Source organism: Myxine glutinosa, chromosome 5 (assembly GCF_964187855.1).
Source record: "Myxine glutinosa chromosome 5, kmMyxGlut1.1, whole genome shotgun sequence".
Lineage (NCBI taxonomy): Eukaryota > Metazoa > Chordata > Myxini > Myxiniformes > Myxinidae > Myxine > Myxine glutinosa.
Genome location: NC_136265.1, coordinates 39,730,750 through 40,019,107, shown reverse-complemented (window position 1 = coordinate 40,019,107; position 288,358 = coordinate 39,730,750). Strand labels below are relative to the sequence as shown.

Genomic DNA, 288,358 nt, shown 5'->3' with positions numbered 1-288,358 from the left:
CCCCACTCACACCTTCGCACCATCCACTCCACTCCACAGTTTCCACCATACTCACTCCACGACCATCCATTTCAATACTCCATATACTCCAGACCATTTATTCCATACACCTGTTCTCCATTCACCTGTTCAGTTGCACACCTGTGCAATCACCTGGTGCTTCCTGCACCCTCCTTCTTCCAAAGCTTCTTCATTCAATACAATACACTCACCATCCCTCACTCATACACTGCTCCATACACCTGTCCAGTTGCACACCTGTGCAATCACACCTTTTAACCACACACACGGCATCATCTGAACTACCTGTTGCCCTGCTAAAACTCGCGCTTCCCAGTCGCCCCTCTAAACTATTGCGCTCCCTCGTCATTATCATCCAACTACCCTCTCTATGTCCCCACTACCGGTTCAATGTTGCTACCTAACCTTAACGTTACCTATTGTCAATCTCTAGGTCCCTACACACTATATCCTAACCCTCCCGGGCTAGTTTTCACTGCCAAACCCCATAAGACTAGTGCTCCTTTGCCCCCGTTGTGAGGGATGGCAGAGTTGCCATCCCATCACATCGGGCACCTCTCACTATCACTATCAATTTTGTTCATCCAATTCCTGCAAATCAAAAATTTTCCAATCACTGCCAATTCTATTCACTTTTTTTTTTAATTTCGGATCAAAAACACTATCATCATCATCACAGTCCGCTTTATCTGAGCCTCGGTGCGTCGTCACATCATTAAAACTCGGCTTCGCAAAGCCGAGCAATGAATTTGGGTGGTTTGGTCGCCTGCAGGTTGAATCCGTCCGGCTTTCGGTTCAAGGGAGGTGGTTTGGTCGGGCCGAGGTTCCACGCATCATCGCGGCTCGGAACCTTGTGGTCCCGGGCCCGATGACTCAATCGCGCCCGGTCGGAACCCCGCCCCCGCCAGGGGGCACCGTTCCGCTTCCTCCTCCTCGCCCTTGAACCGGACTGGTCGCCTCGCCCGACAAGGCCCGGACTCGACCGTGCGGGACGGGGCCAGGCCCGAATCGTGCGTGACGCTCCGAAGCGGGGCGACGCAGCATCAATCCGCGCGAGGCTTCGCATCCAACAAAGCGTGCCGCGCACGCAGCTCAGCATCCAACAAAGCGTGCCGCGCACTGAACGCCCGCTATCCGTCGCCCTAACTGCTAACCCGGTCAACGTCGATGCTTCACTTGCAGGCTCACACCACGCGACCCGTTTCACACTCACAAAGCCCGGCGTTCCAATGCCTCCAGTGCATCCCCCACACTCTGTCCATTCCACCAATGCACTCCCTGTTACACACCACACCTCTCGCGCACACTCGCCGTTCGCACACTCCCTTAACACACCTCGCGCACCCTCCCTCGGTACGTACTTCGTACCACTTACCATGGGCGTGCACTCTTGCATCCACCCACTACCGCACTCCGATGTGCTCCCTCGCACTCGCGCCACAACCAACTCAGGTGTGCTTCCTCGCACACGTTCCACCACCACTTTACTCTCCGTGTCACACTCACCCTCGCACGTACACTCCGTATCGTTCACTCCTTGTCACACTCCGTACACCCCTACGTGCATTCTCGCTCGCACTCGGTTTCACACCCACACTTTATAACACACCCACTCGCCGACACACACTTTTTCCTCACACGCGCGCCATTTCCACTCACACGGGACCCTTTACCAACGCCCGGGTGCCATATTGACCCCAATCGCGCGACAATTCTCTTCGCGCCAAACCCCCTTTTACAAAATCTCCCGGCACCACATGCAGCCCGTCTCACCTTCGGGGTTCTTCTTCTTCCCTGCACCAACACCTGCAAATCTTTATAAGGATTAATGAGCACAGCATCGTGATGTGAGCACGGACATTGTACAGTTTCCATTCCTTCCTCCGATTCCTGGGCTACCTCCGTCGTCTTTTCAATTTCAACTATACCCACCACTACTTTTTCTTTATTCGCTTCAACGACTGCTGGCTTTAATAAAATGTTCTCTCCTACCTCAGCGGTCGCCAGCTGCCCCATACCCGGGGTCGCGATCTCTATACCTGTCATTGTACCCGCGCTTTCCTCCGCCTCGCTCAACCAGCGCTTCTCGACCCGCGTTACCTCCTCGTGCACCCGTGGGGACCTGCTCGCCCAACCTGCGGTCTCTGTCCCTCTCCAACCCCTCATTAATTTATTTGGCTTGGCCAACCATGCCCCCCAGTTTGTCCCCTAATCTGCTTCCGAATCCCTCAAATTTGCTTCCGAGTCCCTTCACTTTGCTTCCGAGTCCCTCCAATTTGCTGTTCAACCCCTCTCTTAATTGCTCACTGTCAGTCCTCATTCTGTTTTCCATTCGCTCACCCTGAGCCCTCGTCTCGTCAATCTGCAGGTTGAGGAACGCATGCATTTGCGCCATAAATTGCTCCATGAGGGCCTGCATTTGGACCACCCCCATTGGTGCAGCGGGCGCGGCTACCGCACTCTCGTGCGAGGCACCATTTTGTGCGCTTGAAACCTCGTGCGTGAGGGCGCCATCTTGCGCGCCTGAAACCTCCTCAACCACATCATCATTTCTCTCCTCCATTTCTTCCCTCTGGTCCTGGGTTACCCCTAACCCCTCTTCTAATTCCCCCACCGGCATCCCGCCACCTTGACTATCCATGGCACGATTTTCAATTTAAGATTTTATAAAAGAAATTTCGGCCCACTCGTAATTTGAGCGCACTAAGCGCTTCAGGTCCGTATCTCGCTCCCGGCACTAATTGTTACGGAACCCAACGTCGGCCTATGGTTCCCCTTTGAGGAGGGATTAGTCCCCTCGCTTGTCACTGACCGACGTGGTCCCTGAAGCTGCACCGCGGCCTCCGAAAAGACCGGTGAGCAGCTTCGTTCGCGACCGCGGATAAGATGTTACTGGATTGCCGTGCGGATGGCAGCCGCGGCCCGAACCGTTAACAATGACTAGACCTGATTCTGAACGTTGGCCAAATCGTGCCACAGATGTTCAATTTGGAAAAGACAAAGACGACGGATGTGAAGAAGAAGCAGAAGAAGAAGACAAAAAGGGTTTGAAATACGAATATGATTTATTTGCTATTTACAATCAAAGGAAACCAAGGAGAAGGAAGGATAATAAAATAAAGCAGAAAGAGGGACGGACCGGAAGGACACAGTGAAACTTAGCTTACCTATGCAGTCTTAATTAATACCCAGGACAGAACAAACAAAGACGGACTCACACGAATGGGGAATTTGCAGGCAGGAATGATTGGAAGGAGGAATGGGAAGGTTCAGCTGGGGCAGATGGTTCGGGCTTGATCCCGCACGGGACGTCGGGCTGGACCTCGACGGCCACCGATGCCACCGCAATCTGGCTCCCGCTGGGTAACGGGTCGAAGCTGCCTGGTGGAGCCCACGCTGCCCGGTGGAGTCAACGCTACTTGTGGAGCCAACACTGCTGGTGGAGCCAAAACTGCTGGTGGACTCTTCTGCTTAACTGGCGCAACTCTCCGTGGGGATCCCTTCCTCCACCTTTACCAAGCTCGTCTGGACTCCTCTCTCAAAGGCTTCCGCGCGCGCTTATATAACGCGCTTTTAGATCAACCCGCGCCACGCCCGTGATGGTGTTTCCCCAGCCCTGGTTGGCTGGTCAGGGCTCGCTGGCTCCACCCTTTTGATGACGATGGGCGGCCCACGCCCTGGATTCGGCGGCTTCTCCCCCTTCTTCTCCGAGCCCACCTCGTGGCTAATGGAGTCGCGGTGAAAACCACCCAGCAGCTGCGGCAAATGCAGTTGGCAATCGAGGCTTTGGGGAATGGGGCTTTGGGAATAAAAGGGGATCTATCTATTTGAATTCGGTGCAATTGAGTGTCAATTAATGGAAGACAAAGCCTTAGCCTAATACACAGAATAAGGAAATAACTACCAACAAGCAGGAAATCTATGATTGGCTAAACGTGATTGTATATGACCGAACTACGGGACCCACTTTGATCTTTATACACAACTGGAGGATGGAGGGTGATATTTTACAATGTACTATACAATAAAAAAACCACAATCCTCATGTCCACAACAATATTGTAAACCTCCTTCCCTGCACCGAAGGCCGGACGGATCCAACCGCCGGCACCAAACAACCCGCATTCATTGCTCGGCTGTACGAAGCCGAGCTTTAGAAGTGAATTGGCGCACCGAGAGGCACTAGTGAGTAGACGTGTAATGATGATAGTGTTTTGGACCCAAAATTGAAAAGCAAAATTTGATGATTGGCAAGGATTGGCAGAGTGATGATTGGCAAATATTTAATTGGCTGAAATTTGATGTGCCAAATTGGTAGTGAGAGATACCCGATGTGGTGGGATGGCAACTCTGCCATCCCTCACAGCGGGGGCAAAGGAGCACTAGTTTATGGGGGTTGGCAGTGAAAACTAGCCCGGGAGGGTTAGGATATAGTGTGTAGGGACCTAGAGATTGACAATAGGTAACGGTAAGGTTAGGTAGTGACAATGATACCTGTAGAGGGGACGCAGGTAGATTAGTTGGATAATAATGACGAGGGAGCGCAATAGTTTAAAGGGAAGACTGGGAAGCGTGAGTTTTAGCAGGGCACCAGGTAGATGAGATGATGCCGGGTGTTTGAGGATCAAAAGTGTATTGAGCGTGGAAGTGTATGGAGCAGTGAGTGAGGAACGATTGTGATTGCACAGGTGTGCAACTGAACAGGTGTATGGAGCAGTGTATGAGTGAGTGAGGATGATGTGTGTTGTGTTGATCAAATGGTCCAGGGAGGAAAGAGGGTGCAGGTGGCACCAGGTGAGATTGCACAGGTGTGCAACTGCAGGTGTGTGGATTACATGGAGTGTGGAATATATGGAGTATGGAATGGATGGTCGTGGAGTGAGTATGGTGGAAACTGTGGAGTGGAGTGGATGGTGCGAAGGTGTGGATGGGGGAAAGGAGGATGGACCCCATCACGAATACCCGGGGAGGGTAGTGTAAGAGTTAGGTAGAGGGTATAGGTAAATTGTGGTTGGATATTGGCATCTGTGGTGCGTGGTGGAAGAATGATGGTTGAATGGGTGCATTAGTGTTGTGGAAATGGCTGGGCGTGTAGCCTGTTAGTATGTGTAGTTGATTGGGCACTCCACCACTGTGAGGATGTCGGCCAGGTGAGGCCGCAGGTGAGCTCTGGGAGCCGGTAGAGTTGTTGTGGATGGGGCCCGAGGATCCGGAGGACGGACCCGGGTAGCCCAGTGCAAGAGGGCACCGAGGGGTGACAGAGCCAGGTGGGGCCTTCCCCAGTTAGATAGGTTAGGGTGAGGAGCTAGGTAAGCTCGGACGCAACTGCAGAGGTGGAGGTGTGCAGGTGGGTAGACCTGCTGGGAGAGCTACACGACTCAGCCCGGAAATTGTGCAAGGGCACCGGGAGATGAATCGGGGGAGTGAGACCCCAAATTGATAAGCACCACAGTTTGGTCAATGGGAATTGGTTTTTAGAACCCATAGTGTAAGTTGGCCAATGGATTTGCAGGGAAAGACCCCGGGTAGTGTAAAGTGTATTAAAGTCATTTAGAGGGTAGTTAGGATTGAGATCTCCTCGCACCATCTGCATCCACTCACCTGAGGTGACGTACCTCCCCACCATGCCAGGTTGTTTTTGTTATTTTATTGTGCAAATGTTTGGAATGTGAGACGCATCATGACGTGGGTGTGACATTGTGCTTTGTTGTTCCATCTCTCCCTCCTTATGAGGATTGATGATGAATTGGTGATGGCAAATTTTGAAGTAGAGGGAGTGAAGACGAATTTGGTATAGGGGAAATATGGGGAAGACGTGACGATAGCGACGGATTTGTAAGGTGGAGTGTTATGTGTAGATTGTTGTACATATGGGGTAAGGGCAAGGGTAGTGTAGGTCACATGTGGGGGGGTGTACGGTAGGGACGAGCTTTCTCACTTCGCTCTCCGTACGCACCTCGTTTTGCATTGCCTTATTGATGTGTACCCTTGTGACCTTACCCCTCGCTCACCTGTCTTTTCCCAGCCCTTGTCTCCCACACGAGGACTGTGCGCCACTGGGCGCCGAGGGGAGCGTGCGGGAGTCCGCCATTGTGCGCCCGAAACTCTCGCAACCACAGCTGTCTGCATCGATGCACCACCTTATGGACCACATGTCTGTGGCTGAGCACCACTGATGGACTCCATGGGTTGGGGCATGGCCCCTCTGCTGGAACCGGCCATGAAGGCCCAAGATCTTGCTGGCGGACCTTGGTCACAGGGCACCGATGCCATACAGGTGAACCACAATAGTCGGCCCTGTGGGCCATAAATAAATAGAAATGGACACGGTTGTGCACTTTCATTTTATGTCCAAATAGGCCGCCAGTAAGAAAATGACGAAGTTGACAACATCTGGAAGAGAACAATAGCCAGCAGAGGGAGCCGAAGAGCAAGACACCACCAAGGGTTTGTTGTGTTTATTTTTATTGAACTGTGATGACTATGCACCGATTGGTGCTTGAGGTGTTTTTGGTGCGTTGTGGGTGCTTTCTGGTGCGTCGATGCAGAGCAGACTGTCTCCCCCCCCCCCCCCCCCCCAAAAGAACAATCACAGGTCCTGGGTTGCCATTGTAAATAAAAGTAGCGTCAACTGTAAATAATACTCCCCCACCGTAAATGTATAGTTTGAAGACCATTCCGCAATTCGGTTAGCTATGGGCGTAAATCTGTTAGGTAGGGGGCAATGGAGCAGCGGGACATATTTATTTGTGTTTTAAAACTGTCACACTCAGGGTCAGGTTAAATGTAGAGGGAACTACACCTACGTGCCACACTAAAAGTAAAGGTAATAGGCCCGGGACGTGCCTAAGAGGAGGAGGGTGCAGTGTTGTGCATATGAGAATTGTGTTTTCTTTATTGTGTAGTAAATGGTAAAATATCACCCTCCTTCCTCCAGTTGTGTATAAAGGTCAAAAGGGCGTCCCTTAGTTAGGTCATATACAATCACGTTAGCCAATCATAGATTTGCTCCTTGTTGGTAGTTTATTTCCTTATTCTATGTAGGTTAAGGCTGTGTCTTCCATTAATTAATACTCCATTGCACCGAATTCAAATAGATAGATCCCCTTTCATTCCCATTCCCAAAGCCTCGATTGCCAACTGCATTTGCCGCCATTACGGCATGGTCAGCTCGGGGAAGAAGGGCGTGCCCACCCTTCGTCATCAAGAGTGGAGCCAGAGAGCCGTGCCCACCAATCGGCACTGCGGAGAGCGACCCGATGGGCGTTTCCAAAAGGCCGGCGGCTTGATCACCACGCGCCTCATAAAAGGGGGTTGGGAGGGACTGCTTAAGCAGATGAGTGTGGAGCCCACCGCAGTTGAGTCCACCGCAGTTGAGTCCACCACAGCTGAGTCCACCACAGCTGAGTCCACCGCAGTTGAGTTGAGCTTTGACGGCAGTTTCGACCCGCTGCTACGAAGCAACGCCGCCGTGCGAACCAGATTGAGGAGGGTCGGCGGCCGCTCACCTCAAGCCTTGCCGTTTACACGAACAGGACCCCACATCCTTCCAGCTCTGTGGACCACCTGGACCATCCTCCCCTTCCAGCCAATCGTTCCTGCCTTCATTCCCCATTCGTGTGAGTCTGTCTTTTGTTTGTTCTGTCCTGGGTTAAGTAAGACTGTTTATAGGTAAGCTAATTTGCACTGTGTTTCTTCTTCTTCTGTTTTTATTTTATTATTCTTCCTCCTCCTTGGTTTCTTTTGGTTGTAAATAGTAGTAATAAATTATAGTCGTATTTCAAACATTTTTTTTGTCTTCTTCTTCTTCTTCACATCCGTCGTCTTTGTCTTTTCCCCATTGAATACCTGTGGCACGATTTGGCCAACGTTTGAGAATCGGGTCTAGTCATTGTTAACAGTTCGTGCCGCGGCTGCCATCCGCTCGGCAAATTACCATCTTATCCGCGGTCGCGAACGAAGCTGCTCACCGGCCTTTCCGGAGGTCGCGGTGCAGCTTCAGGGACCACGTCGGTCAGTAACAAACGAGGGGACTAATCCCCCCTCAAAGGGGAACCATAGGCCGACGTTGGGTTCCGCAACAATATTATTCAAAGGATGATAAACTAAAGCATTTGAGAACCACAATTACGAATGCAGTTTGTGATGAGTATATTTGTGCATTATCCATACATGACAAATACACCTTGAGGGAATAAATGGAAGTTGGTGAATTTCCCAGAATTTTCTGTTGTGGCAGCCATTGATGATCCCTCATTGGCTGAGGAAGGGCATGTGACTTAGATATGCACTTCTCAATCAAACGAGGTCTCATAGAAGTAGGAAAGGTCAATCTCCACACAGACACTACTGGGTAGTTACACAAGTCACATCGACTGCAGAATGTGAAATGAAGTATTTCATCATGATCAGTGCTATTTCATATCTGATGTCCTTTATGTTTGAATCGAGCTTCTATTTGATGTTTTGCCAATTTAACGTATTTGACGAATGCTTCTTCAACTTTGGCTGCTCAATAAAAACTTTTGCAACTTCCACCTCTCTCATTAATTCATTGGAACGTGATGAACATCGACGAGTGCACCATCCGTCACTGTTTCAGGCTTCGTCATGTGAATCTGTTGACCATTGTTAAAAATGAGACTGAGGTTAGATATCTTTTTCACATTGGTGAGATTTCCTGGGTATGGTCGGTTATATGGCTGGCAGTCTCCAGAAGAAACACCTCTTCCTCTGATGAAGGGCGAATGCCCGAAACATCAGATTGCCTTCCGTTCCCTCAATGGACAGGATGCATTTGTTCAAACTCTCTGCGAGCATCGGCCGCCACGCAGTGTTCGACTCGTACATTCTGAACACCATTGGGGTTCATTACCTCCGCGACCGAAGGTAGTGGAGGTTATGTTTTCACCCCTGTCTTTGTTTGTTTGTGTGTCTGTCTGTCTGCCTGTGAACAACATGTCTGAAAAGGTTGTGGATGGATTGGGAGGAAATGTGGCAGAGAGGTCGTGGTCTGTGACAAGGGCGAAATGATTAGATTTCGGTGAAGATCCGGATTCGGGAATTATTTAACTCTTCAGTGATTCTTCACCATTGGGAGATAGGGCTAAAACCGATACATAGCAAGATATCTCAAAAAGTCATGGACGGATTTGGACGAAACTTGGTGGACCGGTTTGGTGTGTGGAAATTTTTTACAAGTTGCCCATAAATTCGTCCAAACACTTGAGACCCAGAATCGATTATATCTTGTCATTTTTGACAACTTTTCCACATGGCATTATCGTGGCAAAAAATTATTAAGAGAAAATACGAATCGAAATTACCCCCTTCGGACGAGAGAGAGCCAATCAGAGAGCAGCGCTACATCATGTGATCATATTACAAGTTGCCCATAAATTCGTACACAATTTTTAGACCCACAAACGACAATATAAAATCCACCAGTTAAAATCCACCAGCTCTAAACCAGTTAGTCGAAGGGTGGGACAGAGACAAGGTTGTTTATATCATGCGATAAACCCTAACGAGAGGGGATGGACAGTCACCCGAGGATACTGGGGGAGGAGCCCTGACACGAGGATACTGGGGGAGGAGCCCTGACCATGGGATAATGGGGGAGGAGCCCTGACACGAGGATAATGGGGGAGGAGCCCTGACACGAGGATAATGGGGGAGGAGCCCTGACACGAGGATAATGGGGGAGTAGCCCTAAACCTAGGATAATGGAATAGGAGGACCCTGACCAGAATCCTGGACGGTTCACCACTCCAATGCATTCTCATTTCATTCATCATTCATGAATGAATTCATGAATTCATTCATTTCAATGGCTCATTCATCTCAGTAAACTACCCTGGTGTTGGCTTGGCAGTTAGGGTTCCAGCTTGGGATCCTGGGTTCAAATCCCGGTCGATTGCTGAATTAATGCCAGGGGGGATGACTCAGCCTGTCATCCTACTGAGGTCAGCAAATTGAGTACCAGCTTACAGGTAATTCCTTGTGTGTCACAAGAGGCGACTGACAGGGTTGGTGGCAGGAAGGGCATTCGGCCATAAAACATTGCATCAAAAAAGGGACCACGGTGCCGGAAAGAAGGCCAACCCCTGCTCTGCGGGGAAAAATAGTCTTTATATAAAAAGGTGGTTCTTCTTCTATTCATCTCAGTGAACTGGTGCTCATTTTTCCGACCTTGGAAGGATGACAGGCTGAGTCAACCAAGCTGATGTTAATTCAACGGCATGGCGATACTATTAATACAACAAAACACAATGTTACAACACTCGTGAGGTTAACAAATATTGACCGATCTAAAGTGATACAGAAAAATCTGCGGTCGAGAAAGGGCGGATATGAAACGCTTCCTACAAATCAAAAGTCAAAATCATGATTGTATTGAGAAATTTATAAAACCTCCCACCTACCTTAAAGACATCTGCTGGGACCCCAAAACATTCCACAGAAGGTTTGGTCGGTCCAGGCCCAAAACGGAGGGAATAGTTTGCGGATTGTCAGAGAGATACTCCTGTTTTATAACATGGATAACTACTTGAGGACTAGCTCTGAGCTTGGCTCACATCGGTCTGGTTGCAAATCCAAACGTAACTCTCGCTCAGGTTTAGCCGAGTACACTCTGCTGTCAACGGCACAATAATATCTCGTAGGCCGGGCGGACACCTCTGGACGTTGAAGCAACAAATGGAATGAATGCACAGCGGAACAAAATCACAAGATCTCATGTGTACTCACAGTGTAAAGATAAACACCAAATCTAATAAAGCGTATCACGAAAATGTGAGAGACGGAATGAAATCAAGTTCTTTCTAAACATGTTCCTCAACCAATTGTATATATACTGATGTTTTTGTAGAACATCGAGTTCAAGATAAACTTAAATTGGCAGTCGTTGTGGTTCAAGATTTTAAGAAAATATTTCACCAAATAAGTTCATCTCACACTCATCACCGATTATGGACAACTTGTTTCAGTTTCCTTTCAAATTCTGTTATTTCATTTCAGAGAAAATTCCTTTTCCATGATATTGGCCTCCTGATTGGCCCACCTATTTTGCTTCTTCAATTCCTGCTTTGGTCCTTGCTTTTGTTTTGTTTCTCCACTGAGATCACATGTTATTTGAGTGTCAAGTACTTGCCACTTAAAGGTTATATCACCTGGAAAGTTTCTGTCACTTTGACATGCAAGGCCAGCAATGAGTAACTTTACGACTTAACACAGGTGAGTCCCCAACTGATGCTTTTTGCCGCAATGAGGAATGCCCAAATACAGACTCGGCATTTAATATTGAATATTTTTTTTTTCTTGACTTGGGTTTACTTTCTGAACTCGGTATATCAATCTGGTGAGTTTCTTTTACGCTTCGGTGATTTCTTTGTTAAAAGAACCATGTCACTGATTGTCTGTCGCAGCAAGAAGTCAATAACAGGATAATATCACAGGTGGCATGACAAAATGTACGGACAGGTACATTTGACGATTGGCTTCGCAATCGGGTATATAAGGGTTGTTGCGTTCTGTATTAGTGGAAAACTGCTGCACGTCTACAAAAGTTATTGCCGCTTCCCCTGGAGATGGTCTGTCAACTCGACAATGCTGTTTGTCATTTAGTGGTGGCTTTACGAAATCCCAGCATGAAACAGCATGCTATTGCTCGGCAGTATGGCATCACTAAAGGTCAGGTGTCAAAGATCCTGAAACGAAATGCTCAGAGGGGTGTCCCTACTCCAATACCGAGGCCAGGACGTCCCCGCAGAACCACGAGGAGGGATGATCGCCAGCTGCACCGGTTAGTCCGCAATGGCCGTACCAAGTCAGCTAATCGGCTTAGGGCTGAGTGGCAGCAACTGACAAATGTGCCTGTATCCAGAAGGCTAGTCAACCGACGACGGGTTCAAGCAGGCTATCGTGCCAGGCGTCCCCTGAGAAAGCCACGTCTGACCAGACAACACCGCCAGCGCCGATTGCAGTGGGCCAGAGAGCACCGTCAATGGCAGCCAGGACACTGGAATCACGTGATCTTGTGACGAGTCTAGATTTCTGGTCTATCGTCAAGATGGCTGCGTCCGAGTGCGCAGACAAGTGCATGAAGCCCACAACGAAGATTGTAATATGCCAAGAATCCAAGCTGGAGGTGGTGGGGTGACCGTTTGGGCTGCTTTTCATGCAGGGGGCAAAACTGACCTGCTTGTTCTGAATGGAAACCTGAACCAGTTCAAGCACAGGGCCATTCTGGAAGAAACATTGCTTCCATTTGCTCGTGCAGCCTTTCGAGGAAACCTTGTCTTCCAAGATGACAATGCACGGCCTCATCGTGCTCGCATGATCCAACACTTTCTTGCTGACCGTGGTGCAGAGCATATGGAGTGGCCTGCCATGTCCCCGGATATGAATCCGATAGAGAAATTGTGGGCAGAATTAACGCGTCAAATCGACAACTTGGACCAGCAGCCTGCCTCTGTGTGTGAATTGCAGCAGACTGTTGTCACTGCATGGCAAGCGATTCCTGTCCAAACCTTGGCAAATCTCGTGAACAGCATGCCTAGATGTGTATGTGCTCTCCTGAATGCTCGTGGGGGTTACACGAAGTACTGAAGTGTAATTTTACTGTCCGTAATCCCAGTCGTAATTTAACTTTTGTTTTTGTTAAAAAAATTTTTTGGCTAATGTGCAAAATAAAGAGATACTTCTGGAAAACACACAGAAGTTTAACACAGTACTGTCTGTGAATTGAGTTCGATATCAGTTTACATCACTTTCAAGGATCAATTTATTTGCTTCGAAATGTCAAATCTTTTTTGTTTCTTTTAAAGGTCACATTAACAAAATATAGAATAATTTCAACATAATTCCAATGAACTTTTGGTTCTAAGTCATCTTGAAAAGTAAGTTCACCCCCACAAAAAAAAAATTCCATATTAAATGCCAAGTCTGTATAAGTTATCAGGGTGTACAGTCAGAGCAGTGCAATCAGCGAGCTTTTAACTGAGGATGTGCATTCAATGGGCACATGAAGATTTTTGAGGAAACTATCCTAGGTTTTAATAAATGCTCAGCACAACATCGAAATTTCCTTTTTGGGTGTTTCGGATAAGCATAAAAGTATTTAAATGTGATATCATACATGTGACCATTTTGTTTAGAGAGACAACATCAACCCACCCCATTATGTTACTAAAGGTATCAATCAACCAGTTTAACCCTTTACTCAATGTTTCTATCCTCTGTTATCAGTCATAAATGTTCTTTTTAGTGTCTGGGTCGGCCATCAACCCTTCATTTAGGCGGGAAAAGTCACCTCCACAATCCTAACCAGGCTGCAGCACCGGAATGTCGGGGAAGAGGTAGTGGAAGGATCGCCCCACTCCCGGACTCATCAACCAATGGTGAGCGAGATGGGAGGGACAAGGTGTGTCACCGATGACGTGTCAGCCCGAGGAGACAAAGGTGCGCAGCTTCAGAATGACCTGAGCAGATACAACAATCGATCTCACTTAGAGGGTGTGCAGATCCAAGAAGCTGATGCGTGACGCCATGCCTCCACCCAGCCAGCGCGCCTCCTTTCTTGTGTGCCTCATGCTCGGACAGACCTGGGCTGCTCCCCTACATCGGTTCCTGCTGCGTCCCAACGGGCACAGCCGGGCTATTTCTTGTTTTGCGATTCCCTATGTCTTTCTCCTGTGGTACGGGTCTGAAGGCCTTTAAGATAGATAATTAAGTGTCTGCCATTCGACGTTGGTTCATGGGCACGTATGATCAGTTGGAGGGTAAGGGGTTTTGTTGTTAATTTATCGTTCCTTAGTCACTGTTATTTGCGATCGCTCCTTCTGTTTCCTCGCTGTACCATTCTTGTTAATAGAACACGTCATCTCTGAGGGAATTCTGGTTGATCTGGTGGCTTCATGTGGTGGTTCTGGTAATCCCGGTTCTGGTAAGGGTGGATTGGTTTTTGGAGAAGATCACGTCACATGGCAAAGGGTTTGCTCAGCCATATTAGATCAGCCACGTGATCGCCTTTCCTCATGACACTCGTCCGCTTTGGGCACGCCAATCTCCATGGTAACCCAGTGTTAAGACGCACATATGTTCAGTAGGGGGTATTTGAAGTGGGAGACTGTCACGGTCGTTTTAACACTACATCGTCGGATTTGTACCGGCCAGAAGACCGTTACAGTATATGTTAGGTAAAAAAAATAAAAATATATATATATACATATATTTAGAGACATTAAAAAAAATTTTTTTTACCCAGTTTCAGTAAATGAACATGCAACATCTTGTCCTTCCTTATTCCAAAAAAGATCCTTGCCATTATCAAAAATTAAATTTTGATCAATTTTCCACAATACGTAATTTTTAGTTCTGAACATTGTTGTTAGATGGGGAACATAATTTGCATAAACAAAGTGAAAATACCACATTCACATAAACCCTTCTGCCAGCGATGAAGGGCTAATGCTCAAAACGTCAGCACAACTTACTTTCCTTGCAGCAGAACTTGCCAACCGACCATTGATGAAAACTATAGTGAACTGTCCACCTCTGAAAACCGACAGGAACATCAACGACTCCTTTCACTTTAAAGCCCTGACAGGCACAAATATCACATAATACAACAAATGTAACATACCTGAATGTACCTGAGAACGTAATAGGTGCCACAAGGTCTAATCTGATATTGATAGATATTCATTCCACTTAATACATTCATCAATCACATTTTGTGTTGGTGTAAAAGATATATAATACCGTCATCCAAATTTTCTATCATACTATGCACCAGCACCTGGCATCAAGGAAAGATTCTCTCATTATAATAAATCTCTTAAATATAAATTAAGTTATCGCTTGGCCAAGAAGCAAAGGATAAACCATGAAAATCACAAAACATACAAGATAAAATATTACTGAAATAAACTCCAACTGAACTGAATGTTCTTTGGAAATATCAATAAAAACAAGGAAAACTAGAACGGGCACTCGGTAGAGCGCATACCTTCGCCGCAGCTACTGTTCTGTACTTGGCATGGGAGTGTAGGGAACAGAACAGTGAACAGTTTGGTGCTGATTTCATGCAAATCGGATAAGAATTGACCGAGTTATGACAAAAAACGCACATTTTGCAAGGTCGTGACCCTCCTGACCTTTGACCCCCAACCGCTAACAAGGGTAATGTCTTCACTGGGTCATGTCGTATATCACAAGATCGGGCATTGAATTCTGAACATTTTGGCATTAGTTGCATGCCAATTGGATAAAAATTGACCGCGTTATGGCAAAAATACGATTTTGACCTTTTCGTGACCTTGACCTTGACCTTTGACCCGATTGCTCCCAAAATCTAATCAAATGTGTCCCGTATAATAACCAATCATCCCACCAAATTTCATGCAATTCGGTTGAATACTTTTTGAGTTATGCGAATAACATACACACACACACACAAACAGACATACAAATAAATACACAGCGATCAAAACATAACCTTCCGCTTTTGCGAAGGTAACAACAAACATGTTGAGAAGGAAATTATCAGATGAACAAAATAATCTTCACTTGTGTTTGCTGATAAATTTTATCCGATTTGTGTTTATCTCCAAGCCGTCGGTATAAAGAGCGGGTGCTGGGGCGGAGGAATCATCCATTTCAGGACATGCTTGAAATCAACGAACCATTTGAGAAACGATTTCTTTAATCATTGTAAACTTCCAGGAGGATCTTGATCCGAAGATGAAGATGGTGTCCCTGATCGTGGTGACCGTGTGCATCCTTTCCGCAATGATCACTCTTACCCAGCAGGTAAGGATCCACATCGTGGACGTTTTGAATCAAAGAGTGAAAATAACTTTTATTCTTTACGGTGTCACACTCGGTAGACCACAGTCTCTGAGAAAAGATTTCAAATTCGGTCGAAGATAAAAAAAAAAAAAAAACAACTAATAAAAGGTGTGTTCATAAAAATGGATCTCAATAACTAAGAAAATGAGGATTGTATGAAGTCGATGATCTTCTGATGCTGTATATTAAATGTTTATTATTTACATCAGTCAACCTTCTGTGCAAATGGGACACAGTAGATGTGAAAACTTTTCGGTGATAGCGAAGAGTCACAGGGGGAAAATGATCCATTTTTATCACAACTCGATTTGATGTCCATTCACAAGTGGGAATCACGTACAGATCATTAACCGTACAAATGCGTGCTGCTCATCGTGTTTCTTCTCATCACAAACAATATTTTGATGTTCGTCCCATTACCTTGTCATTTCAGGAAGAGGTTCAAGATACACGTAAGTTTTATGGATTTTATCTGAAGTGAACATTTGAAAACGGCTCTTTTGTGATACGTTGTTGTTGCTGCTGTCATCGTGGATGTTGCTGTTTGTGTGCTCCATCTGTGCACACACTATGATGTATTCTTATGCTGATTCCAGAAGAATTACTGCACAGGGTGCCACAAAAGTCAGGAGCAAGATCGGATTTGTTTGGTTGGACTACAATCATAAATTTTTCCCTTGTGCTCAAATATTATTTTGAACTCACAAAGATGGGCAATGCAGGGTCGCTCCTCCCACTTCTTACCCTTCCCCATCCAATCCCACCCACTCTCCTTCCGAATTCCCACACTACCCCTTTCCCTCCATCCTTCTCCCTCCGAACTCTCACCATACTCCCACCCCTCCTCCTCCCACTCCCTCCAAACACACCCCAAAGCCAGAAAATACCAGAGTTTGGCGACCTCAGTTTGAGCGAAAAGGATTGCGATTGGAGGATACGTGATCACATGACGGCAAGGCGACATAATGTTACTCACCTTAAATTAATGGCGTAAGCTGTCTGACAATATTGAGGGTATCGAGTGTTTAATGGATCTAAAGGGGTCTTTCAATAAGAGTCCAAACTGAAAGCACTGTGGGTCTAAAATGTTGAGTCTGAGGGTCAAAGGTCTGTAAAAACGTCAAAGGGATCTTAAAGGTCTCAAAGGTACATTCCAATAGCACACCCGCACGTATAAGAATAAGGAACGTGGGGAAGAATGAGGGCCAGGTGAGGACACACAAGTTGGACAAAATGGATACGGAAGCAAAATCGCATGGAAAAAAAAAAGAGAATCTGGAAAGAGATGGGAATGGAGGGGTGTTGGGATTGGGGTTAACTGGAATAGAAAAGATCATGGTTTGGGATGGGGGATGATCTGAGATAGTGGTGAACAATTATCATGAAGACCAGGAGGGAAGAGCGACATTGAAGAGAATGTGGACGTTTATTCCACAGGCAGGAAAAAAAATTGGAACGTATGAGTGTAGATGGGCAGTGATTCTGGAATTTGGGAGTTAGCAGAAAGGGGTCGAGGTTGATGGTGGACCGTGTGCGCAGGGCAAAAACCTTGGGAGGGGGTAGCACGGAGGGGGTGGACAAATCATGGAAAAAGCAGAGGGTGCACAAACAGAACTGAGGCTGTCGAAGCCAAAGAGACCAACAAACTGTCTGCAATAGGAAAATGAGAGGCCAATAGTCTCAGCTTCATCGTGGGATATTCCAATGATCTTGAAGGCCTTGATTTGAACAGCCTCAAGCTGAACAAGGTGTGAGGCAACGGGCCCAATCCAGAGGGGAAAGGGAAACCGCAACGTAAAAGCTCCCGGTCTGCTTCATCTTCTTCATCCATAAGAAATGATGGTCTTTTATAAGTGGTATTTCTGTGATTAAAGGGACAGGAAGTTTTGTTGCAAGTAAATTGTTTATTTCCTTTCCAACGAGACTATTTCTATTATTCGACAACAGCAGGAACACTCTGGAAGAAAGCATGACGGACACACGGACGGACACTGCTCCTTTGAGTTATCGAAGATTACATCATTGACTTGATTTATGTTCATTGTATGATGATTTATCAACTTTATAATGAGAAACTTATTGAAAGCTTTGCTGACTAATATCTCGCCTGTTTCCATTCACTTCCAGCTGTTGGCGATTGCCGTGGCAAACGGGGGCAAAAACTTGCGGACAGCAAAGACGAGTATATCTACTACATTTGTCAATATGGAAGACCAGTGAAGAAAAGATGCCCACGCGGCACAAAATTCGACAAAGAAGAGTTGGAGTGCATTGGAATACCTCAATGAGATCGCTGCCCAAGCTCTCTCTGCAAACAAAAACATGTGCTAGTTCTATGATCCATTATATCATTCAAAGGATGACAAACTAAAGCATTTGAGAACTACAATTACGAATGCAGTTTGTTATGAGTATATTTGTACATCATACAGACATGACAAATACACCTTGAGGGAGTAAATGGAGGTTGGTGAATTTCTCAGAATTTTCTGTTGTGGCAGCCATTGATGATCCCTCATTGGCTGAGGAAGGGCATGTGACTTCGAAATGCACTTCTCAATCAAACGAGGTCTCATATAAGTCGGAAAGGTCAATCTCCACACAGACACTACTGGGTAGTTACACAAGTCACATCGACTGCAGAATGTGAAGTGAAGTATTTCATCATGATCAGTGCTATTTCATATCTGATGTCATTTATGTTTGAATCGAGCTTCTATTTGATGTTTTGCCAATTTAACGTATTTGACGAATGCTTCTTCAACTTTTGCTGCTCAATAAAAACTTTTGCAACTTCCACCTCTCTCATTAATTCATTGGAACGTGATGAACATCGACGAGTGCACCATCCGTCACTGTTTCAGGCTTCGTCATGTGAATCTGTTGACCATTGTTATGAGACTGATGTTAGATATCCTTTCACAATGGTGAGATTTCCTGGGAATGTTCAGTTATATGGCTGGCAGTCTCCACAAGAAACACCTCTTCCTCTGATGAAGGGCGAATGCCCGAAACATCAGATTGCCTTCCGTTCACTCAATGGACAGGATGCATTTGTTCGGTGCGAGAATAAATAAATAAAACCTTTCGTTCAAACTCTCTGCGAGCATCGGCCGCCACGCAGTGTTCGACTCGTACATTCTGAACACCATTGGGGTTCATTACCTCCGCGACCGAAGGTAGTGGAGGTTATGTTTTCACCCCTGTCTTTGTTTGTTTGTGTGTCTGTCTGTGAACAACATGTCTGAAAAAGTTGTGGATGGATTGGGAGGAAATGTGGCAGAGAGGTCGTGGTCTGTGACAAGGGCGAAATGATTAGATTTCGGTGAAGATCCGGATTCGGGAATTATTTAACTCTTAAGTGATTCTTCACCATTGGGAGATAGGGCTAAAACCGATACATAGCAAGATATCTCAAAAAGTCATGGACGGATTTGGACGAAACTTGGTGGACCGGTTTGGTGTGTGGAAATTTTTTACAAGTTGCCCATAAATTCGTCCAAACACTTGAGACCCAGAATCGATTATATCTTGTCATTTTTGACAACTTTTCCACATGGCATTATCGAGGCAAAAAATTATTAAGAGAAAATACGAATCGAAATTACCCCCTTCTGACGAGAGAGAGCCAATCAGAGAGCAGCGCTACATCATGTGATCATATTACAAGTTGCCCATAAATTCGTACACAATTTTTAGACCCACAAACGAAAATATAAAATCCACAAATGTACAGCAAATAGAGCTCCAAACCAGTTAGTCGAAGGCTGGGAGAGAGACAAGGTTGTTTATATCGTGCGATAAACCCTAACGAGAGGGGATGGACCGTAACCCAAGGATACTGGGGGAGGAGCCCTGACACTCGGATACTGGGGGAGGAGCCCCGACCCGAGGATAATGGGGGAGGAGCCATGACACTCGGATACTGGGGGAGGAGCCCCGACCCTAGGATAATGGGGGAGGAGCCCCGACCCTAGGATACTGGGGGAGGAGCCCCGACCCTAGGATAATGGGGGAGGAGCCCCGACCCTAGGATAATGGGGGAGGAGCCCTAAACCTAGGATAATGGCACAGGAGGACCCTGACCAGAATCCTGGATGGTTCGCCACTCCAATGCATTCTCATTTCATTCATCATTCATGAATGAATTCATGAATTCATTCATTTCAATGGCTCATTCATCTCTGTAAACTACCCTGGTGTTGGCTTGGCAGTTAGGGTTCCAGCTTGGGATCCTGGGTTCAAATCCCGGTCGATTGCTGAATTAATGCCAGGGGGGATGACTCAGCCTGTCATCCTTCTGAGGTCAGCAAATTGAGTACCAGCTTACAGGTAATTCCTTGTGTGTCACAAGAGGCGACTGACAGGGTTGGTGGCAGGAAGGGCATTCGGCCATAAAACATTGCATCAAAAAAGGGACCACGGTGCCGGAAACAAGGCCAACCCCTGCTCTGCGGAGAAAATAGCCTTTATTTTTTTTTTTAAAGGTGGTTCTTCTTCTATTCATCTCAGTGAACTGGTGCTCATTTTTCCGACCTTGGAAGGATGACAGGCTGAGTCAACCAAGCTGATGTTAATTCAACGGCATGGCGATACCATTAATACAACAAAACACAATGTTACAACACTCGTGAGGTTAACAAATATTGACCGATCTAAAGTGAAACAGAAAAATCTGCGGTCGAGAAAGGGCGGATATGAAACGCTTCCTACAAATCAAAAGTCAAAATCATGATTGTATTGAGAAATTTATGAAACCTCCCACCTACCTTAAAGACATCTGCTGGGACCCCAAAACATTCCACAGAAGGTTTGGTCGGTCCAGGCCCAAAACTGAGGGAATAGTTTGCGGATTGTCAGAGAGATACTCCTGTTTTATAACATGGATAACTACTTGAGGACTCGCTCTGAGCTTGGCTCACATCGGTCTGGTTGCAAACCCAAACGTAACTCTCGCTCAGGTTTAGCCGAGTACACTCCGCTGGCAACGGCACAATAATATCTCGTAGGCCGGGCGGACACCTCTGGACGTTGAAGCAACAAATGGAATGAATGCACACAGGGGAACAAAATCACAAGATCTCATGTGTACTCACAGTGTAAAGATAAACACCAAATCTAATAAAGCGTATCACGAAAATGTGAGAGACGGAATGAAATCAAGTTCTTTCTAAACATGTTCCTCAACCAATTGTATATATACTGATGTTTTTGTAGAACATCGAGTTCAAGATAAACTTAAATTGGCAGTCGTTGTGGTTCAAGATTTTAAGAAAATATTTCAGCAAATAAGTTCATCTCACACTCATCACCGATTATGGACAACTTGTTTCAGTTTCCTTTCAAATTCTGTTATTTCATTTCAGAGAAAATTCCTTTTCCATGATATTGGCCTCCTGATTGGCCCACCTATTTTGCTTCTTCAATTCCTGCTTTGGTCCTTGCTTTTGTTTTGTTTCTCCACTGAGATCACATGTTATTTGAGTGTCAAGTACTTGCCACTTAAAGGTTATATCACCTGGAAAGTTTCTGTCACTTTGACATGCAAGGCCAGCAATGAGTAACTTTACGACTTAACACAGGTGAGTCCCCAACTGATGCTTTTTGCCGCAATGAGGAATGCCCAAATACAGACTCGGCATTTAATATTGAATATTTTTTTTTTCTTGACTTGGGTTTACTTTCTGAACTCGGTATATCAATCTGGTGAGTTTCTTTTACGCTTCGGTGATTTCTTTGTTAAAAGAACCATGTCACTGATTGTCTGTCGCAGCAAGAAGTCAATAACAGGATAATATCACAGGTGGCATGACAAAATGTACGGACAGGTACATTTGACGATTGGCTTCGCAATCGGGTATATAAGGGTTGTTGCGTTCTGTATTAGTGGAAAACTGCTGCACGTCTACAAAAGTTATTGCCGCTTCCCCTGGAGATGGTCTGTCAACTCGACAATGCTGTTTGTCATTTAGTGGTGGCTTTACGAAATCCCAGCATGAAACAGTGTGCTATTGCTCGGCAGTATGGCATCACTAAAGGTCAGGTGTCAAAGATCCTGAAACGAAATGCTCAGAGGGGTGTCCCTACTCCAATACCGAGGCCAGGACGTCCCCGCAGAACCACGAGGAGGGATGATCGCCAGCTGCACCGGTTAGTCCGCAATGGCCGTACCAAGTCAGCTAATCGGCTTAGGGCTGAGTGGCAGCAACTGACAAATGTGCCTGTATCCAGAAGGCTAATCAACCGAAGACGGGTTCAAGCAGGCTATCGTGCCAGGCGTCCCCTGAGAAAGCCACGTCTGACCAGACAACACCGCCAGCGCCGATTGCAGTGGGCCAGAGAGCACCGTCAATGGCAGCCAGGACACTGGAATCACGTGATCTTGTGACGAGTCTAGATTTCTGGTCTATCGTCAAGATGGCTGCGTCCGAGTGCGCAGACAAGTGCATGAAGCCCACAACGAAGATTGTAATATGCCAAGAATCCAAGCTGGAGGTAGTGGGGTGACCGTTTGGGCTGCTTTTCATGCAGGGGGCAAAACTGACCTGCTTGTTCTGAATGGAAACCTGAACCAGTTCAAGCACAGGGCCATTCTGGAAGAAACATTGCTTCCATTTGCTCGTGCAGCCTTTCGAGGAAACCTTGTCTTCCAAGATGACAATGCACGGCCTCATCGTGCTCGCATGATCCAACACTTTCTTGCTGACCGTGGTGCAGAGCATATGGAGTGGCCTGCCATGTCCCCGGATATGAATCCGATAGAGAACTTGTGGGCAGAATTAACGCGTCAAATCGACAACTTGGACCAGCAGCCTGCCTCTGTGTGTGAATTGCAGCAGACTGTTGTCACTGCATGGCAAGCGATTCCTGTCCAAACCTTGGCAAATCTCGTGAACAGCATGCCTAGATGTGTATGTGCTCTCCTGAATGCTCGTGGGGGTTACACGAAGTACTGAAGTGTAATTTTACTGTCCGTAATCCCAGTCGTAATTTAACTTTTGTTTTTGTTAAAAAAAATTTTTGGCTAATGTGCAAAATAAAGAGATACTTCTGGAAAACACACAGAAGTTTAACACAGTACTGTCTGTGAATTGAGTTCGATATCAGTTTACATCACTTTCAAGGATCAATTTATTTGCTTCGAAATGTCAAATGTCTTTTTTGTTTCTTTTAAAGGTCACATTAACAAAATCTAGAATAATTTCAACATAATTCCAATGAACTTTTGGTTCTAAGTCATCTTGAAAAGTAAGTTAACCCCCACAAAAAAAAAATTCCATATTAAATGCCAAGTCTGTATAAGTTATCAGGGTGTACAGTCAGAGCAGTGCAATCAGCGAGCTTTTAACTGAGGATGTGCATTCAATGGGCACATGAAGATTTTTGAGGAAACTATCCGAGGTTTTAATAAATGCTCAGCACAACATCGAAATTTCCTTTTTGGGTGTTTCGGATAAGCATAAAAGTATTTAAATGTGATATCATACATGTGACCATTTTGTTTAGAGAGACAACATCAACCCACCCCATTATGTTACTAAAGGTATTGTTACAGACGCGGTTGTGGATGTTAGTTTACCGAGCGGTTTGGTATGACCGCGTCTGCACAGTTTACCCGATTATACTCGAACGTTGGCCGAGTCGCGCTATGCTAAATCAATTAAGGAAAGGACACAACGGCTGGGTTAGATGACACGACACCAGGGGTACAGTTCTCAAGACCTCCGGAGGAGGTTATAATATGGGATATGCGGAACGTTTAGATTACAAGGACAAGAGGGACAGCATAGGAAGGTGGGCACTTAATCACGGTCTTATAGTAGCCCCGACAGACCACAGATAAACAGGACAAAACGGACTCACACAGGGATTGATGGCAAGGAAGGGCAGGTAGTCGATGGTCAGCACAAGGTGCACCTTGGCTCAGGGACAGGATAGCGCGGTCCAAAAGATGCAGGGAGGTCTCTCAGCGCTCGGAGGTGGCGACTTCTCTTTCCAAGCTGGGGGCGCATCTCTCACGTCACCTCCGGTAAGTGGCTGCGTATATCCAGCGGGGAGTGACACGCCCTCGGCTCGTTAGCTCCGCCTCAGATGGAATCGGCCCGCCGCTTCTTATTGGGTGCGGGGGGGTTACCGGGCTCCGCCCTTGACGAGGGGCTGACAGTCAGCCCCTTCGTGGTAACCCCGTCGGAGCACATGGGCAATGCGGCTAACCAAGCCGGAGTGAGGACGCACACTCCCCGCGCGCTGTTGTTGTTGTTGTAGTTTCATGAGGAAGATGGGAGGAGGTATGGGGAGGTCCTAAACTCACTACTGGTGCCATACAATCACATTCTGGTGCAACGAAGAGTCAGAATTAATGGAAACGAGTCCTTAACTGACATAGACTAAGAATAACTAGCAAGATGTCCTATAGTTGTCTACGTGAGATGCGGTGAACCTGGGCACGACATTTAATGGGGGAAAAAGGGGAAGGTCGGTTCTACAGAGTGTTGTTTACAGACAATGGGACTAGGGAATGGGGGATTGGGGATAGTTGGGGAGTATTGGGGAAATAGGGGAATATTTACAAGCGGATATGGATGGAGGCCAAATCCCATATTCGCAACATTGCACCCTTCTCTACCCTCGGGGCGTCCCGACCCGATAAATTTTTACCTACGTTAGTGTGGCACTCAGATGTAGTTCCCTCTACTATTAACTCTACCCTGAGTGCGACAGTTTTACAGATGTTCACAAATGAGTAAATATGTCCCCCTGCGACGTTGCACCCTTCTCCTCACAGAAACACACCCACAGGATAACCGAATCGCGGAAAGAATTCTCAAACTAAACATACAGCCGGTAGGGAGCATTATTTACACAAGACTACGCTGATATTTACACTACGATCCAGGACCTGTTTTTGGAGGAACACATGCAGATGTTATGCATAGAGAGAGCACGCATGCCAGCATCGATACACCAACCCACGAGTGCTCTGTGGCCTTACGGCCTTTAATAATGTGCAGAGCACCCCATCCAAGCACCAAAAGCACCACCCCATAACACAGTCAGCACCATCCGGTGCACCAATAAAGCGTTCATAAATCACCGGTGGTGTCGCAGCCGGCCGATGTTCTGCCGCTGGTCTTGCCTTCATGTGGTGCACTTGGCCTTCTGGCTTCTTTAAAAATAAAGAAAGGCGCCAACCGCGTCCATTTCTAAATTGTGGCCGTCAGGGGCCAACTATTAGTGGTTCACCTGTATGGCATAGGTGCCACGTTGACCCATAGGTCCATCACGGGTGGTGCTTGCCCGCAAAAGAACTGCGGTCCATTGTGGGTGGCCACAAAAATTGCGGTCCATATGGTGTATCGATCCCGGCAGCAAGCAGCGAAAGTGCAGGCCCACAACTGCGGAGCCAGCACCTCTCTCTCTGCCCCAAAGCCAGATCCTCGGAGGTGGGAGACAAAAGAAGAAGACAAGTGAGTAAGGTGGTAAGGGCGCAAAAGTGCACGCAATACAAGGTAATGCACACTGGGGGCACATGGGAACCAGGTGAGACAGGTACGTTCCTACCGTATGCCCCCCCCCCCCCCACCAGGTAACCTACATTGCCCCTCCCTTACCCCTTACTGTATCCACAAAACACAACACTACCCATAAACATCTACTTTACAAATCAACAAACGTCCCTACTGTCTTCCCCGTTCCTCCCATAAACCAAATTCGTCTTCTCTCCCTCCTAACCAATCAAATTTGCCATTTTCAACTCTCATCAAAATTTGCCATCTCCAACTCAACATCATAATTTGCCATCACCAATTCATCATCAGTCCCTCCTAAGGAGGGAGAGATGGAATCACCCCAATGTCTCATCCACGTCGTGATGCGTCTCACCAATCCACACAGCAATTCTCATTTCCTGCAACACAAAACAAAGAAACCACAGGTGTGGAGTCATCATCATCACCTCAGGTAAGTGGCTGCGTATGGTGCGACAGGTTCATCAATCCTAACTATTTCCTAAATGACTTTAACCACTTTACATTACCCGGGGTCTTTCTCCTGCCAAACCATTGGCCCTCTTACACTATGGGTTCTAAAAACCAATTCCCATTGCCCAAACTGTGGTGCTTTTCAATTTGGGGTCTCACTCCCCCGATTCATCTCCCGGTGCCCTCGCACAATTTCTGGGCCGCGACGTGTAGCTCTCCTAGCCGGTCTACCCACCTGCACACCTCCACCACTGCAGTTGCCTCCGAGCTTACCTGCTCCTTACTCTAACCTAACTACCTGGGGAAGGCCCTCTGGCGCTCTCCCCACTCGGTGCCCTCTCTGGCACTGGGCTACCCGGGTCCGTCCTCCGGATCCTCGGGCCCCACTGACACTAACGACTCCCAGAGCCCACCTGCGGCCTCACCTGGCCGACATCCTCACAGTGGTGGAGTGCCCAACCAACTACACACACTAACAGGCTACACGCCCAGCCATTTCCACAACACTAATGCACCCATCCACAATACCATTCTGCAACCGCACCACAAATGCCAATAGCCACCCACAATTTACCTATACCCTCTACCTAACACTTACACTACCCGCCCCGGGTATCCGTGATAGGGGTCCACTCTTCCCCCATCCACACCTTCGCACCATGCACACCACTCCGTACCACTTACTCCAACTCTCTCCACACCACTCATTCCAATACTCCATGCATTCCACACACCTGCACTTGCACACCTGTGCTCTCACACCTGGTGCCACCTGCACCCTTCTCTCCCCAAGCGCATTCGCGCTGATCCACAACACTCACTACTCATACACTGCTCCACACACCTGTCCAGTTGCACACCTGTGCAATCACACCTGTTCAATTCTCAACCACACGGCATCATCTCATCTAACTACTCCCCTCTAACACTTGCGCTTCCCCGTCGCCCCTTTAAACTATTGCGCTCCCTCGTCATTATCATCCACACTAATCTACCTGCGTCCCCACTACAGGTATCAGTCACTAACTAATCTTAACGTCACCTAATGTCATCTTCGCTAGATCCCTATCAATATCCTAACCCACCCGGGCTAGTTTTCACTGCCATCAACCCCATAAACTATAGCGCATTTGCCCCACCTTGTGAGGGATGACAGAGTTGCCATCCCACCACATCGGGCATCTCCCACTACCAATTTGGCACATCAAATTTCAACAAATCAAAAATTTGCCAATCACTACCCATCATCTGCCAATCATTACTGCCAATCCTTTGCCAATCATCAAATTTTGTTTTTTTTTCTAATTTTGGGTCCAAAACATTAACCTCATCACACAGTCTACTCACTAATGCCTCTCGGTGCGCCAATTCACTTCCACAGCCCGGCTTCGTAAAGCCGAGCAATGAATGCGGGTTGTTTGGTGCCCGCGGCTGGATACGTCCCGCATTCGTGGCAGGGACGGGGGCTTGCCCGGGCCGAGATCCCACGCACCACCTCGGCGTGGAGCCATCCAATGTCCCGATCTCGACCTGCCGGCACGTCTCAATAGAAAGTGGTCGCCATGACGACCCTCCCTATTGGGCTGCCCGCTCCGCCTAGTGGAGCACGGACGCGGCCGTTCAAAGCGAGGCCCAGCGTGGATCGCGCACGGCGGTCCTTTCGAACCCGCCGTGGCACGGATCCCCACTGGTCCTCGCGGCACGCGAAGCCCGGCACGCACCGAGGGCCCGATTCGGCTAAAAGTCGCTCTAACCTCTAACCCATTTAACGTCGATGCTTCACCTGCATGCTTACACCCCGCAGCCCGTTCCTTGCTCACACATCCAGCCGTTCCCATGCTCCTCGTACCTTTCCTTACACACCCAGGTACACTCATTCCACTCACAGCCTTGGTCACACACCTGACCACCGAACACTTTGGCACACATTCGTTGGTCGCACACCTCACCAATACACCTCTTCGCGCCCCCTCTTCGGTCACCTCCTCCGTGACAATCACAGGTGTGCTCTCATTCGCACACCCAACCACGTGCCTCACTACCAATTCCAGCGTGCATTCCCACTCACGCTCTACCATTCCAGGTGTGCATCCTTCCATTCCAGGTGTACATCCTCGCTCACCTGTCACAACCAACTCACGCTCCTTGTCACTCTCACTACTCTCACCACCACTCTTGACAACGCATTCACCCTTACTCTTGACAGCGCACTCTTTCCCCATGCACCTGTCCGTTACACACCTTTCTCGCGCACAATCTCCCGTTACACCCTCTGTAACACTCACCACAGGTGTGCATTCTTCCTTACTTTTGACAGCGCACTCTTTCCCCATGCACCTGTCCGTCACACACCTTTCTCGCGCACACTCTCCCGTCACACCCTCTGTAACACTTACCACACCGCGCTTCCATGTGCTCCCTCGCACACACGCTACGACCGACTCACTCTCGCCAGCACCCTCACTCCTTGGCACGCACTTTTTCCTCACACACCCCAGAGTCGGACTTTCTCGCACACCTCCTTTTTCGCACACCAGACCTGTCGCACACTTCACCCACGGCCTCTCACGAACACCCGGGTCCATCTCGACCCCCAAGCTTCTTAAATCCCCTGGCGCATCATACGCACGACCATATTGGTCACCACTTACACCGGGTCCTCTTCCTCTTCGCTTCTCCTCCATCACCTGCGAATCCCTCATCCGGTTAATGAGCACATCATCACGATCCAAACACAGACTTTGGACCAATTCTTTTACCTCCTCTTTTATCTCTTTCTTATCCCCTCTCCGTCGCTTCTTAATTTCGCTCACCCCTTCTTCCACTTCTTCTAATTTCTGCTTCACCTCTTTTATTTCCCGGTACGTCTCCTCAAGCTCGTCCTCCAAGGCTACCTTGACCGTTTCCATGTGCGTCCTCACCTGCCGGTCCTTCGTCTCCATTACCTCTGTCACCTCGTCCAACCTCGTTGTCAGTCCCTCACGTACCATCTGACATTCCCTCTTCGTCGCTATCAAGTCATCTTTTAGTTCTTTCTGTGTCGCTTTTAACCCTCCTAATACCGCAGTGTTCCTTTGAACCTGCTCCGTTAGTCCTTTTTGTCCCTCCGTCAGCTGTTCCACCTCCTGCGTCAGGTCCTCTATGCCCCCTTGTAACTTTACAGTCCCCTTTCTCACCTCCTTCTCCATGTGCTCCTTACAGTGCCTCACCTCCTCGCGCACTCCTCCGACCTCCTCACTCACACCTCTTCTGATCTCCTCTCCCATCACTTGCATCTCCTGCCCAGATGCCACCCTCAACTGCTCCATTTCCTCCCTGTGAGCATCCAGTTTGGTTTCTACCCCCATTCTGACCCCCTCTATCTGCTGCCCCATTTGTTTAACTTCCCTTTCCGCTTGGTCCCTCATGTCCCTCAATTTGCCTTCCATCCTGTTTTCTAACCCCTCTAACCCCTTTTGCATCCCTTCCATTTGATTCTCTTGAGCGGCCATTCTGTTTTCTACCCCCATTAACCCATTTCTCACCTCTTTTATCCCGTTGTCTAACCCCTCAAAATTATTGTCTAACTTCCCAAATTTCTTGTCTAACTCCTCAAAATTATTGTCTAACTTCCCAAATTTCTTGTCTAACTCCTCAAAATTATTGTCTAACTTCCCAAATTTCTTGTCTAACCCCTCACCGGTACCCCTCGCTTTGTCCCTCATTACCCCCATTTGGTTTCCCATTACCCCCAATTGCTCACTCTGAGCCCTCGCTTCATCCCTCATTACCCCCATTTGGCCCTCCAATCGCTCACCCAATCGCTCACTATCAGCCCTCATTTGCTCACTATTCTGGGCCATAAGGGCCTTTATTTGTATGAAAAAAAGGTCCAAATCTACCAGCGGCGCTACTACGGTCGCGGGCGTGGGCGCCGTGGCCATGTGCGAGGCGCCATTTCGCGCGCCCGTAACCTCGTGCGCGACGACGCTATTTTGCGAATCTGCTACCCTCACTGCTTCGCTCTCCTCTTGTCCCTCAATTTGGTCCTGGATCGACCCTGCCTCACTCTCTTCTACCGGAACCCAGCCGTCTTGGTCTGCCATAGCGCGACTTTCAAAATTCGGGTTTTTATTTTTTTTGTAAAACACAATTAAATTTCGCTGTTATAATTTCGAGCGCGTGAAACGCGCTCCGGATCGAATCCCACTTCCCGACACCAAATGTTACAGACGCGGTTGTGGATGTTAGTTTACCGAGCGGTTTGGTATGACCGCGTCTGCACAGTTTACCCGATTATACTCGAACGTTGGCCGAGTCGCGCTATGCTAAATCAATTAAGGAAAGGACACAACGGCTGGGTTAGATGACACGACACCAGGGGTACAGTTCTCAAGACCTCCGGAGGAGGTTATAATATGGGATATGCGGAACGTTTAGATTACAAGGACAAGAGGGACAGCATAGGAAGGTGGGCACTTAATCACGGTCTTATAGTAGCCCCGACAGACCACAGATACACAGGACAAAACTGACTCACACAGGGATTGATGGCAAGGAAGGGCAGGTAGTCGATGGTCAGCACAAGGTGCACCTTGGCTCAGGGACAGGATAGCGCGGTCCAAAAGATGCAGGGAGGTCTCTCAGCGCTCGGAGGTGGCGACTTCTCTTTCCAAGCTGGGGGCGCATCTCTCACGTCACCTCCGGTAAGTGGCTGCGTATATCCAGCGGGGAGTGACACGCCCTCGGCTCGTTAGCTCCGCCTCAGATGGAATCGGCCCGCCGCTTCTTATTGGGTGCGGGGGGGTTACCGGGCTCCGCCCTTGACGAGGGGCTGACAGTCAGCCCCTTCGTGGTAACCCCGTCGGAGCACATGGGCAATGGCGGCTAACCAAGCCGGAGTGAGGATGCACACTCCCCGCGCGCTGTTGTTGTAGTTGTTGTTGTTGTTGTAGTTTCATGAGGAAGATGGGAGGAGGTATGGGGAGGTCCTAAACTCACTACTGGTGCCATACAATCACATTCTGGTGCAACGAAGAGTCAGAATTAATGGAAACGAGTCCTTAACTGACATAGACTAAGAATAACTAGCAAGATGTCCTATAGTTGTCTACGTGAGATGCGGTGAACCTGGGCACGACATTTAATGGGGGAAAAAGGGGAAGGTCGGTTCTACAGAGTGTTGTTTACAGACAATGGGACTAGGGAATGGGGGATTGGGGATAGTTGGGGAGTATTTGGGAAATAGGGGAATATTTACAAGCGGATATGGATGGAGGCCAAATCCCATATTCGCAACATTGCACCCTTCTCTACCCTCGGGGCGTCCCGACCCGATAAATTTTTACCTACGTTAGTGTGGCACTCAGATGTAGTTCCCTCTACTATTAACTCTACCCTGAGTGCGACAGTTTTACAGATGTTCACAAATGAGTAAATATGTCCCCCTGCGACGTTGCACCCTTCTCCTCACAGAAACACACCCACAGGATAACCGAATCGCGGAAAGAATTCTCAAACTAAACATACAGCCGGTAGGGAGCATTATTTACACAAGACTACGCTGATATTTACACTACGATCCAGGACCTGTTTTTGGAGGAACACATGCAGATGTTATGCATAGAGAGAGCACGCATGCCAGCATCGATACACCAACCCACGAGTGCTCTGTGGCCTTACGGCCTTTAATAATGTGCAGAGCACCCCATCCAAGCACCAAAAGCACCACCCCATAACACAGTCAGCACCATCCGGTGCACCAATAAAGCGTTCATAAATCACCGGTGGTGTCGCAGCCGGCCGATGTTCTGCCGCTGGTCTTGCCTTCATGTGGTGCACTTGGCCTTCTGGCTTCTTTAAAAATAAAGAAAGGCGCCAACCGCGTCCATTTCTAAATTGTGGCCGTCAGGGGCCAACTATTAGTGGTTCACCTGTATGGCATAGGTGCCACGTTGACCCATAGGTCCATCACGGGTGGTGCTTGCCCGCAAAAGAACTGCGGTCCATTGTGGGTGGCCACAAAAATTGCGGTCCATATGGTGTATCGATCCCGGCAGCAAGCAGCGAAAGTGCAGGCCCACAACTGCGGAGCCAGCACCTCTCTCTCTGCCCCAAAGCCAGATCCTCGGAGGTGGGAGACAAAAGAAGAAGACAAGTGAGTTAGGTGGTAAGGGCGCAAAAGTGCACGCAATACAAGGTAATGCACACTGGGGGCACATGGGAACCAGGTGAGACAGGTACGTTCCTACCGTATGCCCCCCCACCCCACCAGGTAACCTACATTGCCCCTCCCTTACCCCTTACTGTATCCACAAAACACAACACTACCCATAAACATCTACTTTACAAATCAACAAACGTCCCTACTGTCTTCCCCGTTCCTCCCATAAACCAAATTCGTCTTCTCTCCCTCCTAACCAATCAAATTTGCCATTTTCAACTCTCATCAAAATTTGCCATCTCCAACTCAACATCATAATTTGCCATCACCAATTCATCATCAGTCCCTCCTAAGGAGGGAGAGATGGAATCACCCCAATGTCTCATCCACGTCGTGATGCGTCTCACCAATCCACACAGCAATTCTCATTTCCTGCAACACAAAACAAAGAAACCACAGGTGTGGAGTCATCATCATCACCTCAGGTAAGTGGCTGCGTATGGTGCGACAGGTTCATCAATCCTAACTATTTCCTAAATGACTTTAACCACTTTACATTACCCGGGGTCTTTCTCCTGCCAAACCATTGGCCCTCTTACACTATGGGTTCTAAAAACCAATTCCCATTGCCCAAACTGTGGTGCTTTTCAATTTGGGGTCTCACTCCCCCGATTCATCTCCCGGTGCCCTCGCACAATTTCTGGGCCGCGACGTGTAGCTCTCCTAGCCGGTCTACCCACCTGCACACCTCCACCACTGCAGTTGCCTCCGAGCTTACCTGCTCCTTACTCTAACCTAACTACCTGGGGAAGGCCCTCTGGCGCTCTCCCCACTCGGTGCCCTCTCTGGCACTGGGCTACCCGGGTCCGTCCTCCGGATCCTCGGGCCCCACTGACACTAACGACTCCCAGAGCCCACCTGCGGCCTCACCTGGCCGACATCCTCACAGTGGTGGAGTGCCCAACCAACTACACACACTAACAGGCTACACGCCCAGCCATTTCCACAACACTAATGCACCCATCCACAATACCATTCTGCAACCGCACCACAAATGCCAATAGCCACCCACAATTTACCTATACCCTCTACCTAACACTTACACTACCCGCCCCGGGTATCCGTGATAGGGGTCCACTCTTCCCCCATCCACACCTTCGCACCATGCACACCACTCCGTACCACTTACTCCAACTCTCTCCACACCACTCATTCCAATACTCCATGCATTCCACACACCTGCACTTGCACACCTGTGCTCTCACACCTGGTGCCACCTGCACCCTTCTCTCCCCAAGCGCATTCGCGCTGATCCACAACACTCACTACTCATACACTGCTCCACACACCTGTCCAGTTGCACACCTGTGCAATCACACCTGTTCAATTCTCAACCACACGGCATCATCTCATCTAACTACTCCCCTCTAACACTTGCGCTTCCCCGTCGCCCCTTTAAACTATTGCGCTCCCTCGTCATTATCATCCACACTAATCTACCTGCGTCCCCACTACAGGTATCAGTCACTAACTAATCTTAACGTCACCTAATGTCATCTTCGCTAGATCCCTATCAATATCCTAACCCACCCGGGCTAGTTTTCACTGCCATCAACCCCATAAACTATAGCGCATTTGCCCCACCTTGTGAGGGATGACAGAGTTGCCATCCCACCACATCGGGCATCTCCCACTACCAATTTGGCACATCAAATTTCAACAAATCAAAAATTTGCCAATCACTACCCATCATCTGCCAATCATTACTGCCAATCCTTTGCCAATCATCAAATTTTGTTTTTTTTTCTAATTTTGGGTCCAAAACATTAACCTCATCACACAGTCTACTCACTAATGCCTCTCGGTGCGCCAATTCACTTCCACAGCCCGGCTTCGTAAAGCCGAGCAATGAATGCGGGTTGTTTGGTGCCCGCGGCTGGATACGTCCCGCATTCGTGGCAGGGACGGGGGCTTGCCCGGGCCGAGATCCCACGCACCACCTCGGCGTGGAGCCATCCAATGTCCCGATCTCGACCTGCCGGCACGTCTCAATAGAAAGTGGTCGCCATGACGACCCTCCCTATTGGGCTGCCCGCTCCGCCTAGTGGAGCACGGACGCGGCCGTTCAAAGCGAGGCCCAGCGTGGATCGCGCACGGCGGTCCTTTCGAACCCGCCGTGGCACGGATCCCCACTGGTCCTCGCGGCACGCGAAGCCCGGCACGCACCGAGGGCCCGATTCGGCTAAAAGTCGCTCTAACCTCTAACCCATTTAACGTCGATGCTTCACCTGCATGCTTACACCCCGCAGCCCGTTCCTTGCTCACACATCCAGCCGTTCCCATGCTCCTCGTACCTTTCCTTACACACCCAGGTACACTCATTCCACTCACAGCCTTGGTCACACACCTGACCACCGAACACTTTGGCACACATTCGTTGGTCGCACACCTCACCAATACACCTCTTCGCGCCCCCTCTTCGGTCACCTCCTCCGTGACAATCACAGGTGTGCTCTCATTCGCACACCCAACCACGTGCCTCACTACCAATTCCAGCGTGCATTCCCACTCACGCTCTACCATTCCAGGTGTGCATCCTTCCATTCCAGGTGTACATCCTCGCTCACCTGTCACAACCAACTCACGCTCCTTGTCACTCTCACTACTCTCACCACCACTCTTGACAACGCATTCACCCTTACTCTTGACAGCGCACTCTTTCCCCATGCACCTGTCCGTTACACACCTTTCTCGCGCACAATCTCCCGTTACACCCTCTGTAACACTCACCACAGGTGTGCATTCTTCCTTACTTTTGACAGCGCACTCTTTCCCCATGCACCTGTCCGTCACACACCTTTCTCGCGCACACTCTCCCGTCACACCCTCTGTAACACTTACCACACCGCGCTTCCATGTGCTCCCTCGCACACACGCTACGACCGACTCACTCTCGCCAGCACCCTCACTCCTTGGCACGCACTTTTTCCTCACACACCCCAGAGTCGGACTTTCTCGCACACCTCCTTTTTCGCACACCAGACCTGTCGCACACTTCACCCACGGCCTCTCACGAACACCCGGGTCCATCTCGACCCCCAAGCTTCTTAAATCCCCTGGCGCATCATACGCACGACCATATTGGTCACCACTTACACCGGGTCCTCTTCCTCTTCGCTTCTCCTCCATCACCTGCGAATCCCTCATCCGGTTAATGAGCACATCATCACGATCCAAACACAGACTTTGGACCAATTCTTTTACCTCCTCTTTTATCTCTTTCTTATCCCCTCTCCGTCGCTTCTTAATTTCGCTCACCCCTTCTTCCACTTCTTCTAATTTCTGCTTCACCTCTTTTATTTCCCGGTACGTCTCCTCAAGCTCGTCCTCCAAGGCTACCTTGACCGTTTCCATGTGCGTCCTCACCTGCCGGTCCTTCGTCTCCATTACCTCTGTCACCTCGTCCAACCTCGTTGTCAGTCCCTCACGTACCATCTGACATTCCCTCTTCGTCACTATCAAGTCATCTTTTAGTTCTTTCTGTGTCGCTTTTAACCCTCCTAATACCGCAGTGTTCCTTTGAACCTGCTCCGTTAGTCCTTTTTGTCCCTCCGTCAGCTGTTCCACCTCCTGCGTCAGGTCCTCTATGCCCCCTTGTAACTTTACAGTCCCCTTTCTCACCTCCTTCTCCATGTGCTCCTTACAGTGCCTCACCTCCTCGCGCACTCCTCCGACCTCCTCACTCACACCTCTTCTGATCTCCTCTCCCATCACTTGCATCTCCTGCCCAGATGCCACCCTCAACTGCTCCATTTCCTCCCTGTGAGCATCCAGTTTGGTTTCTACCCCCATTCTGACCCCCTCTATCTGCTGCCCCATTTGTTGAACTTCCCTTTCCGCTTGGTCCCTCATGTCCCTCAATTTGCCTTCCATCCTGTTTTCTAACCCCTCTAACCCCTTTTGCATCCCTTCCATTTGATTCTCTTGAGCGGCCATTCTGTTTTCTACCCCCATTAACCCATTTCTCACCTCTTTTATCCCGTTGTCTAACCCCTCAAAATTATTGTCTAACTTCCCAAATTTCTTGTCTAACTCCTCAAAATTATTGTCTAACTTCCCAAATTTCTTGTCTAACTCCTCAAAATTATTGTCTAACTTCCCAAATTTCTTGTCTAACCCCTCACCGGTACCCCTCGCTTTGTCCCTCATTACCCCCATTTGGTTTCCCATTACCCCCAATTGCTCACTCTGAGCCCTCGCTTCATCCCTCATTACCCCCATTTGGCCCTCCAATCGCTCACCCAATCGCTCACTATCAGCCCTCATTTGCTCACTATTCTGGGCCATAAGGGCCTTTATTTGTATGAAAAAAAGGTCCAAATCTACCAGCGGCGCTACTACGGTCGCGGGCGTGGGCGCCGTGGCCATGTGCGAGGCGCCATTTCGCGCGCCCGTAACCTCGTGCGCGACGACGCTATTTTGCGAATCTGCTACCCTCACTGCTTCGCTCTCCTCTTGTCCCTCAATTTGGTCCTGGATCGACCCTGCCTCACTCTCTTCTACCGGAACCCAGCCGTCTTGGTCTGCCATAGCGCGACTTTCAAAATTCGGGTTTTTATTTTTTTTGTAAAACACAATTAAATTTCGCTGTTATAATTTCGAGCGCGTGAAACGCGCTCCGGATCGAATCCCACTTCCCGACACCAAATGTTACAGACGCGGTTGTGGATGTTAGTTTACCGAGCGGTTTGGTATGACCGCGTCTGCACAGTTTACCCGATTATACTCGAACGTTGGCCGAGTCGCGCTATGCTAAATCAATTAAGGAAAGGACACAACGGCTGGGTTAGATGACACGACACCAGGGGTACAGTTCTCAAGACCTCCGGAGGAGGTTATAATATGGGATATGCGGAACGTTTAGATTACAAGGACAAGAGGGACAGCATAGGAAGGTGGGCACTTAATCACGGTCTTATAGTAGCCCCGACAGACCACAGATAAACAGGACAAAACTGACTCACACAGGGATTGATGGCAAGGAAGGGCAGGTAGTCGATGGTCAGCACAAGGTGCACCTTGGCTCAGGGACAGGATAGCGCGGTCCAAAATATGCAGGGAGGTCTCTCAGCGCTCGGAGGTGGCGACTTCTCTTTCCAAGCTGGGGGCGCATCTCTCACGTCACCTCCGGTAAGTGGCTGCGTATATCCAGCGGGGAGTGACACGCCCTCGGCTCGTTAGCTCCGCCTCAGATGGAATCGGCCCGCCGCTTCTTATTGGGTGCGGGGGGGTTACCGGGCTCCGCCCTTGACGAGGGGCTGACAGTCAGCCCCTTCGTGGTAACCCCGTCGGAGCACATGGGCAATGGCGGCTAACCAAGCCGGAGTGAGGACGCACACTCCCCGCGCGCTGTTGTTGTAGTTGTTGTAGTTTCATGAGGAAGATGGGAGGAGGTATGGGGAGGTCCTAAACTCACTACTGGTGCCATACAATCACATTCTGGTGCAACGAAGAGTCAGAATTAATGGAAACGAGTCCTTAACTGACATAGACTAAGAATAACTAGCAAGATGTCCTATAGTTGTCTACGTGAGATGCGGTGAACCTGGGCACGACATTTAATGGGGGAAAAAGGGGAAGGTCGGTTCTACAGAGTGTTGTTTACAAACAATGGGACTAGGGAATGGGGGATTGGGGATAGTTGGGGAGTATTTGGGAAATAGGGGAATATTTACAAGCGGATATGGATGGAGGCCAAATCCCATATTCGCAACAGTATCAATCAACCAGTTTAACCCTTTACTCAATGTTTCTATCCTCTGTTATCAGTCATAAATGTTCTTTTTAGTGTCTGGGTCGGCCATCAACCCTTCATTTAGGCGGGAAAAGTCACCTCCACAATCCTAACCAGGCTGCAGCACCGGAATGTCGGGGAAGAGGTAGTGGAAGGATCGCCCCACTCCCGGACTCATCAACCAATGGTGAGCGAGATGGGAGGGACAAGGTGTGTCACCGATGACGTGTCAGCCCGAGGAGACAAAGGTGCGCAGCTTCAGAATGACCTGAGCAGATACAACAATCGATCTCACTTAGAGGGTGTGCAGATCCAAGAAGCTGATGCGTGACGCCATGCCTCCACCCAGCCAGCGCGCCTCCTTTCTTGTGTGCCTCATGCTCGGACAGACCTGGGCTGCTCCCCTACATCGGTTCCTGCTGCGTCCCAACGGGCACAGCCGGGCTATTTCTTGTTTTGCGATTCCCTATGTCTTTCTCCTGTGGTACGGGTCTGAAGGCCTTTAAGATAGATAATTAAGTGTCTGCCATTCGACGTTGGTTCATGGGCACGTATGATCAGTTGGAGGGTAAGGGGTTTTGTTGTTAATTTATCGTTCCTTAGTCACTGTTATTTGCGATCGCTCCTTCTGTTTCCTCGCTGTACCATTCTTGTTAATAGAACACGTCATCTCTGAGGGAATTCTGGTTGATCTGGTGGCTTCATGTGGTGGTTCTGGTAATCCCGGTTCTGGTAAGGGTGGATTGGTTTTTGGAGAAGATCATGTCACATGGCAAAGGGTTTGCTCAGCCATATTAGATCAGCCACGTGATCGCCTTTCCTCATGACACTCGTCCGCTTTGGGCACGCCAATCTCCATGGTAACCCAGTGTTAAGACGCACATATGTTCGGTAGGGGGTATTTGAAGTGGGAGACTGTCACGGTCGTTTTAACACTACATCGTCGGATTTGTACCGGCCAGAAGACCGTTACAGTATATGTTAGGTAAAAAAAAAAAAAAAAAAATATATATATACATATATTTAGAGACATTAAAAAAAAATTTTTTTTACCCAGTTTCAGTAAATGAACATGCAACACCTTGTCCTTCCTTATTCCAAAAAAGATCCTTGCCATTATCAAAAATTAAATTTTGATCAATTTTCCACAATACGTAATTTTTAGTTCTGAACATTGTTGTTAGATGGGGAACATAATTTGCATAAACAAAGTGAAAATACCACATTCACATAAACCCTTCTGCCAGCGATGAAGGGCTAATGCTCAAAACGTCAGCACAACTTACTTTCCTTGCAGCAGAACTTGCCAACCGACCATTGATGAAAACTATAGTGAACTGTCCACCTCTGAAAACCGACAGGAACATCGACGACTCCTTTCACTTTAAAGCCCTGACAGGCACAAATATCACATAATACAACAAATGTAACATACCTGAATGTACCTGAGAACGTAATAGGTGCCACAAGATCTAATCTGATATTGATAGATATTCATTCCACTTAATACATTCATCAATCACATTTTGTGGTGGTGTAAAAGATATATAATACCGTCATCCAAATTTTCTATCATACTATGCACCAGCACCTGGCATCAAGGAAAGATTCTCTCATTATAATAAATCTCTTAAATATAAATTAAGTTATCGCTTGGCCAAGAAGCAAAGGATAAACCATGAAAATCACAAAACATACAAGATAAAATATTACTGAAATAAACTCCAACTGAACTGAATGTTCTTTGGAAATATCAGTAAAAACAAGGAAAACAACAAACATGTTGAGAAGGAAATTATCAGATGAACAAAATAATCTTCACTTGTGTTTGCTGATAAATTTTATCCGATTTGTCTTTATCTCCAAGCCGTCGGTATAAAGAGCGGGTGCTGGGGCGGAGGAATCATCCATTTCAGGACATGCTTGAAATCAACGAACCATTTGAGAAACGATTTCTTTAATCATTGTAAACTTCCAGGAGGATCTTGATCCGAAGATGAAGATGGTGTCCCTGATCGTGGTGACCGTGTGCATCCTTTCCGCAATGATCACTCTTACCCAGCAGGTAAGGATCCACATCGTGGACGTTTTGAATCAAAGAGTGAAAATAACTTTTATTCTTTACGGTGTCACACTCGGTAGACCACAGTCTCTGAGAAAAGATTTCAAATTCGGTCGAAGATAAATAAAAAAAACAACAACTAATAAAAGGTGTGTTCATAAAAATGGATCTCAATAACTAAGAAAATGAGGATTGTATGAAGTCGATGATCTTCTGATGCTGTATATTAAATGTTTATTATTTACATCAGTCAACCTTCTGTGCAAATGGGACACAGTAGATGTGAAAACTTTTCGGTGATAGCGAAGAGTCACAGGGGGAAAATGATCCATTTTTATCACAACTCGATTTGATGTCCATTCACAAGTGGGAATCACGTACAGATCATTAACCGTACAAATGCGTGCTGCTCATCGTGTTTCTTCTCATCACAAACAATATTTTGATGTTCGTCCCATTACCTTGTCATTTCAGGAAGAGGTTCAAGATACACGTAAGTTTTATGGATTTTACCTGAAGTGAACATTTGAAAACGGCTCTTTTGTGATACGTTGTTGTTGCTGCTGTCATCGTGGATGTTGCTGTTTGTGTGCTCCATCTGTGCACACACTATGATGTATTCTTATGCTGATTCCAGAAGAATTACTGCACAAGGTGCCACAAAAGTCAGGAGCCAGATAGGATTTGTGGGGTTGGACTACAATCATAAATTTTTCCCTTGTGCTCAAATATTATTTTGAACTCACAAAGATGGGCAATGCAGGGTCGCTCCTCCCACTTCTTACCCTTCCCCATCCAATCCCACCCACTCTCCTTCCGAATTCCCACACTACCCCTTTCCCTCCATCCTTCTCCCTCCGAACTCTCACCATACTCCCTCCCCTCCTCCTCCCACTCCCTCCAAACACACCCCAAAGCCAGAAAATACCAGAGTTTGGCGACCTCAGTTTGAGCGAAAAGGATTGCGATTGGAGGATACGTGATCACATGACGGCAAGGCGACATAATGTTACTCACCTTAAATTAATGGCGTAAGGTGTCTGACAATATTGAGGGTATCGAGTGTTTAATGGATCTAAAGGGGTCTTTCAATAAGGGTCCAAAGTGAAAGCACTGTGGGTCTAAAATGTTGAGTATGAGGGTCAAAGGTCTGTAAAAACGTCAAAGGGATCTTAAAGGTCTCAAAGGTACATTCCAATAGCACACCCGCACGTATAAGAATAAGGGACGTGGGGAAGAATGAGGGCCAGGTGAGGACACACAAGTTGGACAAAATGGATACGGAAGCAAAATCGCATGGAAAAAAAAAAAGAGAGAATCTGGAAAGAGATGGGGTGTTGGGATTGGGGTTAACTGGAATAGAAAAGATCATGGTTTGGGATGGGGGATGATCTGAGATAGTGGTGAACAATTATCATGAAGACCAGGAGGGAAGAGCGACATTGAAGAGAATGTGGACGTTTATTCCACAGGCAGGAAAAAAAATTGGAACGTATGAGTGTAGATGGGCAGTGATTCTGGAATTTGGGAGTTAGCAGAAAGGGGTCGAGGTTGATGGTGGACCGTGTGCGCAGGGCAAAACCTTGGGAGGGGGTAGCACGGAGGGGGTGGACAAATCATGGAAAAAGCAGAGGGTGCACAAACAGAACGGAGGCTGTCGAAGCCAAAGAGACCAACAAACTGTCTGCAATAGGAAAATGAGAGGCCAATAGTCTCAGCTTCATCGTGGGATATTCCAATGATCTTGAAGGCCTTGGTTTTAACAGCCTCAAGCTGAACAAGGTGTGAGGCAACAGGCCCAATCCAGAGGGGAAAGGGAAACCGCAACGTAAAAGCTCCCGGTCTGCTTCATCTTCTTCATCCATAAGAAATGATGGTCTTATATAAGTGGTATTTCTGTGATTAAAGGGACAGGAAGTTTTGTTGCAAGTAAATTGTTTATTTCCTTTCCAACGAGACTATTTCTATTATTCGACAACAGCAGGAACACTCTGGAAGAAAGCATGACGGACACACGGACTGACACTGCTCCTTTGAGTTATCGAAGATTACATCATTGACTTGATTTATGTTCATTGTATGATGATTTATCAACTTTATAATGAGAAACTTATTGAAAGCTTTGCTGACTAATATCTCGCCTGTTTCCATTCACTTCCAGCTGTTGGCGATTGCCGTGGCAAACGGGGGCAAAAACTTGCGGACAGCAAAGACGAGTATATCTACTACATTTGTCAATATGGAAGACCAGTGAAGAAAAGATGCCCACGCGGCACAAAATTCGACAAAGAAGAGTTGGAGTGCATTGGAATACCTCAATGAGATCGCTGCCCAAGCTCTCTCTGCAAACAAAAACATGTGCTAGTTCTATGATCCATTATATCATTCAAAGGATGACAAACTAAAGCATTTGAGATCTACAGTTACGAATGCAGTTTGTTATGAGTATATTTGTACATCAAACAGACATGACAAATACACCTTGAGGGAGTAAATGGAGGTTGGTGAATTTCTCAGAATTTTCTGTTGTGGCAGCCATTGATGATCCCTCATTGGCTGAGGAAGGGCATGTGACTTCGAAATGCACTTCTCAATCAAACGAGGTCTCATATAAGTCGGAAAGGTCAATCTCCACACAGACACTACTGGGTAGTTACACAAGTCACATCTACTGCAGAATGTGAAGTGAAGTATTTCATCATGATCAGTGCTATTTCATATCTGATGTCCTTTATGTTTGAATCGAGCTTCTATTTGATGTTTTGCCAATTTAACGTATTTGACGAATGCTTCTTCAACTTTTGCTGCTCAATAAAAACTTTTGCAACTTCCACCTCTGTCATTAATTCATTGGAACGTGATGAACATCGACGAGTGCACCATCCGTCACTGTTTCAGGCTTCGTCATGTGAATCTGTTGACCATTGTTATGAGACTGATGTTAGATATCCTTTCACAATGGTGAGATTTCCTGGGAATGTTCAGTTATATGGCTGGCAGTCTCCACAAGAAACACCTCTTCCTCTGATGAAGGGTGAATGCCCGAAATATCAGATTGCCTTCCGTTCACTCAATGGACAGGATGCATTTGTTCGGTGCGAGAATAAATAAATAAAACCTTTCGTTCAAACTCTCTGCGAGCATCGGCCGCCACGCAGTGTTCGACTCGTACATTCTGAACACCATTGGGGTTCATTACCTCCGCGACCGAAGGTAGTGGAGGTTATGTTTTCACCCCTGTCTTTGTTTGTTTGTGTGTCTGTCTGTGAACAACATGTCTGAAAAAGTTGTGGATGGATTGGGAGGAAATGTGGCAGAGAGGTCGTGGTCTGTGACAAGGGCGAAATGATTAGATTTCGGTGAAGATCCGGATTCGGGAATTATTTAACTCTTAAGTGATTCTTCACCATTGGGAGATAGGGCTAAAACCGATACATAGCAAGATATCTCAAAAAGTCATGGACGGATTTGGACGAAACTTGGTGGACCGGTTTGGTGTGTGGAAATTTTTTACAAGTTGCCCATAAATTCGTCCAAACACTTGAGACCCAGAATCGATTATATCTTGTCATTTTTGACAACTTTTCCACATGGCATTATCGTGGCAAAAAATTATTAAGAGAAAATACGAATCGAAATTACCCCCTTCTGACGAGAGAGAGCCAATCAGAGAGCAGCGCTACATCATGTGATCATATTACAAGTTGCCCATAAATTCGTACACAATTTTTAGACCCACAAACGAAAATATAAAATCCACAAATGTACAGCAAATAGCTCCAAACCAGTTAGTCGAAGGCTGGGAGAGAGACAAGGTTGTTTATATCGTGCGATAAACCCTAACGAGAGGGGATGGACCGTAACCCAAGGATACTGGGGGAGGAGCCCTGACACTCGGATACTGGGGGAGGAGCCCCGACCCTAGGATAATGGGGGAGGAGCCATGACACTCCGATACTGGGGGAGGAGCCCCGACCCTAGGATAATGGGGGAGGAGCCCTGACCCTAGGATACTGGGGGAGGAGCCCCGACCCTAGGATAATGGGGGAGGAGCCCCGACCCTAGGATACTGGGGGAGAAGCCCTAAACCTAGGATAATGGCATAGGAGGACCCTGACCAGAATCCTGGATGGTTCGCCACTCCAATGCATTCTCATTTCATTCATCATTCATGAATGAATTCATGACTTCATTCATTTCAATGGCTCATTCATCTCTGTAAACTACCCTGGTGTTGGCTTGGCAGTTAGGGTTCCAGCTTGGGATCCTGGGTTCAAATCCCGGTCGATTGCTGAATTAATGCCAGGGGGGATGACTCAGCCTGTCATCCTTCTGAGGTCAGCAAATTGAGTACCAGCTTACAGGTAATTCCTTGTGTGTCACAAGAGGCGACTGACAGGGTTGGTGGCAGGAAGGGCATTCGGCCATAAAACATTGCATCAAAAAAGGGACCACGGTGCCGGAAACAAGGCCAACCCCTGCTCTGCGGAGAAAATAGCCTTTATTAATTTTTTTAAAGGTGGTTCTTCTTCTATTCATCTCAGTGAACTGGTGCTCATTTTTCCGACCTTGGAAGGATGACAGGCTGAGTCAACCAAGCTGATGTTAATTCAACGGCATGGCGATACCATGAATACAACAAAACACAATGTTACAACACTCGTGAGGTTAACAAATATTGACCGATCTAAAGTGAAACAGAAAAATCTGCGGTCGAGAAAGGGCGGATATGAAACGCTTCCTACAAATCAAAAGTCAAAATCATGATTGTATTGAGAAATTTATGAAACCTCCCACCTACCTTAAAGACATCTGCTGGGACCCCAAAACATTCCACAGAAGGTTTGGTCGGTCCAGGCCCAAAACTGAGGGAATAGTTTGCGGATTGTCAGAGAGATACTCCTGTTTTATAACATGGATAACTACTTGAGGACTAGCTCTGAGCTTGGCTCACATCGGTCTGGTTGCAAATCCAAACGTAACTCTCGCTCAGGTTTAGCCGAGTACACTCTGCTGTCAACGGCACAATAATATCTCGTAGGCCGGGCGGACACCTCTGGACGTTGAAGCAACAAATGGAATGAATGCACAGGGGAACAAAATCACAAGATCTCATGTGTACTCACAGTGTAAAGATAAACACCAAATCTAATAAAGCGTATCACCAAAATGTGCAAGACGGAATGAAATCAAGTTCTTTCTAAACATGTTCCTCAACCAATTGTATATACACTGATGTTTTTGTAGAACATCGAGTTCAACATAAACTGAAGTTGGCAGTCGTTGTGGTTCAAGATTTTAAGAAAATATTTCACCAAATAAGTTCATCTCACACTCATCACCGATTATGGACAACTTGTTTCAGTTTCCTTTCAAATTCTGTTATTTCATTTCAGAGAAAATTCCTTTTCCATGATATTGGCCTCCTGATTTGCCCACCTATTTTGCTTCTTCAATTCCTGCTTTGGTCCTTGCTTTTGTTTTCTTTCTCCACTGAGATCACATGTTATTTGAGTGTCAAGTACTTGCCACTTAAAGGTTATATCACCTGGAAAGTTTCTGTCACTTTGACATGCAAGGCCAGCAATGAGTAACTTTACGACTTAACACAGGTGAGTCCCCAACTGATGCTTTTCGCCGCAATGAGGAATGCCCAAATACAGACTCGGCATTTAATATTGAATTTTTTTTTTTTCTTGACTTGGGTTTACTTTCTGAACTCGGTATATCAATCTGGTGAGTTTCTTTTATGCTTCGGTGATTTCTTTGTTAAAAGAACCATGTCACTGATTGTCTGTCGCAGCAAGAAGTCAATAACAGGATAATATCACAGGTGGCATGACAAAATGTACGGACAGGTACATTTGACGATTGGCTTCGCAATCGGGTATATAAGGGTTGTTGCGTTCTGCATTAGTGGAAAACTGCTGCACGTCTCCAAAAGTTATTGCCGCTTCCCCTGGAGATGGTCCGTCAACTCGACAATGCTGTTTGTCATTTAGTGGTGGCTTTACGAAATTCCAGCATGAAACAGCGTGCTATTGCTCGGCAGTATGGCATCACTCAAGGTCAGGTGTCAAAGATCCTGAAACGAAATGCTCAGAGGGGTGTCCTGACTCCAATACCGAGGCCAGGACATCCCCACAGAACCACAAGGAGGGATGATCGCCAGCTGCACCTGTTAGTCTGCAATGGCCGTACCAAGTCAGCTAATCGGCTTAGGGCTGAGTGGCAGCAACTGACAAATGTGCCTGTATCCAGAAGGCCAGTCAACCAACGACGGGTTCAAGCAGGCTATCGTGCCAGGCGTCCCCTGAGAAAGCCACGTCTGACCAGACAACACTGCCAGCGCTGATTGCAGTGGGCCAGAGAGCACCGTCAATGGCAGCCAGGACACTGGAATCACGTGATCTTCAGTGACGAGTCTAGATTTCTGGTCTATCGTCAAGATGGCTGCGTCCGAGTGCGCAGACAAGTGCACGAAGCCCACAACGAAGATTGTTTCGTGCCAAGAGTCCAAGCTGGAGGTGGTGGGGTGACCGTTTGGGCTGCTTTTCATGCAGGGGGCAAAACTGACCTGCTTGTTCTGAATGGAAACCTGAACCAGTTCAATCACAGGGCCATTCTGGAAGAAACATTGCTTCCATTTGCTCGTGCAGCCTTTCGAGGAAACCTTGTCTTCCAAAATGACAATGCACGGCCTCATCGTGCTCGCATGATCCAACACTTTCTTGCTGACCGTGGTGCAGAGCATATGGAGTGGCCTGCCATGTCCACGGATATGAATCCGATAGAGAACTTGTGGGCAGAATTAACGCGTCAAATCGACAACTTGGACCAGCAGCCTGCCTCTGTGTGTGAATTGCAGCAGACTGTTGTCACTGCATGGCAAGCGATTCCTGTCCAAACCTTGGCAAATCTCGTGAACAGCATGCCTCGACATGTACGTGCTCTCCTGAATGCTCGTGGGGGTTACACGAAGTACTGAAGTGTAATTTTACTGTCCGTAATCCCAGTCGTAATTTAACTTTTGTTTTTGTTAAAAACAAAATTGGCTAATGTGCAAAATAAAGAGATACTTCTGGAAAACGCACAGACGTTTAACACAGTACTGTCTGTGAATTGAGTTCGATATCAGTTTATATCACTTTCAAGGATCAATTTATTTGCTTTGAAATGTCAAATGTGGTTTTTGTTTCTTTTAAAGGTCACATTAACAAAATCTAGAATAATTTCAACATAATTCCAATGAAGTTTTGGTTCTAAGTCATCTTGAAAAGTAAGTTCTCCCCCACAAAAAATATTCCATATTAAATGCCAAGTCTGTATAAGTTATCAGGGTGTACAGTCAGAGCAGTGCAATCAGCGAGCTTTTAACTGAGGATGTGCATTCAATGGGCACATGAAGATTTTTGAGGAAACTATCCTAGGTTTTAATAAATGCTCAGCACAACATCGAAATTTCCTTTTTGGGTGTTTAGGATAAGCGTAAAAGTATTTAAATATGATATCATACATGTGACCATTTTGTTTAGAGAGACAACATCAACCCACCCCATTATGTTACTAAAGGTATCAATCAACCAGTTTAACCCTTTACTCAATGTTTCTATCCTCTGTTATCAGTCATAAATGTTCTTTTTAGTGTCTGGTTAGGCCATCAACCCTTCATTTAGGCGGGAAAAGTCACCTCCACAATCGTAACCAGGCTGCAGCACCGGAATGTCGGGGAAGAGGGAGCCGAAGGATCGCCCCACTCCCGGACTCATCAACCAATGGTGAGCGAGATGGGAGGGGCATGGTGTGTCACCGATGACGTGTCAGCCCGAGGAGATAAAGGTGCGCGGCTTCAGAATGACCTGAGCAGATACAACAATCGAACTCACTTAGAGTGTGTGCAGATCCAAGAAGCTGATGCGTGACGCCATGCCTCCACCCAGCCAGCGCGCCTCCTTTCTTGTGTGCCGCCTCATGCTCGGACAGACCTGGGCTGCTACCCTACATCGGTTCCTGCTGCGTCCCAACGGGCACAGCCGAGCTATTTCTTGTTTTGCGATTCCCTATGTCTTTCTCCTGTGGTACGGGTCTGAAGGCCTTTAAGATAGATAATTAAGTGTCTGCCATTCGACGTTGGTTCATGGGCACGTATGATCAGTTGGAGGGTAAGGGGTTTTATTGTTAATTTATCGTTCCTTAGTCACTGTTATTTGCGATCGCTCCTTCTGTTTCCTCGCTGTACCATTCTTGTTAATAGAACACGTCATCTCTGAGGGAATTCTGGTTGATCTGGTGGCTTCATGTGGTGCTTCTGGTAATCCCGGTTCTGGAAAGGGTGGATTGGTTTTTGGAGAATATCACGTCACATGGCAAAGGGTTTGCTCAGCCATATTAGATCAGCCACGTGATCGCCTTTCCTCACGACACTCGTCCGCTTTGGCCACGCCAATCTCCATGGTAACCCGTTGTTAAGACGCACATATGTTCGGTAGGGGGTATTTGAAGTGGGAGACTGTCATGGTCGTTTTAACACGACATCGTCGGATTTGTCCCGGCCAGAAGACCGTTACAGTATATGTTAGGTAAAAAAAAAGATATATATATATATATATATATATATATATATATATATATATATATATATATATATATATATATATATATATATATATATATATATATATATAAAGCGACATTAAAAAAAATTTTTTTTTACCCAGTTTCAGTAAATGAACATGCAACACCTTGTCCTTCCTTATTCCAAAAAAGATCCTTGCCATTTTCAAAAATTACATTTTGATCAATTTTCCACAATACGTAATTTTTAGTTCTGAACATTGTTGTTAGATGGGGAACATAATTTGCATAAACAAAGTGAAAATACCACATTCACATAAACCCTTCTCCAGCGATGAAGGGCTAATGCTCAAAACGTCAGCACAACTTACTTTCCTTGCAGCAGAACTTGCCAACCGACCATTGATGAAAACTATAGTGAACTGTCCACCTCTGAAAACCGACAGGAACATCGACGACTCCTTTCACTTTAAAGCCCTGACAGGCACAAATATCACATAATACAACAAATGTAACATACCTGAATGTACCTGAGAATGTAATAGGTGCCACAAGGTCTAATCTGATATTGATAGATATTCATTCCACTTTATACATTCATCAATCACATTTTGTATTGGTGTAAAAGATATATAATACCGTCGTCCAAATTTTCTATCATACTATGCACCAGCAAATGGCATCAAGGAAAGATTCTCTCATTATAATAAATCTCTTAAATATAAATTAAGTTATCGCTTGGCCAAGAAGCAAAGGATAAACCATGAAAATCACAAAACATACAAGATAAAATATTACTGAAATAAACTCCAACTGAACTGAATGTTCTTTGGAAATATCAGTAAAAACAAGGAAAACAACAAACATGTTGAGAAGGAAATTATCAGATGAACAAAATAATCTTCACTTGTGTTTGCTGATAAATTTTATCCGATTTGTCTTTGTCTCCAAGCCGTCGGTATAAAGAGCGGGTGCTGGGGCGGAGGAATCATCCATTTCAGGACTTGCTTAAAATCAACGAACCATTTGAGAAACGATTTCTTTAATCATTCTAAACTTCCAGGACGATGTTGATCCGAAGATGAAGATGGTGTCTATGATCGTGGTGACCGTGTGCATCCTTTCCGCAATGATCACTCTTACCCAGCAGGCAAGGATCCACATCGTGGACGTTTTGAATCAAAGGGTGAAAATAACTTATATTCTTTACGGTGTCACACTCGGTAGACCACAGTCTCTGAGAAAAGATTTCAAATTCGGTCGAAGATAAAAAAAAAAAAAAACAACTAATAAAAGGTGTGTTCATAAAAATGGATCTCAATAACGAAGAAAACGAAGATTGTACGAAGTCGATGATCTTCTGATGCTGAATATTAAATGTTTATTATTTACATCAGTCAACCTTCTGTGCAAATGGGACACAGTAGTTGTGAAAACTTTACGGTGATAGCGAAGAGTCACAGGGGGAAAATGATCCATTTTTATCACAACTCGATTTGATGTCCATTCACAAGTGGGAATCACGTACAGATCATTAACCGTACAAATGCGTGCTGCTCATCGTGTTTCTTCTCATCACAAACAATATTTTGATGTTCGTCCCATTACATTGTCATTTCAGGAAGAGGTTCAAGATTGGCGTAAGTTTTATGGATTTCATCTCTAGGGAACATTTGAAAACGGCTCTTTTGTGATACGTTGTTGTTGCTGCTGTCATCGTGGATGTTGCTGTTTGTGTGCTCCATCTGTGCACACACTATGATGTATTCTTATGCTGATTCCAGAAGAATTACTGCAAAAGGTGCCACAAAAGTCAGGAGCAAGATCGGATTTGTTTGGTTGGACTACAATCATAAATTTTTCCCTTGTGCTCAAATATTATTTTGAACTCGCAAAGATGGGCAATGCAGGGTCGCTCCTCCCACTTCTTACCCTTCCCCATCCAATCCCACCCACTCTCCTTCCGAATTCCCACACTACCCCTTTCCCTCCATACTTCTCCCTCCGAACTCTCACCATACTCCCTCCCCTCCTCCTCCCACTCCCTCCAAACACACCCCAAAGCCAGAAAATACCAGAGTTTGGCGACCTCAGTTTGAGCGAAAAGGATTGTGATTGGAGGATACGTGATCACATGACTGCAAGGCGCCATAATGTTACTCACCTTAAATTAATGGCGTAAGGTGTCTGACATTATTGAGGGTATCGAGTGTTTAATGGATCTAAAGAGGTCTTTCAATAAGGGTCCAAAGTGAAAGCACTGTGGGTCTAAAATGTTTAGAGTCTGAGGGTCAAAGGTCTGTAAAAACGTCAAAGGGATCTTAAAGGTCTCTAAGGTACATTCCAATAGCACACCCGCACGTATAAGAATAAGGGACATGGGGAAGAATGAGGGCCAGGTGAGGACACACAAGTTGGACAAAATTGATACGGAAGCAAACTCGCATGGAAGAAAAAAAAAAAGAGATTCTGGAAAGAGATGGGAATGGAGGGGTGTTGGGATTGGGGTTAACTGGAATAGAAAAGATCATGGTTTTGGATGGGGATGATCTGAGATGGTGGTGAACAATTATCATGAAGACCAGGAGGGAAGAGTGACATTGAAGAGAATGTGGACGTTTATTCCACAGGCAGGAAAAAAAACTTGGAACGTATGAGTGTAGATGGGCAGTGATTCTGGAATTTGGGAGTTAGCAGAAAGGGGTCGAGGTTGATGGTGGACCGTGTGCGCAGGGCAAAAACCTTGGGAGGGGGTAGCACGGAGGGGGTGGACAAATCATGGAAAAAGCAGAGAGTGCACAAACAGAACTGAGGCTGTCGAAGCCAAAGAGACCAACAAACTGTCTGCAATAGGAAAATGAGAGGCCAATAGTCTCAGCTTCATCGTGGGATATTCCAATGATCTTGAAGGCCTTGATTTTAACAGCCTCAAGCTGAACAAGGTGTGAGGCAATGGGTCCAGTCCAGAGGGGAAAGGGAAACCGCAACGTAAAAGCTCCCGGTCTGCTTCATCTTCTTCATCCATAAGAAATGATGGTCTTTTAAAAGTGGTATTTCTGTGATTAAAGGGACAGGAAGTTTTGTTCCAAGTGAATTGTTTATTTCCTTTCCAACGAGACTATTTCGATTATTCGACAACAGCAGGAACACTCTGGAAGAAAGCATGACGGACACACGGACGGACACTGCTCCTTTGAGTTATCAAAGATTACATCATTTACTTGATTTATGTTCATTGTATGATGATTTATCAACTTTATAATGAGAAACTCATTGAAAGCTTTGCTGACTAATATCTCGCCTGTTTCCATTCACTTCCAGCTGTTGGCGATTGCCGTGGCAAACCGGGGCAAAAACTTGCGGACAGCAAAAACGAGTATATCTACTACATTTGTTACCATGGAATACCATGGAAGAAAAGATGCCCACACGGCACAAAATTTGACAAAGAAGAGTTGGAGTGCATTGGAATACCTCAATGAGATTGCTGCCCAAGCTCTCTCTGCAAACAAACAACAACACAACAAGAACATGCATTTTAAGGCCATTTTCCCTGCTGGAGCAGGGGTTAGCCTTGCGGTCCCCATGACAATCTTCTCCATTTTGCCCTATTTTCTGCATCTCCCCTTGTTAACCCCCTTGCCCGCATTTCTTCTTCCACCATCTTTAGCCAAGTCTTTCTCGGTCTTCCCCGTCCTCTACTTCCTTCTACATTCATTTCCATCACTCTTCTCAACCAGTCACTTTCATCCATCCTCAACACATGACCAAACCATCTCAACCTGTTCCTCTTCACAGCATCAATCACAGCCTCTATTCCCATCATCTTTCGCAATTCATCATTTGTCTTCCTCTCTCTCTCAACGATACTCCCTCCGCACATCCACCGAACCATTCGCATTTCCACCCTTTCCAACCTTCGTTGCTGCTCTACTTTCATTACCCATGTCTCGCTCTTTACTAATACAGCACAATTACTAATGCAGTTTGTTTTGAGTATATTTGTACATTATCCATACATGACAAATACACCTTGAGGGAATAAATGGAAGTTGGTGAATTTCCCAAAATTTTCCGTTGTGGCAGCCATTGATGATCCCTCATTGGCTGAGGAAGGGCATGTGACTTCGATATGCACTTCTCAATCAAACGAGGTCTCATAGAAGTAGGAAAGGTCAATCTCCACACAGACACTACTGGGTAGTTACACAAGTCACATCTACTGCAGAATGTGAAGTGAAGTACAGTGGAACCTTGACTTACGAGTTTAATTCGTTCTGTGACCGAGCTCGTAACTCAAATTGCTCGTTTCTCAAATCAAATTTCCCCATTAAAATGCATTGAAATGCTATTAATCCGTTCCAGCCCGCCAAAAACCACACCAATTTTTTTTTAAATATGCAGTATATATAAAAATATCTCGCGCTTTATATTTCACCTGTATGCAGCATACAAGTTGGCAGGATGGCCTGGACTGGAGGTACGCACACTTGACTCTAAACTGTCCAGCCTGGGTTTGAATCCCGACCCAGCTATAACCTGTCATGTCGGTGTTTCACAGGCAGGGTGATTCATCAATGTGTGTACCGCTAAACTGGGCGCCCCGTTTGCGTCCCATTAGTTGTTGGATGTTAAGGATCTCACCGTGTCTTCCACAAAGAGAAGGCGAGCTATCGCCGGCACTCTGAACAAGTTGTGGCCTGGCATGCTCTTCTCCTCTGCCGTTATATACGTCCTCCTCGGCATCTTTTTCCAGAAGAGCCCTGTCTCGTCACAGTTGAAGATTTGCTGGGGGATGTATCGTTCGGCTTCTATCAGTTCGGCAAAAGTTATAATAAAATCTTCAGCTGCCTTCACATCTGCCTCACCAAGTCGACAACACGCACACCTCGCTCATGTTTTTCGACGATTGCGTGTTTTATATCCAAGCACATCATCCTCTTCTTCTTCTCAGTACTGCCCTTGGCACTCAATTACTTAGGACCCGTGGTTAAAACTAAGAAATTTTCCAAAATAACCAACATGCGAAAACAAAACAGCAGCGATATACGGCAGATATGCTTGCACGGCAAGATAACCACGTGACCAGAACCCACCTGGTGGTGGCTGGCGTAAGCTCCAAAATAACCAACATGCGAAAACAAAACAGCAGCGCTATACGGCAGATATGCTTGCACGGCAAGATAACCACGTGACCGGAACCCACCTGGTGGCGGCTGGCGTAAGCTCCAAAATAACCAACATGCGAAAACAAAAATGCAGCGATATACGGCAGAGATACTGTACTTGCACGGCAAGATAACCACGTGACCGGAACCCACCTGGTGGCAGCTGGCGTAAACTCAAAATAACCAACATGCGAAAACAAAAATGCAGCGATATACGGCAGAGATACTGTACTTGCACGGCAAGATAACCACGTGACCGGAACCCACCTGGTGGCGGCTGGCGTAAACTCAAAATAACCAACATGCGAAAACAAAAATGCAGCGATATACGGCAGAGATACTTGCACGGCAAGATAACCACGTGACCGGAACCCCACCTGGTGGCGGGTGGCGAAAGCTCGTAACTCAGATCTCGGCTCGCATCTCAAAGCAATAAACCGCCCGAGCGACGGCTCGTATCTCGAAAAACTCGTAAGTTGGTGCACTCGTAAGTCAAGGTTCCACTGTATTTCATCATGATCAGTGCTATTTCATATCTGATGTCCTTTATGTTTGAATCGAGCTTCTATTTGATGTTTTGCCAATTTATCGCATTAGACGAATGCTTCTTCAACTTTTGCTGCTCGATAAAAACTTTTGGAACTTCCACCTCTCTCATTAATTCATTGGAACGTGATGAACATCGACGAGTGCACCATCCGTCACTGTTTCAGGCTTCTTCATGTGAATCTGTTGACCATTGTTAAAAATGAGACTGAGGTGAGATAATGTTACGGATCTCGGTTTCGGCACTCCCCTTACCGAGGAGGGTTTAATCCCCTCGTCTTTTAAGCTGGCCGTCCAAGTCCTGGAACTATCTCGCTCCTTTGCGGGATGAGATTGGCCAGGGTGATTGGTCAAGGATTTCCCAAATACCTTCAAAAATCTCTCCGCAAAGCAGGGAAATGAGTCCCTGCTCGAACCGCAGATGTGATGGTAGTTGCCGAGCGGTTTAGCAATCCACGATACGAGCCGTTAGCAAATAGACTAACCCGATTATAGCGGTTGGCCAAAATCGCGCCACATGTACTCAATTGGAGACAGGACAAAAGCGATCGGGGGAAGAAGAAACCAAAGTAAAGGAATAACAGGTATTTATTAATTATTTACACGAAATGAAGAGGAAACGAAAGGCAAAGAATATACAGAAGAAGAATGCAGAAGAAGCAGGACACAGGGCAGCCTTAGAACAGTCTTATATTATACCCCCGACAGAACAGACTCACACGAATAGGGATTGGCAGGAAGGAATGGCTGGAAGGAGGAGAAGGTCCAGGCAGACCGGCAGGGCAGGAAGGTCCGGGCAAATGCGCAGCGTCAAGGTCCGCTCGAGTCCTCGCTCCGGGCTTTAGGCGAAACCCGGCGGCAGCTGCACGTATATTTTCACGTGGTAGGGGCTTTCCGAAGCAGTTCGTCAAAGAGCTCCGCGCAGCTTCGTCTCTCAGCCAGACCCCACCAAGCGCCGTCTCCAACCCAAGTCGACTCTGTAAAAAGGCTCGCGCTGGCGCTTATATTACACGCTTCAAGATCAATGCGCGCTTCATAGAGCCACGCCCGTGATGGTATTTCATCAGCCCTGGTTGGCTGGTAAGGGCTCGCTGGCTCCACCTCCGATGGTGAGTTAACGTGCTACACCCTGCTCTTGCGTCCCGCCCCCTTTTTCCTCGGCTTGAGACCGTATGTTCAATGGCGGCTTGGGGCAAGTAACCGAATCAAGACAAGGGGCAGCGAACGCTGCCCTACCGCTCTCTCTGCACTTTGAAGAGCGGGAGCGATGATTGGGGAAATTGAAGGGGCCTATCTTATTTGATTAATGCAACGCTGATTCAACTATTGGGAACAGATCCTTCACTGAAACACATAATAATGAAATAACTACAGAGAGGTCCTATGGTGCTCTACGTGTTGTACATGGACTAACTAGGGTGCGATCTTTAATAAAGCCAAATTAATGGGGATATTTACAGGGGATAATTTATAAGGGAACATTTACTAAAATTTACAAAGTGAAGGTTCTAAAAACCGTAACACAGCACCTGTCTCTCCTCCAGGGCCGTCCCGGCCCGAAATAACTTTACTTAATGCGACACTCAGGTGTAGTAACCCTCTACTATTAACCTTACCCTGGGTGCGACAGTTTTAAAACAATTAAGTATGTCCCCCTGCTGCGTTGCATCCTACCTAACAGACTCATGCCCACAGACTAACCGAATTGCGGAATGGTCTTCAAACGATACATTTAGCCGGTGGGGAGTATCATTTGCAAGACACGAATTGGTATTTACAATGCGAACCCAGGACCTGTCATTTTGGGAGACAAAAAAGATGTTTTGAAAGAGGAAGGAGCATGCACTGCACTGTACCGATACACCATACCCACATGCCCGGGGATGCACAATTGATATTGCAGTGCACCCCCGAGCACAAGAGCATTACAATTCACCAAAGCACCAATAAGCACCAAATGCACGAAAAGCACCATCCAGTGCTCATTTCACACATGTCATCACATTTCAATCATAAACAAACTGATGGCCTTGTCTTGTTTCTCCCGCTCTGCTGGCCGATGTTTCCAGATGTTGTCGTTCTTGATGTTGACTTTCTTGATGTTGACTTTCTTGCTCTTTCTTCGGTATTCATCTTCTGTATTTATTTATTGAAAAATATCATTTAATGAATTGTAAAGGTCAATGGGAAAATTTTCCTTTTCTTCGTCATTATAGTAAATGTGTTGAAATAAATCCTTTTCTTTAAATATTTCATCAAATTCTTTATTGGTATTAATACGAGTTGTTATTTCTTCTTCACCAATACTTGTATCTCTGCTTTTCATACGTTTGCGTTGAGTCTCCTCATCGATATCAAAACCGAATGATAAAATCTTAACTCCATCACCACACAAATGTTTAATAATTTGTCTCATTCCTTCAGGATTCGTTTCTAAAATCCCAACACCGTTAGATTTTACTTTATTTAACTCACTCTTACAATGTGAATATTTTGTAGAACCAAGAGAGACCTCCTCAAATATTTGACCTTCGTTCCTCAATTGCATATGTTTCTCCATTGAAATGTAGTAATAATCTTTCCCTTCTACTTCTCCTGGTCGCATTGCTCTGGTTGTAGTACTTACAAAACGAATCATAGGGTGTTTTTTAAAAAAAACTTACAATCTTTTCATTTTTACTATTCAAGAGTTTAGATTTATGAAAGTTCTTTCCTGAAGCAGATTTACCCACAAGATTAATAATAATAGTTGTCATTTATGTGTGTAAAATATCAGTTAGTATCTCATCTTGTTTCACAACAATATATTTATATTTTCCAATCGTGTGTTTCATATAATTTTCAAATTCTTTTTTACGACATAACGTAGAGCAATTATCTCTCCAAAAATTATTTACATCTATTGAATTTAACTTAAATAAAATAAAAGTATTGGCATTGTTTCTTATTGAGTGCCGAGGGAGTTGAAAATATGACTGATCATATGTCTCCCTCTTGTATAGTAGCTATCCATTACTGTTTAGTTTCTCTCATTAACACAATCATCAAAGATAACGAGGTTCTTTTTTGATTTATCTAAATCTTGAGGTGAAGGTATATCATCCGTATTATCACTGAGAATACAAGTTATGGGTTTTGATTTTGATTTCTGTGTATCACAAAATAGTTGTATTATATCCTCAATGTTGTAATCATTTAGTTTGTTTTGAAGTTTAAATAAACCGATAATGTCTTCCTTTTTAAGACCCGCATTAAAACCTTGTGATAGTAGTTGATACTCGGGTTGAAAACTTCACTTCGTAAAAATTATTAAATTATCATATTCTAAAAAGTTGGGGGTAAGGAGCATCTTTAAAAGCAAACAGGTTTTTCCACATCCGCTTGAACCAACTATTGGACATCTCAATGAATTTGGAATGTTTTTATGGTTATTAAATTTTATCTTATTTTCCCAAACGGGTAAAAAATCATTCATTTATATATTTGGAAAACAAGTCATCTAACTTTTTTTGAGCTATTTTAGAAACTCTATATTTTATCCTGAGTTCGGGTTTAATTTCAAAATAATTCATTATTTTATTTATATAGTATCTTGTATCAACATTTCCATTAAAATTATTTTGAATAATAAATATCATTAAACCCTTATACATTTCCTCAATACAAATAGTCTCTTCCCTTGAAAGAAATGGTGTATTATCATCACAATACTTAACATTCATCTCTCTTATTAATCTTGTAAAGTAATTCATTTTTGGTTCTAATTTAAAAGAGTTATATATATATATATTTTTTTATTATCATTAATTAAAATTAAATCACAGAAAATACATTGTTTATATGAACCCTCATTATTAAGCCCTATTCTATCACAAGCCCGACAATTCTCTAATTTATCATATGGAGAGTCTGGAAATTCTAAATATCCTTCTATCATATTTATATAGTAAATTTTTACTTAAACTAAACGCAAGTTTATTCGTTAATAAATACAATGTTTCAAAGCACAAAAGACAAATTTCAATCAATCTCTACTTCGGTGGAAGATATAGAAAATAAGTCAAAGATGTTAAATTGAACAAAGATAAATATGGAAATTTTTGGGTAAAACCAGTTATGGAAAATAACATGAGCCCCTCTATTTCATTTAAAGGAAGAGCTCTAACTATACCTGGAAAGACATCCATAAAAGTAAATCTAACAAAAGTTTCTCCTCTACTCCTGGCAATTTATTCAAAGCTTGAAAAAGTGATCGATCGCGATACTTTGAAAATGAATGATAAGACCATTAATAATTCTAGAGGAGACATTTGTATTTTCTTTAATAATCCAAAGGGTATAGATCTAAGTAAAATGAATGATGTTAATATTTCTGGTGAAATGTCATTTCGTTCTATGATAGTTAGAGATTATTTAAAGATAACTTTTGATATTAAAAATGTAGAGATTGAATCTGTTAATGAAAGAAAGTATATAGATATTGATGGGAATATTTTTCCTGATAATTAAATATGAGTCATTACAGCAGTGAAGATTTTACTATTTTATTGAACTCGGACGATAGTGATGATAGTATTTCATTGAACTCGGACGATGGTGATGATAGTATTTCATTGAACTCAGATGATAGTTATGATGCTAATAGTTTGTGCTCAAATGATAGTTATGAGAGTAGCTTTATTGATGACTGAGTATGATTCTGAGTATTCATGTGATAGTTATGACTCAGATGATTCTGAGTGAAAAAGTGTTTTAGTTTAAGTATAGTTTCATATATAAAAAGCCTGTAAAAAGGCACTTTCTTCTATAAGTGTTTTACTTTAAGCACAGTTTCATCTTTAAAAAAGCCTCTAAAAAGGTGTTTTACTTTAAGTATAATTTTGCTATATAAATATGATCAAAGCAACGTATTGCGACGTTTGTGAACAAGAATATAAACAATACAAAAGACACCTTAAAACTAACAAACACACATTTAATCTACTTCACCTACTATCTCCTATTCAGAAGGAAACAAAACACTGTTCTGCCTGTAATAAAAATATCCTCAAGAAAGGCTTCGAAATACATCTTAAAACAAATCAACATTTATCAAATTTTATCACAACTAAAAACTCTGATGGCGCATTCAAAGGACATATTAAAATAAGAGTCTTTAACTTCAAACCTCCTGAACCAGAGTCTATAGTTGATGCTGTAGAAATAGTTAAACCTGCTGTTCAAACGTTGATTGAAAAAACACTAAAATAAATAAAACCACTTAAACTTTATATGGGAGTAAAATTAGAAATGACAAAGGACGAAGGAGTTATAGATACACCATACATGAGAACTGAGCCACACTTTATATATTCATATCAAGATTTTAAAACATCAGGAGTCTATGATGAACTTATTAAACAAGAGCAAGATGTGGATAATTCAATCGTAGGAAGTGGATTCAATATAGGAAAAATTATCTACATAGACATTCATATTCTTAAATCAGATCCTCTAAAAGCTTCTTCTTACATTGATTTACCCAGTGTTATCAAAAATAGAAAAGCAGTTATCAATATCAAAAACAAAGACAATAAATGTTTTCTCTGGTCTATTCTAGCACACTTACATCCTCTACATTTTCATGATGAAAGAGTATCTCATTATAAAAAATATGAGAATACATTAAATACGAAAGATCTAAAGTTTCCGATGACTTTAAATGATATTCCTAAATTTGAAAAGTTAAATAATTTATCAGTTAATGTTTATGGTCTAACAGAAACAAACAACATTCAGGTTTTAAAGCTTTCTGACAATTGTAAACAAACTCATATTAATCTTCTATATTTTAATTCAGACGAAAATTCACATTATACATACATCAAAGATATTACAAAATTAATAAAACCACAAGTATGTAAAAGAACAAATAAAATATATATTTGTATGCGTTGTCTTAACTTCTTCCATACACAAGAAAGATTAGATAAACATTCAAATTATTGTGGTGAACATAAATCAACAGTAATCAACATGCCTAAAAAAGGCTCAAATATCACATTCAAAGTTGAAAAAAAAACAATAAAACATCCATTTGTTATATATGCTGATTTTGAAAGTATTGTTACGGTACGCGGTTAAAGATGGTATGTTTGCCGAGCGGAGGCTCCGCGACCGAACAGTGCTTCCCTGACTAAAACCCGATTCACCCCAAACTTTGGCCGTATCGCGCCGCAGCTACTCAATATGGAAACCTCTAAAGCGACCGAACGAGAATGAAGAAGAAGAAGAAGTACGGAGGAATAACAGGATTTATTAAGTATTTTCACAAGCCAAAGCAACGAGAGCAGTCGGTTATATACAGAAAATGGAAGGAGCAGACAGTGAAATCATTCGCTTACCTATTCAAGCTTAATTAATAAACCCCAGGACAACATTAAAGACAGACGGACGATCACACTTACACGGGGAAATGCAGGCAGGAAGGAATGGCTTGGAGATGGGTGGCTTTTAGAGGCAAGGAAGGTTCAGCGGGTGCTGGGCACGGTCGGCCCAGAAGGCACCGCTGTCAAGAAGCCGAGCTTTGGTCCCAAACTGCGCGGGTGAAGTTCCTTTCTCCGTACTGCCTCGTGCGCTCCTTGCATTGCCCCGGTCCGTTTCTCCTGCAGCGCGGCACGTCTCACGGCGGCTCGGTCACACCTGCTCATCTCCAGCGCATCTCCTGGACCCAGAACTCATCCCTCCTCTCAGCTCATCTCCTTTTGGGAGCATCCCGCAGCGGGTTATATAGGCCCCACCCTTCACCCTTTTCGAACCTTCCCCAAACGTTCTCTCTCCGCCCTCCATAGCCAAACCCCTCGTTCTGGGTTGGATGAGCGGGGCCGACTTACTCCTCCCCTCTATGACGAGGTGGAGACCCGCCTTTCTTCTTCGGCGTTACCTCGTGCGTAATGGAGTTAACTGCTGCAAAGTGGACGGCAGATGAAAATGCAGCAAAGTGCAAACTTGGCACTTGGAAGCTGCCATGGCCTGGGGCGTCGGAGGGCCTACTCTTATTTAATTCGGTGCAATGAAGAGTCAAACTAGTGGGAAACACATCCTTAGCCTACACAGAGAATAAGGGACTAACTATTTAAAAGGATATATCGTGTCCTGTGTGTAGGTTTATGGAATTAACTAAGAGGACGAGCTGCGACCATTCTTTACATTACGAGGGTGTTACACACAACAAAACCATACTTTTCACATTCGTTACACTTTCTCAAAATTGTTACACTTCTCAAATCCGTTACACTTCTCAAATCCGTTACACTTCTCAAATCCGTTACACTTCTCAAATCCGTTACACTTCTCAAATCCGTTACACTTCTCAAATCCGTTACAGTATTTTAGAAAAAATTGATACTGCTTCTCCAGATCCAAAAGAATCATACACAAATAAATATCAAAAACATACTCCTTGTGGTTTTTGTTATTACTAGGGCATGCCCGTACTATATCTATATCTAAAATTATATCCCCCCCTCTATTTACATGAAATGTTTTGGTTCATTCGCAACGCCAAAGCGAACGGCGAACGCTTTACATGAAATGGTTTGGTTCATGAAATGTTTTGGTCCATTCGCAACGCCAAAGCGAACGGCGAACGGCTTGCGAGTACAGTGACAATCCCCCCGGGGTTTTAATTAGTTTTAAAACATCGTTTAACGCCAACATAGCGCCAACATAGTTTGCCGACGGGAAATAAATGAATACGCTCTCAAATGTGCCATCCGAGGCAGAGTGTGTCCGCCACGTTCGGCACACACGATAGCTCGCTGCTCTCTGATTGGTTGAATCGTTTTTTGGACATAGCTCGGTAAGTAATTGTCCGATTAATATGAAACCTTGAAAAGGCACATCCTCGGGTCCCCAGCAATATACCTGGCAAGTTTAAAGTATATCGGACCCGTGGTTGTCGAGAAACAGCGGTCACAGACAAACGTACAAACGTACAAACAAACAAACACACAGAGATTACTGGAATTATAGATAGATATCAAATCATCCGTTGGTGATGAATATAACAAGTTAGAGGTGTATAGAGGCTCAAATACCCCAGAGGAGTTTGTAAAACGACTAGAAAAAGACTGTGTCCGATTAACCAAGATAATGAGAGAAACCAATAAACCAATGTCCTTAACAAGTAAAGAAAAAAGAGAATTTAGACAGCCAAAGGTTGCCTGTCATATTTGTGAGAAGAAAATTGGTAAAGGTCTAAAGGTTAGAGACCATTGTCATCTCACTGGTAAATATAGAGGTCCGGCTCATCAAAGTTGTAATATTAATTATCAACTCCCCTCTTTCATTCCTGATTTTTCTTCATAACAATGCTCATTATGATACACATCTATTTATCAAGGAACTCTCAAAGACTTCTGGAAGTATCTCAGCAATTCCAAACACGGATCAGAAATACATTTCATTCACAAAAACAATTCACACATCTCCTATTACTCATATCAGATTTCTTGATACATTTAAATTCTTGGCTAACTTGGTTCAAAATCTAAAAGAGTTTCCATGTCTTTCAGAGTATTTTTTAGATAAAGATTTTCTACCACAAAAGGGAATTTACCCCTATGACTATATGGACTCATTCGAGAGATTCAATGAAACACAACTTCCTTCAAAAGAAAATTTCTATAACAAATTAAACAACAGTCATATATCTGATAAAGATTATGTACACGCACAAAATGTTTGGGAAAAATATAACATCAAGAATCTTGGCGAGTATCACGATTTGTATCTCAAAACTGATGTGCTTTTATTGGCCGATGTATTTGAAGCCTTTAGATCTGTTTGTCGCACTGGATATGGATTGGATCCTGCTCACTACTACACGGCACCTGGATTGGCCTGGAGTGCGATGTTGAAAATGACAAAACAAGCTTTGGATTTGATAACCGATGTTGATATGCTTTTGATGATTGAAAAGGCAAAGAGAGGAGGAATTTCACAAGTCTGTTCAAAGAGATATGGTAAGGCAAATAACAAGTACATTCCAAATTATGATCCATCGGTAGAGAGCTCCTACTTGATGTATTATGATGCGAACAACCTGTATGGCTGGGCAATGTCTCAGGCTCTTCCTTATGGAAAACTTAGATGGGTAAAGGAAAAAGATTACAAAAAGGTTTTACAAGATGTATGTATCTCTACACAAAAAGAATTGGATGATTCAAAGGTTGGTTATTATTTTGAGGTCGATTTGAAATATCCAGAGGAACTTCATAACCTACACAAAGATCTCCCATTTGCTTGTGAAAAGGAAAGTCCAAAGAAGGAGTGGTTAAGTGATTATCAACAATCATTTAATATAGGTGAATCAACAGAAAAATTACTTACTACATTATATAACAAGAAAAATTATGTTCTACACCAAATAAATTTGCGACAATATTTATCAAAAGGTCTAAGAGTAGAGAAGATCCATAGGGTTCTAAAGTTCAATCAAAGTCATTGGTTAAAGGGGTACATTGATTTTAATACACAAAGAAGAACAGAGTCAAAAACAGATTTTGAGAAAGACTTTTATAAATTGATGAATAATGCGGTCTTTGGTAAGACCATGGAAAATGTGAGGAAAAGACAAAATATCAGACTATCAACATCTTGGAAACAAGCATCAAAATTAATTAATAGACCGAGTTTTACTAGAGCTGAGGTCTTTACTGAGAACTTTTGTGCGATCCATTTGATTAAAGAGAGTATTGAAATGGACAAACCTATTTATATTGGAACATCAATTCTTGATTTATCAAAGTCATTAATGTATGATTACTTTTATAATAACTTGAGGAAGAAATATCAAAATGATGTTAATCTACTTTATATGGATACAGATAGTTTTATTTTGCAAATTAATACTGATGATGTTTATTCAGACATGAAAAAGGACATTAATATCTATGACACTAGTAATTACAGTCCAGAGAGTGAGTTGTTCTCTTCTAAAAATAAAAAGGTGATTGGAAAGTTTAAGGATGAATTAGGAGGAAATGTCATGAGTGAATTTGTGGGATTGAGGTCTAAGGCTTATGCTTATAAATACATTGTGAATAACATTGAAAAGACTGATAAGAAGTTAAAAGGTGTAAAGAAAAATGTTATTAAAGAAACAATAAACTTTAAGGATTATTATAACTGTTTAACAACAAAGAAAGAAGAGTTTAGAAAGATTAATGGAATAAGAAGTTATAAACAAATTATATTCAGAAGAGGGGAATAAGAAAGCATTGGGGGCTTTTGATGATAAGAGGTTTATTTTAGAAAATGGAATTGATAGTCTCCCTTATGGTTATATAAGTATATAAGTGATAAGTTTAAAAAAAGGGGGGGGGGGGTTAGGGATTTTAACGGGCTACCGCCGCCTTTTTACTATTATATAAATGATAGAACCAAGTACCAACCAGACTAAAGAGTGGAGGTGTAATCAACCTTGGTATATAAATGGTAAACATAACGAATGTGAAAAATATCAAATAGGTATAATTGAAAAGACAACTGGTAAAAAAATTTACGAAACAAATAAGAGAATTAATTTAAATACCGGTGAATTGGGTAAAAAAGATGGAAATATTTTTGAGTGGACGGAAAACTTTGATGGTTGTCAGGAAAATATATACTTTAATTTTAAAATGGTATGTGGCACTGGAGGTGCTCAAACAAGAACATTGAGGGAGGTTTATCATTTTATCTCAGCTCAGTTAAAATATCTTGATAAAGAACCAAACTCAAACATCTTTTTTGTTAATATATTAGATGGTGAAGGGAGTGGCAAGAGAATTAAATTATTTCCCATGCATAAACAAATATTTGTAGGATCAATGTTTGAGTGGTCTACTCAGGATCATCGATAGTAAGAGTACCATAAGACCAAGGGGGAATCATTGTTTGAGTGGTCTAATGCACAACATTAAGGATAGGTGTCAAAAGGCTAAAAGGTTCGTAAAGAGGTGAGAGGAAAATTAACCATGTAAGTGAATGGGTTGATGTTTGAGTGGGTCAAAGATAATCTGCCAGATGATATGTAGAAGAAGGATTATAGGTCTATAAGGGAAAACAAATATTTGTAGTGTTTGAGTGGTCTAATGAACAACATTAAGGATAGGTACTATAGACAAAAGGTTCATAAAGATTAGGGTGGGAGAAATAGAGGTGTTAATGGGCAATGAGGTTAAGAGGAAAATTAACATGAAAGTCAATGGGAAAATGAGAGTGTCCCAGAAGCAACATATATACACTACTGTCCTGTGGAGGTTATGTTTTCACCCCTGTCTTTGTTTGTTTGTGTGTCTGTCTGTCTGTCTGTCTGCCTGTGAACAACATGTCTAAAAAAGTTGTGGATGGATTCGGAGGAAATGTGGCAGAGAGGTCTTGGTCTGTGACGAGGACGAAATGATAAGATTTCGGTGAAGATCCGGGTTCGGGAATTATTTAACTCTTAAGTGATTCTTCACCATTGGGAGATAGGGCTAAAACCGATACATAGCAAGATATCTCAAAAAGTTATGGACGGATTTGGACGAAACTTGTTGGACCGGTTTGGTGTGTGGAAATTTTTTACAAGTTGCTCATAAATTCGTCCAAACACTTGAGACCCAGAATCGATTATATCTTGTCATTTTTGACAACTTTTCCACATGGCATTATCGTGGCAAAAAATTAAGAGAAAATACGAATCGAAATTACCCCCTTCTGACGAGAGAGAGCCAATCATAGAGCAGCGCTATGTCACGTGATCATATTACAAGTTGCCCATAAATTCGTACACAATTTTTCGACCCACAAACGACAATATAAAATCCACCAGTTAAAATCCACCAGCTCTAAACCAGTTAGTCGAAGGGTGGGACAGAGACAAGGTTGTTTATATCGTGCGATAAACCCTAACGAGAGGGGATGGACAGTCACCCGAGGATACTGGGGGAGGAGCCCTCACCCTAGAATACTGGGGGAAGAGCCCTCACAGTAGGATACTGGGGGAGGAGCCCTGATATTGGGATACTGGGGGAGGAGCCCTGACACTGGGATACTGGGGGAGGAGCCCTGACACTGGGATACTGGGGGAGGAGCCCTGACACTGGGATACTGGGGGAGGACCCCTGACACGAGGATACTGGGGGAGGAGCCCTGACACTGGGATACTGGGGGTGAAGCCCTGACAATAGGATACTGGGGGAGGACCCCTGACACGAGGATACTGGGGGAGGAGCCCTGACACTAGGATACTGGGGGAGGAGCCCTCACCCGAGGATACTGGGGGAGGAGCCCTCACCGTATGATACTGGGGGAGGAGCCCTGACACAAGGATACTGGGGGAGGAGCCCTGACATGAGGATACTGGGGGTGGAGCCCTGACACGAGGATACTGGGGGAGGAGCCCTGACACGAGGATACTGGGGGAGGAGCCCTGACACGAGGCTACTGGGGGAGGAGCCCTGACACTAGGATACTGGCGGAGGCGCCCTGACATGAGGATACTGGGAGTGGAGCCCTGACACTAGGATACTGGGGGAGCAGCCCTGACACAAGGTTACTGGGGGAGGAGCCCTGACACGAGGATACTGGGGGAGGAGCCCTGACATGAGGCTACTGGGGGGGAGCCCTGACACTACGATACTGGGAGAGGAGCTCTCACCCGAGGATACTGGGGGAGGAGCCCTGACAAGGATACTGGGGGAGGAGCCCTGACACTGGGATACTGGGGGAGAAGCCCTGACACGAGGGTACTGGGGGAGGAGCCCTGACACGAGGCTACTGGGGGAGGAGCCCTGACACTAGGATACTGGCGGAGGCGCCCTGACATGAGGATACTGGGAGTGGAGCCCTGACACTAGGATACTGGGGGAGCAGCCCTGACACAAGGTTACTGGGGGAGGAGCCCTGACACGAGGATACTGGGGGAGGAGCCCTGACATGAGGCTACTGGGGGGGAGCCCTGACACTACGATACTGGGAGAGGAGCTCTCACCCGAGGATACTGGGGGAGGAGCCCTGACAAGGATACTGGGGGAGGAGCCCTGACACTGGGATACTGGGGGAGAAGCCCTGACACGAGGGTACTGGGGGAGGAGCCCTGACACGAGGCTACTGGGGGAGGAGCCCAGACACGAGGCTACTGGGGGAGGTGCCCTGACACGAGGCTACTGGGGGAGGAGCCCTGACACGAGGATACTGGGGGAGGAGCCCTGACACGAGGCTACTGGGGGAGGAGCCCTGACACTAGGATACTGGGGGAGGAGCCCTGACACTAGGATACTGGGGGAGGAGCCGTGACACTGGGATACTGGGGGAGGAGCCCTCACCCGAGGATACTGGGGGAGGAGCGCTGACACAAGGATACTGGGGGAGGAGCCCTGACACAAGGATACTGGGGGAGGAGCCCTGACACTAGGATACTGGAGGAGGAGCTCTGACATGAGGATACTGGGGGAGCCCTGACACTAGGACACTGGGGGAGGAGCCCTGACACTCGGATACTGGGGGAGGAGCCCTGACACAAGGACACTGGGGGAGGAGCCCCGACACTCGGATACTGAAGGAGGAGCCCCGACACTCGGATACTGGGGGAGGAGCCCTGACACAAGGATACTGGGGGAGCCCTGGCACTCGGATACTGGGGGAGGAGCCCTGACACTCGGATACTGGGTGAGGAGCCCTGACAAGGATACTGGGGGAGGAGCCCTGGCACTCGGATACTGGGGGAGGAGCCCTGACACTCGGATACTGGGGGAGGAGCCCTGGCACAAGGATACTGGGGGAGGAGCCCTGGCACAAGGATACTGGGGGAGGAGCCCTGGCACTCGGATACTGGGGGAGGAGCCCTGACACTCGGATACTGGGAGAGGAGCCCTGACACTCGGATACTGGGAGAGGAGCCCTGACACTAGGATACTGGGGGAAGACCCTAATCCTCGGATACTGGGAGAGGATCCCTGATCCTAAGATCGACGAGGAGCCCTGACACTCGGATACTGGGAGAGGAGCCCTGACACTCGGATACTGGGGGAGGAGCCCTGACACTAGGATACTGGGGGAAGACCCTAATCCTCGGATACTGGGAGAGGATCCCTGATCCTAAGATCGACGAGGAGCCCTGACACTCGGATGCTGGGGGAGGACTCCAACCTTGGATCAACGAAACAGCCAATCATAGAGCAGCGCTATGTCATGTGATCAGATTACAAGTTGCCCATAATTTATGGTCGATATGATCACATGATGTGGTGATGGCACTACGATTGGCTCTTTCTCGTCGGAAGGCGGTAATTTATTTTCGTATTTCCTCCGTTAATAATATTTTGCCGTGATAATGCTATGTAGAAAAGTTGTTACAATTGACAAGCTATAATCGATTCTGGGTCTAAAATTTGTGTACGAATTGATGGGTAACTTGTAAAAAAAAATACCAGGTGTGTGACAAGACCGAATCGTTTCGATTTCGGTGAAGATCTGAGTATGGATTCAGATTCGAGAATTATTTGATTTTTTAAAAGTGATTCTTCACCATTGAGATCTGGTGATAAGCGATTTATAACATGATATTTTAAAAAGTTACGGATGAGTTATGACTAAACTCGGTGGGTGAGTTGGTTTGGTGACAAGAATTAGCCGATTCGATTTTGGTTCAGGTCCGAATCCAGATCCGGCCTATCAGTGGGATACACAATGCGGTCTCCGGAGTGTCGTTCTCGTTACTCTCGCCAGGGAGTAATGCATTCACTCGTGTGTGTGTGTGTGTGTGTGTGTGTGTGTGTGTGTGTGTGTGTGAACAAGATATCTGGAAAAGTTCTGAACGGATTTGGATTAAAGTTAGTGGGATGATTGCCCTTGGGATAAGAAAGAATTGATTCGTTTTTGGTGAAGCTCAGGATATTATTCCTGCTCCAGGCATTTTTTTTACCATTGGAAGATCGGGCTCATTTTTTTTTTTAACATTATCTTCTATATATTCTATATTTAGCATTGTGATATGAAAATAGTTTTCATATTTGTTGTAAATGTAGTTTAAACTCGTGGTTATGCGTTGGAGCAGTGTATTTTTTTAGCAGCGTCGTTTTCAATGTTCATTTTTTTTTTTCTAATAAAGACATATTCTGTCATTTTAAAACCATCAAAGTGTGCATTCGGTTTCCCGTTTCATAAAATGTATCGTTCGATATGTATAATGCTTTAAAAGTTTTTTTTTTTTTTAACCTCAGAAGAGATATCAACATTTAGCTCAGCGAATGTCATTCGCGGTGTCAGTATTTGATGAACTTATAAAGACTTAGTTCCAGATTTGTCAATGGCTGAGGTATATTAACAATTCGTATGTTCGTGTGTTTGTGAACAAGATATCTGGAAAAGTTCTGAACGGATTTGGATGAAAGTTGGTGGGATGATTGCCCTTGGGATAAGGAAGAATTGATTAGTTTTTGGTGAAGCTCAGGATATTATTCCGGATCCAGGAATTTTTTTGGGAAAGATTTTTTCTGTTTTACTGCATTAAAGCTTTTATTCTTATTCTTAAATGATGTTTTTCTCCTCTAATTCCGAAATATATCAAAATAAATTCTCTGACAGTTATGGCTTACTTTCTTTTTCACTTATTGTTTTGGGGAGAGGGGATGTTAAACAAAACGTATTATTCCAACTAAACCCACGGCGGGAGTATGCGCTCTACTGAGTGGCGTCTAGTTTGGTCATGTGACCGTTGGTTCCATTAAGGGCGGGAACACATCGGCAATGTACAACAACGAGTTTATTTATTTATAACTGAGAGAAAAGAAAGAAACCAGTGGATCGGTTGCCTACAAAAAAAAACAATATGGAAGTACACAAGTGACAATGTCATCATTATACATGTTCCATCCATTGATTGGATTACTTCAAATGAGTAATCTGAATTTACCAGTTCAAAAGACGAAGCATAAATCATTCGAGGCACTCACCAGGCCGATGATTTACAGAGCTTTTGAATTCAAACAGATCGCTCGTCTCTCCAGACATTCCGAATGAACCAAAGCCCGGAGTGGTCCAGAAATTCCAAGATGGCGTCGGCAGAAAGATTCTCCGACCGCGCGGACCCACAATGCACCACCGAGCTCAACATTTTAATCAGAATTATTTTTCACAATCAAAATAAAGAAAGATTAATTAAATATCAGTGGAACTCTAACTGCGAATAACATTCACATTAATTCCTCCACACCTCTTTTGATGAGTCATCACACCCGGTTCAGCGGAATCACCTCAGACATCAAAAGAACCATCGTGAATCTACGGCAATCACCATGCCACACTAATATATCGGACTAATTTACCTTTATGTAAGTCCTTCCCTTGGACATACATCCACCAACTGGACTGCACGATCCCCATTCAGCGCATACAAGGCAGATGGCCAAATCAGAAAGATTGTCCGCCATCACAATTCCGGGCAAATAAACCGAACTTGAAGTTGAAGAACCCGGATGTGTCCGGATGCGTTTAGACGTGAAAACTCTGTGGAAAGGCTTTGATCTAATCCACTAGTTCTACAGTATTAACCCTGTTAAAGGTCCAGTATAGTACACAGTAGGGGAAATGAAGGAAAATTTGCAAAGTATTAATTAAATAATGGGTTTCATCGAATCCAATAACTTAGTGATTCCTTATGAAATCAGGAATGTGAAATCATATCCACCATATATGTGACTGTTAGAGATTGTCATTCAAATCCTGTGTACTGTAAGCCCTCGACCTATACCTTTTAACAACAACAACAATAACGTCACGGGCTATATATATTTCCGGGTCCTCCCATTACCCATAAATCATTACGATTTTGAAGATGGCTGCTGGATGCTTTTGTGATAATTACAGTAGGCCTATTAATTATTATGCTTGATGCATTATTGTGCTTGTCAAATGCGAGAGGCCTATCTTTACATCTGTTGTTACAGGTAATTCAGTTCTTGCTGAGTAAAGCCCACTTGAATGATTTAAATCGAGTCAAGCCTCTTCTATATAGTGGGGGGGCTTAGCCCAAATATTCAAAAGAATTGTGCATTTTGTGATACAAGCACCAAATTTGGCACAAATGTACATTAATATGTTGCGAACATTTTCAGATATTGGGCCACTTGAAATTCTCTCTTTATGTCCGCCATATTGGATTTCAAAATGGCCGCCACTTGAAATCTACATTTGCTATTATCTCTGGACGTAATGCAGCTATTGACTTGATTCTGGTATCTAAATGTATGTTTTTGGGGGCAAGGAATCCAATGGTACCAATTTCAACTTAATATTATCTATCACAGTCTGTTATATAATTTTATTTGGAAATTATCTAGGCAAATATTGGATTCAACACAATACTTTGAAAAGAATGTCTTAGTTCTGTAAATATAAATAAATAAATAAACTATACTAAATCACTAGTAACAACTCAGACAAGCTCATATATACTGGCAGTCTAAAATATAAATTCATATCCCATTAGGAAACAAAGTGACCCATTCATTTGTGTTTTTCATATGCATATTTTATGTAACATTACATTCATATTGTCAATAAATACCAAACATGCATAATCCCCTTTTCCTAGACCCTTTAAGCCATCTTTTGTGTTTCTAGAGTACAGAAATTTCTTGTATAGGCTTCCATCTGTCTTGTTTCCTTAACAATGCACTGTAGCATGTCTTTAACAATGTTTACAAACATGACTCCACTACATGTCTTTAATCACAGCCCTGACCCAAATAAAAGAGTAGAGAGGCTGCATGTGTGTTGACCCACATCAACTGTGTTCTTTGTGTGTGGCTGTGTTTAAATCACCTTGTGACTCCACATAAATGAGTTAATTACATACAATCTGGGCTCAGCGAGACAACATTGTGTGGTCAGCAATGAAGACGAGAGTCTGAATTACATGTATGCAAAAGACCTTGTGAACCAGTGAAGCAAATACACGGGTAAGCATGAATTAAATCTAGGGCATGATATAATTTCCATGATGTTTACCTCTACACTCAATGGTGGAAGGAGGTAATGTTTTGATCCCAGCTTGTCTGTATGTCTGTTTGTCTGTTAGTCCACAAAATTCCAGACAAAGCTTGTAGTAGTGGTAGTTGTAGTGGTAGTGGTGATAACAGAAATTGTTATATAGAACTGAACTTATATTATTATTATATGCAGAAAATAACTTCATTTCTATATGCCCTGCAGTGGACAGGTTAATTGGTTTATGCACTGAAGGGGTCACCCTGGTGTGCACTGCTGTGTTCTGCCTCACCGAGTTGTTCAGGTATGATGTACTCAGCACAAGCTTACCTGATACACATGTGTGCTGGCTAAAACCACTTGTCTGGTGGGCACGACAGAGGCAGGTTGTCTAATAGCCAACCTGGTCTTACTTTTTTGGGGTTTATCTGAAATTCTTACTATAAGGCTTTAAATTAGAAATGTTTTATATAAAGTAGTATTTTGAGTGAAGTGTGTATTCCACACTGACAGTTTTGACATGTTCTGAATTTAACACGAAGGCTGTAATTAACAGAACGGGGTATGTCTGGAAAATGTACTGTCCAACCTAATAAGAGTTTAGACTGATTTATATTTAAATCTTGGCTGTGTAAATATTGTAAGAATTTATGAATTCAAATGTTTTGTAAATATTCAATAAATTTGGGAATATTTTTTAACTAAAGAATCTCATGTGATTTTATTTCTCTTCTTGCCTCCGGTATGGGTGAAAATTTAATTCCGGCATAATCTCACAAAACTAATTCCCTAAGTGTGCCAAGCTAAATGCTCTACGATATAGAGGAATTATCCTCCTCTCCATTAGTATGGCGGAGGAAACCCTCTATTATATATATAACAAAATGTTAACATTATATCATTGTATCGTTGCAGATTCAGAAGACAGTTCCACCATGTCCAAGAGCTTCAGACTAGCTGATGTTGAGCGAACTTCACCATCAACATCACAGCACCTCACCACAACTGACTGGAAGTTATGCCTTATATGTCAAGAGGACAAGACGGAGACACTGACCAAACCTGACCAATCAAAGAGAAAAGACATTGGGAGTGGGTACAGTTCACTCGCAGAGAACTTGGTCAAATTCAGTGAACTTGGAGAGCTTCCAGGATCATTTCACCTGGAAAGACTCGATGATGGTCATGGCATTGAAGCTGCGATGGTTGCACACGGTGCAAAATATCACCAGACATGCAGGCTCCAGTACAACAACACCAAACTGCAGAGAGCACAAGAGAGCACTCAAGAAAGAATGTGAGAGCGATGAGGAACAAGCTGCATGCAAACGCACCAGGTTACATTCACGCTCATCGAGTACAGAGAAGGTCCCAGAAAATTGTTTCTTCTGTGAACAACCTGCTGGGGCTGACAGTCTTCGGAAAGCTGCAACATTCCAAATGGACAAACGGGTGCGTGCCTGTGCAACCCTTCTTGGTGATAAAGAACTGCTGGGCCGTCTCAGTGGTGGGGACATGATAGCGTTGGACGCCCAGTATCACCCACGGTGCTTGATAGGACTTTACAATCGCACAAGAAAGGCCCAGTCAACAGGATCACAGGACACAAAACAAGAGCGAGCAATGTCGGCAGTTGTCTTCGCTGAACTCGTCCTCTACATTGAAGAAACCAGACAAGATGAGGAGACGGCACCAGTATTCAGATTGGCTGACCTTGTCCAGCTCTATCAGTCCAGAATGGAACAGCTAAGAGTCCAGCTCGACACGAGAGTCCACTCCACACGACTGAAACAGAGACTGTTGGCTCAGTTTCCTGACATGCGGGCACACACCAAGGGGAGAGACATCCTGATGGCATTTGAAGAAGATGTCGGTGCTGCTCTTGCCAAAGCCTGCGAGCTGGACAGTGATAGTGATGCAGTCCATCTTGCCCATGCTGCACAGATTGTTCGCCGTCACATGTTTGGAGAAGCCAAGCCCTTCACAGGATTCCCTGAAGTATGTCAAGAAGAATCTGTGCCACCGTTGCTGCTTGCCCTAGTCAGTATGATCCTAGAGGGACCCAGCATCAAGGAACAGATGGCAGACACTAACCCTGCAGCAATTGCCACAGCTCAGATACTGAAGTTCAACAGCATCAAACACAAGCGAACACGTGGCACCACATCATCCACCAGTGTCAGGCACAGTGTTGCACAGGAGACCCCACTTCCAATATACATAGGGATGATGCTGCATGCTCATACACGCAAGAAGGAATTGGTCGACAGACTGTCACACCTTGGCCTGAGCATCTCCTATGATAGAGTGCTCCAGCTCTCAGCACAGATGGGCAACAGTGTCTGCCAACAGTTTCACAGAGAACGAGTGGTCTGCCCTCCGAAGATGCGTGGCAAAGTGTTTACAACTGCCGCTGTAGACAACATAGATCACAACCCCAGTGCAACAACATCAAAGGACTCCTTCCATGGTACCGCTATCTCCCTCATACAACATCCTTCTTACACTGGTGAAGGAGTGGATCGGAGTATCGTCATTGTTGGAGGATCTGGGGATGCACGGTCCAAGACAGTCGCCCACTTGCCGCACTACTACACTGATGTACCCCCTGTCACTAGCAGCATCAAGAAGTCTGATCTGACCTCACTCGCCCCATGTAACCATGAAGAGGCTGACAGTCGGATGTTGCTGCATGCATCTCACGCAGTCCAGCATGGACACCATGCAATACTCATCCGGACTGTAGACACCGATGTTGTGGTGCTGGCAGTGTCCCTGGCACAGGAGTTGCAACCAGAAGACAAACTGTGGCTGGCATTCGGAACAGGCCAGAGTTTCCGATACCTAGCAGCACACGAAATAGCAGCTGGATTGGGACGAGAGAAGGCTCGTGCACTGCCAATGTTCCACGCTCTAACTGGATGCGACACTGTGTCTAGTTTTCATAGACATGGCAAGAACACTGCGTGGGCAGTCTGGACGGTACTGCCAGAACTCACTGAGGCGCTGCTGCTGCTGTCCTCTGCACCTCGTGACATACCAGACGATGCAATGCGCATCATCGAGAGGTTCGTGATCCTGTTGTATGATCGAACCAGCAAATGCACATACATTGACAAGGCCAGGAGGAAACTCTTCGCAAGGAAGAACAATGTGCAGCTCATCCCTCCAACGAAGGCAGCTCTGGAGGAACATGTCAAGAGGGCAGTGTATCAAGGTGGACATGTGTGGGGTCAGATACTGCTGCCAGCACCAGAGCTCCCTCCACCAACCAACTGGGGTTGGTCAAGGACTGGAGAAGGACAGTACACACCTTACTGGACCAGGCTAACTGAGGCAGCTCACAGCTGCATTGAGCTGGTTTCTTGCAAGTGCAAGAAAGGGTGTGTGAGGCGCTGCAAGTGCAAAAAGGCTGCCCTTCAGTGCACAGCCCTCTGTGTGTGTGAAGGGGACTGCACATGACGATGAGTCAACAACATACATGTACTTGTGGCAATGCTGAACTTGTTAACATGACACTGTTTATGTACACGTATCTTCAGTACCGGTATATACCTAGCCTCAGATACCAGTACACCTAGCCTCAAATACTAGACCATGTAGCATGTCAGTATTATACCTAAGACATTTACAGAACTAAGACATTCTTTTCAAAGTATTGTGTTGAATCCAATATTTGCCTAGATAATTTCCAAATAAAATTATATAACAGACTGTGATAGATAATATTAAGTTGAAATTGGTACCATTGGATTCCTTGCCCCCAAAAACATACATTTAGATACCAGAATCAAGTCAATAGCTGCATTACGTCCAGAGATAATAGCAAATGTAGATTTCAAGTGGTGGCCATTTTGAAATCCAATATGGCGGACATAAAGAGAGAATTTCAAGTGGCCCAATATCTGAAAATGTTCGTCGCAACATATTAATGTACATTTGTGCCAAATTTGGTGCTTGTATCACAAAATGCACAACAGGTTTGCTATGCTGCTACACTAATACTCCCTTCGGCTTACTGTTACTACAGTGACATTGCACTCAATATGAGGTGGAAATTATGAAATAATTAATTGATATTTCCCTCTTTTTATAATTAATTGATATTAAATAAATGGGTCCCCCAACACGCTCATGCACTTACATTCGTGTTGAAGGAGCTGGGGCTCCCACGTCGATCGGAAGAATGGACGCGACAAAAAGCTGGAATTCATCCGAGTTGCTTTAAATTTAATCAAACCTAACACTCAGGCACTCTGAAAAGCCCGTTTATCGGGCAGCAATATATATATTATCCCAGAGCGTTTGCCCAGGAAAGGCGAGAGGGGGCGTGGCTCAGCGTCCTGGCTGCGGCCTGGCAAGTTGAGGGCGAGCCTGCCCGGGCGTCCTGGACGAGCCCGGCATGGTGATCGCTCCGCGTCCTTGATAGGTGCAAGGCGATTGTGAAAACCCAGCGGTAGCCGCTACACACGTCCCCCCAGAATCGACTTGCACCGGCAGGGTCAATTTGAGGGGGGTCCTGATGACCCGGCCGAAGCGACCCCTGGCGGGTCGTGGGAGGGGGTCCGGTGTGGTGGTGGGCGGTCGAGTGGGGGGCACCGTGGACGGGGGGCGGCCTCGCCGCGGCGGAAGGGCCACCCGTGGTGGGTGGTCGACGTCCACGTGCACCGGCTTGAGGCGGTCCACCGCAATCCGGTCCGACCTGCCGCCGATGTCGATGACGATGACGAACGACTTGTCGTCCTGTCGCAGCACCCGGAAGGGCCCGTCGTACGGCGGCCGGAGTGGCCCCCGATGTGCGTCGTGACGCACAAAAACGTACTCCGCTGTGCGAAGTGCTGGGGGGACGTAGGACTGGGGGTCACCGTGGTGGGATGTTGGCACGGGGGCAAACCGTCGGGCGGCTTCCTGGAGGTCCGAGCGCTGGTGAGCTGCGGACCAGGGACTGGTAGCGTCGGGCACAAATTCGCCCGGGACGCGTAGCGCCTGGCCATAGACAAGCTCGGCGGTGGATGCCTTGAGGTCCTCCTTGGGGGCCGTGCGGAGGCCCAAAAGGACCCACGGCAGCCGGTCGGCCCAACCGCCGTCTTGAAGGCCGGCCATGAGCACGGCCTTCATGGAGTGGTGGAATCGCTCGCACAACCCGTTTGCTTGGGGGTGGTAGGCCGTAGTACGGTGGAGCTTGACCCCCAGGTTGCGGGCGATCGCGCCCCACAGCTCGGAGGTGAACTGTGGTCCGCGGTCTGACGAGATGTCCGCCGGTGCGCCGAAGCGGGCGACCCAGGTGGCGATGAAAGCCTGCGCCACATCGGCGGTGGTGGTGGTGGAGACGAGGGGAACGGCCTCCGGCCACCTGGTGGTCCTGTCCACCATGGTGAGCAGGTGTGTGAACCCCCGTGACGGGGGGAGGGGGCCCACCAGATCCACGTTGACGTGGTCGAAACGTCGTTCGGGCACGGTGAAAGGTGCCAGCGGGGCCTGGGTGTGTCGGTGGACCTTGGCCCGTTGGCAGGCCGTGCAGGTGCTGGTCCAATCGCGGACGTCCCGATGAAGGCCGTGCCAGACGAATCGTGCCGACACCAGCTTCTGGGAAGCTTTCCGGCCCGGGTGGGAAAGGCCGTGGAGGGAGGCGAAGATGCGGCGTTGCCAGGTGACGGGCACGATGGGGCGAGGCTGGCCTTGGGAGACGTCGCAGAGCAGGACAGTGTCCGCGAAGGGGATGTCGGCCAGGCGGAGGCCCGTGTCCGCCGCCCGGAGGGCTTGCACCGTGGTGTCGGTGGTTTGGTCCGCCGCCATAAGCGCAAAGTCCACGCCCAGGTGGACCACGTTCGCGCTGGCCCGGGAAAGACAGTCGGCCACGGCGTTGTTTTTGCCGGCGACGTGCCGGATGTCCGTGGTAAACTCCGACATGGCGGAGAGGTGGCGCTGTTGGCGGGCCGACCATGGCTCCGTGACCTTGGCCATGGCGTAAACCAACGGCTTGTGGTCGACGAACGCCGTGAAAGGTCGGCCCTCCAGGAGGTGGCGGAAATGGCGGACGGCCAGGTGTAGACCGAGGAGCTCCCGGTCAAACGTGCTGTATTTGAGCTCGTTCGGCCGGAGCTGCCGGCTGAAAAAAGCGAGTGGCTGCCAAACCCCGTTCACCCATTGCTCATGTACGGCGCCCACCGCGTAGTCGGAGGCATCCGTGGTGAGGGCGATGGGAGCGTTGAGCACCGGGTGAGCGAGCAGTGTTGCGTCGGCGAGGGCCCGCTTTGAGCTTTGGAAGGCCGCATCCATTGCTGCGGACCAGGCGATGTCGTGCTTGGCCGGCTTGCCCCAGAGGGCTTCGTAGAGGGGCCGCATGAGTTGAGCAGCGCGGGGCACAAAGCGGTGATAAAAATTCACCATTCCCAGGAATTCCTGCAGGGCCTTTATGGTGCGGGGACGCGGGAACGTGGTGATGGCCTCGACCTTGGTTGGCAGCGGCACGGCCCCGTTCTTGGTGATGTGGTGGCCCAAAAAATCAACGGCCGTCGTGCCGAAGTGGCATTTAGCCGGGTTGACGATGAGGCCGTGCTCGCTGAGGCGCCCGAACAGTGTTCGGAGGTGGAGGAGGTGCTCGGCCCGGGACGTGCTGGCGACGAGGATGTCGTCCAGGTAAACGAAAAGGAACGGCAGGTCACGCAGCACGCCGTCCATCAAGCGCTGGAACGCCTGAGCCGCGTTCTTGAGACCAAACGGCATCCGCAAGAATTTGAATAAGCCGAACGGCGTGATGACTGCCGTTTTAGGGACGTCGGCCACCCTGACAGGTACCTGGTGATATCCCCGTATGAGATCAATTTTCGAAAAAATGACCCGTCCCGCCAGACGGGCGGAGAAGTCTTGGATATGCGGGATCGGGTACCTGTCGGGGGTGGTAGCGTCATTGAGACGGCGGTAGTCGCCACACGAGCGCCATCCACCCCCCGGCTTTGGCACGATGTGCAGTGGCGAGGCCCACGCGCTATCGGAGCGCCGCACGATGCCGAGGTGCTCCAACGCGTCGAATTCGGCCTTCGCCACGGCGAGCTTGGCTGGGTCGAGGCGGCGGGCCCTGGCGTAGACCGGCGGGCCCGTGGTTGGTATGTGGTGCTCGATCCCATGCCGTACTGCGACGGCCGAAAACGTCGGCCGCGTGAGGGCCGGGAACTCCGTGAGCAGGCGAGCAAACTCGTTCGCCGCCGGGACGGCGCATGCCAGCTCGGTCGGCGTGGAGCTGCTCAATGTGCATACCAGGGAGCTGAAGGTTTCGGCGTTGATTAAACGACGCCGTTGGACGTCCACCAGCAGTCCGTGTGCGCAGAGGAAGTCGGCGCCTAGCAGAGCCATGGGCACGTTTGCGGTTACAAACGTCCAAGCAAAGCATTGGCCGCCGAAGCAGAGGGTGACGTTGCACGGGCCGAAGGTGCGGATGGTCGATCCGTTGGCCGCAACCAAGGAGGGGCCGCAAACCGCGAATTGCCTGTCCTGGTCAGAGGCGGGTATGACGCTCAGTTGGGCGCCGGTGTCGCACAGGAAGCGCCGTCCGGACGCTTTATCCGTGATGAACAGTAAGTTGCCCGTGTGGCCGGCGCTCATGGCTGGTAATGAACGCCGGCCCACCGTTTCCCGGCCTGCCGAAGGTCGGCATGTCCGGGCCTTCTGTCCGAACCTGGCATGATAGTAACACCACGCTTGGTCAGGTGGAGGCCCCGGTCGTCGTGCTGGAGGTGGTCGGCTCGGTGTAGCGGCCGCCAATTGCGTCGGCAGTTCGGTCGTCGACCGTGCCGGGTGCTCGGGCGCCATGGGTGTTGCGTCGGACGGCGGTGGGTCCCATGTCGCCGCTGCGATGCGCTGTCCTGCGGCGGAGATCTTGTCGGCTTCTCTGGCAAGGGCCCGGGGATCTGTGATCGTCGTGCTTGCCAGGGCGAGGCGTACCGGGTTAGGCAGCTGACGGAGGAACAGCTCCCGGAACAGGAATGCCGGAGAGTGCTCGCTGAGCAGTGAAACCATGTAGTCCATTCGCTCGGAAGGGCGCGTGTCGCCGAGCTCGGGCAGGTCGAGCAGGCGCCGTGCGCGCTCCGCCGATGGGAGGGCGAAAGCGTCGAGGAGAAGCTTCTTAATCGCGCCATATTTGTCAGCGGCTGGCGGGCTCTCGAGGAGGCTCAGGGCGCGGGCCGCGGTGGCCGAACCGAGCGCTGCTACCACATGGTGGAAGCGGGTGTCGTCGGCCGTGATGCCTCGCAGGGCGAACAGGGAATCCGCCTGTGCGAACCAAACCGCCGCGTGAGCCTCCCAGAAGGTAGGCAGTTTAAGGGCAACTGCCGTGTCCATGTCGGTAGGTCACCAATGAAGGAGCTGGGGCTCCCACGTCGATCGGAAGAATGGACGCGACAAAAAGCTGGAATTCATCCGAGTTGCTTTAATCAAACCTAACACTCAGGCACTCTGAAAAGCCCGTTTATCGGGCAGCAATATATATATTATCCCGGAGCATTTGCCCAGGAAAGGCGAGAGGGGGCGTGGCCCAGCGTCCTGGCTGCGGCCTGGCAAGTTGAGGGCGAGCCTGCCCGGGCGTCCTGGACGAGCCCGGCATGGTGATCGCTCCACGTCCTTGATAGGTGCAAGGCGATTGTGAAAACCCAGCGGTAGCCGCTACAGTGTTATGTTAAAAAGGCCTAATTTTTAACGTGAAATGAAATAGTTGAATGAAATTATTTGAAACGTATTAAATGAACTAGTGAGGTACCCCTGCTACGCATGGGTGGGAGGCCAGAAGCAAACAGACAATGCAGAAACGGCGAATGCTGAAGCATGAAACCAATAAATTCCACATTCCTGTAGCACCTTCAGTCGCACGTCATACATGGACAGCAGGTTCGTGAAGGACTTCCATGAAAAACGCACCTGTTCACAAACAAACGGATACGTTTGTTCCATACTCATTCAATGGCGAATCTGCATATGGTGAACTGCGAATTTCAAGTTTAGAAAGTAGAAACCGTCATGGCATTTCGTCATTCACTTGAACTCGATATCTCTTTTTTCATTCCAAACAGCATAACTCCAATCACAAATTAAACAGCATTAATATAAAAAATAAACTTTTAACAACATTCATGACATAAACAAATATTTAAATCCTGATGTGAAGTTCCATACGGTTGGGTGAATACAATTACGAATTCAAAATCGTAATTGTATTCACTCAATTCCAATCATCAATTGATACTTTAACAAAATACTGTTTTAAATGACGGTTGTATTGGGATATTATCAAACCAGCTCATTTCCGTCATCTGTCCACTTCCGCATTCGCGGTAGGTTCATAATTCTCATTAAAATCGAAACAGTATTTGCAGAATTTCAATAAAAGCCACATCACTGTTCATATCAGTAAATATTGTTACGGATCGCGGATTAGATGTTATTTACCGAGCGGTGGTATTGCCGCGACCTAACAGTTCCCCCGATTCTTCCCCAACTCACCCGATTCCACCCGAACGTTGGCCAAATCGCGCTACGCTAAATCAATGATTGGAAAGGACACAACGACTGGGATAAATGAAACGACGCCAGGGGTACAGTTCTCAAGACCTCCGGAGGAGGGTATAATTAGTGGTGGTAGTGTAGCAGCATAGCAAACCTGTTGTGCATTTTGTGATACAAGCACCAAATTTGGTACACTAGTAGACTATCATATTATGAAAAGATCTGGATATTGGGCCATCTCAGATTCAGAGATTTGATTTTTGCAAGATTTCGATTCGATTGGGATCGAAGAGAACACCTTCTTCGTCTTCTGTACAGTGAAGTTGCCAGCCCTGAATTCTCTGGCTACATCTGGGTGCTTCATTGGTAGTGCAACCGTGTCCCTCAGGTGAACAGGGACCCACCTGGCATAGTGTGTGTGGTCTAAGGCATGGAACCATGGGACCAGTTCCGTCAGGGCATCAAGGTACGTCGTGAATGAAGCCTGCCGCAGAGAACGCACGTAGACCAGTACCAACATCTCTAGTTCCAGCACAGTTGCCCAGTACTGAAAGTTGGGAATGTCTTCTCCTCTCTGGTGACACCAGTCTTCGAACTCAGGCAGGTCTTCTGCATCATCAGCATATGTCATACAGTGGCGTTCATACGCACGGTGTTGCAGGATGTGCAGTGCCGCTGCAGTGATTTGATGAGCTCTTCTTGTGCGGGTGACGTGGGCAGCTCGTAGGAAGGAGTCGGCCGTCCCTGGCGTTGCAATCTCAGCTTGCAAAATCTGCAAATCTTGCAAAAATCAAATCTGAATCTGAGATGGCCCAATATCCAGATCTTTTCATAATATGATAGTCTACTAGTGTGCCAAATTTGGTGCTTGTATCACAAAATGCACAATTCTTTTGAATATTTGGGCTAAGCCGCCCCACTATGGAGAAATGGGGTAGATTACAAGGTAGAGTGAGGTAAAAGACACAGAAGAGATGGGCACTTAAATACAATCTTATCTTATCCCAGACAGACCACAGACAAACGGAACAAGGCTGACTTACACAGGGATTGATGGCAGGAAGGGACAGGCAGTCGATAGCACAAGGTGCACCTTGGCTCAGGGACAGGATCAAGCACGGTCCAAGAGATGCAGGGAGGCCTCACAGCGCTCGGAGGTGGCGTCTTTCTTTCTCCAAGCTCAGCGCGCATCTGACGTCACCTCCCTCTTCCTGCGCATGCTCAGCGGGGAGTGACACGCCCTCGGCTGGTTGGCTCCGCCCCAGATGGGACCGGTCCGCCGCTTCCATTGGGTGCGGGGGTTACCGGGCTCCGCCCTTGACGAGGAGCTGACAGGGAGCCCCTATTTGGTAACCCCATCGAGCACATGTTCGATGGCGGCTCGCTGGGAAGGCCTCATGCCCTCCCAACACCCCCTACCAACCAAGCCGGAGTGAGGACGCGCACTCCCTGTGCACGCCGCCGCCGTTGCTGTTGTTGTTGTTTCTGAACCGTGAGGAAGAGCTGCGGGGAGGTATTGGGAGGTCCTAAACTTCCTAACGGTGCCATACAATCACATTCTGGTGCAACGAAGGGTCAGAATTAATGGAAACGAATCCTTAACTGACATAGACTAAGAATAACTAGCAAGATGTCCTATAGTTGTCTACGTGAGATGCGGTGGACCTGGATGCGACATTTAATGGGGGAAATAGGGGGAGGTCGGGTCTACAGAGTGTTGTTTACAGAAAATGGGACTAGGGAATGGGGGATTGGGGATAGTTGGGAAATATTGAGGAAATAGGGGAATATTTACAAGCGGATATGGATGGATGCAAATCCCATATCCGCAACATTGCACCCTTCTCTACCTCGGGGCGCCCCGACCCGATAAATTTTTACCTACTTTAGTGTGGCACTCAGATGTAGTTCCCTCTACTATTAACTCAACCCTGAGTGCGACAGTTTTACAGATGTTCACAAATGAGTAAATATGTCCCCCTGCGACGTTGCACCCTTCTCCTAACAGAAACACACCCACAGGATAACCGAATCGCGGAAAGCATCCTCAAACTAAACATACAGCCGGGTAGGGAGCATCATTTATACAAGACTGATATTTACACTACGATCCAGGACCTGTTCTTTGAGGAACACATGCAGATGTTATGCATAGAGAGAGCACGCATGCCAGCATCGATACACCAACCCACGAGTGCCCTGTGGCCCTACGGCCTTTAATAATGTGCAGAGCACCCCGTCCAAGCACCAAAAGCACCACCCCATACGCACAGTCAGCACCATCCGGTGCACCAATAAAGTGTTCAATAATAAATGCACAATCAAGTGTCCATGGTCACCGGTGGTGTCGCAGCCGGCCGATGTTCTGCCGCTGGTCTTGCCTTCATGGAGTGCACTTGGCCTTCTGGCTTCTTTAGAAATAAAGAAAGGCGCCAACCGCGTCCATTTCTAAATTGTGGCCGTCAGGGGGGCCAACTAAAAGTGGTTCACCTGTATGGCATAGGTGCCACGTTGACCCAGAGGTCCATCCACGGGTGGTGCTTGACCGCAAAAGAACTGCGGTCCATTGTGGGCAGCCACAAAAATTGCGGTCCATATGGTGTATCGATCCAGGCAGCAAGCAGCGGAAGTACAGGCCCACAACTGCGGAGCCAGCACCTCTCTCTCCTCTCTCTCTGCCCCAAAGCCAGGTCCTCGGAGGTGGGAGACAAAAGAAGACAAGTGAGTAAGGTGGTAAGGGCGCAAAAGTGCACGCAATATAAGGTAATGCACACTGGGGGCACATGGGAACCAGGTGAGACAGGTACGTTCCTACCGTACGCCCCCCCCCCCCCACCAGGTAACCTACATTGCCCCTCCCTTACCCCTTACTGTATCCACAAAACACAACACTACCCATAAACATCTACTTTACACATCAACAACGTCCCTACTGTCTTCCCCGTTCCTCCCATCAACCAAATTCGTCTTCTCTCCCTCCTAACCAATCAAATTTGCCATTTCCAACTCTCATCAAAATTTGCCATCTCCAACTCAACATCAAAATTTGCCATCACCAATTCATCATCAGTCCCTCCTAAGGAGGGAGAGATGGAATCACCCCAATGTCTTATCCACGTCGTGATGCGTCTCACAAATCCACACAGCAATTCTCCTTTCCTGCAACACAGAACAAAGGAACACACGTGTGGAGTCATCATCATCACCTCAGGTAAGTGGCTGCGTATGGTGCGACAGGTTCATCAATCCTAACTATTTCCTAAATGACTTTAACAACTTTACATTACCCGGGGTCTTTCCCTGCCAATCCATTGGCCAACTTACACTATGGGTTCTAAAAACCAATTCCCATTGACCAAACTGTGGTGCTTCTCAAGTTGGGGTCTCACTCCCCCGATTCATCACTCAGTGCCCCCGCACAATTTCGGTGGCTGGGTCGTGTGACGCTCCCAGCTGGTCCGCCCACCTGCACACCTCCACCACTGTTGTTGCCTACCGAGCTCACCTGCTCCTCACCCTAACCTAACTAACTGGGGAAGGCCCTCTCGCACTCTCACCCCCTCAGTGCCCTCTCTGGCACGGGCTGCCCGATCCACACCCGGGATCCTCAGGCACCCACTGACACTAACGGCTCCCACAGCCCACCTGCGGCCTCACCTGGCCGACATCTAACAGTGGCGGAGTGCCCAACCATTCACACTCATACGAACAGGCCACACGACCAGCCAATTTCACCACACCAATGCACCCATCCACAATACCATTCTGCAACCGCACCACAAATGCCAATATCCAACCACAATTTACCTATACCTTCTAACTATTCTTTAAACTACCCTCCCCGGGTACTCGTGAAAAGGGGTCCACTCTTCCCCCATCCACACCTTCGCACCATGCACACCACTCCGTACCACTTACTCCAACTCTCTCCACACCACTCATTCTCTGCTCCATATATTCCACACACCTGTATACTTGCACACCTATGCTCTCATACTTGGTGCCGCCTGCACCCTTCTCTCCCCCAAGCGCATTCGCGCTGATCCACAACACTCACTACTCATACACTGCTCCACACACCTGTTCAGTTGCACACTTGTGCAATCACACCTGTTCAATCCTCAAACACACGGCATCATCTCATCTAACTACTCCCCTCTGAAACTTGCGCTTCCCAGTCGTCCCTTTAAACTATTGCGCTCCCTCGTCATTATCATCCACTCTAATCTACCTGCGTCCCCTCTACAGGTATCCTTGTCACTAACTAACCTTAACGTTACCTAATGTCATCTTCGCTAGATCCCTACACACAATATCCTAACCCACCCGGGCTAGTTTTTACTGCCATACACCCCATAAACCTAGTGCTCCTTTGCCCCCCTTCATGGGAAGGGTGGCAGGGATGCCACCCTTACCCACCGTCATACGGCGCGAGTGGGACCTTGTGGGACCACCTCGTATGCGAGTCGTTGCCCGCCTGCCGGACCCCGTGCGTCGCCCCTTGCGGGGTCAGCGCGGGGCCGAACCGGCCGGGCCCCCACAGTACATTACCCCCAAGGGGCTCTCGTGCCTCCCCTGTCGCTCTAAAAACTACCCCTGTTGGTGTCGATGCATGGGTCACACTTCCGCAACCCGCTACCCATTCCATACCACCACAACCTTGCTCACTCGCACCTCGCACCTCTCCCATCACCGGACCCTCTCGCTCGCACCCTCGCTCCATACCCTCCGGACCAGCCATACACCTCACTCTTGGCCTCTCACGAACATCCGGGTCCATCTCGACCCCCAAGCTTATTAAATCACCTGGCGCATCATACGCACGACCATATTGGTCACCACTTACACCGGGTCCTCTTTCTCTTCGCTTCTCCTCCATCACCTGCGAATCCCTCATCCGGTTAATGAGCACATCATCACGATCCGAACACAGACTTTGGACCAATTCTTTTACTTCCTCCTTTATCTCTTTCTTATCCTCTCTCCGTCGCTTCTTAATTTCGCTCACCCCTTCTTCCACTTCTTCTAATTTCTGCTTCACCTCCTTCATCTCCTCGTGCGCCCCCTTAAGTTCTTCCTCTAACTCCACCTTATTTTTTTCTATGTGCTCCCGCACCTCCCGCTCTTTAACCTCCATCACCTCTACCACCTTGTTCATTTTCCTCGTCAGGTCCTCATGTACCGTCTGACACTCTTTTTTAATTACCCCTACGTCCTTTTTCATCTCCTTCTGTGTCGATTTTAAACCCTCTATTACCGCTGTGTTCTTCTTCACCTGGTCCCCCAACTCCTTTTGTCCCACTGTCAGTTGTTCTACTCCCAGCGTCAACTCCTCTATACCACCTTGCAATTTTACAGTCCCCTTTCTCACCTCCTTCTCCATGCGCTCCTTAGTGCCTCACCTCCTCGCGCACTCCTCCTACCTCCTCACTCACACCTCTTCTGATCTCCTCTCCCATCACTTGCATCTCCTGCCCAGATGCCACCCTCATCTGCTCCATTTCCTCCCTGTGAGCATCCAATTTAGTTTCTACCCCCATTCTGACCCCCTCTATCTGCTGCCCCATTTTTTAAACTTCCCTTTCCGCTTGGTCCCTCATGTCCCTCAATTTGCCTTCCATACTGTTTTCTAACCCCTCTAACCCCTTTTTCATCCCTTCCATTTGATTCTCTTGAGCGGCCATTCTGTTTTCTACCCCCGTTAACCCCTCCTGTATTTCCCCTAATCTATTGTCTAATCCCTCTATTCTACTCCCTAACCCTCCGATCTGGGCCCCCATGTCATTCCTTAAACCCCCGATCTGGTTTCCCATGTCATCCCTCAATTTCTCGCTATTGGACCCCATCCTTTGTTCTAACCGTTCCCCCATTTCTCCCATTTTGCCCCCCATTCTGCCCCCCAATCGCTCACTATCAGCCCTCATTTGCTCACTATCAGCCCTCATTTGCTCACTCTGAGCATCCATCCGATTCCCCATTACCCCCATTCGGCCCTCCAATCGCTCCCCCTGAGCATCCATTTTTGCCATCATTTGAATCATAAAGACTCGCATGTACTCTGGCATCTCTGGCTCGGCTGCCGCGACCACGGGCGCAGCGCAATTTGGTACTGCTACGGTCACGGGCGCGGCAAAATTTGGTGCCGCTACACCCACGTGCGCGAGGACGCCATCTTGTGCGCCCGAAACCTCGTGCGCGAGGACGCCATTTTGCGAACCTGCCGCCCTCACTGCTTCGCTCTCCTCTTGTCCCTCAATTTGGTCCTGGATCGACCCTGCCTCACTCTCCTCTACCGGAACCCAGCCGTCTTGATCTGCCATAGCGCGACTTTCAAAATTCGGGTTTTCCTTTTAAAACAAAACAATTTCCAACTGCTTGTAATTTTGAGCGCGTTAAGCGCGCTTCGGGCCTCGTATCTCATTCCTCGACACCAATTGTTACGGATCGCGGATTAGATGTTATTTACCGAGCGGTGGTATTGCCACGACCTAACAGTTCCCCCGATTCTTCCCCAACTCACCCGATTCCACCCGAACGTTGGCCAAATCGCGCTATGCTAAATCAATGATTGGAAAGGACACAACGACTGGGATAAATGAAACGACGCCAGGGGTACAGTTCTCAAGACCTCCGGAGGAGGGTATAATTAGTGGTGGAGAAAAGGGGTAGATTACAAGGTAGAGTGAGGTAAAAGACACAGAAGAGATGGGCACTTAAATACAATCTTATCTTATCCCAGACAGACCACAGACAAACGGAACAAGGCTGACTTACACAGGGATTGATGGCAGGAAGGGACAGGCAGTCGATAGCACAAGGTGCACCTTGGCTCAGGGACAGGATCAAGCACGGTCCAAGAGATGCAGGGAGGCCTCACAGCGCTCGGAGGTGGCGTCTTTCTTTCTCCAAGCTCAGCGCGCATCTGACGTCACCTCCCTCTTCCTGCGCATGCTCAGCGGGGAGTGACACGCCCTCGGCTGGTTGGCTCCGCCCCAGATGGGACCGGTCCGCCGCTTCCATTGGGTGCGGGGGTTACCGGGCTCCGCCCTTGACGAGGAGCTGACAAGGAGCCCCTATTTGGTAACCCCGTCAAGCACATGTTCGATGGCGGCTCGCTGGGAAGGCCTCATGCCCTCCCAACACCCCCTACCAACCAAGCCGGAGTGAGGACGCGCACTCCCTGTGCACGCCGCCGCCGTTGCTGTTGTTGTTGTTTCTGAACCGTGAGGAAGAGCTGCGGGGAGGTATTGGGAGGTCCTAAACTTCCTAACGGTGCCATACAATCACATTCTGGTGCAACGAAGGGTCAGAATTAATGGAAACGAATCCTTAACTGACATAGACTAAGAATAACTAGCAAGATGTCCTATAATTGTCTACGTGAGATGCGGTGGACCTGGATGCGACATTTAATGGGGGAAATAGGGGGAGGTCGGGTCTACAGTGTTGTTTACAGAAAATGGGACTAGGGAATGGGGGATTGGGGATAGTTGGGAAATATTGAGGAAATAGGGGAATATTTACAAGCGGATATGGATGGATGCAAATCCCATATCCGCAACAATATTATTCCATCGTATTTGGAAAAACTGGAAAATGTGAAAAACAATATAGCCTATTTTACTTCAGGGGGTCCCAGGATTATCCACCCAAAATATTGTTACGGATCCGGGGGACGGCACTCCCGTCAGCAAGAGGGGGGGGGGGGGGTTAATCCCCTTGTCCTGTTAAGCTGGCCGTCCGACCGGTCCTGGTACTTGTAATGCTCTTTTGCGGGGTGGGATTGATCAGGGTTATTGGTCCAGGTGTTATCCCGAATACCTTTATCAATCCCTCCGCAAAACAGGGAGACATGTCCCGCTCGAACCACGGACAAGATGGTATTTGCCGAGCGGTTTAGCAATCTCTGATTTAATGATGATGTCATAGGTGCCTCCATTATGACGTCATAATTCAACAAGTACAAAACTTCATCGGATCAAGATGAAATTTCTTGAGCGTCCTGTTGGCATAAATTTGTGAAGTAAAAACAATATTGATGACGTCATAGGTCACGTGGTTCGGCTGCCATCTTGGAAAAACCAAAAACATTGCACCTCTATATCTCCGAAAGTGCTGGATAGAAAAAATTGAGACATGGCTCATTGGAAAGAACATTCCATGGGGAATAAAATATTTTAATGATGATGTCATAGGTGCCTCCATTATGACGTCATAATTCGACAAGTACAAAACTTCATCCGATCAAGGTGAAATTTCTTGAGCATAATCTAGGAATAAATTCGTTTAGAAAAAAAATAATGACGTCATCGGTCACGTGGTTCGGCCGCCATATTTGTTTTAACACAAAAGCCTTAAAAACACAAAATACATCCTGGTGAGGGTTTGCAATCTCTGATTGCTCTTTTCTTGTTTGTGTTTGTGGAAGGAACTCGTATAAGATTCAAAGTAGAACGGAACTCTTCGACATTGACTGATATGCCCCTGCCCACATTATTACATCATTATAATACTTGTACCAAGTTTGATTTAAATCCCTTCAGCTGTTTACAAGTTATCACATTTTTACCTGACATGACCTCTGAACTTTGACCCCAAAATCCAACCAGTTCATCTTTACATCATTCTACATAAGTGTACCAAATTTGGTCAGAATCTCATCACTGGTTTACAAGATATCTTGGTAACAGGAGTTTTACCTAACATGACCTCTGAACTTTGGACTTTGACCTTGTGACCCCAAAATGTAATTAGTTCATCTTTACCTCATCATACATACCTGCACCAAGTTTGACTAAGATCCCTTCAGCCTCGCCTTCAGCCTCGCCACAACACAGTTCTCAAGTTATCGCGGGAACGAAAACTTATCATGGACGGACTGACCGACAACCTGAAAACATAATGCCTCCAGCGACTTCGTCGACGGAGGCATAAAAAAGCATGTTCATAAAAATGGATCTGAATAGTGAAGAAAATGAGGATTGTATGAAGTGGATGATCTGCTGATGCTGAATATTAAATGTTTATTATATTTCCTTCAGTCAACCTTCTGTACAAATGGGACGCAGTAGTTGTGAAAACTTTATGATGATAGCGAATCGTAACAAGATGGGGGGGGGGGGGGGCGGGGGAAGGATCCATCTTTATCACAACTTAATTTAATGTCCTTTCATAAGTAGGCATCAAGTACAGATCACTAACCGGAAGTGTTTGTCCTGCTCATCATGTTTCTTCTCATCACAAACAATATTTTGAGGTTCGTCCCATTACCTTGTCATTTCAGGAAGAGGTTCAAGACACACATACGCCATCCAGATTTTGAATCACTAATTAAATAATTTATTTGACTGTGTTCATTAACTTTATATTACAAACGTGTACTGGTACTCCTCGCCATACGAACTACACGTATTCCACGAAAGTAGCGTATATTGCGAAAAAAAAAATCCACATACCTAGTCGAGGCTCATGGAAGAGTCAGTAGACTAAACGGCTAAGGATGTAACAGGACAGAATGAACTATCTACAGGACAAAAGGAACGAGCTCAACTTAGATGTCCCAGAAGCTCCATTCTCCGTGGATTTCTTTTTTGTATACAGAGTCGAGGCTCATGTAAGAGCTAATACATTACACACGTAGACATGCACGGTCACAAAAAACATACAATAAATAAAGGGAGCGGGAGACAAGAGGGTGAGAGAGACGAAAGCATACAAGCACAACAACAGTCGAGAACAGGGACCTCGGTAGATATGTGGAGGGAGAGGGCCGGTAGGGTGGGTGGGAGGAGGGATGACAGGCCACCTACCTGCCTGTGGTGAGAGAGATAAAGGCCCTCAGAATCAGCATCATCGCGAGAGATTTCAATGATTCTGAATGCTTTGGTTTCAACCGCGTGAAGCCGAGCTAGGTGTGAGGCAGGAGCACCAGCCCAGAGGGGAGAGCAGTATTCCATTGAGCTGCGGATGAAAGCTTTTTGTGGTTCATGACTTTTTGCATGCGCATTGCGCCTGTGAGTGTGAAATCATCATGGTCGAAACATGTTTGACAATGCTTGAAACATGTTTGAAACATGTTCATACATGTCTGACTCATGTTTCGACCATGAGGACTTCACAGGGGTATGTACCATCAATGACATTATTTAGGGAAACAAGAACAAAAAGTTTTAATTAAAACAAAAGCCGCGTCGATGTTACACAATGCCTAGATGCAGCTGTGCCTATAACGTCGATGTTATAGGCACAGGACATTCCTATTGATTCGATTACTTGATGTTATTTTTGTGCAAAGTGAAAATATATCTCAGCAATTTCCCGTGTGTGGCGACGAATTTTTAATATATCTCGGCATTTTCCCGTCTGTTATTTCAGGCGGTGTATGACTGACCATGCCGCGATTTAAAAAAAATATATCTCGGCAATTTCCCGTGTGTGGCGACACGTGAACGAAGCTATGCTCCTCTCTCCACATTATTGTGACGACGTATAAATTAAATATTTCATCGTGACGATTGTCATCAAATGGACGAATTTTTAATATATCTCGGCATTTTCCCGTCTGTTATTTCAGGCGGTGTATGACTGACCATGCCGCGATTTAAAAAATATATATCTCGGCAATTTCCCGTATGTGGCGACACGTGAACGAAGCTATGCTCCTCTCTCCACATTATTGTGACGACGTATAAATTAAATATTTCATCGTGACGATTGTCATCAAATGGACGAATTTTTAATATATCTCGGCATTTTCCCGTCTGTTATTTCGGGCGGTGTATGACTGACCATGCCGCGATTTAAACAAAATATATATATCTCGGCATTTTCCCATCTCTTATTTCGGGCGGTGTATGACTGACCATGCCGCGATTTAAAAAAAAAATATCTCAATGGACTTGAAGTTACAGGCCTTTGAGAATTCATTTCTTTCTATAAAGGGCAACTTTCATCGGATTTTCTTCCCGTTTTTTTTCAACCGAGTCTAAAACTATGTTAGCGACTGTGAAAAATGAAATGATATATCGAATTTGATTTGAAATAAAACTGTGTGAGAGAGGAAGACACCACGGGCCTACAAAACAGGCCTCAAAGCTATGCGAGTTAATAAAATGGTGGATATTTGTTGATATGAAGGCTCTCCCAGAATGGGTGGAGCTATGGTTCCCAGAATGGGTGGAGCTTTGAGGTTTTGTCTTCTCTGCAAGAACAAGAAGAAGAAGAACAACAACAACAACAGCAGAGGGCACTCTATGAGCAGCATCTGCGACGCGGCTAAAAATATTTCTAAAGTCTTTGTAAGCCTCTCAACATGGACGATTTTCATTAAAATTGACCAAAATGACAAATTTATATATTGAGTGTGTGAGTTTATAGATGACTCAGATGCAAAATATTTTTTGGGTGAATGATGTAGACCATTTCTAACAATAATCCAATAGAGCATCAAAATCCAGATAAAAAAGTGATTTTTTTGGATTTGGACCACCCTAATATGGATGGACAAAAGGACCACCAAGGCACTTGGAAACATGGTGGTGGGATGATGAAGTTGGAAAGAGGATTGACGAGAAGAGGAAGAAGTTCAAGGAGTGGCAGAAGGCGAAGGGTACGGGAGCAGAAACATCAGAGCATGAAAGTTATAAGGCAGCCAAGAAGGCTGCAAAGAAAGAGGTAGCAAAGGGGCAGGAGGCATGAAGGAAAATGTTCGGAGAACGCTTGGATTCGGAAGAGGGTCAGAGAGGAGTATTCAGGATTGCAAAGCAGATAGCAAAAGAGAGGTGTGATGTGATGGGGGTGAGTTGCTTGAAGGATGAAGTGGGACAAATCCTTGTGGACCCAGATGGAATTAAAGGAAGATGGAAAAGATATATGGAAATGCTGTTGAACACAGAGAATGAATGGGATGGCAACATAGAGAGTAACCCAGTTTTAGGACATGCAGAGAAGATAACTGAGAAGGAAGTTGAGGAAGCGATAAAAGCAATGAAGAGTAGAAAAGCGTGAGGGCCGACGGGAGTTGTGGGAGATATGTTGAAGGCAGCAGGAAGTTGGGGTGTGAGGAGAATGACAGAGATCTGTAATCTGGCGGTGAAAGAAGGCCGCATTCCAGTGGATTGGGAACTGAGTACCCTCGTCCCTCCATACAAGGGGAAAGGTGACCCTCTGGAGTGTGGCTCGTACTGAGCGATAAAGTTATTGGAGCATGGAATGAAGGTATTGGAAAGGGTGTTGGAGAGGAGGATAAGGAAGAAAGTGAAGATCGACGAAATGCAGTTTGGATTTATGCCAGGAAGAGGAACGACAGACGCGCTTTTTATTGTGAAGCAGTTGCAGGAGAAGTACATGGAGAAGAGGAAGAAGTTGCTTCTTGGGTTTGTTGATCTGGAGAAAGCATTCGATAGGGTTGCATGCAAAGTATTGACATGGGCAATGAGGACGTTAGGAGTGGAGGAATGGTTGATCAGAGTAGTGATGACAATGTACAAAAGAGCGCGCACAGCTGTAAGGACGAAGGACGGGAACAGTGGTGAGTTTGAGGTGAAGGTGGGAGTGCATCAGGGGTCGGTACTAAGTCCACTACTATTTGTAGCTGTGATGGAGGTGCTGGCTCAGAACGTAAAGGAGGGTTTACCGTGGGAGTTGTTGTATGCAGGTGATCTGGTGTTGATTGCGGAAAGTATGGATGGACTGAAGGAAAAGATGAACAAGTGGAAGGAATGTATGGAGACACAAGGTCTGAAGGTGAATATTGGAAAGACGAAGGTGATGGCAAGTGGTAAAGCATGTGGTGAGGTGGAAAGAACTGGGAAATGGCCCTGTGCTGTGTGCAAGAAGGGTGTCGGAGTGAACTCCATTCAATGTACAATGTGCGCTGAGTGGGTTCGTCAAAAATGTAGTGGTCTGAGAGGGTCATTAACCAGTGTGGCAGCTACATTCAAATGAAAGGTGTGCACAGAGGGAGCTGCAGATGGTGGAAATGTTGAGTTGGATCTTGGAGACGGCGTGAAGCTGGAAGGTGTGAAAACATTTTGCTACCTCGGAGACATGCTGAATGGAGAAGGTGCATCAGACTCGGCAACGGTTGCTAGAGTGAGATGTGCATGGAAGAAGTTTTGGGAACTGAGTGGCGTGCTGATGAGGAGGGGAGTGTCATTGAAGCTGAAGGGAAAGGTGTATGCTGCATGTGTGAGAAGTGTTATGATTTATGGGAGCGAGACATGGGTAATGAACGTAGAGCAGCAACGAAGGTTGGAAAGGGTGGAAATGCAAATGGTTCGATAGATGTGCAGAGTATCGTTGAGAGAGAGGAAGACAAATGATGAATTGCGAAAAATGATGGGAATAGAGCCTGTGATTGATGCTGTAAAGAGGAACAGGTTGAGATGGTTTGGTCATGTGTTGAGGAAGGATGAAAGTGACTGGTTGAGAAGAGTGATGGAAATGAATGTAGAAGGAAGTAGAGGACGGGGAAGACCGAGAAAGACTTGGCTAAAGATGGTGGAAGAAGAAATGCGGGCAAGGGGGTTAACAAGGAGAGATGCAGAAAATAGGGCAAGATGGAGAACATTGTCATGGGGACTGCAAGGCTAACCCCCGCTCAAGCAGGGAAAATGGCCTTAAAATGCATGTTTTTGTTGTTGTTAGAATAGTACGGGAGGAGGGGCCTACCTTTTAAATTCTTCATTAATATATAATTTTTTTGTGAAGGTTCAGTGAAAGTGTATCTGAGGAAGGAGAAAGGTTGAAGAGTATGGTGAAAACTAGAATTGGAAAGGTATCGCCTGGAGAGGATTGAGATATGAAGGAAGGAGGGAAAATGGGCGGGGCAAGACAACAACACGTGGTCGGGGGAAGAGGAGTGGGATTTTCCATTAGCTTGACTTAAGAATGTCCAGAAGCTCCATTCTCTGTGGATTTTCCACTAGATCTACTTAAGAATGTCCAGAAGATGCATTCTCTGTGGATTTTCCACTAGATCTACTTAATGTCCAGAAGCTTTCGACTTGCTCACCAAATCTATTCATTCCAAAAAAAAATTCCATCTCTTACAGCTACAGTGCCTCTTTCATTCATTCCCTAAACTCTCCAGAACTCCACCCATCCTTCAGCGTCCTCAAATGTATATTTGACTCGAAAGTCGCAAGAAACTCATTTTGCAAGAAATGTTCGTTTCCCATTAATCGTACATTTTTCAAAATCCAATCTCACCCCTCCCCTCCAAATCTTCCCCATCACCCATCCCTTTCAAATCTTCCCCCTTACCCCTCCCCTCCAAATCTTCCCCATCACCCATCCCTTTCAGATCTCCCCCCTTGCCCCTTCCCTCCTAAACTCCCCCCACACCCCTCCCCTCTGAGACCCTCCCTCACTCCTCCCCTCCTAGACTCCCCTCTCACCCCTCCTCCTCAAAGCGTCCTCCCCGCTTCTTCCCCCTTCCAACTCTCACCTTCATCTCCCTCAACCTTCTGCCTCACTCTTCCCCCTCCTCAAATAACACCTCACTGCGCCTCACCCAATCACCATCAAACCTTTTGTCCGCCCCATTCTTCCCTTTCTCCAAGCTGTTCTGAAATCTCTGACACACCTTCAACAGCTCTCCCTACCTCTTCCACATCATACCCTACCGCTCCCCCCCCCCCCTGTTCTGTATCCGATGCTCCCCCTTCCTCTTCTTTAACAGTATGGACCTCAAACATCTGGGGACTTCGCTCAAACTTGACTGATCTCTCCATACAGGTTGCTTCTGACAAACCAGACATGATCTGCTTAACAGAAACTTTCCTCCTTCATGATGTCTCTGATTCCTTGGTATCTCTCCCAGGTTACTCCCTCCTCCGGTATGATAGACCTGAGCCTCGTCCTGGAGGGGGGGTTGCTATCTTTATAAAAAACTCTCTTCCTCACTCGCCCTGCACTGCCCTCTCTCCACCTCACCCCCAGGAATACCTTTGGCTACGGCTTCCCCTTCGCTCCCACCTTTTGTTCATATGTGTGTTGTACCGTCCACCAAACAGTGATGACTCCATCTACATCTCGCTGTCTGAGAATATGGACCAACTTCTATCTACCCATCCCAACTCTCTCTTCCTCATATGTGGTGATTTCAATTGTCACCATGCCAGTTGGCTGGGTGTGGGTACCTCTCTCACCAGCCATGGCTCTTCAGCAAAGGACTTCTGTGACTCACTGGGACTGACACAATCTGTCAATTTCCCGACCCGGATCTCAATCAACGGAGCATCTTCTCTTCTGGACTTGGTTATGACTAACTTCCCTGAAAATGTCTGCTGCTCTTCTTCTGCTCCAATCGGCTCATCTGATCATGTGCTTGTTAAAGTGGACATCTCTCTGACCATTCTCAGAGAGCCTCCTCAGCGTCGACGAGTCTGGCATTTCACTCAGGCCAACTGGCATGGTCTTCAAGCAGCCATCAATCATCTGGACTGGTCTCCCATCTCTACCGCCTCTGACATCAACTCATCCTGGGAATTCTTCCAAAGTAAACTGCTCTCTCATGCACAGATTTATCCCATCTCGTCTTCAGTTGTCATACCCTTCCTCCCGTCCATGGTACACGGATTCTTGTGGTGAGGCTATTGCCCAGAAACAACTTGCTTTAGTCTCCTGGAAAGCAAATCCAACGGAAGGAAATCTCATTTCCTTTCACAAAGCCCGAAACAAGTGTGTCTCCACCCTCAGGAGAGCCAGGAAACAATATCTCTCCGTTCTCAGGACAGAACTCTCTTATCTGTCTCCATCTTCCAAATCCTGGTGGCGTCTGGTCAAATCTGTTTCTGGTGTTTGTTCCCCCTCCATCCCCTCCCTCACCTCAAACGGCCACACGGCTGACTCCGCGCGTGAAAAAGCTGAATGCCTCAACTCTGTGTTTGCCTCTAAATCTTGTGTCCCAAACCCATCCCTCTCTGTACCCACCGTACCCAGTCGTACCCAGCTGCTCCTGGACTCTGTGTCATTTCCTCCTGACAAGGTGGAAAAGTTTCTGTCAACCCTCGACTCTGATTCTGCAACTGGACCTGACGGCATCAGCCCACGGGTCCTAAAATCTTGTTCTTCCGCTCTTTCACTCCCTCTCTCTGTTCTCTTCACACTCTTTTGCTCAAGGTCATCTGCCATCTGCTTGGAAATCTGCCAACATCACCGATTTGCACAAAAAAGGTGCAAAAACAGATCCCAGCAACTACAGACCAATCAGCCTTCTCTCAATTATCAGTAAAGTCATGGAATCCATCATTGCTTCAGATATGAAATCTTTCCGCTTCTCCAATGGCTTGATCTCTGATCATCAATTTGGTTTCAGACCTGGTCACTCTACTCTGGACATGCTGCTACTGCTTTCTCAGCAAGAGATGGAGGTCCTCAATGCCAAACAGGAAATTAGAGCTGTCTCCCTTGACATATCACGTGCCTTCGATACGGTCTGGCACCCCGCTCTGCTCACCAAACTCTCCTCTGTTGGTAGCCATGGAAATCTCCACGCATGGCTGGCGGACTTCCTCTCTAGTCGTAGTCAACGTGTGGCCCTGAATGGGTTTCTCTCATCTCCTCTTCCTGTTCAGGCTGGAGTTCCCCAAGGCAGTGTTCTGGGCCCTGTGCTTTTTCTAGTCTTCATCAATGATCTCTCCGACTCTCTTGAAAATCCTCTCTATCTCTTTGCTGATGACTCTACTCTCTGTCGCTCCATTCTTCATCCCTCAGATCGGCAGTCTGCAGCCTCCTCACTCTCTGCAGACCTGGACAAAATCACAGACTGGGCAAACAAGTGGAACATGTCTTTCAATCCTGACAAATCTCACACTCTTACGATGTCTCTCCGAAAAGACCGACTGGACAACCCTCCCATCTACTTTCTGAATAATCCTCTCCAAGAAGTTCTGTCACTCAAACTTTTGGGTCTCACTATCTGCCATGATCTTTCCTGGGAAAACCACATTTCAAATCTGGCCTCCAAAGCCAGTCGCCGACTGGGCATCCTCCGTCGTGCGAAGTCCTTCCTTGGCACACCTGAGCTCCTCACCACGTACAAGGCTTTCATCCACAGCTCAATGGAATACTGTTCTCCCCTTTGGGCTGGTGCTCCTGCCTCACACCTTGCTCATCTTCACGCTGTTGAAAGCAAAGCATTCAGAATCATTGGAATCTCCCGCGATGAAGCTAACTCCAAGGGCCTCTCACTCACTCACCGCAGGCAGGTTGGTGGTCTTTCCGTCTTCTACCGACTCCTCTCTGGCCTTGCCCCCCCAGCTCTCTCTGGACTCTGTCCCGCAAATATTCCTACAGGTCGCACAAGATCTGCCTGCAACCCTCTTATGGTTAAACTGCCAAAATCAAGACTCTCTGCTCACCTTCACTCCTTCATTCCTCTTTTCTCCCACCTCTGGAACAAACTCCCTCACTCTCTTCAATCCCACTCCACCCTCCAGGTCTTTAAAACAGCTGTTCACCACCATCTCTTATCTTCCCCCATCCAAAACCTTGATCTTTTCTATCCCCGATAATTTCCCCCCAATTCCACCTTTTGAAATACCAACTTCTGTCCTGGAAGTCCTTGGTGTCCTTGTGTTTTATACTCTCCCACCCCCCCCCCCTTCCCATGCCTCCTCCCCCCAAGCCCTCTCCCTCCCACACATCTCCCTGCTCTTAAATGTTGTGTGCTCTCAAGTGTTTGTGTGCTTCCCATTCTCTTGTCTTCCGCTCCCTCTTTTTATATATTTTGTTTGTCTGGTTGATTTGTTTGTGAAGTAAATGTCAGCTCTTTCACGAGCCTCGATTCAGTATACAAAAAAAAAGAAGAAAAAAAAGCTCCATTCTCTGTGGATTTTCCACTAGATCTACTTAAGAATGTCCAGAAGCTCCATTCTCTGTGGATTTTCCACTAGATCTACTTGAGTGTCCAGAAGTTCCACTCCCTGGGGATTTTCCACTAGATCTACTTAATAATGTCCAGAAGCTCCATTCTCTGTGGATTTTCCACTAGATCTACTTAAGAATGTCCAGAAGCTTCATTCTCTGTGGCTTTTCCACGAGATCTACTTGAGTGTCCAGAAGCTCCACTCCCTGGGGATTTTCCACTAGATCTACTTAAGAATGTCCAGAAGCTCCATTATCTGTGGATTTTCCACTAGATCTCGCGAGATCTCGCGAGATCGTGGAGACGGCGGCAGGGATTTTCGAAGCTCCACACGATCTCCACGTTTTCAAAGTTAAGTCTGTTCACAATTGTATTTTGTCGAAACTGTATTTATCTTTCGGTGTGTGAAGTTATAGTGTGCACCTTGGAAGTTTCTCGGTGTTTGTCTTTCATAAATTAATCGTCTGTTTGCCGCGTCGCCAGCAAGGCCTTTGCCGCGTCGCGAGCGATTTGAAATCGAAGTTAAGTAATTGTTCCCATTTGTATTTTCGTTATAACTGCATTTATTTTATGGTGTGTGTACGTATATTGTGTCCCGAGGAAGATTTTCGGTGCAAATCTTTCATACCTGTATTGAAAATCGTGTTAATTCGTGTCGTGTCTTGAGGCCTTGTTTTTCTCTCAGCGGTCTGTCGTTTGTGATCCAATAACTTTCGTTCTCCATTTTCCCAGCCTTTTCACCCCATAGCCTACTTCCTTGTGTAAATCTCAAGTAAAAAAAAACAAAAAAAAATCATTTCCTTCTCTGTTCTTATTCTTGTTCTCATTCGTTTATTCATTCTTATTCGTTCGTTCGTTCTTCGACCACGTGTTTCTCCCCCATTTCCCCAGATAGTTTTCACTGTTATTAACCTTCAATGTTTACACTTTCCCCTCAAGTTCTGTATTCTGTCATATATTATAACAGCTTTTTCTTCTTCTTCTTTAAAAGGCTGCTTTCGACTTGCTCACCAAATCTATTCATCCCAAAAAAAAATTCCATCTCCGATAGTGCCTTTTTTCTACATTCCCTAAACTCTCCTGCACTCCATCCTCCATCCAACGTCCTTAAACGTATTTTTAACTCGAAGGTCACAAGAAACTCATTTTGCAATAAATGTTCGTTTCCCATTAATCGTACACTTTCTAAAGTCCAATCTCACCCCTCCCCTCCAAATCTTCCCCATAACCCCTCCCCTCCAAATCTTCCCGATCACCCCTCCCCTCCAAATCTTCCCCATCACCCATCCCTTTCAAATCTTCCCCCTCCCCTCCTAATCCTCCCCATCACCCATCCCTTTCAAATCTCCCCCCTTGCCCCCTCCCTCCTAAACTACCCCCTCACCCCTCCCCTCCAAGACTCCCCCTCGCCCCTCCCCTCCTAGACTCCTCCCTCACCCCTCCCCTCCAAATCTCCCCCATATCCCATCCCTTTCAAATCCCTCCCCTTGTCCCTTCCCCCCCAAACTCCCCCCTCCCATTCAAATCTCCCACCCTCATTTCTTCTCAATTTCCCCCCTCTCACTCCCCCTCCTCAAAGCGTCCTCCCCGCTTCTTCCCCCTTCCAACTCTCACCTCCATCTCCCCCAACCTTCTGCCTCGCTCTTCCCCCTCCTCAAATAACACCTCATTGTGCCTCACCCAATCACCATCAAACCTTTTGTCCGCCCCATCCTTCCCTTTCTCCGAGCTATTCTGAAATCTCTGACACACCTTCAACAGCTCTCCCTACCTCTTCCACATCTTACCCTACCCCTCCTCCCCCCTGTTCTGTATCCGATGCTCCCCCTTCCTCTTCATTAACGGTATGGACATCAAACATCCGAGGCCTTCGTTCAAACTTAACTGATCTCTCCATACAGGTTGCTTCTGTCAAACCAGACATGATCTGCTTAACAGAAACTTTCCTCCTTCATGATGTCTCTGATTCCTTAGTATCTCTCCCGGGTTACTCCCTCCTCCGGTATGATAGACCTGAGCCTCGTCCTGGAGGTGGGGTTGCTATCTTTTAGTAAGGGAAACATATGAAAATCTGTTAACTAAATTGTTACCAAAAAATTTCTTCACCAATATGTTTGTAAAGGTGTGTAATAACATGTGTTAAAATGTTGAAGGTCAACTCCCGTGGGAAACCCAGAAAAAAAGCTGTTGAATTCGGGTACCGAAAAATTATTTTCGAGAATTTTTATTTTTTTTAATCGGCCCTTAAGTAACTTATGAGGGGTCAAATAAGGGTTTTTCATGATTCTGAGTTGATTGTTAACATTTATATTTCACCACAGACACTCCTTTGTGGAAAAATAATTTCTAAATATATCTCATTTTCTACTTTGCAGGACATGGAGTCTAGCAATATGGATGAAGACGTTACTCCACCTGTGCTCAATTGCTTCATCTGTGCACGCTCGGATACACCAGCTGAAAGGCTCATACAGGCAACTCCAAAGGGATACTCAACTTTATTGAAACAAGCAGAAACTGTCGAAAATGTTACTGTTGTGGAACGTATGAAGGAGGCTCAAAAGGAAGGAAAACTGAGGTACCACCAGAAGTGTAAAAATGATCTGTACAACAACTTTGTTGCAACCACCAAGAAGTCAGCTCAAGCATCAAAGGCAGAGAAAGAGTCATCAAAGTTGAAGAGAAGACGCACTACTTGTAAGTTCAGTTCATCAACTGGCTGCAGTTCTAGAAGATCACAGTCAGTTGACCTCCTGTATAAGGATGTATGCATTCTTTGCAACCAACCAGCCCAGCTCTACAAAAATAATCCAGCACAAGCTAGAAAGAAATACAGAGTGCCAGATAATTTGACTGCAGATACACTGAAGGCAAGCTTGCTGAAGACAGCACGGAGTCGCGGGGATGACTGGGGCACTGAAGTCACTGGACGCCTGGAAGGGATCAACGACTTGGTAGCAGAAGAAACACTGTACCATTTGCGATGCAAACTTATGTTTGTGAGAGGTGACAGTTTGTCCAAGACTGACGAGGAAGGAAAAAGGAAGAGAGGACAGAGGAGTATTGATGAGGAGCGAGAGGCAGTTTTTATTGAATTCTGCGAATGGTTAGACTCAGAATTAGAGCATGGGGTAATGAACATGGACCAAGTCCATGAAAAGCTGCAGGAGTTTGATCAGTCACCAGAGAAGAGCCTTTCTTATTCAAAGCATTGGCTAAAGATAAAACTTCTAGAGAAATACGAAGACACCTTGTATTTCACAACACAGGAAAGAAGGGCAGATGTACTCTGTCTCAAAGATGGCACCGACAATATTCTGCGAGCGCATCATGCTAATCTTGACCATGGAGATGAGAAGACTCAGATCATAAAGACGGCACTCAAGTTCATATCCAATGATATTGCCTTGATTGATTTAGGTCCAAAGTCATACCCCACCACACACAGTATGACTGACATCGATAGTCAGCTGACACTTGTTCCTGCAAGCCTTCAGATGTTCTTGAGACCGATTGTCAAGACAGACGAAAGAGTTGCCGTTTGGGGGCAGAATTTTATTAAGGCCTGTCGACCTCGGTCTGGAGTATTGCCACACCAAATGGGGCTTGCCATACAACTTGATCATATATTTGGGTCAAAATGGATGCTCAACAAGTTCCACCAGCTGGGATACACTGAGTCTTACACGGAGACACAAAACTACAAATACTGCTTCCTTAATAGTAGGAGTGGAGATGATGTTCCAGATACTTCTGGCACTCTTGACACCATTGTGGAGGAAACCGATGAACAGATCAATGATGAGGTTGCGGTTGATGCTGCGCTTGAGGATCAATCAGTGATGACAGCCAAAGTGCCAGCCAGTGAAAGTGAATTGTCAAGTAATGATCAGGTGGTCTTTATGGAGGTTGGGGAAACAAACAATGCAGTCACTCAGTTTGTTGGAGACAATATAGATTTAAAGATTGTCTCTATTCACGGAAACACTCCCTTTCACTCAATGGGTTGGATCGAAGTCACCTCTCCGGCACCACCTTTGCCAGATCCACAGACAACAGCAGCTTTCCCCCGGGTGAAGTTGAAGGCACTCGACAAAGCTAAGATCCTGAGAGGAACTGAAGTAAAGATTATTCCATTTACATGGGTATGAGCATGGGTATGCATGGGTATGAGCCAGTTCCAACACTGGACCCCACGGCTCCTGAGGAGCTATTGCAGTTCACGAGCTGTAATTGTCATGGAGATTGCAGCAACCGGCGATGCAGCTGCAAGAAGAATGGGGTCACGTGCATCTCGGCCTGTGGAGTCTGTAATAGCATTACATGCAGAAACTGCAGTCATGATGTTGTTGAGTCTGAAGAAGACATAGACAATGACTGTTGAAACATCTGACATTGTGAATGAGAAATAACTCTTGAGTATTATATATGTATGTGAAATAAAAGCTACTTTGTGTGTAAATGTAAAAGTGAAAATATAAATGTTAACAATCAACTCAGAATCATGAAAAACCCTTATTTGACCCCTCATAAGTTACTTAAGGGCCGATTAAAAAAAATAAAAATTCTCGAAAATAATTTTTCGGTACCCGAATTCAACAGCTTTTTTTCTGGGTTTCCCACGGGAGTTGAACTTCAACATTTTAACACATGTTATTACACACCTTTACAAACATATTGGTGATTTTTGGTAACAATTTAGTTAACAGATTTGTGAAATATCTCATAAAATGCCCTTACTATTTATCAAAAACTCTCTTCCTCACTCGCCCTGCACTGCACTCTCTCCACCTCACCCCCAGGAATACCTCTGGCTACGGCTTCCCCTTCGCTCCCACCTCTTGTTCATATGTGTGTTGTACCGTCCACCAAACTAAACATTGATGACTCCATCTACATCTCGCTGTCTGATAATATGGACCAACTTCTATCTACTCATCCCAACTCTCTCTTCCTCATATGTGGTGATTTCAATTGTCACCATGCCAGTTGGCTGGGTGTGGGTACCTCTCTCACCAACCAGGGCTCCTCAGCAAAGGACTTCTGCGACTCACTGGGACTGACACAATCTGTCAATTTCCCGACCCGGATCTCAGTCAACGGAGCATCTTCTCTTCTGGACTTGGTTATGACTAACATCCCTGAAAATGTCTGCTGCTCCTCTTCTGCTCCAATCGGATCATCTGATCATGTCCTTGTTAAAGTGGACATCTCTCTGACCATTCTCAGGGAGCCTGCTCAGCATCGACGAGTCTGGCATTTCACTCAGGCCAACTGGCACGGTCTTCAAGCAGCCATCAATCATCTGGACTGGTCTCCCATCTCCACCACCTCTGACATCAACACATCCTGGGAATTCTTCCAAAGTAAATTGCTCTCTCTCATGCACAGTTTTATCCCATCTCGTCTTCAGTTGTCATACCCTTCCTCCCGTCCATGGTACACGGAATCTTGTGGTGAGGCTGTTGCTCAGAAACAACTTGCCTTCGTCTCCTGGAAAGCAAATCCAACGGAAGGAAATCTCATTTCCTTTCACAAAGCCCGAAACAAGTGTGTGTCCACCCTCAGGAGAGCCAGGAAACAATATCTCTCCGTTCTCAAGACCGAACTCTCTTATCTGTCTCCCTCTTCCAAATCCTGGTGGCGTCTGGTCAAATCTGTTTCTGGTGTTTGTTCCCCCTCCATCCCCTCCCTTACCTCAAACGGCTACACAGCTGACTCCGCACGTGAAAAAGCTGAATGCCTCAACTCTGTGTTTGCCTCTAAATCTTGTGTCCCAAACCCATCCCTCTCTGTACCCACCATACCCAGTCGTACCCAGCTGCTCCTGGACTCCGTGTCCTTTCCTCCTGACAAGGTGGAAAAGTTTCTGTCAACCCTCGACTCTGATTCTGCAACTGGACCTGACGGCATCAGCCCACGGGTCCGAAAATCATGTTCTTCCGCTCTTTCACTCCCTCTCTCTGTTCTCTTCACCCTCTCTTTTGCTCAAGGTCAACTGGCATCTGCTTGGAAATCAGCCAACATCACCACTTTGCACAAAAAAGGTGCAAAAACAGATCCTAGCAACTACAGACCAATCAGCCTTCTCCCAATTATCAGCAAAGTCATGGAATCCATCATTGCTTCGGATATGAAATCTTTCCTCTTCTCCAATGGCTTGATCTCTGATCATCAATTTGGTTTCAGACCAGGTCACTCTACTCTGGACATGCTGCTTCTGCTGTCTCAACAATGGATGGAGGTCCTCAATGCCAAACAGAAAATTAGAGCCGTCTCCCTCGACATATCACGTGCCTTCGATACTGACTGGCACCCCGCTCTGCTCACCAAACTCTCCTCCTTTGGTATCCATGGAAATATCCACGCATGGCTGGCGGACTTCCTCTCTAGTCGTCGTCAACATGTGGCCCTGAATGGGTTTCTCTCATCTCCTCTTCCTGTTCAGGCTGGAGTTCCCCAAGGCAGTGTTCTGGGCCCTGTGCTTTTTCTGATCTTCATCAATGATCTCTCTGACTCTCTTGAAAATCCTCTCTATCTCTTTGCTGATGACTCCATTCTCTGCCGCTCCATTCCTCATCCCTCAGATCGGCAGTCTGCAGCCTCCTCACTCTCTGCAGACCTGGACAAAATCACAGACTGGGCAAACAAGTGGAACATGTCTTTCAATCCTGACAAATCTCACACTCTTACGATGTCTCTCCGAAAAGACCGACTGGACAACCCTCCCATCTACTTTCTGAATAATCCTCTCCAAGAAGTTCTGTCACTCAAGCTTTTGGGTCGCACTATCTGCCATGATCTTTCCTGGGAAAACCACATTTCCAAGCTGGCCTCCAAAGCCAGTCGCCGACTGGGCATCCTCCATCGTGCGAAGTCCTTCCTTGGCACACCTGAGCTCCTCACCACATACAAGGCTTTCATCCGCAGCTCAATGGAGTACTGCTCTCCCCTCTGGGCTGGTGCTCCTGCCTCACACCGAGCTCGTCTTCACGCTGTTGAAACCAAAGCGTTCAGAATCATTGGGAATCTCCCGCGATGACGCTATCTCCGAGGGCCTTTCACTTAATCACCGCAGGCAGGTTGGTGGTCTTTCTGTCTTCTACCGACTCCTCTCCGGCCTTTCTCCCCCAGCTCTCTCTGGGCTCTGTCCCCCAAATATTCCTGCAGGTCGCACAAGATCTGCCTGCAACCCTCTTATGGTTAAACTGCCAAAATCAAGACTCTCTGCTCACCTTCACTCCTCTTTTCTCCCGCCTCTGGAACAAACTCCCTCACTCTCTTCAATCCCACTCCTCCCTCCAGTTCTTTAAAACGGCTGTTCACCACCATCTCTTATCTTCCCCAATCCAAAACCTTGATCTTTTCTACCCCTGCTAATTTCACCCCAAATCCACTTTTTTGAGGTGACTTTTGACTTCTTTCCTGGAAGTCCTTGGTGTCCTTGCGTTTTATACCTATCCTGCCTCCCCCCAGGCCCTCTCCCTCCAAAAACATCTTCCGATGTCCCTGCTCTCAAATGTTGTGTTTGTGTGCTTCCTCCCCTTCTCTCCCCATCTCGTCGACCGCTCCCCTTTTTATATACTTTGTTTGCTTGTTTGTTTGATAAATGTTAGCTCTTTCACGAGCCTCGACTCTGTATATACAAAAAAAAAGAAAAAAAAAAGATCTACTTAAGAATGTCCAGAAGCTCCATTCTCTGTGGATTTTCCACTAGATCTACTGAAGTGTGCAGAAGCTCCATTCTCTGTGGATTTTCCACTAGATCTACTTCAGTGTCCAGAAGCTCCACTCTCCATGCATTTTCCACTCGATCTACTTCAGAGTGTCCAGAAGCTGCACTCTCTGTGGATTTTCCACTAGATCTACTTAAGAATGTCCAGAAGCTCCACTCTGTGGATTTTCCACTAGATCTACTTAAGAATGTCCAGAAGCTCCATTCTCTGTGGATTTTCCACTAGATCGACTTAAGAATGTCCAGAAGCTCCATTCTCTGTGGATTTTCCACTAGATCTACTTAAGAGTGTCCAGAAGCTCCACTCCCTGTGGATTTTCTACTAGATCTACTTAAGAATGTCCAGAAGCTCCACTCTCCATGCATTTTCCACTAGATCTACTTCAGTGTCCAGAAGCTGCACTCTGTGGATTTTCCACTAGATCTACTTAAGAAAGTCCAGAAGCTCCATTCTCTGTGAATTTTCCACTAGATCTACTTAAGAATGTCCAGAAGCTCCATTCTCTGTGAATTTTCCACTAGATCTACTTCAGAGTGTCCAGAAGCTGCACTCTCTGTGGATTTTCCACGAGATCTACTTAAGAATGTCCAGAAGCTCCACTCTCTGGATTTTCCACTAGATCTACTTAAGTGTCCAGAAGCACCATTCTCTGTGGATTTTCCAGTAGATCTACTTAAGAATGTCCAGAAGATCCATTCTCTGTGGATTTTCCACTAGATCTACTTAAGAATGTCCAGAAGTTCCACTCCCTGTGGATTTTCCACTAGATCTACTTAAGAATGTCCAGAAGCTCCATTCTCTGTGAATTTTCCACTAGATCTACTTAAGAATGTCCAGAAGCTCCACTCTCCATGCATTTTCCACTAGATCGACTTAAGTGTCCAGAAGCACCATTCTCTGTGGATTTTCCAGTAGATCTACTTAAGAATGTCCAGAAGCTCCATTCGCTGTGGATTTTCCACTAGATCTACTTAAGAATGTCCAGAAGCTCCATTCTCTGTGGATTTTCCACTAGATCGACTTAAGAGTGTCCAGAAGCTCCACTCCCTGTGGATTTTCTACTAGATCTACTTAAGAATGTCCAGAAGCTCCACTCTCCATGCATTTTCCACTAGATCTACTTCAGTGTCCAGAAGCTGCACTCTGTGGATTTTCCACTAGATCTACTTAAGAATGTCCAGAAGCTCCATTCTCTGTGAATTTTCCACTAGATCTACTTAAGAATGTCCAGAAGCTCCATTCTCTGTGGATTTTCCACTAGATCTACTTAAGAATGTCCAGAAGTTCCACTCCCTGTGGATTTTCCACTAGATCTACTTAAGAATGTCCAGAAGCTCCATTCTCTGTGAATTTTCCACTAGATCTACTTAAGAATGTCCAGAAGCTCCACTCTCCGTGCATTTTCCACTAGATCTACTTAAGAGTGTCCAGAAGCTCCATTCGCTGTGGATTTCACCTGGCAAAGTATTCAATGATGCTATTCGTATCTCGGTCCACACCATAGTGAATGTGCGTTTAATGATAGATCTAAGGATGTTGTGATTATTTACATTTGTTAACAAAGAAAATATCTACACGAGTGTCACACCCAAGTGCAAGAAACAATAGGAATTGCAAATGAGTCGAGGAAAAACTGGTTAACTTGTCTGGAGCTAGTATAGCGTCCTACCATAAACTTACTCTCCCCACAGGAAAGTTGAGGTACTCGACTAAAAGGCCTCAGGCCTGTCACTAACTGAATCTAAGAAAAAGCTGAAGATTTCGGAATCTTTGGGATGGATCTTCATAACAATGACGTAAATACACAAAATGTTTCCGATACAGATCGATAGAATGAACGAACATGCACAAAATGCGGCGAAAAGGCTCCGAGCACTAAACCGAAACTCGCCCTTACGGATCATCAGATTGTCATAAAAACGGACGATGTAGCCACTAAATGTTTGGCTTACCTTGAAAAGTAGTTCAGAATTATACTGTTCTTTGCTGTAGGAGATGATCCAGAAAATGTTGCCTTTTGCATAGGAGCCATATAGTGTTGTGGAGCTAAAGAGCTCCACAACACTACGTCTCAGGAATAAACACATAATTTGCGGCTAAAAGTAGTGTGGCTCGGCTTAATGGCTGCGTGAAAGCAAAAGATGCTCGCGATTGCCGATTGTCCAATGATATCTCGTACGACAATCACATGACAGAAAATGGTCAGGGCAAGGGGGGCTCACGTGCAGTCTGTGAACCCCCTTGGAGCCACCCCTGCTAATGATGACCCACTGTGCAATCGCTCAAAGATAGGACTCTTTATCGCCATGTAATCTGTCCTGAAATTGATATGAACAATTGATTGACATGAAAATTGAAGAGCTCCACAACTAAAGGGAAGTAATTTTCCCCAATGTTACTTCCCCCATGTACGTAACTTCCCCCATTCTTCCTTCAAAAACTGAGGCCTCAACACCCCATAACGACAAAGAGAAAACATCTGGGATTCATGGCAGAGTGGCCAGACGGAAGCCAAGCAGTTCAATCTTGCTTTCATTAGACCACAGAATCTTGTTTCTCACAGTCTGAGAGTCCTTCAGGTGCTTTTTTTGCAAACTCCAAGCGGGCTTTCATGTGTCTTTCACTGAGGAGAGGCTTCCGTCTGGCCACTCTGTCATAAAGCCCAGATCGGTGGGGTGTTGCAGTGATGGTTGTCCTTCTGGAAGTTTCTCCCATCTCCACACAGGATCTCTGGAGCTCAGCCAGAGTGACCATCGGGTTCTTGGTCACCTCTCTTACCAAGGCCCTTCTCCCCCGAATGCTCAGTTTGGCCGGGCGGCCAGCTCTAGGAAGAGTCCTGGTTGTTCCAAACTTCTTCCATTTAAGAATTATGGAGGCCAATGTGCTCTTGGGAACCTTCAATGCAGCAGAATTTTTTTTGTATGCTTCCCCAGATCTGTGCCTCGACACAATCCTGTCTCTGAGCTCTGCAGGCAGTTCCTTCGACCTCATGGCTTGGTTTTTGCTCTGATATGCATCGTCAGCTGTGTGCCTTTCCAAATCATGTCCAATCAATTGCATTTACCACAGGTGGACTCCAATGAAGGTGTAGAAACATCTCAAAGATGATCAAGAGAAATGGGAGGCACCTGAGCGAAATTTCAAGTGTCATAGCAAAGGGTCTGAATACTTATGTCAATGTGATATTTCAGTTTTTTCTTTTTAATAAATTTGCAAAACTTTCTAAAATCCTGTTTTCTTTTTTATCATTATGGGGTATTGAGTGTAGATTGATGAGGGAAAAATGAATTTAAACGATTTCAGCATAAGGCTGCAACATAACAAAATGTGAAAAAAGTGAAGGGGTCTGAATACTTTCTGAATGCACTGTATATATATAAATATATATGTATATATATATTTTTTAACAGCCACGGGTTTCGAGTGTGCTCCGAAGGGGGGGGGGGGGGGAGTTGCCTCGATTCCTCCCCAAATCAGTGACCTGAGGTGAGCCAGGTATGAATAACTCCGTAACCTCAACGGGCTGATCAGCAAACGGGAATGCCAATTGGTCAACCACCTGGTCCAGGGTCCTCCATCCAATTACCATTTACCTGGAGGTCACGTGGTCTCCCAACTGGGGGACACGCCCTTGTTTGTGCACTAATCTTATCTTAATTAGTTCTTAATTGGGGTGGCCGAGCAACCGCTTAGTGCACACCGGACTTGGATGAGAGCCAATCAATTGGGGAATGATAATTATCCTAGACTAACCTAGGTGCGGGCAGTGCTGGACCAATGGAGGAAAGGACGGACACAGACAGATCGGAAAGAGTTCAACAAGAGGGGAATTTATTACTTCGAAAAACAAATGTAAAATGCGGGGGTCATGCAGTGCTACCAGTCAGCACATTCACAAGCAATCAGGCAATCAAAAATGGGGAAATGCACTCCAAATGTACAACAGGGGAAAATCTCAAGCTATTGACAGTACAAGAGAGGTACAGCAAAGGAAAACGGACGAAGAGCAGCACTTATCGCTATGCCTTACCTATCAGCTAAACACAGCACGGGTACTGGTGATGGAGGAATACTGCTGATGGCACATAGGTGCGATGAGTGAGGTGCAAGAGGAAGCTGTGATGAGGTGCGTATCTGTAGCTGCCGCTCTGGAGGAGTATGGCTCCACTTCCGTATCGATAAGCTGAGCCGAACACTCTACGTACACTGATACACTGACGTACACGGATACACACTGATGCACTGGCTATGTACAAAAGCTTTCACTACAAAAGGGCATGTATGTGTCCAAATCAAGAAAATACCTTGAAAAGTAATAACGTACGAGCTAAGTTACGGATTTAAACAAGAGACCGGGCCAAAGTTGAAACGCCGTACAACGTATACAGTTGTGATCAATAAAGCTGAGTTTGTTTAAAGCATTTTTTTATTTACTAGTTGACAAACTGTCAACATCACTATCCTCTTCAGTATTTCGACAGTGGGAGAAAACATTTTGCTTTTTTTTAATGAAGCAAAACTTCACGGATAAGAAAGGCAAACGGCAATGTCTGCAGATTGCAGGAATTGAGCTCGGCAAAAGTACAGCATCAAATAATTATAACTCTACCTTCGTTTGTCATCTGCATTAGGCAGCCCCAGTGCAACCAGAGGAGACTCTGATGAATTAAATATTTAAATCTGAGCTAATTCTTCATTCAGTTCTTGGCTTGCCCAATTGCTCAAAACCTACAACCCTCCCTCTCCTTCCCACCCAAATCCTCGCCCCCTCCCCACCCCCCCATAAATTGACATCAGCACGTTGTGCGCTCGAGGGATGCACACTTTCCTCTGAGCTGTCTAGCCTGGGTTTGAATCACATCCCAGGTATTAACTGGGGTGTTATAGGCAGGGCGATTCATCAGTGTGTGCCGTCACTCGATGGATGTTCAACTGGGTGTCCTGTCTGCCGGCATCAGTTGGTGGATGTTAAAAATCCCACCGTGTCTTTCGCAAAGAGTAGCTGAGTCATCGCAGGCACCCTTGCAAAATTCTAAATTCCTGCTCCAATGCGAAAGGGGGCACTGCATTAGCAGCACCACCCAACAATGATGCAAACCAGCAGCCACGTGCTGCACAATAAATTAAAGGTGCGGGTTGGTGTACAACGTACCGGCAGTTGTTCGCGATAACCAACTCGCGCAGTACAAAATATCTTTAGGTGAGAAAATTGGTTTGCTATGGATTCCATTTTTGCAGGCACATTGAAGTTTGAGAATTTGGAAAAATGGGATGGTGAATGCAGAGAGGAAGTAGGGGGTGGGGGCAGTGGAGTGAATGTTCGGAGGTTAGGCAGGAATCAGGAATTGGGGGCAGAAGTGATAAAATTTATCCAAACCCAGGAAGCACCTGTAACTTCACATTTTCCAGTTCAACCTTCACTCCAGAAAACCAAGAAAAAAAAACAACTTGACAACAAACCATAACATGAAGGACTAAAAACCTACACATCCCAGGCAGAACATCAACTTTTACCAAAGGAGGTTTGGCAGAGGAGGGGTAATAAGCAAGTACATGATATTTGAGAATCAAGGACTTCCGTTACTTTCTCAACACACTGGAAACTGGAAAGCAATATTCTTTGTTTTTCATTTTCGGTCAAAGTATACAAATCTCCTGTCATTTCCTGTGCACAATCGCTTGGGATTAGTGCCGCCACCTGCATCCACCCGCCAACTTTTCATGGCCTTCAATCTTGGTCACTCTCGCTATCACTGTCGCTGTCACTGTCACTCGTGCTGTCGCTCGTCATCAAATCCATCCCAAGTCTCTGCAGTTTCTCCCTGCACGCATACACATACGCAAATACGATTGCATTTAAAGAATAGTGGCAACACCCTTGGGTGCTCCCCTGGTATAATAAAGCAGTAAACTACACCAACGAAAGGTATTTTAAACCAATTTCAACGGTTGCTAGAGGACAGGGCAGCATGGTGAAACATACTAACATAATCATAAGACTTTAAACAAACAAACAAACAAATACTTATTTGGGGGGGGGGGGGCAACCCGATCCCCTCTCCCAACCCCGTATACCTCCTCAGACCCCAATTTTTGTAATGCCTTGAAGAAACATTGGTACATCACGGGTGATGAAGGTTGTGGTGTAGTTTCAGAGAAGAAAGCAAATACCTATTTTGGGGGCTCAAACCTGGAGCCACTTTGACCCCCACTACCCCCCCCCCCCACCCCCCACCCTAGACGCCCTTAGACTTCGATTTTGTTAATGCCGTGAACAAACTTCGGTACATCATCAGTGATAAAGGTTGTGGTAAAGTTTCATCCAAATAGTGTGTAGTTTCAGAGGAAATAGCAAATTCCTATTTTAGGGGGTGAATCCTGGATCCACTTTGACCCCAGGTAGACCCCCTTAAACCCCGATTTCTTTAATGACATGAATAAATTTGAGTGGCAACATACCAGATATCATTTGTGCCAAGTTTGGTCACAATCCCATCAGCGGTTTCGGTGAAGAAGTTGCAAGTGTTTACAGACTGACGACTCGCCATCGCATAAGCTCCCCGGAACTAAAAATCGTCCTAGGTTCCAGGTGAGCTAAAAATCGATCATGAGCTTTTTGCCGTATTCTGAGCATATATATATTTAAATACATTCACATATTGTGTGGTATATGTCCCAAAAATACGTGTTTTTTTGGACATATCTCCAAAAGCATCACTTAGAGGCAGTCATTTAGATTCACTGCAGGTAGAGATGTGGCAAAGGATTGATCATGGAAGCACAAGTGGTGACATACTTCTGATCGGGCGAGAGATCAAAGCCATCATGCATGGCTGCCCAAATCTCTTCAATGCCCGACAACCCAAAGGTCACGACAAAAGTGGCGATGGGTACAACTAGGTCAGCCCGGCTTTGTTTCCGCAACACCTCGAGCATCTCCAGCAGCACGGCATTGCTGCCAAATACAGAACCACCAGTTACACTTCAAAATAAGTCACAACTTGCATTTCAATCCCAGTAATGAAGAATAAGTTGGATTTGATGCCTTCAAGCCCACCTTAATAGGATTAGCAAAATATTTTTCTTTTAAAGGTCCAATGAAATTGAAAAATGAAACGGATAAACGCAAAGAGGTTGAAAACAGTCACACCAAATGACACAATATACTTGCAAACTGCAGCACCCGAACAATAACAAATGTGTGCATCATGTTTCTGTGGAAAGAGGAATGTTGAAAAATCTGCGTTGAACTGTTTGTGTGCAATCACCCATCACAAAACATGAGAGAAAGCTCATCACAAAACACAAAACATGAGAGAAACCGAACAGAAATCAATGGAGGCACAAAGCGCCTTTCCCATATATTGGGAAACTGCCAGGGGCATAGAAAAGACCCCTTTATATGGTATGTCCCATGTGGCAAAGTATAGAAAAGAAGGGACATTCTTGGGAAAAATGCCAGGGGCACAGAAAAGGCCCCTTTATATGGTATGTGCCATGTAGCAAACAACTAGAGCAATGCGACTGTGTCGCCAACATGCCTCCGCATAGTCCCACAACGGGTAGATGCCCTCATTCTGTCCAAAAAATAAACAAGTTTGATTTAAATCCCTTCAGCCATTTTCAAGTGTCACATTTTCACCAGCAATGACAGGTTTCACATCTCTCGGTGAAGCGGTTTCAGAGAAGGGATTTTTTTAATTATAGGCTTTCAAGCGAATATGGCTGCCACACCATGTGACAAATGACCTTTAAAAATGTACACTCTGCATATGTATGGGTAGCAGATCACATTTGTGAAGTTTAGTGTTGATTGGATAAGGTTCATTTTTTTATCCGAGATGGCTGCTTGAAAGCACGGTGTGTACCCCGGTTTAGAATAGGTACACCGTATCCCTGCATGTCGTAAGAGGCGACTAAAAGGGTTGGTGTCAGGAAGGGCATCCGGCCATAAAAATATTGCCTCAAAAAAGAGAACTATGACAATTACAACGACATATGGGCAGGGTCCAGCCGGAAGTACCCCGTGGGGGACCCCACTCCCTCTCGTCAAACCTCAAGGTGGGGAACCCGATCGAAGCAAGGGTGGAAATCACAGCATTTATGACGACGAAACGTCTGATGCCCGACGTGGAGATCTGTTTCTGAGGTTTGGGACATGGAATGTAGGGACAATGACAGGGAGATCAGGAGAAGTGGTGGAAGTATTGGTCAGAAGAAGAGTGGACATATGTTGTGTGCAGGAGACGAGATGGAAGGGAAGTGGTGTGAGAATGGTGAAGGGTAGGCAGGGACAGAAATACAAGTTTGTGTGGCAAGGGTGCCCAGAATGCATGCATGGTGTTGGTGTCCTGTTTTCTGTGGAGTTTGTAGACAGTGTGGTGAATGTGACTAGAGTGAGTGAAAGGTTGATGATGGTGAAAATGATGATCGGAAAGCTCTTGGTGAACGTCATCTCAGGATATGCTCCGCAGGTTGGTCGGAGCGATGAAGAGAAGGACAACTTCTGGTGTGCGATAGAGAAGCTGATGGAAATCGTGAAAGATGAGGAAGTTGTTGTGGTAGGAGGAGACCTAAATGGACATGTGGGAAGGAGTATGGACGGTTTTGAGGGAGTTCATGGGGGTTCCGGATATGGTGTGAGAAATGGAGAAGGTTAAAGGATTTTGGAGTTTCCTGATGGAGCTGATTTGTTGATTTGTAATACTCAGTTCCAGAAACAGGATAATAAGCTTGTTACATACACGTCAGGTGGGTCAACGACAACCGTTGACTACCTGCTGATGCGTAGGTGAGATCGGGGGCACCTCCGGGACACAAAGGTGACCCCGGGAGAGGAGGGTGTTTCACAGCACCACTTGGTTGTCTACGACATAAGGGTGAAAGGTGCGAGGAGAGCTCGGCGGGTGAAGTATCAACCGAGAATGAAGGTGTGGAGGTTGAAAGAGGTGACAGTGAGGGAGGCATTAAAAGAGAGGCTGAGTATGGTCGAGGATGATGTGGTTGAGCTTGAAAGTGGTTGGATATCAATGAAAGATAGTCTGTTGGGAGCCGTTGGTGAGGTATGTGGATGGACAAAGCGACCACCGAGGCACTCGGAAACATGGTGGTGGGATGATGAAGTTGGAAAGAAGATTGACAAGAAGAGGAAGAAGTTCAAGGAGTGGCAGAAGGCGAAGGGTATGGGGGCAGAAAAGGCAGAGCATGAAAGTTATAAGGCAGCCAAGAAGGCTGCAAAGAAAGAGGTAGCAAAGGCGCAGGAGGTATGTAGGAAACATGTTCGGAGAACGCTTGGATTTGGAAGAGGGTCAGAGAGCGGTATTCAGGATTGCAAAGTATATAGCGAAAGAGAGGTGTGATGTGATGGGGGTGAGTTGCTTGAAGGATGAAGTGGGACAAATCGTGGACGCAGATGGAATTAAAGGAAGATGGAAGAGATGTATGGAAATACTGTTGAATGCAGAGAATGAATGGGATGGCAACATAGAGAGCAACCCAATTTTAGGACCGGCAGAGAAGATAACCGAGAAGGAAGTTGAGGAAGCGATAAAAGCAATGAAGAGTAGAAAAGCGGGAGGGCCGACGGGAGTTGTGGGAGATATGTTAAAGGCAGCGGGAAATTGGGGTGTGAAGAGAATGACAGAGATCTGAAATCTGGTGGTGAAAGAAGGTCACATTCCAGTGGTTTGGGAACTGAGTACCCTCGTCCCTCCATACAAGTGGAAAGGTGACCCTCTGGACTGTGGCTCGTATCGAGCGATAAAGTTATTGGAGCATGGAATGAAGGTATTGGAAAGGGTGTTGGAGAGGAGGATAAGGAAGAAAGTGAAGTTTGACGAAATGCAGTTTGGATTTATGCCAGGAAGAGGAACGACAGATGCGCTTTTTATTGTGAGGCAGTTGCAGGAAAAGTACATGGAGAAGAGGAAGAAGTTGTTTCTTGGGTTTGTTGATCTGAAGAAAGCATTCGATAGGGTTCCACGCGAAGTAGTGACATGGGCATTGAGGAAGTTAGGAGTGGAGGAATGGTTGATCAGAGTAGTGATGGCAATGTACAAAAGAGCGCGCACAGCTGTAAGGTCGAAGGACGGGAACAGTGGTGAGTTTGAGGTGAAGGTGGGAGTGCATCAGGGGTAGGTACTAAGTCCACTACTATTTGTAGCTTGTGATGGAGGTGCTGGCTCGGAACGTAAAGGAGGGTGTACCGTGGGAGTTGTTGTATGCAGATGATCTGGTGTTGATGGCAGAAAGTATGGATGGACTGAAGGAGAAGATGAACAAGTGGAAGGAATGTCTGGAGACAAAAGGTCTGAAGGTGAATATCGGAAAAACGAAGGTGATCGCAAGTGGTAAAGCATGTGGTGAGGTGGAAAGAACTCGGAAGTGGCCATGTGCTGTATGCAGGAAGGGTGTCAGAGTGAATTCTATTCAACGTACAATGTGCGCTGAGTGGGTTCATCAAAAATGTAGTGGTTTGAGAGGGTCATTAACCAGTGTGGCAGCTACATTCAAGTGTAAGGTGTGCACAGAGGGAGCTGCAGATGGAGGAAATGTTGAGTTGGATCTTGGAGATGGCGTGAAGCTTGAAGGTGTGAAAACATTTTGTTACCTAGGAGACATGCTGAATGGAGAAGGTGGATCAGACTCGGCAACGGTTGCTGGAGTGAGATGTGCATGGAAGAAGTTTCGGGAACTGAGTAGCGTGCTGATGAGGAGGGGAGTGCCGTTGAAGCTGAAGGGAAAGGTGTATGCTGCATGTGTGAGAAGTGTTATGATTTATGGGAGCGAAACATGGGTAATGAACGTAGAGCAGCAACGAAGGCTGGAAAGGGTGGAAATACGAATGGTTCGGTGGATGTGTGGAGTATCGTTGAGAGAGAGGAAGACAAATGATGAATTGCGAAAGATGATGGGAATTGAGCCTGTGATGGATGCTGTGAAGAGAAACAGTTTGAGATGGTTTGGTCATGTGTTGAGGAAGGATGAAAGTGACTGGTTGAGAAAGGTGATGGAAATGAATGTAGAAGGAAGTAGAGGACGGGGAAGACCGAGAAAGACTTGGCTAAAGATGGCCGAAGAAGACAATGCGGGCAAGGGGGTTAACAAGGGAAGATGCAGAAAATAGGGCAAAATGGAGGAGATTGTCATGGGGACCGCAAGGCTAACTCCCGCTCTTGCAGGGAAAATGGTCTTAAAATGCCTGTTGTTGTTGTTGTTGTTGTTGTATGGCTGCCAAACCACGTGACCTACGACCATCATTTTCAAACTATATGCAACAATGGTGTTAGATGATATTTGTAACATTTTGCATTGACAGGGTAAGCGGTTTCAGAGATATAATTACTTAATATTTTCCTTCAATCAATATGGCTGCCACACCATGTGACCAATGACGTTTTGATGGTCATCTTTTAATCGCCATACCTCATCAATGACACACGTAAAGTTTTGAGTCAATCAAATTGGTGGTTTGGGCAAAGATGTTTTTTTGGGGTTTCAGGTTAAATGCAATATGGCTGCCCAACCATGTGACCAATGATGTCATAAATTAATATTTAAATACAAATGTGTCATAGATCATATGCATGCAATTTCAGATTTTAAGGATAGGGAATTTGATTAAAACATTTTTGGCTGGTATACCACATCACCTATGATGTCATCATTATCATGCTTTTGTTCCCCATTGGGAGTACTTGACAATGTGCCAAGTTTCAAATTTTTCCATTCAGCGGTTACTGAGAAAGAATTTTTTTGTTATTTGAATTTAATCCAAGATGGCTGTCATATCACGTGACCTATGACATCACACTAATCATGAAAACATTCTGCATTGGTGTAACTCCTATCCTGAAAGTTTCGTCCCAATTGGACATGTGGTTGTTGAGAAAAACGAGGTTTAGCCCGTACGGACAGACAACCCGAAAACATAATAAAATATAAAAAAAGAAGGGACATTCTCAGGAAAAATGCCAGGGGCATTGAAAACGCCCCTTTATATGGTATGTGCCATGTGGAAAAGTATAAAAAAGAAGGGACATTCTCAGGAAAAATGCCAAGGGCATTGAAAACGCCCCTTTATATGGTATGTGCCATGTGGAAAAGTATAAAAAAGAAGGGACATTCCATCGCTTGTAAAAAAAACAAAGGGGCCTTTTCTATGCCCCTCGCATTTTTCCCAAGAACATGCAATTGACTGTGTACCTTGAACTTCTGCATCTACACACAGGTAACCAATCAAAATGTAGTTTAATCGAGATGGTAGATCTTCAAGAAGGAGGTCGAAAGGAGAGTGCTCTTTGGAGTCACATGTCCTACGAGTGCTCACCTATAGTCAATGAATATGTGGCCAATCAACCACATCGTCATAATTCCTGAGAAATGTGATGGTCAATAGGCATTGGTTCTTGGATCTACATTCCCTGTCATGAACCCTTCCTGCCACCCAACACATACATACCTGATACCATCATGCATTAAATTAATCAAGTGCTCCTGCTGAAAATTCACAGCTTGTTGAAATGCAAGAAAAAAAACTACTAATTGCAGATATCTGTGTGATTTCCAAGAAGAAGAAGAAGAAGAAGAAGAAGAAGAAGAAGAAGAAGAAGAAATGGCACGACGTCTCCCCGACTGTACGGAATTGTGGTTGTCCGATGTAAGTTGTTGCTGGTGCGCTATGTTGAAATTACGGCCTGTTTCTCCTTTAGTGTACCCAGTAACAGAATGTTTGAGTTGCGAAAGAAAATTATTGTGAATTCTTGTGAATTAGTCAATAGCACCTGAAGTTCTGTGTTTTGTTGTCGAAAAATAAACGGCAGTCGCAGTGGCGATATAATCACAACTATCTCTGACATTTCCCAAGTGTCCATCAAAGACGTTCATGAAGCTTAACAACCCGTTAGTTCCTGGCATGTATTTAAAAATGCATCTAAAAATGTCTTTCTTTAATCCTTCAAATTAGCCAGGGATAAAACTATCTCTTATATGCCCGCCCTTATATTTTATGTAAATCACAAGGACATTAGGAGACCATAGACAAACCAGTAGGGTATGCAAGATTTGAACCTGGGATCTTATTACCTCCACCACCGAAGGTGGACATGGATGGAGGTTATGTTTTCACCCTGTTTGTCTCTTTGTCATTGAGCCGTATATCTCAAAAGTTGTGGACAGATTCGGACAAAACTTGGTGGACACATTGAGTGTGCGACAAGGAAATATGGATTCGATTTTGGTGAAGATCCGAATCCGGATACTAGAATTTTTAAAGTGATTCTTCATCATTGAGAGATAGGGCAAAAAGCGATATATTACAGGATATCTCAAAAAGTTATGGATGGATTCGGAGGAAACTCGGTGGACCGGTCGTATGTGGGACAAGGATGAATTGATTCAATTTTGGTGAAGATCCGTATCTGTACACGATGATTTTTTTAAAGTGATTCTTCACCATTGAGAAGATGGTGTCTCAAAAAGTTGTGGATAAGTTGGTTAGGTGACAAAAACAAACCAATAATTCCATTTTGGTTCAGGTCCAAATCCAGATCCGGCCTATCAGTGGGACACAAAACATAAACTGTTCAGCTTGGCCAAGGTATGCTCTCCTCTGAGTGCCCTTCTAGTTATCTCTTGTCATTGAAAACTCGTCTTTTTGTGATTACACGGCCTTCATGTAAAACAAAGCAGCAGAAACATCCGTAAACCAATAAAATGCTGCAGGTAAGCTTACCTTGGGACAAGGTTGTACGTCTGGCAGAGCTGCAGAGCCTCCCTGTCCAATGAAATGAGAGAGAAAGAGAGACAGAGAAAAAAATAGAATCGATGTCACACTCTTTCAGCAACGAAACAGAAATTCCCCTCTTTTGGTGGATGCAACATCTAAACTCCAGCGGCATCACCAGGCCTCGTTGATGCTGTTAGCACGGAGCAGCAGGAGAGCAAGGTGCTCAGGCATGGATCCTTGCCAGCATAGTGGGATTCGGATGGCATTCTGCAAGCTTCCCGTCACGTACGTACGAATTTCTCTCGCGCATTCTGCGAAGGCGACCTGCAACTGCAATGACGGGAATGCTTTGAAACACCTTTAGTGGCCTAAAACGACCACGCATATCATCGGACCTGAACGGCAGCAAGTTCATCCAAAAATGCGTAAAACACAATGAGATTAAATAGAAAGTTCCCTTCTGTGTGCTCCATATTGGGTGGTTTGCAGCAACCAAGCACCTTAACAACAACCAAAGTTGTAACAACAAATGTTGGGGATAGACGTAGTAGGCGGGATGAGGGTAGAGTGATTAATCTATCCTTTGGTACGGCAATCACACAAGTTTTGTTTCTAATTCTCGTGAAAATTGCTCACCTGCATAGACCCTAAAGAATGACTCAATTTATCGAACACGTGTGAGACAGGCTTGTCTGGTAAAATAGCTTGGCGCCTTCATCGTCTCCAAGTTCACTCTCACCTCAGGTGGCTGCTTATCCCTTGCCATTAACTCCAGCAATCTCTCCAGCATCTCCTGACGCACATTCCCCCAGCGCTTGATGTCTGCACCAACAACAAGCCGTGCATCACAATTCGAGAAATTCGGAAGCAAGTGTTCAAAACTAGCTTAACGACTTTGGGCATAAGAGGCCCAAAGCAAAGCGTTAAAGTCAAAGACAAAAAACCCATTGATGTTAACTTTGTGAAGAATTGCAAATAATTCAAGAAAACCCAGCTGTTAGTTAAGATTAACAATTGAGAGAGCGATGGGGAGGATGATGGGAGTGGGAAAGTAGTAAAGACAGAGGGGAGAATAGTGGTAAAAAAAAAAAAGAAAAGGAAAGAAAAGTTTTTGTTCTTGAATGGAATTCTTGAATTTTTTAGAATTTTTGTTCTTAATGGCTGCAGAAAATCTTTTTCGGAATGTGTTATAAAGTACAAGCACAAGATTTATGAAAACAGATGGAAGTAGTCACACAATGGCGGCGTCGGCAGCATCGTAAAATCCCAAGGGTGAAGGCAGCGATCTGAACACGTGAACAGGAACTTGTAAGATCCAAGCAATGGAAGCTACCCGAGTAGGCTTGACATAACAAACACGATACATTAACTTACCTTGCCACATGTTTGGCAAAAGGTGCAAGTAGGAGGCAATGTCCAACGCTCTTAAAAGGTGTATCATCATTTCTCTAGTTGGTTGTATGATCTGCAAAGCAAAAGTTACCAAAATAATCAATTTAAATCGACACAGTTGGAACATTGACATAGACATCGACATTTCGCTCTCACTGTTGCTAAAAGTTAAGCTAGAACGGCACTCGGTTGAGCACATACCTCCGCCAGGCTGAACAGTTTATGTTTTGTATCCCACTGATAGGCCGGATCTGGATTCGGATTTGAACCAAAATCTAATCGGCTTGTTCTCGTCACCTAACCAACTCGTCCACCAAGTTTACTTATAACTCGTCCATAACTTTTTAAAATATCATGTTATATATCGCTTTTCGCCCTATCTCTCAATGGTGAAGAATTACACAACTCACAATAAGTTAGGGATATTGGCAGGTTCTTCGGTGTGGTTGATTTTGTGTATTAATTATGTTGAAAAAAGTTGTTGGTCCTAATTCTATGGTTATTAATGTGTGAAAAAACAGCATTCTTGATTTCAATATCCTAACCCCTATTTAAAAAAAAAAAAAAAAAAAAAAAAACACTTCCACAATATTCCTAACTTATTGTGAGTAGTGTACTTCAAACATTCCACCAGCCAGATCTGGATCCGGATCTTCACCAAAATCTGGTCATTTCGTCCTTGTCACATACGCTACCTCTCTGCCAAATTTCGTCCGAATCCATCCACAACTTTTTGAGATATCTTGTTCACAAACAGACAGACAGGGGTGAAAACATAACCTCCATCCACCGTTGATGGTGAAGGTAACTACATGGGGCATTCAATAAATTATTGGAAACGAGATACTAATAACAGGCCAAGACTGGTCAACCGGTTTGTGAATTTTTCAATTTCAAACACTTCCTTCTTTAATAAAATGAATAAAAATAAATAAATACTTTCTTCTTCTTAGATAAATAAAAACAAAATTGTTTGGCTCAAAAATCTACAGCAAGACATAATATGTACAGTAAGGTGGTCCACAGATATATGTAATATTTAATACTATTAAAAATCCATGCTCCACAAGGCTGCCCTTCTTCCTATGTTTATAAAGATCATATGAACCAAATATGAGCTCATTTGGAACTTATTTGGAGGTTGCTCAAAAAATAACATTTTCAATTTATCCTGTTTTTTTCAGATGGCAGAAACACGCAGCTCTTCCACAGTTTTGTTGCTGGGCAAGTCTGAAAAGGAAATAATATGTGGGGGACTACCAACCAAAGGACACACATTGCAGAAAATGGTGTACCATCACATACAAGAACACCATATTGCAGAAAATGGTGTACCATCACATACAAGAACACCATATTGCAGAAAATGGTGTACCATCACATACAAGAACACCATACAGTTCGTGAAAGTGCCAAACTTAGTGTACAAGCTGTGTGTGCATACTGGGAGAAAGCACGAATTCCAGTGCAGAGAGTAGATTCCTGTGAGTGCCAACTTTTGAAGTTGTATGATGCCTACAAACTGGTAAAGAAAAATAGAACCAAGACATTCGAAAACTATAGAGTGAAGGGGCAGATGTTCAAAGATGATCTTCAATCCCTCTTCGATATCTCACCAAATGATGCGCTTGAGAAAATGACGAATGAAGAAGACAAAGCATTCCTTATCATGCAGCGTGAGGATCCCTCAAGTTCACGTATGGGATCTGTGGACAACTCTGGCAGTGAAGGAGAACAGAAAGTGTATCAGGCTTGAGAATGAAGATAAAAGAAAGAAGAAACATGCTGCTGAGACTCTAACAGCAATGCAATCTGTTCCATCAACATCGGCTGTGGTTGATGATGATGATGAGTCTGAGATTGAAAGCTCCGATTCAGGGGACAATGAATTCAAACTCCAAAGTCCATCTTCTGCCAAACAGGCGAAAAAGGCTCCCATCAAGGTGATCACTCCAGCAAAAGTGGCAACTCTGGACAGAGTAAATCTCTCAGATCGGCGTGCTATGTTTGTGGCCAGTGCTTTTGCACAATCTCTTGGTCATACCACTGAAGACATTTCTCTGTCACACAGTGGAATTCGTCGTGCTCAAAGAAGTCGGCAATGTTTTGAAACACAAGTTTCTGAAAACAATGTTACGTAAAATCATTCAAATTATGTGTATTCTGATGTTTACTTTGTTTTAATTGTTCTGATAGATTTGTTTTATCGTCTCTGATGGATATTTTATATTTTCTGATGGATGATTGATTTTTTCCGATAAATTATTTATTGTCAAATTAATACATGAATGTTTAATCTACTGTTTTGTTTTTAATCTTAATTTCACTATATGAATGAACATTCATATAGTCATATATAGCTTTCACATATAGCTTTCCCTCGCGGTCCCTCTGTGCTGTCTTTCCCTCGCGGTCCCTCTGTGCTGTCTTTCCCTCGCGGTCCCCCTGTACTGTCTTTCCCTCTCGGTCCCCCTGTGCTGTCTTTCCCTCGCGGTCCCACTGTACTGTCTTTCCCTCGCGGTCCCTCTGTGCTGTCTTTCCCTCGCGGTCCCTCTGTGCTGTCTTTCCTTCGCGGTCCCTCTGTGCTGTCTTTCCCTCGTGGTCCCCCTGTGCTGTCTTTCCCTCACGGTCCCTCTGTGCTGTCTTTCCCTCGCGGTCCCACTGTACTGTCTTTCCCTCGCGGTCCCACTGTACTGTCTTTCCCTTGCGGTCCCACTGTACTGTCTTTCCCTCGCAGTCCCACTGTACTGTCTTTCCCTCGCGGTCCCACTATACTGTCTTTCCCTCGCGGTCCCACTGTACTGTCTTTCCCTCGCGGTCCCACTGTACTGTCTTTCCCTCGCGGTCCCACTGTACTGTCTTTCCCTCGCGGTTGTCAGCTCTTTCACGAGCCTCGATTCAGTATTTAAAAAATGAACAATGAACAATTGAACATGCATGTAGATTGTATAATGGTACATTGTACATAATTATTTATTAGTTTACAAACAAACAACAACAACAATAACAATAATAAATAATTTGAGTAACTGAAAATAGATAATTATCTATGAATTGATGTATGATGCTAAAAATTCTGTATCTTATTATTCATTAAAATTTGTCAACATTTTGAGCAACCTCTAAATATTGTCCAATTAAGCTCAAATTTTCACCACGAACTACTTTCTTCAAAAGGAATAGGGGCAGGCTTGTGGAGAAATGAAAATCCAATCTTCAAATTTTTGGACCACCCTAATGTACAGCAAAGAGCCCTTCCTTGTAGCCTTTCCGAACATTATTCATTGTATTGTCTTTCTTAACATTCAAGGCTTTGGCCAAAAAGAAACATTCTTTCAGGTTACAAGCCACAAAAAGCAAGGACATTTTACAAGGAGTAGGTACGGATTATTTTATTTTATTCTATTGTTCCTTTAATTGAGATCAAGTGTATATTTTCAAGTTTTTCAAGTTTTAAAGTGAAATTTGAACTATCTACCATATAAACACAATGTCAATATGTATTTTTGCGTGTTTTATTTTTTAAAGATGTCTGTCCCCCTTCATGAGGACGATTTGAGTCGGGTTTTAAAGGCCAATCTTTAAGACGAATGTGTGTTCACTACGGTCTATTTTTGAGGATAAAACAAACTCGAAAAACATCTTCCATAAAAAAATTAAATATGTGTCTTCCATTGGAAATGTAGATGGTGGCTTGCAAACTGAGCCTGAGGGGTGGTGTACAGAAGCGTTTTTTTTAAAGTACCAATAAATACAAGGCGCATGGAGGTGAAATTTGCTGCACGTGACGTGCAACGCACGCAGAGTAAAACGAGTGTTCATTTACATCCATATGATGTCTGATAAATAAAAAAAGATATAAGCACACTTGACACTAGGCTGAGGCTTCAGAATTTTGCATGCCCACGAGGCTGTACCGTTGAAGAAACCGTTCCAACCCGTCATTTTTGGTGGGCTTTTATACTAGTATTATTATAAAAATTGAAAAGAGAAGATACATTCAGAGAAAGTGGTTTATTACAACAAGCTTGACTTCCGTTTCCGGTCCCTCGAGCGAGGAAGCGACTCTCGATTTTGCTCCACAGCATCAAAGTTTAAGTATTTTCCCATTCTTGTCTTTGTCAAATTTCCACTCGTTATTTTATTGTGTAAGTGTTATTGTGTGTTTCTCGTTAGTTTTTGGTTTGTAATTCATGCAAACTTGTGTATAATTTAATCGTTTTCTGTTCGCACCACATGCGCAGCCTGGTAACTTGAGGCTTCCCTCTCCCCATCGGTGTTTTGTGAATACAAGTTCTTTCCTTCGCTGTATTGCTTGTTTTTTGAGATTTCCCTTCTCCCCCTAACTTCCCCGAACATCTACCCTTTGTCTAACATTTTAAATACAATTTTTTTTAATTTAAATTCATTCTCCCTTCGCGGGCCCCGCCAACGTGTGCTGTTGTCTCGCCCCGCCCCCTTTATCTCCTTTTCTTACACCTCTTCCTTCCATCTCCAGCGAATACTCACTTTTACAATTCTAGTTTCCACCATACTTTCAAGTATGGTGGAAATTCTGATCCTTTCTTTCTCTGATCTTTCTCTGATCCACGCGCTCACTTCAGGATTTCCCAGATTGTTTTGCACGGTTTTGTTTAAATATGTTTAAACTTTCCCCTACAGTTTTATTCAGTGGTTTATTACAACACGCTGTTTTTCTTCCTATTTAAAAGGCTTTTTCAATTTCCTCATCAAATCATTCCCCTTTAAAAAAAAATTCAATCTCTTACAGTCCATCCTCCCTACATTCTCTAAACTCACCTTCATTTCACCCCTCCTCTATCGTTTCCAAACGGATCTCTGACTTGAAAATCACAATAAACCCAGTTTGTAATAAATGTTCGTTTTTCATAAATCATCCACTTTCTAAACTCCCCCCTCACCCCTCCCCTCCGAAACTCCTCCATTACACCTTGGCTCCAAAACTTCCCCCTCTGCCCTCCCTTTCAATTCTCCCTCCTCACAAACTCCCCCCTTGCCCCTCCCCTCTAAATCTCCCCCCTCACCCCCCCTTCAAAACTCTCCCCTCGCCCCTCCCCTTCAAAACTCCCGCCCCACCCCTCCCCTTCAAAACTCCATCCTCACCCCTCCCCTTCTCATCTCCCCCCCCTACTATCTTTCTCCAATTCTCCATCCTCCCCCCTCCTCCTCCTCCTCCTCAAAGCTGCCTCCATCCCACTTCGTCTCCGTTCTATCTCATACCTCCACCTCCTCCAACCTTCTACTTTGCTCTGCCCCTCCCCACCCCCCTCAAACAACCCCTCACTGTACCTCATCCCATCACCATCAAACCTTTTGTCCTCCTCATCCTTCCCTTTCTCCTAACTCTTCTGCAATCTCTGACACTATCAACAGACAGCTCTCCCTACCTCCCCCTCTCACCCCTCATCTTACCCTACCCCTCCCCTGTCCTGTCCTGTCCTGTACCCGATGCTTCCCCTCCCTCTTCCTCAATGGTATGGACCTCAAACATCCGGATCCTTCGCTCCAACCTGATTGATCTCTCCATACAGGTTGCTTCTGACAAACCAGACAATCTGCGAAACAGAAACTTTCCTCCTTCAAGATGTCTCCGATTCCTTAATATTGTTGTGGATATGAGAATGTTTTTTTATTTTATTGTTGTGGTAAAATGTTGTTGTAAAAGGTTGTTGTAAAATATCACCCCTCCTCCCTCCGTTTGTGGTTGTATAAAGGTCAAAGGGCGTTCCCGTAGTTAGTCCATAAAACATACATGCAGGACACGATATATCTTTTTTGACAGTTATATCCTTATTCTGTGTTTTAGGGTAAGGCTGTGTCTCCCATTAATTGAAGTACTCCATTGCACCAGTGAAAGAGAATAGATCCCCTTTCCTTCCCATCCCCAAAATCTCCCTTTCCTTCCCATCCCCAAAACCTCCATTTCCATATTACATCCCCTCTCGTCAGTGCTGAGCCCTCGATTCCCAATCACCTCCCCTCCAATAACCGCCATTGACCATGTGCTTGAGTCGGAGAAGAAAGGCGGGTCCCCACCTCGTCAGAGAGGGGAGGAGTGATCCAGCCCCACTCGACCAACCATGAACAAGGGGTTTGGCTTGAGAGGGCGGGGAGAGAACGTTTGGGGGAGGTTCGCAAAGGTTGAGGGGCGGGGCCTATATAACCCACGGCGGGGGCGTTCCCACACGAGGAGATGCACTTTGAGTTGGTCTGAGTTGGTTGGGAGTCGGTCGTCAAGTGCAGAGTGGTGAAGAGTCAGTCAGTAGAGGTGGTGGTCAAGTGGTTGCGTTGGTTGCGGTGAGGAGTCGGTGGTAAAGAGTGAGGGAGAGAGAAAGAGTCCTGAAGCAAGAGAGGAAGTTGTTGAACTGGGTGGGACTAAGCAAGAGAGGAAGTTGTTGGACTGGGTGGGACTAAGGAAGGAGAGAGAACCCGTCACACCAATCCCCCAAGCTCCGCGTTGGCTCCACCAAGCGTTCACCTCCACCAAGGCTCCACCAAGCTCCGCGTTGGCTCCACCAAGCGTTCACCTCCACCAAAGCTCCACCAAGCTCCACCAAGCTCCACGTTGGCTCCACCAAGCGTTCACCTCCAGCCATCCACCTCCTGCCATTCCTGCCATTCCTGTCATTCCCCGCGTGAGTCTGCCTTTTGTTTGTTCTGTCCTGGGTTAATTAAGACTGTAGGTAAGCTAGTATTTTCCCTGTGTCACCTGCGTCTTATGTGCTTGTAAATAAACGTGACTGCTTTCTTTTTGCTTGTGTGTAAATAGTCAATAAATTTAGTAGTATTTCCAAACCTTTTTGTCTTCTTTTTCTTCTTCACATCCGTGTCGCCTTTGTCTTTTCCCTATTGACTAGCTGTGGTGCGATCCGGCCAAAGTCCTGGGTGAATCGGGTGAGTCAGGGATCCTGTTAGGTCGCGGTAATACACCACCGCTCGGTCATCATAACATCTGTCCGCGATCTGTAACAATTGGTTGTCAGGAGTTGGATTCGGACCTGGGACTAAATTTGTTAGGCCCAAATTTTGGAACACCAATTGTGTTATACAGTAACAATTGGTGTCTGGGAGTGAGATTCGGGGCCCGAACCAAATTTTTAAAAACATCTAGAAAAAATTTGGTCAAAATTTGGAGCGGCTGAAATTTGTTTTGTTTTATAAAACCCGAATTTTGAAATCGCGCCATGGCTGGTCAAGGCGATCGAATGCCGGTGGGTGAGCTAGAGGAGGGGTTAGGAGTAACCCAGGATCAAATGGAGGGGAGCAATGAGGAGGCGGTTGAGGGGGTATCAGGTGCACAAAATGGCGCTCTCGCGCACGTGGTTACAGCGGCACCAAATTTTGCCGCGCCCGTGACCGTAGTATTGTTGGATTCGAACCTTGTGCTACAAATGGAGGCCCTCATGCTAGAAATGGAAAACAGAATAAACGGAATGAGGGCCGATAGGGAGGAAAGGGAGCAGAGGGACAGAGACCGCGAGTTGGGTGAAAGGGTCCCAGGGGTGCACGACGAGGTAACGCGGGTCGAAAAGCGCTGGTTGAGCGAAGCGGAGGAAAGCGCGGGTACAATGACGGGGGTAGAAATCGCGACACGGGGTTTGGAAAAGCCGGCGACCGATGAGGTAGAGGGTGTTTTATTAAAGCCAGCGGTTGCCGAGGTTAATAAAGAAAAAGCAGTGCTGGGAATTAAAATTGAAGAGATGACGGAGGTAGCCCGGGAATTGCAGGGAGAAATGGATTATGTACAAAGTCCCTGCTCACATCACGATGCTGTGCTTAACCCGAATGGAAGTTTGCAGGTTCGCGTGGAGAAAAGGATCCCCCAGGTGAGTCGTGCTGTATATTGTGCGGGTAGATTTTGCAGGAGGATGTTTAGCGACAAAAGAATTTTCGCGCGCTTGGGATCGAGGAAGCATCCGGGCGTTGGTGAAGGGTCCCGTGTGAGTGGAAATGGCACGCGTGGGAGGAAAAAGTGTGCGTCGGCGAGTGGGTGTGTTATAAAGTGTGGGAGTGAAACCGAGTGCGAGCGAGAATGCACGTCGGGGTGTACTGAGTGTGACACGAATAGTGAGTTGGTGATGGCGCAGGTGCGAGAGGGCACATCGGAGTGCGAGTGTGAAACCGAGTGCGAGCGAGAATGCACGTCGGGGTGTACGGAGTGTGACACGAATAGTGAGTTGGTGATGGCGCAGGTGCGAGAGGGCACATCGGAGCGCGAGTGTGAAACCGAGTGCGAGCGAGAATGCACGTCGGGGTGTACGAAGTGTGACACGGAGAGTAAGGTGGTGGTGGAACGTGTGCGAGAAAGCACACCTGAATTGGTCATGGCGCGAGTGTGGGAGAGCCCATCCGAGCGCGTTAGTGGGTGGATGCAAGAGTGCACGCCCATGGTGAGTGTTACGGAGGACGTAACGGAGGAGAGGTGTGGACCAAAGTGTGCGCAAGAGTGTGCGCGAGAGGTGTGGTGTGTAACAGGGAGAGCGTTGGTGGAATGTACGGACGGCGTTGGAACGCCAGGTTTTGTGAGGGTGAAAGGGGTAGCGTATGCTTGTAAGCATGCAAGTAAAGCATCGACGGTAACCGGGTTAGTGGTTAGAGCGACGGATAGCCGATGCGAGCACTCGGTGCGAGGAGCCCTTTGTTGGATGCAGGGCCCGGCGCGGATCGAAGCTGCGTCGCTTCTCTTCGAAGCGTCGTTGCCGATTCGGGCTTGGCCCCGCCCCGCACGGTCGAGTCCGGGCCTTGTCGGGCCAGGCGACCGGTCCGGTTCGAGGGCGAGTGGGAGGAAGCGGAACGGTGCCCCCTCGTGGGGACGGGGTTCCGACCGGGGGAGATTGAGCCATCGGGCCCGGGACCGCAAGGTGCCGCGCCGAGATGGTGCGTGGAGCCTCGGTCCAACCAAACCACCTCCCTTGAACCGAAAGCCGGACGGATTCAACCTGCAGGCGACCAAACCACCCGAATTCATTGCTCGGCTTTACGAACCGAGTTTAATGATGTCACGGCGCACCGAGAGGATGTAATAAGTAGACGGGTGATGAGGTTAGTGTTTTGGACCCGAAATTAGAAAAAAGCAAAATTTGATGATGGTATGGTGATTAGCAATAAATGGCAAATTTTTGGTTTATTGAATTTGGACGAACAAAATTTATAGGGAGAGACCCCCGATGTGGTGGGATGGCAAATCCACCATCCCTCACAGGTGGGGGCAAATGCGCAATAGTTTATGGGGTGGCTATGACAACCGAGCCAGGGAGGGCTTGGATAATATTGATAGGGATCTAGCGAAGATGACATTAGGTGACGTTAAGTTTAGTTAGTGACTGATACCTGTAGTGGGGACGCAGGTAGATTAGTGTGGATTATAATGACGTGGGAGCGCAATAGTTTAAAGGGACGACTGGGAAGCGCAAGTTTCAGAGGGGAGTAGTTAGCTGAGATGATGCCGTGTGTGTGAGGATTGAACAGGTGAGAATGGAACAGGTGTGATTGCACAGGTGTGCAACTGAACAGGTGTGTGGAGCCGTGTATGAGGGAGTAGTGGTGATTGCGTGTTGTGTTGACCAAATGGTCCAGGAAGAAAGGAGGGTGCAGGTGGCACCAGGTGTGAGGGCACAGGTGTGCAACAACAGGTGTATGTGGCTGTGTGGAATAAATGGTAGTGTGGAATATCTGGAGTATTGGAATGGATGGTCGTGGAGTGAGAATGGTGGAAATCGTGGAGTGGAGTGGATGGTGCGAAGGTGTGAATGGGGAAAGAGTGGACCCCCATCACGGATACCCGGGGCGGGTAGTGTAAGTGTTAGGTAGAGGGTATAGGTAAATTGTGGTTGGATATTGGCATCTGTGGTGCGAGGTGAAAGAATGGTATTTGGATGGGTGCATTAGTGTCGTGGAAATGGCTGGGCGTGTAGCCTGTTAGTGTGTGTAGTTGGTTGGGCGCTCCACCACTGTGAGGATGTCGGCCAGGTGAGGCCGCAGGTGGGCTCTGGGAGCCGGTAGTAGTTGTTGTGGATGGGGCCCGAGGATCCGGAGGACGGACCCGGGTAGCCCAGTGCCAGAGGGCACCATGGGGTGAGAGAGCCAGGAGGGGCTGTCCCCAGTTAGTTAGGTTAGGGTGAGGAGCTAGGTAAGCTCGGGTGGCAACTACAGTGGTGGAGGTGTGCAGGTGGGTAGACCTGCTGGGAGAGCTACACGTCGCGGCCCAGAAATTGTGCGAGGGCACCGGGAGATGAATCGGGGGAGTGAGACCCCAAATTGAGAAGCACCACAGTTTGGTCAATGGGAATTGGTTTTTAGAACCCGTAGTGTAAGTTGGCCAATGGATTGGCAGGGAAAGACCCCGGGTAGTGTAAAGTGTGTTAATGTCATTTAGAAAGTAGTTAGGATGAAGTCTCCTCGCACCATCTGCATCCACTCACCTGAGGTGACAGGTACTCCACACCATGCCATGTTTTAATTATTTTTACTGTGCAAATGTTTGGATTGTGAGACGCATCATGACGTGGGTGTGACATTGTGCGTAATTCTATCTCTCCCTCCTTATGAGGATTGATGATGAATTGGTGATGGCAAATTTTGAAGTAGAGGGATTGTGGAGACGAATTTGGTATAGGGGAAATATGGGGAAGACGTGACAGTAGTGACGAATTTGTAAATGTGTAGATTTTTGTACATATGGGGTAAGGGCAAGGGTAGGGTAGGTGACAGGGGGGTGACGTACGGTAGGGACGAGCTTTCTCACTTCGCCCTCCGTACGCATTTCGCCTTGCATTGCCTTATTGATGTGTACCCTTGTGACCTTACCCCTCGCTCAATTGTCTTTCCCCTTTTGTCTCCCACATGACCTGTGCGCCACTGGGTGCCGAGGGGAGCGTGCGTGGGTCGGCCATTGTGCGCCCGAAATTCCCAGAACCAGCTGTCTGCATCGATGCACCACATTATGGACCACATGCCTGTGGCCGAGCACCACTTATGGACCCCATGGGTTGGGGCATGGCCCCTCTGCTGGAACCGGCCATGAGGGCCCGAAATCTTGCTGGCGGACCTTGGCCACAGGGCACCGATGCCCCACAGGTGAACCACACTAGTCGGCCCTGTGGGCCATAAATAAAATAAATAAAAAGGACACATTGGGTGCAAGTTTTAATACAAATAGGCCGCCAGTAAGCAAAGCAAAATGAAAATGACAACATCTGGAAGACAAATAATAATCACCAGCAGAGGGAGCCGAAGAGCAAGAGACACCTGCAGGGTTAGGGGTTGTTGTTTTTATTTTCATGAACAATGGTGACTGCACCGATTGGTGCTTGGGTGTGTATTGGTGCGTTTTTGGGTGCGTTCATGGTGCGTCGATGCAGAGCAGACTGTCTCCCCCCCAGAAAGAACAATCATAGGTCCTGGGTTAGTTTTGTAAATAAAAATAGCGTCATTGTAAATAATGCTTCCCACCGTCAGTGTATAGTTTGAAGACCATTCCGCAATTCGGTTAACTGTGGGCGTAAGTCTGTTAGGCAGGGTGCAATGGAGCAGCGGGACACATTTATTTATGTTTTAAAACTGTCGCACTCAGGGTCAGGTTAAAAGTAGAGGGAACTACACCTACGTGCCACACGAAGGTAAAAGTTATAGGCCCGGGACGTGCCTAAGGGGAGGAGGGTGCAGTGTTGTGGATATGAGAATGTTTTTTTATTTTATTGTTGTGGTAAAATGTTGTTGTAAAAGGTTGTTGTAAAATATCACCCCTCCTCCCTCCGTTTGTGGTTGTATAAAGGTCAAAGGGCGTTCCCGTAGTTAGTCCATAAAACATACATGCAGGACACGATATATCTTTTTTGACAGTTATATCCTTATTCTGTGTTTTAGGGTAAGGCTGTGTCTCCCATTAATTGAAGTACTCCATTGCACCAGTGAAAGAGAATAGATCCCCTTTCCTTCCCATCCCCAAAATCTCCCTTTCCTTCCCATCCCCAAAACCTCCATTTCCATATTACATCCCCTCTCGTCAGTGCTGAGCCCTCGATTCCCAATCACCTCCCCTCCAATAACCGCCATTGACCATGTGCTTGAGTCGGAGAAGAAAGGCGGGTCCCCACCTCGTCAGAGAGGGGAGGAGTGATCCAGCCCCACTCGACCAACCATGAACAAGGGGTTTGGCTTGAGAGGGCGGGGAGAGAACGTTTGGGGGAGGTTCGCAAAGGTTGAGGGGCGGGGCCTATATAACCCACGGCGGGGGCGTTCCCACACGAGGAGATGCACTTTGAGTTGGTCTGAGTTGGTTGGGAGTCGGTCGTCAAGTGCAGAGTGGTGAAGAGTCAGTCAGTAGAGGTGGTGGTCAAGTGGTTGCGTTGGTTGCGGTGAGGAGTCGGTGGTAAAGAGTGAGGGACCAAGAAAGAGAGAGAAAGAGTCCTGAAGCAAGAGAGGAAGTTGTTGAACTGGGTGGGACTAAGCAAGAGAGGAAGTTGTTGGACTGGGTGGGACTAAGGAAGGAGAGAGAACCCGTCACACCAATCCCCCAAGCTCCGCGTTGGCTCCACCAAGCGTTCACCTCCACCAAGGCTCCACCAAGCTCCGCGTTGGCTCCACCAAGCGTTCACCTCCACCAAAGCTCCACCAAGCTCCGCGTTGGCTCCACCAAGCGTTCACCTCCAGCCATCCACCTCCTGCCATTCCTGCCATTCCTGTCATTCCCCGCGTGAGTCTGCCTTTTGTTTGTTCTGTCCTGGGTTAATTAAGACTGTAGGTAAGCTAGTATTTTCCCTGTGTCACCTGCGTCTTATGTGCTTGTAAATAAACGTGACTGCTTTCTTTTTGCTTGTGTGTAAATAGTCAATAAATTTAGTAGTATTTCCAAACCTTTTTGTCTTCTTTTTCTTCTTCACATCCGTGTCGCCTTTGTCTTTTCCCTATTGACTAGCTGTGGTGCGATCCGGCCAAAGTCCTGGGTGAATCGGGTGAGTCAGGGATCCTGTTAGGTCGCGGTAATACACCACCGCTCGGTCATCATAACATCTGTCCGCGATCTGTAACAATATCTATTCCTGGTTACTCCCTCCTCCGGTATGATAGACCTGATCCGCGTCCTGGTGGTGGGGTTGCTATCTTTATTAAAAACTCTTTTCCTCACTCTCTTTGCACTGCCTTCTACCCACCACACCCTCAGGAGTACCTCTGGCTACGGCTTCCTCTCCACTCCCACCTTTTGTTCATACTAGGGCATGCCCGTACTATATATAAGCTAGGACGTGCCCGTACGTGGGTGCCCGTTCCTTGCCAAAAAAAAAAAAAAAAAAAAAATTTGTGTAGGGGTGTGTGTGTGTAAACATCCTAGGGCGTGCCCGTACGTGGGTGCAAAAAAACATGCGTGCAAACAACAACAAAAAAAAACTTTGAAACCACGTGGCAGTAACGACCACAGAACCCCCCCCCCCCTCTATTTACATGAATGGTTTGGTCCATTCGCAACGACCACAGAACCCCCCCCTCTATTTACATGCAATGGTTTGGTCCATTCGCAACGCCAAAGCGAACGGCGAACGGCTAAATCGCCATAGCTCGGTAAGTACTTGTCCGATTAATTACAAACCTTGAAAAGGCACATCCTCGGGTCCCCAGCAATATACCTGGCAAGTTTAAAGTATATCGGACCCGTGGTTGTCGAGAAACAGCGGTCACAGACAAACACACAGACACACAGACACACAGAGATTACTGGAATTATAGATAGATGTGTTCTGTACCGTCCACCAAACAGTGATGACTCCATTTACATTTCGCTGCCTGACAATGTGGACCAACTTCTATCAACTCATCCAAACTCTCTCTTCCTCATATGTGGCGACTTCAACTGTCATCATGCCAGCTGGCTGGGTGTGGGTTCTCTCTCACCAGCCATGGCACCTCAGCAAAGGACTTCTGCGACTCATTGGGACTCACCCAATCTGTCAATTTCCCACGGGTCTGAAGTTCCTGCTCTGTCGCTCTATCTCACCCTCTCTCTGTTCTCTTCACCCTCTCTTTTGCTCAAGGACCAAGGTCATCTGCCACCAGCTTGGAAAACAGCCAACATGACCGCTTTACACAAAAAGGTGCAAAAACCGATCCTTGCAACTGCAGACCAATCAGCCTGCTCCGAATAATCAGCAAGGTCATGGAATCCATCATCGCTTCTGATATCAAATCCTTCCTCTTCTCCAATGGCTTGATCTCTGATCATCAATTTGGTTTCAGACCAGGTCATTCTACTCTGGACATGCTGCTTCTGCTGTCTCAACAATGGATGGACGTCCTCAATGCCAAACAGGAAATTAGAGCTGTCTCCCTTGACATATCACATGCCTTCGATACGGTCTGGCACCCAGCCCTGCTCACCAAATTCTCCTGGGATGGTATCCATGGAAATCTCCACGCATGGCTGGCGGACGTCCTCTCTGGTCGTCGTCAACGTGTGGCCCTGAATGGATTTCTCTCATCTCCCCTTCCTGTTCAGGCTGGAGTTCCCCAAGGCAGTGTTCGCGCCCTGTGCTTTTTCTGGTATTCATCAATGATTTCTCTGACTCTGGAAAATCCTCTCTACCTCTTTGCTGATGACTCCACTCTCTGTCGCTTCATACCTAATCCCTCAGATCGGCAGTCTGCAACCTCCTCACTCTCTGCAGACCTGGACAAAATCACAGACTGGTCAAACAAGTGGAACATGTCTTTCAATCCTGACAAATCTCACACTCTCACCATGTCTCTCCGAAAAGACTGACTGGAGAACCCTCCCATCTACTTTCTGAACAATCTTCTTGAAGAAGTTCTGTCACTCTAGCTTTTGGGTCTCACTAACTGCCATGATCTTTCCTGGGAAAACCACATTTCCAAGCTGGCCTCCAAAGCCAGTCGCCGACTGGGCATCCTCCATCATGCAAAGTCCTCCCTTGGCACACTTGAGCTCCTAACCACATACAAAGCTTTCATCCGCAGCTCAATGGAATACTGTTCTCCCCTCTGGGCTGGTGCTCCTGCCTTACACCTATCTCGGCTTCACGCTATTGAAACCAAAGCCTTGAGAATCATTGGAATCTCCCGCGATGAAGCTAACTCCGAGGGCCTTTCACTCACTCACCGCAGGCAGGTTGGTGGTCTTTCTCTCTTGTACAGACTCCTCTCCGGCCTAGCTCCGACCTAGCTCCGGCCTAGCTCCCCCAGCTCTGTCTGTGCTCTGTCCCCAAAATATTCCTACAAGTCGCACAAGATCTGCCAGCAACCCTCTTATGGTGAAACGGCCAAAATCAAGACTCTCTGCTCACCTTCACTCTTTCATTCCTCTTTTCTCCCGCCTCTGTAACAAACTCCCTCGCTCTCTTCAATCCCACTCCTCCCTCCAGGTCTTTAAAACAGCTGTTCACCACCATCTCTCATCTTCCCCCATCCAAAACCTTGATCTCTTCTACCCCCATTAATTCACCCCAGATCCAATTTTTTTTTTAAATACCGACTTCTTTCCTTGAAGTCCTAGCAGTGTGCATGTGTTTTATACCTCTCGCACCCCCACCCCCCCTTCCCATGCTCCTCCCCTCATTTCCTCTCCCTCCCACAGATCTCCCGATGTCCCTGTTCTCTGCTGTTGTACTTATGTGCTTCCCCCTCTCTCCCCATCTTGTCTCCCGCTCCCTTTATCATGTTTTATGTGTCAGTTTGTTTTTTGGTGATTAATGTTAGCTCTTACACGTGCCTCGATCGTGTATGCAAAAAAAGGAAAAAAAACAAATTCAACCCATCTGGCCTCCCAAAATTATATCGTTCTCTTAAAAATAATTGGTCTCAATAGTTGACCCTGTCGAAGGTAAAAAGATTGGTGAACTACTGTTTCTATAAAATGTAACAGCACCAGCCTGGTGCTGGATGGCAAGATGTTTGTCTCTGTTTTGAGGAATCTATGACAACATCAAGTGCCGACGACGGTTTTGCATTTCCGATATCCCCTCTGATACTGGTGAACTACAGTCATCTTCAACTTCAAGAAACATGACGGAAAATGACGAAATAACTCAAACAGATAAACCCGAATCGATGTGGATTGATGACAATCCACATTGGCTATATACAAGGAAGTTGGCAGGTATGAATGATGCGGGACAGAATAATTGTCCGTGCACAATGTGATGAAGTTCTAAAATCAGCATCGACTCAAAAATCGCCATTTTCAAGTATGTATCTGCCCAAAGGTGACAGTTAAACTCTATAACCAATGGAAACATGCCGTCATTGTGGCCACTATTTTGGAGGCACTGCCGGTGGCAAAGGGAGATAACTGACCAAGAAAAAAAACAATTCCAGCAGGTGATTAAAATTAGGGTCAGTTGGGTAACCAGAATCAGTCAAAATTAACCTGAAACAGACAAAGTTATCTGGAAATCGAACACTCTCAACCTCTGTAACCATGCTGTGCAAGTCGAGTTTGCCATGTTCATAAGGAAGGGTTTCCTGATGCAGAATGACACTAATTGTGTGTGCCTCCAATTTGATAAGCTGAACTCACCGATGGCACAATGTGACGGTACCAGGAGAGTACCACGCTGATGTCCTCCTGCTGGCAAATCAATTGGAAAAATTCTCCGCTGAAACAAAGACAAAACATCAGTTGCTGCCAAAGTAGTTTCATGGCAGGTAAATTAAAAACTGGATTTGCCTTCCTGAGAAACTACCTATAAATACACAATAAACTTATTTTAAGATCCTCAACACATTTATCCATCATATTAGCCTTCCTCGGCCCATGCCAGAAAATGTTGAGCTGCATTATTTACAACTCACGTGGGGGCTAGTTAGGGGTCATCTCGGAACAAAATCTATGTCAATGCGATGACGTTGTCGAAGCTATGTTCATCCAGATAAAGTCAGTACACGGCAGCATTCTGGTTCGTTATATGCATGCACGATCTCGGAAAATGGCAGATCCATACAAGAGACGCAAATGACATCATGAGCTTCCTTTTCTTCAAAAATTATCTCACATGAAATGTAATATAAATGTAATGGACAAAAATACAACTTACTAATGTCTTCCACAAGCAACTTCATGGAAATCACAATTCAGATTACATTTAACTCCAATCTCGAGAATTCCTTAAAGTTTAGCTAATCTACGATGGAATCATATTATGGTGGTACAAAAGGTTAGAGATGCTGTAAGGACCTGACTTACTAGAAGAATATAGAACTCTGGGGGTGTAGTAACTTCCAGTTATTCCCAAGAGAGAAAAACCGATACAATCGGTGAGCAAGCTCAAGCTCCTTCATCTCCAAGCACTACAACAAGAAAGCGATGTGAAAGTGATCAAAGCAAATATGACCGAAGATTCCATCACAATATGACTGAGATTGTGGGATTCACCAATATTCTAATCTGGCAGCATTAAAATGGAAAGAAAAACATGAGTAGGAATATTTTGTAAAAATACTTCAATAGTTGGAACTAAATAGTTAAACGATATATGAAAACCTTGAATAAGACACTGCTTAAATGACAACCATCACACCAACACACACACCTCCATTTCTCAGTCACTACCCCATTATGCTGAAATGAACCACCACCCACAACCTCAACCTACACCGTTCGACGTGCCTCCATAAACTTCCTGATATATATATATATATATACAGTCACGTGAAAAAGTAAGTACACCCCATGTAAAGTTTTGACTTTTTCAACATATTTCAACATACAGCTATTTGATCTTCATTTCAACAATATTGATAGATAAAGGTGATATAATATAACAAATATCATGAAACATTTACATTTTGTAGTCCATTGTATAATTTAAATAAACATAAATGCAAATTTCGCATGTGGAAAAAGTAAATACACCCTTGGCTCTAATCGGTGGTATTGCCCCCTTTGGCAGAAACAACCTCAAGTAGGCGTTTCTTATAACTGTCTACCAGTCTCTGACATCGACTGGGAGAAATTTTTGCCGGCTCCTCCATGCAGAATTCTTTCAGCTGTGCGATGTTTGAGGGGTTTCTTGCATGCACAGCTCGTTTCAAATCCCCCCACAATATCTCGATGGGATTTAGATCCGGGCTTTGACTTGGCCATTCCAGAACCCTCCATTTCTTTCTTTTAAGCCATTCCTTGGTGGATTTACTGTAGTACAGCGGATAACAACAACAATTGTGCATTTTATGAGAAAAGCATGAAATTTCTAACATAGTTAGTGCATACCATAAGATTGATTTTCAGATGTGGAGGGAAGTCAGATTTGACCTCTGAGGACCGTGAGAGGTCAAATCCAAAATGGCCGCAAGTCCACCGAGTCTAATGTTCAAACGCGCTTAATTTTGGAACCAAATAGTGTAGAAAAACATTATAGGTGTCATTTCCAACTAAATTGGGGATGCTCCTGATGAGCTGTGGGTTGCCTTTGGTGTCGGGTCAAGCTTTCGGTACATAGCTGTTCACAAAATGGTTGCCACATTGAATCCAACACAGTGTCTGACTCTCCCAATCTTGCAGGCTTTCACCGGGTGTGATACTGTATCTGCATTCGCTGGCAGAGGAAAGAAGACTGCCTGGGAAACTTGGAAGTCTTTCTTAGAGGTGAATGATGCTTTCAATGAACTCCTAGGCATGCCAAGTGAGGTCAGTGAAGGCTCAATGTTACTGCTGGAGCGATTTGTGGTGCTGATGTACGATAGAACCAGTGAGAGCACGGAAGTGAATGATGCCAGGAAACAGCTCTTCACACAGAAGTGTAGAACTCTAGAGAACATTCCTCCAACCCAGGCAGCACTCAAGCAGCACATCAAGCACACTTGCTACCAGGCCAACTGTTGGAACAAGGCATTGGTCATGGATCCAGAGATGCCAGACCCATCTGACTGGGGCTGGACAAAGCAGACAACTGTGTGGCAGCCTCTTTGGAGCACTCTCCCTGAAGCATCAAAATCGTGCCAAAATCGATCCACTGTGGCTGCAAGAAAGGGTGCACTGGATGCTGCAAGTGCCAAAGCTGCACTCAAGTGCACTGCACTGTGCTTCTGTTCTGGAGACTGTTAGATTTAGATCATTACCAATTTTCATCATTGCACTTGATTTAATGTAAGCTTTTGTGGACATACTTGGTTAACTACAGTTATTTTTTCAGAGGTTATTGCATCATTCCTTGCAGTGTAAGCACGTTTTTTCATCATTTCTGGTCTTTGGGTGTTCTGTACCTATCCCTCCCTGTACCTGAAAAAAATAAAGTTTTAAAAGTTCAAATGAACTTTTTCCAATAGCAGTTCCAACTGCAGTATCATAAAAATAGATATTTAACGTAATTTGACCTTCACCTAAATGCATGTCCTTGAGTTCTGGCGATCTCAAAAGTATCACCAAATGAATGGGCATCCCCAATTTAGTTGGAAATGATACCTATAATGTTTTTCTACACTGTTTGGTTCCAAAATTAAGCGCGTTAGAACATTAGACCCGGTGGACTGGTGGCCATTTTGGATTTGACCTCTCACGGTCCTCAGTGGTCAAATCTGACTTCCCTCCACATCTGAAAATAAACCTTATGGTATATACTAACTATGCTAGAAATTTCATGCTTTTCTCAAAAAATGCACAATTTGTTAAAATATGAGAGCTTATCCGCTGTACTACTGGTATGTTTAGGGTCATTGTCAGGTTGCAAGGTCCACCTTCGGTTGAGCTTCAACTTTCCGACAGATGGCCTCACATTATCCTCAAGCACCCTCTGGTACAAGGAAGAATTCATATTGGATCCTATGATGGTGAGCTGCCCAGGCCCTGATGCAGCAAAGATGCCCCAAACCATATTTCCACCACCATGCTTTACAGTTGGTATCAGGTTCTTGTGGTCAAATGCTGTCTTTGGTTTTCGCCAAACATGTCTTCTGGTACTGTGGCCAAATAGCTCTACCTTTGACTCATCTGTCCAGAGCACATTGTTCCAGAAGTGCTGGTCTTTGCCTAGGTGTTCATTGGCAAACTTTAGTCTTACCCTGATGTTCTTTCTGGACAGCAAAGGTTTCCTCCTGGCACACCTCCCATGCAGATCAAATTTGTGCAGCCTCTTTCTAATGGTAGACTCGTGCACTTTGACATCAACAGTGGCAAGAGCTACTTGTAGGTCCCGTGATGACATTCTGGGGTTCTTAGAGACTTCTTTCAGCATCTTGCGGTCTGCTCTCGGGCTAAACTTGCTGGGGCGGCCTGGCCTGAACAAGTTGGCAGTTGTTTGGAATCTTCTCCACTTGTAGATGATCTTCCAGACAGTCGAATGATTGATTTCAAATTGTTTGGAGATCTTTTTAAATCCCTTCCCAGACTCGTAGGCATCTATAACCTTCTTTCTGAAGGCCTCAGAGAGCTCTTTTGATATAGGCATGGTGACGCCGCACACTTCAACAACAAAGAGCAAACCAAACGAAATGTCTGAGGTTTAAATAAGACAGTTTCCTCCAAGATCCTCTCTAACGATGTTCTAATCATTTGCACCTGAGCTGGTGCACCTGATTCTAATTTTAGGTATTTGAAGGAGTGATAAATGTAGGGGTGTACTTACTTTTTCCACATGCGAAATTTGCATTTAGGTTTATTTAAATTATACAATGGACTACAAAATGTAAATATTTCATGATATTTGTTATATTATATCACCTTTATCTATCAATATTGTTGAAATGAAGATCAAATAGCTGTACGTTGAAATATGTTGAAAAAGTCAAAACTTTACATGGGATGTACTTACTTTTTCACGTGACTGTATATACATATATATATATGTATATATATATGGTACATATATATATATATATATATATATATATGGTACATATATATATATATATATATATGGTACATATATATATATATATATGGTACATATATATATATATATATATATATGGTACATATATATATATATATATATATATGGTACATATATATATATATATATATGGTACATATATATATATATGGTACATATATATATATATATATGGTACATATATATATATATATATATATATATATGGTACATATATATATATATATATATGGTACATATATATATATATATATATATGGTACATATATATATATATATATATATATATGGTACATATATATATATATATATATGGTACATATATATATATATATATATGGTACATATATATATATGGTACATATATATATATATATATATATATATATATATATATATATATATATATATATATATGGTACATATATATATATATACAGTGAAACCTTGACTTACGAGTTTAATTCGTTCTGTGACCGAGCTCGTAACTCAATTTGCTCGTTTCTCAAATTAAATTTCCCCATTAAAATGCATTGAAATGCTATTAATCCGTTCCAGCCCGCCAAAAACCACACCAATTTTTTTTTAAATATACAGTATATATAAAAATATCTCGCGCTTTATATTTCACCTGTATGCAGCATACAAGTTGGCAGGATGGCCTGGACTGGAGGTACGCACACTTGACTCTAAACTGTCCAGCCTGGGTTTGAATCCCGACCCAGCTATAACCTGTCATGGGTGAATCACAGGCAGGGTGATTCATCAATGTGTGTACCGCTAAACTGGGCGCCCCGTTTGCGTCCCATTAGTTGTTGGATGTTAAGGATCTCACCGTGTTTTCCACAAAGAGAAGGCGAGCTATCGCCGGCACTCTGAACAAGTTGTGGCCTGGCATGCTCTTCTCCTCTGCCGTTATATACGTCCTCCTCGGCATCTTTTTCCAAAAGAGCCCTGTCTCGTCACAGTTGAAGATTTGCTGGGGGATGTATCGTTCGGCTTCTATCAGTTCGGCAAAAGTTATAATAAAATCTTCAGCTGCCTTCACATCCGCCTCACCAAGTCGACAACACGCACACCTCGCTCATGTTTTTCGACGATTGCGTGTTTTATATCCAAGCACATTATCCTCTTCTTCTTCTCAGTACTGCCCTTGGCACTCAATTTCTTAGGACCCATGGTTAAAACTAAGAAATTTTCCAAAATAACCAACATGCGAAAACAAAGCAGCAGTGATATACGGCAGAAATGCTTGCACGGCAAGATAACCACGTGACCGGAACCCACCTGGTGGCGGGTGGCGTCAGCTCCAAAATAACCAAAAGGCGAAAACAAAGCAGCAGCGATATATGGCAGAAATGCTTGCACGGCAAGATAACCACATGACCGGAACCCACCTGGTGGCGGGTGGCGTCAGCTCCAAAATAACCAAAATGCGAAAACAAAGCAGCAGCGATATACGGCAGAAATGCTTGCACGGCAAGATAACCACGTGACCGGAACCCACCTGGTGGCGGGTGGCGTCAGCTCCAAAATAACCAAAATGCGAAAACAAAACAGCAGCGATATACGGCAGAGATGCTTGCACGGCAAGATAACCACGTGACCGGAACCCACCTGGTGGCGGGTGGCGTCAGCTCCAAAATAACCAAAATATGAAAACAAAGCAGCAGCGATATACGGCAGAAATGCTTGCACGGCAAGATAACCAGGTGACCGGAACCCACCTGGTGGCGGGTGGCGTCAGCTCCAAAATAACCAAAATGCGAAAACAAAACAGCAGCGATATACGACAGAAATGCTTGCACGGCAAGATAACCACGTGACCGGAACCCACCTGGTGGCGAGTGGCGTCAGCTCCAAAATAACCAAAATGCGAAAACAAAACAGCAGCGATATACGGCAGAAATGCTTGCACGGCAAGATAACCACGTGACCGGAACCCACCTGGTGGCGGGTGGCGTCAGCTCCAAAATAACCAAAATGCGAAAACAAAACAGCAGCGATATACGGCAGAAATGCTTGCACGGCAAGATAACCACGTGACCGGAACCCACCTGGTGGCGGGTGGCGTAAGCTCGTAACTCAGATCTCGGCTCGCATCTCAAAGCAATAAACCGCCCGAACGACGGCTCGTATCTCGGAAAACTCGTAAGTTGGTGCACTCGTAAGTCAAGGTTTCACTGTATATGGTACATATATATATATATATGGTACATATATATATATATATATATATATATATATATATGGCACATATATATATATATATATATATATATATGGTACATATATATATATATATATGGTACATATATATATATATATATATATGGTACATATATATATATATATATGGTACATATATATATATATATATATATGGTACATATATATATATGGTACATATATATATATATATATGGTACATATATATATATGGTACATATATATATATGGTACATATATATATATGGTACATATATATATATATATATATGGTACATATATATATATATATATATGGTACATATATATATATATGGTACATATATATATATATGGTACATATATATATATATATATATATATATATATGGTACATATATATATATATATATGGTACATATATATATATATATATGGTACATATATATATATATATATATATATGGTACATATATATATATATATATATATATGGTACATATATATATATATATATGGTACATATATATATATATATATGGTACATATATATATATATATATATATATGGTACATATATATATATATATATGGTACATATATATATATATATATGGTACATATATATATATATATATGGTACATATATATATATATATGGTACATATATATATATATATGTGAAGAATCAGCTCTTCGTTTGCCAAAGAAGTCCACAATAGCCTGGAATGGCGCAGCTTTATTAAAGAACCAACTTATACAGATCCGGAGGAGGCCAAGACATCTATAGCAAGAGCCAGTCTCATGCCACGTCAAGCCTTCCTGAAAACACATTGATTCCCAGTCCATTTATATAGGGACACGTTTTATCAGGAAATCTCCGAGGGAACAAACAACACTGGGAGAGGTTCCTCCCACCGTTATCATTCGGGGGAGTCAGCTTTTCCTTATCATTTGGACCAATTGTTTCTCTGGGCTCCGAGAAAACAGAACTGTAACTCACAAAGAGAAGAGTGTATGCTTAGCCAAACAAACCCATATATTTTATGGGTTTGTGTACATGAGTAATCCAAAGCATGTTTATACAGTCATGCGTTGCTGAGATTAAAACAAAATATATATAGTTAACGATAGGTTTATGTCATTCTACTGGCATTACGCAAAAACAAGCGCATGTGGGCGTGGTTTTATGACCAGCCTTGAAAAAAGCACACGTATACCATTGTCCAGCATGACCTCATTTTAAATGAAAGCGAAGCAAAAACCTCATTGTAACTCAGGCGTCACTGTCATTAAACAAAACAGTTAATGTTTTTGGCAATTTATCAAAGGTTTTATGTCTACGATTCAAGCAGCCTACCTAAGGTTCGAATACATTTTATTAACTCATGAAATAACATTATAGAACAGCATTTTATAACATAGCTTACGTGGTAATACGTCAGTCAACCGGCATTTATAATTGAGCATTAAGCAGTAACAAATCTGAGACCTGACATTCCTTCCTCTTGTCTCGTCGAGACAAAGTATCTCAAGAGACAACGTGCCACATCGGGCTTTATTGAAAGACCATCGTGTAATGCGGGTATCTCCCAAGGGCATACCGTGCGCCCAAAGCGCCTCGCCCGTGCATTTGGCGAACGTGTCGTGTGGTGCGTGCTCGGAGCCTGAGGGCTCAGAACATGAAAGTTCATTAACGTTTCGGATCCACAACGAAGACGTCTGGTCCAGATGAGGTTCTGCTCCGCCAGAGGGTGCATCACTTCCCCTGCGGAACTGGCTCCCCCCACCCTTTGCAGACGCAGTCCTTGCAGATCTTCGAAGTTAATCAACGGTCATGCCCATGAGGTCCCTCACGTGTTGCTGTTCTGGGGAATACAAAATGTCGTCAGTATCTTGTGTCTCAATTTCCTGGTCAGGGTACAGAGCGTAAAAATCCGAATCCGAATCACTTGAAGCAAAGAGATCCGCAACATGTGGATCAAAGAGATCCGAAACATTTGGATCAAAGAGATCCGAAACATTTGAAGAAAAGAGAGGGACTTCCTTTATGTCAAAGTCTCCCATGGGCGCCTGGTCGGCTTGCGGGTCTAGGACATCCGCGTCGGGTCCCTCAACCGCCAGACCCAGTGTCGCAATCAGATCCATAGTTGGGTCGGAAGGGGGCGTGCAGCTGTCAGCTTGTAATACATAAGCAGCGTTAGCCAGTACACGCAAGGGGTTTATAGCACAAGTATCACAGTCATCACATACACCGTTACAGGCAGCAGCCAGTTCCCACATGGGATCCACACAAGTATCACAGTTGCCACGAAATTCAATGCAATTTTCTGGAGCGCCGGTCGCGTCTGCCTTGTTGAAGGACCCGTTCAGGTCGACGGCCTCTGTGGTCAGAGCCATAGTTGTTGTCGGCGGCTTCTTCACTTTCCATCCTGTAAAATACTTTCTCATACAGAGGAGGACTAGAGATTTCATTAGTGCCCCCCAAATTACTACCCCGATTATCACAGCCAGTGCGGTCAATAACCACTTCACTATGGTGCCCGTCCATCCCTGGAACCAGTCAGTGAGCCAGCTAAATGTATAAGAATTTTCGCGCGCGATCCGATCGATCCAATAGTATGTCATGAGCCGTAGCGGTGTCGTTTGCCACCTTTTCTAGGGCCAAAGCCAACTTATCTATCCGGAAACTATCCATGACTGTGCCCGCTCCTGGGAAGAAGAAACCAAACACCTTTTCCCCTAGGCTCCCGTGTAGTTTAGTGGTTCCATCTTCGTTCATGACTGACCTCTTATAACGCCTGTCCAAGGACTTTGGGTCTAGCTCATCCAGTATCTCAACGTCAGGAAGGACTGAACCCAGATAACATGTGCCCCCCCAATTATTTGGTAAATAGGGGTAAGCCTTGTCGCCGCATATAAACATTGTCCCATGGGGTGGGACCAGGTGGGTGGATAAGCACTGGAGTCCCTTTACCACCCCATTAATCCTACTAACCCCCCTAGAGAATGTTATAGCCGTTATGTTGTGGTTGCGTTTATCTTGCAGTACTATTCGTAATGTAATCCCCGAGCTCCCTTGTCCCAGCTTCCCGGGGAGAGTGTAGGCGCATTCTGATTCTCCCATACGCAAGTGGCCGGAACCCTGGAGGCAGACCCTCCCTTTCTGTGGTTTGACCCAGACGGGGGCAGGCCTCTCGGCCACATGGGCAATCATTGACGGGCGATAATTAAATTGTCGATTGCAACTCTTGCCGTTGTCAACCCCTTCTCTTTCCAGCGTGGTGACTAAACATGGGGAATCGATAGGTTGTGAGCAGAGGTCATTGAGGGACAGAGGTAGCACTATCATGTGTATTCCTGTGGTGCCTGCTTGGGGAAAGTGCATGCACGACCAGCAGTGTGTCCTATTTTGAATTGTTGCCACCTCCCTGGCCACTTTCCAATATGTGTTTTCACCCTTCTTTGGGGCCTTATTCTGGGGTTGTGGCGTGAGTATGTATTCGATGCATGGTATGTAGTTCTTTTCGCCACCGGCCGCGCCAGGGGTCCAGACGCTGCACCGGACCTGCATGGTCATGTCTTTCCCTAGGCGTGTGCGTGTTTGTAGCTTAAAATCAGGGGTTCCCCATTGGTATCCTGGTTGGGCCAAGGTCTTAATGCTAGCTTGCCCGTCTTCCCGGAACTCTCGTTGCTTTTGTAGTATCATGCCAACGCGTCCAGGCCCTGCCGACAGTGCTAGCCAATTTATGTTCACCCAATTTGTGTGCAGGGCTTTCTGTTCGAAACATGGTGGTGATACTCTTTGTCCCCATGTTACGGTGAGGTGTCGGGTTTCGTTTTCGCATCTATTGGAATCGGAATTTCCCCTAGCTGCTGTCGCTATCAATAGTATTGTACCTATGATTAGGCCCATCCTTACTGTGTTCTGGGGGTGTGGTGTCTGGTGCTTGTATGGCCAACTTACAGTGCGTGGCGTGGATCCACGAAGTCTTGCCCTCGCAAAAGACTGCCGTTGGTGTAGTCAGCAACACCTGGACTGGTCCCTTCCACCTTGGTTCCAAGGCGTTCTTGCAGGTGAAGTGCTCCACGAACACCTGGTCTTTTTTCCTCTGGTGGAACACCTGGTCCACAAGTCTCCTGGGAGCGCCTGGTCTACAGGTCTCCAATTTCCTAATCCACTTTTTTCAAGTGGATCCAATTTTATCCAATATTCAATTTTTTTAAATTCAATCCCATTTAATCCAGTCCAATTCAAATTAAATTCAATCCTTCTCTCAGCATCCCATTACCTGTTTCCAACATCAATAAAAATAAAATTATAAAATTAATAAAAAATCAATCATCTCAACTCTCAAATCGAATCAAAAAATAAAAATAAACGAAAATTACTTCAGCGAGAGTTTCAACTAGAATTAACACAAACAAACCACCATTAACCTCCATTAACACAAACAAACCACCATTAACCTCCATTAACCTCCCCCTATTATTTATTTATTTTCACGAATAAACAAATAATAGAAATAACCTGGTCTACTTCCAATTTCAATTCTGGTCAGTTCTGGTGTCTGGTCACACACAATGTTTTCCTCACCCACTGTGATTCGCTCAAAATAGATTCTCACTGTTATGTCTGAAATTAAGCTACCCTACTGGGTATTCGTGAAGGGGGTCCATCTTTCCCAACCCCTTCCTTCACACCAGCCACTTCACGTTGTCCACCATACTCACTGAATTGTCATCAATTCTGAAATTCGTCTCATGAAAACACATCCCAGAGTCTAGTGTAACAGCCAGACAAACACATAGACACGCTGAAGACCCCAGGGTACCCATCAAACTAGCTTGTCCCCAGATCCACAACACAGCGAAACATGTAATTTTACTAAAATAATCACTTACTCATAACTAGCTGGATAACTAGCATAACTAGCTCAACACCTGGAACTCATAACTAATACTCATACCACTAATTACTCATATACTTACTTAAAATAATGTAATATCCCAATCTTCACCCTTTATGCAAATCGAAGCACCCCGGACAACCCACAACCAATATCAACCACTGTAGCCGCCTTCCCCTCCAGGCAGCCACACACAGCCACATACATCTCCATCCACGTCACACAAGACAACAGCCAACGAGTGTGTCCACCACACAGAAACCTTTGGCAATGCAACAACCGAACTCCCAGACAACCAACAACAAAACCCAATCCATCTCCATGGCTCATCAAGCAGTTCCAACTTAATCCAGCTTCACATACCGATTTCCCCAAAAACTCGTGAAACTTCACCCCCATTTTGGAAAAACCCTGGACTAAACCCTGACACCCTAAATAACTTCAGACCCATCTCCAATCTACCCTTTCTGTCAAAAATTTTGGAACGTGCTGTGGCCACTCAACTCAAACATCACCACTCTGCCAATAACCTGTATGAAACATCCCAATCCGGATTCTGCTCCAGCCACAGTACTGAAACTGCTCTCCTCAAAATCACCAGCGACCTTTTCTCTCCTCTGATGCCGGCAACCTCAACATTTTCATCCTCCTCACCTCAACGCCTCCTTTGACATCATCAATCACACCATCCTCCTCACCCTGTTTAGACCAGCTTGTGCCTATTAAACCCAAATTAGTTCACCCCCAAGCCTACAAGGACCACCTACAGCACTGCAAAGATGTCCTCTACTCCACCTACTACCCTCAAATTATCCACTCTGGCTCCGGAATCCCAAAAGCACTCTTCTCTACAATAAACAAACTAAATAAACAAACTTTACAACGTGAACAAACTCCTCAGCTCCCTGGATACCACCACCTTGCTCCACACACCTGTTGGTGCACACCTGTGCACTCACACCTGGTGCCACCTGCACCCTCCTTCCTTCCTGGACCATTCATCCAAAGCAAAATTGACAGCATCTACAACAGCTTAATCACCACAATTCACTCCCCCTTAAGGTGTCCCCCAAGGTTCAGTTCTTGGCCCCCTCCTCTTCGTCCTGTACCTATCCCCCCTTGGTCACTTAATCCGTCATGCACCATAGCCAATGCACCATGGTCTCCAATTCCACTGCTTCACCGATGACATCCAGCTTTTTCATCTCCACCAAATCGTGCTCCACCACCACCCACTCTATCCTGACAAACTGCCTAACTGAAATAAAATTCTAGCTTCAGATCAGCTTCCTCGAACTTAACTACGCTAAATCTGAATTAATCTTCATTCCCCCCAACATCGATGGTTTCCCAGTATCCACATCCGGAATCTTGGCATCATCATTGACCAAAACCCTCTCCTTTGAAAAATACACTAAACAGATCATAAAGACCTTAAACCTTAATCATAAAAACTGAAAAATGCTTCGCCATGGAATAGTCCACCACTCATGTAAATAATCATAAGAGTTCTGCGAAACATCTCCATCTTTAAAACTTAGCCAACCAAATTTAAACCACATGTTTTCCCCCCAAAAAACAAGTCACATTCTTTGTATATTGCCAACATTGTTCATCGTTTAAGTATCATCCAGACCTAAATTTTTATAAACCATCAACTTGTAGATGCATTTATTTATATCCCATTAACCCAAGAACTCTCAATTGCTTGGTTATATTTTAGTAATGTCATATATCCATATTTCTTTTCCAAATTGTTCCTGATATACACATTAATCCCATCTGTCTTCGTTTCCAGATGAACTCAAATCAGGAAATCAACACAAATCCTTATTACCTCCAATCAATTCAAAATTAAATCAACAATTCAAAACCAGATCGGATCAGCGATCAGAAATCACTTTTCCAATCAACACATTCCAAGCAACAATTCATTCAAAGACCAAGCTTAAAAACACAACTCTCATCTTACTGTGACAAATAAGCAACCAACCTACTTCACACTAAAACAAATAACCTTTCATCACCCCTTTCTTCTCCACCGCCTCTTACACTTAAACAGATCATAATTACTCACTCATACACTGTTGCCCATCACCCAGTTGCCCCAGACCCAAACACAGGTTTGAAATCCCAGTAGGTTGTTCTTCAATCCCAACCATCATGTGATCCCAACATCTCTCCATTTATTTCGTTCCTCATAGGGTTGGTGTTTTATGGCCTTTACCTCTTACCCAATCACACTGCACATTATTCCCCGTCCTTGATGGATAATTTTACATCCAGATGGGCACAGCATCCCATTTTTGGCGACCCAGCCCTAAAACAAGCCCCTGGACTCCTTGCAGGCTGGACCAAAACCCCCGGACGAAGTTGCATCCCCAAACCCGTCCATATAAACTCCGTTGTTGTCCTGTTCATCTCTCTGTGTTACATTTACATTTTGTGACTCACAGCTCCTGCCTCCATGGAACAATGACGCCTGAGCACTCAATTAGCCCTCCCAGTACCAAAGACTTACAATCAGACCGACAGACAGACAAATAACAGAGGCATGTCGCCAGCCCCAGCACAGGACATCCCCTTTCCGGGCAGGTACAATATAATCCACAGCATCGAAATGCCAATTTCTATCCGGGGCCTCGCAAAGCCAAAATCCATGCCTGCGTGCTCCATCATGCAACCCGATCTGTACTCGGTGCGCCCGGCGCCCCCTATAATCAGTGAGTTATAATAACCACAATATCTCTGGCACCCAACTCGTGATACCACAATTTAATCCACGTTACTTGCATCTCTTCATCCTCACAAATGTCCTCCGTTTAACGTGACTCAAATCCATCTCAAATCCCCACCGCTCGGCCCGGTTAAATTAAATTCCAAGCGTACTGTATTCTCTGTCCACTAATTATGTACATGATTTTGGTTTTACCCACAATATAATGTCCCGATATTCTCCAGATTTAGGTTCTATATCCTGTCGTTAAAGCAACACCCTGTAGACTGACTCCGCCTGTCGTTCTTCCAAGGTTAGTGAATTACCTCTGACCTTTCCCTTGCATATCTCGAACAAAGGTCAACTAAACTTTAAAAGGTCAAACTTCGAATTGGGGTAACCAGCGCTTTATTATCCCACAAGTAATGCAAGTCCGGCGACAATGGACAAATGACCATTAATGTGGCTCTACATAGCATAATGCTAACTTCTACGAATCCAACAACCGTCACAATCCGTCCAGGGACTTCCGTACGTGCTCTACAATGCAGCACCTCTCTACCTGGTGCACACCTTTCGCACATCCTTCCTCGTTCGCACAACGCTTCATCAACACACCTCCTCGCGCCCACACCTTGGCACAAGCCACACCACATACCGACAGTTGAAACCTCGACCGTCCTCCTTCCTCGGATCAGCGTTCTGTTGAAAACGTGACATTTCTGTTCAAATTATTGAATTTCCAAATACTCTCCCTGCAGCGCCCGTGAGGCAGCTTGTCCCACATTATCTGCCTCCAGACCCATATGCGTTTTAATAACTTAACCTTATCAGCATCGTTCGCCAGCATACCCTTTGTCCGGCGCATCGATCATCCCAAATGCTTCGATGCATCTTCCAGCCGCCACTCCGCACTGTACCTTACTGTATGAACAAGACTTCCTGTTGGAACTTGACTCCGGAAATTAATTACTCTGTCTTGAAATCGCTTATTTTAGCCATCTTAAATAAATCCATCCATCTATCCATCTTATAAATCCATCTTAAATAACGTATTCGTCCTGTGACATTGCCTGGCATATATGTCGCAGCCGGCCACTATTCCGACATGGCTCATGACTCATGTCTAATTCTGACAAGAAGATGAAGGATGAAGGACATGACATGAAGAAGAAGATTCTGACAAGATACTGACATGTGAACGTCCGACATCCAGCAAAGTCGAAATGACCCACAATGCATTTGGGCACACACTTCCTCTGAGAGTGGGCGAGTTATCGCCGGCACTCTGAGCAACCTCATCGCACCCGACCCCAAAATGCACTATATGACACCAATTCCAAAGGTGAGCTGCCTCAGCGATACATCCCACACATACAATACACAATATCTGCCATTGAATGAACTCTTCAATTCAAGTAAAACACACATATTGATTCGAATTCTGCAACCATCTCCAAGAAACCGCTTCATATCAACAGTAGATCGACAAGGGCACTCCGGGTGCTTTCCTGACCCGATTTATATCAATTCGCTTCCCAAACAACTCCCAAACAGATGAAAATCCGGACTCAGTTCAGGACCTCGCCTGTTCTCTCGGATAGACGTTAAAATGGACATTCCCGGCCTGAATTTCCCCCAAGTCGAGCAGATCGCTTACAAAGTTTCACACCGAAACCCTCTGCTTTGCACATGACACACAGACAAACACATTGGCCAGACACACACGTCAATTAACATCCCAATATACATTCATTCCTCATTCATGTTACGTCTCTCATTCAAGGAAAAGGATTTTTTGGGACGGGTTTGGACGGGGGGTGGGTTGAGGTGGAAAGGGGAGGCAGGGCGGGGGGTGTTGGGGTGTTGCCTAGAGCCCCGGGGCTGAGCTCAGGTCTTGGGGGGGGGGTTGGGGGCATGGTGGCTACCTCCCCTTTCGCGGGGTCTTGGTCCGGATTATGGACGAGCGGCATTAGCCGCTGATTTGCTTGCTTAACTACCTCCTTAATTGTTTCACCTGGCCCATTTCCTGTGAGCTTATTTATTTTCTCTTGTCCACCAGATCCTGGCCTGCTTTATCTGGACCTCTTGTCTAGAACTTAGCCTAGAGCTTCCTGGCTTGACCTCGTAGTTGTCACTACCTTCTTGTCAAACCTACCTGGTACCTACGCATTTCACCCTTCCTGGCCATGTCCCTTTGGCCGTCTATGTTCCTATGGCTTTCTATCTAAGTTTAGCCACAGCCCTTCGTTCCCTGGCATGCAATGGCATACCCCATCTTGTCTCTGGGCTGTTCCTTCCTGGAAAAATCTTGGCCACCTGGTTTCAACCTATATGGCTGTCCGACCTCATTTTCCCCTCCTGGTGCTAACTGTAACTTTAAGCTTACTGTTAAGTCCTTACTGGTTTATCCTTACTTGTTTATCCTGGCTTTAACAAAGCTACGCCATTCTGAGGCCTAAATGAGCCTCTACTTACAATTTCTGTTCGAGTGCAGACAGCGGGGAAGACAAGGAGACTGAACCCGCTCGAAGGAGGAAGGTACGAATTTGGAATAATAGCCCTCTGATATAAAACAACTCCCACCTTTAATCAAATCAACGTGCCGGCGCCGGCCTCAGGTCAGCCTTCCTCCTGTCCCTCGGGCTCCGTTTCCCGTCCTCCGCGTCTGTTGACACCCCACTCCTGGTACCATCTGTGAAGAATCAGCTCTTCGTTTGCAAAAGAAGTCCACAATAGCCTGGAATGGCGCAGCTTTATTAAAGAACCAACTTATACAGATCCGGAGGAGGCCAAGACATCTATAGCAAGAGCCAGTCTCATGCCACGTCAAGCCTTCCTGAAAACACATTGATTCCCAGTCCATTTATATAGGGACACGTTTTATCAGGAAATCTCCGAGGGAACAAACAACACTGGGAGAGGTTCCTCCCACCGTTATCATTCGGGGGAGTCAGCTTTTCCTTATCATTTGGACCAATTGTTTCTCTGGGCTCCGAGAAAACAGAACTGTAACTCACAAAGAGAAGAGTGTATGCTTAGCCAAACAAACCCATATATTTTATGGGTTTGTGTACATGAGTAATCCAAAGCATGTTTATACAGTCATGCGTTGCTGAGATTAAAACAAAATATATATAGTTAACGATAGGTTTATGTCATTCTACTGGCATTACGCAAAAACAAGCGCATGTGGGCGTGGTTTTATGACCAGCCTTGAAAAAAGCACACGTATACCATTGTCCAGCATGACCTCATTTTAAATGAAAGCGAAGCAAAAACCTCATTGTAACTCAGGCGTCACTGTCATTAAACAAAACAGTTAATGTTTTTGGCAATTTATCAAAGGTTTTATGTCTACGATTCAAGCAGCCTACCTAAGGTTCGAATACATTTTATTAACTCATGAAATAACATTATAGAACAGCATTTTATAACATAGCTTACGTGGTAATACGTCAGTCAACCGGCATTTATAATTGAGCATTAAGCAGTAACAAATCTGAGACCTGACATATATATATATGGTACATATATATATATGGTACATATATATATATGGTACATATATATATGGTACATATATATATATACACAAAGAATTAAGTTAAGCACCCCCCCCGTTTTTTTACAACCTCGCACATTACAAGTTTGTTGTCGTCAAAACAGTGTAATATACCCATGATATTGCTATATTTTCTGGAGAAGTGATATTATGGTCACATAACAACATAACAATCATGCCGTTTTCAATATTTTATTCTGAATAATTTAAGGTGAAAATTTTTGGGAATTTTAGGCATATTTTCACCTCAATTTAAGTATGGAGCTATAGGTCCATCACGGACAGTGTGGATGACGTTTATGTTTTCTAACGTACAGTCATTGTTCTGAGAAGACCTCTAGCGATCTTTGCGTCAATAACGTGTGTAGGACCCACGTGATCGGATCACTGACTCAACCCTACGTCTCATAGACCCTGTAGGCCGTCGTATGCGTTGCTGTGGCAGGTTGTTCCATTCCCGATGTAATGCACGTTCCAATTCATCCAGATTGGCTATTGGAGGGACCATCTTCGCAATTTGTCGTCCCAACATGTCCCAAACGTGCTCGAGGGGGTTCAACCTGCCACAGCAACGCATACGACGGCTTACAGGGTCTATGAGACGTAGGGTTGAGTCAGTGATCCGATCACGTGGGTCCTACACACGTTATTGACGCAAAGATCGCTAGAGGTCTTCTCAGAACAATGACTGTACGTTAGAAAACATAAACGTCATCCACACTGTCCGTGATGGACCTATAGCTCCATACTTAAATTGAGGTGCAAATATGCCTAAAATTCCCAAAAATTTTCACCTTAAATTATTCAGAATAAAATATTGAAAACGGCATGATTGTTATGTTTTTATGTGACCATAATATCACTTCTCCAGAAAATATAGCAATATCATGGGTATATTACACTGTTTTGACGACAACAAACTTGTAATGTGCGAGGTTGTAAAAAAACGGGGGGGGTGCTTAACTTAATTCTTTGTGTATATATATGGTACATATATATATATATATGGTACATATTGTTGCGAATATGGAATTTGACCTCCATATCCGCTTGTAAATATTCCCCTATCTTCTCCGATACTCCCCAACTCTCCCCTTACCCCATTCCCTAGTCCCATTGTCTGTAAACAACACCCATTAGAGCCGATCTTCCCCTTCATCCCCCCATTAAATGTCGTGCCCAGGTCCCCCGCACCACACGTAGACAATTATAGGACATCTTGCTAGTTATTCTTAATCTATGTCAGTTAAGGACTTGTTTCCATTAATTATGACTCTTCGTTGCACCAGAATGTGATGATATGGCACCAGTAGGAGTTTAGGACCTTCCCATACCTCCCCGCATCTCTTCCCATCATCTCAAGCTCCAACAACAACCACAACAACAGCGGCTTTGCGTCCTCACTCCGGCTCGGTTGGCCGCCATTGAACATGTGCTCGACGGGGTTACCCAGAAGGGGGCTCCCTGTCGGCCCCTCGTCAAGGGCGGAGCCGGTAACCCCCGCACCCAATGAGAAGCCATGGGCCGATGCCATATGGGGCGGAGCTAACGAGCGAGGGCGTGACTCCCCGCCGGATATACGCGGCCCCGCGCCGGACGTGACGTCAGATGCGCCCCGAGCTTGGAAGGAAAAGACGCCACCCTCACGAGCGCTGAGCGACCTCCCCAGCTTGAGACCAAAGTCGCGACCCACAAGCGCTGTGATACCTTCACGCATCTCTGGACACCACCGTACGTGATCCTGCCCTGAGCACAGGTGCACCTGGAGCGATCGCTACCCGCTTTCCTGGCCATCAAACCCCGTGTGAGTGAGCCTTGTCCCGCGTTTACCTGTCGTCTGTCCGGGGATAATATAAGTGTGTTTAAGTGCCCACCTTCCTATGTTTCCCTCTTGTCCCTGTAATCTAAACCTTCCGCAATTGTAATAACAACCTTTGAGAACCGTATCCCTGGTGTCGTATTGTGTGATTGTAATCCAGCCGGGTGTCTTCTTTTTCTTATTGAGCCAGCATAGCGCGATTAGTCAACCCCGGGTGCAATCGGGGTAACTTGTACGGATACGGCGGCCATCCCGCTCGGCCCACCATACCATCAAAGTCGTATCTGTAACAAGTGGTGTCGGGAGTGAGATTCGAGGCCCGACCAAATTTTGAAGAAAAAAAAAAAAAAACGAATAGAGGAAAAAAAAAAATTTGGTCAAAATTTGGAGCGGCCGAAATTTGTTTTGTTTTACGAAACTCGAATTTTGCAAGTCGCGCTATGGCGGATCAAGACGGCTGGGGTCCGGTAGGGGAGAGTGAGGTAGGGTCGATCCAGGACCAAAATGAGGGACAGGAGGAGAGCGAAGCAGTGAGGGCGGCAGGTTCGCAAAATAGCGCCGTCACGCACGAAGAAGCGGGCGCGCAAAATGGCGCCTCGCTGATCACCGCGCCAGCGACCGTGGCAGCGCCCCCGATGGATTGGGGCCTTTTTTTCATACAAATGAAGGCCCTTATGGCCCAGAATAGCGAGAAAATGAGGGAGGAAACGAGGGCTGATAGTGAGCGGTTGGGAAACCAAATGGGGGTAATGAGGGACGAAGCGAGGGCTCGGAGTGAGCAATTGGGGGTAATGAGGGACGAAGCGAGGGGTACCAGTGAGAAGTTAGACAATAATTTTGAGGAGTTAGACAAGAAAATTGAGAAGTTAGACAATAATTTTGAGGAGTTAGACAAGAAAATTGAGAAGTTAGACAATAATTTTGAGGAGTTAGACAACGGGATAAAAGAAGTAAAGAATGGGTTAACGGGGGTAGAAAACAGAATGGCCGCTCAAGAGAATCAAATGGAAGGGATGCAAAAAGGGTTAGAGGGGTTAGAAAACAGTATGGAAGGCAAATTGAGGGACATGAGGGACCAAGCGGAAAGGGAAGTTAAACAAATGGAGCAGCAGATAGAGGGGGTCAGAATGGGGGTAGAAACCAAACTGGATGCTCACAGGGAGGAAATGGAGCAGATGAGGGTGGCATCTGGGCAGGAGATGCAAGTGATGGGAGAGGAGATCAGAGGAGGAGTGAGTGAGGAGGTCGGAGGAGTGCGCGAGGAGGTGAGGCACTGTAAGGAGCGCATGGAGAAAGAGGTGAGAAAGGGGACTGTAAAATTGCAAGGTGGTATAGAGGAGTTGACGCTGGGAGTAGAACAACTGACAGTGGGACAAAAGGAGCTGGGGGACCAGGTAAAGAAGAACACAGCGGTAATAGAGGGTTTAAAATCGACACAGAAGGAGATGAAAAAGGACGTAGGGGTAATTAAAAAAGAGTGCCAGACGGTACATGAGGACCTGACGAGGAAAATGGACAAGGTGGTAGAGGTAATGGAGGTTAAAGAGCGGGAGGTGCGGGAGCACATAGAAAAAAATAAAGTGGAGTTAGAGGAAGAACTTAAAGGGGCGCACGAAGAGATGAAGGAGATGAAGCAAAAATTAGAAGAAGTGGAAGAAGGGGTGAGCGAAATTAAGAAGCGACGGAGAGAGGATAAGAAAGAGATAAAGGAGGAAGTAAAAGAATTGGTCCAAAGTCTGTGTTCGGATCGTGATGATGTGCTCATTAACCGGATGAGGGATTCGCAGGTGATGGAGGAGAAGCGAAGAGGAAGAGGACCCGGTGTAAGTGGTGACCAATATGGTCGTGCGTATGATGCGCCAGGGGATTTAAGAAGCTTGGGGGTCGAGATGGACCCGGGTGTTCGTGAGAGGCCGTGGGTGAAGTGTGCGACAGGTCTGGTGTGCGAAAGAGGAGGTGTGCAAGAAAGTCCGACTCTGGGGTGTGTGAGGAAAAAGTGTGTACCAAGGAGTGAGTGTGCAGGCGAGAGTGAGTCGGTCGTAGCGCGTGTGCGAGGGAGCACATGGAAGCGTGGTGTGGTGAGTGTTGCAGAGGGTGTAACGGGAGAGTGTGCGCGAGAAAGGTGTGTGACCGACAGGTGCATGAGGAAAGAGTGCGCTGTCAGAAGTAAGGAAGAGTGTCCACCTGTGGTGAGTGTTACAGAGGGTGTAACGGGAGAGTGTGCGCGAGAAAGGTGTGTGACCGACAGGTGCATGAGGAAAGAGTGCGCTGTCAGAAGTAAGGAAGAGTGTCCACCTGTGGTGAGTGTTACAGAGGGTGTAACGCAAGAGTGTGCGCGAGAAAGGTGTGTGACGGACAGGTGCACGAGGAAAGAGTGCGCTGTCAAGAGTAAGGGTGAGTGCGCTGTCAAGAATGGAGGTGAGAGTAGTGAGAGTGACAAGGAGCGTGAGTTAGTTGTGACAGGTGAGCGAGGATGTACACCTGGGATGGAAGGATGCACACCTGGAATGGTAGAGCGTGAGTGGGAATGCACGCTGGAGTTGGTGGTGAGGCACGTGGTTGGGTGTGCGAATGAGAGCACACCTGTGATTGTCACAGAGGAGGTGACCGAGGAGGGGGCGCGAAGAGGTGTATTGGTGAGGTGTGCTACCAACGAGTGTGTGCCAAAGTGTTCGGTGGTCAGGTGTGTGACCAAGGCGGTGAGTGGAATGGGTGTACCTGGGTGTGTAAGGAACGGTACGAGGGGCATGGAAACGGCTGGATGTGTGAGCAAGGAACGGGCTGCGGGATGTAAGCATGCAGGTGAAGCATCGACGTTAGACGGGATAGAGTTTAGAACGACTTATAGCCGAATCGGGCCCTCGGTGCGTGCTGGGCCTCGCTTTGAACGGCCGCGTCCGTGCTCCACTAGGCGGAGCTGGCAGCCCGATAGAAAGGGTCGTCATGGCGACCACTTTTTGTTGAGACGTGCCGGCAGGTCGAGATCGGGACATTGGATGGCTCCACGCCGAGGTGATGCGTGGGATCTCGGCCCGGGTAAGCCCCCGTCCCTGCACCGAGTGCCGGACGCATTCAGCCGCTGGCACAAAACAACCAGCATCCATTGCTTGGCTTTACGAAGCCAGGCTTTGGACAGGAATTGGCGCACCGAGAGGCAGTAGTGAGTAGACTGGATGATGAGGTTAGTGTTTTGGACCCAAAATTAGAGAAAAGCAGAATTTGATGATTGGCAAGGGATTGGCAGTAGTGATTGGCAGATGATGGGCAGTGATTGGCCAAATTTTTGATTTGTTGAAATTTGATGTGCAAAATTGGTAGTGAGAGACCCCCGATGTGGTGGGATGGCATCCCTGCCACCCTTCCCATGGGGGGGCAAATGCGCTATAGCTTATGGGGGTGTATGGCAGTGAAAACTAGCCCGGGTGGGTTAGGATATGGTGTGTAGGGATCTAGCGAAGATGACATTAGGTAACGTTAAGTTTAGTTAGTGACTGATACCTGTAGTGGGGACGCAGGTAGATTAGTATGGATGATAATGACGTGGGAGCGCAATAGTTTAAAGGGACGACTGGGAAGCGCAAGTTTCAGAAGGGAGTAGTTAGCTGAGATGATGCTGTGTGTGTGAGGATTGAACAGGTGTGATTGCACAGGTGTGCAACTGGACAGGTGTGTGGAGTAGTGTATGAGTAGTGAGTGTGTGGATCAGCGCGAATGCGCTTGGGGAGAGAAGGGTGCAGGTGGCACCAGGTGTGAGAGCACAGGTGTGCAGGTACAGGTGTGTGGAGAGAGTTGGAGTGAGTGGTACGGAGTGGTGTGCATGGTGCGAAGGTGTGGATGGGGGAAGAGTGGACCCCTTTCACGAGCACCCGGGGCGGGTAGTGTAAGTGTTAGGTAGAGGGTGCAGGTAAATTGTGGTTGGATATTGGCATTTGTGGTGCGGTTGCAGAATGGTGTTGTGAATGGGTGCATTAGTGTTGTGGAAATGGCTGGGCGTGTAGCCTGTTAGTGTGTGTAGTTGGTTGGGCACTCCACCACTGTGAGGATGTCGGCCAGGTGAGGCCGCAGGTGGGCTCTGGGAGCCGGTAGTTGTGAGTGGGTGCCTGAGGATCCCGGGTGTGGATCGGGCAGCCCAGTGCCAGAGAGGGCACGGAGTGGGGAGAGAGCCAGAGGGCCTTCCCCAGGTAGTTAGGTTAGGGTGAGGAGCAGGTAAGCTCGGAGGCAACTGCAGTGGTGGAGGTGTGCAGGTGGGTAGACCCACTGGGAGAGGTACACGCCACAGCCCAGAAATTGTACGAGGGCACCGGGAGATGAATCGGGGGAGTGAGACCCCAAATTGAAGAGCACCACAGTTTGGCCAATGGGAATTGGTTTTTAGAACCCATAGTGTAAGAGGGCCAATGGTTTGGCCGGAGAGAGACCCCGGGTAGTGTAAAGTTGTTAAAGTCATTTAGGAGATAGTTAGGATTGATGAACCTGTCGCACCATACGCAGCCACTTGCCTGTGGTGATGATGATGACTCCACACCTGTGTTTTCTTTGTTTTGTGCAGGAAATGAAATTGCTGTGGATTTGTGAGACGCATCACGACGTGGATGAGACATTGGGGTGATTCCATCTCTCCCTCCCTAGGAGGGACTGATGATGAATTGGTGATGGCAAATTTTGATGTGCAGTTGGAGATGGCAAATTTTGATGAGAGTTGAAAATGGCAAATTTGATTGGTTAGGAGGGAGAGAAGACGAATTTGGTATATGGGAGGAACGGGGAAGACAGTAGGGATGTTTGTTGATTTGTAAAGTAGATGTTTATGAGTAGTGTTGTGTTGTGTGGATGCAGTAAGGGGTAAGGGAGGGGCCATGTAGGTTACCTGGTGGGGGGGGGGCGTACGATAGGAACGTACCTGTCTCACCTGGTTCCCATGTGCCCCCAGTGTGCATCACCTTACATTGCGTGCATTTTTGCGCCCTTACCACCTTACTCACTTGTTTCTTCTTTTGTCTCCCACCTCCGAGGATCTGGCTTTGGGGTAGAGAGAGAGGAGAGAGAGGTGCTGGCTACGCAGTTGTGGGCCTGCACTTTCGCTGCTTGTTGCCTGGATCGATACACCATATGGACCGCAATGTTGGTGGCCACCCACAATGGACCGTAGTTCTTTTGCGGCCAAGCACCACCCGGGGATGGACCTATGGGTCAACGGGGCACCTATGCCATACAGGTGAACCACTAATAATTAACACCAAGTGCACCACAAGAAGAGCAAGAGACACCTGCAGGGTTAGGGGTTGTCGAATTTATTTTTATTTCATTGAACAATGGTGACTGCACCGATTGGTGGTGGGGTGGTGCTGTTGATGCTCGGAAAGGGTGCTCTGCACGTTATTAAAGGCCGTCGGCCACAGAGCACTCGTGGGTTGGTGTATCGATGTTGGCAAGCGCGCTCTCTCTATGCATAACATCTGCATGTGTTCCTCCAAAAACAGGTCCTGGATCGTAGTGTAAATAGCAGCGTAGTCTTGTAAATAATGCTCCCTACCGGCTGTATGTTTAGTTTGAGGATTCTTTCCGGATTCGGTTATCCTGTGGGTGTGTTTCTGAGAGGAGAAGGGTGCAACGTCGCAGGGGGACATATTTACTCATTTGTGAATATCTATAAAACTGTCGCACTCAGGGTAGAGTTAATAGTAGAGGGAACTACATTGCGTGCCACACTAAAGTAGGTAAAAATTTATCGGGTCGGGACGCCCCGAGGGTAGAGAAGGGTGCAATGTTGCGAATATGGAATTTGACCTCCATATCCGCTTGTAAATATTCCCCTATCTTCTCCGATACTCCCCAACTCTCCCCTTACCCCATTCCCTAGTCCCATTGTCTGTAAACAACACCCATTAGAGCCGATCTTCCCCTTCATCCCCCCATTAAATGTCGTGCCCAGGTCCCCCGCACCACACGTAGACAATTATAGGACATCTTGCTAGTTATTCTTAATCTATGTCAGTTAAGGACTTGTTTCCATTAATTATGACTCTTCGTTGCACCAGAATGTGATGATATGGCACCAGTAGGAGTTTAGGACCTTCCCATACCTCCCCGCATCTCTTCCCATCATCTCAAGCTCCAACAACAACCACAACAACAGCGGCTTTGCGTCCTCACTCCGGCTCGGTTGGCCGCCATTGAACATGTGCTCGACGGGGTTACCCAGAAGGGGGCTCCCTGTCGGCCCCTCGTCAAGGGCGGAGCCGGTAACCCCCGCACCCAATGAGAAGCCATGGGCCGATGCCATATGGGGCGGAGCTAACGAGCGAGGGCGTGACTCCCCGCCGGATATACGCGGCCCCGCGCCGGACGTGACGTCAGATGCGCCCCGAGCTTGGAAGGAAAAGACGCCACCCTCACGAGCGCTGAGCGACCTCCCCAGCTTGAGACCAAAGTCGCGACCCACAAGCGCTGTGATACCTTCACGCATCTCTGGACACCACCGTACGTGATCCTGCCCTGAGCACAGGTGCACCTGGAGCGATCGCTACCCCGCTTTCCTGGCCATCAAACCCCGTGTGAGTGAGCCTTGTCCCGCGTTTACCTGTCGTCTGTCCGGGGATAATATAAGTGTGTTTAAGTGCCCACCTTCCTATGTTTCCCTCTTGTCCCTGTAATCTAAACCTTCCGCAATTGTAATAACAACCTTTGAGAACCGTATCCCTGGTGTCGTATTGTGTGATTGTAATCCAGCCGGGTGTCTTCTTTTTCTTATTGAGCCAGCATAGCGCGATTAGTCAACCCCGGGTGCAATCGGGGTAACTTGTACGGATACGGCGGCCATCCCGCTCGGCCCACCATACCATCAAAGTCGTATCTGTAACAATATATATATATATATGGTACATATATATATATATATGGTACATATATATATATATATGGTACATATATATTGTTACAGATACGACTTTGATGGTATGGTGGGCCGAGCGGGATGGCCGCCGTATCCGTACAAGTTACCCCGATTGCACCCGGGGTTGACTAATCGCGCTATGCTGGCTCAATAAGAAAAAGAAGACACCCGGCTGGATTATAATGACACAATACGACACCAGGGGTTCAGTTCTCAAGTATATTCGTACGGAAAAAGGTTAGATTACAACTACAAGAGGGACAGCATAGGAAGACAGGCACTTAGACACACTCTTATATTAACCCTAGACAGACCACAGATAAACGGGACAACGCTGACTCACACGGGATTTGCTGGCAAGGAAAGCGGCAGTCGATGGCTCAGGTGCACCTGGCTCAGGGACAGAATCACGTACGGTGGTGTCCAGCAGATGCGGGGAGGTCGCTCAGCGCTCGTGGGTCGCGACTTTGGTGGAGATGCCGGGGAGGTCGCTCAGCGCTCGGGAGGGTGGCGTCTTGTCCTTCCAAGCTCGGGGCGCATCTCACGTCACGTCCGGCGCGGGGCCGCGTATATCCGGCGGGGAGTCACGCCCTCGCTCGTTAGCTCCGCCCCATATGGCATCGGCCCATGGCTTCTCATTGGGTGCGGGGGTTACCGGCTCCGCCCTTGACGAGGGGCCGACAGGGAGCCCCCTTCTGGGTAACCCCGTCGAGCACATGTTCAATGGCGGCCAACCGAGCCGGAGTGAGGACGCAAAGCCGCTGTTGTTGTGGTTGTTGTTGGAGCTTGAGATGATGGGAAGAGATGCGGGGAGGTATGGGAAGGTCCTAAACTCCTACTGGTGCCATATCATCACATTCTGGTGCAACGAAGAGTCATAATTAATGGAAACAAGTCCTTAACTGACATAGATTAAGAATAACTAGCAAGATGTCCTATAATTGTCTACGTGTGGTGCGGGGGACCTGGGCACGACATTTAATGGGGGAATGAAGGGGAAGATCGGCTCTAATGGGTGTTGTTTACAGACAATGGGACTAGGGAATGGGGTAAGGGGAGAGTTGGGGAGTATCGGAGAAGATAGGGGAATATTTACAAGCGGATATGGAGGTCAAATTCCATATTCGCAACATTGCACCCTTCTCTACCCTCGGGGCGTCCCGACCCGATAAATTTTTACCTACTTTAGTGTGGCACGCAATGTAGTTCCCTCTACTATTAACTCTACCCTGAGTGCGACAGTTTTATAGATATTCACAAATGAGTAAATATGTCCCCCTGCGACGTTGCACCCTTCTCCTCTCAGAAACACACCCACAGGATAACCGAATCCGGAAAGAATCCTCAAACTAAACATACAGCCGGTAGGGGGCATTATTTACAAGACTACGCTGCTATTTACACTACGATCCAGGACCTGTTTTTGGAGGAACACATGCAGATGTTATGCATAGAGAGAGCGCGCTTGCCAACATCGATACACCAACCCACGAGTGCTCTGTGGCCGACGGCCTTTAATAACGTGCAGAGCACCCTGTCCCAGCATCAAAAGCACCACCCCACCACCAATCGGTGCAGTCACCATTGTTCATTGGAATAAAAATAACTTCAACAACCCCTAACCCTGCAGGTGTCTCTTGCTCTTCTTGTGGTGCACTTGGTGGTGTTAACTATAAGTGGTTCACCTTTATGGCATAGGTGCCACGTTGACCCATAGGTCCTTCCACGGGTGGTGCTTGGCCGCAAAAGAGCTGCGGTCCATTGTGGGTGGCCACAAACATTGCGGTCCATATGGTGTATCGATCCAGGCAGCCAACAGCGAAAGTGCAGGCCCACAACTGCGTAGCCAGCACCTCTCTCTCCTCTCTCTCTACCCCAAAGCCAGATCCTCGGAGGTGGGAGACAAAAGAAGAAACAAGTGAGTAAGGTGGTAAGGGCGCAAAAGTGCACACAATGTAAGGTGATGCACACTGGGGGCACATGGGAACCAGGTGAGACAGGTACGTTCCTATCGTACGCCCCCCCCCCCACCAGGTAACCTACATGGCCCCTCCCTTACCCCTTACTGTATCCACACAACACAACACTACCCATAAACATCTACTTTACAAATCAACAAACATCCCTACTGTCTTCCCCGTTCCTCCCATATACCAAATTCGTCTTCTCTCCCTCCTAACCAATCAAATTTGCCATTTTCAACTCTCATCAAAATTTGCCATCTCCAACTCAACATCAAAATTTGCCATCACCAATTCATCATCAGTCCCTCCTAGGGAGGGAGAGATGGAATCACCCCAATGTCTCATCCACGTCGTGATGCGTCTCACAAATCCTCACAGCAATCTCATTTCCTGCAACAAACAAAGAAAACACAGGTGTGGAGTCATCATCATCACCACAGGCAAGTGGCTGCGTATGGTGCGACAGGTTCATCAATCCTAACTATCTCCTAAATGACTTTAACAACTTTACACCACCCGGGGGCTTTCTCTGGCCAAACCATTGGCCCTCTTACACTATGGGTTCTAAAAACCAATTCCCATTGGCCAAACTGTGGTGCTCTTCAATTTGGGGTCTCACTCCCCCGATTCATCTCCCGGTGCCCTCGCACAATTTCTGGGCTGTGGCGTGTACCTCTCCCAGTGGGTCTACCCACCTGCACACCTCCACCACTGCAGTTGCCTCCGAGCTTACCTGCTCCTTACCCTAACCTAACTAACTGGGGCAGGCCCTCTGGCGCTCTCCCCACTCGGTGCCCTCTCTGGCACTGGGCTACCCGATCCACACCCGGGATCCTCAGGCACCCACTCACAACTACCGGCTCCCAGAGCCCACCTGCGGCCTCACCTGGCCGACATCCTCACAGTGGTGGAGTGCCCAACCAACTACACACACTAACAGGCTACACGCCCAGCCATTTCCACAACACTAATGCACCCATCCACAACACCATTCTGCAACCGCACCACAAATGCCAATATCCAACCACAATTTACCTGCACCCTCTACCTAACACTTACACTACCCGCCCCGGGTACTCGTGAAAGGGGTCCACTCTTCCCCCATCCACACCTTCGCACCATGCACACCACTCCGTACCACTCACTCCAACTCTCTCCACACACCTGTACCTGCACACCTGTGCTCTCACACCTGGTGCCACCTGCACCCTTCTCTCCCCAAGCGCATTCGCGCTGATCCACTCACTCACTACTCATACACTGCTCCACACACCTGTCCAGTTGCACACCTGTGCAATCATACCTGTTCAATTCTCACAAACACGGCATCATCTCAGCTAACTACTCCCTTCTGAAACTTGCGCTTCCCAGTCGTCCCTTTAAACTATTGCGCTCCCTCGTCATTATCATCCATACTAATCTACCTGCGTCCCCACTACAGGTATCAGTCACTAACTAATCTTAACGTTACCTAATGTCATCTTCTAGGGCCCTATTAATATAACCTAACCCACCCGGGCTAGTTTTCACTGCCATACACCCCATAATCTATTGCTCCTTTGCCCCCCTCACATGGGAAAGGTGGCAGGGATGCCACCCTCTCCCACCGGGCCTATCGCTCCTCAATCCCCCAGTCCTCTGGCACTAATAAGCCCCCCTTATTCAGAGGTACTGGGTCCCGCCTCGGCATCTAAAGCCGAGGCGATCCACGGGGGCGCCTGCTCGCCGGTGTAAGGTCTTATCCGGTCGGCGTGGACGATCCGAGGGAGGGCTCGTGGCCCCATTTTGATCTTAAAGACCACGTCACAGATTTGCGACAGGACGACTCCTGGGCCTTGCCAGGGGGAGGTGAGTTTTGGGCACCTTCCCTTCCGCCTCCGGGGATTAAAGAACCAAATCTTCATCCCCGGAGCGTATTGACTCCCCTGGCTCCGGTCGTCGTACCTGCGCTTCATCTTTTCCCCCGCCAGATGGAGTTGGCGGCGGGCGAAGGCATGGACTAGCTCCATGCCTTCCTCTAGGTGACGTGCGTACCCCTCCCTCGGCGGGTTAACCACTGTGTCTGGCACGGGACCGCATAGCAAGTTGGCGGGAGCCCGTAACTCCCGCCCATACATAAGCAACGCTGGACTGCATGCGGTGGCCCCGTGCTGGCTGGTTCGGTAGGCCATGAGCAAGTAAGGGAGATGTTCGTCCCAGTCATCCTGACGGGTGGTGGTGAACAGTGCCAGTTGTTGGATTAAAGTTCGGTTGAATCTTTCCACCATCCCGTCAGATTGAGGTCTTAAAGGCGTTGTCCTGGTTTTTCGAATTGACAGGAGACTGCACACATCTTTTAGTAATTTGCTCTCAAAATTTCGTCCCTGGTCGGTGTGCAACTCCTGTGGAATCCCATGCCGGCACACAAATCCTTCCACGAAGGCCTGCGCTACCACCCCTGCTTCTTGGTTGGGGAGGGCGTAGGCCTCCGGCCACTTGGTGAAGTAGTCCATCACAACGAGGATATACTTATTACCTTGGCGGGTGCGGGGCAGCGGTCCTAGAATATCCATAGCCACCCGCTCAAGGGGGGCCCCCACCTGATGTAATTGAAGGGGGGCCCTCATCCTCCGTGCTGGTCCCTTTTTGGCAGAACAGGCGTCGCATCTCCGACACCAGTCCTGTATGTCGCGCCCCATATTCACCCAATAGAACCTCCGGCGGACCCGAGATATTGTCTTTGTCCTGCCCAAATGGCCGCCGGAGCGGGTACCATGCACCTGTTGCAATATGACGTTCTTGAATTTGTCAGGGACTATCACCAGCCAGGAAGTTCGATCAGAGGGAACCTCCACCCACTTGCGATACAAGATGTTGCCTTTCAATTCCAGGGTCTGCCACTGAGCCCAATATGCCTTTGTCTGCGCCCCGAGGGGGGTGACCTCTTCCCCCTTCGGTCTTTGCCCCAATTTGACCCATTGGAACACCGGCCCCAGAACAGGATCCTCCTGCTGGGCCGTGCTCCAAGCCAACTCTCCAAATTCCTCGTCCGCGGTTAGTGGCAAAATTGGCCCTCTCACCCGGGTTGCCCGGACGACGAGAATCGGGGCGGAATCGCCCAATTGCTCCCTCTCCTCGTGTCTCGCACAAAATTTACAGTTTTCCCCCAGACAAGGACGCCGAGAGAGTGCGTCCGCATTACCATGGGCCTTCCCGGCCCTATGGGCCACATCAAAATCGTACTGCTGCAACTTTTCCAACCACCTTGCAATTTGGCCCTCCGGTTCCTTGAACCGAAGGAGCCATTGCAAGGAGGAATGGTCAGTTCTAACCAAAAATTTCCGCCCGTACAAGTACGGGTGGAAATGGTTCATGGCAGCCAGCATAGCCAATAACTCTTTGCGAGTGACGCAATAATTTCTCTCGGGCCTACTTAAGGCCCGACTATAATAACCAATCACTCTCTCCACGCCCTCCTGTGTCTGAGACAAAACTGCGCCCAATCCTTCCTGGCTCGCATCCGTGTCCAGGGTAAATGTCCCGTCACTAGTGGGGTAAGCTAGAAGGGGTGCGGATGTTAGACACCCCTTCAATTTTTGGAAGGCCTCGTGGCACTCCCGTGTCCAATTAAATCGCGTCCCCTTCTCCGTAAGCCGGTGGAGGGGACGGGCCAACTCCGCAAATTTCGCCACAAAGCGCCGGTAGTAGGAGCAGAGTCCCAAAAATCCCCGCACCTCTTTGATGGTACGTGGTGCGGGCCACTCCTCTACCGCTTTAATTTTGTCTGGGTCTGTTTTTACCCCCTCGCGGCCAATCACGTGACCTAGATAGGCCACCTCTCTTGCAAACAAAGTGCACTTACTCGGGTTCAGCTTCAACCCTGCCTGTCTGAGGCACCCGAACACCTGGTCCAAATTAGCTAGTGCCTGGGGGAACGTTTGGGCATGTACCAGGACGTCATCCAGGTACACCAGGCATGACTGCCATGGCATGCCGCCTAGTACATGCTCCATCAATCTCTCAAAGGTGGCGGGGGCGTTACACAAACCAAACGGCATCACAGTAAACTGATACAGTCCCTTACCTGTGGAAAATGCCGTTTTCTCCTTCCCTGCCCTATCCATCTCCACCTGCCAATACCCACTCTTGAGGTCCAAAGTTGTGAACCAATTTGAGCCCGCAACGGCATCGAGGGTGTCATCAATCCTTGGCAGGGGATATGAGTCCTTGAGTGTCACGTTGTTTAGCTGGCGATAGTCCACGCAGAACCGCGTGGTCCCATCCTTCTTTTTGACCAGCACAACAGGTGACATCCAAGGACTTCCCGAGGGCTCGATCACACCTGCGTCGAGCATTTTTGCAACCTGCTCGTCAGCTTCCGCCCTCTTGCTCCAAGGGAGCCGTCGGGCGGCCTGACGAATAGGCCGGGCCTCACCGGTGTGGATCTGATGTTTCACCAGGCCCGTACGTCCAATATCCTCGGTGGACAGGGAGAAGAGGTCCAAATGGGACCCAACCAGTTTGTGTAAGGCCTCCCTCTGGGTACCTCCCAACTCTACGCTACTACGATTTACCATCTCGCAAATGGGATCGGGCCAATTCCTACTTGTTATTGAAGGCTCCCCCCGGGGTCGGCTCGGCTGGACGTTCTCGCCCCTCACTGTCGCGACTTCCTCAACTGGGGTGCAGCCAGCTACCCTCGTGCCCCTTACTATAGTGCGTGGTTCTGTACTCACATTTACTACTCGGACGGCCACTACCGGTCCGTCCGTTTTTACAAGGGTGCGGCCCACGATTAAACCCGGTATGGACTGCGCTGCCACCGGTTCGACCAGGCCGCAGGACTCCTGCCATGTTGGGCGAGCTGCCCACCGGGCCGGCACTATCGCCTCGGCCCTGGGGGGGATGGTCACGGCCTCGGAAGCCTCCAGCTCCGCTCTCTCGGCCGTGCTCACTCCCCCTAACGGCAGCTCTTCTACTCCCACCTGCAGGATCCCCCGGCACAAGTCGATTTTACAACCGCTGGCAGTCAACAGGTCCAACCCTATTAAACATGGGTCGCACACCTCCGCCACCCAAACATCTATCTCCCTCCTTACCGACCCTAACTTGAGGGTCACAGAACCACGCCCTATGATCGGGGCCGTTACCCCGGTAGCAAGCTGCAAACTATAATTTTGCAGGCGCTGGATCTTATCCCAGCCACCTGCGCTCGAATCAAGGACCACAGGGCTGATGATCGTGGCGCTAGCTCCTGTGTCCACGACGGCGTCTACCCCCACGCCGGCAATTTTGCATCTAATTGTCAGGCTACCGGTTCCAATTTGGCCACAATAAATGACCCGTCGCGTCAATGAGGGCTCTCCTCCATCCTCTGTTGCCGAACACCGCCCTACGTGCCCGACACCTTCTAGTTTCCCGGGGTCTGGCGGGGGGGTGTCTGGGGTCGGCTAACCCGCTCCCCCCTGGGCGGAGTTGAGGACCTCAACTGCCGGGGATCATCCCGGCGCGCGTTTCGACAGTGCCGCGCCAGGTGACCCAGGCGGTTGCAGGTATAGCACCTCACCTGATAAGGTGCTTGCCTCCGGAATTCCAAATTCCCCCCCCTGTAGGTCCGAATTGGATTACCCGCTCGTGGTCCACCGCGGGCCACCTCCGGGGCCGCCTGCCATGGTCCAGGTCCTGCCAGGCGCTGGTCCACCAGCCTCCGGACCATGCCCGCCAGGTCAGGACCCACGTCGGGGGCGGGCCCCCTAAGGGGTCCGCCCTCCATCGGGGGTCCCATCTGGCGGACCGCCATTGCGAGACGCTCGCCCCCCCGGGCCAGGGGCCTCGCTGCTTCCCAACGGGCCGCAGCGTCAGCCGCCTGGCTCAGAGTCTGCGGGCGCCACATGGCGAGCTGTTGCCGGAGCTCAATATCCGGGAGGGCCTGGATAAAATGGTCCAGCGCCAGGCTTTCCCGGGAATCCGCTGCCATGCTAGCATGTGCGATCCCCACTGCGCGGCGAATGTCGTGGGCAAGTTCCCCGATGGCTTCCTGGGGCTTGCGCTTTCGCAGCGCGAGCTGAGCTTTAACAAGCTCGCTCTGCTGTTCTATTCCAAATCGATTAATTAGGGCGTCGCGGAGGGCTGGCAGGGTGAGAGCACCCGCTGGTAATGCCGTCAGCACCTCCGCCGCCGCGCCGCGCAATGCGGCCACCAGGTGTACTCCACCTTCGTCCTCACCCCAACCGTTACCCTTACACACACAGTCGAACTGCGCCAGGTACGCGCGTAGATCACTCTTGCCGTCATACGGCGCGAGTGGGACCTTGTGGGACCACCTCGTATGCGAGTCGTTGCCCGCCGGCCGGACCCCGTGCGTCGCCCCTTGCGGGGTCAGCGCGGGGCCGAACCGGCCGGGCCCCCACAGTACACTACCCCCAAGGGGCTCTCGTGCCTCCCCGGTCCCTCCAACAACTACCCCTGTTGGTGTCGATGCATGGGTCACACCTCCGCAACCCGCTACCCATTCCATACCACCACAACCTTGCTCACCCACACCTCGCACCTCTCGTTCCATACCCTCCGGACCAGCCATACACCTCACTCTTGGCCTCTCACGAACATCCGGGTCTATCTCGACCCCCAAGCTTATTAAATCACCTGGCGCATCATACGCACGACCATATTGGTCACCACTTACACCGGGTCCTCTTTCTCTTCGCTTCTCCTCCATCACCTGCGAATCCCTCATCCGGTTAATGAGCACATCATCACGATCCGAACACAGACTTTGGACCAATTCTTTTACTTCCTCCTTTATCTCTTTCTTATCCTCTCTCCGTCGCTTCTTAATTTCGCTCACCCCTTCTTCCACTTCCTCTAATTTTTGCTTCATCTCCTTCATCTCTTCGTGCGCCCCTTTAAGTTCTTCCTCTAACTCCACTTTATTTTTTTCTATGTGCTCCCGCACCTCCCGCTCTTTAACCTCCATTACCTCTACCACCTTGTCCATTTTCCTCGTCAGGTCCTCATGTACCGTCTGGCACTCTTTTTTAATTACCCCTACGTCCTTTTTCATCTCCTTCTGTGTCGATTTTAAACCCTCTATTACCGCTGTGTTCTTCTTTACCTGGTCCCCCAACTCCTTTTGTCCCACTGTCAGTTGTTCTACTCCCAGCGTCAACTCCTCTATACCACCTTGCAATTTTACAGTCCCTTTTCTCACCTCTTTCTCCATGCGCTCCTTACAGTGCCTCACCTCCTCGCGCACTCCTCCGACCTCCTCACTCACTCCTCTTCGGATCTCCTCTCCCATCACTTGCATCTCCTGCCCAGATGCCACCCTCATCTGCTCCATTTCCTCCCTGTGAGCATCCAGTTTGGTTTCTACCCCCATTCTGACCCCCTCTATCTGCTGCTCCATTTGTTTAACTTCCCTTTCCGCTTGGTCCCTCATGTCCCTCAATTTGCCTTCCATACTGTTTTCTAACCCCTCTAACCCTTTTTGCATCCCTTCCATTTGATTCTCTTGAGCGGCCATTCTGTTTTCTACCCCCGTTAACCCATTTTTCACTTCTTTTATCCCGTTGTCTAACCCCTCAAAATTATTGTCTAACTTCCCAATTTTCTTGTCTAACTCCTCAAAATTATTGTCTAACTTCCCAATTTTCTTGTCTAACTCCTCAAAATTATTGTCTAACTTCCCAATTTTCTTGTCTAACTCCTCAAAATTATTGTCTAACTTCTCACCGGTACCCCTCGCTTCGTCCCTCATTACCCCCATTTGGTTTCCCATTACCCCCATTTGGTTTCCCATTACCCCCATTTGGCCCTCCAATCGCTCACCCTGAGCATCCATCCGGTTCCCCAATTGGTTACTCTGCAGTTTGAGGGACGCCTGCATTTGCGCCATAAATTGCTCCATGAGGACCTGCATCTGGGCCATCCCTCCCACTTGTGCAGCGGGTGCGGCCGCCGTAGCTATGTGCGAGGCGCCATTTCGCGCGTCTGCTACCCCCGCTGTTTCGCTCTCCTCACGTGTCTCAATTTGGTCCTGGACCGACCCTGCTTCACTCTCCCCTACCGGACCCCAGCCGTCTTGATCCGCCATAGCGCGACTTGCAAAATTCGAGTTTCGTAAAACAAAACAAATTTCGGCCGCTCCAAATTTTGACCAAATTTTTTTTTTCCTCTATTCGTTTTTTTTTTTCTTTCAAAATTTGGTCGGGCCTCGAATCTCACTCCCGACACCAATTGTTACAGATACGACTTTGATGGTATGGTGGGCCGAGCGGGATGGCCGCCGTATCCGTACAAGTTACCCCGATTGCACCCGGGGTTGACTAATCGCGCTATGCTGGCTCAATAAGAAAAAGAAGACACCCGGCTGGATTATAATGACACAATACGACACCAGGGGTTCAGTTCTCAAGTATATTCGTACGGAAAAAGGTTAGATTACAACTACAAGAGGGACAGCATAGGAAGACAGGCACTTAGACACACTCTTATATTAACCCTAGACAGACCACAGATAAACGGGACAACGCTGACTCACACGGGATTTGCTGGCAAGGAAAGCGGCAGTCGATGGCTCAGGTGCACCTGGCTCAGGGACAGAATCACGTACGGTGGTGTCCAGCAGATGCGGGGAGGTCGCTCAGCGCTCGTGGGTCGCGACTTTGGTGGAGATGCCGGGGAGGTCGCTCAGCGCTCGGGAGGGTGGCGTCTTGTCCTTCCAAGCTCGGGGCGCATCTCACGTCACGTCCGGCGCGGGGCCGCGTATATCCGGCGGGGAGTCACGCCCTCGCTCGTTAGCTCCGCCCCATATGGCATCGGCCCATGGCTTCTCATTGGGTGCGGGGGTTACCGGCTCCGCCCTTGACGAGGGGCCGACAGGGAGCCCCCTTCTGGGTAACCCCGTCGAGCACATGTTCAATGGCGGCCAACCGAGCCGGAGTGAGGACGCAAAGCCGCTGTTGTTGTGGTTGTTGTTGGAGCTTGAGATGATGGGAAGAGATGCGGGGAGGTATGGGAAGGTCCTAAACTCCTACTGGTGCCATATCATCACATTCTGGTGCAACGAAGAGTCATAATTAATGGAAACAAGTCCTTAACTGACATAGATTAAGAATAACTAGCAAGATGTCCTATAATTGTCTACGTGTGGTGCGGGGGACCTGGGCACGACATTTAATGGGGGAATGAAGGGGAAGATCGGCTCTAATGGGTGTTGTTTACAGACAATGGGACTAGGGAATGGGGTAAGGGGAGAGTTGGGGAGTATCGGAGAAGATAGGGGAATATTTACAAGCGGATATGGAGGTCAAATTCCATATTCGCAACAATATATATATATATATGGTACATATATATATATATATGGTACATATATATATATGGTACATATATATATATGGTACATATATATATATGGTACATATATATATATATATATATATATATATATATATATATATATATATATATATATATATATATATATATATATATATATATATATATATATATATATTAATATACAGATCAAGATGACATATAAAAAAAATTTAAACTTTCAAAACAAAGCAAATGGGTAGATAGTGAAAGACTAAAGAAGTATGAATACCAAATGTGTGTGTTTTGAGTGAAGACTTACCAATCGCATGGCAAGAGGGAAGAATTTCACTGAAACAACAACAAGCACATCATTCTTTAGGTCCCCACCTTTCATCACAAAGAACGATACACTTCCTCCTTTGAAACCATGGTTCACATAGCCATGGAAAAACAAATTGTCACTTGCACATAGATTTAAAAAAAAAATTTTTAACCTATCATCCAAACCACTGCGTTTTTTGATAGAACAGATCAATATATATTCATGTTTGCATTTGATTCTGGAATACAGACAATAAATATAAGGTAAATACAACTGACATATTGTCCTGGAGCCAAAAAATTCTGTAATACATTGGATGGGTCATTTGTAATCACATGTGACAACCATGCTCTGGTGCTTGGCGCCTCTCGCGTGACTTCTCAGCGTACTTTTCCCCATATTCCCGATCTAAAATGTCTTCTCACAGACAGCCCCAATTCTGGCCCGGCATCTGGAATCGAGCCAATCCCAGTAGTCATGGGACTCAGCTGCAAGGAATTAAAATAGGAAATCTTTGACCTTCTTCAAATTCTCTTCCTTCTCTTTAAAATCAGCAATTCTCATGCTCGGTAACTACTTCCTGCTTAATCGGGAGTTCCTGTAAACACTTGCATAAGTTGCATGAGAAACCGTTTCTGCTTGGCTTTGGCAAATCCCTGGGGGGGGGGGGGGGGGGGGGTGTTATCTATATAATAATAGCGTAAGGACTCGACTTTGTTATCCCTTTTACGCCGCACCCAGTGACCCGATGCCCACGGCACTAATGGATTTACGATCTACGAACCGCGCTCTTTGTTTATCACGTACAGCCATACTCGAAAAATCTGAATTAGCCGACGTTGGGGCCCAAAAGCATCCGATCAACTGCCGATATGACGCCATGTTACGACGCCATCGTATTGGCGTCTGCTGGGCGAAGGCGAAGCAAGCCGTCCGCTGATTGGACAGGCGAAGGCGAAAGCAAGCCGTCCACTGAGTGGACAATCCAGAGAATGCATTTGTGCCAGTGTCGGCGATCGTTGTTCATATACGCACTCTTCATTCTCATCTTTCTTCCTAACTCTTACTCGGACAAGCAAATCCCCTATGCCATCCATAATGGTACACTCTATCCATACACCACATCCTCCCTTCCGTGGATGTTCCACGGGTTTCCGCTAGTCTATATAATAATAGCGTAAGGACTCGACTTTGTTATCCCTTTTACGCCGCACCCAGTGACCCGATGCCCACGGCACTAATGGATTTACGATCTACGAACCGCGCTCTTTGTTTATCACGTACAGCCATACTCGAAAAATCTGAATTAGCCGACGTTGGGGCCCAAAAGCATCCGATTAACTGCCGATACGACGCCATCTTACGACGCCATCTTATTGGCGTCTGCTGGGTGAAGTCGAAGCAAGCCGTCCGCTGATTGGGCATTCGAAGGCGACAGCAAGCCGTCCACTGGGTGGACAATCCCAGAGTGGTGCTATGCCGATTCCTATTACGAATCCATTCATTTTTCAAAAGTATATCGTAGCGTTGTCATTTAAGTAGATTGCAATAAATACGTTGTTCATATATGCACTCTTCATTCTCATCTTTCTTCCTAACTCTTACTCGGACAAGCAAATCCCCTTTGCCATCCATAATGGTACACTCTATCCATACACCACATCCTCCCTTCCGTGGATGCTCCACGGGTTTCGGCTAGTATACAATAACAGGGCCGGGGGAGAAGGGGAAGTTAAAATTGGTAACGTTTTATTTTGGCAGAATTAACAATACTGACTGGTGGTATTGCAGATTATTTCAATGTGCACAATTTTCTTGATTTTTCTGAAGTTTTAAGGACTTGGACAGGTTTTCCAGGACTTTCCAGTACTGGAAAATGCTTTCTCATTTTTCCAGGACTTTCAAGGACTGTGAGGATCATGTAACTTGTTTGGATTGCAAATGCAACAACCAATTAATTTTCATCAACTTAAAACAACCTAGCCTGGTGTTGGCTTAGTGGTTAGGGTGCCGGCTTGGGATCCTAGGATCCTGGGTTCGAATCCCGGTCCATCGCTGAATTAACGCCAGGGGAGTTGACTCAGCCTGTCATCCTTCCGAGGTCGGCAAATTGAGTACCAGCTTGCTGGGATGAATGATCCCGGTGTGTACCCCGGTTTAGAATAGGTACACCGTATCCCTGCGCATCGTAAGAGGCGACTAAGGGTTGGCGCTAGGAAGGGCATCCGGCCATAAAAACATTGCCTCAAACAGGGAACCATGGATGTCATGGGGCCCGCAAGGCTAACCCCTGCTCTAGCGGGGAAAATGGCCTTAAAACGATCATTCATTCATTCATATATTCATTCAACTTAAAACAATAATAGGAACAGTCCCCTGTATGTATTTTGTTGCAGTATGGCTTCATACCTTTCATTAATCTCTGCTTGATCGTAGCAATAGGAATTGTTCACATCGTTTGCATTGCCATGACTTACCATCATCTTCATCTATGATGTCAAACTCTTGATTTTCAATTTTGTCAAGGATTTCCTTTAGAATGCTCACAGACTTGTTGCTTCCATGATCTGAAAAAAAGTATTTTGGTGTGGAAAACAATGCACATTGATCGGCGTGACAACGTTATAAGTATTGGATGCATGTTTATCCCAAAGTACGAGTGCCAAGGTGTCTCCCTCTAACAAACACCGATATCGTACATTTCACAATTCTGCTCATCGAGCGATTCTCCAACACAAGATGCAGGATGAGAAGTAGCAAAGATGAGGACAGGCATTGAAGAGTTCAAAGAGGAGCAAAAGAAGTGGAGTACAATCAAAGAGCAAGGAGGAACATATGAGAAGAGGAAATGGGGAGGAGAAATATGAAGTCAAGATGTAAGAGTGTTGAGAATCACGGAAGATTAGTAGCTCAGTAAAGCAGTAAAGAAGATGTAAAGAAGATGTAGAACCAATATGTAAAGAATAGCTTTTGAGGACCAATTGAGAAGATAAGGAGTATGATAAACCGTTGACATGCAAAAGATACAAACCATAAACTCACCATGTCTATAGAAGAAGGAAAGGATGCAATTGTAGGTCAAAAGGCTCGGCTCTGCACAGATGTGTAAAGGTATTGTGATCTCCAAGCCATTTTGATCTTTACAAAGTTTATCGATCAGGTTAAAAAAACAATTTCTTACACATTCATTCAAGGCCCTTACACCTTGGTTGAAAACCAAAACATCCTGCTCCTGCTGCACTTCAAAACATCAATCTTTGTCAATCATGCACCACTCAACCCAGGTTGAAAACCGTGATCCCCAGACCCGGGTTCTCCCACAGCCCAAATAATGTTCTATTCGAGCTGAATGAAAAACTCGTGTTTCCATTCAGTGGGTGTATTTTTATGGATGTGGGCAGTTCTTTCTTCGCAAATCTTGGGATTGACTAAGAGTTAGATGGTCGATATTCGAGTACGTGCTCGGATTTAAGATGGGTTTGCTAGGCCCAAGAGAAATGCTAAATCCAGATACAATATGCATCGCGACTAGGCATTAAGCCCACATCTCATCTTCTTTAATCCTCTGCGACATCTCATCTTCTTTAATCCTCTGCGACCTCTCCCTTCCCTTCTTCCTACTCATAGCTTTCAAAAAGCACCAAAGAATCATTAGGATTATAGTAGGCCAAGCAATGACGTATTTACCTCTGCCACCGAAGGTGGATGTAGGTTATGTTTTCACCCCTGTCTGCCTGTTTGTCTGTCTTTGTTGGTTTGTCTGTTTGTGAACAAAATATCTCAAAAAGTTGTGGATGGTTTTGGACGAAATTTGGTAGAGATGTAGTGTATGTGTACAAGGACGAAATGATTAGATTTTGGTGAAGATCCGGATTCGGATCCGGCTTGTAGAATTTTAAAAGTGATTCTTCACCATTGGGAGATTGGGCCAAAAACGATACATAGCAGGATATCTCAAAAAGTTGTGAACGGATTTGGACGAAACTTGGTGGACTGGTTGCGTGTCTGACAAGGAAGAATCGATTCAATTTTGGTGAAGATCCAGATCCAGCTCGTATAATATTTTAAGTGATTCTTCACCATTGAATGATATGGCCAAAAACGAGGGGTAGATCAGGGTATGTAAGACTGGACCTATGGTGATTCCTGTGATTGCTTTTGATTAAATGTGATTCTGTATTGTGATTTTCTGGTCTACTCTGAGATACAAAACGTAAATTGTTCACCAGGCGGAGGTATGCTCTCTACTGAGTGCCATTCTAGTTAGTACAGTAAACCCTTAAATATCGCATGTTTGAATATCGCGGTTTTGACCAATCGCGGGCAACCTCTATGTACCGATTTATTATATTTCTACCAATCGTGGTTGTTGAGCTGAGCTGTGATGGTTATCTCCCACCACGAGCCCTTGGTTGTTTCTCGGCACTGTTAATAATGAAATGGTGCCAAAGTATGAAACAATATACAAAAGTTATTCTTTCAATTTTATTTATATGCTGATTTACGGAGCTGCAGAATGATTCAGAAAAAGAAACGCATTGACAGATTACAAAGGAAAACAATATAAGAGGTTAAGAGGGGAGGATTAGTGTGGGCAAGAGGGGAAGTTGAATCGCATTTGAATGTTTAATCTCCATCATTGCAGCAGGAGACGTTATCATGAAGCCGACTTATACATATACGTATTTTACATGTTTATTACCTCCGCCACCTAGGGTGGGCAGAGGTTATGTTTTCACCCCTGTCTGTCTGTTGGTCTGTCTGTGACAAGGAAAACTGGATTTGGCCAAAACTTGGGGGTCAGATTGGGTATGTTACTCGGAAGAGTTGATTCAATTTTGGTAAAGATACGAATCCAGATCCAATGTTTTCAAAGTGATTCTTCAACATTAAATGATAGGGCGAAAACCGATATATAGCACAATATCTCAAAACGTTATGGACGGATTTGGACAAAACTTGCTGGACAGTGGGTGTGTGACAAAGACGAATGAATTTGATTTTGGTGAAGATCTGAATATGGATCTGGATACAAAAATTATATATTTTTCGAAGCGATTCTTCACCATGAAGAGATAGGCCCAAAAACGATATAGAGCATGATGTTTCAAAACGTTGTGGACAACATGACAAAATAAGGTGGATAACTCGGGTAGGTGACAAGAACAAGCTGATTAAATTTTGGTTCAGGCCCGAATCCAGATGCGGCCTAGAAGTAGGATACAAACCATAAACTGTTCAGCCTGGTGGAGGTGCCGTTCTAACTTCAATTGTGATGTGTTTAGTTTTGGCTCCCTCTATGCCACTGACCTCCCTCGATATTTTCTCGAAGCCAAGGAACCTAACCCCCTTTTTCCCATTGGAAATTGGTTTTATCAATCGCAGTTTTGAATATTGCGGCATTTTTCACAAAGGTAACCCCCACGATATTTAAGGGTTTTCTGTACAATCGTAAATAATTTCTTGACGATAATGTGAGGTGTGTTCGACTAGCAATAGTCAAACAATGATACTGTCGAAGAAGAAAAAAAGGACAGACGGACATCAATACGCAATCAGAAAATTCCGAAACCTAAGCCAACTTACCGATGCCAATTGCAATCATCTCTGTGAACGTCTGCATGGCCAAAGAACGTGATAGCCCACCATATGTTCGCAGCGAGTTGAGTATTGTATTGAATATGTTGACGTTGGGCCGAATATCCTGTGCTGCCATTTGCTTCAGCAGGTCCTACGAAACATGTGGCGAAGTGGAAGATGAGCTTATCACATTTTTTGCCAACTCTTGATACAGCATAACGTTTAACGATAGTCGGGGGTGCTTGAAAGCACCACCCCACTCCCAAAGAGTTTGTCTCACCTCCATGTAGGCCCACATTTCCTCGAAGCTGTTATGTATCATCGGGGCTGCTGCAAGTAGTCCCGTGAATATGATGGCATCAGCTAGAATATTCGAAGAAACAAAGAAGGGTGGGAAGTGGTGAGATTAGAATCTTGGTGACCCTTAAGTTTAGCACTTACCATGCTAAATAATGCAATTGTGCCTCGGAAAAGCTGAAATCGACATCATATTTTAATGACAGTTTTATCACAACAGCAGTCAGCAGAAAGAGGGCTTATTTGGCATGATTCTGAGGAATGCTGGGAAATAACGGAAAAGACTGAGCGTGCGTAATGAGCATCTGAAAATCATCTCCTTTTAATCGTAATGCCTTTTGATTAGTTAGTAACAAAAGTAAAATAAAATAAGAAAAATAAAACAATCAACATTCCAGCCAACATCTCATAACACCAGAGAAAATAAATTAAAGGCTTTTCCTTCCGTCAATTAAAACTCCATCGACTCTCCCAGAACCAGAATTAGTATGGCTTATCTTTGGGTCAGAGGGACCTTCGCCATACAAATACATTTTAAAGTAGAACGGCACTCAGTGGAGCGCATATCCGCATATCTGAGTTGTTGCTAGGGTTAGGTGGCTGGAGGCATTATGTTTTTGGGCTGTCCGTCCGTCCGTACGGGCTAAACCACGTTTTCCTCAGAAACCACAAGTCCAATTGAAACGAAACTTTCAGGATAGGAGTGACACCAATGCAGAATGTTCTTATGATAATTGTGACATCATAGGTCACGTGTTATGACAGCCATCTTGGATCAAATTCAAATAATTTAAAAAATTATTATTCGGAAACCGCTGAATGGAAAAATTTGAAACTGGGCACATTGTCAAGTACTCCCAATGGAGAACAAAAACATAACGATCGCATCATAGGTGAAGTGGTATACCAGCCAAAAATGTTTCAATCGAATTCCTTATCCTAAAAATCTGAAATTTCATGCACATGATCGATGACCCATTTGTATTCTTATTAAATTTATGGCATCATAGGTCACATGGTTTGGCAGTGTGTATTTGCATATGTGTGCATGTGTGCATGTGTGTATGTGTATATATGTGTTTGTGTGTGTGTGTGTGTGTGTGTTTTTTTTTGTATACAAGATCGAGGCTCGTGAAAGAGCTAACATTAATCACACAAAAAGTCAAACCGACACATAAAACACAAAAATAAGGGGAGCGGTGGACAAGATGGGGAGAGCGGGGGAAGGACACAAACACAACATTTGAGAGCAGGGACATCGGGAGAAATGTAGGAGGGGGAGGGCTTGGGGGGAGGTGGGAGGGTGTATAAAAACTGGGTGTATAAACATATGTATAAAACATATGAACACTGCAAGGCCTTCCAGGAAATAACTTGGAATTTCAAAAAAAGTGTATCTGGGGTGAATTAGCAGGGGTAGAAAAGATCAAGGTTTTGGATGGGGGAAGATAAGAGATGGTGGTGAACAGCTGTTTAAAGACCTGGAGGGGGGAGTGGGATTGAAGGGAGTGGGGGAGTTTGTTCCAGAGGCGGGAGAAAAGAGGAATGAAAGAGTGAAGGTGAGCAGAGAGCCTAGATTTTGGCAGTTTAACCATAAGAGGCTTGCAGGCAGATCTTGTGCGACCTGAAGGAATATTGGGGGGGACAGAGCACAGAGAGAGCTGGGGGAGCAAGGCCGGAGAGGAGTCGGTGGAAGACAGAAAGACCACCAACCTGCCTGCGGTGAGTGAGTGAAAGGCCCTCGGAGTTAGCTTCATCGCAGGAGATTCCAATGATTCTGAAAGCTTTGGTTTCAACAGCGTGAAGCCGAGCTAGGTGTGAGGCAGGAGCACCGGCCCGGAGGGGGGAACAGTATTCCATTGAGCTGCGGATGAAAGCCTTGTATGTGGTGAGGAGCTCAGGTGTGCCAAGGAAGGACTTCGCACGACGGAGGATGCCCAGTCGGCGACTGGCTTTGGAGGCCAGCTTGGAAATGTGGTTTCCCAAAGAAAGATCATGGCAGATAGTGAGACCCAAAAGCTTGAGCGACAGAACTTCTTGGAGAGAATTGTTGAGAAAGTAGATGGGAGGGTTTTCCAGTCGGTCTTGTCGGAGAGACATAGTAAGAGTGTGAGATTTGTGAGGATTGAAAGACATGTTCAACTTGTTTGACCAGTCTGTGATTTTGTCCAGGTCTGCAGAGAGTGAGGAGGCTGCAGACTGCTGATCTGAGGGATGAGGAATGGAGCGGCAGATAGTGGAGTCGTCAGCAAAGAGATAGAGAGGATTTTCCAGTCCACACGGAGAGTCGGAGAGATCATTGATGAAGACCAGAAATAGCACAGGGCCCAGAACACTACCTTGGGGAACTCCAGCCAGAACAGGAAGGGGAGATGAGAGAAATCCATTCAGGGCCACACGTTGCCTATGACCAGAGAGGAGGTCTGCAAGCCATGAGTGGAGATTTCCATGGATACCATAGGAGGAGAGTTTGGTGAGCAGAGCTGGGTGCCAGACCATATCGAAGGCATGTGATATGTCAAGTGAGACAGCTCTGATTTCCTGTTTGGCATTGAGGACTTCCATCCATTGTTGAGACAGCAGAAGCAACATGTCCAGAGTAGAATGACCTGGTCTGAATCCAAATTGATGATCAGAGATCAAGCCATTGGAGAAGAGGAAGGATTTGATATCCGAAGCAATGATAGATTCCATGAGTTTGCTGATAATTGGAAGCAGGCTGATTGGTCTGCAGTTGCAAGGATCTATTTTTGCACCTTTTTGTGTAAAGCGGTAATGTTTGCTGATTTCCAAGATGCTGGCAGATGTCCTTAAGCAAAAGAGAGGGTGAAAAGAACAGAGAGAGGGTGAGAAAGAGTGGCAGAACAGGATTTTAGGACCCGAGCGCTGATGCCGTCTGGTCCAGTTGCAGAATCAGAGTCGACGTTTGACAAAAACTTCTCCACCTTGTCAGGAGAGAAGGACACAGAGTCCAGGAGTAGTTGGGTTTGACTGGGTAAGGTGGGAACAGAGAGGTATGGTTTTGGGACACAAGATATTGAGGCAAACACAGAGTTGAGGCATTCGGCTTTGTCACGTGTGGTGTCAACTGTGTAGCCATTTGAGGTAAGGGAGGGGATGGAGAGGGAACAAACACCAGAAACGGATTTGACCAGACGCCACCAGGATTTGGAGGAAGGAGACAAGTTTGAGAGTTCAATCTTGAGTGTGGAGAGATAGTGTTTCCTGGCACTCCTGAGGTTAGACATACACTTGTTCCGAGCTTGGTGGAAGGAACTGAGATTGCCTTCAGTTGGATTTGCCTTCCAAGAGGCAAAGGCAAGTTGTTTCAGGGCAACTGCTTCACCACAAGATTCAGTGTGCCATGGACGGGAGGAAGGGTAAGACAACTGAAGACGAGTTGGGATAAATCTGTGCATGAGAGAGAGCAGTTTGCTTTGGAAGAATTCCCAGGAAGAATTGATATCAGAGGCAGTTGAGATGGGAGACCAGTCCAGATGATTGATGGCTGCTTGCAGACCGTGCCAGTCAGCCTGAGTGAAATGCCAGACTCGTCGGCGCTGAGGAGGCTCTCTGAGAATGGCCAGAGAGATGTCCACTTTAACAAGCACATGATCAGAAGAACCGATTGGAGCAGAAGAGGAGCAGCAGACATTTGCAGGGAAGTTTGTCATAACCAAGTCCAGAAGAGAAGATACTCCATTGACTGCGATCCGGGTCGGGAAATTGACAGATTGGGTGAGTCCCAATGAGTCGCAGAAGTCCTTTGCTGAGGTGCCATGGCTGTTGAGAGAGGAACCCACACCCAGCCAGCTGGCATGATGACAGTTGAAGTCACCACATATGAGTAAGAGAGAGTTTGGATGAGTTGATAGAAGTTGGTCCATGTTGTCCGACAGCGAAATGTAAATTGAGTCATCACTGTTTGGAGGACGGTACAGAACACATATGAACAAAAGGTGGGATTGGAGAGGAAGCCATAGCCAGAGGTACTCCTGGGGGTGGGGTCGAGAGAGGGCAGTGCAAGGAGAGTGAGGAAGAGAGTTTTTGATAAAGATAGCCACCCCACCACCAGGACGAGGCTCATAGTAACCCCAAATTACCCATATATTAGCCAATCTGTGAAAAAATTTAAAAGAAGCTAGTTTCAACTGATTTTGGTGGGTATGGGTATGGACAACTTCCCAAAAAAAGTAAGGAGGGATAGGGGTTGGGGAAACCTTTTTATTAGAGGTCAAAGGTCATTGACCTCTGCCTAAATCATATAAAATTGTATTTCAGCAACAAAATATGGTATATAGATGATCTTGGTGTCAAAATGCACAGGATTACGAAAGAAGATGACATAAGATAATTATTGACCCTTGGGACCAAATCCTGACCTCTGAAAATGAGGTCAAAGGTCAAAAAAGCTGTTTTATCACTAAAATGTCATATTTATAACAGGAAAATTACCATATTATATAAAAATGAGCAAAAAAAAAACCGAAGAGGTTAATTTCAACTTACGTGGTGGATATGGGGGTTATTATTTATTCCAAGAGCAGAGGGCGAGGGGGAAATTACCTTTCTTGGGATCAAATGTCATTGACCCTAGACTAAAACACTATATATTGCATGAATGAAGTCTTTGTTTTGTCTTTGTTTCAGGAGTGATTACTGAGAAAACCTAGCTAGCCTACATGTACCTTGACTACCCCAGTGCAGTGAGATGTCCCAAAAGTTCCCTGAGGCCTTTGGAACAATACTGTAAAATAACAAAATTACCAGGATGGATATATGTGAAATATGTAGTGAGGACTTTTCAGAAGCAGGAAAGCTACAGAGGTTGTACAGAAAGGGATATGAGAATCTAATAGAGCAGTGTAGACTTATCAACAACTCTTCATTATTGGAGCGATTGGAACAAAAATGGAGTAGCAACACTCCTATGACAGTCCATCGTAGATGCCGAACCCTTTTCATGCAAAAGGAGCCAGATGTTGAGGAGCAAGAGCATGCGCCAAGACCAAAGCGACAAAAGGTGTCTCAAGCAGTAAATGATGACAAAGTTGATGGTAAGATAAAGTAATTCTTTACTTGATTCATGTAAATTTCATTAAGATTCCAAGCCCATACCTGTTTTATGTTATTTTGTTTGAATTTTGAATGTTTGAAGTTAGTATGGTGATTTACATGGGATGGCAACTAACTTTGTCCATGTTTTCATGTAATGTTTTCAGGCCAGGGTTCTACTCGATTTCCGTACAGTGAAAGATGTTTCATATGCAATGAGGACATCCATTTTGATGAAAGACATCCTGATAGACAGCAGACCATACATCGAGCATCAACTATGACGCTAAAGAAATCACTTCTGAGAATCGCAAGTGAAAGAAAAGATAGTCTTGGAATGGCTGTGAAAGGACGCTTGGAAGGAATGGCAGATCTTGTAGCGGAAGAGGCTGTCTTTTTTTTTTTTTTTTTTTTTTTTTTTTTTTTTTTTTTTTTTTTTTTTTTTTTTTTTTTTTTTTTTTTTTTTTTTTTTTTTTTTTTTTTTTTTTTTTTTTTTTTTTTTTTTTTTTGGTGTGTGTATACAAGATCGAGGCTCGTGAAAGAGCTAACATTAATCACACAAAAAGACAAACCGACACACAAAACACAAAAAACAAGGGGAGCGGTAGACAAGATGGGGAGAGAGGGGGAAGGACACAAAAGAGAGGGGGAAGGACACAAACACAACATTTGAGAGCAGGGACATCGGGAGGACTTGGGGGGAGGTGGGAGAGGATTAAAACATATGAACACTGCAAGGACTCTGGGGTGAATTACCGGGGGTAGAAAAGATCAAGGTTTTCGATGGGGGAAGATAAGAGATGGTGGTGAACAGCTGTTTTAAAGACCTGGAGGGAGGAGTGGGATTGAAGGGAGTGGGGGAGTTTGTTCCAGAGGCGGGAGAAAAGGGGAATGAAAGAGTGAAGGTGAGCAGAGAGCCGAGACTTTGGCAGTTTAACCAGAAGAGGGTTGCAGGCAGATCTTGTGCGACCTGAAGGAATATTGGGGGGACAGAGCACAGAGAGAGCTGGGGGAGCAAGGCCGGAGAGGAGTCGGTAGAAGACAGAAAGACCACCAACGTGCCTGCGGTGAGTGAGTGAAAGGCCCTCGGCGTTGACTACATCGCAGGAGATTCCAATGATTCTGAAAGCTTTGGCCTCAACAGCGTGAAGCCGAGCAAGGTGTGAGGCAGGAGCACCAGCCCAGAGGGGGGAACAGTATTCCATTGAGCTGCGGATGAAAGCCTTGTATGTGGTGAGGAGCTCAGGTGTGCCAAGGAAGGACTTCGCACGACGGAGGATGCCCAGTCGGCGACTGGCTTTGGAGGCCAGCTTGGAAATGTGGTTTTCCCAAGAAAGATCATGGCAGATAGTGAGACCCAAAAGCTTGAGCGACAGAACTTCTTGGAGAGGATTGTTGAGAAAGTAGATGGGAGGGTTGTCCAGTCGGTCCTTTCGGAGAGACATTGTAAGAGTGTGAGATTTGTCAGGATTGAAAGACATGTTCCACTTGTTTGACCAGTCTGTGATTTTGTCCAGGTCTGCAGAGAGTGAGGAGGCTGCAGACTGCCGATCTGAGGGATGAGGAATGGAGCGACAGAGAGTAGAGTCGTCAGCAAAGAGATAGAGAGGATTTTCAAGAGAGTCAGAGAGATCATTGATGAAGACCAGAAAAAGCACAGGGCCCAGAACACTACCTTGGGGAACTCCAGCCTGAACAGGAAGAGGAGATGAGAGAAACCCATTCAGGGCCACACGTTGACTACGACCAGAGAGGAAGTCCGCCAGCCATGCGTGGAGATTTCCATGGATACCAAAGGAGGAGAGTTTGGAGAGCAGAGCAGGGTGCCAGACCGTATCGAAGGCACGTGAAATGTCAAGGGAGACAGCTCTAATTTCCTGTTTGGCGTTGAGGACCTCCATCCATTGTTGAGAAAGCAGAAGCAGCATAATAAATATCATAATAAATGCTACTGTTCCATGTACAATGTTCCAGGACAATGCAATGTAAGTATATTAATACAATATACATACATGTACATATTTGTTAAGTTCCTTGTAATATGGGGTACTGCGGAATAGTAAAGTATGTCACAATGTGAAATACATTCAAATATTCACATTTCAAAAGAGGCATTCAACAGTTGGTCAAGGCTTATAAGCGGGTCATTTTGAAATAAACGCAGTCCTACACACATTTAAACAATTCATTTTGAAGAAAATTCGTTTTGACATGATGACAGTGTCATTGACAAATGACAAATGACACGCCAGTGTCATTACTGCATTCACAAGTCCCACTTCAACCGACTCCATAATTCGAACAGCTGGATTAAAAGCCATGCAGATCACATATGGCTGTGGGGATACTCCCCTAGAAAAGTCTCGCTACATGAAGTTCAAGAAGCAAGCAGCCAAGGGCAAAATCGATCCTGACCGCCTACCACCAACGGAAGATGCAACAGCTCAACATTCCCTTCGTGTCCATCTTCAAGTTGTGGTATGGAAGCATCTTGACACCTCTATTCTTGATCCCAAAGGAAGAGGATGGGAGTTAGATTCCAACAGAAAACTCAGACCAAAAATGCTATCTGTTGGTATCGCGCCAGACAACCTTCTGAAAGTAATTTGTTGCAACTGCAAGGAAGGGGAGAGGCAATGTCAAACAATGAGATGCAGCTGCATGAAAGCTCGCATGTCGTGTGTATCTGCATGTGGAGTGTGCTGTGGGCATTGCGACAATGGAACAGATAACATAGATGCAGAAGAGGAAATTGGTAGCGATGAAGAGGAAACAGACTGAGTATTATTAATTTGTTGTTGCCGATAGATACTGTGGAAGTGTAATTCAGTGTAACTTATTGATTGGCACTGGTAACTTATTGATTAAGACTGGTAACGAAGCAGATACATTTTACCTGCAACCTCTGTGAAAGCCGAGTTCGTAAATGAGTGTCAGGAATGTGCCCGAACATGGTAATCTCTTGTCCACCTGGTCACAGCCCCAGGCTGGAGCACCCTCCTACTGTGTAAATGGAAATCACAGCAGGAGGGGAGCGAGTTGATGCCAGGACTTGGTGCAATACATGACCTCGGGGCATCAGCGGAAGAAGGATTAACGTTTCAGCGGACAGAGGATTAAGTCCAGTTCGTCCATATAAACTAGAGCAAACGTGGAGTCGAGAGGACTTGCTACGTGAAGCGCTGACCGAACGGGAGTGTCGGATGAACGAGAAGGACCAGCGAAAAGAGTTAACCTGATCCATTATATTATGCGGTATCATTTTGGTAATTGGATGAAGTGAATACAGTTTAATAAACTAGACCTTTTGTAACCTGTGTCCGGTCGTTGGAGTCCTGTGAGTCCCCCAGTACAAATTCCCTGACAATCTTGGAGGCACCGCTGACATCAATTGTACACACAAACAAGTCTTCTTTAAAAGGTGAGTGTGTCTTGTTTGGTCCAATATGATTTACGAACTTGGAAGTTATGGGTACATACATGGGGGAGCAGGTGGACTGGGGCTTCTTTGCGCACCGATGCCGCGATATAGGTGGCGTGAGCCATCACGAATGGGATTTCGATAAACGACTGTAGCAATTTATTCGTTTTTTTTCTAAATGATTTCTGTAAATACGTATTTTTGCGCTGGTTATTAAAGGGCCTTACTGTGACCTGGAAGCGGGCGGAGCAAGTGTGCACCTTGCGACCGCTTGCTTCCAGGACGTGTAAGGCCGGTACACTCGTTTACCCACCCGCACACGGATAAAGTACTACTTTTTTTTTTGCACTTGTTCGAAGCACTTGACTTGATCGGCGCTCGGCGAGCGACAGGGAACCGGGAAACGGAATTATATTTATATATATATATATTTCCAATATGGTACACCGGCCACAACGATTTTAGCGATTATCCGAGTTTTTTTTAACGATTTCTGTAAATACGTATTTTTCCTGCGCTGTGTAATTCTTCTGACACGCGCCACGAAGAAACGCACCACTGATGTGCATGAAGCGACTTGTTTGCCGGTTCGGTAAGGTCCGTCCGTACACGTGTACAATCGTGTACACCCGTTTTAAATAAATAATTTTTTTCAGTTTTCCCGCCATGCCTATAAATTCATGACAGACAACCCCCCCTCATGCCGGTCCAGAATTATGATGAAAGATGGCGATTGAGAAAAAAAAAAATTGCATCAAATTTTGTCCAGGTCCATCAAGAAGCCTTTGAGACATGCTTCACGGTTGAATAAAAAACCACCGTTTAGAGTACTTCTTTTTTTGTTCAAAGCACTCGACTTGGAGCCAGCGACTTGCTCGGCGGGGGATATAATTTTAGATATATATATAGTACGGGCATGCCCTAGTGAGAGATAATTACAGGAAATGGTGTTTGTGAGTAACAACCACCCTCTGGTCGAGGCTCATAGAAGGGGTGATGCTTACTGATTCGGCACGCTTACAATAGGTGTTAATGGTGGGATGTCAGAGGTTTTGGTGTGGGTTAATGTTCACACTGTTTTGGAAAATAATGCTCGATGCAACATGATCCTAAAAAAAAAAAGAACCCAGCCCTACATCGAAAGATCAGGAAGGGAAGGAATGGAAAATTTGTCAAGGTTTGAAATTAATCGGACAAGGGGGTCCCAAGGTATGGTCACCGTACTCGCAAGTCGTTCGTTTTGGCTTTGCGAATGGACCAAACCATTCCATGCAAATAGGAGGGTGGTTCTGTGGTCGTTCGTTTTGGCTTTGCGAATGGACCAAACCATTCCATGCAAATAGGAGGGTGGTTCTGTGGTCGTTCGTTTTGGCTTTGCGAATGGACCAAACCATTCCATGCAAATAGGAGGGTGGTTCTGTGGTCGTTCGTTTTGGCTTTGCGAATGGACCAAACCATTCCATGCAAATAGGAGGGTGGTTCTGTGGTCGTTACTGCCACGTGGTTTCAAAGTTTTGTTGTTGTTGTTTGCACGCATGTTTTTGCAAGCACGTACGGGCGAGCACGTACGTGCGGGCACGCCCTAGTATATATAAATTGAGGTAATATTAAGTTATGGAATTAATTGCTTTCAACAATGCAAAGGGTGATAAAATATGGGATTTTAATGGGATTTTTTAATGGGATATTGGTTTCGGAATGTTTAGAGGTCATTGCAATGTGATAATAACTTGCTGTTGGAACTTGTTGTTGGAACTTGTTGTTGGAACTTGTTGTTGGAACTTGCTGTTGGAACTTGTTGTTGGAACTTGCTGTTGGAACTTGTTGGAACTTGTTGTTGGAACTTGTTGTTGGAACTTGTTGTTGGAACTTGCTGTTGGAACTTGTTGTTGGAACTTGTTGGAACTTGCTGTTGGAACTTGTTGTTGGAACTTGTTGGAACTTGTTGTCGGAACTTGCTGTTGGAACTTGTTGTTGGAACTTGCTGTTGGAACTTGTTGTTGGAACTTGTTGTTGGAACTTGCTGTTGGAACTTGTTGTTGGAACTTGTTGGAACTTGCTGTTGGAACTTGTTGTTGGAACTTGTTGGAACTTGTTGTTGGAACTTGCTGTTGGAACTTGTTGTTGGAACTTGCTGTTGGAACTTGTTGGAACTTGTTGTTGGAACTTGTTGTTGGAACTTGCTGTTGGAACTTGTTGTTGGAACTTGTTGGAACTTGCTGTTGGAACTTGTTGTTGGAACTTGTTGGAACTTGTTGTTGGAACTTGCTGTTGGAACTTGTTGTTGGAACTTGCTGTTGGAACTTGTTGGAACTTGTTGTTGGAACTTGCTGTTGGAACTTGTTGTTGGAACTTGTTGGAACTTGCTGTTGGAACTTGTTGTTGGAACTTGTTGGAACTTGTTGTTGGAACTTGCTGTTGGAACTTGTTGTTGGAACTTGCTGTTGGAACTTGTTGTTGGAACTTGCTGTTGGAACTTGCTGTTGGAACTTGTTGTTGGAACTTGTTGTTGGAACTTGTTGTTGGAACTTGTTGTTGCAACTTGCTGTTGGAACTTGCTGTTGGAACTTGTTGGAACTTGTTGTTGGAACTTGTTGTTGGAACTTGTTGTTGGAACTTGCTGTTGGAACTTGTTGTTGGAACTTGTTGTTGGAACTTGTTGTTGGAACTTGTTGTTGGAATGAATGGGAACATTCAAATGTTGGGTTTTGCTAACGTTTCCACAACGTCGCTACAACGTTTCACTTTCGTTGTTGCAACGTTTTGCTCCAACGTTTTGGGGACATTCGAATGTCAAGTGAATCGAATGAGAATTCAGGAATTATTTCATTATTAACGATTAATGAAGTACTTATTTAATTAATTACATTTCTTATTACATTACAGTAATTACATTAGGGTAATTACCTGAGGTAATTACAGTAATTACAGTTCCGGTAATTACAGTAATTACAGTAATCATTACAGTAATTGCAGTAATCTTATTACAGTAATTACATTACATTAACTCAGGCACCTTTTGAGTAAGGAAGCTGATATTTGGACATGACACTGACCAAGTGATGTGGCTGTCAAGGAAATATTGATTTATTGATTAATCATTTAATAAATTAACTCGTTGATTTATAAATGACTTATTTAATTAAAATTCCTCAGAGATACATCTTCGGATGAGATACTTGCAGATTGGTTATGCTATGAGCCAATTGATTAAGGAAAATATTTTGTGATGGCCATATTGGCAATTTCGTGGCCATATTCGTGGCAACTCAGTTAGTGCCACTGCACCTTTAAAATGCATCCCTGCGTTCATTTTTCGATCGATTGAGTTGAAATTTTGAACAATCGGATCTGGACTGTCGTTGTTAACGACTCTAGCACGCACTCGTCCAATCAGGATGGAGCGGTATGGTCCCCGGATCATCACTGCCCGCAGTTTTAATTAATTTTACTTTTTCTCTTGGGCATATAATTTTGAAGACATGCATGTCATGATAGAGGAAATGTTTGTTCTGTTAAACGGAATAAATGTTGTTTATTTGTGTGGGTGTGTATTTTTGTGTATTTGGATATATTTTCACGACTAATTCCAGTTATCGTCCTGCAAAAGGTCTGCTCGTTCTTTTCCTTTGAGTCGTAAATTCCTGTTGAACTCTCATTAAAAAGCGGAATTAAGTACGCTGTGTGATGATGGAGATCCTTGATGACGAATCAGGAATAGTGAATGAGCAGACAAATATCACGGATGGTACACCAGATAGGGAAAATGTAGATGAAACCCCTTTTGCTCAGGTGCTGTGTAGCGCTGCACAAAGATCCATATGAGCGGGGCCTGGGTGCTGTGTAATTAGTACACAAAGAACCAATTACTAGGGTGCTGAATAAACACAAAGATCCATTTTTGGAGCTGGTTCTCCCGGTGCTGTGATTTATTCAAAGAACCAAAATCTTGTAAGAATTAAGATATGATTTGTCGACATCATAAATACTTTAATATATGTAACGATTTTTGTAACGATCATCCTGCAAAAGGTCTGCTCGTTCTTTTCCTTTGAGTCGTAAAATCCTGTTGAATTCTCATTAGAATGCGGAATTAAGTACGCTGTGTGATGATGGAGATCCTTGATGACGAATCAGGAATAGTGAATGAGCAAACAAATATCACGGATGCTGCGGCTGGAGCAGTGGAAGCGATTTTTGAATTGTTCAATGATTATTCGATATTGTTATGACTTATTGTCAATAGGTATACTAAGTGGCCATGAGGTAGCCTGTTGCTATGTACAGTTTTATTCTATTGTTGATTATACCACATAGCTGTGGTGATAAAGGAAATGTTCGTTTTAAATAGATGATTATGATAGGACCATGACTATAAAATCATGATGATTATTATGAATGATATCATAGGGTTCAAATGCAGAATGCTGCATGAACTTGGGAAAGAACTTTCAAGCCCTATGGGATAAATTGGGTATTACAAGCGATGGAGTTTCAAAATTTAGCATGATTGAAGAAATTTTACAGTCTTATTTCAGGAGTTTTACGAAATTTATATTGCCAAGAGATTTTGGATACTATTAAAAGAAAATTGATGAGATGTTTTTCCCAATGAACTTTAATATCTGCCATCCATTTTGGCTGTCTCACGAATGAAGGATGAGTTGCCTTTAGTGGTTGCAAAGAAAATTTGTGGAGACCAGGCAAAATGGGGAAATATGTCAGATATGACCCTAGGACAGGACGGTGATTCATCAATTAACATGAGGTACGAACCAGAGGTGACGACCGATGAGATTCGATCTCAGTCAATGGATGGACCTGTCCTGACATCATTGGGGAAAGGGCTTATGCAAGGAGTCATCCAAAATGATTAATTTGATTTATTGATGAATATTGATGAATTAATTGAAATTGAATAATTAATTGAATTGTTAATTGATTGAATCTAATTGATTGAATTTAATTGAATAAATTTAACTGAATAAATTGAACTGAATAAATTGAATTGAATATATTGATTGTTTGATTAATGAAAATGCGGTCTCAAGAAAGAAGCTTTGATATCTTTGCGAGATATTATCAATGTGGAGACAACCTGGGAAAATTGAGCAAGGTGGTGAGTTTATATACAGATATATATGTGCGGTTACCATTGTGTGATTTCCCCGTCAAACAGAGCGGACACCTGAGGATTCACCCATTTCATACTGACCCTCCGGCTCATCTGCAAATACTGATCTGTGAGATTGGATTGTGCAAAAGCCACGGCTGAGGGAGATTCTCTGGAAATCACCGTGCGAACAGGTGGAGAGATCCTTCCTGGAGGTACGAGTGAAGCTTTAGAGGAACCTGGAACAAGCTACAACACATCCAACGCTACTTTGATAAAAGGCAGAATGGGAAATGGAGCCTGCAAGAACACACAAGGACAACCAGAGATTCCACAAAAAGGTACTTGTACACATCATATGTACGACCGTTATGGTGCCAAAGCTATAAGGCAGGTCGAGAATTGGTATTTGTGGACAAAGGGACATGATGAGGAGTTTCCAAGAGATGGTACATTTGAGCGAAGTCGATTGGAAAGATTGGAACAAAGATTGAAAGCCAGGAAGAGACAGAATCTAACGGTAGACTGGCTTGCATTCCATCTTTGGGATGGTGAATCCAGACAACGGGAACAGCAAGAACGGATAACGGAACTAGAACTTAAAATAAAAAGGATACAGGATACAGTGGAGGAGACAAATGCACAACTGCCCTCGAAATTAGGAATGAAAGTCACAGTTGTCCCATCTGATTTCCAGTTGTCTCCCCAAAAAGGACGGTACAGAGAATTTTTTCGTGTTTCAGGAGATAACGAGAGATTGCAGTGGCAACTCAGGGATGTAGAGATGCAGCCCAGCAATACAAGTGCACAGGCGCACAGATCAGACAACGACAGAAACCGGTGTTTCGAGTGTGGAAAGATGGGACATTGGAGAAGAAGATGTCCGTATGTCAACAGGAAGACAAGGTCATGGGGCAAACCAAGATCAAGGGTACCAGTGCTTACCGGTACCTCAGACAATGATTAGGCCTTCATTGCTGCAAATCCCAAATGATGATTGGCCTCAACAGATTCGATTACTGGACAAACATGAACAACTGTCAATGATTCTTGTGTCTGAAAAGTTTTCAGAGCAAGAATGATTCATTTTTCTTTTGCTTGTTAACAAATTAATAATTAATTGATCAAATGCCAAAATTGGATCTTCTATTTTGGGCACAGCAATTTTAAATTTACAAAGTTTGGAACAATTGCGTTGCAATTGTTGGCAAACCAAGTAACAAGAGTCACATGATGATCAGGTGGGAATTTCGGACTATTGTTCCGCACGATTGATAGGTCAATGGTCGACTGACATGCAAATGGGTGTGTAGTCAAAATTTGGATAGATTATTGTGAAGGCAGAAAGGGTAATTTCAATGTGACATCATAAGGGTTTTCTAAGAATGGACTTTTGGTTTATTTGTCTATAAGCATTTTTAATTTGATTGACAAATTTTATGAAATTGAAATAAAATTGACACCCATCTGATCTGTAAATAATGGTTCCAACGCAAACAAATATGCATAATGCATGTGTGTGTGTGTTTTTGTGTATCAATCTTACAAGATTGTTGACACCGACAGGGTGCCTGTCTGGAAATGGATAGTTATATGTGGATGGGATTGGGATATGTGGATGGGATTGAATATCCAGAGAATCCGTAAAATAAAATAGAAATATAATTCGATTATGAACATTATCTCTTTTGTCAAGGGAAATGGAATATAAAAAAATTTGATGTGCTGGGTTATGAGCAGCCATTAATTAATAGTAAAATTGTGAGTAATTTTGGGATTCCATTTTTGATAGAATGTATATGAGAATAACATCTATTTATGGATATGAGCTTCATAAAAGGAAATGAGGAAGTACAAAATCATCCAAATTTGGGAGAGGTCTTACACTGACTTCCCAGAATACTCTGCTCATGGATTTTATATATATAAACTTGAATTTTATCAGCATATAAATTGTGCTGTATGTATGGATGTGTTTTAGGCATAGATGATATGGGAAAATAGTAAAGAAAATTTTGCTGGTTTGAACTATTGTGGGTTTTCAGTTCTGGAGTTTAAACAAAGTCACTGGTTAACAGATGAGAAAGGATAGTAAATAAATTATTCTCTGCTGGGCAAATTAAGTACGATATTACTAAGACTTATGAGAGCTATTGTTCCGCCTTACAGCAGTGGAAAATTATTGGAAAAAATTAGATCCAACATAATGAATCTATAAAAGAATGTGATAAGGATAATATCCTCAATTTGTACTAATTATTTGATTGTGGGTAAAGGAATTAAGTCATCGTAGTGGATTGTTAACAGCAGCCTGAAAATGTCCTGAGAGTGTGCATCCATGTAATCAGAAATCCCAGATGTGTTTTTTACAAACAACATTTTGGTAGAGGTCTTGTGTGGAACACTTCCTTGGTAGATAAAAAACGGTACTGCATGCTGGCAGCCACTTTTGCGGCCAGTTAGGCCAAACAAATTGAGAGGAAATTGTAGTTAAATACGTAAGTTACACATGGCTATTTGTAAAAAAGGAAATTTGTTGAGATGGGAAACATTTTTCGAAGGTTTATTAAGGTGTTATAATATGACATGTGGCAAGGCAAACTATTGGATGGGAAAATTAGATCTGGCTATAGAATAAATTTATTGACCCCTTGAAGTTAATCCTTCGAATCATTGTTTCACTGGCATTTTTGTTCAAATTGGAAATAGTTTGGTAGAGCTTTGGTTAAAACCTTTGGTTGCGGTATCTTGGAACGAATTGATAAACCATAGGAGATTGATAAGAATAGAAACAAATATGGACCCAAAATAGAAAGTTGGATTCATGCCTCTCATTGCAAGCAAACACATGGGGCTAAGGTGGACGATCCCACAGAAAATGAGGCTGCACCTAGCAGCCCAGCAGAACATTCAGTGGTAGAAAAATGATAGTCGTGATTTACAATCATTTGAATTACATTTTAACACCCCTTGCATTGATAAACATTACATTTTCAACATGTGATATTCCTACTTGGAATAGTGACATTTATTTGCCTACATGACATACAATTATCTACTGATATTAATACAGCATGAGTGAAAAAAAAAATGTATCACAACTACACTCATGATCAGGGGATTGAGTTCAACCCCGGGAGATAGGGGGATCAGGGTAAGACAAATAATCTGATTATGTTACATATTAAGGGATTTTCTTTATTTACCTTTTAGGAAGCTTGTTAGTTTAGTATATAATGTTAAATGTCATCGACATATAACTATGTCATAGATATGAATATATACAAGGAGTAGCAGACTTGTTTGTTGGTTTAGTAGTTATATTGGCAATTGTTTTAGTGGTGGCTTGCTTGAAAGCCTTAGTGACGGTGTGTTTGAATAAGGTAACCAACAACACGATGATAACACATGAAGTGACAAATGAGGAAAGAAATGTGGAACCAGAAAAGGAAGACTTTTATGGCGACATAAACAGTAGAATTAAGATAATGGCATAACGACAATGTTATGAGTTGTGTCAATTACAATATCAATGAACTCATATCACCACGAGTGACACACTGTTAGAAAAAAAAAAAAAAAAAAAAAAAAAAAAAGAGGGAAAAGAAAAAGTGGAGAGGAATTATGGTAATAATACATTATGCTTAATTTGTTGGTTTGGGAAAATTGTTGTTGGGAATTAGGTATTCCCGTTTGTGATTGTAATCATATACAATGCTATTCTTAGTTTAGTAATAAAATACATACCTGATTGAATATTATTTGTGTGACGCATATAAATGAATATAACTTTTTGTGTTAAGGAAAAACAACAAATTGTTGAATGTGAAACTGTCGGAAGATATACATGATTATGCTGATTTCATGGTAAGATGTACCCTATCTGATTCAGTGTGTGCGGAAAGCAGATTCAGATGTGACTGAGCATAAGGATAAGACGAGATCACATTTTGGAGGGATTGCTAACGGAATTGGGAAGAAGAAAGAAAGAAAATTTGTGGCTAAAAAATGAAGTTAATCGTGGCATACACCCTCTTTCTCAAAGAATGATGAAGACATTCTCCCGTGTAACTTGGAGATGAATGCTTACCTTCACCAAGGAAATTTATGTGACCATTTGCCTGGATCACACTGCAACATATGAAAGAAAGGCGATCACTTACTCTTGTTCGAAGACTTCAAACATTCACCACATCAGAAGTTGCAGGACAACGACATTTTACCTGCAACCTCTGTGAAATGCGGGGACATATGTTATTACTTCACCAACGTCCGGGGAACCAGCATGGAGCTGCAAAAAACGGCTGTGCCCTTGTCACAACAGCTGTGCACGATTCTGCTGGTTGCTCCTGGTAAGGACCATGAATGACCTGAACACCATGGTCCCAACATCAGTGTGGATGCATCCGGCATCCCTGTTCCACATCTTGCTGGCCAATCAACGTCACACCAATACTTGCTGCCCACTCACAATGAGGGAAGAGGCAAGTCGACTACAACTGGGTGAAGGCCTTGTTCAAGGAATCATTATGGTTCACAGCAAAAAAAGTGGCAAGAATGCTACATGGAGAGAAGGGTCAGTCTATGACTCCGCAGTGTTACCACAACAGCGAAATCCTACACGAAGTAGTGCAGGAGCTATGAAGACATTAGGAGAAAATGTTTCATACCTGGATTCAAACACAAGTGATCAGCCCTTCCTTTCAAACAAAGTTAACATTTGTGTGGAGGCAAACGTTTTTTGCCAGATGGTGCAGATGCTTTACAAAACTTGAAAATGAAGTGAAATTGTTGTATCTTGGTGATGGTGAAGTGTTGTTTTGAAAATATATTTGTGATGCAAATGCAATAGATTGAACAATATGGAAGGAGTCAATGACCAACGAAATGTTTTGTGATTCTTGCAGGATGACGGTGTATGCCTAAGGGAATTTGATTACCAAAGTTATGATTATTTACTTATACTTGTAATGATGTTTACTTGTAGTGATTGATTGTTTACTTATATTGATGTTTAGATTAATGGTTAATATAAACAAAAACAAAAAGATGAGGGAATTGTGGAAGTGTAATTCAGTGTAACTTATTGATTGGCACTGGTAACTTATTGATTAAGACTGGTAACGAAGCAGATACATTTTACCTGCAACCTCTGTGAAAGCCGAGTTCGTAAATGAGTGTCAGGAATGTGCCCGAACATGGTAATCTCTTGTCCACCTGGTCACAGCCCCAGGCTGGAGCACCCTCCTACTGTGTAAATGGAAATCACAGCAGGAGGGGAGCGAGTTGATGCCAGGACTTGGTGCAATACATGACCTCGGGGCATCAGCGGAAGAAGGATTAACGTTTCAGCGGACAGAGGATTAAGTCCAGTTCGTCCATATAAACTAGAGCAAACGTGGAGTCGAGAGGACTTGCTACGTGAAGCGCTGACCGAACGGGAGTGTCGGATGAACGAGAAGGACCAGCGAAAAGAGTTAACCTGATCCATTATATTATGCGGTATCATTTTGGTAATTGGATGAAGTGAATACAGTTTAATAAACTAGACCTTTTGTAACCTGTGTCCGGTCGTTGGAGTCCTGTGAGTCCCCCAGTACAAATTCCCTGACAATACTGTAAGTTCTAAGTTGTGAGTAGTATTCTGCAAATTGTTGATTATAAATTCACATATACTTTACATACACAAACTATTTGACACTAATGAACTTTACCCCCCCCCCCCCCCCCCCCCCCGCCCTGCTTATTTTGACCATTAACCTCGTATTTTGGTGGTGAAGAATCCATTTCATATTTAGTTTGTATACAACAACAACAACATGCATTTTAAGGCCATGTTCCCTGCTAGAGCGGGGGTTAGCCTTGCGGTCCCCATGACAATCTTCTCCATTTTGCCCTATTTTCTGCATCTCTCCTTGTTAAACCCCTTGCCCGCATTTCTTCTTCCACCATCTTTAGCCAAGTCTTTCTCGGTCTTCCCCGTCCTCTACTTCCTTCTACATTAACTTCCATCACTCTTCTCAACCAGTCACTTTCATCCTTCCTCAATACATGACCAAACCATCTCAACCTGTTCCTCTTCACAGCATCAATCACAGCTTCACAGCATCAAGTTTGTATCTTGGTATAATTCTGTTACTGTTACCAATATGATATTTGATATGATATTTTGGTGATAAGACGTCTATTTTTGACCTTTGACCTCATTTTCGGAGGTCAGTAATTGGTTCCATGGGTCAGTCATTATTCTATGTCATCTTCTTTCGTAATCCTGTGCATTTTGACACCAAGATCATCTATATACCATATTTTGTTGCTGAAATACAATTTTATATGATTTAGGCAGAGGTCAATGACCTTTGACCTCTAATAAAAAGGTTTCCCCAACCCCTATCCCTCCTTACTTTTTTTTGGTAGTTGTCCATACCCATACCTACCCAAATCAGTTGAAATTAGCTTCTTTTAAATTTTTTCACAGATGAACCTTAAGTTAGGGATACTATCAGGTCTATCATACCGGAGGAGGGAGTAACCAGGAAGAGATATTAAGGAATCAGAGACATCTTGAAGGAGGAAAGTTTCTGTTAAGCAGATCAAGTCTGGATTGTCAGAAGCAACCTGAATGGAGAGATCAATCAGGTTTGAGCGAAGGCCCCAGATGTTTGAGGTCCATACCGTTAATGAGAGAGGGGGAGCATCGGGTGCAGGACAGGGGAGGGGAGGGGTCAGGTCAGATGAAGGATGAGAGGGGGAGGTTGGGAGAGCAGTTCATAGTGCATCAGAGATTACAGAAGAGTGACAAGAAAGGGAAGGATGAGGAGGATGAAAGGTTTGATGGTGATGGGATGAGGCACAGTGAGGGGTTATTTGAGGGGGGGCAGAGGAAAGTAGAAGGTTGGGGGAGGTGGAGGTATGAGATAGAAGGGAGACGAAGTGGGGAGGAGGCAGCTTTGAGAAGGAGGTGGGAGGAGGGAGAATTTGGGAGGGATGGTTGGCGGGGAGATTTGAAGGGGAGGGGTTGGGGGGAGTTTTGAATGGGAGGGGCAAGGGGGGAGTTTAGGAGCGGAATGGCAAGGGGGGAGTTTAGGAGGGGAGGGGCAAGGGGGGAGTTTAGGAGTGGAGGGGCAAGGGGGGAGATTTGAAGGGGAAGGGCAAGGGGGGAGTTTAGGAGGGGAGGAGCAAGGGGGTTGTTTAGGAGGGGAGGGGCAAGGGGGGAGATTTGGAGGGGAGGGGCAAGGGAGGAGATTTGGAGGGGAGGGGCAAGGGGGGAGTTTAGAAAGTGGATGATTAATGAAAGATGAACGTTTATAACAAATTGGGTTTATTGTGATTTTCAAGTTGGCAATCCGTTTAAGAATGATGGAGGAGGGGTGGAATTAATGAGAATTTAGAGCATGTAGTGAGAAAGAATTATGAGATTGAATTTTTTTTTTGAAATGGAATGAGTTGAAGAGGAAATTGAAAGGAGCCTTTTATATAGGAAGAAAAACAGTGTGTTGTAATAAACCACTGAATAAAACATTGCAGGGGAAAGTTTAAACATATTTAAACAGAACCGTGAAGAACAGTCTCATATTCACAAAGATACTAACGGGGAGAGGGCCTTGAGGGATAACCACGAGTCACTTGAACAGGGCAAAAGGTGGAAGGCAAGGTGATAATGGGGGCGTGGCGGGACAGCGCACGTGGACAGAGGCGCACGATGGGACAAAAGCACACGAGGAGAAAGGGAAATAAAAGTTGTTTTTTTTGTTTGTTTTTTTTTGGGGGGGGGGGGTGGGGGTGGGGGTTACAACGTTAGACAAAGAGTAGATGTTCGGGAAGTTTGGGGGAGAAGGGAAAATCCAAAAACCTAGCAAAAACAGCGAAGGAAGGAACAAACTTCGGCGGGGGAAGCCTGCGGCAAGGCCGCACACGTGCGGCAAACAGAAACAATTAATTTATGAAAGATAAACACCGAGAAACTTCCACGGGGCACACTATAGGTTCACACACCGAAAGATAATACAGTTTCGTCAAAAAAAAATTGTGAACAATGACTTAACTTTGAAAACGTGGAGACCGTGTAGAGCTTCGAAAATTCGAAAATGTGTGTGTGTGTGTGTCTGTGAATAAGAGAGAGATAGAATTGTTTGGAACATAAATGAAAAAACGAGGTGTGTGTGTGTGTGTGTGTGTGTGTGTGTGTGTGTGTGCGTGCGTGCGCGTGTGTGTTGGACCTCGATCACCCACACTCCTGGATAGTTTCCCCATCTCTACATCGACTACATACTTTATATTTAGAATTCCCATTCAGTTATACAAAGCTATATAATAATGGGCACAAGATGGCGCTATAGTTCTTGCTAATTAGCATAACTAATTAATGTGCAACTTTTTGCACTGACGAGTTATAAATTCTTTATGTGATTTTTAAACTAAATATATGCAAAATTTCAGCTATATACCAGCGGTGGGTCGCCAAAGTAAATAAATAGCACCGCAAAGCGGGCGTAACCCCTCAACCCCTGCATGGTGGAAACCAATTTCAAGATGGCTGCCGTGGCGGCCATATTGAAAATCGCAGCGCGTCAATTTTCGAAAGGAACCTTCCTCGACTCAACTCCAACACACACTGCAAAAATGCATTTAATCGGACAAGCTGTTCTGCTTGAAATTGACGGAAACCAATTTCAAGATGGCTGCCGTGGCGGCCATATTGAAAATCGCAGCGCGCCCATGAATCTTCCTCTACTCAATCCCAACACACACTGCAAACATGGAATTAATCGGACAAGCCGTTCTGCTCTAAATTGACGGAAACCAATTTCAAGATGGCTGCCGTGGCGGCCATATTGAAAATCGCAGCGCGCCCATTTTCGAAAGGCACCTTCCTCTACCCAACTCCAACACACACTGCAAAAATGGATTTAATCGGACAAGCCGTTCTGCTCGAAATGGACGGAAACCAAAAGTTGACGGACGCCCAGATGGCTGCCGTGGCGGCCATATTGAAAATCGCAGCGCGCCCATTTTCGAAAGGAACCTTCCTCGACTCAACCCCAACACACATTGCAAAAATGGATTTAATCAGACAAGCCGTTCTCCTTGAAATTGACGGAAACCAAAAGTTGACGGACGCCCGGACGACGCCGGTGACGACAATACTCCTTATAGTCAGGGCCCTTAGGGATATTTTGGTTCAAATTCTTCCAAAAGCATCAAATTTGGCGCAGATGTTGCCCATGCCATACTCTTTCGATTTTTGACGGGCGCCAAGGGCGGTATGATCCGGGGACCATACCGGTCCATCCCGCTTTGTCACCTGACCTATGACGTCATAATTAGGATATGCATCCAATCACATGGCGTACTATGAGTGGTCAAAGTTCAAAATGAATCGATCGAAAAATGAAGGCAGGGATCCATTTTTAAGGTTTTCATAAAATCCAATATGGCCGCCAGGTCACATGACCTATGACGTCATATTTATGACATGTATACAATCATGTATACATGAACCCGGATCATGATCGCACAAAAATTAAACACAAGGATATGGCATACACTTCATAAAACATCAAAATCCGTACCTTTGTAATTAGACTGATGAACTGCATATGCCTGAAAATTAGGAAATAGACATGTAAATATTTCCTCTCATTGTCAAAAATTAGGTCAGAGTTCGATTACCCAACCCAGAAACATAAAATGGTGAACCTCGCGTAAATCTTGACAAAAAACTCAAAAACCGACATGTTTGACTCAAAAATGACCTTTAAGATGACCTTGAGGGTTGACCTTGACCTCGAATCATCAAAATATCAATTGGATTCCTCGACCTCGAAAACCCCTGAAAAGTGGTATCATACATGATTCCAACCCTTTTGGTGATTTAACTGATTTTCCTCTAATCCGGGTGGCGGCCATTTAGTATTTCGCCAATATTGGGCCCCCGAGGGGGGGGGGGGGGGCACCCGTCTTGGCGCCCATCAAAAATCGAAAGAGTATGGCATGGGCAACATCTGGGCCAAATTTGGTGCTTTTGGAAGAATTTGAACCAAACGGCCCCAAAATATCCCTAAGGGCCCTGACTATTAGCCCAATTTGGGCTGAGGGGTGAAAACTAGACACATTTTGCTTGTTTGGCCCATGGTCTATCCACGTTTCATCCAAATCCGTCCAAAACTTTTGGAGATATCGTGCTATATATCGTTTTTAGCCCTATCACTCAATGGTGAAGAATCACTTAAAAATGTATTGCATCCGGATCTAGATCTTCACCAAAATATAATTAATCAATTAATTAATTATTGTGAACACCCAACCTGCCCATCAAATTTCATCCTAATCCATCCACAATTTTAGAGATATCCTGCACACAAACAAACAAGAAGACGTCATGCAGAGCACAATACTTGCAAAATCCACCCCTCCCCCCAAAACATTTGCCATGGATACAATAAATTGTCCATTTCATCAAGATTAAAATTGACGATCTTAATCAAAGCTTGGGTCAATCGGATTAAAATTGATGATTTTTTAGATGAAAATTGATATTAGATGTTTGACCTCGAGTTGACATTTGACCGTATGACCTCAAAATAGTTGATTTCCCAATTCAGTGAGCCACTACGCAAATGCTGTTAAATTGTCAAGTCAATCGGATGAAAACTGATAATTTTTCAGATGAAAATTGATGAATTTGGAAGTTTGACCTTGAGTTGCCCTTTGACCTCAAAAATAGTTGGTTTCCAAATTCAGTGATATACTATGCAATTGCTGTTTAATTGTCAAGGAGGAAACATCAATTGTCAATTAATAGGAGGAAAAGTGACGATTTTTCAGATGAAAATTGATGAATTATTTGGCATAGAAAAGTAAGTGCCATGTGGCAAAGTATAGAAAAGAAGGGACATTCCATATCTTTTAGACAATGCCAAACAATAGAAAAGAATGGACATTCAAAAAATCTCGTGTACATTACTTGGTTCCTCCTCGGAACACGAGGGTAGTCCAGCATGCACACGAGATTTTTTGAATGTCCCTTCTCTGCCCCTTTTCTATGCCCCATTATTTCCAATAATTCATTTAAATTCTTGCTTTTTCTTTTCTTTTATTTATTTTACTCTTTATTTCTCTTTACTTATCGACCTGTCGAAAGAGAAGTTAATTTTTGCAGAATTTTTTTTTCCTTTAAGGCCCACTGGGCTGTGCCTGGATGGGTTTGAGGGTAGATGAGTTGCAGCTGAAATACAAAACCGATTCAGGTTCTCTCCGATAGACGTTAAACTGAGCATTCCATCTGCCAGCATTAATCCGTGGACATTAAGTGGCCGAACAGTGGATACTAATGTCAATCGTGCAGGGTGTGTTGTCTATCATGTCATTAAAAAAAATTGTTGTCGAGGAAGAAGAAGAGGTGGCAAAAGAACATGAGGCAGACTTCTACCTTTACACTCCGCGTCCGATTGGCCCTTGATCTCTTTTGAATCAACAGAGTTCTTTGCACAACTCTCAAGGCAAAACGTCAAGTGTGAGTCTGAGTGTTTGAGTATCAAACACGGGCTTATTATGTGCAGCACAATAAGGAGTCGGATCGTATGTTACAAATTTACACAAAGACCCCAAAGTGCGATCTTTTTAAAATTCTCATTCAACCCCACTGTCACCCACTCCCCATCTCTCCCTACATAGATGCAGACTGCTGTTTCCTTGACATGTTGCAACCACATGTTGTTTCACTGCCCCCACTGTAAGTGTGCTGTCTTTTACCCTTTCCGTTTGAGTTCAGGTTTTAGGGTTCTACTCTCTACTGCTGCCTTTTATGTATCTCACACTTCCATGAGCCCAGAGTTTGGATACAAAAAAAGCATTCAGATAAGAGAGATCAAAATTAAAGTGTTCAGATGGGATGAAACTTGGAAATGTTATCAAGGAAGTCAGCAATGCTCACCTTGCAACCCTTGTTCTTGCATCTCCACAAACAGCTCGAGCGCTCTGTTCCCTGCACCATGCTAGCCAAAGATGCCAAATGTACAACATTATTACTACGTTAAGGGTACTGCAGGTTAGACAAGTGCAAGCAGTTTTCCTCATTTTGGGTAAGATACTGTTTGTGTAAAACAAAATCAAAAACAAAATGTAACTTCAAAAATCTATCTACATATTACATGGAGAAATTGAGGTAGGGAGAAGGCGGACCACTAGTTTTAATTGATAAAAGGAATGAAAATTGTGACGGTTGGGGAGAAGGAGAAGGGGGCAAACGTATGTCCAAAATTCACATAATTATTGATCCTGGATATGATGGGTGTATATATGATTGGTGTGGATATGATTGGTGTGGATAAGATCGGTGTGGATATGATCGGTGTGGATATGATCGGTGTGGATATGATTGGTGTGGATATGATTGATATGGATATGATGGGTGCTGATATGATTGGTGTGGATATGATTGGTGTGGATATGACTGGTGTGGATACGATTGGTGTGGATACGATTGATGTGGATATGATGGGTGCTGATATGATTGGTGTGGATATGATTGGTGTGGATATGACTGGTGTGGATATGATTGATGTGGATATGATGGGTGCTAATATGATTGGTGTGGATATGATTGGTGTCAATATGATTGGTGTGGATATGATTGATGTGGATATGAAGGGTGCTGATATGATGGGTTGGATACGATGGGTTGGATATGATGGGTTGGATATGATTGGTGTGGATATGATTGCTGTGAATATGATTGCTGTGGATATGATTGCTGTGGATATGATTGATGTGGATACGATTGATGTGGATACGATTGGTGTGGATATGAAGGGTGCTGATATGATGGGTTGGATACGATGGGTTAGATATGATTGGTGTGGATACGATTGATGTGGATACGATTGATGTGGATATGATGGGTGTTGACATGATTGGTGTGGATATGATTGGTGTCGATATGATTGGTGTGGATACGATTGGTGTGGATATGAAGGGTGCTGATATGATGGGTTGGATACGATGGGTTAGATATGATTGGTGTGGATACGATTGGTGTGGATACGATTGGTGTGGATACGATTGGTGTGGATACGATTGGTGTGGATACGATTAGTGTGGATATGAAGGGTGCCGATATGATGGGTTGGATACGATGGGTTTGATACGATTGGTGTGGATATGATTGGGTTGGATACGATGGGTTGGATATGATTGATGTGGATATGATTGGTGTCGATACGATTGGTATGGATACGATTGATGTGGATATGAAGGGTGCTGATATGATGGGTTGGATACGATGGGTTAGATACGATTGGTGTGAATCCGATTGGTGTGGATACGATTGGTGAGGATATGATGGGTGCTGATATGATTGGTGTGGATATGACTGGTGTGGATATGACTGGTGTGGATATGACTGGTGTGGATACGATTGATGTGGATATGATGGGTGCTGATATGATTGGTGTGGATATGATTGATGTGGATATGATGGGTGCTGATATGATTGGTGTGGATATGATTGGTGTCAATATGATTGGTGTCAATATGATTAGTGTGGATATGATTGATGTGGATATGAAGGGTGCTGATATGATGGGTTGGATACGATGGGTTAGATACGATTGGTGTGAATATGATTGGTGTGGATATGATTGGTGTGGATACGATTGCTGTGGATATGAAGGGTTGGATACGATGGGTTAGATACGATTGGTGTGAATATGAAATATGATTGGTGTGGATATGATTGGTGTGAATATGATTGGTGTGGATATGATTGGTGTGGATATGATGGGTTGGATATGATGGGTTGGATATGATGGGTTGGATATGATTGGTGTGTATTTGATTGCTGTGAATATGACTGGTGTGGATATGATTGATGTGGATACGATTGATGTGGATATGATGGGTGCTGATATGATTTGTGTGGATTTGATTGCTGTGAATATGATTGGTGTGGATATGATTGATGTGGATACGATTGATGTGGATATGATGGGTGCTGATATGATTTGTGTGGATTTGCTTGGTGTCGATATGATTGATGTGGATATGATGGGTTGGATACGATTGGTATGGATAAGATTGATGTGGATATGAATGGTGTGAATATGATTGGTGTGGATATTATTGGCGTGGATATGATGGGTGTGGACATGATTGGTGCTGGTATGATTGGTGTAGTTACGATTGTTGTGGATATGAAGGGTGGGTTATATGAGATTAGTAAATATTTTCATAGTTTACTGCCAAGACAACAATTGGCTCGTTTACCTGCACAAAACGTGACTCAACCTTACGTACATTGTGTCTTAACACTTCTACTTTTTTATTTTATACAAACTGAAGGTGCATGGAAGAGTGAGGCGACAGAGGGGAAGAAGGCAGCACACCGAAGGTGGGCACTGGGATGTTGGACAGTGGGAAAATAAGCAGGAAAATGAATAAATGAGGCCTACAAGTTTATACAGCCTGGGCAAGGACACAGTCCCAATACAAAGGTACACTCGGGCTTGGACAAGTACATAAATGTGCATTACATTAACGAATTAACATGGAATATTAACAAAAACAATAAAACCACCGTTTAGAGGCCATTTTTCCCCACAAAGCGGGGGTTGGCCTTTTCGGGGACGTGGTTGTTGTTGTTTTTTTGGTCCCCTTTTTGAAGCAAGGTTTTACGGCCGGATGCCCTTCCTGCCGCCAACCCTGTTTGTCGCCTTTTTACGATAAACAGGGAATTACCAGTGTACTGGTACTCAATTTGCCGACCTCGGAAGGATGACAGGCTGAGTCAACCCCCCTGGCGTTAATTCAGCGATCGACCGGGATTCGGTAACCGGGATTCGGGATTCGGACCGGGATTCGGGATTCGGGATTCGGGATTAACAAAAACAATGAAGTAAGATAATTCAAAACAGGTAACCTCACCTTTTTTGATAATCTACAGTATATATAATGGAGCAAGTATATGTTTGTATGTATGTATGTATGTATGTATGTATGTATGTATGCATGCATGTATGTATGTATGTATGTATGTATGTATGTATGTACACTACTCACAATTAGTTATGGATATTGTGGGAGTGATTTTTTTTTTTTATAGGGGTTCGGGTATTGAAATCAAGAATGGTGTGTTTTTTCACACTCATTAATAACCATAGAATTAGGACCAACAACTTTTTTCAACATAATTAATACACAAAATCAACCACACCGAAGAACCTGCCAATATCCCTAACTTATTGTGAGTAGTGTATGTGTATATGCGTGTGTGTGTGTGTGTGTGTGTGTGTGTGTGTGTGTGTGTGTGTGTGTGTGTGTGTGTGTGTGTGTGTAGGTATGTATGTATCTGTAACCCGGTGTGTACCCTGGTTTAGAATAGGTACACCATATCCCTGCGTGTCGTAAGAGGCGACTAAGAGGGTTGGCGTCAGGAAGGGCATCCGGCCATAAAAAACCATTGCCTCAAAAAGTGAACCATGACAATTACGACATATGAGCAGGGTACAGCCCGAAGTGGAGATCGGTTTCTGAGGTTTGGGACATGGAATGTTGGGACAATGACAGGGAGATCAGGAGAAGTGGTGGAAGTATTGGTCAGAAGAAGAGTGGACGTATGTTGTGTGCAAGAGACGAGATGGAAGGGAAGTGGTGTGAGAATGGTGAAGGGTAGGCAGGGACAAAAATACAAGTTTGTGTGGCAAGGGTGCTTGGAGGGCGTGAATGGTGTTGGTGTCCTGTTTTCTGGGGAGTTTGTAGACAGTGTGGTGAGTGTGACTAGAGTGAGTGATAGGTTGATGATGGTGAAAATGATGATTGGAAAGCTCTTGGTGAACGTCATCTCGGGATATGCTCCGCAGGTTGGTCGGAGCGATGAAGAGAAGGACAAGTTCTGGTGTGCGATAAAGAAGCTGATGGAAAACGTGAAAGATGAGGAAGTTGTTGTGGTAGGAGGAGACCTAAATGGACATGTGGGAAGGAGTATGGACGGTTTTGAGGGAGTTCATGGGGGTTACGGATATGGTGTGAGAAATGGAGAAGCTGAAAGGATTTTGGAGTTTGCTGATGGAGCTGATTTGTTGATTTGTAATACTCAGTTCCAGAAAGGGGATAATAAGCTTGTTACATACACGTCAGGTGGGTCGACGACAACCGTTGACTACCTGATGGCGCGTAGGCGAGATAGGGGGCACCTCCGGGACACAAAGGTGATCCCGGGGGAGGAGGCTGTTTCACAGCACCACTTGGTTGTCTGGGACATAAGGGTGAAAGGTGCGAGGAGAGCTCGGCGGGTGAAGTACCAACCGAGAATGAAGGTGTGGAGGTTGAAAGAGGTGACAGTAAGGGAGGCATTAAAAGAGAGGCTGAGTAGGGGAGAGGATGATGTGGTTGAGCTTGAAAGTGGTTGGATGTCAATGAAAGATAGTCTGTTGGGAGCCGTTGGTGAGGTATGTGGATGGACAAAAGGACCACCGAGGCACTCGGAAACATGGTGGTGGGATGATGAAGTTGGAAAGAGGATTGACGAGAAGAGGAAGAAGTTCAAGGAGTGGCAGAAGGCGAAGGGTACGGGAGCAGAAAAAGCAGAGCATGAAAGTTATAAGGCAGCCAAGAAGGCTGCAAAGAAAGAGGTAGCAAAGGCGCAGGAGGCATGTGGGAAAATGTTCGGAGAACGCTTGGATTCGGAAGAGGGTCAGAATTGCGGTATTCAGGATTGCAAAGCAGATAGTGAAAGAGAGGTGTGATGTGATGGGGGTGAGTTGCTTGAAGGATGAAGTGGGACAAATCGTTGTGGACCCAGATGGAATTAAAGGTCTAAAGGAAGATGGAAAAGATATATGGAAATGCTGTTGAATACAGAGAATGAATGGGATGGCAACAGAGAGTAACCCAGTTTTAGGACCGGCAGAGAAGATAACTGAGAATGAAGTTGAAGCGATAAAAGCAATGAAGAGTAGAAAAGCGGGAGGGCCGACGGGAGTTGTGGGAGATATGTAGAAGGCAGCAGGAAGTTGGGGTGTGAAGAGAATGACAGAGATCTGTAATCTGGTGGTGAAAGAAGGCCACATTCCAGTGGATCCGGAACCGAGTACCCTCGTCCCTCTATACAAGGGGAAAGGTGACCGTCTGGAGTGTGGCCCGTACCGAGCGATAAAGTTATTGGAGCATGGAATGAAGGTATTGGAAAGGGTGTTGGAGAGGAGGATAATGAAGAAGGTGAAGATCGACGAAATGCAGTTTGGATTTATGCCAGGAAGAGGAACGACAGACGCGCTCTTTATTGTGAGGCAGTTGCAGGAGAAGTACATGGAGAAGAGGCAGAAGTTGTTTCTTGGGTTTGTTGATCTGGAGAAAGCATTCGATAGGGTTCCACGCGAAGTATTGACATGGGCATTGAGGAAGTTAGAAGTGGAGGAATGGTTGATCAGAGTCGTGATGGCAATGTACAAAAGAACGCGCACAGCTGTAAGGACGAAGGACGGGAACAGTGGTGAGTTTGAGGTGAAGGTGGGAGTGCATCAGGGGTCGGTACTAAGTCCACTACTATTTGTAGCTGCGATGGAGGTGCTGGCTCAGAACGTAAAGGAGGGTTTACCGTGGGAGTTGTTGTATGCAGATGATCTGGTGTTGATTGTGGAAAGTATGGATGGACTGAAGGAAAAGATGAACAAGTGGAAGGAATGTATGGAGACAAAAGGTCTGAAGGTGAATATCGGAAAGACGAAGGTGATGGCAAGTGGTAAAGCATGTGGTGAGGTGGAAAGAACTGGGAAGTGGCCCTGTGCTGTGTGCAGGAAGGGTGGCGGAGTGAACTCCATTCAATGTACAATGTGCGCTGAGTGGGTTCATCAAAAATGTAGTGGTCTGAGAGGGTCATTAACCAGTGTGGCAGCTACATTCAAATGTAAGGTGTGCACAGAGGGAGCTGCAGATGGAGGAAATGTTGAGTTGGATCTTGGAGACGGCGTGAAGCTGGAAGGTGTGAAAACATTTTGCTACCTCGGAGACATGCTGAATGGAGAAGGCGGATCAGACTCGGCAACGGTTGCTGGAGTGAGATGTGCATGGAAGAAGTTTCGGGAACTGAGTGGCGTGCTGATGAGGAGGGGAGTGTCGTTGAAGCTGAAGGGAAAGGTGTATGCTGCATGTGTGAGAAGTGTTGTGATTTATGGGAGCGAGACATGGGTCATGAATGTAGAGCAGCAACAAAGGCTGGAAAGGGTGGAAATGCGAATGGTTCGGTGGATGTGCGGAGTATCGTTGAGAGAGGGGAAGACAAATGATGAATTGCGAAGGATGATAGGAATAGAGCCTGTGATGGATGCTGTGAAGAGGAACAGGTTGAGATGGTTTGGTCATGTGTTTAGGAAGGATGAAGGTGACTGTTTGAGAAGAGTGATGGAAATGAATGTAGAAGGAAGTAGAGGACGGGGAAGACCAAGAAAGACTTGGCTGAAGATGGTGGAAGAAGAAATGCGGGCAAGGGGGTTAACAAGGAGAGATGCAAAAAATAGGGCAAAATGGAGAAGATTGTCATGGGGATCGCAAGGCTAACCCCCGCTCTAGCAGGGAAAATGGCCTTAAAATGCATGTTCTGTGTTGTTGTTGTATGTATGTATCTGTATGTGTGTATGTGTATATGTATGTATGCCTGTATGTATGTATGTATGTATGCATGCATGTATGTATGTATGTGTATGTACGTATGCATGTATGCATGTATGTATGTATGTATGTATGTATGTATGTATGTATGTGTGTGTGTGTGTGTGTATGTGTATGTGTGTGTGTGTATGTATGTATGTATGTATGTATGTATGTATATGTGTATGTATGTTTGTTTGTTTGTGTGTGTGCATGTATGTATGTATGTATGCATGTGTGTATGTATGTATGTGTGTATGCATGTATGTATGTATGTATGTATGCATGTATACATGTAAGTATGTATGTATGCATGTATATATCATCTACTCATCCAAGAGGATTTGACCTCAGAAGCTGACACTTTCAAGGATTAATGAGGGCACCTTGAGGTTGTGCCTGTGTAAGTTTCGATTTTTTTTGCCCATCTTGCCCTTTTCTTCCATTGGAAGGGAGGGGTGGTGCAATTGGATTTATTTGAGCTATGTAACCACAATGTAATATATATGCACATATATAGTGCCTTCAGAAAGTATTCACCCCCTCGACTTTTTTCACATTTTGTTGTGTTACAGCCATTTAAAATGGATTAAATTGAGCGTTTTCGTCGCTAATCTACACATAATATCCCATAATGTCAAAGTGAATTTTATTTTTCGAAATTTTTACAAAACAATTAATAATGAAAAGCTGAAATGGCTTGAGATAATAAGTAGTCTTAAACACCTTTGCTATGACATTCCAAATTGAGTTCAGGTGCATCCAATATCCTTTGATCATCCTTGAGATGTCTCCACAACTTGATCGACGTCCACCTGTGGCCAAATCAATTGATTGGACATGATTTAGAAAGAAACACACCTTTCTATAGATGGTCCCACAGTTGACAGTGCATGCCAGATTAGAAACTCTATCATGAAGCCCAAGGAACTGTTCGTAGAACTCCAAGATATAATTGTGAGGAGGCATAGATCGAGGAAGATTTCAGGGCCAGGCAAATAGCATCACTGGTGGAGGCACAAACCTTGACTCAAGATCAAAATCTGTGGCGATGGATCATCATTATGGAACAGATGGCAGGACAGGGAGCAGCAGTTGCTGCTTCTGTGTCGACGCCTTCACTAACTAACTATAAGGGTATAAAACAATTTCTAGAGCGTTGAAATTTCCCAAGAGCACACTGAGCTCTATCATTAGAAAATGGAAAGAATGTGGCCAGACCCTTCCTCGAGCTGGCTGTCTGACCTAATTAGACAGACTGACCAAGAAACCAATGACCAATCTGACAGAATTACAGAGTTCCTTTGCTGAGATGAGAAAACTTACCAGAAGAACAACAGTCTCTGCAGCAATTCACAAATCTAGGCTTTATGGGAGGGTGGCCAGATAGAAGCCACTCCTGAGAAAAAGGCACATGACAGCACACCTGGAGTTTGCAAAGAGGCACGTGAAAGACTCAGAGAGCATAAGGCAAAAAATTATGTGGTTTGATGAGACGAAAACTGAACTCTTTGACATGAATGCAAAGCGCTACGTCTAGCAGAAACCGAGCACAGCTCATCACCCATCTAACAACATCCCTAGCGGGAAGCATGGTGGTAGCAGTATCATGCTGTGTTAGGACAGATGTTTTGACGAGCCACCAGGTGCAGTGTTCAATGGCAAACCTAGCCTGCCAGCCCTGAATCCGACACATGTCGATGTAAACACGACTTCTGTGCGCAGCCACCAGGGCAGCCATGATCGAGGCCCAGCACCCATGGATGAAGTTGATGAGGATGGGTAAGCCATTCGGTCACTGCAAGGGATTTAGCAGAGAGGATAGGGAGGAGGAGTCGAGGGGTTTGGGGAGCTCCCCCACACCCCTCGGGCAGCTGAAGTAGTACCTCGCCATCCTCGAGGGGGACCCGCTACTCCGGACTTGGTATCAGGCACAGGGTGAGCATCGGAAAGACTGGAAGATTGCTGTTCACCAACGCTCCCCATCCAACTTGACATAGCTTGAGCAAAACTGCCAGGAAGAATGGGAGAAACTCCCCAAATCCAGATGTGATAAAGCTGATACGGACAGGTATAACCTCACCTCACCTTCTTGTGGACAAGAAGACTCAAAGCTGTAATCACTGCCAAAGGCGCTTCCACGAAGTATTGACTCAGGGGGTTGAATGAATACTTATGTAAATTAGATATGTCTGTATTTCATTTTTAATTATTTTGTAAAAATTTCGAGAAAAAAAATCCACTTGACATTATGAGGTATTTATCATGTGCAGATCAGTGACAAAAAAAATCTCAATTTAATCTATTTTAAATTCAGGCTGCAACACCACAAAATGTGAAAAAGGTCAAGGGGTCTGAATACTTTCTGAAGGCACTGTACACAGTATGCATGTTTTCAATTCATATACATAATCCCAGGTAATTTTATTTTCAGGAGCGATCGAGGCAACAGGATGTTGCCTATACACCACCCAAGTAAAGGGATGCCTCAGAAGGCGGCGTTGCACGCTCAGAACGAGATCGCCCATAGGGTGGGTACTCTGCAATGGTATTAAACATAAGGGCAATACCCCTGGTGCTCACCTGGTAGAACAAACAGCATACTGCACTGACTAAGGGTATTTTAAACCAATTTCAATGCTTGCTAGAAGAAAGGGCAGCATGTAGAATCATACTAACATAATCATAAGACTTTAAACAAACAAATAAAAAAATACCTATGTTGGTGGGGCAACACCCCCTCCCCCAACCCCATATACCTCCTAAGACCCAAATTTTCGAATGCCTTGAACACACATTGGTACATCATGGGCAAGTAAGGTTGTGGTGAAGTTTCATCGAAATTGCGTGTGTAGTTTCTGGGAAGAAAGCAAATACCTATTTTGGGGGGCAAACCCCCAAATAAACCAACCAAAAGTGGGTAAACCCACTTAAACCCCGATTTTATTTAAGGCTATGAACAAACTTTAGTCACAACACAACAAATATAATTTGTGCCAAATTTGCTCGCAATCCCATCAGCGGTTTTGGAGAAGAAGTTTCAAGTGTTTACGGACTGACTGACTGACTGACTGACTGACTCCAGCGCCATCGCATAAGCTCCCCTGGTCTTCGTTCCAGGTGAGCTAATATAATAACATGACCCCTCGTGGTGGCTCCATAGGGAGCAGGTGCTTCTAGTTTATTTAATTAACTTGGCTTTGGGTTCCGAACAAAGGGTGTTGTTAATATCTAACAATTCTGAGGATGTGGAGGATTCATTATTATTCCCATGTTCGAATCAATCTGCACTCATACATGTACAACACTTCAGCAATTACAATCGCTTTATATGGGAAACTGGAATTTGAGGAAGTGCAAGTCTTTGGCCAGTTTGTGCAGTCGTCAATGATGGCTCGGACATACTTTTACCAAGTCTTTGGTAACAATCCCATCACGTTTATGGTCACTTGCTCATTGAATCTCCAACGTCAGAAAGCCACATTGTCCATTGCCTTCTATGAAACATGGTTTAGGTTTCACCTGGGCTTTTGTTTATGAAAGGCAAAGTAATATACTTGCGAGTAATGAATAATAATTTGAGAGAATTTGTCTTTTGGAGTGTTACAAATGGTTACGTGTGTCTCTGCTCTCATGAATGTGAAATTCAATACTCTAGAAAGCGAGCTAACAAAGAGGGTTGAACAGATCATTATTATGGGACTTCCGGTCAACAAAAACATCAAGCCTGTTGGAAAATCATTTACAAGTACGGTGACCGGCACGATGACCGGCACGGTGACCGGCACGGTGACCGGCACGATGGCCGGCACGATGACCGGCACGATGACCGGCACGATGACGGGCACGATGACGGGCACGATGACGGGCACGATGACGGGCACGATGACGGGCACGATGACGGGCACGATGACGAGTACGATGACGAGTATGATGACCAGTAAGATGGCAAGTACGATGACAAAGGCCAATAAGAGGACCCTGAGGTGAAAGAAGTTTTGACAAATGCAGGTTAGAGATTAAGATTACAAAGTCCAACAAAACAAACTGACAAAATGGCCATAAAAAACAGAGCTTTTTGTCCACCTTCACTGTTCCAAGGATCAGTGCATGGTAAGACCGAGCATCCTTGACATCCATGGCATTGAAAATACGCTCAGCATGGAAGTCTTCCCTGAATAAAAGAGAGAGAAAAAAGAAGTGGTATCGTATAAGTGAGGAAAAAAGAGGGAGGAAAAACAACTTGGAGAAGAGGGAGAATAGTTAAATATGAATAAGTGTGGCGGCGGGGCGGGGGGCGGTAAATCACAGAAGGATAATACAATTTAAGAGATGAGATGAGGGAAGGGGCAATGTAGGACACAGGTTTAAAAAACCGGAGAGGAGATCTGGCCAAGAGATATAAAGATGGATAAAAGAGGGAATAAAATTAGATGTAGGAATGGGGGAGGGTAGGAGAAAGAAAACATAGGGAAGAGGAGAGCATTTGAAACCACAATGTAGGGGAGTATAATAGAGAATCAAAAGGAAGAACTAGAACGGACGTGATGTCATACCTCCACGTGCATTGGGCAGCCTTCATCCAGCGCTTTTCCTGTGGGCAGACACTTTTGTCAGGAAAAATCGGTGTTATACAAAGTACACCCAGAATAACAATGCATTCACCAGTCTGATTTCAGAAAACACACAGGTGAAGGAAAATGACTTTCCACATGCATGCAAATGAAATGATCGAGTCTGTGTTGGCCTCCCTCAACGTGGTCCAATCTGTTCTAATCAATGCAAGCACGTTGTTGCAAACAGTTGAGGCTGGAGGGTCTATGACATTATGGGGTCTATAACCATTGTGGGTATTACGTACATTTCGCGTCTTGTGATCGAGCTTCGCATCTCCGTAGTAGCTCAGCAAATCAAGAAGACGGTTGGTTAGTGACAAAGGCACGGGTGTTCCTTGGGAGGAAGAAGAAAAGTCTACAGTCAGTTTATAAAGATATTTTTAAAAAATTTAAAAAATTATACGCGTAATAAAACAATGTAGAGTATAATGCATGGAAACGCAAACGAATAAAGCAGTTCACTGCACCCACTGAAGGTATTTTAAACCAATTGCTAGGAGACAGGGCAGCATGAACAATCATACGAACATAATAATAAGATTTTAAAACAAAAAATACCTATTTGGGGGAACAATCGCCCATTCTGATCCCCCCCCCCCCCCCCCCCCGTCCCCTGTAAAACCCCATAGACTCCGATTTTTTCTATGCCGTGACCAAACTTTGGTACACCACGGGTGATGAAGGTTGTGATCAGGTTTCATCAAAATTGTGTGTGTAGTTTCGGAGAAGGGAGCAAATTTTTTTTATGACGTAGCCCATAGGGCAAAGTCGTCGAGAACAGTGTCTGTATGTATGTATGTATGTATGTATGTATATATGTCCCCTCAAACGTATACCAATCAAAGCTGAGGATCTGGTCACATGACAGGGTGATGTGATTACGTCTGATGTCATTACGGCAGCTGACTCTCCACACACCGCCATTTTGATTTATATGCCGTTCAAGCCGAACATATTGTCGAACCTGTCATATATCACAATCGCCATGCTCTACCTTTACGTTTTTCATTCTGTGTGAAACACAAACAAACCGATTGTTAAAATGACCATCAAACATCGAAAGCATAGACGTTACGTCGCTTCCAACAAACCGGTACATACCCAACCCTTGTGGGGTATAATCTAGATTACAGTAGATCTTCCCTCAGTTCGGTAAGTAAAGCTTACCTCACAGATGTCTGGATTCCTCCAAATTTCTTTGTTTAATGTTATAAGCAGCATTAGCGACTGTTTGAAAAGCTAATCATATGTGTTTGTGGTTTATAATATTTTGCAAGCCCAGCTAGGCCGATTTTAGACTTTAGGTCTTGTTTTTTGTAAACAGAGTTGAGGCTCGTGTAAGAGCTAACATAAAGAACATATAATAAGGGAGCGGGAGACAACAGGGGGAGAGAGAGGGAAGTACAACAGCCACAGAGAACAGGGACATCAGGAGATCTATGGAGGGAGAGGGCTGGGGCAGGGTACATGATATAAACATGATGGGCACGACTAGGACTTTCAGGAAAGAAATTTGAAGGAGGTGGATTTGGGGTGTATTAATGGGGGCAGAAAAGATCAAGGTTTTGGAAGGGGGGAGATAAGAGATGGTGGTGGACATCTGTTTTGAAGACCTGGAGGGAGGAGTGGGATTGGAGTGTGTGGGAGTTTGTTCCAGAGGTGAGAAAAAAGAGGAATGAAACAGTGAAGTTGAGCAGAGAGTCTTGATTTTGGGAGTTTCACAAGAAGAGCCATGATATTCATGGCTTCATGAAGAGCCATGATCTCAGGAACATGCCATGATCTTTCCTGGGAAAAACACATTTCCAAGCTGGCTTCCAAAGCCAGCTACCATAGCAACATGTTCAAGGAAATCTTGTGGATGATGATGTTCAGACATGATACTGCTCCTGTACCAACCTTCTTGAAGGAGCTTGTCATAGGCGTCAACTGCTTCTTGAAAATTCTGCATCAAGATGTGTTCTTCAAAGTCCAAAAGTGGGTCCTGCTCACCATCCTGCCTTTTCAGTATCGTGGGCATAAAGGCCTTTATGCAAGAAACAGGAAATTGCAACAGTCAAGCATTTAACTTTCCGTCAGGCTTGCAATAATCGTCAGACCGAAAATGAGAACAAAATGAAATGCATTGTGATGTATTGTGATGTATTGTGCATTGTGATGTATTGTAGGGGATGTGATGCGTTTGCTAAATTTTTTTATGTTACCTTTGAACTGTAGAACAAGGAAGTACAACTTAAGGTTGTATGTAAGGTTGTACGGTTCTGATTTAAAAGCGATTTTGAAGCTCGTGACAGTGGGGATAAAAGACAAGTTTCGTTCTTTTTTTGGAAAGATGGATTGTAAATGCCAATGATGCTTATTAAAATAAAATTAATGGACAAGGCCTAGCTAAATAGTCCACAACACACAAGTAACCTCAGATATTAATACAAGGGGAAATCTAAGGCAGCGAGCCCTTAGAAGGAGCAGAGGCCTGCTCTGGGATAGCAACTTCACTTTAACTGGCAAACGTTTATTGTCCAGTTAAACCAAGAACCCACCGGGATAAGAGGTTCAGCTTGCTCTTTGTTGAACAGATTAGGATAGTTCCGTACCACATACTCCGCTGCTAGCTTTCCCGATTCACGAGCTTGCAAAAACACCCTCTGCAACAGAACAGAACAGCAGCTCAAACAAACTTTAGGCACTATGAGTAAATATCTCGCTTTCAATACAAACAACAAAATTTCCCAGCATGCATTATGACGAACAATGTTAGTCAATGGAAAAAAGAAAATGACAAATATTGCTTTACTTGGTCACGTATGCTGTAGGGGATGAGGTACGGGTCATCCTTGAAGACGTATGGCGACTCCGTTGGATCCTGAAAGTAGATTAACAAAATCACTGACAAACAATAAACGCTGCTGGATGTTAATTTTGGATAACGAGTGTGCCGAATCATCCACAGTTTGATGGAGAAATGCTCTCCCCACTGGGCTGGCTCCCATGCCCGGGGAAACCAAGGCTTTCAAGATCATTGGAATCACTCACGATGAAGCCGAGTCCCTGGGCCTATCACTTTGCCATCTCTGACAGGTCGGTCGTCTGTCTTCTAATGTCTCATTTCTGGACTTGCACTCTCTGCCCTCTCCGTGCTCTGTCTCCCCCACGTATCTGCAGGACGCACGTGGTCCACCAGCAATCACCTCCAAGTGAAACTGCCTAAATCCAGAACCACTGCTCACTTCCACTCATTTATTGCTGTTTTCCCACCTTTGGAACCACCTTCCACACTCTCTTCAATCTCCTTATTCTTCCCTCCAGGTCTTCAATAAAGCTGCTCACCACCATCCCAAGTCATCCCCCATCCAAAGGCGTGATTCTTCATTCGTTCTTCCCTACCCTCATCGTTACCTGCATCCCTTGTTTGTCTGTCTCTGTCTTCCTTCTCCTGTGCCCTGCTATTGCCATTTCCTCTTTCTCCTGCTGTTCTCTTTGTTATGTTGTGTACTGATCTGCTATGTGTCCTCGTGAGGAGATGTGTCCCAGCGAGAAAAGAGCGAGGCCAAAGTTAAATGGCCAGGGTAGTGGTGCAAAATTGGGCAGAACCAGCAAGGAGATAAATGCACATGGAAGGAAGGGAGAGAGGGAGAGAGAGAAGGGGAGGAAATACTGAAATCGGTTAAATAAGAGGATTCAGTTAGGAAGGGGTTATCAGGGTAATAAAGATCATGGGTCAGGATTGGCGATAATGGCAGTGCACTGTCTGCTGGAAGTCCTGGAAGGAAGAGTGATAAAGAACAGTCTCTGGAAGGCGATTCCATACACGGGAGAGGCGAAGAACAAATGATTTGAGGTGTGCAGTCGGCCTGGATTTTTGAAGTTCATCCAGGAGGGGGTATCTGGACCAACATGTGCATCCTGGAGTAGATCAGCGAGGGTGGTAGAACTGAGAGAGAAGAAGCTAAATTTGAGAATATAAGGCAGAAAATAGAGAGACCACAGACCTGCCCACGATGTGAAAGAACACCATTTCAGAAAATTTAAGGCTCCATCTTTTGTCCAAAAAAAAATTGTGAAAATATTGCGTGCATGCACGTGCTACCCTGTGTATACTGTGTATTGTGTCACATGTTGTAAGGTATCGTTAATGCATCGGTTCATTCCAACTTCAAATGCTTATCTGGTCATGAATGCTTAATCATAGCAACCACAGGTGGAAACAGCAGAGCATTTAGCCAGCGCAATTGTCCACATAAACACAGGCAGGACAAACACACAAGATTGGAAGCCTGAAAAGGTGGTCTGTACCTTTGTAATTGTTGAATTAAGAGCCTTCAGCACCGCCAACTTGTCCCTGAGAGGAAGAATAACTAGGATAACTCCGTGAGAGGAAGAATAAATAATAATATACAAAAACCTAGTGATATAATATATGCACGGAAATGTTGAGAAGACAAGTCCACACATGTACGCACACAAAGCAAGACAGGTTTGTGAAAATCCAGAAAATTAGGTTAATCACATATTTTTTATAAAACGATATTGGAAATCACATGTGACATTACTTGTCCTTGTGTGTGCACAACACCTAGAACGGCACTCGGTAGAGCGCAAACCTCCGCCAGGCTGAACAGTTTTGTATCCCACCGATAGGCCGGATCGACATCCGGAACTGAACCAAAATCTAATCGGCTTGTTCTTGTCACCTGACCACCTCGTCCACCAAGTTTAGTCATAACTCGTCCATAACTTTTTTAAATATCATGTTGTATATCGCTTTTCGCCCAATCTCTCAATGGTGAAGAATCACTTAAAAATTAAATAATTCTCTTATCCGAATCCATATTCAGATCTTCACCAAAATCGAATTGATTCATCCTTGACACACAACCAACCACTCCACAAAGTTTTGTCCAATTCCGTCAATAATTTTGAGATATCCTGCTATATATCGTTTTTGGCCTTATGTCCCAATGGTAATAGACAAGAGTGAAAACATAACCTCCATCCACTTTCGGTGCTGGAGGAAATAATAGTCAGATTTTTAATTTGTTAGTCTCCCACATATAAAGCATTTTGACAAGATTGGAAATGATAAGTAGAGAAAGTAAGCCGTGTGTGGTCACTCAGTGACATATCATGAAAATAAAGCTGAGGAATTAAGATTTACGAGTTGGCCTAGCATTCATATCAATGCCAAAACAGGAGGATTAAAGAAACATCGCTACATCAAGCACAATGATTACGGATTCCGAATGATTGAAACTCCGGTGTACAACTTTACATGGAGGTATTACAAAACTACCGGAAGAGCATACCAAGTCTTCTTCTGGGGAAGAACAACACTTGTGTGTGTTATACCTGCAGAAATAAACACAATTACAGAAATGTATATTATTTTACAATCATACTGTACCACAAGCCATTACAGTACAAATCATCCTACTATTAATTTGCGATTGATCACCGGCTTTGACACCAATACAAGTTTTTATTATGGACCCGTGGCAACAAAAATCTACATATATCGAACAATAATTTTCAAATGGAGCACCTCACCACCATTAGATCATTCAAATTGCATGAGAAGTGGCAATAAATGCAAATTGTTGCTCCCAGTTTGTCAGTTTGATGACAGAAGACGCCATTTGCATTTTTTTTCCGCCTCCATCCCTCACCCGTTTAGAATCCCGTGCGGGCACGGGTAACTTGCTGTATGGTACTAATGAGGTGGCGCTTTGGTTGAGAGGTTAAATACCTTATTTTTTTTTTCAATTCACCAAAATCGAATCAATTGGTCCTGTCACATACCCAACCTGTCCACCAAGTTTCGTCCAAATCAGTCCATAACCTTTTGAGATAACTTGTTCGCAAACAAGCAAACAAACAGACAGCCCAAACAGGGGTGAAAACATAACCTCTATCCACTTTTGGTGACAGAAGTAATAACGAATGTAATAATTTACATTTGGTATTTTTACTTGCAAAGTCGAAGATTTTACAAGTATATTGGTTGGTCTTGTGCGAATAGATTCCGGCAAGTATGTTGGTTGGTTGGTCTGTCTGTCTGTCTGTTTGTTTGTGTGCACTACTACGTCTACATCATTGCACGTAGCATCGCCATACTTTACACACATATTTGCCTTGCCCTGGAATAGACTGTGCCCAATTTTTAACTCTCTAGGCACAAGGTCAAGCTCAAGGTCACCCAAAACGTGAAATCAGGGGGTCGAGTTTTCATTTTAAATATATTTCAAACCACTATAACTCTAAAAGTACAAGACATATGCATACACTTACTGTTACTGACATATAGGAAGTCACATATGACATTTCATTTGGCACCATGACCTTTGACCTTGAAAGGTCAAACTCAAGGTCAAATATTGTTTTTTTAAACTAATAACTCTGTCAAACCATATCCGATTCCCTTCTAACCAACACCAAAATGTTCATTATTCAATTCCCGAAAAATAACATGTGGCATAAAATGGTCAAAAATGCTTAGTTTTAATTATTAGTCCCCTACGGTGTACACCGGAGGGGACTATAGGTTTGCACTCTGTCCCTCCGTCTGTCAGTCTGTGAGTCTGTGAGTCTGTGAGTCTGTGAGTCTGTCAGTCAGTCCATCACGCAAAGAACAGTTTTCCAGACTTTTTTTCTAAACTCTTAATGCTAATGATTTCAAACTTGGTACATGGTTTCCTCATGATAAGTTACAGATCAAGTTCGAACTTCACGACGTTTCGATCATTTTTGACAAAGTTATGGCACTTTGAACTTTGGTAATTTCCCCAACAGTTTTCCATACGACAGACTGCCGGTAGGGGACATGTATTGCAGCGCAATACTCAGAATGCTTGTTTTTTGGGGGTCAAAGGTCAGGGGGCCAAGTTTTCAATGAAATTTTATATTTCAAATTTGAAAATATATTTCAAACCACTATAACTCTGAAAGAACAAGAGATATGCATACACTTACTCAGTTACCTTACATTGCTTAGCGTATATACATGTATAGATTTCCCGCCATTTTGATCCAAAATGGCAGATAAAAAAAAGTACATTCTGGCAGGTCCTCGGTCTCTGACCGATTTTTCATTCTGTCTGTTGGTTTGTCTGTCTGTCTGTCTGTCGGTTTGTCAATCACCTACACGTCACTATTTTAAACCGATCTCCACAAAACTTCACCAGATGGTAGAGTTGGTCAAAAGGAAGAAGCCTATTGTTTTTGAGGTCAATGGTCATCTTGAGGTCGAATTTCTAAAATTGTCATTTTTCACCCGATTGACTTGAAAATTGAACAGCATATGCATATTGAGTCATTAAATTAGGAAACCAACTATTTTTGATGTCAAAAAATCATAGGTCAACACGAGATCAAACATCCAAAAATGTCAAAATCAAGATCAAACTTCCAAAGTCATCAATTTTCATCCGATTGACTTGAAAATTACACAGCAATTGCGTAGTACCTCACTGAATTGGGAAACCAACTATTTTTAAAGGTCAAACGGTCATCTCAAGCTCAAACTTCTAAAGTCATCAATTTTCATCTAAAAAATCGTCAATTTTCATCCGATTGACTTGTCGATTAAACAGCAATTACATATTGCATCATTGAATTGGGAAACCAACTATTTTTAAGGTCAAAGGTCAACTCAAGGTCAAGCTTCTAAAATTATCAATTTTCATCTGAACAATCATCAATTTTCATCTGATGAACCTGAAAGGTAAACAGCAATTGCATTGTATAACATAGAATTGGAAAAAACGAACTGTTTTTGGAATCAAAAGGTCAAACTTCGAATATCAATTTCTGTCTGAAAAATCATCAATTTTCATCCGATTGACCTGAGCTTTGATTAAGATCGTCAATTTTAATCTTGATGAAATGGAAAATTTGATTTATCCATTGCAACTTTTTATTTTGGGGGGGGAGGGGAGGTGGATTTTGCAAGTATCGTGCTCTGCATGACGTCTTCTTGTTTGCTTGTTTGGTTTTTAAACAGAGATTTTGCAAAATTGTTCACTTGAGGAAAAAATAGAAAATGCATCGTCTCATCGACATATTCACCCAGCCACTGACTAACACTAACCCAACAATCTATAAAGGGGATGAACAGGCTGCACAAAAATGGAAGGGTTTTAATTCCTCACAATACTTAACAAACATTTCCTTTTGAATCATTTGACTCTCCTCCCCCTACTTTAATCCTCTCCTCCCCCTACTTTAATCCTCTCCTCCCCCTACTTTAATCCTCTCCTCCCCCTACTTTAATCCTCTCCTCCCCCTACTTTAATCCTCTCCTACCCCTACGTTAATCCTCTCCTCCCCCTACTTTAATCCTCTCCTCCCCCTACTTTAATCCTCTCCTCCCCCTACTTTAATCCTCTCCTCCCCCTACTTTAATCCTCTCCTCCCCCTACTTTAATCCTCTCCTCCCCCTACTTTAATCCTCTCCTCCCCCTACTTTAATCCTCTCCTCCCCCTACTTTAATCCTCTCCTACCCCTACTTTAATCCTCTCCTCCCCCTACTTTAATCCTCTCCTCCCCCTACTTTAATCCTCTCCTCCCCCTACTTTAATCCTCTCCTCCCACTACTTTAATCCTCTCCTCCCCCTACTTTAATCCTCTCCTCCCCCTACTTTAATCCTCTCCTCCCCCTACTTTAATCCTCTCCTCCCCCTACTTTAATCCTCTCCTCCCCCTACTTTAATCCTCTCTTCCCCCTACTTTAATCCTCTCCTCCCCCTACTTTAATCCTCTCCTCCCCCTACTTTAATCCTCTCCTCCCCCTACTTTAATCCTCTCCTCCCCCTACTTTAATCCTCTCCGCCCCCTACTTTAATCCTCTCCTCCCCCTACTTTTTAATCCTCTCCTCCCCCTACTTTAATCCTCTCCTCCCCCTACTTTAATCCTCTCCTCCCCCTACTTTAATCCTCTCCTCCCCCTACTTTAATCCTCTCCTCCCCCTACTTTAATCCTCTCCTCCCACTACTTTAATCCTCTCCTCCCACTACTTTAATCCTCTCCTCCCCCTACTTTTTAATCCTCTCCTCCCCCTACTTTAATCCTCTCCTCCCCCTACTTTAATCCTCTCCTCCCCCTACTTTAATCCTCTCCTCCCCCTACTTTAATCCTCTCCTCCCCCTACTTTAATCCTCTCCTCCCCCTACTTTAATCCTCTCCTCCCCCTACTTTAATCCTCTCCTCCCCCTACTTTAATCCTCTCCTCCCCCTACTTTAATCCTCTCCTCCCCCTACTTTAATCCTCTCCTCCCCCTACTTTAATCCTCTCCTCCCCCTACTTTAATCCTCTCCTCCCCCTACTTTTAATCCTCTCCTCCCCCTACTTTAATCCTCTCCTCCCCCTACTTTAATCCTCTCCTCCCCCTACTTTAATCCTCTCCTCCCCCTACTTTAATCCTCTCCTACCCCTACGTTAATCCTCTCCTCCCCCTACTTTAATCCTCTCCTCCCCCTACTTTAATCCTCTCCTCCCCCTACTTTAATCCTCTCCTCCCCCTACTTTTTAATCCTCTCCTCCCCTACTTTAATCCTCTCCTCCCCCTACTTTAATCCTCTCCTCCCCCTACTTTAATCCTCTCCTCCCCCTACTTTAATCCTCTCCTCCCCCTACTTTAATCCTCTCCTACCCCTACGTTAATCCTCTCCTCCCCTACTTTAATCCTCTCCTCCCCCTACTTTAATCCTCTCCTCCCCCTACTTTAATCCTCTCCTCCCCCTACTTTTTAATCCTCTCCTCCCCCTACTTTAATCCTCTCCTCCCCCTACTTTAATCCTCTCCTCCCCCTACTTTAATCCTCTCCTCCCCCTACTTTAATCCTCTCCTCCCCCTACTTTAATCCTCTCCTCCCCCTACTTTAATCCTCTCCTCCCCCTACTTTAATCCTCTCCTCCCCCTACTTTAATCCTCTCCTCCCCCTACTTTTAATCCTCTCCTCCCCCTACTTTAATCCTCTCCTCCCCTACTTTAATCCTCTCTCCCCCTACTTTAATCCTCTCCTCCCCCTACTTAATCCTCTCCTCCCCCTACTTTAATCCTCTCCTCCCCTACTTTAATCCTCTCCTCCCCCTACGTTAATCCTCTCCTCCCCCTACTTTAATCCTCTCCTCCCCCTACTTTAATCCTCTCCTCCCCCTACTTTAATCCTCTCCTCCCCCTACTTTAATCCTCTCCTCCCCCACTTTAATCCTCTCCTCCCCCTACTTTAATCCTCTCCTCCCCCTACTTTAATCCTCTCCTCCCCTACTTTAATCCTCTCCTCCCCCTACTTTAATCCTCTCCTCCCCCTACTTTAATCCTCTCCTCCCCCTACTTTAATCCTCTCCTCCCCCTACTTTAATCCTCTCCTCCCCCTACTTTAATCCTCTCCTCCCCCTACTTTAATCCTCTCCTCCCCTACTTTAATCCTCTCCTCCCCCTACTTTAATCCTCTCCTCCCCCTACTTTAATCCTCTCCTCCCCCTACTTTAATCCTCTCTCCCCCTACTTTAATCCTCTCCTCCCCCTACTTTAATCCTCTCCTCCCCCTACTTTAATCCTCTCCTCCCCCTACTTTAATCCTCTCCTCCCCCTACTTTAATCCTCTCCTCCCCCTACTTTAATCCTCTCCTACCCCTACTTTAATCCTCTCCTCCCCTACTTTAATCCTCTCCTCCCCCTACTTTAATCCTCTCCTCCCCCTACTTTAATCCTCTCCTCCCCCTACTTTAATCCTCTCCTCCCCCTACTTTAATCCTCTCCTCCCCCTACTTTAATCCTCTCCTCCCCCTACTTTAATCCTCTCCTCCCCCTACTTTAATCCTCTCCTCCCCCTACTTTAATCCTCTCCTCCCCCTACTTTAATCCTCTCCTCCCCCTACTTTAATCCTCTCCTACCCCTACTTTAATCCTCTCCTCCCCCTACTTTAATCCTCTCCTCCCCCTACTTTAATCCTCTCCTCCCCCTACTTTAATCCTCTCCTCCCCCTACTTTAATCCTCTCCTCCCCCTACTTTAATCCTCTCCTCCCCCTACTTTAATCCTCTCCTCCCCCTACTTTAATCCTCTCCTCCCCCTACTTTAATCCTCTCCTCCCCCTACTTTAATCCTCTCCTCCCCCTACTTTAATCCTCTCCTCCCCCTACTTTAATCCTCTCCTCCCCCTACTTTAATCCTCTCCTCCCCCTACTTTAATCCTCTCCTCCCCCTACTTTAATCCTCTCCTCCCCCTACTTTAATCCTCTCCTCCCCCTACTTTAATCCTCTCCTCCCCCTACTTTAATCCTCTCCTCCCCCTACTTTAATCCTCTCCTCCCCCTACTTTAATCCTCTCCTCCCCTACTTTAATCCTCTCCTCCCCCTACTTTAATCCTCTCCTCCCCCTACTTTAATCCTCTCCTCCCCCTACTTTAATCCTCTCCTCCCCCTACTTTAATCCTCTCCTCCCCCTACTTTAATCCTCTCCTCCCCCTACTTTAATCCTCTCCTCCCCTACTTTAATCCTCTCCTCCCCCTACTTTAATCCTCTCCTCCCCCTACTTTAATCCTCTCCTCCCCTACTTTAATCCTCTCCTCCCCCTACTTTAATCCTCTCCTCCCCCTACTTTAATCCTCTCCTCCCCCTACTTTAATCCTCTCCTCCCCTACTTTAATCCTCTCCTCCCCCTACTTTAATCCTCTCCTCCCCCTACTTTAATCCTCTCCTCCCCCTACTTTAATCCTCTCCTCCCCCTACTTTAATCCTCTCCTCCCCCTACTTTAATCCTCTCCTCCCCCTACTTTAATCCTCTCCTACCCCTACTTTAATCCTCTCCTCCCCCTACTTTAATCCTCTCCTCCCCCTACTTTAATCCTCTCCTCCCCTACTTTAATCCTCTCCTCCCCCTACTTTAATCCTCTCCTCCCCCTACTTTAATCCTCTCCTCCCCCTACTTTAATCCTCTCCTCCCCCTACTTTAATCCTCTCCTCCCCCTACTTTAATCCTCTCCTCCCCCTACTTTAATCCTCTCCTACCCCTACTTTAATCCTCTCCTACCCCTACTTTAATCCTCTCCTCCCCCTACTTTAATCCTCTCCTACCCCTACTTTAATCCTCTCCTACCCCTACTTTAATCCTCTCCTCACCCCTACTTTAATTCTCTCCTCCCCCTACTTTAATCCTCTCCTCCCCCTATCTCCTCCCCCTACTTTAATCCTCTCCTCCCCCTACTTTAATCCTCTCCTCCCCCTACTTTAATCCTCTCCTCCCCCTACTTTAATCCTCTCCTCCCCCTACTTTAATCCTCTCCTCCCCCTACTTTAATCCTCTCCTCCCCCTACTTTAATCCTCTCCTCCCCCTACTTTAATCCTCTCCTCCCCCTACTTTAATCCTCTCCTCCCCCTACTTTTTAATCCTCTCCTCCCCCTACTTTAATCCTCTCCTCCCCCTACTTTAATCCTCTCCTCCCCCTACTTTAATCCTCTCCTCCCCCTACTTTAATCCTCTCCTCCCCATACTTTAATCCTCTCCTCCCACTACTTTAATCCTCTCCTCCCCCTACTTTTTAATCCTCTCCTCCCCATACTTTAATCCTCTCCTCCCCCTACTTTAATCCTCTCCTCCCCCTACTTTTTAATCCTCTCCTCCCCCTACTTTAATCCTCTCCTCCCCCTACTTTAATCCTCTCCTCCCCCTACTTTAATCCTCTCCTCCCCCTACTTTAATCCTCTCCTCCCCATACTTTAATCCTCTCCTCCCACTACTTTAATCCTCTCCTCCCCCTACTTTTTAATCCTCTCCTCCCCATACTTTAATCCTCTCCTCCCCCTACTTTAATCCTCTCCTCCCCATACTTTAATCCTCTCCTCCCACTACTTTAATCCTCTCCTCCCCCTACTTTTTAATCCTCTCCTCCCCATACTTTAATCCCCCCCCCCCCCCAAATATACCTTCAATCTCTTCCGTTCTACACCCAAATCCCTCCACCCAGCATCCCTATTCTCCCCAATAATTCTAAATTTTATTTTCTTTAATGTGTAATTGGGTAGAATCCTACTTCGAGAGATTGTTAACTCATATTTATATCACCTGTGTTTCACAGCCAATCAGAAATGCTCAGTTAGCAAGAGTTTGCTGCCTCAGCAATTATGGGGAACCTCAACAAAATGTATTTCCTGCTTACAGTAACATTTTAAAGGTGAAAAATGAAAAGTTCAATGATTGGATCGAGTAAATCTCAATTTTTGTAATTTAACTTGTTTCCTTCAAACAAAAATAAATAATTAATATGTCAGATATTGCTGGGGATTTAAATGCGGGTGGATATCTCAAAGCAGTTTGAGCACCAATCTTACTTTCGGGGGCTCGAGCCGCTGCCTGTTCATATGCTCTCGTCACCGTTTCATGTACCCTGTAGAAAAAGCAGAAATGCACAGTGCAAAAAAGTTCAAGAAAAAAAATAATAAATAAATAAATAAATAATCACACGTTCACTTCCTGCCCAACCTTGCGGTGAGAGAGTCCAGTGGTATGCTCGATCAGTGTCCTTTCTGAGTCCACACCGTTATACTATATACAACTTATTATAATAGAGCAAACGTATATGGTTATGTATGTTTATATGTGACCAAAACGACTTCTTCTTCTTCTTCAAATAAAATTAACACACACAACACAGTCCGTGAACTCTTAATTACGTTTAGACTGCTGAGACCCCGCAGACCTTTGACGACCCTTTAAGTCCCCCAAGACCCTTAAGACCACTGAAGACCACTGAAGACCCAAAATGTTCTTAAAGACCCTAAATACCCTGAAGATCCAAAACACCAAAAAGTCCACGAAGACCCCCAAAGCCCCTGAAGACCCCCAAAGCCCCTGAAGACCCCCAAAGACCCAAAATATCCTTAAAGGCCCTGAGGATCCAAAATACCCTGAAGACCCAAATGGTCCCGAAGGCCCAAAAGACCCCAAATGAAATGCCCCAATGAACTGATGTTGTTTTGACGGATATATTTGGTCTGGTATCGGTGTGGCGCAGGCATGATGGGCCGGATGGCCTCTTCCTGCGTCAACTTTCCTTGTGTATCCTTGTGATATTGCCAATCCGTACAGTACAGACCACGAAGTCACGAATAGCAGTGTATGATTATAGGAGCACCGTTTAGTCTGGAATGTTGTTCGGAGGATACAGACCTATTATTTAAGAAAGTTAGGACAATCGGTACTCACTGGGCAGAGCCACAAAACCTCCAAAACACCATGCGAGAAGCCCACTGTCCACACTTCACGCAAACTGTGTGCAGCGCCATGCTGAACCGGAAGTTGTTAAACTTCAATGTAAAGGTTTTAATCAATATTTCAAAAGAAATACATGCAACAAAAGCATCGTATTATATTACTACTAATGGGAACAATTTATTTGGTACAATTGGTGAAATAAAACGCTTTACTTGCAAGTCACTGTAAAAAAATATATGTTTGTGCTGCTGCGAACGATACTGCCATGGTCAGAGTTACCGTCCGATCTGATGAACAGTTGCAGCATTTCTTTTATGGGATCAGTGTCTTGTTGTCTTATCAAGTTAAGATTTAGGGGGGTTCAATTTTTACCTCGTGTACGACCCCTAAGACCTTTTTAAATCCCCTAAGACTATTTAGAACCCTAAGACAATTAGAGACCCTTTCGAACCCCAAGACCCTTGAGACCCCTAAAAACCTTGAGACTCCTAAAACCCTAGAGACCCAAAGACCTTTTTAAAGCCTCAAAGACTCTAGAATTCTAACACCCATTAAGACCCTTGAGAACACTAAGACCTTTTTAAAACCTCTAAGACTCTTTAGAACCTTAAGACCCTTTCGAACCCTAAGACCCTTGAGACCCATAACTCCTAAGACCCTTGAAACTTCTAAGACCTTTTTAAAACCCATGAGTCGTTAGAACTCCAAGACCCCTTTAAGACCATTATAAGACCCTATCGAACCCTAAAACCCTTGAGAACTCTAAGACTCTTGAAGCCTGTAAGACCTTTTAAGACCCTAAGACTCTTTAGAACCCTAAGACCCTTTATAACCTTGAGACCCCCAAAACCCTCTTATCAACTAATGCAGTTCCCGACTACGACCACTCTCCATCGAGAACCAAGTGTCTGTTCCACTTGGGACAATTCATCCGTCTGTCTCTCTGTTTTCTGTGAGCAGGATATCTCAAAAAGTTATGGACGGATTCGGACAAAACTTGGTGGACAGGTTGGGTGTGTGACGGACAAATTAAATTAGATTTTGGTGAAGATCTGAATATGGATGTTTTTAATTTGCAAAGTGATCCATACTTATAAGAGAGCCGTTTGTGTGAGTGTGTGTTTGTGTATTTGTGTGTATTTGTGTATGTGTGTTTGTGTATTTGTGTATGTGTGTTTGTGTATGTGTATGTGTGTGTTTGTGTGTGTTTGTGTATGTGTGTATGTGTGTTTGTGTATGTGTGTTTGTGTATGTGTGTTTGTGTATGTGTGTTTGTGTGTGTTTGTGTATGTGTTTGTGTGTGTGTGTCGTTGGTTGTTATCTCCATTTGCGGGTTTCAGGAGGTGGAACAGAGTCCTCCCAGGAACCAAAGTATCCACCTCCTCTTCAGTAAAGGATCACGGTTCGTGGACCAAGATGTTCAACTTTTTCAGAGTTTTGTTCCAAGTTATCTTTTCAGGATCGTCACCGAACCCCGGATTGCCTCCAGTTGTATTTCATTTGTGGTAATGTTCCCGGGGATGGTTTTTAAAATCTCAGTGAGGTTCTTCTTCAACATTCCTGTTGCTCCAATTATCACTGGTACAATTTTGATGCTCTTCAGCTTCCAAGATCTCTTGACCTCATTTTTGAGGTCTTGGTATTTGGTCATTTTCTTGATTTCTGTGTTGTTTAGGCCACAATTGCTGGGTACTGATATCTCAATCATCAATGCTGTCTTTTCCTTTTTGTTCCCGAGTACGATGTCCAGACACAATGCTTTGTTTTCTATGTTCACTCTGGATGGGATCATCAGGTCGTACATGAGCATGACGCCCTCATTTTCAATGATTGCCCTTGGTTGGTGTTTCCATGAGTTTTCTGGTACTGGAATGTTTACATTTTTGCAGATATGCCAATGAATCACTTTGCATACTTTGTTGTGCCGTTGTGTGTAAATTTGTTCTGATAATAGTTTTTTGCATCCCGAGAGCAGATGACTAGTACTCTGTTTCTGTCTTGCAGAATCTACACTTGTCCGTCTGGCTCAGTCCCGCCATCTTTTTAAATCCGTTTGTGTTGTGTCCTTGATCTTGGGCATTTATTATGATTCGTTCTCCGTCCCAGTTGAGCCGACTTCTTTTTAGCCATTCCAATGAGCCTTCTTTGTCTATCCCTGCTCTGTCCAATTATTTTTTGTATTTTCCTTTGTCATTCTCCCAGTTGTTGGTGGGTATTTCTTGATATTTCTTTTGTCTTTTTTGCAATTGATGGTGCTGCATTTGTTGCTGTTTCACCCTCCTATGCAGCATCTTCTATTCGCACCTGGTTTTAGAAATTATTTGCAAGGTGAGTTAGGGATACCTTTTCAGGTTTGTTGTGTTCATTTTGTTTACAAATTGCATCTGATAGTCTGTTGAGCATTTCACATACTCAGCTAGTCCTACACTCGTCACTCTGTGCACCTGGTTGAGTTCCATCAGTCCACTCCCTCCCTCTCGTCTCGGCAGGAACATTCCCGGGATGCACTGGTTTTTGTAAAATATTTTGTGGATGGTAATGACTTTTCTTGTTTTGATGTCTAACTTGTTGATTTGTGAATGGTGCCAGTTTATTATTCTGCAGCTATATTGGAACACTGGTATTGTGAGCTAGTTTATGGCTTTGATTTTGTTTCTTGGGGAGAGGTATGTTTTCAGGATCAGCTTCGTTCTACGTAGGTATTCTTTGGCGATTGTTTTGCACATTTGTTTGTGACATATTTTGTGGTACTGGTACTCTTCTACTCCGAGGTATTTGTATGATGCTGTTGTATTGTTGTTTCAAGGTCAATTTGTATGGTGTCTGTTTTTTTTGGTTTACCTTTAGTGTAGCAGCATAGCAAACCTGTTGTGCATTTTGTGATACAAGCACCAAATTTGGCACAAATGTACATTAATATGTTGCGAACATTTTCAGATATTGGGCCACTTGAAATTCCGTAATTTTTTTTTTCAAATTTTTTCAAATTTCGTAATTTCAAATTTTTCGGGTGACACCGTCACAATTTCCGTCTTCGAGGCCGGCCGATATAGTGGGGCGGCTTAGCCCAAATATTCAAAAGAATTGTGCATTTTGTGATACAAGCACCAAATTTGGCACAAATGTACATTAATATGTTGCGAACATTGTGTGGTCAGCAATGAAGACGAGAGTCTGAATTACATGTATGTAAAAGACCTTGTGAACCAGTGAAGCAAATACACGGGTAAGCATGAATTAAATCTAGGGCATGATATAATTTCCATGATGTTTACCTCTACACTCAATGGTGGAAGGAGGTAATGTTTTGATCCCAGCTTGTCTGTATGTCTGTTTGTCTGTTAGTCCACAAAATTCCAGACAAAGCTTGTAGTAGTGGTAGTTGTAGTGGTGATAACAGAAATTGTTATATAGAACTGAACTTATATTATTATTATATGCAGAAAATAACTTCATTTCTATATGCCCTGCAGTGGACAGGTTAATTGGTTTATGCACTGAAGGGGTCACCCTGGTGTGCACTGCTGTGTTCTGCCTCACTGAGTTGTTCAGGTATGATGTACTCAGCACAAGCTTCCGGTCGGCCCGGAGGTGGGGGTGCGGGGCCTGTCACGGAACGTCAAAACAAACGGCCTGCCGGGGCCGCCCAAAAGTCGGGCGTGAGGGGCGCGTCCACTAATGGAACGCCTCTCGCTTCCCAGATCGAGGGCCACGTGGTCAGGAGAACCTCGTCCCTTCCGGTCACACTTTGCCTATCGGCCGGCCTCGAAGACCGAAATTGTGACGGTGTCACCCGAAAAATTTGAAATTACGAAATTTGAAAAAAATTGAAAAAAAAAATTACGGAATTTCAAGTGGCCCAATATCTGAAAATGTTCGCAACATATTAATGTACATTTGTGCCAAATTTGGTGCTTGTTTCACAAAATGCACAATTCTTTTGAATATTTGGGCTAAGCCGCCCCACTACTTGTACAAACGTGCACTTGGTGCACTTGTCTAGTCCAAATTCCATTTCAGTGTCCTTGGAAAACTGTTATACTAGCTTTAGTTCTGTCAATTTTTTGTTATTTGATGCGATGTGTGTGTGTGTGTGTGTGTGTGTGTGTGTGTGTGTGTGTGTGTGTGTGTGTGTGTGTGTGTGTGTGTCTGTGTGTCTGGGTGAATATGTGTGTTTCTGTATATGTGTCTGTTTCTATATATTTGTGTGTGTGTGTGTGTGTGTGTGTCACCATTTTTCTCTGAGAGGGCTGAACGGATCTTTGTCAAACTTTCAGAGATTCATCAGTGAATGTCAGGGAGTGTTTTAGGCAAAAGAAGTTGAAATTTTTTGATAAACAACTTGGATTAAAAAAAAAATCTCCATAGTGCCTACTCAGCTTTTGCAGCTATGTGAAAGGCAATATTAAATGATGCCCGACCCCATTCCGTATTGTGTTTACGGAAGCGCTTTAGATCCCCACAAATATTCTTTGCATTTCTCAGGATTAGAACAGCACCAAGGAACGCTGGGTACCCCTGCAAGTTGTTCATAATTGAAAGATGGGGATAAATAGCACGATATTTCAAAACCTTGTTGACGAGTTATTACAAAACTAGGTGTTTATAATTAAGCAGGGCACATAGCTTGACAACCTGACATATCGCGTAATATTTGGTTTCTCAACGGATTTCGGCAGGGGAGGGTTCAATCTTTCAAAATCCATCAGGTGACTTTTTTCGGGAAATGCTCAGGTATCAATGTCGTCATCAAATGTTAAAAATCCAAACAAAATAATCTGTAACTTTGCATTCCTAAGCTCTTTTGCAATAAGAACAAGAAAAAGAGCAAGCAGGGATTGCAAACCCTCACCAGGATGTATTTTACGTGGTTTTTAAGGCTTTTGTGTTCAAACAAATATGGCGACCGAACCACGTGACCGATGGTCATCTTTTTTTTTTCTCCACCAATTTATGCCCACATGATGCTCAATAAATTTCATCTTGATCGGATGAAGTTTTGTACTTGTCGAATTATGACGTCATAATGGAGGCACCTATGACATCATTAACATATTTTATTCCCCATGGTTCTTTTTTTACAATGAGCCATGTCAATTTTTTCTATTCAGTGCTTTTGGAGATACAGAGGTGCAAAATTTTTCAATTTTTCCAAGATGGCGGCCAAACCACGTGACCTATGACATCATAATTATCATTTAAAAAATTATGCAGGTGGAGTTGCACCGATGGTGAAAATTTCCTGTCAATCGGACCAACGGTTGCAGAGAAAATCATATTTATTCTGTGCGGACAAACAAACAAAGGGACTCAAATGCAATACCCTCTCCTCTGGCAAGGGTAATGACATATGTGCTCACTTTTCAACAAATTTAATTTGATATGCAGTTTTAGTGGATTTACTGACATCACAACTGTGGTTTTCAGAAAAAGGGTTTTTCGACACTGAACCATTGTTTTCTAAATGTAAATAACAAGACCAGAAGTTTAACAGCAGCAGCTGGGCTTGTAAAATATTATAACCACAAACACATATGATTAGCTTTTTAAACAGTCGCTAATGCTTTTTATAACATTAAACAAAGAAATTTTGAGGAATCCCAACATCCCGCTTTTGAGGAATCCCGCTGATGCCTTGGTATCTCTCCCAGGTTACTCCCTCCTCCGGTATGATAGACCTGAGCCTCGTCCTGGAGGTGGGGTTGCTATCTTTATAAAAAAAACTCTTCCTCACTCCCCCTCCACTGCCCTCTCTCCACCTCACCCCCAGGAATACCTTTGGCTACGGCTTCCCCTTCGCTCCCACCTTTTGTTCATATGTGTGTTGTACCGTCCACCAAACAGCGATGACTCCATCTACATCTCGCTGTCTGATAATATGGACCAACTTCTATCTACCCATCCCAACTCTCTCTTCCTCATATGTGGTGATTTCAATTGTCACCATGCCAGTTGGCTGGGTGTGGGTACCTCTCTCACCAGCCATGGCTCTTCAGCAAAGGACTTCTGCGACTCACTGGGACTGACACAATCTGTCAATTTCCCGACCCGGATCTCAGTCAACGGAGCATCTTCTCTTCTGGATTTGGTTATGACAAACTTCCCTGAAAATGTCTGCTGCTCTTCTTCTGCTCCAATCGGCTCATCTAATCATGTGCTTGTCAAAGTGGACATCTCTCTGACCATTCTCAGAGAGCCTCCTCAGCGTCGACGAGTCTGGCATTTCACTCAGGCCAACTGGCACGGTCTTCAAGCAGCCATCAATCATCTGGACTGGTCTCCCATCTCTACCGCCTCTGACATCAACTCATCCTGGGAATTCTTTCAAAGTAAATTGCTCTCTCTCATGCACAGATTTATCCCATCTCGTCTTCAGTTGTCATACCCTTCCTCCCGTCCATGGTACACGGAATTTTGTGGTGAGGCTGTTGCCCTGAAACAACTTGTATTGCTTTTGTCTCCTGGAAAGCAAATCCAACGGAAGGAAATCTCATTTCCTTTCACAAAGCCCGAAACAAGTGTGTGTCCACCCTCAGGAGAGCCAGGAAACAATATCTCACCGTTCTCAAGACCGAACTCTCTTATCTGTCTCCCTCTTCCAAATCCTGGTGGCATCTGGTCAAATCTGTTTCTGGTGTTTGTTCCCCCTCCATCCCCTCCCTCACCTCAAATGGCTTAATGGCTGACTCCGCACATGAAAAAGCTGAATGCCTCAACTCTGTGTTTGCCTCTAAATCTTGTGTCCCAAACCCATCCCTCTCTGTACCCACCGTACCCAGTCGTACCCAGCTGCTCCTGGACTCTGTGTCCTTTCCTCCTGACAAGGTGGAAAAGTTTCTGTCAACCCTCGACTCTGATTCTGCAACTGGTCCTGACGGCATCAGCCCACGGGTCCTAAAATCATGTTCTTCCGCTCTTTCACTCCCTCTTTCTGTTCTCTTCACCCTCTCTTTTGCTCAAGGTCATCTGCCATCTGCTTGGAAATCAGCCAACATCACCGCTTTGCACAAAAAAGGTGCAAAAACAGATCCCAGCAACTACAGACCAATCAGCCTACTCCCAATTATCAGCAAAGTCATGGAATCCATCATTGCTTCAGATATGAAATCTTTCCTCTTCTCCAATGGCTTGATCTCTGATCATCAATTTGGTTTCAGACCTGGTCACTCTACTCTGGACATGCTGCTTCTGCTTTCTCAACAATGGATGGAGGTCCTCAACGCCAAACAGGAAATTATAGCCGTCTCCCTTGACATTTCACGTGCCTTCGATACGGTCTGGCACCCTGCTCTGCTCACCAAACTCTCCTCCTTTGGTATCCATGGAAATCTCCACGCATGGCTGGCGGACTTCCTCTCTGGTTGTAGTTAACGTGTGGCCCTGAATGGGTTTCTCTCATCTCCTCTTCCTGTTCAGGCTGGAGTTCCCCAAGGTAGTGTTCTGGGCCCTGTGCTTTTTCTGGTCTTCATCAATGATCTCTCTGACTCTCTTGAAAATCCTCTCTATCTCTTTGCTGACGACTCTACTCTCTGTCGCTCCATTCCTCATCCCTCAGATCGGCAGTCTGCAGCCTCCTCACTCTCTGCAGACCTGGACAAAATCACAGACTGGGCAAACAAGTGGAACATGTCTTTCAATCCTGACAAATCTCACACTCTTACGATGTCCCTCCGAAAAGACAGACTGGAAAACCCTCCCATCCACTTTCTGAATAATCCTCTCCAAGAAGTTCTGTCACTCAGGCTTTTGGGTCTCACTATTTGCCATGATCTTTCCTGGGAAAACCACATTTCAAATCTGGCCTCCAAAGCTAGTCGCCGACTGGGCATCCTCCGTCGTGCGAAGTCCTTCCTTGGCACACCTGAGCTCCTCACCACATACAAGGCTTTCATCCGCAGCTCTATGGAATACTGCTCTCCCCTCTGGTCTGGTGCTCCTGCCTCACACCTAGCCCGTCTTCACGCTGTTGAAACCAAAGCGTTCAGAATCATTGGAATCTCCCGCGATGAAGCTAACTCCAAGGGCCTTTCACTCACTCACCGCAGGCAGGTTGGTGGTCTTTCTGTCTTCTACTGACTCCTCTCTGGCCTTGCCCCCCCAGCCCTCTCTGGGCTCTGTCCCCCAAATATTCCTACAGGTCGCACAAGATCTGCCTGCAACCCTCTTTATCGTTAAACTGCCAAAATCAAGACTTTCTGCTCACCTTCACTCCTTCATTCCTCTTTTCTCCCGCCTCTGGAACAAACTCCCTCACTCTCTTCAATCCCACTCCACCCTCCAGGTCTTTAAAACAGCTGTTCACCACCATCTCTTATCCTCCCCCATCCAAAACCTTGATCTTTTCTACCCCCGCTAATTTCGGTCCCCTTGTGTTTTATACCTCTCCCCCCCCCCCCCCCCTCCCCTTCCCACGCCTCCTGCCCCCAAGCCCTCTCCCTCCCACACTTCTCCCTGCTCTCAAATGTTGTGGTTGTGTGCTTCCCCTTCTCTCCCCATCTTGTCTTCCGCTCCCTCTTTTTGTATATTTTGTTTGTCTGGTTGATTTGTTTGTGAAATAAATGTTAGCTCTTTCACGAGCCTCGATTCAGGATACAAAAAACAAACAAAAAAAAAACAAAAAAAAAAAATCCCCGAGGTAAGACTTTACTTACAGAACTGAGCGAACTGTAATCTATATACCCCACAAGGGTTGGGTAAATAACACCCTTCCTGCAGCTAAAGCGGCGTTTTTCGTAGTGGCCTTTGGAAACCCACCAATTAAGGTTTTGTTTTGAAAACCACTAATGATACCCACTTTTCTTGCTGGTTAACACGAAACCGAAAGGAGGAAGTCCGGGGCGTGCTCATTTACCAAGCAGCTAGCTAGCGCTTGCCAAGCCAGCCATTCCTTTATGGTTTTGAATGGAGTGCTTGCTCGAATGCTTAAACCACTTGGCGATCTCTCCACACAAAACTTGGTAAATGAACACACACCCAATGTTCTTGAGACGACCATAGATCGACTGTAATCTATATGCCCCAAAGAGGATTGACCCTTCCTGCCACTCCCGTAGTGAGCGGGTGTACTAACAAATTAAAATGTCGGTCGGTGGTCAGCCATCGTAACGACAGCGTGACGGATGGACACAAAACTGCCGCTACTTTAATATATAGAAGACTAGCAGAAGTACCCGGCGTTGCTGGGCAGAGAAGGAGAGGGGAAAGGGCCTGAGGAAGGAGGTTTTTATTTTTATATATATATACATACACTGGTGGATGAATTTGGCGTTCATCACGTTTGAGTTAAGTGTGATGCCAATCAGGAAGAAGAAGAAGAAGCCATACTACCAACTTGGTGTACTTCCAGAATCGTTTGATTTATTTGCATTCAAATGTCTGGTGATCGTTTTGTATTTATGCGAATGTGCACCTTAGTCCATGGGCTGGGCTGGTTTCTGTGTGACTTTTATGTGCCCTAAGTTTCTCTTCATATTATTGAAGTAGACCATGTGGGACATCAAAAAAGTGAGGGTGGACATCTGGGAGCCTGGTCGGATTTGAGAAAATGACGTCACAATATCAAGCTTTTGCGTTCATGAGGCGACCAAAAATTTGGGGTAGGGGAAACTAAAATGCTTATAACGCCACAACCATACATGATATAACTGCAAACTACCATTCAAAATATTTGTTTTTATTCACTCTACATGTGACAATATGTAATTATCTGATTATTATGCAAATTTGCTGTCCAGAGGTCAAAAGGTCATGGAAATCGGGGGTTGCTTAAAATCTGACCCACCGGAAGAACAATGTGAGTTACAGGCTGCCTGTACTACTTGAGAATGTTTGCTGGCTGTCAGAGGTTGCCAAGACATATCTCTATCACATGATATGCATTGTATAGGAATTAACCCTTTTGTAACGTAAACATCAACTTTGATAAATGGTGCTATTTCAGAAAAGCTGATTTTCCTTTGCAGCGGAAGACACATGCCACAAAATAAAGTAATCGAACATTTTCATCAGTATGAATATGATCTATCACCAACTACTTATTTCTTTAAGCCTAAATATCACTTAATTTACTAATTTCTTACAATATTCCCATGTCGTTAACCCACTAAGTCCTAAAACAACCACCTGTAGAGGGGGGGGGGGGGGGGGTTCGGAACATCCTCAGTCCATTCAGCAAAAATAAACTGCTGAATTTGCTCAGTTTTAGTAATAGTCTAGGTTTTTATATCCAAATGAAGGTATACTGCTGACTGTAGTCACTATTCCAAATCATGCCAATTTGATAATGGGAGAAGGAGTACATGTAGATGCCAGGAGTACATTTCCACGCAGCTGTAAGTGTCACATATGAGTTCTGTTCGGTTTTAGATACAACCAGCTGTATTTTTACAGCAAACATTCGTCTCCCATACCTTGGCACTTGCAGAACTTGCAACAATGCAGGTCACTCTTTCGACATGCACATCTCTCTGTCGCACATTTCAAGCAAGTACAGTGCACAGCATATTCCTCGGGAATGGGTCTGATGGCCTTATCTGGATGGAGAAGTTCATCTTCCTCTTCAAATCCGTATAGGAGAGGATTCAACTCAGTCGTATTTGCAGAGAGAATTGATGTCATCACATATGTAGCATAATATGCCCTTAGAATATGGGCCTTTATGGCATGGCTTGGAGGTGGCAACTTCTCGAGTGGGGTTTTGCTGTGGTGATAATTATGATCCCTGAGTTCATCCATTGTTGTGCAGGTAGTTCCATTCTTTAGGACTTTCACTACATATGATTCTGCTCTCTCAACTTCATCGTCAGAAGGTCCATTTTGGCTACAACCAAATCCTTGAAGGTAGTCTACTGGGTTTGCTTTAAGGGCCGCTTGCTTTGTGCCAACCTTGCTGGTGTAATCACTAATCACACCCAGTGAGCGTATGCACAGTGGGAAGGACTTTGCATAGGTCAGGCCCTTTATCTGATGCAAGAGAATGTATTGGAATATATTTGGTAGAGTTTCCACTGCCAGCTTTCAACCACAGTTCATAAAGGCCCTTTTCATGCAGTACATCCCAGTAAAAGAGCAACAGCACAAATACATCAGTGTCTGGAGATAACACCACTAGTCGTTGTATTCCGTGCTCCACAGCCTGTAAGGCGTGGGGTATAATTCGTGTATCTGCTTCCTCTATAGTCTATATCAATGCAGAGTTCTGGAATGTCCCTGCAATAGCCATCACAACAGGAAAGACATGGGACTTCGACAGATTCACTTGAAAAGCCTACTACCTACTACCTTACATGAAGAAGCAAATGACTCAGCATCAAAATTATACAAAATGGAAAAGAAACTTAACAGCGGTTCAGGGATCTTTATACTCTCCCAAGCAGTTTTCAAGTCATTCATATCGCAAAACCGATCCTGAAGATCAAAGTCATACTCTAAAAGACACTGTCATGCTTTCTGCACACTGACGGATAGTGTCATTCGCGCGAATTGTCTCAGCCATATGCTGGACATTGACATCTTTGCCAAAAAACATCAGACTTATTGGCCTCTTTAGGCACAGAGAATCTAATTCTATCTCCAAAGTGATTAAGTAAGAGTACATTTACTTCCTTGTTAGTTACTCTTTTACATGACGTAATTTCACGGTTCACACAGTCTCTTACAACGCTTTGTTCATAACCAAAGCCTTGATTTATCCCAATCTCTATGTCCTTCACTACTTGTTCCCATGCTTGTTGCTTGTGAGTCGCAGGTTTTTCTGTTTGTCCTTTCTCAAATATACGCTCATAGTTCAGCAAATAACTTTTACTACACAAATTGTGGCAATATAAGTCGGCACCAAATACTGCACTAACACTTTGTATGTCACAAGTGCGAGTGTAAACATCATCCTGAAAGCTTACGGTTGCCTCCAAGAATTTACTGGCCCTGTCACACTCTGATATGCGGTATTTCTGATGCACCCTGTAGTGAAATCGTATTCGTACTGAACCCGGGGTGATGCTCGCTGCTCGTTGACACCGCTGGGGGCGTGACTATAAGACCCGCTGCTGCGGACGGTGCTCCGAGACTTCTCCTGTGACACGTTAGATCTGGTAGACTCGCTAACGGTACGCTTGCATAGAATATCCAGCTTGCTTGCATTGAATGTTATGAATGGTCCCATGTGATGTCACATCGTATACTTATTGTATTTCCTGCTTTACAGGATGATGTTATGATCTAAATGGAATTAAACCACCCGTTGGACTAAAGTTGTGTGGACCTGATTGGTTTTCCACAACACTTAATTCCATTTATATCTACCGACATGGCTGGCAACAAGACGCTGGCGGTTGCCGTATTCTGCGCCGACCCGCAAGCCCCGGATGGTGGCTTGCAACTGAAGCACTGGCTCAGAACATTGGAGAATCATTTTGACGAGCCTGAGACCGCGCCGACGGCTGCCGCGAAGCTAGCAACACTTCATTCAAAAATCGACTACCGGGTGTACAACTCCATCGCTCAATGCGCGACGTATGACCTCTCGATCGCGGAGCTCAAACGGCTGTACATAAAGGAAAAAAGCCCGGTGTATGCACGATATTTGCTGCAAACGCGACGTCAGCAACCCAACGAGGCGATGGACCACTACGCCCAGGAGCTCCGGCAGCTCTTGCTGGACAGCACCAGGGAGCCACGGACTCCCGCGCAGTCTCAGGATGATCTTCTTTTAGATGCCTTCATTGCAGGGGTCTCCTCCCAGGAACTAAGGCTCAAGCTCTTAGAGAAGACCGACCTGACCTTCGCTACGGCACTCGAGCAAGGGAAAGTATACACCGAAGCGCGGATGCAATCGAACACCTATGATCGCACGCGCCTCTTGGCGGGCACTACACTACACGCCCGGCCGGAGAGTGCTACCGCCGAGGACGCGGACCCGCTCGCGGAACTCCGGGATGCTCCGGAGGAAGACCCAGTCCTGACGGCTGCCGTTACGACCAGACCCAAGGCCTTACGCGGGGCCGCATGCTTTTTCTGTGGGGGGCCACGCCATGCCCGGCCCGTGTGTCCGGCATGAGACGCTATATGCCATTTGTGCTCGCAAAAAGGACATTACGCGAGAGTGTGCAGGAAAACGGCACGCGGCTCGCGGCTCATTGAATCGCGCGGTCGAGTCGCGCGGGCGCGGCGACCTTGAATGGGCTCATTGCGGAGCCCGCGAGCCGAGCCCGAAACCCGGCGCCTTACCCGACTTCGAAGGGGAGGGCCCCTCTCTGCGGGCCCCTGGGCGCTCAGACGTCCTTGGCGGGCGTCACCGGACAGCCACCACCGTCTCATCCTCCATCGGGCACGAAGTACATGTCCTTGACCAAACTCCGGGCCACGCAAGGGGCTTTGAAGCCTCGCCAAGCCCCAGCGGAACGTTCTCCTCGTGTCGTCCACGAGCTAACGGTGGCCCTCACCCCGGAAAAGGCGATTTCGAATACTACGGAGGCCTTTTTCTGCCAAAAGTGTCAAAAGGCGATTTCGAATACTACGGAGGCCTTTTTCTGCCAAAAGTGTCAAAAGGCGATTTCAAATACTACGGAGGCCTTTTCCCGTCAGAATTGTCAGATTTTGAATCGTGAAACACCGGAATGCTTGGGAAAGCCCTCTGATGGCGTTAATGGATTCCCCATGGTCAACGCAGACTCTGGCCACGACCGCAAAACTGCTGCTGGCATAGGATCCACCCGCGAGGCTTGTCCGACCCATTCGGGGGGCTCAGTCCCGCTCCCAGCAGCCTCGTCTGGCCTGGCTCAAGCCCTTATTCCCCTCATGGTCGAAGGCCATTGTGTTCGGGCCTTGGTGGATACAGGGTCTACGGATAGTTTTATCGACCAGCGACTTGTGCTCAGGCATGGATGGCGGATCTGGAGGTCTACGAGACGGATCTTCATGGCTTCCCAGGGGCTTCGACTCAGCACGAAGGGGGAATGCCGATTGAAACTCGTGCTAAAGGGACGGGTTTTCCCTGATGTACACCTTATGGTTTTACCCGCATTATGTGCTGATATTCTGTTAGGACACGATTTTCTTAAGCTGCATGGATGTCTGGTAATGGAGTTTGGTGGGCCTGACACGCTTATTGTGGGGGCGGACGACGCGCTTGCGGTGTGCGCCCTAGTGCAAATGGACGTCCAGCCGCTTTCGCTGTTCCCCAATCTAACCTCCGACTGCACCCCTGTCGCGGTGAAATCACGGCGCTACTCTCGCGCAGACATGCAATTCATTGCGGACGAAACGGCTCAGCTCTTGAAAGACGGCATCATAGAACCTAGTAGGTCGCCGTGGCGCGCCCAGGTCTTGGTGGTGCGCAGCGAGGCCCATCGCAGACGCATGGTAATTGACTATTCCCAAACGATTAACCGCTTTACACAGCTGGATGCCTACCCCCTTCCGGGGATGGACGCGCTGGTGCAACAGGTGTCCCAGTATTCGGTCTATAGCACTCTCGATCTCCGTAGTGCGTACCACCAGATCCCTATCTCTAGGGCGGATCGTATCTATACCGCATTTGAGTCGGGGCAGCGGTTGTACCAATTTACGCGATTGCCTTTTGGGGTAACGAACGAGGTCGCTTGTTTCCAGAGGGCCATGGATGACCTCGTTGCGCGGGAGCACTTAACCGATGTTTTCGTCTACCTTGATAATCTTACGGTTTGTGGATATGACCAGGGGCACCATGATGCTAATCTGAAGCGCTTCCTTGAGGTCGCGCAGAGGTATCACTTAACTATGAACGAGGATAAGTGCCAATACTCCCTACGCACGATAGATCTTCTGGGGTACACCGTGACCCATGGCTCTGTCGCTCCGGATAAGGAGCGTCTGCGACCTTTACTCGACATGGCCCCTCCCTGTGATCGGGCGTCCCTGAAGCGCGCCCTTGGGCTGTTCGCCCATTACTCCAAATGGGTGCAAAGTTTCTCCGCGAAACTTCGCCCCCTCGTGGCCTGCGACACCTTCCCCTGAGTCCGGCCGCATTGGCGGCCTTTGAAGGCCTTAAGGCCGACATCGCCCGAGCCGCCGTGGCGACAATCGACGAGAGCGGCTCTTTCGTCCTCGAAAGTGACGCCTCGGATCAGGCCATCGCGGCGACCCTCTCCCAAGGGGGGCGTCCCGTGGCTTTCTTTTCACGGACTCTTACCACCGCTGAGCGGAGACACTCGTCCGTTGAAAAGGAAGCGTATGCGATCGTCGAGTCTATTCGGCGATGGCGCCCGTACTTACTCAGGCGGAGCTTCCAAATCATCACGGACCAGCAAAGCGTTGCGTTCATGTACGACACCTTACACGCCCAGCGCATTAAGAATGAGAAAATCACTCGCTGGCGTATCGAACTCGCCGACTTCTGTTACACCATCAAATATCGCCCGGGGAAGGATAACCGGGCCGCCGATGCCTTATCACGACCGGCTACATGCACGGGTATCACCTCTTTGGAGGGCCTACGGGTGCTGCATGCCACTGCGGGCCATCCCGGCGTAACGCGTTTCGCTCATTTTGTGCGGTGTGGCAATCTCCCATACTCGATTGACGATATCCGCCGTATCTGTCGCGACTGCGCTATCTGCGCGGAAATCAAACCGCGTTTCTATAACCCTCCCATGGGGACTCTGGTTAAGGCTACGCGCCCGTGGGAACGCTTGGCGATGGATTTCAAGGGCCCATTGCCGGTGTCGAGCGGCTCTCGCTATCTGCTCACTATCGTCGATGAGTACTCGCGATTCCCCTTTGCTTATACGTGCGCGGACATGACTGCTGCCACGGTGATGCGATGCTTACAGAACTTGTTCTCGATGTTCGGTTACCCGGCCTATGTCCATACCGACCGGGGTGCGGTCTTCTTGTCTCAGGAGGTGCGCGGCTATCTGCTCCAAAATAACATTGCTTTTAGTTACACCACGCCGTACAGACCCCAGGCTAATGGGCAGATCGAACGCTTCAACAGGATTATCTGGAGGGCCGTCATGCTCAACCTCCGGACCCTCGGCCGGGGCCTCGATAAATGGGCTTGGTCGCTACCTGCGGCGTTGAACTCGATCAGGGCTCTCCTGTGTACGGCTACCAACCAAACTCCCCACGAGCGACTTTTCCACCACCCCAGGAGCACGGGGTGTATACGGTCTTTGCCCAGTTGGCTCGCTGGGCCCGGGCCGGCCTACCTTAAACGGGCGGTTCGCGCGAGCAAGTACGACCCCCTAGTGGACAAAGTGCAGATTCTCCAGGCTAATCCTGAGCATGCTTGTGTGATGACGACTGATGGCCGTGAGACTACTGTCTCCGTCCGTCACCTTGCCCCTTGCGGGGTCGCCGACCTGAGTAGGGAATCGGACGAACCGATCGAACCCATTTATGAGACTATGGCCTCTCCCGACGCTCCCATCGCCGAAAGTCTACCGACCCTTCCCTCGCCGCGTCTACCTGGGCCCGACGACTTGGAGTTACCCCCTTCGTCACCCGACCCTGATGGCGCCTCCGACGCCGGGGACACAGGGATACGTGATGCCGTACCCGGGGAATTTCGGACGCGTGCTGGCAGAGAAATTCGCCGCCCGGCCCGATACGGTTGGGTCGACTGATGTTCCGCACCCTGTTCGTGCTGACGCTCACTTGCTTTTAGCCGCACTGCCGTATAATTCTGACGGGGGGAGAATGTAGTGAAATCGTATTCGTACTGAACCCGGGGTGATGCTCGCTGCTCGTTGACACCGCTAGGGGCGTGACTATAAGACCCGCTGCTGCGGACGGTGCTCCGAGACTTCTCCTGTGACACATTACATCAGGTAGACTCGCTAACGGTACGCTTGCATAGAATATCCAGCTTGCTTGCATTGAATGTTATGAATGGTCCCATGTGATGTCACATCGTATACTTATTGTATTTCCTGCTTTACAGGATGATGTTATGATCTAAATGGAATTAAACCAACCATTGGACTAAAGTTGTGTGGACCTGATTGGTTTTCCACAACACACCCCATGGTGCTTCTTGTATCCACAGATGACACATGATAACTCCCTCATGTCCGGTACATTGGAAGGTCCAGGTCTCGGTGAGATGCTTGAGCGAGAGCGGCGTGATGATGCCTCACGACTGACTTCTTCACTGCCACTAGAAGTGGAGGCGGAAGCTTTACTGATATTTTCCAACGATTTTTTGTGAGTGTAAGCTTTGTAACACAGATTGTCCATATGATAGACAAATTCTTCATCTTCAAGGGTGCGAAGTCTTTTGGCAACATGGTCATTTCGTTCTGCAGCAGCCTCATGTATTCGTTTCCGCCCATGTTCAGTGCTTGTGGGGTTTTTTTCTTTCGAAGATTGGCAAATGATGCATTTATCAAGATCAAGGTATTCACTGTCTCCAGCTCCACCAACCAAGCTGACACCAGTGTTCTGCATCTCATCTGAAACAAACCAGAAGGGCATTCCATGAACATGGGTGATGGCAGCATTATTGTAAGTCATAACACACCTGAAAGGCATACATAATCTGACATCCTGGCAGGATAAATCAACTTTCAGCCCTCTGAAAGCTGTCTGGTGATAAACATGCTATTGGGATAATGAAGATCGGACAGACGTTTAGTTAGTCTTGCGTTGGGCAGGTGGCGTTACTGCTCGACCATTTGCGAGCCTGTTTACATTCCTGTACTTGATGGGGTATGCATGTGTGCACTGGTGTGTAGTGAAGGCTGATTATACTACTGATTTTGTTTAAGCCTTTCTGCAGATAAAAACACCTACCACAAGTAGTCTGTGCATTAAAACATGAGAACTGTCTGTCAAATTGAAGATTGTAATGTTGATTCAATTTTTACTTTCACTTTCACCCATGAGGAAATGCACTTATACAGTGCTGCCACCAAGCTGTCAATACTAGAATCGGTGGTAGTGCCCTCTAACAGAACCACGTGGAACTACTCTATTGTGGGAATCCAAAGAAGCCTCAAATGACTGGAGATAATGAGAACTGACTAGAAATAGAGGACTCAACCTCTGCCCATTTTAAAACAACTGAAATAAAAGGGTTAAATGGTTCATCGTCAGAAATAGCAAGAAGTCATTTCCTCTGGGTCTTCTGCTGATATGTATCGTAATAATCTAAAAGAGGTTTACAAAACAATCACCAACCTGTATGGTATGAATAATGTACACTTAGACGATGGAAAAACTGGAATTTCTGACATGTCTGAAATAGCACCATTTATCAAAGTTGATGTTTACGTTACAAAAGGGTCAATTCTTATACAATGCATATCATGTGATAGAGATATGTCTTGGCAACCTCTGACAGCCAGCAAACATTCTCAAGTAGTACAGGCAGCCTGTAACTCACATTTTTCTTCTGGTGGGTCAGATTTTAAGCAACCCCCGATTTCCATGACCTTTTGACCTCTGGACAGCAAATTTGCATAATAATCAGATAATTACATATTGTCACATGTAGAGTGAATAAAAACAAATATTTTGAATGGTAGTTTGCAGTTATATCATGTATGGTTGTGGCGTTATAAGCATTTTAGTTTCCCCTACCCCAAATTTTTGGTCGCCTCATGAACGCAAAAGCTTGATATTGTGACGTCATTTTCTCAAATCCGACCAGGCTCCCAGATGTCCACCCTCACTTTTTTGATGTCCCACATGGTCTACTTCAATAATATGAAGAGAAACTTAGGGCACATAAAAGTCACACAGAAACCACCCCAGCCCATGGACTACCTGTATATAACTGTCATTAATTTAAAATTATTTAAAAATTGAGCGATTATTTATAAATAAATTTAAAAAAAAAAAAAAAAACGAACTTTTCTTTTTATTTCCAAAATATGTTTTGGCCTAAAACACTCCCAGGCACTCACTGATGAACCTCTGAAAGTTTGACGAAGATCCGTTCAGCCATCTGAGAAAAATGGCGACACACAGACAGACATCTCTCTTATATAGTAGATGACTATGCTTTCGATATTTGATAAAACAAAGTTTCAACATACCGCATACAACCTGCCCATTTAGATGATGCATTTATCAGGATTCTCAAGCCTGCCATTTTAGATGTTGCTCATATTACCAACCATGCCTGTTCCACACAAATAAGGGTAAGTTGAGAAAGGAGGAAACTATAATTTTATTTTTTTTTGCTATAAAATGGGAACTCGCAATCAAATTTCGCAATTTTACGACATGGCAACAGAAATATGAAAAACATGAACAATTATTTGGACAACATGAAGCAATTGAGGGGGATGGGAGAAAACAGATTTTCCCTGAAGTACATTCTGAATTAAAACAAAACAATTAATGCCTCTGGTTGCTTTGTCAGCAGAGGCATAAAAAAAAAAATCTGCAACCAAGGAAGTCTTGTGCCATTTGAAGCACGATGCCCATTGCAAAGCAAACAAAACACCGCTGATATGATTGTACATGAACTTGAAATTTAAATACCGCACGATACAAATTTTAGACCCATTTTTCCAAATCCACCTTTCAAACAACTTGAGAATGTCAAGCAATTAAACAATTGAGTATCAACAGACCATGATCATGGATATAGTTCCCTCCAAATAAAGACAAAATGATTTTTTTTTTAAACCAATCATTTGAAACCTCTCAAAAGTACACGAGTTAAGTGATATTGACTAAACCTAAGCCTCCACCTTCTCCCACCCCATACGTCTAACAATCTGGTGGTTCCAGTGCATCAGAAGTGACCGTGTCATCCTCGGAAATGTCCCGTATTGCTCGGCGGCCCTTCAGCTTGAAGATCTCTTCTGGACGTATACCCTGAGGGTCTGCCACTTTCACGGTGACCATATCCAGGGTAAGCGTTGCTCCGGCCTTGATTGCGACCCGCGCCACCACAGATTTACCGAGCTGGAGAATTGTGTGCAAAAACAAACAGATCAGGAAGTAAGAAGAATGTAGTAAAATACAAGTAAAATATATTAACTCACCTTGATTCAAATGGCGGATTTACGTAGAGAAATGGTGCTCGTCAAGCTCGGATTCTGATACCGATTCCTCCGCCATTAGAAACTGAAGATTCTCAGTTTGGTGAAGCTGATCAGTGGGATTTTGAAGAAACTATTGCAAACAAAATTTGTGATGGAAATGCTTTCAGGGGAATTTAAGATCCAAATAATTTCGAACATTGTGCGAGCGAATCAGACGAAGATGACGTCAGTGAAGATGGCGGTGTTGGTAGTGAAGATGAAAACGCCAGTCGAATGTTCACGAGAGATTGGTAGGTTTATTTTTCCGTTCAATTGATGGTTAATTAGGTATTTTGTATCAATTGATGATTTAAATTAGTTGTATTTAACTCCAAAATAAATACACCACGAAGTTGACGCGGAACAGATTCAACACTTACACCACCCAGCCACACAGTTGATGGGGGTGTGGATGGGGAGGGTGTGGGATGGTGGTGGGCATTGTGAGGTTGATGGGAGAGGAGGTTGAGTATGGGGTGGTGCAAGATAACTGCCTCATTCGTCAGCCCTATGTTGTGGTGTACTCACGCGATCCCGCTCGAGCCGCAAAAGCATACATTATTATTTCATAAAACACAGCATTACATTACATCTCCCGTCGTTCAAAACGGAAATCGATTTAAAGATCAAGTTTGGCCGGATGTTCATATGGGATGGTGGTGGGTATTGTGGGGGGATGGTGGGACGGGTGTGGATATTGTTAGCTTGGGTGACCATTGATGGGGGGATTGTGGAGGGCAGTGTGTGTAGCGACCAGTATTGTTAGCTGGAGTTTTTGAGCTCTTCAGATGCACATGGCAAGGTGGCGGTGATGTTAGCCAGCACATCTAGCAAGGTGAGATCATTCGCCGGAAGACAAACACAGGTGTTTGATTCACCACTCCAATCACCCGTGTCCATGTGCTGGTAGAAATAGTCTTAGTTTCGTGTCTGTGCCGTGTCTCCATGTCCCGACCCAGTGAAGGGGTGGAGGGGGGGGGGCGGGGGGGGGGAAGAGGGGAAGAGAGGCGGTGGCGAGGTTAGATTGGTCGCAATCTTTTTTTCATAACTAGGAGGGGGAGGATATTTTTGGGGAGGTCTCATTGAACACGTGCACATGGTATGCACATTCCCCTCAAAGCATTCTTGCCTGGGATCAAATCCCATCCAGGTCATAAATTGTCATCCTGGTGTTTCACAGACAGGTTAATTCAACAATGTGTCCCTTAGATGGACGTTAAACTGGCCGTCCCTTCTGCTGGTATTAGTTGGTGGACGGTAAAGATCCCACAGTATCATTCGCAAAGAGTAGGCGAGTTATTGCCGGAACCATGAACAAATTACAAATTCCTGCCCTAACTACTACTGGGAGAGGGATGGCAAACCACCCGGTATACCCCAGGCATAAAAGCTGATTTGGCAGAACACATGCTCTGTTTCACAGAGTATGGTACAACAGATCAGATCGGAGATCTTTCCTACGATCGTGAAAATGCCGACAATTTTGGACGGCCCCTTACAAGAGTTAAACTTTCAAGAAATGACACTTAAGAGCCAACATTACATGTTCTCTCATTGTATACAGGCTCTTTGGCTCAATTTTAAATTGCATTAAAAAATAAAATAAGTGAAATGACAACACGGCACCTGCCATGTTGGTGAAATGTGCCAACATTCCGGAACAACCCCACAATATCTGGGCTGCAGCAAGGAAAATGAAGAAACTATTTCACCCCGACACAACCCTCCATCTACTAACCCTGAAATAAATAAATAACTCAATAATTATTGGCTCAGTCCAATCGCTCTCGCTCCACAATAATTAATAAATAAAATCACCAACAGGTATTCCCAGATTTTATCTGCCAATCGATTCGCAAAAATTTAATCAATTCGGCCTTGTCACACTCCCAACCTGTCCACCAAGTTTCATCTGAATCCGTCCATAACAGATATCGTGTTATATATCATTTTCTTCCCTAAAACTGTGCCGTCCCTGGGTGGTGTATTTCTGCATCTAGGCAATGCAAAAACACAGGGAAAGAGAATGGCACATTGGAGAGTGCACACCTCTGCCAGGTGAACATTTTACATTTTGCATTCCACCGAGAAGATCTCGATGCAGATACAGACCTTAATCAAAATTGAATCAATTAGTCTCTGTCACACCCAACCTGTCCACCAAGTTTCATCTGAACCCTTTGGTGACAGAGGTAATAACGTTTTACATTACAAACTATGAAACAATCTTAAGATTTGGGTTCCGAACCTTGTCATGGCAGGTTTGCTCACAGGGAAGGCTCCGTTTTTCTGGGGAGCCGAGAGCGAGCTCCACACAGCGCACGGATCGCACCAGCTCGGCCAATTCTTTTGGTACCAACGAGGCCGCATGATCACTTCCTTTCCAGGTCTTGTCCAGCGTCACGTGACGCTCCAGCACCTGCAATCGTGCACAGGTATTAGGCCAGCAGTGCATGTCAACTAATCAGAACGACAGTCTGTCAAAGCTCGTGGAAGGGCTACAACAGGGGACAACAAGGGGTAGGGGAAGATGCAACATAAAATATAAGCAGAAATTAAACTATTGTACACCGCTCCTTTCCGATGCCATCTCCAGGTGCTGCATGACTTCATTTCCGGGCACCGAAAGGGGCTCGGCAATGACGCACGCTGAAATTGTGTCCTCAGTTTTCACACCGGTTTCTTGATCGTTTGTTGTACACCTCTCCCACCCAATTCAGTCTATATGAACTGCACGGCGGTATTTCCGGGCGCCAAAGGTGCCCCGGCAATGCCGCACCAACAACAACAACAATAACAGGCATTTTAAGGCCATTTTCCTTGCGAGGGTTAGCCTTGTGGGCCCCATGACAATCTTCTCCATTTTGCCCTATTTTCTGCATCTCCCCTTGTTAACCCTCTTGCCCGCATTTCTTCTTCCACCACCTTTAGCCAAGTCTTTCTTGGTCTTCCCGTCCTCTACTTCCTTCCACATTCATTTCCATCACTCTTCTCAACCAGCCATTTTCATCCTTCCTCAACACATGACCAAACCATCTCAACCTGTTTCTCTTCACAGCATCCATCACAGGCTCTATTCCCATCATCTTTCGCAATTCATCATTTGTCATTCAATTTGTCATTCATCATTCAATTCACCATTTCCTCCATCTGCAGCTCCCTCTGTGCACACCTTACACTTGAATGCAGCTGCCATACTGGTTAATGACCCTCTCAAACCATGACATTTTTGATGACCCCACTCAGCGCACATTGTACATTGAATGGAGTTCACTCCAACATCCTTCCTGCACACAGCAAACGGCCACTTCCCAGTTCTTTCCACCTCACCACATGCTTTACCACTTGCCATCACCTTCGTTTTTCCGATATTCACCTTCAGACCTTTCGTCTCCATACATTCCTTCCACTTGTTCATCTTCTCCTTCAGTCCATCCATACTTTCCGCAATTAACACCAGATCATCTGCATACAACTCCCACGGTAAACCCTCCTTTACATTCCGAGCCAGCACCTCCATCACAGCTACAAATAGGAGTTGACTTGGTAACGACCCCTGATGCACTCCCACCTTCACCTCAAACTCACCACTGTTCCCGTCCTTCGTCCTTACAGCTGTGTGCGCTCTCTCGTACATTGCCATCACTACTCTGATCAACCATTCCTCCACTCCTCACTTCCTCAATGCCCATGTCACTACTTCTCATGGAACCCTATCAAATGATTTCTCCAGATCAACAAACCCAAGAAACAACTTCTTCCTCTTCTCCATGTACTTCTCTTGCAACTGCCTCACAATAAAAAGCGCATCTGTCGTTCCTCTTCCTGGCATAAATCCAAACTGCATTTTGTCGATCTTCACTTTCTTCCTTATCCTCCTCTCCAACACCCTTTCCAATACCTTCATTCCATGCTCCAATAACTTTATCGCTCGATATGAGCCACAGTCCAGAGGGTCACCTTTCCCCTTGTATGGAGGGACGAGGTTACTCAGTTCCCATTCCAGTGGAATGCGGCCTTCTTTCACCACCAGATTACAGATCTGTCATTGTCGTCACACCCCAACTTCACGCTGCCTTCAACATATCTCCCACAACTCCCGTCGGCCCTCCTGCTTTTCTACTCTTCATTGCTTTTATCGCTTCCTCAACTTCCTTCTCAGTTATCTTCTCTGCCGGTTCTAAAACTGGGTTAGTCTCTATGTTGCCATCCCATTCATTCTCTGCATTCAACAGCATTTCCATATATATCTTCCATCTTCCTTTAATTCCATCTGGGTCCACAACGATTTGTCCCACTTCATCCATCATGCAACTCACCCCCATCACATCACACCTCTCTTTCGCTATCTGCTTTGCAATCCTGAATACCGCTCTCTGACCCTCTTCCGAATCCAAGCGTTCTCCGAACAATTTCCTACATACCTCCTGCACCTTTACTACCTCTTTCTTTGCAGCCTTCTTGGCTGCCTTATAACTTTCATGCTCTGCCTTTTCTGCCCCCGTACCCTTCGCCTTCTGCCACTCCTTGAACTTCTTCCTCTTCTCATGAATCCTCTTTCCAACTTCACCACCCCCACCACCATGTTTCCGAGTGCCTCGGTGCTCCTTTTGTCAATCCACATACCTCACCAACGGCTCCCAACAGACTATCTTTCATTGACATCCAACCACTTTCAAGCTCAACCACATCATCCTCTACCCTACTCAGTCTCTCTTTTAATGCCTCCCTCATCGTCACCTCTTTCAACCTCCACACCTTAATTCTTGGTTGGTACTTCACCCGCCGAGCTCTTCTCGCACCTTTCACCCTTATGTCGCAGACAACCAAGTGGTGCTGTGAAACAGCCTCCTCCCCCGGGATCACCTTTGTCTTCTGGAGGTGCCCCCTATTTCGCCTACGCACCATCAGGTAGTCAACGGTTGTCATCGACCCACCTGACGTGCATGTAACAAGCTTATTATCCTCTTTCTGGAACTGAGTATTACAAATCAACAAACTCGCTAAATCAGCAAACTTCAAAATCCTTTCACCTTCTCCATTCCTCACCATATCGATAACCCCCATGAACTTCCTCAAAACCGTCCATACTATTTCCCACATGTCCATTTAGGTCTCCTCCTACCACAACAACTTCCTCATCTTTCACATTTTCCATCAGCTTCTCTATTGCACACCAGAACTTGTCCTTCTCTTCATTGCTCCGACCAACCTGCGGAGCATATCCCAAGATGACGTTCACCAAGAGCTTTCCAATCATCATTTTCACAATCATCAACCTTTCACTCACTCTAATCACTCACCACACTGTCTACAAACTCCTCAGAAAACAGGACACCAACACCATTCACGCCTTCTGGGCACCCTTGCCACACAAACTTGAATTTCTGTCCCTGCCTACCCTTCACCATTCTCACACCATTTCCCTTCCATCTCGTCTCCTGCACACAACATATGTCCACTCTTCTTCTGACAAATACATCCACCACTTCTCCTGATCTCCCTACATTCCATGTCCCAAACCTCAAAAACCGATCTCCACGTGGTGCATCAGACGTTTCGTCGTCATAAATGGAGCGATTTCCACCCTTGCTTCGATCGGGTTCCCCACCTTGATTTTGACGAGAGGGAGTGAGGTCCCCCACGGGATACTTCGGGCTGTACCCTGCCGATATGTAGTTGCAATTGTCCTGGTTCCCTTTTTGAGGCAATGTTTTATGGCCGGATGCCCTTCCTGACGCCAACCCTTTTAGTCTCCTCTTATGACACGCCGGGATACGCTGTACCTATTCTAAACCGGCGTACTCACTGGTAACCCCAGCAATGCCACGCTGGAAGATATTTATTTGGCATGGGGGCGGTATACTTTTTGAATGTATCTGTACTTGTTGTACACCGCTCCTTTCCTATTCCATCTCCAGGCACTGCATGACATCATTGCCAGCACCGCCGCATGCTGAAAGGGAGTATTCAGTTTTCGCTCGGCAGGTTTGTTTGTTTGTCCGGGGGATATCTCAGCCATCCTTTGAGCTCGGAAACTGAAATTTCGGCACAATGGTGATCAAGTGATTTGGCAAAAACTATGTTTTGTATTTTGATGAATCAATTTATTGATTAGTTACTTAATTATTATCGATTAATGAAGTAATTGAAAAAAATTAAGTTGCAGATTCGGATGAAACGGTGGTGGTTTCGGTATTTTATTAGTCAATTGATTAATTATTTTATGATTATTATTTATTTATTTTCATTAGTAATCATTTATTTACTTTCTTTCTCATCCGGGCAATATCTCAGGCACCTTTTGAGCTAAGAAGCTGATATCTGGACACGAAAGTGACCAAGTGATGTGGCTATAAAGGATATTTTTAATTTATTGATCGATATATTATTGTAATGATTAATCAATATATATATATATTTTTTTCGATTAATGACGATTAATATTCAAAAAGTTACAGCTTCTGATGAAGCACTGGTTGTTTAGGTATGGTATTATTAGCCAATTGATTAAGAAAATATTTTGTGATCATTATTTATTGATTTTAATTATGCAATTAATTAATCAATTATTGTACACCGCTCCCTCCTAATACAGTCTCTGAGCAGCACAGCGGTATCGCCAGGCGTCGAAGGTGCTCCCGGCAATGCCGCACCAGAGGATATTTATTTATTTGGCAAGGGTGCAGTGTACATTGAATGCATCTATACTTGTTTCTGTCTTTCTTTAACCCTTTGAGTACGGATGACATCCAGTGCCGCAACCCGCGAAAAAGTTTTGTTGAACAAAGTTATTAAGAGCCATCTAACAGTTTTCAGTGTTTTTCAGTTTAGACAATGGAAGGAGGAAAAATGATGAAAAACAATCACAAGTACAGATAATAAATGATTAATAATGAAAATAACGCCTGGTGTTGGCTTAGCGGTTGGGGCGCCAGCTTGGGATCCAAGGATCCCGAGTTCGAATCCTGATAGATCGCTGAATTAACGCCAGCGGGGGTTGACTCAGCCTGTCATCCTTCCGAGGTCGGCAAATTGAGTACCAGCTTGCTGGGATGAATGATCCCGGTGTGTACCCCGATTTAGAATATGTACACCGTATCCCTGCGCATTGTAAGAGGCGACTAAGAGGGTTGGCGTCAGGAAGGGCATCCGGCCATAAAACATTGCATCAAAAAGGTAACCATGAGGTCATCGGGCCTGCAAGGCTAATCTCCACTATCGCGGGGAAAAATGGCCCGAAAACGATCATTCATTCATTCAACAATGAAAATAAATAAATAATAATCGTAAAATAATTAAATTAATAAATTGGCTACTGGAATACCTAAACCACCACTGTTTCATCCGAAACTGCAACTTGAAAAAATAATTAATCAAGTCATTAATGGAATAATTAATCTGTTAATTGATTAATCAATAAATCAAAATATCCTTTACAGCCAAATCAGTTGGTCATTAACGTGTCCAAATATCAGCTTCCTCAAGCTGATAGGCTCGGACTTTCCAAATCAGCCCGAGATATTTCCCAGATGAGAAAGGAAATAAATGAGTACTTAATCGATAATAATTCAGTAACTAATCAATAAAAAAAAATTTAAAATACCGTTTTTTGCCAAAGCACTTGCTCACTATTGTGCCCAAATTTCAGCTTCCTAGCTCAAAGGATGGCTGAGATATCGTCCGGACAAACAAACAAACAATAAACCAGAGTGAAAACAGAGTACTCCCTTTCAACGCGTGTCATCGCCGGGCCCCCTTCGGTGCCCAGCAATGACGTCATGCAGTGCCTGAGGTTGGAATAGGAAAAGAGCGGTGTACAACAAACACGATTATTGTTCCAATGGCATAATCATCATCATAACCATGCACCATGCCCGAAACAGAGCGCTGGTGTTGCCGAAGCAGTTACCAAGTTGTTCGTCTATAATCCTGGTTGGGTCGACACCGACTCAGGAAGATAGGGCAGGAATTTGTAATTTGTTCAGGGTGTTGGTGATAGCTCACCTACTCTTTGGAAAGAATACGGGGCACCCAGTTTAACATCCATCCGAGGGACGGCACTGATGAATCCCCCTGCCTGGAAAACACTGGGATGACAGTTTAGAGCTGGGTCAGGATTCAAAAGCAAGCTCGATAATGTAGACGTGAGTGTGCATACTTCTAGGAATCTAGGCCATCCTGCCAACACCCAATGACATGAAGAAACCCAACCACCAAAGGGGGTTGAGAAAAATCAGACATGACAAGGATGGAAATCACAGGGGGAAAAGGAGAGATCTGTGCAGAGTTACATCGGTAAAGAACATTGGTCGTTGAAGGTGGAGGAAGGGGGGGGGGGCATGGAGGAAAACCCATTTGACTTTCCCTCATAGGCAGCAAAGCCCAAACAGTCATTTCATTGGATTAAAGTCTTCCCAAACAAAATAACCTTAGCTCCCATGGCAATGGCTGCAATGCTGATTACTGTTCCTGTCTCGTGCCCGGAATATCCCACAGGTATGTCTGGGAATTCACGCCGGTAGGTCTGTTGGGCAAAAAAAAAGAAAGAATATTTAAACAAGGAAGATGCCGTGCACAGCACATTACTCCTAAAGCACCACAACACTCCGAAACCACGACTAAACCATAATCCAAAAAAACAATAGTTGCTATGGAGACAGCAAAATTTAGTAACTTCAAAAATTACTTAGTTTTTTTTTTTTTTTTTTTACATGATTCGTTGTGATGCATAACAAATTTGGCTGATAAACTTTTCTAATTCCTGTTTGATGGCCTTGACCTAAATTCACAAAAAGGCCCATTTGATTATAATGGGGTGAAATTGTTGTCATGGAAACAGTCGACATGCTGAAAATCGCCAAATTGATCATTCTGATTTTTTGTGATCCAATATGCAAGACTTGTTCAAATTTAAAGTTAATTAGGATGAAAATTGTTGATTTCATGTGACCTTATTTTGATTAACGCAAATATTGCATCACTTATAAACATTATCCGATTAGGATCTTCACCAAAATCGATTCAATTTGTCCTTGTCAAACACCCAACCTGTCCACCAAGTTTCATCCAAATCAGTCAACTTTGAGATATCCTGCTCACAGACAAAAAGACAGAGGTGAAAACATAACCTTCATTCCACCTTCGTTGGCAGAGGTGATAAACAGAGCAGATATGGGGGTCGACAGACACAAATATGACAGAAAGGGGCATGCGAACCCCCTCCACAATCCCCAAGCCTTGCTCCTAAATTTCCAGTTTTCCTGCCTGAGAGTTTCCTTCTGTATCTATTTAATTCAACCCATGCATCCTTTCCTGCCTCCCCCCCAACATCGTTTGTCCAAGTCACCCTCTATGTTCTCTGTTGGCCCGACTGTTATTGTTGTCATCCTCTCCCCCAATCCCCACTCTCTATATGGTTCCTTTTTTTCTGTTGGGTTCTGATCCATTCAGTGCCTGAGCTCTTCCACGTGCCTCGACTGTGTACAAAAAACACCCCTGCATCAGCGGAGACAAACTTACTTCGATGACGCGAAGGTTTACATCGGTCGGTTCTAGGGGGTAGGCGCTGGTGCACTGCAAGAAGCAGAATTTGGAGTTGAGGGGTTTCACCAGATTGTACACCTTGTGCATAGTGTCCATGGTCTGCATGCCACTTGAGATCACCATTGGACGGCCTGAAGAAAAAATAATAAATCAATATACAAAGGGGCAGTCAATAAGTAACCGTAAAATATTTTTCACAACTCGTTTATTGCATGTACGTGTGCAACAACTGTTATTTTTTAACATAATCTCCATTACGTTCAATGCATTTTTTCCAGCACTTTACTAAGGCCTGGATTCCTGTGGAAAAAAAAAAAATTTGCTGCTTGTGTAGCCACTCCTGCACCGCCTCTTGGACCTCTTCGTCAGATCGGAAAGTGGTTCCACCAAGCACCTCTTTAAGTGGCCCAAAGATTGAGCAATCCGAAGGGGCGAGGTCTGGAGAGTAGGGTGGATGAGGAAGACACTCAAAATGCAGGTCCTCGATTGTTGCAGCTGTAGAGCAGGAAGTATGGGGCCGAGCATTGTCATGCTGCAGCAAAACACCAGTAGTGAGTAGTCCACGACGTTTTGATCCGATTGCTGGTTTCAGATGATTTTTAAGGAGGTCGCAGTATGATTCACTGGTGACTGTGGCCCCACTGGGCATGTAATGCTCTACAAGTGGGCCACGGCTATCCCAGAAGAGCGTCGGCATCACTTTGCCAGCGGACGGCTGTGTGCGGAATTTTTTGGGCTTCGGTGAAGTTGAATGGCACCACTCTTTGCTTGTCCTCTTAGTTTTTGGCTGAAAGTGGTGGACACAGCTTAAATCCCCAGTCACTACGCGCTGCAAGAAAGCGTCGCCTTCTGTTTCGTAACGTCGCAGAAGATCTTCACATGCGTCCACTCGCCATTCTTTCATTTCGGGTGCGAGTTGTCTCGGCACCCACCTCGCAGAACCCCAGCCAGTTGTGAATGATATGGTGTATGGCACACTGGACACTCCACTTTTAAACTTCCTGTCCCAGTCGTACAACTGCTGCAGCGATAAACTTGCGTCACCATGTTGGATCTTCATTCTGCAATGGATTTCACTGGGATTCACAGCCTCACTTAACAAGAAACGGATGAAAACGTTTTTCCTCCCTGGTGCATGCTTCTAAGGGAGCCACCATCTTGGAACTGCTCTATTGACATCATACGCTCAATGTTGCCAGATCTAAAACAGGCACACATGACTCTTACCTATAGATATAACATGTCGTCAAAAACTACACACATTACATCCTCAAATTTATATCGCCATTTTAAGGGCTGCCTGCTCATTGTGTAGTGTGATAATTAATTTCCCACTAATTTTAGTTTCCATTAATTCCCATTAATTTCCCAATTAATTAAGCCTGGTGTTGGCTTAGCGGTTAGGGTGCCGGCTTGGGATCCTAGGATCCTGGGTTCGAATCCCGGTCGATCGCCGAATTAACACCAGGGGGGTTGATTCAGCCTGTCATCCTTCCGAGGTCGGCAAATTGAGTACCAGCTTGCTGGGATGAATGATCCCGGTGTGTACCCCGGCTTAGAATAGGTACACCGTATCCCTGCGCATCGTAAGAGGTGACCAAGGGTTGGCGTCAGGAAGGGTATCCGGCCATAAAAACATTGCCTCAAACAGGGAACCATGATTGTCATGGGGCCCGCAATGCCAACCCCCGCTGTAGCGGGGAAAATGGCCTTAAAACGATCATTCATACAATTCATTCTCGATGACCTGAGAAAAAAAAAAGTGTTGCGTTTTTTTATTCACACAACAACTTCTAGCTTCGAGGCCGTACATCCAATCATCTTGAAATTTTGCACTTCTTCCACTTCGATTAATGAAGCGGTTCAAGAGATATAATTTTTAAAATATTGTCGTTCAATTATTCATCGCTGTCATTCCTTGTGAGCTATCGCAAATTCCAAAAGGGCATTTTAGCATGCCGACATGGGGAACATAATTATTGTGAGGTTTCCATTCAATATGATCAAAAATGAGGGGGGGGGGGGGGTGAGGGGGGATCTAGGTTTTAAAGTTTTATGCTTCGAAACATCATTGCTCTGAAACCATGTGACTTATGACGTCATGCTCGCTGAACGTTTTATTTGTCTTGGGTATGCGATTCTGCCTGCAAAGTTTGGCCTCTATCTGTTCAGTCCTTTCGGAGAAGATGGGTTTTTAGTGGTATTTCAGGCTTTTCACTTGAAACAACAAGGAACGGTACCCGCCCTATGGGCAGGGCTTCAATTGGGAAGCCCAAATGAAAAGGCAAAATATCAGATATTGAAGGCTTTTTTTTTATTTTAAACGATTCATATAAACATCCGTTAAATCATAAAAATCTAAACAGTACATGGCGCCCATTTTGAAAAAAGATTGAATTCTGCAATACGGAAGCGGCCGCTACACGTCTTTCTCAGTCGCACGTTTATGTGTGAAGACTGCGCGCCGAATCTGTAACACGGAAGCGGCCGCTACACCTGTTTCTCAGTTGCTTTGCACACGCTGCCATGTTACTTTGGAGCCGCATGTTTATATATGAGGAGTTTGTCAGGAGTCGATGTACTCTCTCCTGGTATGTAGAATAAACAGCATTTGTAGAATTTCAACAAAAGCCACATCACTGTTCATAATCGGTAAATATTATTCCATCGTGTTTGGAAAAACTGGCAAATTGGAAAAACAATATAGCCTATTTTACTCCCAGGGGTCCCAGGAATACCCACCCAAAATATCGTTGCGATCGGTTGAGCCGTTTTTGCGGTACCTTCGAACAGACGGACATTTGATGAATTATAGTAAGATATGGTGGCCGAACCACGTGACAGATGACTATAAATAATTTTGTGCATGAATTTATGCTCAAGAAATTTTATCCTAATCGGATGAAATTTTTTTACTTGTCAAATTATGCCGTCATAACGGAGGCATCTATGACATCATTCACATATGTTATTCTGCATGGAGAGTTCTTTGCAATGAGACATGTCTCAATTATTTCTGTGCAGCGTTTTTGGAGATAGGTGTAAAATTTTTCCGTTTTTCCAAGATGGCGCCCGTACCACGTGACCTGTGACGTCATAATTACCATTAAAATATTCTGCAGGCCGAGGCGCTCCTATGGTGAAAAATTATTGTCAATCGGTGCAACTATTGCAGAGAACGATTTTTAAAGGAAATAAATCCGAAAAATGGCAATGGCACAATCAGTTACATGGCCTGAGAATAAAAATTGTTGCGTTTCTTCTTCTTCCAGCAATAACGACTTCTATCTTCCAGACCGTACAACCAATCATGGTGAGATTTTAAACACTTATTCCACTTGATGAGAGCTACATTGCATTAAAACCTCAAGTCTATCACTGCAGCGGTTCAAGAGATAGAAGTTTCTTTCATGATTTTCGTTAAATTATTAATTGCGGCCAAACCATGTGACTTATCGAAACTTCTCAAGTAACGTTTTAACTTCCCACTATGGAGAACATTTGTGTAGTTTCCACTCGATATCTTCAGAAATTATGGAGGAGATAGGCGTTTAAGTTTATGCTTAAAAACATCATAACTCCGAAACCATGTGACGCATGACGTCATAATCGCTGAACTTTTTGTTCGTCATGGGTATGTGATTATGCATGCAAAGATTGGGCTCGATCTGTTGAACCGTTGGAGAAAAAGGGGTTTTAGTGTTTACCACGAAAAAAAATATGGCGGCTGAACCATGTGTACGACATCAAAAAAATTTGCATTCCGAGTTTGTTTGTTTTTTTAAACTAGGTTATGTTAAAAAAAAAAAAATCATATTCGTGGGAACAAGGGATCTATTTGTCGAATTCTAACCTAGTAACGTTAGAACTTTCAATATCCTAAATAAACACATTTTTTTTGTCCCATTGCAGAGTTCTTCACATGAGCCATCACTCAATTTTTTCCATTGAGCCATTTGAGATATAGAGGGTCAAAGTTAAAGGTGTTTTCTAAGATGGCACCCATACCACGTGATCTATGAGGTCATAATTTGCAGTTAAAAATTCTACGTGTCTACTTAATTACTTGATGAAAATTTCCTGTCAATCAGACCAACGGTTGCTAAAAACTTTAATTTTAAAATTTTCGGAGGTGAAAAATAGGATGGAAGAATAATAAGAAAAACTCATAGAAAAACCAAAAGGTATTCCTCTACAATGTAATTGTAGATGTAATTGTCGAGGAACCTAACAATCTTGGGAATAATAATAGGTATTCCTCTACATTACATGTCAAGGAAACCTAATAAGAACAACTCTTGGAATAATAATAGGTATTCCTTTGCATTTAAATGCAGAGGAAACCTAATAAATCGAGCCTAAGGGCCACGTCCATAAAAGACGTGCACCGTCCATCAGTGGAAAAAACAGAGTACACCGTCAATATGGCAAACTTCTGACACAATGAAACATCGAAAGCTAGAATGGCGTATCCCTCTGCCAGGCTGAGCAGTTTACGTTTTGTATCCCTGGTGTTGGGCTAGCGGCTAGGGTGCCGGCTTAGGATCCTAGGATCCTGGGTTCGAATCGCGGTCGATCGTTGAATTAACGCCAGGGGGGTTGACTCAGCCTGTCATCCTTCCGAGGTCGGCTAATTGAGTACCAGTTCACTGGTAATTCCCTGCTTGTCGTTAAAGGCGGCAAAAAGGGTTGGCGTCAGGAAGGGCATCCGGCCGTAAAACATCGCTTCAAAAAGGGGACCAAAAAACAACAACAACCACGGTTCCCGAAAAAGGCCAACCCCCGCTTTGCGGGGAAAAATGGCCTCTAAAGGTGGTTATTTATTATATATCCCACTGATAGGCTGGATCTGGACCTGAACCAAAATCTAATCGGCTTGTTCTTGACATATAACCAACTCATCCACCAAGTTTTGGCATAATCGGGCCACAACTTTTTGAAATACCATGCCAAATATCATCTTTGGCCCCAATCCTTCAATGGTGAAGAATCACTTTTAAAATACTTGTATCTGGATTCGGATCTTAACCTGTCCAGCAAGTTTAGTCCGAATTTGTTCACAACTCTGGGATATCGCGATATACATCGTTTTCCCGTATCTCAATGGTGAAGATTCACATGAAAAATTCTCTGATCTAGATCCAAATCCGGATCTTCACCAAAATCGAATCGATTTGTCCTTGTCATATACTGAACCTCTCCACAAAATCTCGTCAAAATCCGTCCACAACCTTTGAGATATTCTGTTCGCAAACAGACAGACAGGGGTGAAAACAACCTCCATCCAACTTTGGTGGTGGAGGTAATAAAAATAGAATTTTAAACAAATGCATCAATGGATATGCCTCGACATGCATTATATGGCAATTAGAAGTAACACAAGATGATACACACATACACGCTAACGGAGGTGGATACTTTGAGACCTGGTAGATCTCTGGTCCATCTCCTGAGGCTCACCCATGTGTGGGGATAGCAGGCAAAAGCAACTTACATGCACACAAATCTCGATTTTTCATTTCTGTTCCTCACAATTCTGGCCCTCTCATTCACAGACACACACACACACACATATATATATATATATATATATATATATATATATATATATATATATATATATATATATATATATATATATATATATATATATATATATATATATTTTTTTTTTTTTTTTTTGTTACCATTATTACTCTTTATTTTGTGTATATGAGTCAGTGGGTGAGGGTGTGTGTTTTTGCATGAATTAATTTTTGCACGAGTGTGTTTTTGTGTGTTGAGTGGTGTATGATGTAAGTGAAGGTGGTTGCTTGGTTGGTGTTCTGTATGTATGTGTGTATGGGTGTGTATGTGTGTGTATGAATGATCTGGTGTGTTTTGTTGGTGAGTGGTGAAGGGTATAAAGGTGGGTGTTTGAGTGTTCCACCATGTTTGTTTGGTGCTGTGGATTCTGGATGTGGAGGTGGTGTTGTTGTTGTCGTTGTCGTTGTTCGCACTGGCTGGGGGTGGGGGTATGTACGCATCCAGATGCAGTTGCTGCATGTGTACGTGCCCCTGCTGGCCCACCTTAGCTGACCGTATCGAGGTTGAAGGGCCGAAACGGGATGATGCTGAGGACCTCGACTGAGGACCCGGTCAGTGCGGCACAGTTGTGACCAGGTGTGTTTTGAACTTATATATATATATATACTAGTTGGGTCACCCGTGGGAATCCCACGGGCATGGACGTGTGTGACATTTCGACATATTGAGTTAGATGCTGCACCTGTTTCACAATAACACACACACACACACACACACACACACACACACACACACACACACACACACACACACACACACACACACACACACACACACACACACACACACACACACACACACACACACACACACACACACACACACACACACACACACACACACACACACACACACACACACACACACACACACACACACACACACCTCGTTTTTTCATTTCTGTATCTCACAATTCGGTCTCTCTCTTATTCACACACCCACACAAACACACACACACAAACACGTACACCGACACATGCATATACACGCACACACATACACATATACACACACACATACACACATGTACACCCACACACATACACATACACACATGTACACCCACACACACACACACACACACACACACACACATGTATATATCCCACATGTATATGCATGTTTAAAGTGTACGTGCCCTTCCCCCCTCCCCCGCCAACGCTGAGTACTTCTGCTAGTAACTAATGAAATAAAAACGAAGAAATATCTCTGGGTAATTTCCTGAAACTCGGTGAAATTCGCTGAAATTCGCTCTGTGTATCGGTGAAATATTTTATTTGGGCGGTGTAGAATTGCTTCGAACGAAATATCTCGAAGCAATTTCCCGTCTGTGTTTCATGTCCATGCACACGTGAAATGAACATGTGAACCTTTACTTCCGGATAATAATGTTGAATGAAATAAAAACGAAGAAATATAGTGGGGTCACCCGTGGGACATTTCGACATATTGAGTTAGATGCTGCACATTCAAAATGGTTACTGGCAATTCATCAGATCCAGAAATGGTGTAATGAACACAATTTATTTATTTCACATAATATGTGACCCCTCACTCCTCTCCACCTGACACTCTCCTCTCTCCAATCCCTCACACTCCTCTCCTCTCCAATCCCTCACTCTCCTCTCCAATCGCTCCTCACTCGCCTCTCCAATCGCTCCTCACTCGCCTCTCCAATCGCTCCTCACTCGCCTCTCCAATCGCTCCTCACTCGCCTCTCCAATCGGCTTTCCCCGTCTCGTTTTTCTCCCGTCTCGTTCTTTTTCTTGCTCCAAATCGGCCCGTCTCGCCCGTCGGCCCGTCAGAATCGGAAATCGGGCCGTCTTGCTTTCTTGCTTGCGTGTAAATAAATTGTGTTCATTACACCATTTCTGGATCTGATGACTTGCCAGTAACTATTTTGTAAAAATGAATGTGCAGCATCTAACTCAATATGTCGAAATGTCACACACATCCATGCCCGTGGGATTCCCACGGGTGACCCCGCAAGTTTGCATTGACGTTCGTCGATGGACTCGTTCGCCCGTCTCATTCGTTTTCTTGCTACATCCTGTTCAAGTCTGCGTTCTTCATCGATCGTCTCATTCATTTTAGAAATATAAGTTTCCACGCAGCGCATGAATTGTCACGATCCTCAAGAGGAAGTGTCTCGTAATCATCAAATGATAAATGGCAAGTAAATTATATTGTGGAAAATTAAAGATTTCAAATAAACCTATTTAAAGTGTATGCGCACATAACTAATAAAAAAAACGAAGAAATATCTCTCGGTAATTTCCTGAAACATATTTTACTTCCGGCTAATAATGTTGAATGAAATAAAAACGAAGAAATATATGTCGGCATCATTGTTGACGTTTTTGTGACGACTGTCATCAAACGAAAAAGTAATATATCTTAACGGAAAAGCAAAAGCGAATTTTTAATATATATTGACACGTTGCCGTCGGTGTCATGTTGGGCGGTGTATGATACACCATGACGCGATTTTAAAAAATATATCTCTGCATTTTCCCGCGTGTGTGGAATGTTCTCAATTATTGCCGACACCGAGTCTGAAACCATCGATAAAAATGAAATCATATGGTGAGTTAGATTGGAGATAAAGGCGTGAGAGAGACTCAATGGCCTTGAGGTTACAGGCGTTTGAGAATTCATTTCGTTCTATAAACGGCAACTTTCATCGGATTTTCTTCCCGTTTTTTTTCAACCGAGTCTAAAACTATGTTAGCGACTGTGAAAAATGAAATGATATATCGAATTTGATTTGAAATAAAACTGGGAGAGAGAGCAAGACACCACGGGCCTACAAAACAGGCCTCAAAGCTATGCGAGTTAATAAAATGGTGGATATTTGTTTATAATTATATGAAGCCACTCCCAGAATGGGTGGAGCTATGGGTGGAGCTACTCTGCAAACCGAGTAAGCCACACCCCGGACAGACACCCAACAGACACCCAACAGACAGACAGAATCATCTACGGCTATTATAATATAGATATACACACCTTTTTTTTCTTTTTTATTCCTCAATTCTCTCTTATTCAATTCTTATTTTAAAATGCATTTAATTAATTGTACAGTATTGGTTGTTCCTAAACTTAAATATAAATAATTTAAAGGATTGCTGTAAATGATGTTAATTTCACAACATCCCATATTCAACTTTATTTAAATTGTAAACCTCAAAACATAGTTCCCTTACCTAAAGCAAGAACCTTAACCTGTAAGCAATTGACTAGTCTCCCGACTGCATGGATCATCAGCTGGACAGACACACACACACACAACCACACACACACACACACACACACACACACACACACACACAACCACACACACACAACCACACACAACCACACACAACCACACACACACACACACTTCCTTGGCAAGGGTGACTGGGTGGTTTGGTCATACTGGGCGGTTTGCCCTCTTGATTCGTGCTGGGGGATCTTTAATGTCCACCAACTAATTCCGGCAGATGGGACGCCCAGTTTAAACGTCCATCCGAGGGACGGCACTACATGTCTGTCACTACACATCCGAGGGACGGTGTGAAGCACCAGGATATTTTATATCTGGGTCGGGATTCAAACTTAGGATAGACAGATCAGAGGCAAGTGTGCGAACCTAAAAAATATCCTTCCAGCACAAGTAAACCAATAAAAAGTACAAAACCTATTTTTGCAGTATGCTCCAGGTACGGTAGGTTGTTGGTATCTCCAGAGCCAACCTTCAAAAATGGCACATTTAGCTTGTCAAGAAACTCCACCGCCATCTGTAGTCGCAAAGAAAAATAAAATAAAATAACGAATGAAATCAAATAAAAAGAATCATGGAGATCAATTTGATTTTGATGTACCATACTCAATGCAGTGTGTTGGTGCTGCTGAAGCAGTTCTGTGGCAAGTGTCACACTAGGTAGTTTGCCATTGCCTTCCCAGCATTGTTTGTCCATGCTCTATCCTGTTAAGCGCTGATCATCAAGCAAGGAAGCAACACGTACAACTTTTAAAGTCTTTGGTATGACTCGGCTGGGGTTTGAACCACCGACCTCTGACCCAGAGGCGGACGATCCAACCGTTACACCACAGAGTGTGATTTCGAGATCAATACATCAACACAATTCATTTACAATTGAGAAAAGCAAATATTTTCCGTTTATTTTAAGCAATTACTTCCCCTTATTTGAAAGACCATAGGATTTGATTGTACATATTTGCATGAAGGCAAATGAGATTTTGAAGAATGGCAAGAATAAGGGCCGCAAGAGGGTGAAGAAGAAGAGTAAGTAAAGTATAACGTTACCAATAAAGCAGGCAAAGATAAATATATATATCAATAATCATTATTTTTAACAAATAAGGAACAGTCAACCAGCACATAACCAAAGTCCTTCCCAACATCAGTATTGGTGCATAATCTCTAATCAGAACCTCATCCATTCCAGAGGCTGTGAAGAAGATTCCAACTTCTGCGGCATAGCATTGCAGCTTCCTGTACTGGTCATGACTGAACTCCAAGTGCTTCTTGTGCTCGCCGTACGTCGGGCCCCAGGAATTTCCACACTGGTATGGGCGTTTGAGTGCCTTGCGGTTAAATTTGTGTTCCAGCTCGCTCTTCTGGAACTTGGCGCAGTCTGCTCCACAATCCTAATACCAACAATAAAAAATAAAAACAGCAAAACACACTGAGGCAGATTATCTTTGGCAGCAAAAATAAATAAATTAATAAGGTGATCTGTACAGAAATCATAAAACTCCACGCGACGAATGACACGAGCACACACGCACTTTTTGTTTTTCCTAGAAAACAGAACATGTGGAACATTTCCAGAAAGGAACAATCTCCAATTACATACACAAGCAACGGTACCCGCCCTATGGGCGGGGCTTCAATTGGGAGGCCCAAATGAAAAGGCAAAATATCAGAAATTGAAGGCTTTTTTTAGTTTAAACGATTTATATAAACATCCGTTAAATCATATCACACGCAAAACATCAAAATCTAAACAGTATTTGTAGAATTTCAATAAAAGCCACATCATTGTTCATATCGGTAAATATTATTCCATAGTGTTTGGAAAAACTGGAAAAACAATATAGCCTATTTTACTCCGGGGGTCCCAGGATCGGAGGAAGGGCGAGAGGCGAGGAGGAGCAAGGGCGAGAGGCGAGGAGGAGGAAGGGCGAGAGGCGAGGAGGAGGAAGGGCGAGAGGCGTGGAGGAGGAAGGGCGAGAGGCGAGGAGGAGGAAGGGCGAGAGGCGAGGAGGAGGAAGGGCTAGAGGCGAGGAGGAGGAAGGGCTAGAGGCGAGGAGGAGGAAGGGCGAGAGGCGAGGAGGAGGAAGGGTGAGAGGCGAGGAGGTGAATTGAGCGGCAAGGAGGGAAAGATCAATAGATTACGGGAAAGCAAAAACTGCAACATATATCATTATATCAAGGCTAAGTAATACTTCTCGGTACTTCTGAGGTACTCTTTCCCTGCAAACATGGAAGGAATCAACTTTCACATCAGGACAGATGGCAAGGTGTATAACCTGTCAGGATTAAGGGGAAAATGTGGTATGTCCTGATCAGATCACTTCTCTATGCCGACGACGCTGCACTTGTCATGAAAAGATGACATGGCTGGTAAGTACATGTTTCAGAATCATTGGAATCTCCCGCGATGAAGCCAACTCTGAGGGTCTTTCACTTACTCACCGCAGGCAGGTTGTTGGTCTCTGTCTTCTACCGACTCCTCTCCGGCCTTGCTCCCCCAAATATTCCTACAGGTCACACAAGATCTGCCAGCAACCCTCTTATGTTTAAACTGCCAAAATCTAGGATCTCTGCTCACCTTCACTCCTCTTTTCTCCCACATCTGGAACAAACTCCTTCACTCTCTTCAATCCCACTCCTCCCTCCAGGTCTTTAAAACAGCTGTTCACCACCATCTCTTATCTTCCCCCATCCAAAACCTTGATCTTTTCTACCCCCACTAATTTCACCCCAGATCCACTTTGAAATAACTTCTTTCCTGGAAGTCCTTACAGTGTCCTTGTATTTTATACTTCTCCCACCCCCCCCCCCCCCCCTTCCCATGCCTCCTCCCCCAAAGCCCTCTCCTCCCACAGATCTCCCGATGTCCCTGCTCCCAAATGTGGTGTTTGCGTGCTTCCCCTTCTCTCCACATCTTGTCTACCGCTCCCCTTATGTTTTATGTGTCTGTTTGATTTTTTGTGTGATAAATGTTAGCTCTTTCACGAGCCTCGATCCTCTATACAAAAAAAAAACCGTGGTGATGGGACAAGGTGTCACATCCCAGTCCCTGATTACACAAAACAATACTGCGCTGGAAGTAGTCAGCAAATCGACTTATCTCGGGTGTATAGTGACCAACATCTTGTCTCTCAATGGTGAGCTGAACGTACGCATCGGGAAGGCAGCGACCACAGGTCCAACCAATTACCCAAATGAAAGCACAATATACCCAAATGTAAGTCGTACTACGTAAAGGTTATTTTATGCAGTAAAACGTTATGGTGTGCTGCTTGACGTCCAAGAAAACGAATGCGACCACCAGAATTTTACAAATTTTACCAGCCCGATCGGTGGCAGCCATTTTAGGCCAGGGGGACATAACACGGTATACATCTGCAGGATTAATGAATCCGTGCTGAAGCGACCAAGGTGGCGGTAAGTTTACCCACATAGATTGATCCTAGACATTAATGAAGTATAAATATTTGATCAAAGTTTCACCCTACTTTCTTATTATTTGTATCGGAATGATGTGGAATATTTACCCAAATGAAAATCAAAAAAATTGACGATTTACCCAAATGAACAGCAACCAGCCAAGATTTACCCAAATGAAGATCATCTCACACGGAACTAGTCACACAAAGTGAAGTAAATATAAATATTTTATCAAAGTAACACCCTACTTTCTTATTATTTGTATCAAAATGATGTGGAATATTTACCCAAATGAAAATTCTCAAAAATGACGATTCGCCCAAATTTACCTAACCCTAACCCGAACAACAACTATAATCTGGTGCAGAAAAAAAATGCACAATGCCCTATGGGCCATACACATTTCCCATTGCCCACCTATGGGCCAACAATCCTTTACGTAGTACGACTTACATTTGGGTAATTCGTCGGACCGGCGACCACCTTTGGTCGTCTAACAAAGAGCGTGTGGAAGAACAGTAACCTGACCCTCAGAAGCAAGATGCTGATCTACAAGGCATGCATTATTAGCACCCCACTATATGGCTGTGAAACGTGGACGACTTGTACCTGCCAAGAACGGACACTCAACAATTTTCATCTTTGCTGTCTATGACGCGTGGAAGGACAGAGAGATGTACAAATGCAGAAGTCCTCTCCCAGGCAAACCTGTCAAGCGTCCTTGCACTAATTAAGCAAAGACTACTTCAAAGGCATGAGCAGGATGGAAGATGGACATATCCCAAAGGACTCCCGAAGCTGAGGTACAAGGACGTCTAAGTGGGATATGAAAGCCCGAGACAGCAATTTTGACACCTGGGAAAATGTAGCAAACTGCAGAAGCACATGGCGACTTCAATTATGGGCTGGAATAAGCCATCATGACGACTAGTGGTTGGAGCAGCTGCACAACAGACACTGTCGCCACAAACATCATTCCACAACTACAGGAGACGACAACCACGCAACTACTTCAGATGTAGCACCTGCGGTCGACTCCGTCGCTCTCAAATCGGGCTTGTACAGTCACCAACGGAAATGCAACACATGACTTACCTCACCAAGAAGGGCTGCATATCCACCATCTTATGCAGATGAACAGATGCCATTGCATGCAATACTAGAGGAGATGCTCGTTCCACACACGGGACACACGACACACGGGACACAAGACACACACACACACCCACGCACCCCCCCCTACACACACACACCCACGCACCCCCCCCCCTTACACACACACACCCACCCACACACCCCCCCTTACACACACACCCACGCACCCCCCTTACACACACACACACACGCACCCCCCCTTACACACACACACACGCACCCCCCCTTACACACACACGCACGCACCCCCCCTTACACACCCACGCACCCCCCTTACACACACACCCACACCCCCCCCTTACGCACGCACCCCCCCCCTTACACACGCACGCACCCCTACACACGCACGCACCCCCCCCCACACACACGCCCATGCACCCCCCCTTACACACGCCCACGCACCCCCCCTTACACACGCCCACGCACCCCCCTTACACACGCCCACGCACCCCCCCTTACACACGCCCACGCACCCCCCCTTACACACGCCCACGCACCCCCCCTTACACACACCCACGCACCCCCCCCCTTACACACACCCACGCACCCCCCCTTACACACCCACCCCCTTACACACCCATGCACCCCCCCTTGCACCCCCCACCTTTACACACCCATGCACCCCCCCCCTTACACACACACACACACCCACACACCCCCCCTTACACACACACACACACCCACGCACCCCCCCTTACACACACACACACACCCACGCACCCCCCCTTACACACACACACCCACGCACCCCCCCCTTACACACACACCCACACCCCCCCCTTACGCACGCACCCCTACACACGCACGCACCCCCCCCCCACACACACGCCCATGCACCCCCCCTTACACACGCCCACGCACCCCCCCTTACACACGCCCACGCACCCCCCTTACACACGCCCACGCACCCCCCTTACACACGCCCACGCACCCCCCCTTACACACACCCACGCACCCCCCCTTACACACGCACCCCCCCTTACACACCCACCCCCCTTACACACCCATGCACCCCCCCCCCCTTGCACCCCCCACCTTTACACACCCACGCACCCCCCCCCCTTACACACACACACACACACACACCCACGCACCCCCCCTTACACACACACACACACACCCACGCACCCCCCCCTTACACACACACACCCACGCACCCCCCCTTACACACACACACCCACGCACCCCCCCCTTACACACACCCACGCACCCCCCCCTTACACACACACACACGCACCCCCCCTTACACACACACACACGCACACCCCCTTACACACACACACACGCACACCCCCTTACACACACACACCCCCCCTTACACACACCCCCCCTTACACACACACCCACCCCCCCTTACACACACCCACGCACCCCCCCCTTACACACACCCACGCACCCCCCCTTACACCCACGCACGCACGCACCCCCCCCCCCCTTACACAAACACACCCACACACCCCCCCTTACACACACACACCCACGCACCCTCCCTTACGCACCCCCCCTTACACACACACACCCACGCACCCCCCCCCCCCCCCTTACCCACAAACCCCCCCTTACACACACACCCACGCAACCCCCCTTACACACACACGCACGCACCCCCCCTTACACACACACGCACCCCCCCTTACACACACACGCACGCACCCCCCCCTTACACACACCCCCCACCCATTACACACCCCCCCCCCCCCCTGCACACACACACACACGCGCACCCCCCCCTCCCTCACACACACACACACACACACACACACACACACACACACACACACACACACACACACACACACACACACACACACACACACACACACACACACACACACACACACACACACTACGGCTCAGGCAGGGCGAGTCGAGCGCTACCTCCGATGAAGAGTGGGGGAGATAAATCACAGCACGTGATCGTTCGTTCCTCGGTGGTGATTGGATGAAACACTCGACACATCCCAATAACGGCAGAATCAGAGAAAAAGGAGTGGCCTCACCTTTGCCATCTTAATCATTTTCTTGGCGATGTCCAAGTCTCCCTGGTGGTTCTGCCCTATCTCTGCGATGATGAAGCAAGGATGGTCCCCGCCGATCAACCGGCCAGGGCAAAGCTCGAACTCCAGAGGCATTTTTTCCGGTGCTGAGAGCAGACGCGAGATGTTTCAGAAACCCAATCACCCAGATGGCGGATTAAATTATCAAACGCGACACCTTGTCACGGAAGTCAAATCCAAAACGTGCTGCTGCTATTCCAATGAATCCGCCACGTTGGACCGCCGGGAAGTGGCGGGATCTCTTCCTTGACTTGCGTAATGCGTTGATTGGTCAGTTTAAATTCCGGGTTGTTAACGACTTTAGGTCGCGTCACGTGACTACTTGTTGTGGGGTTTTTTTTGGGAAGGGTTTTAGTTTAAAAACGAAATAGTACACATAGAGAAAAAAGTTTACAATCAATTTTAAACAAGTATAACGAACGATCTAATAGTATAAACGGTTTGTGACGTTCGACGGGGCCGTTTGGCCCATTGTGGCTGCGGCACGTGATCGACACTTTATTGTGGTTGCGATTTTATTGTTAAAAAGTAAATTGATTTAGTTTTCATACGTTATCGTACAATGTACATCTGCTAAAACTTACATGATTTATATAAAGAATGATGCGTGTGTTGGGAAACAACTAAAAAAAACATGGGGGCAACACCCCTGGCGCTCACCTGGTAGGGTAAAGCAGTGTAATACACTGACTACAGGTATTTTAAAACAATTTCAAGGGTTGCTAGAGGACAGGGCAACATGTAGAATTATATTAACGTAATCATAAGACTTTAAAACAACAAACAAACAAAAAAATACCTATTTTGGGCGGGCAACACCCCCTCCCTCAACCCCATATAGGGGTTCCCCCAACCCCAACCTCAACCCCATCCCTACCTCCTAAGACCCCAATTTTTCTAACGCCGTGAACAAACATTGTTACATCAAGGGTGATGAAGGTTGTGTTGGAGTTTCATCGAAATTGTGTTTGTAGCTTCGGAGGCAAAAGCAAATTCCTATTTTGGGGCATCAAACCCGGATCCACTTTGACCCCCGGTAGACCCCCTTAGTAATTATTGATTTTTTTTTAATGACAAAACAACCTGTCGTCACAACACAACAAAATAATATCATTTGTGCCAAATTTGTTCACAATCCCATCAGCGGTTTTGGAGTATTAGTTGCAAATGTTTACGGACGGACGGACGACGCGCCATCGCGTAAGCTCCCCGGAACAGCATTCCAGTTGAGGTAACGGGAACAGCATTAGTCAGGTTCACTATGTTAACAAATATAGTTTCGTTAAAATTTTTGGGAGATTAGCAAACCTGTACATTTTTTGGAATCATCCGAGCATGGAGAATCCGAAAATCAATGTTGGCATTTGCACAGACACCTGCATGACCGCCATTTTGGATTTTCAAAATGGCCGCCATAAAATACATATTTTGCGCTGTCTCGGCTTCTAGTCAACCTAGAAACTTAATTAAATATGCTAATCCCATGTTTTCTGGGTTAAGGAATCCAATAAAGGCCTCAAAATAGTGCTCAGGGTTATAGAAAAGCAACAAACAAAGGTAATTGAAAACCATTGTCTTTATATTTGTGATATAACCGTATTACATTGTGGCGGACACGAAAGCACTGATGTGGTGACATCCCCCGCACACCAAGTGGGGGTGGGCCACGCCCGGGAGAGAGGCGTGGCCTCACGATATAGACGGGGCGCGCAGCCCTGAGCAGCTCAGTGTTACAGTGAGCTCTTGAATAAAGACTCTTACAAATTACCGCGTTGTCCGCTTCCTCCTTGCTTACAAGTAGCGTGCGTAACACCGCGCTTTACTGGTGACCCTCGACGTTGGATCTGCCGTAGCGATCCTTCCAAACACGACGCCATTGCCATGGCCAACAACGCGATGTCGGTTAAACTTCCCGAATTTTGGGAGGCCCAGGCCGAAGTTTGGTTCGTCCAAGCCGAAGCCCAGTTTCAGCTTCGGCGCCTCACCGACGACGACACGCGCTACTGCCAAGTCGTCGCCTCCCTCGGGCCCGGCACGGCCGCTCGAGTTGTGTCCGTCCTTCGCCACCCACCGGACGGCCACAAGTACGAGGCACTCAAGCGGCTGCTCCTAGCCACGTTCGGCCTCACAGAGGACGCACGGGCCGACGGCCTCCTGGATCTCCCCGAGCTCGGCGACACGTGCCCGTCGGTCCGAATGGACCATATGCTGTCGCTGTTGGGCGACGAAGCCCCTGGTTCTCTATTCCGGGCGCTTTTCCGTCGCCAACTTCCAGCACAGGTACGCCTCGCGTTGGCCGGGACCGTGCTAACGGAACCCCGAGCATTGGCCGCCGAGGCGGACAGGTACTTCGCGACTTCGGACACGCGGGCGAGAGTCGGTGCGGCCCACCTCGTGGATCCCGAGGCCGATGCTGATCCACAGCATCAGCTTCCACAGCATACACAGCATGCTGATACGCACCTCGTGGCCGCCGCCACGCCCCGCCCCCCGCCGCGGCGAAAACCGCCACCGTGGGGAAAACTGCTGGCTCCACCGGCCTGGCGGAGCCAGCCGCACTCCTCCAGCTCCACCACCTGGTGCCGGTTCCACGCCAGGTTCGGCCACGAGGCTCGACAGTGTCATCCGCCATGCTCCTTCGACAGGTCGGGAAACGCCCGGGCCGGCGCTCGATAGTGGCAATGAGCGCCGGCCGTTCGAACAGCCTGCTGTTCATCGCGGACACCTTATCCGGGCGCCGTTACCTGTGCGACACAGAAGCGCAGGTGAGTGTCGTTCCTGCCGGTACGTTGGAAAAGCACGCCGCGGGCGGGGGCCCCGCGCTGCTTGCCGCAAATGGGACGCCCATCCGTACGTACGGAAAATGCTGCCTCTCTCTGCGGTTCGGAGGGCAGGTTTTCCGATGGTCGTTCGTCACCGCCGACGTGCCCATGGCATTGCTTGGTGCGGACTTCCTGTGCGCAAATGGGCTCCTGGTCGACGTAAAGCACAGACGTCTTGTCCAGGCCGAGACGTTCAGCTCGCTCGCGTGTGCGCTGCCCAGCTCGTCGAGCAGCCAACTGAGCGGCTCACTGAGCGGCTTGCCAAGTGGCTTGCTGAACAGTTCGGTTCCGGCCACGTTGATCTGTACGCTTCCGGCAGCGGACGAATTCACCCGCCTCCTCGCCGGCTTCCCGGCCCTCACGCGGCCCACCTTCTCGGCGGGGGCCGTCAAGCACGGGGTGGCCCATCACATCCCCACCGTCGGGACACCGGTCTACGCCCGGGCACGCCGCCTCGAGCCGACAAAGCTGGCGGTAGCAAAAGCGGGGTTCGCTACCCTGGAGCGACTCGGCATCGTTCGGCGCTCGGAGAGTGCTTGGGCGTCGCCGCTGCACATCGTGCCGAAGCCCGGCGGGGGATGGCGACCGTGCGGGGACTATCGCCGTCTCAATGACGCCACCACCCCCGACCGCTACCCCGTCCCCCACATTCAGGACTTTTCCACCCGTTTGGCGGGCATGTCCTTCTTCTCGAAGGTGGACCTCATACGCGGTTACCATCAGGTCCCCGTCAGGCCGGAGGACGTCCGGAAGACGGCGGTCATCACGCCGTTCGGACTCTTCAAATTCCTGCGGATGCCCTTCGGTCTGAAGAATGCGGCTCAGGCGTTCCAGCGGCTGATGGACAGCGTCCTGCGCAACTTGGATTTTGTATACGTCTACCTGGACGATATCCTCGTCGCCAGCGCGTCCCACGAAGAGCACCTACACCACCTCCGCACGCTCTTCGAACGCCTGGGCCAGCATGGCCTGATTGTGAACCCCGCAAAGTGCCGGTTCGGCGTCGCCGAACTCGATTTTCTGGGGCACTGCATCACCAGGCACGGAGCCGTCCCCCTGCCGGCCAAGGTGGAGGCGGTGAAGGGGTTTCCACGCCCCCGCACGATCAGGGGGCTGCAGGAGTTCCTGGGCATGGTGAACTTTTACCATCGGTTCCTGCCCCGTATCGCCCAGCTCCTGCGCCCCCTGCACGAAGCTCTCCGAGGTAAGCTGGGCAAAGGCGACGTCACCTTGACCGAGCAGATGGACGCGGCATTCACGGGCGCGAAGCTCGCCTTGGCTAACGCCACCATGCTCGCGCACCCGGCGCCCGATGCGCCGATCGCCCTCACCACAGATGCCTCGGACTACGCAGTGGGCGCGGTGCACGAGCAATGGGTGCATGGAGCTTGGCAACCGCTGGCGTTCTTTAGCCGGCAGCTTCGCCCGCCCGAACACCGTTACAGTACCTTCGACCGCGAGTTGCTCGGGCTTCACTTGGCGGTCAGGCACTTCTGCCATCTGCTCGAGGGCCTTGCATTCACGGCCTTCGTCGACCACAAGCCGCTGGTCTTCGCGATGGGCAAGGTCACCGAGCCGTGGTCGGCCCGGCAGCAGCGTCACCTCTCGGCCGTGTCCGAGTACACGACGGACATCCGGCACGTCGCGGGGAAGGACAACCCGGTGGCGGATTGCCTTTCCCGGGCCGTCGCCCACGCAGTCCACCTCAGCATCGACTATGCCCGGATGGCAGCGGACCAGGCCGCTTACCCCGACATCCAGGCCTTGCGGACCGCCGTCACGGGCCTCCGCGTCACCGATGTGCCGTTCGACGGCGCAGGCGCGGCCCTCTTGTGTGACGTCTCCCTCGGGCGGCCTCGCCCCATCGTGCCCGCGGGCTGGCAGCGCCAGGTGTTTCACGCCATCCACGGCCTGTCCCACCCGGGCGTGAGGGCCTCCCAAAGGTTGATCGCCGACAAATTCGTCTGGCATGGCCTCAGGAAGGCCATCCGCGGCTGGGCCAGGACGTGCCTCGCGTGCCAGCGCGCCAAGGTGCACCGGCACACCCATGCCCCGTTGGCCCCGTTTACGGTGCCAGAACGCCGGTTTGACCACGTCCACGTGGACCTGGTGGGACCTCTGCCCCCCTCGCGGGGTTTCACCCACGTCCTCACCATGGTGGACCGCACCACACGGTGGCCGGAGGCCGTGCCCTTGGCGTCGACGACAGCGGCGGACGTCGCGCAGGCTTTCATCGCCACCCGGGTCGCCCGGTTCGGTGCCCCCTCAGACATCTCGTCCGACCGCGGCCCCCAGCTCTGGGGGGCGGTCGCGCAGGGGCTCGGGGTCCAGCTGCACTGAACCACGGCCTACCACCCCCAGGCTAACGGCCTGTGTGAGCGATTCCACCGCTCATTGGAGGCCACGCTCCGGGCCACCCTCCGTGACGGCGGCTGGGTCGACAGGCTCCCCTGGGTCCTGCTGGGCCTCCGGACGGCGCCCAAGGAGGACCTGCACGCATCCGCGGCGGAGGTGGTCTTCGGGCAACCGCTGCGGGTGCCGGGCGAGTTCCTCCCCGACTCCACGGCACCATGGTCCGCGGCACAGCAGCGCTCCGCTCTGCAGGAGACCGCCCAGAGGTTCGCCCCGGTGCCGACGGCACGCCACGGGCACCCACCGACGCACGTCGCCCCGTAGCTTCGCACGGCGGAGTACGTCTTCGTCCGCCACGATGCCCATCGGACACCACTGCGCCCCCCGTACGACGGGCCTTTCCGCGTGCTGGAGACCGGGGTGAAGCACTTCACCCTGGACATCGGCGGTACTCCTGACCGCGTTTCTGTGGACCGCCTCAAGCCGGCCCACCTCGACGTGGACCATCCACCGCCGGTGGCCTGACCCCCGCGTCGGGGCCGCCCCCCTGTGGGCGGACCCCCGGCACCACCCAGCCCCGCCGCCACGCCGCCCCCCGGTCCTGCACCCATCCCAGGGGCAGCCGGAGGCATCCCAGATGGCATCCCTGCATCCCAGACGCTGCCAGTCGCCAGGGGGCGCTACGGCCGGGTCATCCATTTGCCCCGCAAACTGACCCTTCAGGTGCGCGGGGATTCTGGGGGGGCGCATGTGGCGGACACGAAAGCACTGACGTGGTGACATCACCCCGCACACCAAGTGGGGGTGGGCCACGCCCGGGAGAGAGGCGTGGCCTCACGATATAGACGGGGCGCGCAGCCCTGAGCAGCTCAGTGTTACAGTGAGCTCTTGAATAAAGACTCTTACAAATTACCGCGTTGTCCGCTTCCTCCTTGCTTACAAGTAGCGTGCGTAAAACCGCGCTTTAACATAATACATGATATTGCAGGTCCTTTGAAGTTATAGGTATGGGTTTATAAAGCAAGAAAGCAGCCTTGTTAGTATCAGATTGAACTATAAGTCCTATACACAGGATCTACTAGGACTATACCATTCAGGAATATGCTTTTACAGATCTTCATCACTGTCCTGAGGGTCATTTTCGCAAAGGTGTCTACGCAAATGTAAACATTAATTTTTGGATTCCTCATGCTCTGAATATTCCAAAAATGTATAGTTTTGCTAATCTCCAAAAAATTTGAACGAATAAAACAGTCAACCTGACTACATTGGTAGCGCACGCGAACCGGATGTGACAGTTTATTAACCGGAAGTGATAACACAGGAAAAGCGCTCTGGACGCCCATCAAGTGTGGAGCCCGGAAAAGGATATGACGGCACAGTATGTTACAGGCTGTAACACAATGAAATGTGACAAAGGTGAAGGGATGTGAATACTTTCTGAAGGCACGTTGGCCTAGTATTACTATAGTAAAGCGTGCTGATTGCTTTGCTTATGGATGGGTCGGCAATCCATCAACTGATGAGTGATAAGTATTTGAATGTTAAAGTTTAGACAACATGTTGCTCAAAATGTCCAAAAGTGCAGTTTGGAACTATTTCGGGAATGTTACATGCTCACTTTGTTCAATAGACGTTGATCATCCCTGGAGTACGTGCGATATGCTAAAACATTTCAAAACCAAACACTTGAGGGAGTACCTATTTTTATTGACGGTTGAGAATGCGGATTCAAAGAAACCAAAGTCGACGCAATCGACGAATGAAAGCACTTTTTGTAATTGGTCTGAGTGCGGCGCTGATTCCCCGAGACAAAATCACATTGACCAGGTGCTGGTAGATACGATCTTTAGAGTAATCTAGGTTGTTGGTGTGGTGGTGGTGTTGTAGTAGTTGTTGTTTAGCCCCGTACAGTTCTCTCGGACAAGCCTGCTGCACGGAGACAGCCCATCAATCTCCCAGGAGCGACCCAGAGACCTCCCACATCCAGAATGGTGTACCCACGCCTTCACGAAGTCAGGGCCACGACGGTTAGAGAGAGAGAAAAGTGACAGAGACGAGAGGAAAAGGGCCGTTCCATGAGGACCGATCGGCACTCTGACCGTGACCGCTGCTCCCCTGATGAATCCGGGCAGAAAGGAAGAATGGGGAATATTTGGCCCCCCGACTTGTGTTGGTGGGTACAACTGCTACGAAGAGGCCACCCCGATAGTTGTGCCTGTATCACTGCTGTTGAAGACTCTGGCTTCAAAGACTTTGTGAGGGCTTTGGACTGTAAACATGACGTCCCAAGTCGCCACACAATCATGCAAACTATGCTTGCTAAAGAGTGTCAAGAAACCAGGCCAAAGCTTGCCAGGATGATTGATGCTGCTACTTCCATTGCCCTCACAACAGACATCTGGACATCTTGTCAAAGTCAGGCTTACATCACTATCACGACCCACTTCCTTTACAGTGATGGGAATGTGCGTGCTGTTGTTCTTGGCACATTGCAACTTCCAGAGCAGAGTAACAGGCAAACACACCACACTCAATGTTTACGTTTATTTTATCATCCCCTTGTGTGTCATTGTGTCATGCCGGAGCAGAGTAACAGGCAAACACACCACACTAAATTTTTACGTTTATTTTATCATCCCCTTGTGTGTCATTGTGTCTGATGGAGGATCCTCAATATATGAATTTTAGTTCACTGTGCATTCATTTCTGATATCCTGGCATTTATTTTTATTAAACCCATTATTTGTTGACTTTCAATTCCTTTTCTTGTCCATTTATTTGTTTGTGGTTCGGAAAACCAGCATCGCGTCCGACTGGACAGGTAAGCTCTCGCTACCCTCCACTACCCCCGTGCGTGTCACTACCGCCACAGTTGAGTATATGCCTCGGAGTTAAAGCTCGGTTGGCCATCCGTCACCCTGCGGTGTTCACTACAGGATGAACGCGACAATACATTTGTGCTCCTTGTGATGTCTTTCCTACACGCAACTGTACGTAATTTGACAGTCAGCCAAACTCCATTCATGAATGGCATGGGAGTCAGGAAATATCCTCGAAGCTAGAAATGCAAAATTCTAAATGACATAATATGACCTACCAAATGACCCCCTTGTACTTCCAGGCCAATGATTTTGAGGGCGCAACAATGAGGATTGTGAGGAATTGACTCAGATACAAGTTATGAAGGGCTCAGCGTCATCGCTTCATCTTAGGTCACATCCTGTTTCATTACTTCTTGCTACAATTTAGTGGTTCTTAACCTTTTTAAAGGCGCCGAACCCTAACGAAACCCACCGAACACTCACGGAACCCCTCAAATTTGACAAAAAAATTAAGAAGAATTGCATCTTAATGCGTTTTCTGTTCTTCTTTTCGGGAGGCGATTTGGGAAATGCGTGGTTTTGTTTTGGCAAGGGCCACCCTCAAATCATTTTCGCATGCAAGCTTGCTCCTTTTCTTTGTTTTAATGTCCACCAGTTTCGAAAACGCATGCTCGCAGAGATATGTTGTAACGAACGGCGCGAGGATCTCAAGGGCAATTTTAGCGATGTGAGGATACCCTTCCATTTGGCGACACCAAAACGTTGAAAGCGTTGTTGTGCCGAAGAGTTGTTGTTGAGTCTGGCTCTGCTAAAGTTTTGATGAGGTCGTCGAGGTATTGGTCGTTGACATCTGCCGTTGCAACGTCAAAAGTAAACGGCTGCCGCACCCATGCTGGGTATTGCTCTTGGTCGGGGAAGTAGCCGTCGAATGACTTTCCCAGCTCATCCAAGTGCGTGACAATCACTTGCTTAAGCTCCCCCGGTACAACAGTGCCTCCAACTTCAGACTCATCTTCGATCCCGCTCACGCACTCGTCCAGTAGCGAAAAAGTCGCGAAGTTGTTGTTCTCTGTTCGCCGCCTCCACAATGGTAACTTCTTTCGGAAAGCGCTCAGCTTTTCTTCAGATTCGATGACATTCACTCCACCTCCCTGCATCTGGCAATTGAGATGATTGAGTGCGTCGAAGATGTCCGCCAAGTACGCCAAGGCGAGGATGAACTCTGACTCTTGGAAGTGTGTTGTATGGCAATGCTGGTGTTCTCGCAAAAACAGGGCTAATTCTAAATGCAAGGCAAAAACACGGCTCACTACCTTCCCTCATGATAACCATCGAACGTTAGAGTGGTAGAGAAGGACTTCGAATTCAGAGCCGATTTCATTGCACAGCTCTTTGAAGATGCGATGATTCAGAGCACGGCTTTGCACGTAATTCACAGTTTCAACGACGATTTTCAGAGCATTGCC

The 288,358-nt window shown here is 45.9% G+C and overlaps 2 protein-coding genes and 1 long non-coding RNA gene across 3 annotated transcripts; all 3 read right to left on the bottom strand.

Moving 5' to 3' along the window:
- Window positions 1-111,048: 111,048 nt before the first annotated feature.
- On the bottom strand, window positions 111,049-233,944 carry PTCD3 (pentatricopeptide repeat domain 3). The gene is made up of 24 exons (XM_068117287.2): window positions 233,841-233,944; window positions 232,967-233,022; window positions 224,939-224,981; window positions 223,929-223,974; window positions 222,430-222,498; window positions 222,176-222,280; window positions 221,535-221,661; window positions 219,881-219,969; window positions 219,576-219,613; window positions 219,106-219,193; window positions 208,313-208,373; window positions 182,772-182,854; window positions 182,498-182,642; window positions 179,954-180,004; window positions 179,389-179,478; window positions 176,909-176,937; window positions 139,570-139,673; window positions 138,904-138,982; window positions 122,340-122,430; window positions 121,705-121,787; window positions 121,141-121,295; window positions 120,972-121,013; window positions 114,036-114,194; window positions 111,049-113,061 (listed from the first exon to the last, which is right to left on the bottom strand). The coding sequence occupies exons 1-24, from the start codon at window positions 233,918-233,920 to the stop codon at window positions 112,968-112,970; spliced, it is 2,007 nt and encodes a 668-aa protein (XP_067973388.2). The 5' UTR covers window positions 233,921-233,944; the 3' UTR covers window positions 111,049-112,967.
- LOC144892251 (uncharacterized) lies at window positions 146,147-151,002 on the bottom strand. The gene is made up of 2 exons (XR_013623459.1): window positions 149,891-151,002; window positions 146,147-149,860 (listed from the first exon to the last, which is right to left on the bottom strand). It is a non-coding gene; the product is annotated as an uncharacterized LOC144892251 (long non-coding RNA).
- A 19,036-nt stretch (window positions 233,945-252,980) lies between the features above and the next one.
- NANS (N-acetylneuraminate synthase) lies at window positions 252,981-279,189 on the bottom strand. Its single transcript, XM_068117288.2, has 7 exons — window positions 278,837-279,189; window positions 273,437-273,652; window positions 272,679-272,778; window positions 263,387-263,541; window positions 262,296-262,391; window positions 256,113-256,283; window positions 252,981-253,745 (listed from the first exon to the last, which is right to left on the bottom strand). Exons 1-7 carry the CDS (start codon window positions 278,966-278,968, stop codon window positions 253,548-253,550), a joined length of 1,068 nt encoding a protein of 355 aa, XP_067973389.1. The 5' UTR covers window positions 278,969-279,189; the 3' UTR covers window positions 252,981-253,547.
- Window positions 279,190-288,358: the final 9,169 nt, after the last annotated feature.

Bases quoted from the DNA above. Each gene is read 5' to 3' on its own strand.
- NANS (XM_068117288.2), bottom strand. From the start codon at position 278,968: ATGCCTCTGGAGTTCGAGCTTTGCCCTGGCCGGTTGATCGGCGGGGAC. The intron at 272,779-273,436 runs GTTCTGATTAGA...TTGCGACTACAG, and splicing joins CAGCCTCTGGAATGGATGAG to ATGGCGGTGGAGTTTCTTGA. The intron at 262,392-263,386 runs GTAAGTTTGTCT...TTTGCCCAACAG, and splicing joins TAAACCTTCGCGTCATCGAA to ACCTACCGGCGTGAATTCCC.
- PTCD3 (XM_068117287.2), bottom strand. From the start codon at position 233,920: ATGGCGCTGCACACAGTTTGCGTGAAGTGTGGACAGTGGGCTTCTCGC. The intron at 219,194-219,575 runs GTATGACATCAC...TCTTTTATTCAG, and splicing joins GCTGCCCAATGCACGTGGAG to GGAAGACTTCCATGCTGAGC. The intron at 114,195-120,971 runs GTAAGCTTACCT...TGTATTTGGCAG, and splicing joins ACGTACAACCTTGTCCCAAG to CAATGCCGTGCTGCTGGAGA.